General features: G+C 41.4%; 2 protein-coding genes and 1 long non-coding RNA gene across 8 annotated transcripts; 2 read left to right on the top strand and 1 right to left on the bottom strand.

Moving 5' to 3' along the window:
• The first annotated feature begins 14,617 nt into the window (after positions 1-14,617).
• On the top strand, positions 14,618-85,053 carry LOC138737731 (uncharacterized). 3 transcript variants are annotated; one of them, XM_069888332.1, is made up of 15 exons: positions 14,618-14,689; positions 14,989-15,275; positions 25,745-25,864; positions 26,594-26,713; positions 47,655-47,774; positions 53,235-53,357; positions 55,994-56,076; positions 60,291-60,416; positions 62,216-62,261; positions 69,231-69,364; positions 69,856-69,984; positions 79,016-79,130; positions 80,253-80,387; positions 81,125-81,250; positions 84,574-85,053. In XM_069888332.1, the coding sequence occupies exons 2-15, from the start codon at positions 15,050-15,052 to the stop codon at positions 84,705-84,707; spliced, it is 1,737 nt and encodes a 578-aa protein (XP_069744433.1). In that variant the 5' UTR covers positions 14,618-14,689; positions 14,989-15,049; the 3' UTR covers positions 84,708-85,053. The 3 variants fall into 3 exon arrangements, with proteins under 3 accessions (XP_069744433.1, XP_069744431.1, XP_069744432.1); XM_069888331.1 differs by lacking the exon at positions 14,618-14,689 and adding an exon at positions 14,737-14,828; XM_069888330.1 differs by lacking the exon at positions 14,618-14,689 and having other exon boundaries at positions 14,736-15,275.
• A 4,784-nt stretch (positions 85,054-89,837) lies between these two features.
• Positions 89,838-228,794, bottom strand: map7b (microtubule-associated protein 7b). Of its 4 annotated transcripts, none has more exons than XM_069887229.1 (18): positions 228,581-228,794; positions 178,439-178,522; positions 176,706-176,780; positions 167,584-167,747; positions 166,747-166,864; positions 157,305-157,415; positions 152,439-152,561; positions 146,608-146,756; positions 127,609-127,745; positions 127,212-127,390; positions 125,838-125,997; positions 109,784-109,967; positions 107,502-107,603; positions 99,182-99,232; positions 99,033-99,102; positions 96,927-97,068; positions 91,724-91,953; positions 89,838-90,013 (listed from the first exon to the last, which is right to left on the bottom strand). In XM_069887229.1, exons 1-18 carry the CDS (start codon positions 228,621-228,623, stop codon positions 90,003-90,005), a joined length of 2,133 nt encoding a protein of 710 aa, XP_069743330.1. In that variant the 5' UTR covers positions 228,624-228,794; the 3' UTR covers positions 89,838-90,002. The 4 variants fall into 4 exon arrangements, with proteins under 4 accessions (XP_069743330.1, XP_069743327.1, XP_069743328.1 ...); XM_069887226.1 differs by lacking the exon at positions 228,581-228,794 and adding an exon at positions 228,165-228,381; XM_069887227.1 differs by lacking the exon at positions 228,581-228,794 and adding an exon at positions 228,165-228,381 and having other exon boundaries at positions 146,608-146,732.
• Positions 228,201-236,120, top strand: LOC138736960 (uncharacterized). Its single transcript, XR_011340681.1, has 2 exons — positions 228,201-229,964; positions 234,328-236,120. It is a non-coding gene; the product is annotated as an uncharacterized lncRNA (long non-coding RNA).
• Positions 236,121-237,061: the final 941 nt, after the last annotated feature.

Raw genomic sequence — 237,061 nt, 5'->3', positions numbered from 1 at the left:
TCTGAGACTATCTAGCCCAGTGGTTCTCAACCATTTTTTTCCTCTCATAGAGCCATGTGCTCTTTGATTAATAGTGCATGATTTAAGGTGGTATGTGAGTGGAAAATAAAGTTGAGAACTACTTTAGCCTCTCCTTACAAAGACTGCCAAATCCTGATATCCTTGTGAATCTTTTCTGTGCACTTTTCAGCTTAATGACCTCATTCTTAAAAATGTCTGATCAGAACTCCATGCAATTCTTACTTTTCTTTATTTCTTTTTCTCATGCTTATTTTTTTCTTTCTTTTATTGGGCTTTTGTTAAGGGGTGACAGGGTTGGGGTTTTAAACCATCATGTATAATGGACTTGATATTAATATTTGATCATTGTATTTTATATTTAGCTATGATTACAAGTATGGAAAAAATTTTAAATAAAATTTTCAAAAGAAAGGACTGCATGCAATATCCAAGTTTGATTTCACCAACAAGTTGCAAAGTTATAAAATAGCTTCCCAACTCTCGTACTCATTGTCACGACCAATAAAGCCATGCATACCAAATGCCTTCTTCACCAACCTGTCTACCTGTGTTGCCTCTTCTTGTGAACTATAACTTGTATCTTTCGGTGTGGATGCACAAGTGAAAAAAAGCCCAACGGCTTGGTGGCCAGGAAAGGCAATCATTTCAGCTATACTCTATGACTGTGCTTCCATGGGAATGCGCAATCTCTACCACAAATATTTGGTTGGAGTCTGTGACATGGGAAATTTGACCAATCAATAAATAATAAGGGCAGGCATGTACCAAGTTACATTAGAGTTGCATTCCTAGGAACTGTTCCATAAGCCAATTTCACTAAAAGACAAAAAATTTTACATTTCTTTGGCCATCCATATTGCATTACTCTGTATATACTCCCTATAATTCTTTGGGAAAAAAAATCACCCTGACACTACCCACAATTAAATTAATGAAATATTGAATCCAGTGATCATGTTAGCTTGAAAAGAGTGTTTCAAAAATGTATGAGAGAATTGGTCAAATTTTTGTAGGTCAGGTCATTTGTAACCCTGGGATCCACTATACTCCACAGGGTCAGGCCCTGCGGCCCACCATGTCTGCTCTGATCACAATGCTAATCGAAATAAACTCACGATCTGCACACAGACTGGCTCCTCTCCTTGACATGGAAGAAAACAATCCAAGTCTGTCTATCCTCTCCCTAGCTAGTTCTCTCTAAGCCAGGCAATGGAGTGGTAAATTCAGATTTCAGATTTATTGTCAGAGTACAGACATTCTTCTGAACCCTTTCAAAAGTCTCCACATAGATTTTATAGAGTGGCGCCCAGAACTACATAAAATAGTACAAATATGACCGAACAAAAATTTTACATGGTTACAACATAACTTCTGAACTTTTTATATTCACCTGATCAATAGAGATAAGCTGCCACATGCCTTTGTTATTACCTTATCTGCTTGTGTTACCACTTTCAGGAAACTAGGACTTGCTCACTATGATCCTGCCATTTACTGTATACTTTTGTCTTGCATTTGACTTCCCAAAATGCATCAAACACCATCCGTCATTTCTCCAAACCACTTTTCAACTGATGTAACCTGTTTATCCTTTGACAACCTCCCGCATCAACAACTCTTCCAATTTTTCTGTCATTCACAAACTTCCTTATCAGACCACCTTTGTTCTCGTCCAAATCATTAATATGTATTAGAAAAGAACAGAAGTTCCAGCACTGATTCCGGTGGTGCAAGTCTTTCCTGATGGTAGCAGTGAAAACAGAGTGTGCGCTGGGTGTTGTGGAACCTTGATAATTGGTGCTGCTATCCAATGGGAGCGTTCCCTGTAGGTGGTCTCGATGGTGGGTAGGGTCTTCCATAGGATATCCTGGGCTGTGTCTACTACCTTATGCAATGCTTTATGCACAGGGGTATTGATGTCCCCATACCAAACCATGATGCAGCTGGTCAGCACACTTTCCACCACATATTTGTAGAGGTTTGCCAGAGTTTCTGAAGTCATACCAAACCTATGCAAACTCCTGAGGAAGTAGAGGTGCTGATGTGCTTTCTTAATGATGCCTTTAGTGTGTTGGGTGGGGAAAGATCCTTCAAGATCCATGTGGACAGCATCCACTTGCCATACAAAATATACAAATGTGCTGGAAGAGTTCACAGATCTCACAGCATCCATAGGAAGCTGTAGGGACTAACATTTCGGGCTTGGGCCACTCGTCAGGTATAAGAAAAAAACGGCTACTTTTCTCAGGACCCTATAGCCTTTTTCTCATCTGTCTCTCAACCTCTCTCACCTTCATTTATCACCATTTTTACCCCTCCCAGTATGGACCACAACCCCTCACTGCTCACCCTCCCATATAACCATTTACGGAGCGGAAACAGGCCATGTTGGCCTTTCGAGTCCGCACCGGTTCACTGATTTTGTGCGCCCTCTTCAGGCATTGGTGATTTCCCTTACAGAATATCCTGTACCCTCTCAGGGACATCCTTCAACCCGGTTCCAAAAAATTAATATAGTCCTGGAGTCTCATTCATTGCCACAGAAATGCCAATCTCTGCCCCTAACTACTGAGTTTCCTCTTACAATTACACTAAATGTAGTTTAATTCCCATTTAAGTCTTCCGGGAATATTTGTTTGGCTGTATGGATTCAAGATTGACATGGTTATATGCTTATTGATCAAGTGACTGTGTTGCTCAAGACTGAAACTGTTGAGGTGAGATATACAATCATCTGAGTGTGGAATCACAAAGAGCAGAAATTATTATCCTTAGCCCATAATGAAAGAAAATGGCCCACATTCTCCACTTCATAGATATCCTTGGTTCGAATCATCCTTTTATCATTACTATTGTGCTTTCCTGGCACTCATCCCCACCAACCTTTGCTATTGTCTTCCTTTCATTTCTGATTTTCTTAAAAACAATTCTTGGTGAGCACCTTTATTTTTTTTGAAGTGCATGACTCTGAGTCTTCATACAAAATCCAATGGACCTGCTCTTTTTTCACATGCCCCTACATCTCTATGTCTCACTTTATTTAATTATCACTGACCCTCCTCCACAGAACGACAATGCACAGGCTAGAGAAAGTGAGTGACTGATTTGTCTTACTTAAGACACATCCAGAGATGAAATAAAAATGCTCAAAGGACCCCAAAGCCAAGCAGCAATAGATATTCAACATGACAAATAGTTACTTAAACAAAAGTTGTTTTTAATTATCTTTAAACATGAAAACAGAATCAAGCTTTATTACTATTAACTTAGCTAACCCAACTTAACCCCCTTCTAATTCTAAGCGCACGTATATGTAATGTGTGTGTAAATTTTAAAAAACATTCTTTGGTTCACAGTTCAATCTCACTTCTCATTCTTCCAAGTTCACTGGTTGCAGATAATTCTTAAACTCTGCACAGAATTTAACATGTATAAAGTTCACCAGGCTTTGGTGCTCGAAAGGTAAATGTTTAGGTTCTTGTAGGTTTACAGAGAGAGATGTGTTGTTCCAGGATTTCCACAACTGAGGTCCCACCATTAGTCACCTCAATGTCTTGCTAATAAAACCTGCACCATCAGGGTTCTCCAGTTGATAACCTCTTTCTTTCAGGCTAGCACAGAGTTCCTTTCTGTTCCACTTATTCCAAGAGAAACATCAGAAAGATTGCACTTCCAGCCACCCGCCACTCTGGAGCATCTGTTTCAGTTCCAACAAGCTTCTCCTGGCCTGTTACAGCCTTCTGTCTGTCTGTCTGTGTCTCTCTCTCTATCTGAGATTCAAACTGCCAGCAGCATGTCCTTCTCTCTCTCACTTGCAAAAACTCCCTCCTTCTCCAGCAAACAATAGGAGTTAGTCTTCTGCTCCCATCAGTTGTTTTAGTTAAACAAGAACCTCTCAATGAGCTGTGAGTGAGCACTTTACAGAGAGGTCAAAAGCCTTGCAAAAAGGTCCAAAACAGACAACATGGCTCCGGTTGTTCTTCCAAGACAATAGTCCATTCCTTCCATGACATCATTTCAATTAGCACCTACTTGTGAAATGTGCATAGCATTCTCCATAGTTTCTGTAAAGTCACTGAATATGAATTCTTTAGTATTTCAAATAAGATCTGTTTTAAAGTGTGTGTATATAACCTACTCTAATTTTACCAATTTTTCTCCCAAAAACATTCCCAAATATTCCATCACAATGCAGATAATTTGCTAAAAAATGTGTCCTTGTGATTCTTTTGGAAAAAGTGGTCAGAGAATTTTCTGAGATGGGGGTCTATTCGTAATTTCTGTTAAATGCTTTGTGTAGCCCCATTGTATATGAACAAAAAAAATCTGCAGATGCTGGGGTTAAGTGCAATACACAAGAGTGCTGGAGAAACATAGCAGGTCATGCAGCATCCAGACGAAGTTAACAGCAATCAATGTTTCAGATTTATTGTCAGAGTTTATACATGACATCACATACAACCCTGAGATTCTTTTTCCTCCAGGTGAGGAAGAATTACTTATTGGTCATGCAAAAAAAAAATCTGTACTCAATGTACACATGCAAACAACTAAAGAAATGTAAACAAACTGACTGTGCAATACGAAGAGAAAAATAATCAATAAAGTACAATGGTAAGAGTTTTTAAATGAGTTCCAGATTGAGTTTCTTGTCGAGGAATCTGATTGTGAGAGGTAACAGCAGTTCCTGAACCTAGTGGTGCGAGACTTGTGGCATCTTTTCCTCTTTCCTGATGATAGCAGTGAGAATAGAGCATTTGCTGGGTGGCGTGGATCATTGATGAATGCTACTGCTGTCTGACCACAGTGTTCCCAATGGTGGGGAGGGTTTTGCTTGTGATATTCTGGTCTGTGTCCACTACCTTTTGCAGGGATTTACACTTAGTGGTGTTGGTGTTCTCATACTAGATTGTGATGCAGCCAGTCAGCACACTTTACACCTCTCATCTGTAAAAATTTGGCAGGTTTCTGATGTCATACCACACCTCCTTAAACTCCTGAGGAAGTAGAAGCGTGAGTACATTAATAGAAATCTGGAAAAACAGTTGGATGCCTGAATAAAATGATGGGGAGAGAGGGGAGGAATAGAGAAGAAGAGGGATGAAGGGAAGGGACCACAGGCTAATAGATAATAGATAATAGATGGATATGGGAAGGAGGGTAGAAGAGAAAGAAGCAGAGATGTAATAGAGGGAGAGGGCAAAGGGCAAAAAAGGATAGGTCTCTGATAAAAGTTCAAAGGATCTTTTTATTGTCACATAATAATACATTAAAATGTAATATACATAATGATATGTTTCAACTTTTGTTTGCCTTTCGGCAAACAAAGAGCCACTAGAAGCAAAGCCTGGTGCCCTTAACAATAGGAGAAAGAGAAGCAAAAGAGTCTCTTCAGATTCTGTGGATTTTTCCTGATCACTCCGCATAGACTCCAGTTCAAACTGTCAACAATCTAACCTCTAGGTTCGAACCTCCAATATAATCAGAAAGCCTTCAACGTCATTCTGAGGCCCCTTCAGGTTCCGATACCTAGTTCCCATGAGCCAGTTTCCAGCATTCCACAACCTGAGTGACTCCTTCGACTCTGTCGCTAACAGCCTGCAGCCTGTGTGAGTCCTTCACTCGTTGAGCCCCTTGTTGGTTGGCTGCCATGGCTATTGTTTTGTAAGGTTGTCTTCTTTGCTTTTTCTCAATAGGAGGAAGTCAGGAGAACAAAATCTGGTCTTCATCGAGGACTCAGTAACGGAGAGGGTCAAGAACTTCAAATTTCTGGGTGTCAATATCTCCGAGCATTTGTACTGGAGCCTCTATGTTGATGCAATCATGAAGAAGACTGACCAGTGGCTATACTTTGTGAGGTGTCACCTCAATATGTCACCGAAGACTCTCGAAAACTTCTACAGGTGTACCATGGAAAGAATTCTGGCTGCTTGTATCACTGTCTGGTACGATAGTGCCAATGCTCAGGACAAGAATAAACTCCAGAGGGTTGTTAAATTGGCCTGCGACATCAGGGGCACCAGACTTCACTCCATCAATGGCATCTACAAGAGGTGCTGTCTTAAGAATGCAGCCTCTATCCTCAAGGACCCCCACCACCCAGGCCATGCCCTCTTCACTCTGCTATCATCGGGAAAAAAGGTACAGAAGACTAAAGACGAGCACTCAGCAGCACAAGGACAGCTTCTCTGCTGCCATCAGATTCCTGAATGATCAATGAACCAAAGACTCTACCTTACATTGACTTTTCGTGCACTATTTTTATTTATTTTTTGCAAAGTTCCATAGTGCATAGGAAGGAAGGGAAACAAACAGAAGGCCCATGGAACACATGGAGATTAAGGAGGAAGAGGTGTTTGCTGCATTACAGCGAATAAAGGTAGATAAATCACCCAGGCTGGATATGATATTCCCTAAGGCCTTGAGGGAGACTAGTTTAGAAATTTCAGGGCCCCTGGCTGATGTATTCAAAATGTCCTTAGCCACGGGTGAGGTGCCAGAGGATTGGCACCTCATGTTGTCCCATTGTTTAAAAAAGGTTCCAAAAATAAACCAGGTAATTATAGGCCGGTAAGCCTGATGTCAGTAATAGGTAAATTATTAGGAGTCTGAGAGACAGAATATAAAGGTATTTGGACAGTTGTGGGAAAGTCAACATAGCTTTGTGCATGGTAGGTCATGTTTAATGAATCTTGTAGAATTTTTTGAGTTTACCAAGCAGATAGACAAAGGAAAGGCTGTGGATGTTGTCTATATAGACTTTAGTAAAGCCTTTGACTAGATCCCACATGGGACGTTAACTCAGAATGTTATGACACTAGGTATCCATGGAGAGTTGTAAACTGGATTCGTAATTGGCTGTGTGGAAGAAAGCAGAGTGTGATAGTGGATGGTTACTTCTCAGACTGTGACTAGGGGTGTGCTTCAGGGATCAGTGTTGGGATCATTGTTGTTTGTTGTCTATATCAATGATCTGGATGATAATATGGTAAATTGGATCAGCAAGTTTGCTGATCACACAAAGTTAGAAGGCGTTGTGGACAGCGAGGAATATTTTCAAAGCTTGCAGCAGAATTTGGACCAACTTGGAGAATGGGCCAAAAAATGGGAGATGCGGACAAGTGTGAGGTGATGCATGTTGGAGGGAAAACTAAGGTAGGGCATACACAGTAAATGGTAAGGCACTTGTAGAGCTCGTCGAAAGAATCAAAGACTTGTTGATCCAAACCAAGGCTTTTATTAGCAAAAGACAGGAGCTCTTCACAGGTGGCTGACCAGTCCAGAATGATCTGACCTGGCTAGGGACACAACCCTTTAAGGCCCAGACAGTAGGCGTGGCTTAGCTCTCAGCCAATCGCTGTAAGCACACTCTAGATACTGTAACTATATACACTATATACATTGGTGATAGATCTGTACTATCACGTTCACCCCTTCTTAGAGAACTGACCCTGGAAAAAAAAACGAGTGAGAGAATGAAAGGAAGGGGTAGGTTAAGGATTGTAGTGGTCAGGGGGTCTGACCATCCAGCGTGACCACCATGGTGCCGGGATTGGGGTCGCTGGAGTGTTGTCGCCAGCGGGCTCGTCGGGTGCGACCGCTCCTTCGCTCAATTCCCCAGTCTTGTTATCGGCAGGGTGGCCCGGGTCATTGGGGTGCTGTTGGTCCTTCCGTTGCGGCACGGGGCCTGGGGAATAAAGAGTTGGGGAAGGTTGGTGTCTTGGGTAAACTTATACCTCTCATTTTGTTCATTTTAGATTGGTCACAGTGTTTGAGCTACCGAAAGAAAATAGACACACACACCGAGAGCAGCTCTGGTTATACAAATGTTTATTACAAATTCAAAAGCTGATTTCACACTACAATATGCAAGCCCTTCTCAACTATACTTATCAATGCTTGGACTGGTCCCAACTGCCGAAGCGAGGCAACAACTGCACACTTGTAGTAGGTTGTCAGGGCGCTGGTAGCAGCTTCGCCACCTCCCCCGACCGGGACGTTGCTCGGACTCTGGCTGTTCTTCCTTTTTAACAAGGGGTGTTCCCACCCCTCGGAGAGTCTAAACTTCAGCAGCAGGACCACAGGCTTATATACCCCAAAAACAATTAATCATGCACCTACTCCTTCTAACATTTGTCAGTCAAAATCAAAACTGAACATTATATTCTACAATTTAGAAGATTAATTATTATGGAACCAGGATGTTATGATTTCCTGGTTTATCTCGTAGATACAAAGACTTATTAAAACTTCTCGAGCAAGACAGGTTGTGACCAATTCATCAATTTCAGAGTGTTGCATTTGATAACTGCTTTCCCTGGGCCTCACAGTGGAATTCCATTTCAAAGTGTATCTTCAGATAAATCCCCATGGCTGAGTTTAATTACATCTGCTAGTTCTGAAAGTAAGGTGACCTGCGTGTGGACCCAGTGTCGTCAGTTCCACATAAGCAAAAAGCATCTGGGTACATGGTTTTATTCCTCCATTACAGTTGGGTTGGGGGGTTTGCTGGGTCTACCGTGTCCTGAGCTAGGTCCCGCAGCAAAACAGTGTTCTCCTGCCCGTCTGGGAACTCAATGTAGGCGTAATGCGGGTTTGCGTGGAGTAGAGTCACTCGGTCGACCAAGGGGTCATTCTTTGAGTGCTGGACGTGGCGTCGCAAAAGGACGGGGCCAAGGATGGTGAGCCATGCCGGTACAGTGGTTCCTGATTCGGATTTCCTCGGGAAAAGGAACATCCTTTCGTGGGGGGTGGCATTTGTTGCGGTACATAGGAGGGAGCGGATGGAGTGTAAGAGACTAGTGAGAACCTCCTGCCAGTGAGAAGTGGGGAAACCTTTAGACCGGAGAGCCAGTGTAAGTGTAACCGCTCTCCATATGGTGGCATTCTCCCTCTCGACCTGGCCGTTACCACATGGGTTATAGCTGGTGGTCCTGCTTGAAGCGATACCACACTCCAGAAGGTACAGTTGCAGCTCTGCGCTCATGAATGAGGACCCCCTAATCACTGTGGATGGAATTGGGGTTCCTGAAAATGGCAAAAATACTGTGAAGGGTCTGTATCACTGAGGTGGCAGTGGTGTCTGGGCAGAGCACAGCGAACGGGAAGCAGGAGTACTCGTCGATGGCCGTAAGGATGTAGTTATTACAGTTGGTCGACGGTAGGGGCTCTTTAAAGTCTACGCTAAGATGCTCGAAGGGGCAGGTGGCTTTGATAACGTGGGAGTTATCTGGACGGAAGAAGTGGGGCTTGCATTCAGCGCACACTGAACAGGCTCGGGTCATGGAGCGGATCTCGTTGACTGTGTAGGGTAGGTTGCGCGCCTTCACAAAGTGGGCAAACCTAGTGACCCCCGGATGGCAGAGCGCCTCATGGAGTTTCTGTAGTCTGTCCATCTATATGCTGGCGCACGTCCCCCAGGAGAGCGCGTCAGGCGGGTCATTGAGCTTACCAGGCCGGTACAGGATGTCATAGTTAAAGGTGGAGCGTTCGATTCTCCATCTGGCAATTTTGTCGTTTTTTATCTTACCATGCTGGGTGTTGCTGAACATGAAGGAGACCGTGCGTTGATCAGTCAACAGTGTAAAGCGCCTCCCAGTGAGGTAATGTCTCCAACGATGCAGTGCTTCAACTATGGCCTGGGCCTCCTTCTCGATTGAGGAGTGTCTACTCTCTGGACCTTGGAGGGTTCTGGAGAAGAAGGCTACAGGCCGACCGGGCTGGTTCAAGGTGGCTGCCAGGGTGAAGTCGGATGCATCGCTCTCGACTTGAAATCGGACAGACTCATCGATCGCGTGCAGCGTTGCAGCGGCGATGTCGGATTTGATTCGATCGAAAGCCGCTCTGGCTTCGGTCGAGAGGGGAAAGGAAGTGGTCTTGATAAGAGGACGCGCCTTGTCGGCGTAGTGTGGAACCCATTGGGCGTAATATGAGAAAAGGCCCAGGCAGCGTTTGAGCGCTTTCTGGGTATGGGTGGGGGGGTAAGTCCATTAGGGGATGCATGCGGTCAGGATCTGGCATGACTATCCCATTCTCCACCACACAACCTAGAATCGCGAGTCGTGTGGTCCGGAAGACACACTTGTCCAAATTGTAAGTCAGGTTCAGCCGACGGGCAGTTTGAAGAAATTTGTCTAGGTTTGCGTCGTGGTCCTGCGTGTCGTGGCCGCAGATGGTGATATTGTCCAGATACGGGAAGGTAGCAGCATGGGGCCTGGGGAATAAAGAGTTGAGGAAGGTTGGGTTGGGGGGTTTGCTGAGTCTACCATGTCCTCTGGGTAGCGGGGATAATGTCAAGTCCCCAACGGAGGGCCAGATCTGGCCAGATAAAACTGTCAGTTGACCCAGAGTCAAATAAGCAATTGGTGTAGTGTCCATGCACTTTAATCAGTTCCATTGCTTTAGTGAGGGGATGAGAGCATTGCTGGTTTAGTGTTATAGAAGCAGCCACTGATCCAGTTGACAGGGGAGTTCCGCGTGATGATGTCACGCAACGGGATGACATCACGCAACGGGATGACGTCATAGACATAGTCAGCGCTGGAGGAGCAGGTTGGAGGACCTCCCGGAAGTGCTGTTGTGGCGGCGTCGGCAGATGAAAGGTAAGTAGTGGGGTTTGGAGTTGCTCGCAGTTGGTGGTGGGTAGGTCGTCGGTCGCGGCGGTCAGGCCCCAGCGGTCGTCAGCCACGGACGCTAGGGTGAGTACCTGGTTGGGCGCGGCGGGTCCCCAGTCGGTCGTGGTGGCTGCATCGGCGGCGGCGTAGGCAGTGGCAGACGGGGAGCGGGCAGCAGCAGCAGTAGTAGCGTCGGCCCCGGGGGTGGCTGTGGCGGCGGCAGCAGCAGCGGTTGCCACAGTCGGGACCGAGGCGGGTCGAGTGTTCCACACGGGGGCGAGAGGCGGGCCAACACCATGGTTGCGAGGGATATTACATTGCCACGCTGGAAGTACAGGGCGTAACGGTCACCCACTTCAAATTATTCGTCCTTCCCCAATTGTGTGCCCCAGTGTTGCTGGGATTAGACTTTCAATGTCAGTTCCGAACGGTGTCCCTACACTTTGGGGGACCCCACGCCCCCCTCTCAGTCTGCCATCGCCCCACCCCCGAAGCACCCGAGCAACCCGCCCCCGTGCCCCAGGACCAATACTGCAGCCTTTCCACACTCCAGATTGCCCCTTCAGCACTCTTCGCAAACCTCACCCCTGGCTGGAAGCCTGTGGCCACCAAAAGTCGTCAATTCATTAGGAGTGAGGTGCGTAGATTGCTGGATGAGGGCATCATCGAACCCAGTTCATGTCCCTGGTGAGCCCAGGTGGTGGTTGTCAAGAACGGGGAAAAGCTACAGATGGTGGTCGATTATAGCCAGACCATTAACCGCTCCATGCTCCTGGATGCGTACTCCCTGCCACGCATCACGGATGTGGTGAACCAGATCGCCCAATACCGCATATTCTCCACCATTGACCTACGTTCGGCCTACAACCAGCTCCCGATCCGCTGTGAGGACCGACCATTCACAGCCTTCGAAGTGAATGGGCGGCTGTATCAATTTCTCAGGGTACCATTCAGGGTCACGAATGGTGTCGCGGTCTTCCAACGGGAAATGGACTGGATGGTGGACCAGAATGGGCTAACCTCTACCTTCCCGCTGGCACCACGGTTGCGAGGGTGGGCTGCCCCTTCCGGGTTCGGCGTCTCCGTGACGTCAGGCGTTGCTGTGCAGGGGAGCCCTTGCTCTCATTGGACGAGAGCTCTGGGGAAGAAGAGTTTGAATAGGATAGTGGCGGTTGGGTTTCACACGAGGCACTGTCTTTGCTGGTGGGCATTTTAGACCTACAGACTGCAGCAAAGTGGCCGTTTTTAAGGCACTTCTGGCATCTGGTTTTTCTTGCTGGGCACTGGGACCTGCTGTGCTTGTCCCTCCCGCAGAAATAACATCTTGGGTTCGCAGGGGGCAGTGTAGCAGCAGCCGACAGGCCGTCAGTATCTCGGGGAGTGGTAGGGTAGAAGGGCACTCTACTCACATCAGAACGAGGGGTCCAGTCCCTAGAAAACTCATTTGACTTTAAGGCTGCATCCTCCATTGTGATTGCAATCCGGGCCACGTCCTCTAGTTTTTCTACCCCTTGCTCGAGCAAGCGCAGCCTCACTTCGTTCGATCGGAGCCCGGCCACATAGGCATCCTGGACGAGATCATTTGTGATCTCGGCAGCAGTTTTGTCCACACAGTTACAGTCCTTGCCCAACGCCTTTAATACTTGTAAATATGCCCTGCTGGACTCGTCGGGTTGTTGCTTCCTCGACGCAAGCACGAGCCGGGCATGAATTCTGTTCACCAGTTGATCATACAGTTCTTTCAGTACCTTTATGGCTGCGGTGTAAGTGGTCTCATCCTGGATGTTCCCATAGACTCTCAAGGACACCATAGACAGCAATGCTGTTAGACGCTGGTTATCCTCCTCTACCTGAATTAATCTCAGGAAGTTTTCAAAGTTCAGCAGCCAGAACCTAAAGGCTTTGAAGGCTGTAGCTGACTGTGGGTCAGTGTCAAGTTTTTCTGGCCGAGTCAGACGCTCCATTCCTTTCAAAAAAAATTCTTTTTTCTTTTTGGTAATAAAATTGTAGAGCTTGTCAAAAGAATCAAAGACTTGATCCAAACCAAGGCTTTTATTAGCAAAAGACAGGAGTTCTTCACAGGTGGCCGACCAGTCCAGAATGATCCAACCTGGCTAGGGACACAACCCTTTAAGGCCCAGACAGTAGGCGTGGCTTAGCTCTCAGCCAATCGCTGTAAGCACACTCTAGATACTGTAACTATATACACTATATATATTGGTGATAGATCTGTACTATCACAGCACTGAAGAGTGCAGAGGAGCAAAGAGATCTGGGTATACAGATACAGTGTTCCCTGAAGGTGGTGTCGCATGTGGAAAGAGTTGTAAAGAGAGTTTTTGGCATCTTAGCCTTTATAAATCAAAGTATTGACTATAGGAGTTGGGATATTATATTGAAGTTATTTAAGACATTGGTGAGGCCAAATATGGAATATTGTCTGCAGTTCTGGGCATCTAACTACAGGAAGGATATTAATAAGATTGTAATAGTGAAGAGAAGATTTACTAGGATGTTGCTTGGTCTTCAGGAGTTGAGTTACAGAGAAAGATTAAAAAGGTTAGGACTTTATTCCTTGGAGCGAAGAAAAATGAGGGGAGATTTGAGAGAGGTTTACAAGATTATGAGAGGTATAGACAGAGTGAATGTGAGTAGGCTTTTTCCACTTAGATTTGGAGAGATAAATACGAGAGGTTTTTAGTTTTAAGCTGAAAGGGGAAAGGTTTAGGGAAACATTAGGGGGAAGTTCTTCACTCAGAGAGTGGTGGGAGTGTGGAATGAGCTGCCATCTCATGTAGTGAATGTGGGCTCGATCTTGTGTTTTAAGAATAAATTGGATAGATACATGGATGGGAGAGATGGAATGGGAGCAAGTCAGTGGGACTAGTGAGATAGTTGGAACAGACTAGAGGGACCAAATAGCCTGTTTTCTGTGCTGTAGCATTCTATGGTTCTATATGATGCTGCCACAAAACAACAAATTTTATAACTTATTAATAACAATAAATTCTGATTCTGACAAGCAAAAGAAGGGAAGGGGTTGGGAGTTGGAGGAATAGAAACAGGGATAGGGAAAAGATCAGGCAAGGGGGAGTGGGAGTGCCACTGGGAGTGTCCTTGCTATTGCAGTGGAGAAAGTGAAGGTCCTCAACAAAGCTATCTTCCAGTCTGCGTCCAATCCCCCCGATGTAAAGGATGCCGCATTGGGAACACTGGATGGAGTAGATAATCACTACAGATTCATGTGTTGTTTAACTTAGAAAGACTGTTTGGTGGCTGCCTAATAGAATGGGAAGAGATTTAAGTGCAAGTGTAGCACTTACTGTCACAGGAATAAGAATCAAGGGGGAATTTGGTGGGAAGAGGTGTGTGAAAGAGGGGATCGGGGAGGGAACTAACCCTCCAGAAAGTAGAGAGGGGTGGGAAAGTGGGTCTGTGTGGTCCTGTTTTATTGTGGAAAATAATATGTAGACTAGTAGGGTGAATCCCTTTGTCTGGCATACACCATTCCTGCCTCTGTGCATCATATTTTATCAGGTTCACCCCTCTCATCCTGTGCTATTTACTACTTTTAAGCAGTCTCGATAAAGGGTTTTGGCTCAAAATGTGGACCATTCTTTTTTTTTCCCACCGAATATTGCTTGACCTGCTGAGTTTGTCCAGTAGATGTATTTAGCTTCAGATTCCAACATATGCAATCTCCTTCCTGTGTGTCTCCATCTTCAACAAATGTTGGTGGAAGAAATTGTATCAATGAAATAATATCCTAATGGGGCTTATTTTTATTGGAACAATTTTGAACCTACTGTTGATCAACAAACAAACTGACATAAATTATGAGCTCTTAGTAGAAAATGTACCAATAGAACTCATGATGTTGTATAGTATTCTTTTTTAACTTTAGTCTGGGGTCCAAAAGAGGAATTAAAAAGAGGAACAAGATTTATTTAAGCAGTTGTAGACTTTCAGCCTCTCAGCTGAATATCAGTCACATTTTTTCCTTCTGATGTGTGGGCTGGATTTGCTTGGTAGTTTGTACCTCCCTGAGACATAAGGTGAGTTTTGTTCCCGCCCATATTATTAACAGAGTAGCTCAGTTTGGCGTTTGTTATGTTTGCAGTTCAGATGTACACTCTGTTATGGAAACATAGTGAGTGTGTGGCAGGGAAACAAAGGAAGCGAACCAAACTCAAAGTATTAAAATTTGTATTTTGCCAGCAGGGCAGACTTTGAGTGTTGTGAACTTTTGCAATTCTTTGCTTTTGTGATTACATATTAATGTAAGTGTTTTAAGTTTGAAAACTGAAAACTTGTTGAAGCAAACCTGGTGTAGCATATACTCTTTTGTCTGCAGTTAGTGTGATATTTGAAGATTAAGGTCAGAGCCTCCTGTGGGACAAAGACAAGGCTACGCCATGGCAACAATCTGTGACTTGTGTAAGCAGCACCTGAAGAATTTTAAGGAAATGTTAGAGAGGGCTGCAGAAAATCTCCTGGAGATAATAAAAGAATTCTTCAAGAAAATACAATGCTGTTCCTGCCTGAAGCGGAAAAGACCTGAGCCAAACCACCTTTACAAGCCTGTTCTGCAGCAACATGAAAAAGAGGCTGCTCAGGAGTTTTTACAACTCATTGAGGAAGGTAAACATGAAACCAATTATCAAACAACCAGTCTGGATTAATTACATTTACTTTATTATAGGTTTAATTTTCTTGCCTTAAATTTGAACTAGCTTGGAATTGTGACCTGATTCCCAACAGGGATTGTTTTATTTAATCATATTGTTGTGCATTGCAGAAACATTGTAAAGTTCTCCATATTTAAAAAATTATTTTCAGCCTTTGTTTTTATAGTGTAATAATTGTGCATAATTATGAGAGGGTTGAAATATTAATTTTGCCAAACAATATATTTTAATTATCAAAGTAGTTTCAACATGATATGCATTCATATTGTGGTTAGAAATTATCTTGAAGATTTTAAATGAAAGAAAAGTCTTGATGTGAAACAATGGAAAACTGCCTTTTAATGTGGCTTCAGATGTAAATAATTTCTAAGATCGCAATTATTAACTTAGTCATACACTGGTTGGTTGTCTTTGGCCAAGTTTAGGGTATTCAAGTAAGAGTAGGATTCTTGTATGTTTACGAGTTAAGAGATCACGCATCCAAGTGCTGAACCTTAACCATATATACCTGGCAATGATGGGTTTCAAGATAAATTTTGTTAATTGGATTTTTATTTTGAAAAGCAACATCCATCTCCATGTGCCCCTCAAATTTCTGCAACATTTATCTATCTTTCTTTTTTTAATATTTTATTGAGTTTTACAAAAACCGTTTACACAAGGTATACTAACGATAACATAAATCAAATCATATCATATACATATCACATATCAATTGTCAATATGAACCATAACCATAATTATTATATAACTTACTTTGTTCAGGAAATACATTCTATCATTATAATAATGAAACAATTAAATCATAGCTCATACTATTTCCAAAAATAATATTGAATACAAAAATTATTCAAATAATACATGTAAAATTCCCTTATATAAGATATTTTATACTTCTCTGGTGTGATTATATCATATCATCATATCATATCACCATATACAGCACAGAACAGGCCAGTTTGGCCCTACTAGTCTATGCCGGAACCAATCCCCACCCTTCTAGTCCCACTGATGATTGAGCAGCAAAGCATTATGAAATATTGATAGAATAAACAGTGTGTGAACAAAAACTATTGATAATTTAGGAAAGAATTGTGATCATTTTCAGACATGATTAGGTTTGGTTTTAATTTATACAGCGTGGTAACAGGCCCTTTCAGCCCACGACCTCATGTTGTCCAATTACATCCAAATTGAATTTTAAAAATGTCTACTAATCTACCCCCTCCCTCTAAACAAGATTTTCTGTAAATATTGTAAATATGAATCAATCAATGGCCCCCAGACACCAGACAGGAAATCCCCGAAGCACCCACACCACTTAAATCCACATCTTATCAAATTCAGACTTTGCATGTTTAATATTATATCTCATTTTTTCCAAACTGAAATAATACATGTGAGTGAATGTGAGTGGGTGAAACATTATCTTTCCACTTCATCAAAATAAAAGCTAGGATTCTCTTCTGGGTTGAAGACAGAGAAATATCCTCTTCAAGAGAAAAATCAAATAAAGCAATCAAAGGGCATGGTTCTAATTTTGTCTTAAGAATCATTGATAAAATTTGGAAAAGATCTTTCCAAAAATGTCTAAGTTCCGACATTCCCAAAACATATGAATCAATGAAGCTTCAAAAATTTCACACTTATCACATCATGGATCTATATCAGGATAAAAATGAGATAATTTAACTTTAGACACATGTATTCTGTGCATCACCTTAAATTACAACAAACAATGTCCTGCACAAAATAAAGATTCATTGATCAAATTAAGAGTTGTATCCCAATCCTTGTTTGAGAATGCTCTATTCAAATCATGCTCCCAATTGTTCTTAATCTTGGCCATTGAGGCTATTCTTAAATCAATTAATAATAATATTTATAATTTGATAGTAATCCACCATGGGGAAAATTGAAAATCAAAAAATACATCAAGAATATTCACTTCAGAAATTCGAGGTAAGTTTAGACTGAACAAATGGCTAATTTGTAAATATCTAAAAAAGCATCTATTAGAAAGATTAAATTTTGCTGTTAGTTGTTCAAAAGAAGCAAAATGATCTTAAATAAAAAGATTTTTAAAACTTTTAATGCTAATGTATACCATTCCTTAAAACTTGAATCTAACAAAGAGGTTGGAAAAGATGATTAGTTACAATAGGAATGGCAAGAGAAATACTGTTTTCCAAAAAATTTCCTAAATTGTGTCCATATTCTCAATCTATTATTGGGTTCTTAGTCAATTTAGAGAATCAAAAAAGTTAAAAATGAACCTAAAAAATCCAAGGAGAAAATGATCAGACGTAGTCGAGTCGAAGTTCAGTAAAAATCGTTTTTCTCAAACAGTCACACGCAGCTTTTTAAAACCCTGTGTGTTCCAAATGACATCATCACATTGTGACATCATGATGCCATTCTTAACCTCCCAAGCCTGTTAAATTAAACCTCTGGTGAGACATTACGTGGCACCCCCACCCCCAGAACTGGCGATAGGAGGCTAAACCTCTGGTGCCATTACTGTCCACCGCTCTTGGACAGTGGTCCACACCTTCGCATCGGGGGGTCGTGGCAAGTGCCGATCAAGGTTTAGTTGAGCAGGCTAAAGCCTGGTCAATCTCTGAGGATGCCCCTCAATATCCAGTACACAAGTTGTACGATTGTTTTGTAGCACTCTGAAGGGGTCCTCTTATGGCATCTGTAAAGGTGGCCTGTGTGCACCTCTATGCACAAACACAAACTCACCGTCCTGGAGTTCCTTTGGGATGGTTGCCTTGACGTAGGAACTCGGCCAATTTTCCAGGCCGCTCCCGCAGTCTGCCGAAGACTTCAGTCGGTGGTTCCTCTGTCCGCGTGCTGCAGGCACGAACTTCCCAGGTACAATGAGCAGAGCTCCATAAACCAACTTGGCTGATGAGGAGTTGAGATCATCACTGGGTGCCATTCTTAATGCCTAATCTATACCATTCCTTAAAACTTGAATCTAACAAAGAGGTTGGAAAAGATGATTAGGTGACCAGAGGAGTCAGGGTAGCTCGTCTTCCCAATCAGGTCCCTAGAGTTGGGGCCATCAGTGCAGCCTTCCTGTGCTTATGGAACCACTCCACCAGGCCATTTGACTGCAGGTGGTAGGCTGTCATGTGGTGGAGCTGTATTCCCAACAGTTGCGACAAAACATCCCAGAATGTGGAAGTAAACTGTGGGCCTCTGTCGGAGGTAATGTATATGGGTAGGCCGAACCGAGATACTCAGGCAGAAACAAAAGCTCTGGCGCATGAATAGGTTGACAAGTCCATCATAGGAACTGCATCTGGCCACCTAGTGAATCTGTCAATGACCGTTAACAAGTACTTAGACCCTCGTGACACCGGAAGCGGGCCGATAATATTGACATGCACGTGGTTGAATCTGCGCTGCGGTGGCTGGAAAGGCTGAAGCAGCACCTTCACGTGCCTTTGGACTTTTGGAGATCAGCAGTCCATGCGCGTCTTTCCCCAGTACGTGACCTGCTTTTAAGTCCAAGCCATACAAACCTGTCAACTATCAGGTGGACTATCACTCGAATTGAGGGGTTGGACAGTCCATGAATAGCACCGAAAATGTAACATCTTCACACAGCAGGGACGATAGGGTGAGGCTGACTTGTGGAAAAGTCACACAGGAAAGTAGTGCCTCGTGGCCCAAAGCTACATCCTCGAGTTGCAGGTTCATGACAGCAGTTCTTATAAGCCGGGAATCCAACGTCCTGTCGCTGAGCTTTGGCAAGTGCCATGTAGTCTAACCCCAGAGAGAGGCACATATTCCTTGAATGAAGGAGCTGGACAGGGTATCAGCTACCATATTATTCTTAATGGAGATATGTTTAATCCTGGTTGTAAACTAGAATACATAAGATAGGTGGCATTGCTCACAGGCTGACTAGGGATCTGATGCCTTTGTGAATTTGAACGATAGCAGTTTGCGATCAGTAAAAACTATGAATTCCCTGCCTTCCAAAGAATGTGTCTGACTGCTAGGAACAGCGCTAGCAGTTCCCTATCGAATGTGTTGTATTTAGTTTCTGGAAGGTGGAGGTTCCTACTAAAAAATGCTAGAGGCTTCCATTGTCCATTGGTGTATTGTTCCAAGACCCCCTCCCCCAATCGCCGCGTCAGACGCGCCTATCATCAAGGCAGTTTGTGCATCCATTTGTGAATGAACCAGCAATGTTGACTTTGCTGGGTGTCTTTGGTCTGTTGGAATGCTACCATTGTCTCCTTTGTCCACTCGAGTTCTGTGGTATCACTGGACCTGAGGTAGAAGAGGGGTTTCATAATATGAACTGCGGAGGGTAGAAAGCGACGATAGAAATTGACCATCCCCACAAATTCCTTTTGATTGTATCGAGCCTTAGGAATTTGAGGATGGCTTCCACCTTGTTAGGCAATAGAACGACACCCCGGCTGCTGATCTGATGTCCCAAGAACTCGATAGAGTATTGCCTGAATTTTCACTTGGGAGGGTTCTCAGTTAGCCTGAACTCTTGTAGGCGGCAGAGTAAATGCAGATGCTGCAGGTGCACTTTGCGGGGCTGGCTGGGGATGAGTATATCACTTAAGTTTATGAAAAGGAAGTCCGTGGCACACCCCACTGGTGGAATGTTTGGCAGCATTTTTGAGACCAAAGGGCATTCTCAAAAATTCGAAGAGGCTGAACGGTGTTATGATGGCAGTTTTGGGCACATCCTCCGGGTTTACAGGTATCCGTACACCAAACGAATTTTAGAAAATATCCTGGCCCCATGAAGATTAGCTGTAATATCCTGTATATGGGGCACAGGTTAGCAGTCTGCATTGGTAGCGACATTGAGACATCTGTAATCCTCGCAAGATCTCCAGCCTCTCTTGCCTTTGGGCACCATATGTAGTGGGGAAGCCCACAGTATATCAGACCTGTGCATGATTCCAATTTCCTTCATTTTGTGGAACTCTTGTTTTGCAAGCTGCAACTTGTCGGGCAGCTGGTGTCGTGCTCGGGCATGTAGAGGAGGACCTTGGATGAGGATGTGGTGTGCAGTGCCACGTTTGGGTGTGGCAGTGGAGATCTTGGGAGTGACAATATCTGGAAACGGTGAATTTGTTATTCGAGTACTCCATGGTGTCAAGGTGCGAGGCAGGTAGTTTGGCTTTTTCAAGGCAGAAAGTCTGGAACTTTATGGTGTTCACCAGCTGGTACCCTTTTAAGTCCACCATCAGAGAGTAGGTTCTGAGGAAGTTGGTACCCAGCAACGGCCAGGACACAGCAGCAAGAATGAACTTCCATGAGAAGTTATTGTCACCGAATTTCAGGGATATAGTCCATGTGCCATACTTACGAATCAAATTGTTATTCACTGCAGTGAACACCGGACCCACACTCCTAGTACAGGTGTCAAACCCCGAAGGAGGAAGGACACTAACTTCCACATCCATATGGACGAGAAATTTGTGCTCAGAGAGTTCATCCCAGATGTAGAATAGGCTGTTACGGTGGCCAGACACTGTAGCCATTAGCAAAAACTGGCCATGGCATTTACCAGAAAATTGCAAGGGGGCCAGCAGCGGTGATCTCCAGATCCCCAGTATTGATGGTATAAAACACCAGGTGGTTGTCACGGAATCATGCTTGTCTGGGGGAATGTGCACCCTCGTCGCTGGTACATGTGGAACCTGGGCCTTTAGGTGTGACACAGAAATAATTTCTGTAGGCCTTGCACCTTGCTGTTTCACATTGCCATAGAATGTCTGCATGGGTGATCACTGTTTGAGGGTTATCAAAGTCCCTGTCAGCCAACATGAGGCCGATGTTTTCTGGCATATACTCTAAAAACAACTCCTGTAAGAGCAAGCAAGGCCTGTGGCCGTCTGCCAGTGCCAACATGTCATTCATTAACTCCGAAGGTGCATGGTCTCCCAGGCCATCGATATGAGGGAGTCGTGTAGCTCACTCGCACTGTGACAAACTGCAAATCTGGAGAAGGAGGACTTTTAGGGCTTCGTACTTGCCAAGAACTGGTGGGTCTCAAAGGAAATTCACTACTTGACTAGCCATGTCCTGATCGAGGGCGCCTTCCTCATGATTGTACTTAATGGCGTCCACTTCTATCTTGCAAATGTGGAATTGTGCCTCAGCCTGTCTGAACCAATTTTCAGCTCAAGTGGTCCAAAAGACAGGCAGTTTGAGCGAAACTGGTGCATTGTCTATGTTGAGTCCAAAATCCATTTGGGCCCATTGGGGTCACCAATGTAGCAACTGTGTTGCAGTGCAAAATGAAAACGAGAAAATGATCAGATGTAATCAAGTCAAAGTTCAGTAAAAGTAATTTACGGGGGGGGGCCTGGCAAGATGGCGTAGAATCTAGATGTGTAATCTTGACCTCTCTGGCCGGACTTTTAAGTACCCGTTTTTTAACTCTTTGTTTTCAAGTTTAAACTCTTTAAGTTTTAGCTTAAAGTATTGAGGAACTATTATGGCCATTAATGGTAAAAAGATAAATCCTCAAGTGCAGAAGAAGTTACATTTTCGAAGTGCTGAAGATTTGGGGCCTAAACGACTTGTTACAGCTTCAGGTTTAATTTCTTCAGTGTCTAGACCACAAAGACTGCCTGTGGGAGCTGAAAAAAAATGTCTACTACTCACCAAGTGAAGGATGGCGCTGGAATTACCCATTCGCCGGAAGAAGGTGCGTGTTCCCAAGAAGTGGATCCCGATTCTGGAAGCCTTTCGATTTTAACGGAGGGAGCACGCAGGAAGACAACTCCATTGTTTGAAATGCATCAGGAAGCATTTCAACCTGAAGATATCGCTTTCCTCCGTGATTTTGCGCAAAAACAACGAGCTGCGGGGGGAGATCAGTGACGACCCCCTGAGGAAGTCGGGGTGCCATTGCTGGGAGTCCAGACCCGCAGTAAAACCTCTAAAATGTCTTTTGTTGAGTTGCAGCAGGAGCTGCAGTTACCTGGTTCTGCCACTACATCAGAGAAAGCAGGGCTGAGCTTTTCTGAGTTCCAATGTATGCAGTTAAATGCTGTCATTCAACCTTTAATGAATGAGATGGCTGAAATGAATGCTAGTATAAGTTCAGAATTGAATACAGTTAAAGCACGTGTGGAAGCATCTTATGAAGAATTTTTTAAAATTTCAGACTGCTTTTTTGGACTGTAAACAGCAAGTGGTTTCTAACACAGAAAAAGTGTTGAAGGTTGAAAAATCAGTTACAGAATTGGGAGAACGCAAGAAGGAGTTAGAGAGGAAAATAGACTACTTGGAGAATCAAAGCAGAAGGAATAATGTGAAAATCGTTGGTTTGCCAGAAGGTATGGAAGGACAAGATCCTCTTCGTTTTTTTAAAGATTGGATCCCACAAGTACTAGGGCAAGAAATTTTTTCTGGAAGCTTGGTACTGGAAAGAGCACATAGAGCTTCAAGAAGAACACCTTTACCTGGTCAATCAGCGAGACCTGTAATAATTCGATGTTTGAATTATTTGGACAGAGAAGCAATACTTCGACTAGCAGTGCAAATTGCGAGACAACAACAAACTCCATTATTGATTCAGAACAGCAGAGTTTTTTTTAAATCCTGATTTGAGTCAAGAGGTTATTCAGCAACGATGTCAATTTAATCCAGTTAAAGAAGTTTTGTGGCGTAAAGGTTATAAGTCTACTTTTCGCTACCCGGCAGTGTTGAAGGTGTTTTATGGAGACTATCAATTTCTGATTTTTGAGAATGATTGTGAAGCAATGATTTTTGCTGATTCATTGCCAGATATAAGAGGACAAAGACGTAGTCCACCATTGTCTCCTAAAGAAAAATCTGGTTGTTCTGGAAACGGAAGAAATGGCGGAAATGGGAGAAATGGGAATGGAAAGAGTCCAACTTCTTCTGAAATGGGATCTCCGAGATTGGAATCTCTTGGATGAATGGAAGAATATTCTTATTCTTATTTTACTTTTTATGTTATTATGATATTTTGATGTTATTCATTGTTTGGCTGGGGAGGGAGAGATTTGCTCTAAGTTCTTTATTAGTCATCAGCCACTGGTGGGTGACCCACACCCAATTTTTGTTTAGGGATTACTACCTTTTGGTAGTTTTTTTTTGGGGGGGATTTTTTTTTAATTTTTAAAAATTTTCATTCTAGTTAGCTTTTAATTTGTGATTTTTTTTCTCCTATTGGAGGGCCTATATACATTGATTTGAGTTTTCATATAAAGATATTATTGGTATTTAGTCTTTATATAAATTAAATTATGTTCTGTTAATAAAACAAATTAAAACTAGTTTGATTAAATGGAAAGATTTACCTATTAATTTATTGGGTAGGATAAATACAATTAAGATGAATATTTTTCCGCGTATGCAATATTTGTTTCAATCTATTCCGCATTTACTTGATAATATTTTTTTTCGAGATTTGAATAAAATGATTAGGGAGTTTTTATGGAGAGGTAAATTTTTGAGAGTAGCTTTGAATAAATTAACTTGGAAATGTGAGTTAGGGGGATTACGTTTACCACATTTTCAAAATTATTATGAAGCAGCCCAACTTAAATTTATTAGTTCATTGATGGATTTGGAATGACCTCCTAGTTGGGCCAAAATTGAGATGGCAAATATTTCTGAATTTGAAATACATCAATTTTTGTTTAGATGGAATATAAATTTGTTACAGCAACATAATGTGCCTATTCTAAAACATTTAATGAAGTTATGGATAAAGTAAAATAAAATGATAGGTTCTATGGGTAAATTATTGGCTTTGACTCCGTTGTATAATAATCAACTTACTTCTTTTTCAAAACACAATCAAAGTTTATTGCATTGGAGATTTAAAGGTGTGGAAAACTTGGGAGATTGTTTTAAAGAGGGTAAATTTTTATCTTTTAATCAGATGAGGGACAGTTTTGGTATTGATAAGAACTCTTTGTTTCTTTATTATCAAATTCGATCTTTGGTAAAACATATATTTGGTAGAGATGTGATTTTACCTGAAATGACTAAATTTGAGACTTTTCTTATGAAGGTACCACAGAAGGGTTATATTTCATCTATGTATCAAATATTACAGGATGGTATGGATAAAAAAGGTTGGGATAGATCTAAAAGTAAATGGGAAGCAGATATTGGTTTTATTTTTTCCAAGAATGATTGGTTAGATATCTGTTGTGATAGTGTAACTAGATTGATAAAGGCACGTTATGCAATGATTAACTATAATTTTCTACATCAATTATACTTAACACCTGAAAATTTTAAAAAGTATGGTTTTCATGAATCAGATTTGTGTTTTAGATGTGATAATTCTGTTGGAACTTTTTTTCATGCTGTTTGGTCATGTATACATATACAATCTTTTTGGAAGAAAATTCAATTGTTTTTAGAATACCTGTATAAGATTAAAATACCTTTAGATCTGACAGTATTTTTATTGGGTAGTTTGCAACCTCTGAAAGGTTTGGGATTAGATAAAGCTAAATATACAAAAGCAAGTTGAAACTTATCTGTAGCGAAAAAATGTATTGCTAGTACGTGGAAAGATACAAATATGATTGATATTAAAAGATGGCATAATGAGATGAAATATTGTTTAATAATGGAAAAATTATTTATGTTTTGCGTGATAATTATAGTTTTTTTTATTAATAAGTGGTTGTTATACTCAGAATATTTACATTTCAATTTATGTTGATTAGATCTTAATATGTATGTTTAATTTTTCTTTAATATTTTTTCTTTTTTCTTTCTTTATGGCTCTCCTTAGGAGAGTTGGCTGAAGGGGGGGGTTCTTTTCTTTTTTTTCTATATATAAAAATAATGTTCATGTTTATGGTTAATTGTTGTATATGTTATATACTATTTGTTTTTTGAACGAATAAATAAAGTTTAAAAAAAAAAGTAATTTACTCAAACAGTCATGCGCAGCTTTTTAAACCCCATAAGTTCCAAATAAAGTCATCGCATTGTGACATCATGACTTCACTCGGAATCTCCAGAGACGGTTCGATTCAGCCTCTGGTGAACCGCTACAATATCTCTTTGATAAATCACTAGACGCTGTGTGAGCCTGACAAGCTTCTTTATCAGTTAATTATACTGGGAATAAAATAAAATGAATGCCCATTCCTATTACATTTATATTGTATGTTAAATTTAGAAATGCTCTTTTTATTTAATATTAATTGTAAAATGTTTGGAGAGTTTAGAAACTAGGGAATTTTTTTTGATAAAATCTGTTAAGTCATGATCATAAAATCCATGCTCACAAACAGTGCTTTCATTAAACAGTGATTATAAGGTTTTCACACAAACATTAATCATTTTGACACTTGTAACTCAATTTACCATTTCAGCTTCTCACTCACTTATAAAATAATTATTCTGGTTATCGGTTTGTTTCTGCAGCTTCAGAAAATAAAGTGATTGACGTGGAAAACTTGAAGGTCTTGCAAACCCTAGCTGCTTCTGAAAATCCAAGCCTGCAGCAATCAGCTGCTCTCTACTATTTACATATCAGCGAGCAATGTGAGTATGATATTCAGAAAAAAATATTAGAGGTACTCAATAAGGGATTAATTTAATTGCTCCAATAATTGTATTTTAGGCCTTCAGTCTCTTAGTGTCAATGATGACTTGCCTCTGCTCCATTTCTATGGATTCTCAGATGGCTGAAGATCAATGTGTGATCCATGGAATCTGCCAAACATGGAGTAGTAAATATAGAGCAGGGGGTGTAATTGGGTGGTTTGGGAGATGGGGTCCTCATTCTACCAGGCTGTTGATTCTAATGAAAAAACTGAAGGTCCTCAGTGCTGTCCAAGATCATTTTCATTTTGAGTGGTGATGGTCCAGGGACTCTTTCAAGTTGGTAAAGATGCTACATATTTTCAGGGAAACAATGTATATATCACCAGCCCATTGCACTTTGCTACTGAAATTTGTTTCTATTACATTGAAGGGAATGAAATGTTTGAAATAGTCATAACAACCAGAGAATAAAGGTTGTAAAAACTAATTCTTTGCCATGCTTACCTGATCTGGCCTATATGTGATTCCACATCCACTAATGCAGTTGAATTGCAGATGGCCCACCAAGGGCAATAATGATCGGCAATAAATGCTCACCTTACCAGTAATCTCCATATCCCAAATAATAAATTATCTTCAAAAAATTGGGTGGAAGATAGATTTTAAGTGTTAAGTTACAAATACAAATTATTTCATTTTTATCAATTAATCTTTTATTTTTACTAGTGAAAAGTGAGTTACCGGAAGAATACCTGGAGCCATATTATAATTTGTTACAGTCCAGCGATTTGGAAGTACAAAGGAAGGCATCTCTTTCACTGACCAATCTCTTAATGGAGGGTAATGGTGAGTAGGCCAGCAGAGGGAAAACATATTTGGCCTGTTTCAACATAGAGCAGTAAACCCGGGGACAGGCCTTTCAGTCCACTGTATTTTGTACTGACCTTGATACCAATTTTACCTAATCTAATCTGACTGCTCTTGGTCTTTATCCTTCCATTCCTGCCTAAATGTCTATTAAAAGTCAATTAAAAGTATTTGCTTCCACCACTTCCCTAGCAACGTGTTTTGCACACTTACTCTATGTAAAACACTTGCTTTGCATGTCGCATTTAAACTTTAACCCCTCTCACCTTAAATCTGTGCCCTTGTGGTGGGGTCGCTACTGCTACAGCCAGGTTATAGCTCACAGTTAGAGCTCCTGGACCATAGCTCAAGACTCGTGGAAGAAAGAAGACACGCACACTGGTAGAATGTATTCAACACTGAGTTTATTCAGGGGCAGCTCTGCCTTTTATAGTGAGCTCGGCTGTGTCACCACCGATGCATGGCTTGAGCGGGCCCCCTGGCCCCGATTGGGCCCCCTGGGATCTGCCAGCGGTGACTGGCCAGTTTTACTGTTCCACCGGCAGCCTATGGAAACGGGGGGTTCTCAGCCCATGCGAGGTCTTGCCGGTCCCCGTGTTTGATAGCCATTTTCAGTGTTGGTGCAGGCCATGGGCCACTACACGCTCATCTATTTGACATTTCCACCCTGGGAGAGAGACTCTGACTTTCTATCCTATCTATGTTTCTCATAATTTTATATACTTTGAGCAAGTCGCCTCTCAGTCGGAGAAGATGATCCAAATTTGTTCATCCTCAAGAACCTCATGTTACATTTACCAAAGATGCAGCGGAATAGGTTCTATTGCTTATACAAATCAGCCTAGACTTTAGTATACAAAAGAAAGCCAGAAGAGAATATTATCACAAAAATCTGCTGTAAAGGGAAAATTGTGCAGGGATAGTGGAGCATTTGATTCAAGGAAGGCAGCAAAACGATTGAAGAGTTGGAGGAAAATACAAGGAATATAGGTCAACATCATTATGATAGAAGAGGTTATTAATGCTAACCTAGTTCAGTATTGAAAATCTTTGATCTCCTCCTTTTCCTTTTACCTCTCATTTTGTGGTGGGAGGGTGCTGCAAAAGCATTCAACATTGAGCAAACACAGTGGGCAAAATTGATTTAGTACATTTCTTATTAATTTTGGAACCACAGAATGAGATAATTTACAACTGATTAAGCTATTCAGCTCATCACAACCCTGCAAGCCTAAAAAGCGTAATGGATTTATCGTACCTCCAGCATTAGCTGTTCGCCCACATCAAAAAATTTCATGTTTGATGAGGATTTTTGTCTTTACCGCTCTTTCAGATGATGAGATGCAGATTACTCCCCGTCCTGCCACATTCTAGGATAGATAAATTGTTTTCATCATCCCTTCAATCCCTTCCATACTGATGAAATTTATGTCCTAAGATTTTGACACCACTGATAAGGGAAATAGATCCTTCCGAGCTATTCTATCTAACCCTATTCAAATTTATTTTATCTCAATCTGATCTTCACTCAGTTTTCTCTCTTCAAAAGAAAACAACCTATCCTATCCAATCTTCTCCACATCCTATCCTCTATAATCACATCTTTCCTGTAATGTGTGACTAGCACTAGATTCAGTACTCAAATTGTGATGTCCTTGCTAATAAGAAAAGTTGTGAACCACTCTACCAACATGATCTTCTGTATTTAAAGCTATCTTTTTTCCTTCTCAGAATCAGAATTTATTGTCATGAACATGTCACGAAATTTGTGGATTTACGGCAGCATTACAGTGCAAATATTGGTATAAATTGCATTTTAAAATATAAATGAATAGTACAAGAAACAGGATAAAGTGAGGTAGTGTCTGTGATTCATTGTCCACTTGGAAATCTGGTGGACGAGGGGAAGAAATTGAGTGCTCATCTTCAGGCTACTGCACCATTTTCTTGATGGTGAAGCCTGTGTGGTGGGGTCCTTGAGGATAAAAGCTGCTTTTTTAAGACTTCACTCATCCAGATGTCCTCAGTGTAATGAAGACTGGTGTCTGTGATGTCACTGGCTGAATTAACAACTCTCTGGAGTTTTTTTCTGTCCTGTACATTGGCACCTCCATACCAGAAAATGATGCAACCAAACCGAATGCTTTCCACGGTACACGTGGAGAAATTTGCAAGAGTCTATGCTGAAATGCCAAATCTCCTCAAACTCCTCATGAGGTATAGCCTCAGGACAGATCCTCAGGGATGTTGACATCCAGGAATTTGAAGTTCTATACCATCTCCATCATTGGTCACTCGTTGGTTCGTGTTCTCCTGATTTCCTTCTGGTCCACAATCAGTTCCTGGGTTTTGCTAACACTGAGTGCAAAGTTGTTGTTGTGACACCACTCAACTACCTGATCTATCTTCCTCCTCTACGCTTCCTCATTGCCGTCTGTGATTTTGCCAATGACTGTGATGTCAAGTTGGTAGGTGGCATTTGAATTGTGCCAAGCCACACAGTCCTGGGTGTAGAGTGAGTGGGCAGTGGGCTAAACATGTATCTTTTTGGTGTGCCTGTGTTGATCATCTGTGAGGAGGTGATGTGGTTTTCAACTCGTATTGAATATGGTCTTTGGATGAGGAAGTCAAGGATTCAGTTCCAGGGGAGTGCAGAGGCCCAGCTTTGGAGCTTGTTGACCAGCACTGAGGGAATGATGGTGTTGACGGCTGAGCTGGCGTCGATGAAGCCAGATATATGTATATATGTATATGTATTGATCTAGAGCTGAGTGGAGAGCCAGGGATATTGCATCTGCTGTGGAGCAATTATAACAGTAGGCAAATTGTAATGGGTCCAGATCTTTACTTAGGTACCTGTTAATTCTAGCCATGACCAACCCTCTCAGAGCATTTCATTCCAGTAGATGTGCTTGATACTGGGTGATAGTCATTGAGGCAGCTCCCTCTGCTCTTCTCGGGCACCAGGATGATTAATGCCCTTTTGAAGCAGGTGAGAACCTCCAAATGCAGCAATGAGAAAATGAAAATTCTTATCTCTCAGTATCCTCATATACATTTCCTTGCCTTGAATAAGACCTTATTCTTTGCCACATTAAGTCCTATTTTTCTTTTCCTTTTTTTTGAATGTGTAGCGGCAGCTACACTGCACTTGAAAGAGCACACACAACCAGACGGGTTGAGCTCAGTGAGCAGACTGGTTTATTGCAGGCTGCTGGGCTGCACTTATACTCCCAGTCCAGACCTGGCTGAGAACCACGCTGGAGGGCACTGATATCACCTGGGTGTCACATGGTCCCCCAGTGTGTGCTTCTGAGCCCTGTGCTGGGACAAAGGGAAAAGCCCCGATGGCGCCATTTTGGCTGGCTGCCCCGCCGCGTGGCTTACAAGCAGGGCCAGTTCGCCTGCCTCATGGTGAACCGCCACACAGGCCCCCCCAGAAACGGCACCAATGTCCTTTTTCGCCGGGCGGCCTCGCATCTTGGGCTGGGCTACGACCACGGGCTCAGTGGGATCAAGGTGCGCTGGCTTCAACCTGTTCACGGTAAACACCTCCCACCTGCCGCCAATGTTCAGCGTGAACGTAGAGCTGAAACGCTGTACAACCCCGTACGGCCCCTCATACGGTCGCTGCAGAGGTGCCACAGTTGGGTGCCGCCAAACGAAAACATACTCAGCGGAAAGCAGTTCGCCGGGAATGTGAGATGGGTGAATGCCATGCCTGGGTGGCGGTAAAGGTTCAAACGAGTCCAAGCGTGCCCTGAGGTGAGGAAGTAGTTCGTGCAGCGACCGCTGGGGATTGTGAGGTGTGTTGACGAACTTACCAGGTAGTGCGGCGCACTGTAAACCAGCTCAGCTGATGATGCCTGCAGGTCTTCCTTGGGAGTGGAGCAGATGCCCAGGAGCACCCAAGGCAGTTCATCTGCCCAGTCGGGACCGGTGAGGCAGTCCATGAGTGCCGACTTAAGGTGGCGGTGCAGATGTTTGACCAGTCCATTGGCCTGCGGGTGGTAGGCCATGGTGCGGTGTAGCTGGATCCCCAATCTGTTGGCGAGCTGTGCCCAGAGCACAGATGTGAACTGGATGCCTCGATCGCTGGTGAGGTGACCCGGGACACCGAACCAGGCAATCCAACCATGCAACAGTGCTTGGGAGCAGGAGTCAGTGGAGGCATCTGGCATCGGGATCATCTCAGGCCAGTGAGTGGTGCGATCCACCATCGTAAACAGGTAGCAGTTGCCCTGGGAAATGCGTAAGGGCCTGACGATGTCCACGTGAATGTGGCTGAACCATTCCCGGATGTGCTCGAACTCCTGTACGGGTGCCCTGGTGTGCCTGTGCACCTTGGACATCTTGTGCATGTTCTGGCCTAGCCTGCGATCTGCTTCTGCAGCCCATGCCATACGAAACATTCTGCCACCATCTGGACCGTGGACCTGATGGACGGATGTGAAAGGTCATGGATGTGATGGAAGACCTGCCTGCGCCACTGCTGGGGAACCACTGGTCGCGGGGTGCCCATGGAGATATCGCACAGGATGGTGCCTTCGCCGCTCGGAGTCGGGAGGTCTCGGAACCGGAGGCCTGTGATGGCGGTCTTGAAGGCCCTCGTCTCCGCATCAGACTTCTGGTCCTGAGCGAGCTGGTCGAAGTCGAGGCCGGGCGTCAGCGCGCAGATGGCCAGTCGTGAGAGTGCATCGGCAACTACATTGTCCTTCCCCGTCTTGTGCCGAATGTCGGTGGTAAATTCCAACACAAAGGAGAGGTGACGCTGCTGGCAGGCCGACCAGGGATCCTTTGCCATCATGAGTGCCTAGGTGAGGGGTTTGTGGTCGGTGAAGATGGTAAAAGTCCTCCCCTCCAAAAAATAGCAGAAATGAGGCACTGCCAGGTACATGCCCAGTAACCTGTGGTCGAAGGCACTATACTTGCATTCTGGCAGGCAGAGCAGGCAGCTGAAGAATGCCAGAGGCTTCCAATGTCCATTCACCTGCTGCACCAGGATGGCACTGACAGCTTTGGCAGAGGCATCAACAGAGAGTGCCATATGCAGGTTGGTGTGCGGGTGATGAGCATGGCAGCCTTTGCGAGGGAATCCTTGGTGTTCTCGAATGCAATGCAGGCTTCTGGATTCCAAGCGAGCGTTTTGTGCTTGGCTGCGAATAGCGGCTGCATGATGTGCGCAGTTCCCAGGATGAAGCAGTTGTAAAAGTTGACCATACCCGCAAACTCCTGCAGCCCTTTGAGGCTGTCCGGGCGTGGGAACTCCCTGATAGCGGTGACCTTCGCAGCGGCGGGCATGGCTCCTTCGGCCATAATGGTTTTGCCCAGGAACTGCATAGACTTTTTCCCGAACTGGCGCTTGGCCGGGTTGATGGTAAAGCCAAAGTCGGCCAGCCGGGAGAAAAGGGCGCGTAGGTGGACCTTCTGTTGCGCCCGGTCCTTGCTGGCAAAGACCCAGCTGAGAACCGTGCTGGAGGGCGCTGACGTCACCTGGGCATCACGTGGTTCCCCAGCGCGGGCTTCTGAGCCCCGTGCTGGGAGGAAGGGAAAACCCCCGATTGTGCCATTTTGCTTGGCTGCCCCGCCACGTGGCTTACAAATTGGGCCGGTTTGCCTGCCTAGTGGTGAGCCGCCACAAATGCTTTATTTTCATTTTGTGGACAACATGTATCAAGAAATAACCATTACTTAAATATATAAATAGAAATGAAAAAAAACAAATCAGTGGTACAAGTTGTCCATATCTCCAAACAATCCCACTGCCTCTCCCCCCAAACAAAGTCCCAAAGTAAAGAAAAGAATGAAAGAGAAGATAGATAAGAAAAATAGAACAGAAAAGCAAGAAGAATAAAGGAACTTTTGGGGTTCGGTATCCAGTTCATAGGATCTGATTCCTTTTCATACCTAGATCTCTAGTTGGGAAAAGAACCAGGACGTAGAACACAGGAACAGAATAAGTGTCCCTAAATATTCAACCCTGCATTCTGCAAGTATGGCTGCCATACCCGCAAAAACATGCTATACTCTTCCTTAAATTGTAAGTAATTTTCTCCAGGAGAACATGACTGTGCATCTCATCAGGATATATCCAGAGGGAATCAGACTCCGAGTTACCGCAATACATTTCCTGGTCACCACTAATAAAATTAAGAAATTCTAATTGATATTTGGAGAGTTTCATTTTGGATTTTATGTCAACGGTATTTTCTAGGAGAAACAAATTTGGAATTTTTTTGTAATTGTTTCACAATATTTTGATATAATAAAATTCTTAAAATTTTCTCAAAAGGGTTTCACTTTTGAGCATGGCCAGGTGGAATGTTAAAAAAAAGGTTCCCATTTCTTCACCGCATCTAAAACATATATCTAATATATTGGAATTTAATTTCTGCAATTTCTGCGGGGAAAGATAAAGCTGATACAAAAAATTATTTTTCCCCAATCTATATCTTACATTAATCGTTTTGGTCATGCAGTCCTGACATAAATCGGACCAATTCTTATCACTAATACTAATATTCAAGTCTGATTCCCATCTTTGTTTTGATTTATATAACTCCCACTTAGGAGTTACCCGACTGAAGTAAGGAATACATTGCAGATGTAAACTTTCTTGTGTTCCCCTTTTGAATGGCTGACTTTTCTGTCCAGCTAACTGAAGCTAGTCTCTGTGAACCAACCAGGTCATTGTTCTATTATCTGCAAACTTCTTTATCATGTTCTTTACATTTGGATCTACATCATTAATAAATATTACGAACAATAAGCATCTGACTATTAAACTTCATGGAAACCCACTAGAGGCAGCCCTCATCAAATAATATACCCTTTGCTAACAGGCCAATTACAGAATAAATTTGAGAAACACTAGAATGCAGATACTGGAATCTGGAGGAAACAAAGGAAAGTTGGAGGGACTCAGCAGGTCATCCATGGAAAGAAATGAATAGTTAACGTTTTAGGTTGGCACCGCTTTTTGAAACTTGAGTGATTAAATTTGTTTCCCTACGTTGGATCCAATAAACCTTAATTTTTTCAATGAGCCTGCCATCATGATTTTTGTCAAAAAGTCTGATCAAATTCATGTAAAGGTTCCATTATTGTCACGTAATACTACAGTTAGAATGTAACATACATGAAATTCTTTAACTTTGTCTACCTTAAAGAAGACAGAGATTCGCCATTTTGTCCACGCCCCTTTCAGAAATAAGGCCCCAGCAAGGAACAAACTCACTACCCTTGGTTTATAAGACCAGGGCTCTAACCATTGAACTATCGGAGCATGTAGACTATACCCACTTCTTTATCATCCAACTTAGTTCCTCAAAAAGCTCGATTAAATTAGCCAGACCTGATTTTTATCTTGACAAATCCCTGCTCTGTTTAATCTATTTTACACAGCCTCTAAATCCAATAGCTTATCCACTACCAAATGTAAATAACTTGGTTTATCCTTTATTCCTTTTTTAAAACAACAATGCAATATTATGAATCCTCCAATCCCCTGGGAGAATGGGAAAATGATAGTCAGAAGCTCTTCACTATCCTTCCTTGTTTCTTTAACAAAATTCAATGCCTTATCCACTTTCAATGCCTTATCCAAATTCAATGCCTTATCCACTTTCAAGGATGCTGTACTCCTTAAAAACATCCTTTCTTACTGTGCCTATTCCACAAAAAACTTTACACGTCCTCAGCAAACATCAACATTATCCCCCTTTTTTGTTGCCAGCTGCAAAGTATTAATTAAGAAACTTGCCCACATCCTCTGCTTCCATGAATAGGTTACCTTTGTATGTGTCAGGTCACTCATCTGAGTGCTACTGGTACCATGTAACCTAGTACTACCTGTCATATGGTCAGCTGGTTGGTGACTAAAACGTCTCCCCCATCAGGCTTGCTTGGTGTGGAGGGTGGCTAGACATCCTGCAGGATGAAAAACAAGACCTGTCAAAGGGCAGATGAACCCTATCATAGGGTCATCGGCCATCTAGCAAACACTTGCCATGAAACGAGGAAAAGGGCATCCCTTGCACCGAAGCTTGGTCTAGCAACAGAACTTCCCCCAGCTATCTTGGGCCTCACTATGCTGCTGGATCTGGGAGGGGATGTCGAGAGGGTGGGTCTGGACATGCGCAACCCCTACTCACCTAAATCCATTCATGCATACGCTTTTTCTTTCTGAGGAGTGGGGTATCATATCAAACCCCACAAACTGACTGAAAGGAACCATATCATCATCCTATGGGATGGATAGCCAGAAGAAGAAGACCTTTTTAGTCCTGAATAGCTCACTTATTTCCTCTATTAGGCTCTTGCTCTTTTTGTACTTATAAAACTATGTTTCATTTTCTTTGATTTTACTTGCATATTTTTTTCAGATTTTTCTTTATCTTCTTAATTTCCTTTTTGATTTCAGCTCTACATTTTTTATGCACCATGTATTATTGAACTTTTGAAGTCTGAGTGCCACCAGGGAATTCTTGACAGAATTTTTTGTGTGAAAACCAGTATCTTCTTCTTGAGTGTTGCAAGCTGCTGTGATAATGACTTGCCTTTGGGTGTCTGTGTTCCAGGCTGCTTTCACTAAGTTATAGTTCAATTGACCTTTCTCTATGTGGTAAACCCCTGTTGAACATATTTGTCTGGTCGGACACACCCATTGGCCGGCTGTACCTGTGGCCCCTCCCACAGTTTCCTGATTAAAGGTGACTGTTCCGCAGCCCCCTCCTCAGTGAGCACAGTCGAGCCGTATGGATGTGCCTTTGTACTTTAGTTAATAAAAGCCTATTGGTTTCTCAACCTCAGTTTTTGAGTAATTGATGATGCATCAATTTTATTCACTAAAAGTTTTTAAAATGGAGCAGATCCTGAAGCCAGAAAAGCTGGAAATTGACCCTCAATCACTAACCTTTGAACTCTGGCTACACTCTTTTGAAGGATTCCTGCAGGTATCTTCAGTCATCATGTGGTCAGAGACCGATAAATTGCACGTAGTGCATCCCAAGTCGATACCCTGGTGTACTCCATGATCAGGAATGCCACATCGTACCAGAATGCCATGAACATTCTTAAAGGCCAGAACCTGCGGAAGATCAACATTGTCTATGCCATGCACCTTCTAGTGACCCACAATCAGCGACCTGTGAGTCAAACGGCAAGTACCTTTGGGCTCTGCAAGGCCACGTCTGCTGCTGAGTACACTGAGGTCCTTATAAGGGACACCTACGTAACCAGGATCAGGTCAAACTACATCCGTTAAAGATTTTTTGAACAAGGGGAGCTCAGTCTGTGGTGAGCAGTTGAGTTGGCAGGAGGTGGCTCTCCAGAATATGTAGGCCTACTAAACAGATAACGCGGCTGCCTCATGGTTACCTCGGGTGCTGCCATCTTGGGACATGCCGCCACCCCTTTGCTCCACTAATGAGTTGCCACAGTAGCATTGCTTTGTGAACACCTCCCACCATTTTCGTCTGGTTCCGTCGGTGACCTGTCCACAGCCATGGTACTCCAGGAGCACCCAAAATGCTAATTCTGCAGCCTTGGAAAGCACCAGAGGAAATGCTGCCAGCAAAGGATTCAACCTGCTCCAGCTGCAGGAAGAATGGACACTACACCAAAGTGTGTAAGTCTAAACCCCTTCTTAGCAGCGCCACATATGGATTGCGGGGGTCACCATCTTGGGTACCATCTTGGGGATTTAGCAGCACCGCTTGTGGGCCCTAGGGACCACCATCTTGGATGCCGCCATCCTCCATAACAGTGACAAGCAGCGACCCAGCACTGGCTTCCATCACACTCGACCAGGACAGCCCGCATCAGATTGCCAGGTCAATGATGGACATTAAGGTAAATGGCCACATGATGAGTTGCCTATTCAACAGAGTGCCACCATGGTGTGGCACTTCTCCCTCGTAGTAATGCTGGTGAATCAAAAGATCTCCTTGGCTTCCAGATCACATACAGTGAACGTCCGTGGCTGCTGTGTAGTGACTCTAACTATATGTGGTACAGACTATAAAGACTTTAAACTTTTGGTAATGCTGCAGCTCTGTGCTGCCGTGCTATTTGAACTTGATTTTCAATGTCTCCTTAAAAGCGTGATGATGGAGTTCATCAGGTCCCATCCAACCCTCACTGTCTCTAACTGGCGATTTTCAAATCAACAGCTGCATTCCACCCACTCCCCACACCCATCGAACATGGCCAACAATCCTGTCACCCATCATAAACAACCTGCGGGCTCTTCACACTTAAAATCACCCCTCCATCATTGTTCGCCAACCTCATCCCTGACTGTAAACTTGTTGCCACTAAAAGTAGATGGTACAGTGCTGGGGACAGGGACTTCATTTGGGCAGAGGTACAGCTTTTACTTAAGGAAGGGATCGTCAAAGCCAACGCCAGCCCTTGGAGAGCACAGATAGTGGTAGTGAGGAATGGGGAAAAGAACAGGATTGACTACAGTCAGACCATCAGCAGATGCATACCCTCTCCCTCGTATAGCCAACATGGTGAACCAAATTGCACATTATCGGGTCTTTCCTACCATCGACCTAAAGACGGCATATCACCAGATCCCTATCTGCCCGAAGGACCGCCAATACACTGGGTTCAAGGCGGATGGCCACCTCTACCATTTCCTGCGGGTCCCCTTTGGTGTTACGAACGACATCTCAATCTTCCAATGGGAGATGGAGCGCATGATGGACCAGTATGAGCTGCAGGCCACTTTCCTGTACCTTGACAACATCACCATCTGCAACCACGACCTGCAGGACCATGAGACCAACCTCCAGAAATTCCTCCAAACTGCCAAGCTCCTCAACCTCACATATAATGAGGCCAAGTGCATTGAGAATGGAGTCATTGACTGCATGCGGCCACTACTGGAACTCCCACTGCCCCACAGCCTTAAGTCTTGGGTTCTTCTCTTATTATGCCCAATGGGTCCCTAATTATGCAGACAAGGCCCACCCCTCGTCAAATCCACATCCTTCAACCGCATCAAGGCAGGCTTCGTCAAGGCCACAATGAACACTTTGGATGAATCCATTCCATTCTGGGTGGAAAGTGATGCATCAGACTTTGCCCTGGCTGCCAGTCTTAACCAGGCAGGTAAAACCAGTTGTTTTTTTTTTTCCCATACCCCGCAGGACCCCGAAATTTGACACTCCTTCGTCAAGAAAGAGGCCCAAGCCATTGTCGAGGTAGTGCGGCACTGGTGCCATTACCTGGCTGGCAAACTATTTAACCTACTAACTGACCAACGTGCAGTTGCATTCATGTTTAACAACCAGAAGCAGGGAAAAATTAAAAATGACAAGATACTGAAGTGGATAATTGAACAATCCACCTACAATTATGACATCTTGTACTGGCCGGGGAAACTTAAGGAGCCACCAGATGCCCTGTCCCATGGGACCTATGCCAGTGTGCATATTGACCACTTACAAACCCTCCATAATGATCTCTGCCATCCCGGAGTTATCAGGTTCTTCCACTTCATCAAAGCCTGCAATCTGCTGTAATCCATCGAAGAGATCAGATCCATGACCAAGAACTGCCAGGTCTGTGCTGAGTGCAAACCACACCTCTACCAGCCAGACAGGGCCCAGTTGATAAAAGCCACCCACCCCTTTGAGCACCTCAGTGTTGACTTTAAAGGGCCCCCACAGACCACAATGTGTATTTCCTCAGTGTCATGGATGAATACTCCCATTTCCCATCTTCTGCCCTAACATGACAGCTGCCATAGTCATCAGTTTCTTCACTCTATTCATCTTCCCCAGCTATATCCAATGCGACCAGGGCTCCTCTTTTATGAGTGACGAGCTGCGCCAGTACCTGTTAGCTAGGGGCATTGCCATGAGGACGACCACTGGCTATAACCCCTGGGGGAAAGGGCAAGCAGAAAAGAGAATGCCACAGTCTGGAAGGCCATCCTCCTGGCCTTGATATCTACCAACCTTCCAGTTTCTCGCTGGCAAGAGGTCCTCCCGAAGGCGCTCCACTCCATCAGGTCCCCTCTATGTACTGCCACGAACGCCACACCCCATGAATGTTTTTTCCTTTCCCAGGAAATCTTTGTCAGGAACCACACTGCTGGCATGGCTGACATTCCCAGGGCCGGTCCTACTCTGGAAGCATGAGAGGAACCTTAAGTCCTACCCCCTGGTCAAAAAGGTCCATTGCGTTCATGCCAACCTGACGGACATGAGGACAGGGATAGGGATCCGATAAGGATCTGGCACCTATAGGGGCCTTGGAGACATCCACTGATCACTCCACACCCCCTCACCCCTGACCACACACGATGTCCCTGAACCATGGTACCCTGTCTCTTCCCCAACAGGGGATACACCAGACTCATCGTTGCTTATCCAGCAGCACAACATCGACCAGCATATACAGGTGCCCAAGACTGTCCAGGACCTTGTGACTGCACCGCAGTCACAACTGATACTACGATGGTCCCAACAAACAACCAGACCATCTGAGAGACTAAATTTGTGATTTTGTAAGCACCATTTTACCTCTCTGGACTATTTTTAAAAGCAAGGGGTGAATGTTGCATGTATTTGTCTGATCGGGTGCACCCAATGGGTGGCTGTACCTGTGGACTCTCCCACATACTCCTGTATAAAGGTAACCATTCCACAGCCTCCTCCTCAGTGCAGAACAGTCGAGCAGTACGGATGTTTCTCAACCTCAGTCTTTGAGTAATTGATGGTGCATCACTCCCTTTCCAAATATTTACTACTATTTTCAAATCATCATGGATTCACACCACCCAGCACACACTCTGTTCTCACTGCTACTATCAGGAAAGGAGTATAGGTGCCACAGACTCCTCAACAACAAACTCAATCAGGGATTCTTTAGAAAAACGCTTACTTTTGCACTTCATTGATTGCATTCTTTCTGTATTGCACAGCTTGCTTACCTTTCTTTATTTGTTTACATGTATACATTGAATACAGTTGTTTTGCACTTTGAATAATTGGTAATTCTGCCTTGCCCGCAGGAGAAAGAATCTTAGGGTTATATGTAATGTCATGTATGTGACAATAAATCTGAAACCTGAAATTTGGTTTTCTCTCCCTTGCAAATTCTTTGTTACTTCTCTTCTGAATCAAAACTCCTTTTTTTTTCCTTACAACTGATTTAAAACTTTTCAAAAAGCTTCAGAAAGCTCCAGTGCAACCCACCCACCTTCCCCTAGACATGAGGAAATAAGTCCCAGCCTAGTAAAGGGACAACTCGTGCTATGCATACTGATCCTACCTTTTCCAGAACTTGTCCTAATACCTCAATATTGTAAACCAGTGGTTCACAACATTTTTTAAAAAAATGCCATAGGTGCTTTGAGGTTAGTAAGGGATTACTTAAGGTGGTATGTGAGTTTGAGACATGCTGATCTAAACTTTTCTCCCAATCATATTTTCTACAACACATCAGTCTTCACCCCCCCCCCCCTTCCCCCCACTTCAGTAAACTCTGGGGAAATAGCACAAGGTATAATCCAGAGATTATTACCTTTGAAGAATGCTTCTCAATATATTTCCTAATTCTTTAAATTCTGCCCACAAGACCTCATCCCTTTTTGCTGCCGATATCATTCATACTGATTAGACCACAATCTCTGGCCATCATTTACCCTCCTGTTCAAGCTGGTAGGGTGACACAACTAGTGGAACTCATGATTCACAGTTCCAACAAATCAGATTCAATTCTGACCTCCATCATTTGTGGAGTTTGCTGCAGATACCTGCAGGTACTCCAGTTTCTTGCCAGAGCCCAAGATGTGTCGGTTGGAAGTTTAGTTGGCCAATATCCTTATGCATAGCTGAGTGCAGAATCTGAGGGGAGCTGGAAATGTGTAGACTATAGTTGGATTAGTTCAAGTGGGAAGTATAGACTCAATGAGCTAAAAGGGATGTTGCTGTGCTGTCCAACTCTAATATTTTACGGCTTTGATTATATCCTTGAATTGATCCTGGTCCCTCAGAGGAAACATACTATCCCAGAATCATTTTTGCAGTTGCACCAGTCTGCTTCCCTAACTATAGAATTATTTATCACTGTTGCTTTTTTGATCTTTCTCCTCCCTCCCTGTTCAAAATGAGCTCTAATGGTATTGTTTTGGCTATGACCAAACTTCCCCAGTGGAACCCTCTTCCCCATGGTTACTCTTTAGAGAGCGAGATGCCTTCAGTAATCTCCTAAATTACCTGCCAGTTCTTTCTTGTCCTCTGCCAATCAATCTGTCTGTAACTCTCTTACTTTTTGCCATATGTCTAAACTTGCCAATGTTTTCAAACTGAGCATCAAGTTTGAGTAGTTTGAATTATATGATGCTGTTGTTACATGTCCTATCCAATCTCTCTTTAATTTCTTGTGTTCCACTTCAGTTAGATGTGTTTCTTGCACGAATGCTATATCAATTTTTTCTTTCTTCAGTAAATTTAACAGCTTCTTCCTTTTGATTTGGTTATGTATTCTATTAATATTTAAAGTCATATAGTTCAACATGGCCATTTCATACTTTGTTTATCTTTCCTTTCCGTTTCCTCATCACCACCTTCCCTTCTTATCCATTTCTGTTTTCTTTTTTTGAACACATTGTAAGACAACATTTCTAAAACATAAAATATTTCCACTATTCCCATATCTAAAATTCCTTTAACCCCAATAGTCCGTCCCTTCTCTGATTTGCCCTTTGTCCCTTGTCGGGCAACCACATCTCCCCTCTCTATTTGGATTTGCGAATCCGCTCGCAAGCGTCAACTGATTTCGCAGTAACTGTTATTCTTCCCCACCCAGCCCCCCAGAAAAGATTTTAATCTTCATATATAACAAAGCTACTCTCTTAATTCCCTCCTTATTTCCTTTCTTTCCCTTCTTAGTTCTTACTTATACTTTATTCTTCTTTTTTATATATAGTTTGTTGTCATTTTTGTTCTTTTTACATCTCTTTATCTCTCTCTCTGTTTTGTAGGTGTTCTGCAAATTTTCGTGCTTTTTACGAATCCAAGAAAAGCACCGCTGGATATTTTAACATAAATTTATAACCTTTTTTCCATAGGGTCGATTTTGCTGCGTTAAACTCCTTCCTCTTCTTCAGGAGTTCAAAATTTATGTCTGGTTAGAAAAAAAAAATTTTGACCTTTGTATTCCAGTGGTTTTTTTTGTCTTCTCTTATTTTTTTCATTGCCTTCTCCAATATATTTTCTCTTATCGTATATCTTAAGAATTTTACAAGAATGGATCTTGGTTTTTGTTGTGGTTGTGATTTAGGGGCTAATGTTCTGTGTGCCCTTTCTATTTCCATTCCTTCCTGCAATTCTGGCATTCCTAAGACCCTGGGGATCCATTCTTTTATAAATTCTTTCATATTTTTGCCTTCTTCATCTTCCTTAAGGCCCACCATCTTTATATTGTTTCTCCTATTATAATTTTCCATTATATCTATCTTCTGAGCTAACAGCTCCTGTGTTTCTTTAACTTTTTTTTATCAGATTCTTCTAATTTCTTTTTTAAGTCATCTACCTCCATTTCTATGGCTATTTCTCGTTCTTCCACCTTGTCTACTCTTTTTCCTATTTCTGTCATGACCATTTCTAATCTATTCACTTTTTTTTCTGTACCTTTTATTCTTCTTTTTATTTCACTGAATTCTTGTGTCAGCCATTCTTTTAATGTTTCCATATATTCTTTAAAAAAAAAATTATCCATGTACTGTCCCTTCCCTTCATCTTCCATTTCTCTGTATAGAGTTTGATGTTCTCCCTCCTCTTCTTCTGAGTCCACTCCAGGATCTGTGTCCTTTACCTCTGTCTTTTCTGATCTTCTTGTTGGGTTGTTTATTTTATTTTGTTGGGTATTTTTGTTTTTATTATTTTTATTAAAGGTGTCTTGGTGTTGGTCGTCTTCCTCTGGGTTGGTCATCTGTTGTTTCTCTGATTTCCTTTTTTTATTCTCTTCCTTCTTGTTCCCGTTATTTTCTATGTTTTCCTGTTGGGAGTCTTGCTGTCGTGTTATACTTGTGTGTTTCAGCTGTGGAGATTTACTCCTCAGCTGGTCCCCCCTCCCGTCAGTGTTGTTTTTGTCTTGTGCATCGCGCATGCACGAATCCTCACGCATGTGCGGTTGCACACTTTTATTTGGCTCCATGAGCCATCTTTGTAGTCCTGAGTTTGGGGTTTCCACTGACCTCAGGGAGTGGGTTTCTCTCTCCACGGCGGGCCTCCTCGTACAGGTAAGGCCTTCACCTTTCTCTTCCGACATCTTTCCTTCTTCTTTTCTTCCCGTTGTTTTTGGTTTTTCTTTCTTTGCTGCCATTTTCTCCACACTTTTATTTTTAATTTGTTACGGTTTCTGTGTTTGTAGCTTTGCTTTTTCTTTACTTTGTTTTAACTTTTCTGGAGAGGGCTGGTATTTTCTTACCAGTCACTACTCCATCACGCTATATTAATCAATAAAAATGTACCAATCAAAATAGAAGAGGAAATAATAGATCTAGCAGGGAGGTATGTAACAATAAAATGTCAGATATATTCAGAATTTTCGAATTTACTCAATGTATACGCACCTAATGAAGAAGATCAAAAATTTATGCAAGATATCTTTTTGAAGATCGCAGATACACAAGGGAATATATTAATAGGAGGGGATTTTAACCTTAATTTGGATTCAAACATGGATAAAACTGAAAAAAAAGACTAAGAGAAAGAACAAAGTAACCAAATTTATAATTAAATTGATGCAGGAAATGCAACTTTTGGATATATGGAGGAAACAACACCCAAAGGAAAAGGAATATTCATATTATTCGGGTAGACATAAAACATACTCAAGGATAGACCTATTCCTGTTATCAGCCCACATTCAAGGAAGAGTTAAGAAGACAGAATATAAAGCTAGATTGTTATTGGATCACTCACCCCTGTTATTAGCAATAGAGGTAGAGGACATCCCACCAAGAATGTATAGATGGAGATTAAACTCCATGCTACTTAAAAGACAGGATTTTAGAGAATTAATTGAGCGACAAATTAAAATGTACTTTGAAATAAATACTGAATCAGTGAAAAATAAATTTATACTATGGGACGCAATGAAAGCACTCATCAGAGGACAGATGATAAGTTATGTAACTAAGATGAAGAAGGACTACAATCGAGAAATAGAACAGTTGGAAAGGGAAATAACAAATACAGAAAAATAATTAGCAATAAAGGAAGATACAACTAAAAGAAGAGAATTGACAGACAAGAAAATAAAATATGAAACACTATAAACATATAAGGTGGAGAAGAACATAATGAAGACAAAACAGAAATATTATGAGCTAGGAGAAAAAACGCACAAAATACTAGTGTGGCAGCTTAAGACAGAACAAACTAAAAGAACGGTATTGGCATCAAGGAAAAAGGACAAACAAATTACATATAACCGAACGGAGATCAACAAAAACTTCAGGGAATTCTACAAACAACTATATCAAACTGAAAACGAAGGGAAAGAAGACAAAATAGATGAAATGAACTAAATTGAACTACCGAAATTACAAACAGAGGAGCAAAATAAATTAATTAAACCATTTGAAATAGAAGAAATACAGGAGATATAAAAAAAACTACTGAACAATAAAACACCGGTAGAGGATGGACTCCCAATAGAATTCTATAAAACATTTAAATACTTATTAATTCCTCCTCTCCTGGAAGTAATGAACCAGATTGAAAAAACACAAAACATACCAGATTCATGCAAAACAGCAATAATTACAGTAACACCAAAGACGGGGAAAGATCCACTAACACCAGCATCATATAGACCAATATCTCTACTTAACACAAATTATAAGATAATAGCTAAACTATTAGCAAACAGATTGGCCGACTGTGTACCAAAAATAGTAAAACTAGACCAAACTGGATTTATTAAAAAAAGACGAACAACGGACAATATCTGTAAATTCTTTAACTTAATCCATGCAGTACAAGGAAACAAAACTCCAACAGTAGCGGGTGCTTTAGACACAGAGAAAGCCTTTGACAGAGTAGAATGGAATTATTTATTCAAAGTACTACAGAAATTCAACCTACCAGAGAAATATATTAATTGGATTAAAGCATTATATAAGGGACCATTGGCGAAAGTGACAGTAAATGGATATATATCAAAACAATTTAACTTAAACAGATCAACAAGGCAGGGATGTCCACTATCTCCCTCACTATTCGCGTTAGCTATAGAACCACTAGCAGAACTGATAAGAACAGAAAATAAAATGAGGGATAAAAATAAAAAAGGAATATAAAATCAGTCTATTTGCAGATGACATTATAATATACTTAACAGAAGCAGAAATATCAATAAAAGAATTACATAAGAAATTGAAGGAATATGGAGAAGTATCGGGGTACAAGCTCAACGCAAATAAAAGTGAAGCAATGCCAATGAATAATGCGGATTTCACAAAGTTTAAGAAAGAATCGCCATTTAGATGGCAAACACAAGCAATTCAATACTCCATGCAATTCAATACCTAGGTATACAACTAAATAATAATCTTGGCCATCTATATAAACTAAATTATTAGCCATTAATGAAAAAAGACGACTAAGAGCACTGGAAAGACTTACCACTAACACTGATAGGAAGGATAAACTGTATTAAAATAAACATCTTCCCAAGGATAAAATACCTATTTCAATCATTACCAATTCACCTAACAGAGAAATTCTTCAAGGAGCTAAAGAAAATAATAAGGAAATTCTTATAGAAAGGTGGGAAACCGAGGATAGCACTAGATAAATTAACAGAATGGTACAAACAAGGAGGCTTACAACTACCAAACTTTAAGAATTATTATAGAGCAGCACTATCAGATTGTTATCAAACAAGGGAAAAACCAGATTGGACCAGATTAGAACTAGATAAAATAGGGTAGAAGATACCTGAACATATACTATACAAGTGGGATGATAAATTGGTGCAATGTAGGAATTCACCAGTATTGCACCATCTGCTCAACATTTGGAAGAAGATTCACATAGAAAGGAATAAAATAAATTATCAACTACCAAAATTAATATTGACACAAAATCAACTAGTCCCTTTCACAATAAATAACCTTTCCTTCAGAGAATGGGAGAGAAAAGGGATCAAAAGAATAGAAAATTGTTTTTCGGGAAATAAATTATCTTTTGAACAAATGAAGGACAAATATAATATGTCACGATACAATGTTTGCATACCACCAACTGAAAACCTACTTGAAGGACAAATTGGGAAACAGTCTGAGGTTACCAGAAGGAAGCAATTTTCAAAATGTGATTACAGACACAATGATAATTTAAAAATTTATAACAAACATGTACATCAAACTGCAAGAAAAGGAGAATGAGGAAACTAACTGTAAACCTAAACAAAAATGGGAACAAAATATAAACATAAAGATAAAGAATGAAACATGGGAAAAGCTATGCTCCGGAACTATGAGCAATACAATAAACACGAGGTTATGCATGATACAATATAATTGGTTACACAGGCTATACACCACAGCCAAAAAGTTAAATAAATGGGACCCAACAGTATCAGACAGATGTTTTCGCTGTAAAAAGGAAACAGGAACAACAATGCATGCAATTTGGACATGTGAGAAAGTGAAAACATTTTGGGAAGATCTAAACATATATAAAATAAAATCACAAAAAGCAATATACCAAAAAAACCCAGAGATCTTCCTTCTAAGTAATATAAGAAATAAAGAATTTGGACTCGATTTGGATGGAGCACAAAAAAGATTTATTGTGATAGCCTTAGCTGTAGCAAAAAAATGTATTATGTCAACCTGGAAATTAGAAGACAACTTGAGAGTACAACAATGGCACATAGAAATAAATAAATGTATTCCATTAGAAAAAATAACATATAATTTAAGAAATAACATCACAATATTCGAACAAATATGGGAACCATACATGAAATACAATAGAGAAATCCTACCGTGGACCTCCACCACCTAAAATGACAGAAGGAGAAGATAACGAAATGAACTGACTCAGTATATAAAAGTAAAAGACAAACATTTCTGTTTATTTTTATTAAGTGACGACATTGTTTAACGGGTTTAATGTATCTTATAGATTGAACTTTAAATAAATGGAAAGGGGGGTGAGGGAGGAAAAGGGGAGAAAATGACACTGAAAAATAAAAAATATTAAAAAAGTTTGAGTAGTTTGCACCAGGCTTGGGACCAACTAAAATAGAGGAAATCCTGATCATTAGGCACAAGTGATATCATCTGAACCTTATTTTAAATTGAATTTAAATATTTCTGTTTACATTGCAACAGGACATTTCTGATTTGAAACCAACATGGGCTATTTCCTGCTTCCCATCTCTCTTTTTATCCTACACCTGCCAGAAATGAAGCATTTGGCAGCTACTTGAAGAAAAGTGGTACATTAGTCCCCAGTGGGACTAGGAGGGTGAGGATTTGTAACGGCATGGACTAGTAGGGCCGAACTGGCCTGTTCTGTGCTGTAAGTGGTTATATGGTTATATTTGCACTCAGTGACTTTTCCTTTATTAGAGCTCAGGTGACAGGTGCCCAGCTGTTTGCCCTTCTAATATTACTTGCTTTTATGCATGTATAAAGAATTGGGCAAAGCACTGTTTTCATTTAGTTTCCCATTTCCATGTTGAAGCAAGTCACTTAGCAGTTTTGCTAACTACAATTTATAACTAAATGCTTGCAAATTTTCTTTTTCTACTTAATGCAATGATTTATCGTAATAATGGTAAATGCTTTACAGCACACGCACCAAATCTGTTTGTGTTGTGAACTCTGTTACCTTTCTCCACATGATTTTTTTATTTCTCTAATATTTCTCTCAAGTGAACAAAGAGACGGTGGTGCAGATTGGGCTGCTAGAACCTATACTGGAACTGCTTGGCTCTGGAGATGTCACTGTACAGTGCAACTCATGTGCAATCATAGCAACTTTAGCTATGTCAGGTATGTCTATAAAAGCATTCAAGCAAAAATAAGGCACTTATGCACATGCCTAAATAATAATCATGCCAGAATTGCTAAATGGAACAAGATAGCATATGCCCAAATTCCTGACATGTACTATATCAGTGCAAACCCTTTTATTAAGACTACTGAAGAAAAAGATGTACCTCTGCAGGCACAGTATGTAACTAAGAAAGCTAAAGTATCATTGTTTGTTGCTAAGAGAATTGAATACAAAAGTGGGGGAGGGGTGTATACTTCAGTTATATGGGGCATTAGTGTAAGCACATCCTTATTTAAATAAAGTGTTAATAAATTGGAAAGAATTTAGAGGAGGTTCACTTGACTGATATCTGGGATAAGTGGATTAGAACAGAGAAAAGCACAGAACAGGCTCTTTGGCCTACAATGTCGGTACTGAACTTGGTGCCAAATTAAACAAAATCTCTGCTGCTTCCACAAAATACATATCCTTCTATTTTCTGGAAATTAATGTGTCCAAATGTCTCTTAAACGCTGCTAATGTATCTGCTTCCAACACCACCATTTGCTGCACATTCCAGGCACCCACTTGGGTAAAAACAACCACATATTTCCTTCTCTGCCCCCACCACCTTAAAAGCTTTTGCTTGACATTCATATGAAGGGTAAAGATTCTGCCCGTCACTTGTCCATTTTCCTGTTAACCTTCGCACTCCAGAGAAAACAACCAAGTTTGTCCAATCTCTCCTCATTGCTCATACCAGGCAGCATCCTGGTAAATCTCTTCTGTACCCTTTCCAGCCCCCACATTCTTCCTGGAATAGGGCAACCAGAAATGCCTCACCAAATTATACACAACTCCAAAATGACATCCTTGAGTTCTTTGCTAGCCCTCTACGCTGTCCATAAGTCCACCAAATCTGTGTCATCTTACAAACCTACTCACCTATTTTTTCATCCAAATCACTTATATATGAAGTTAGGATATTTATAAAATGAGGAAAGGTTGGGCCGTATAGTCTCCATTGCAGTTTAGTGTTGCATGAAACTTGAGGAACTGAGGAGACCGGACAGTCTGGATGCAGAGTGGTTGTAATCTCTTTATGGAGTAGCATATTCGTGCAGCAAGTAAAGTTGCTGCACACCCAGTTCCAGTGACCTGGGTTTAATCCTGACCTCCGGTGTGAAGTTTATGTATTCTGTGAGGCTACATGGGTTCTCTCTCCATGCTCTGGTTTGGTAGGTTCATAGGTTACCAGAGTTTGCCTCGAGTGTGTCGTGAATGTAGAATGTGGGTGGGGTGGGGGGAGAGGTGATGGTAATGCGGTGAGAACATAATGGCATCAGAATAGGATTAGTGTAAATGTGTGCTTGATGGCTGGCAGAACCCATTGGGGTCAAGGGACTGTTTCTGTGTAATACAACTCTGTAATTCTCTGACAAGAGAGGGATAGTGAGAGAGAGAATATAGAACTAGGAAGTGCTATTGAAAAGATCAGGAAAATATTTTCTCACAAGAGGGTTTTAAGTCAATTAATCTGCCAGCATTTAATTGGGGTATGAGAGGACTGAAGAACCCAGTGGAAATCCATGCAATTACAGGACACATAAACTTAATTCAGACCACACCAAAGGTCAGAATTGAACCTGGGTTACTGGAGTTATGAAGCAGCTGCAATAACCACTGATCCACCATGCTACCCTTTGGAACACTCTTTATTAAAGGGCAATGAAACACAAGAACATAAGAAATAGGAGCAAGAATAGGCCTTCTGGCCCATTGAGGCTACTGTCCCATTTAATAAGATCATGGCTGATCTGGCCACGGGCTCAGGTTCACTTACCTGCCTCTTCATTATGACCATTATATACAGAAATCCATCTAACTGTGTCTTAAATATGTTTAAAGAGGTAGCTTCTACTTCTTTCTTCATCAGAGAGTTCCACAAATTCACTACTCTCTTAGAAAAGTAATTCCTCATCATCTCCATCCTAAATCTACTTTCCCAAATCGTGAGATTATGTGCCCTAGATCTAGCCTTACCTGTTTGTGGAAATAACTTTCCTGCCTTTATCTATCCCTTTCATAATTTTATATGCTCCATAGCAAGTGTGGCCAAACTATGGCTCCTGGGACAACTGCAGCTCATTGCTCATTTTTAAGTAGCTGGAGTTGCTATAACAGCAGTGCTGTCACTGGTGTGAACCCATGGAGAGTAGGGAGCAATGTCTCAGCACTCCCCATGGGATCTGACTGCTCAGTCTGACCATTGTTGGTTCTGTACAGGCTTTAAATGACCTGTTAAAGGAACTGAAAGTAGTTGAAGGCTGCCAGGCTGAATATTGTTTGACCCGTGACTCCTTATTTATTTTTCTGTATCTGGCCCAGAACCAAGAAGGTTTGACTACTATTGCAACTATTTCCCTTTATAATCTCCTGAGTAACATGCAGATTGTGTCATTGTATTGACTTGTTAATGATAGGCCCATTCCAAAGTAGCTGTGATAGTACAGACCTATCACCAATGTATATAGTTACAGTATCTAGAGTGTTATGACTGTGCTTACAGTGATTGGCTGAGAGCTTAGCCACGCCTACTGTCTGGGCCTTAAAGGGCTGTGTCCCTAGCCAGGTCGGATCATTCCGGACTGGTCGGCCCCCTGTGAAGAGCTCCTGTCTTTTGCTAATAAAAGCCGTGGTTTGGATCAACAAGCCTTTGGTTCTTTCGACGAGCTCTACAATTTTATTAGCAAAAGACAGGAGCTCTTCACAGGGGGCCGACCAGTCCAGAATGATCTGACCTGGCTAGGGACACAACCCTTTAAGGCCCAGACAGTAGGCGTGGCTTAGCTCTCAGCCAATCGCTGTAAGCACAGTCATAACACTCGAGATATTGTAACTATATACATTGGTGATAGGTCTGGACTATCACAGTAGCATTGAGTTTTTCACTGTTTATTTGAAACATCAAACTATATTTAAAACAATTAATAAATGGACAATAAACTATTAATATGATAATACTTTAAAAATTACACGGTCAAAAAAATTATTTGGACCAGCTTCCATGTTCTTGGTTCTAACAGCACAAAAGCAAATTCAAAATTAAATTGTTGCTTTAAGATGGTTGAAAAAGCAGCTTTTCATCTTGACTGAAGCACTCAAAAGAAAGCCAACAATCTTCTGCAGATGCTAGAAACTGGCAAAATATGTTTGCAAGTCATTTTAATCCTTACAGCCACCCCTCCTCTATAGGATTCCCACTCTTTCTTCTGAATTCTCATGAGTACAGTCCCAGGTGACTCAATCTCTCAGGCTAACCCCTCATCTCTGGAATCAATCTGGTGAACATCCTCTGCACCACCTCCAAAGACAGTATCTTTTCTCAAGTAAGAAGACCAGAACCACACACATTTCTCCAGTTAGAGCCTTACCAGTACCCTGGGTTCCATTACCATAGAAGCAGCTTTTTAAATAATTTTAAGACAGAGGTAGATAGATTCTCAATAATTAAGGGGATGAAAAGTTATTCAGGGTAAAGAGGAATGTGAAGTCAAAGATGCAATTATATCAACAAGGAACATAAAATTGTGGAGCAAAATCCAGGGCGAATGGGTGTTTTCTTAGTCATCATTTGAATATTTATTTGTTATTGTGTATGTTTGTATGTATCTGTTTCTTTACAGATGTAGGCATGTGCAGCTTGCTTGAATGTGTAGAGATTTTATATCTCTGTTACATTTTAACCAGTAGAGCTCAATGACACCATAACTTTCAATCATGTGATATTTTCTTCACTGTTTGGACATCCTAACTATAATAAATGTCATTGTTATCCTTCATTAGTTCACGATCTTTAGAATAAGAAAATTAACTTCAGAAGCAGCACACTTATGTATGAATTAAGACCTTTAATTAGCATCTTTAGCAGCATCAGGATAAAATATGACCATAATAACATCTGTTACTCTAGATGCTCTGGAGTAATCTGAATTGTAGATAGTGTATTGTAGTTTTGGATTTGAATTATCATTTTCATTTGTATGAAAAATTAGCAAGTTGTTGCAAGGGCTAAGATGTTGTATCAGTGCAGAATGTTGATAGTTGGTTTGAATATCCTATATTGACACTGTAACATTCCCATTAGCAGACCAATTCCTATATATCAAGTTCAAGTTTATTTATCATCTGATTGTACAAGTCTTTCTTCTTTGGTTTGGCTTCGCGGACGAAGATTTATGGAGGGGTAAAGTCCACGTCAGCTGCAGGTTCGTTTGTGGCTGACAAGTCTGATGCAGGATAGGCAGACACGGTTGCAGCGGTTGCAAGGGAAAATTGGTGGGTTGGGGTTGGGTGTTGGGTTTTTCCTCCTTTGTCTTTTGACGGTGAGGTGGGCTCTGCGGTCTTCTACAACCCGACTAAACAGCATTCTCTGGTCCTCGGTGCATCATACTGCAAACACACATACAGACACAACACTCATTCAGACAAATAATACATATGCACAATACTTATATACAATTATTAAAATAAGTAAATAAATATTATTAAATAAATAGTAGGGTCACGAAAAATTTGTATGAATAGTTCATCAGTCATTCAGTAGTCTCACTGCCTGTCGGAAGAAATTGTTTCTCAGTCTGGTGGTTCTGTCTGATACTCCTGTATCCCTTTCTTGATGGGAGTAACTAGAAGTTGGTGTGTGGCAGGTGGTAAGGGTCCTCACATATTTTGCTTTCTTTAATCAACAATCCTGGTTAATCCCATCAATGGGGGGGGAGGGATGTGGAGGGAGACCCTAGTGATCCTCTCTGCCGCTCTTAGGTCCTGTAGATTGATCTCAGATCTGATGGTCTACTGCCACCATATGACATTTTGATGTAGTCAGCCAGGATCCTCATAATAGCGTTCCTGTAGAACTTTGACAGGATGGTGGTCGGTAGCCTTGCCCACCTCAATCTTCTTAGTAAATGCAGTCATTGTTGCACCTTTCTGACAAGTGAGCTGATGTTTTATGTCCAGGATAGGTCAATTCTTAAGCAGATGCCAAGGAACTTGATTCTGTTGACAGAATTCTGTTGACACCGTGGTTAAGCAAAAAAACACACAAATGCTGGAGAAACTCAGCAGGTCAAACAGTGCCTTTATGTAGCAAAGGTAAAGATACATCACCAATGTTTTGGGTTCGAGCCCTTGATGAAGGGCTTTGCTACTTAAAGGCACAGTTTGAGCCAAGGAACTTGGCGCTCTCTACTCTCTCCACTACCGAGTTATTAATGTGTGGTGGAGGGTGGTCGACCCTGGTCCTCCTGAAAGCCACAATCAGTCATTTGATTTGTAAATTTATTTGAGACCCCACTTAGAAATTGTATGCAAGGCTTCTTGATGTTAAAATACCAATATTTTGTGTTCTTTTGATTTGTTTTTTTTTTAAATAGTTTACTGACCAACATTTCTCTTTGCTGTCTACCCACCAGCTTTAAACAGAGAAACTATTGCCTCTGAAGGGGTAATTAATCCTTTTCTGGTTCTTGCAAAATCATACGAGCCAAGAGTGCAACAGAATGCAGTGGGTGCCATCCTCAACCTTTCAAAATCAGGTAAACAGAATGGCAAAACTTGCATTACCATAGAAAGATATTGCATTCATTCATTTGGGTTAAAAATGTAGATTTTATGGAAATGTTTAAGCAGTGTTCTGAACCTCATAAAAAGAAAACATGTCCTGGTAAGCCCACATTGATATATTGGTCATAAAATACACCAGTGGCTCTACGTCCTTAGAAACCTGAGGAAATTTGATACGCGCCTTTGAAAGCACCCCATGCGGGTTTATCAACGTGTGGTATGGGAACTGCTACACCCAACACCATAAGAAAATGCAAAATATTGGAAATGTGTCTCATGATACCACACAAACCCCTTCCCTCCACAACTCCCACTGTCAACATATTAAAGGACTCATACCACCTTGTCCACACAATCTTCAGCCCTCAGGAAGAAAATTCACAACTATGAGATTACACTTGACCAAATTCAAGGGCAATTGCTCTTGCGCTGTAATCAAACTCTTGAATGAACTCCTGGATAGTAAAATTATGTTGCCTCTGCACCATACCAACTGATCTCTTTCTCTAACTGCATCTTTGTAATGTGTCTTACTTTTTGCACTATGTATGAGATGTCTGCTCATCCGCTTGCAAAACAACCTTTATTACTTTATACATGTGACATTGAAATTGAAATCATCAGCTTTGCAAGTCAGCAATGACTACTTTCCTGCTTCTGCCTTCTGTAATTTCTTTGTCAACAATAAAACTCATTTCATATATTAAAATCTCTAATCAAATGAAAATTGACACTGAGTAAAAATTGAAGCTTATATGAAACTTAGAAGGATTTTAAACAAGGAACTCCAGAGTTCGAGAATGTGCCTTCAAGGGAACAGGCAATCATTATCCCTGACACGGAAGTCCTGGAACGAGCTGGGCTCTGCAGCGTCTACTCCTTCCTGCTGAAAGCCCAAGCCAGGTGGGCTGGACATGTGGTCAGAATGCCAGGCAGCCAATTGCCCAAGCAGCTGCTGTACGGAGAACTGTGTCAGGGCAAGCCCTCACTCTCAGGACAGAAGAAATGTTACAAAGACTGCCTCAAAGTCCTGGGTGTTGACATCAACACGTGGGAGACCCTTGACCTCGACCATCCAGCTTTGCACAGCAAGATCACTCCAGGCACCCGTGCAGCTGAAGTCAGGCACATCATCGAGGTGCAACGAAAGTGTGCTGTGTGCAAGGTCCGAGCATCATCCACTGCCATGACAGCACCCACCCACTTGTGTCCCATATGTGGGCAAGCCTTCAGGGCCTCACCAATCACTTCTGGACCCACAGCCACCAATCTCCATTTTGACTTTGAAGCCATGGTCATCTTCAACTATGAAGGACGAACAACATCAACAACAACAAAGGAAGCATACATATGATTTGATATGTCAAAAATGTTTGCATTACTGTGATTTCCAAACGTTGATGAGTTTAGAATCCTCCACTTGCCTCTATCAAACATGTGCCCCAGATGACTAAAAGTGACAGTGTTAACTCAGAGCCAATGAGGGTCAGGGTGCCATTTTAGAAGTGATGGGTAAATGACTACTGACCGGTATCTCTGACATTGACCTCACAAACTGTTTTGTGAGGCTGGTCATGGCTCATATCAACTGTAGCCTCCGAGTCGGTCTTGACACACTTCAAATATGTCCACAGCAGATGCCATCTCACTCGACCTGGACACCAATGTGACCCATATCTGACTCTAGATTTCCCCAGTAAACACTCATCTCCAAACTTGACTCCATCTGTAACCAAACATCCCGTTCAACAGATCGCAATGAATGAAAATAGGTAGCAATATCATACATAATAGTACAATGTACATATACAGCAAGCTCCTTATTTGCTACAACCAAACAGGCATTTTTGTGTAAAAAAAAAATACCAATTTGTATGCATCAAATCATCCCAGTACAGAAAGTGATAATAAATATAAAAGACTGATAATAAATATTCACAGTTACAGATAATAAAGAAAATTGTGCAGACAGGTCATTTTGTGGTCTTGGAGTAGTTTATGGTTAGGGTAGCTCCAAGAGAACCATTGGATAAAAACTGTTCTTAAAGTTAGAGTTGCTGGACTTCAGCTTCTGTACTTCTAGAATCTAGATGAAGGTAGCAGCAATAAGAGGTTGTGATGAAAGTGAAAGGGATCTTTTATAATGTTGGTTCCCTTCTTGAGGCAGTTCCTCACATATATATCCTCAGTGGATTGCAGGTCAGAGCCCATGATGGACTAGGCAATTTCGCTACTTTTTGTAGCTTTCTGCATTTCTAGGCACTCGAACTCCTGAACTAACTATGTTATCAATCAGTATACTTTCCACAATACACCTGTAGAAGTTTGGTCGATTATGTGACAACATGCCAAGTCTCCTCAGACTTCTTGGGAAGTAGAGATGTTGGTGTGCCCCCTTCATAGTAGACTTGATGTGCTGGCTCCAGGAGAGGTCCTCTGATGTGTGGCGTCCCAAGAACTTGAAGGTGCTACGATTTGTAATGGGGAAGAAGGTGATGGCTTTAATCTTTTTACTCAGAGAAAATAAATTAATCATGACCAAAATTCAGATAAGTTTTCAAGTATTTATTCCTGATAGTTTCAAATAAATTAAACTATTGTTTTATAGAAAAGATTCAACTTTTGCTTTGCAAAGAGGGAGCACTGCCTGTCTTGATCCTTCACTTACAATCTCCTGATTCAGAAGTTCAGGTAAGTAATTATTGATGATCCCATTCAGTATCTACGTATATAAAAAGATTTAAGGTTGGATTGTGGATCTAAAATAATGGATTTTTAAAAAAATTTGCACTTGTTATAGAGCAGCCATTCTCAACAGGGGCCTATGGCACCACTTAGACCTCAATACATTTAAGTTAAAGCCTTGCTTTCTTTTCACTTCACATAACTTAATTTTAATTTAGACATACAGCATGGTAACAAGCCCTTTTGGCCCATGAGCTCATGCTGCCCAATCACACTGGTTACAAACCCAGCAGCAATAGATATTCACCAAGACAAATGGTTACTTAAACAAAAGTTGTTTTTAATTATCCTTAAACATGAAAACAGGATCAAACTTTAACTTATCACTATTGGACTATCACAGGTGACTTAACTAACCTAACTTAACCCCTTTCTAATTCTAAGCACACGTGTATGTAATGCATGTGTGTAAGTTCAGAAAAGTTATTTGATTCACAGTCCAATCTCACTTCTCATTCCTCCAAGTTCACTGGTTACAGGCAATTCTTACACTGTCCACAGAATTTAACATTTATGAAGTTCACCTGGCTTGGGTGCTTGAAAGGTGAATGGTTACCACTCAGGAAGGTTCTTGTCGGTTTTCAGAGAGAGATTTATTGTTCGCTGGACACAAACTGATTTCTTCTAATCAGCCACGTCAGTATCTTGCCAAAGAAACTTTCCCCATCAGGGTTTCCAGATGATAACCTCTTTCTTTCAGGTCACCACAGAGTTCTTTTTTGTTTCTCTTATTTCAAGTGAAACATTAGGCAGCCAGTCCTCTCCTCTTGAATGGACCACAAGGGCTTTGACCAGGCTGAACTAAGAATTCACAACCCATCTTCAAAATGGGGTTTTTCTACAAGCTTCCCAGCTTCTCCTATTTCTCTCTCTCTCTCTCTCTCTCTCTCTCTCTCTCTCTCTCTCTCTCTCTCTCTCTCTCTCTCTCTCTCTCTCTCTCTGAGAAAAACCTGTTTGACTCCCTCTGCTTGCAAAAACCACATGACCCTCTCAGAACAGCAAACTGCACTCAGACAGCCTGTGGCTCTGAACCTAATCCTCTGAGTTCTTTCATCTGTTGTTTTTCAAAACCACAATACACTAGTGAAGTCTCTTGGGCACTCCCCAAAGCTTTTGCAAAGGCACTCAGAGCCAGCATGTCTGGCTTGAGCATAGCTCCAGTATTTTAATTTAGATCTGTTTTGAAGTGTTTGTATGTGACCTATACTATAAAACCTGCCACAATTTCTCTCCCAAAAACTTATCTATATACAATATAATCTGTCGCACACTCAATGAACCTCTACGTTTTGGAGGGTGGGAGGAAACCAGAGTCCCCAGGGAAAAACCCATGTAGACACAGGGAGAATTTACAAATTCCTTACCGACAGTACAGGATTTGAACCCTGGTCCCATCGCTGGTGCTGTAACAGCATTGCGCTAACTGCTATGCTAACCTTTGTGCCCATGTGCTGTGAAACAAGAAACTCTGCAGACACTGTGATTATAGTAGCCAGTAGAAGTACGGAAGAAACCAAAACTTGACTGCTTCACAGGGAAGGGAGCCCATACACTTTGAACAGAGTCCTGGGTGGCTATAGCTGAAAAAAGGTTGAGAATGGCTGTTACAGAGATTATTGAAGTAATTTTCAAAAGTATGCTATTGCTAATAGCATCTAATATGGAAATGTGCTGGAGAAACTCAGCAGGTCACACAGGATCCATAGGAAGTAAATTTTTAATTTAGACATACAACATAGTAACAGGCCATTTCAGCCCACAAGTCCATGCTGCCCAAGTTGCATCCAATTAACCTATACCCCAGTATGTTTCAAAAGGTGGGAGGAAACTGGACTCCCTGGGGAAATCCCACGCAGACATGAGGAGAACATACAAACTCCTTACAGACTTCGCGGGATTTGAACCTTGGTCTCGATTGCTGGCACTGTAAAGGTATGCCAACCGTGCCACCCAGTAACCAATGTTTCAGGCTTGGTGAGTTTTTAACTCTATTGCTGATATCAGAACAGACCATGAATAGCTAAACAAGGTTCACCCATTTACATTGGTGCTGGATGATCTTAAGCAGACAAGCATTGCCAAAACTGTGATGTTTCTTTTTATTGTAATAAATAAACATGAGTTCTTTTAAAACAACTATACTTTATTTGCTAAAATACACAAGAACATGTGGAGGCATCCATCTTGAATGCAACCCAAGATGCAACAAATTCATCTCTGACTCCCTCTAGTGGTCAGGACGATCAATAGCACTCTACTATTGTTGGCCAGAATAAAATAGGATAAATCTTAAAGAATTTTGCATTTTTTGTTCCTGGATTGAGTTAGAAACTGATATCAATTCTACTGGAGGCAAATAGAAGATTTACTGGTGATTTTGGAGTCTCACAGATATATGCCCAAGCATTTTTACATTGAGACTTAAGGTGGAACTGACTGAGTCTCAGCAATCATAAGTATGGTAGGGTAGTTGAAATGCTGTTGCACTGATAATCCAGTGACAACAATTTCATACTTCAGCTAATGAAATAAATCTGGTACAAAAATCTGGTGATCAGAAGTGTTGAACATAAATCTATATGAGAGTCATTTAAAGTCCACTATTATTAGATCACAAAGAAAAGGGAATTTTGCTCCCTTACCTAGTGTGGCCCTTATTTAATTCTGGGCTCAGAGCAGTTTGGTCAATACTCAATTTTCTGAAATAACCAAACAAGTAATCTGGAAAAAAAAATCTGGAACAATCTAAATAGGCTTCCACTTACCTTCCCCAATGTCCTCCGACAGATGGTGAGCTTGTTCGTTTACATTTCTAAGGTTCAGGATTCAGAACTCAATGACTGGCTGTATAACATAAACATGTTATTGGGTGGCCCGGTTGGCGTAGTGGTTAGCGCAACACCTTTACAGCACCAGCAATCGGAACCGGACCAGGGTTTCAATCCTGCACCGCCTGTAGGGAGTCTGTACATTCTCCCTGTGTCTGCATGGGTTTTCTCCCGGAGCTTCAGTTTCCCCCCACCATTCAAAACATACCAGCGGTGTAGGTTAATGGAATGTAAATTTGGTGGCACAGACACATGGGCTGAATTGGACTGTAACTTCTGTATGTCTAAATTTAAAAAAATTAAATCCACAATGTGAAATCTGAGTTAATTGTTGAGGTTTGTTGTTAAAGTCATGATGGTTCTACCATTAAACTGTAATCTATCGAAGTCATTAATACAAGGAACAGGAAAATGAATCGAATTTTGAAATTTAAAAGAAAAAAAATATAGGAGAAAATCAGCAGTGTTTCCAGGTTTGATTTAGTTCCGAGTCTCTTTTGTCAACTTCAAAATCAGCTACTTAATATGTCAATAGCCTAAGAAGCCAAAATGCTGAGCATTCCTTGTCATTACGCTAATGTGAAAATGAGACAACTTTACTTTAAGAAAGCTTTAGTGTGATTTTCATGCATTATGAGATGTGAAAACTGTTGCTTTTACACAGACCATTGTTTGTTTGATAAGCCAATGGCAATGTGATCAATGTGCTGACCCATAAGAAATAGGTTACTACTGTGATATGCCATGACTGAGTAGCCTAAATCTGCTCTTATAACTTATGGTCTTATGGAATGAAGTTTTAATCCGGAGATGGGATGTGGAACAGTATATGTAGATTTAAACATCACCCTCAGCAGGAATTATAAATGCAGTATGTGGAACTGACAGCTTGTTTGAGTAAAAATGTTCACCCTGCTCCTTCTTCTGTCCTTTTCACTCCCCAAACTTTTTCATTCAGGCACCTGCCTGTTTTTGCTTACACCTGACAAAGGCCCCAGTCCCAAAACCTTTTTCTCCCAATCAATGCTGTGTTTCTCCAGAACCCTTGTTTTCAGTATTTTCTACAAGAATAGTATGAACAGGAATTACAACTGTTAGGGCACCCATATGTATGTAATAGACATGGTCATCCCATTAAATTGGGCATTAGTTTTCTCTTCAGATCATTTCCCAGTGTATAATAATCATCCGAAAGGGATAATAAACTCTGGATTAACGTTTCATTTCAAACCCTTGGCAAGCAGCTAACTGGAACATTAGATAGCATGTACAATAACTCACGCTGTGAAATTACATAGCTCTATCTTTATCATATGTTCTTTTCACTCAAAGTACTACAGTTGCGCTGCATTGTGCAACATAGCATCCAACCCACGGCATCATCAGTCCATGATTCAAATAGGTGACGGCATTCTTCTCAAGATGCTACTCTCTCTCATGTCTTCGCCTGTGGAAAAGGTAGGAGCTTTGTATAATCTATTATTGTCCTGGTTGCTAAGTACAAATTAATAGTTTAAGTCAAAGCAATATTAAAATTTAGAGAGGGGTGATTTATTTGATGTTCCAATATGTTTTCCCAAATGATAAGAACATAAAATGTTTATTGAACTATATTCATGCAAAGGAATGAACATGATGCAATGCTAATTTTTTTTTTCCCTTCTTAACTTTTCTACCTGACTGCCTTCTTGCAAAAGGTTTATCTCCACATTAAAGGCATCCTCTGGTATCAGTCATGTGTAAACCCTATGAATAAATTCTTGTTTACGACCAAATAGCAAATCCTAATGTTATCACCCAATATTAACCCTTCTTTATTTTAATCTGTCTTATCCCATGGGATCTTTGCTATGAAAGCATGGTTAATGCTGTGAACTTTTTTTAGATTGTTTATGACTTATCCTTGATGTATTTTGTATTATTTTGAACAGTTGCAGCAAATCTCCAAAAATCTTCACTGAACCCCTCATATTTCAATCCAGTCAGACTTCACTGAATATCACCATCAATAGAACATTTTCTTTAGTCTATTTCAAGTTGTCAAGTCAACTTTATTTATTGTTCATACCATGCTTCACGCAGTAGGGTGAGATAGCGTTTCTCCAGGATCATGGAGCATATTTACATGAATACAAGTTAGGAAAGCAGTTAACATATTAAAATATTAAGATATTTATATTAAAAGTTCATGGCACACTATCCACATCTTTACTGGGAGTTCAGGAACATGATGGCTTGGGGGGGGAAATCTGTTTCCCACTCTAGACGTAAGGGCCCCGAGTGTTATGGTACCTCCTGCCAGATGGCAGAAAGGAGAACAGTTTACATGCAGAATGTGTAAAGACTTTCACAATGTTTATTGTTTTCTGCCTGCATCATGCTAGGAAGAGGTTCCCCAGTGATCTTTTCCTCTGACTTTACTGTCCTCTTCAGGGTCTTGCAGTCCAAGGAGCTACAGCTTCCAAACCAGACAGTGATACAGATGCACAGGATGCTCCCAATGCATCCTCTGTAGAATGTAGTGAGGATGGAGGGTGGGAGATGGACTTTCCTGAGCCTTTGCAGGAAGTAGAGACACTGGTGGGCTTTCTTAGCTATGGAGCTGGTGTTAAAGGACCAGTTGCATTAAATAGGGGATTTAATGCCCTATTTACCTCTTTGTCACCCCTAAAAAAACTCAGGCCTAGAATACTTTAATTTCAGTCTTTTGCTGAGACTGTCAATGGAAAAACCAAGGCATTGTAGATTAGTGTTGAAATGCATAACTAACTTCCTTTTCTGCTGTACTATTCTACAATTCTATATCCCTCAAGACCATCCAGTTCCCATTGCTATGCACATTGGTATATTCATAGTCTCTGTCTATCTATTTTTACAGAGAGTCTGTTTATTTCTAGCTATCCAAAACTAAAATGCTTTCTTGGGCTCTTTCTGAATATATTTTCAGAATACATATTTGTATTTAAATCATCTATTTATCTAGTTTTCTTCTTGTAAGGACCTGAATCCCAATCTATTGCACATCTTTTAGCATAGATCTTTAGAAAACATTCTCTTCCCTCCCACCCCCCCAAAAAAAACTCACCTCCAAACCAATTTAAGTAGTGTTCATGAAGAAGGCCTTAACCCTGGTTAGAGTAAATTTTAAATACAGAATTCCTTAAAAAATGAAATTGCTCTCATTTTACACAACTGCTGATGAGCCAACAATTAATTAACCTGAGTATTTGTAATGAGACTTTGTAAATTTTCAACAGGTTTGCTGTCAAGCATGTGACTGCCTCAGAAACTTGTCTCTTAATGGTAAGAATTCAATTTAACATTGAAAATAAATGATTAGGATTTAATGTTTTTAAATCTTGATGTAGGAACTTTTTTTAATATTTAATTTCTTCTGAGCAGGACTTGATTTTATCTATCTGTCCCAATTATATATAGAGGGATGATTATGTAAATATTAAACTGATACCAAATCAATTAATTTCTGATAATTTATGCAAAATATCTTCTTCTAAGTGTTTCTTGTATAAAGTGATCTAGCTGTTATCATATTGGTGATTTATAATTATCAGTGGTGGATTAACTACCACCTGGGACCCTAGAATGAGCTTTAATAAGGCTCCCTTGACCTAGCCCCCCAGGTGTGCCCTCCCCTCACATATTCTAAGTTTATCCACTGGCTATGTACTTGGGGTGTGCGTGTGTTCACTGTGCTCATCAATGGCAGGATAGAATTGATAGGCCTGGTGGCAATAGCCAGTGAAGAGGGCAGCATTAGGAGGGCAGGGATGGAGCCAGTATTGGGTGCCTTGGTGCTGGCCGCTGGCAGAAACCTCATCATCAGGCTCTGACAACTGCCCATTTAACCAATTTGGCTGTGTTGCCATTTTATCCTGTGAGCCTTTCAGCTCAGGTTTAGTGTGTTACAAGCCCAGAGGACCCCAAAACCCAGCAGCAACAGAAATTCACTAAGGCAAATAGTTACTTAAACAAAAGTTGCTTTTAATTTTCTTTAAACATAAAAACAGAATCAAACTTTAACTTAATACCCCCTTCTAATTCTAAGTACATGTGCATGTAATTTGTATATGTTCAGGAAAGTTCTTTGCTTCAATAGTCCAATCATTCACTTCTCCCTTCTCCAAGTTTAGGCAATTATTATACTGGGCACAGAATTTAACATTTATGAATTTTTACCAGGCTTTGGTGCTTAAAGGTAAATGGTTACCACTCAGGAAGGTTCTCGTTGGTTTCAGAAAGATATTTGTTGCTTGTTGGACACACAAACTGATTTCCTCTGATTAGCCACTTCAGTGTCTCGCAGAAGAAACTTGCCCCATCATGGGTTTTCCAAATAATAGCCTCCTCTTCCAGGTCACCACAGAGTTCCTCTTGTTTTCTTTATTTCAGGAGAAACACTCTAGCCAACCATTTCCTCTTGCAAGGACTACAAGGGTTTTCAACAGGCCAAACTCAGAACTCACAACTAGTCTTCAAAATGGGGTTTTCAACAAGCCTGCCAGCTTTCCATGTTGCAGCCTCAAACTCAGTTCTCTCTCTCTTTAAAAGATATCCTGTTTGTTGTTTCTCCTCTCTCTCTCTCTCTCTCTCTCTCCCTCTCTCCCTCTCTCTCTTTGTAAAAACCAGAACTTCTTGCAGGGTTAACCCAATCCTTGAAAGATATTTATCAGCACTTGAGCCTAGACTCTCTATTTGCACCCGCTTTTGAAATTCCTTCGAAAGCAGTTCTATTATCTTTTGCAAAACCACTGGTGCCTGAATGTCTGGCTTCAGCAAAGCTCTTGCATTTTAAATGAGATGTGAAGTGTTACTTTTATTTGTGGTGACCTACACTAAACCCCCCACAATCTATCTCTTTAAAAGACATATTTATATATAATATAAAATATAATATAACCCATAAAAAGTGAAATAACTGGAGATGAAAAACAGCTGGGTAAAATCAGGCATCGGCGTAAGATGCAATCTACTTTCATATAATATTATTAAATGTATATTTTTATTTCCGCGTGGTTCCCCAGTCTTGCCTTTCCTCTAATTACATCGATTAAAAGAGAACATTGTGTCCACGTTATGCTTTTGCTCGTGCCTTGACAACACAATTGAAAGCTTCTCAGTTGATCAATTCAGATTTATTAAATCATAAATACCACACTGAAAATTCACAAATGTATTTCTGTTCATTTGGGAGAGTTGCAAGAACAAGATTATGTTTATGAAACAGTTAAGAAGGTCGATGGTATGCTGGGCTTCATCAGTCAGGGGATTGAGTTCAGGAGTCGTGAGGTAATGTTGCAGGTCTATAAATTTATGGTGAGACCAGACAGAATATTGTGTTCAGTTCTGGTTGCCTCATAACAGAAAAGATGTAGAAGCTATGGAGAGAATGCAGAGGAGATTTACCAGGATGTTGCCTGGATTTGAGAATGTGTATTATGAGACAAGGTTAGCAGTGTCAGGGCTCTTCTCTTTGGTGTAAAGAAGGATAAGAGGTGACTTAATAGAGGTCTACAAGGTAGACAGTCAGCACCTATTTCCCAGGGCAGGAGTTGCAAACACCAGAGGACATTTGTACAATGTGAAGAGAGGAAAGTTTTTTATGCAGAGAATTGTGAGAACCTGGAATGCATTGTCAGGAATGATGGTAGAGCTGGAAAAATAGGAGATGAGTTATAGGGAAAAGTTGAAAAGGTTAGGACTTTATTCTCAGTAATGTCAAAGAATGAGAGGAGATTTGATAGTAGTGTACAAAATTAGATGCAAACAGGTTTTATTTGCCACTGAAATGAGAACTAGAGGACACATGTTAAGAGTGAAATGTGTAAGGGGAACTTTGAAGGGAACCTCCACTCAAAGGATGGTGAGAGTGTACAATAAGCTGGCAGGAGGATGTGCGTTTGATTAGGTATGTGGATGAGAAGTCTATGGCCCAGGTGCAGGTTGATGGGCCAAGGCAAATTTAATAGTTCATCATGAACTAGATGGACTGAAGAGCCTGTTACTGTGCTGTAGTGCTCAATAATTATCTAATGGGATAAAAACATTACCAAAGTTATTCCAAGAGATAAAAGATCCAGCATTTTCTGTGCTATCTGGTCAACATCCCAATTGGAATCACCACATTTTATATTTTAGTAATAATTAGGTCTAGAGCAATGGTCTAACCTTCACTTCCTTTGCACTTTTGAGGAAGTGCTCCAAAGACTTTATCAACACAATGTCATTTAAAGTAAACTCTGTGCAGAAGTGAGTGATTTTTTTTGCGAATTAATGAAAAGGTGCTGCTTAGAACAAAATTGGGGTGTCCAGCACCAGGGATCACAGTCTCAAAAATAAGGGTTGACCATTATGGACAGAAAGGAGAAGAAATCTCCTCCCCCAGAGAATATCTGGAATTTTCTGTGGACGGCACAGTTGGCGTAGCAGTTAGCGCAACACTGTTAAAGTGCCAGCAATCGGGACTGGGGTTTGAATCCCATGCTGTCTGTAAGGAGTTGGTACATTCTCCCCATGTCTGTGTGGATTTTCCCTGGGGACTCCAGTTTCCTCCCACCATTCAAAATGTATTGGGAATTGTAGATTAATTGGCTATAATTGAGCAGCATGTCCTTATGGGCTGAAATGGCCTGTTATCATGCTTAAATTTAATTTAAGAGCTGTAGAGCCTCAGACACTAACTGCTGGGTAGGCTAAGGGGCCACATGGCCTCATCCTTCTATTTCTTATGAGGGTATCATCAGAGGTGTAAAACACCCCCCACCCCCACCCCAAAAAATAATTTCCAGGTAAAATTCATGATTTTAGTATATTCTAGCCATTCCTCTTGCAGTGTTGACACCAATTCATCGGCTATTAAAGTAAGACAAACTTTGTGGTGAAGATCAGCAAAAGGTGGATGGGGACTCAAGGAACTGCAGATGCTGCAATCTGGAGCAAAAATCAATCTGCTGGGGGAACTCAGTGAGTTGAACAGCATCAGTGGGAGAAAAAGATGACCAATGTTTCCAGCTGGAACCCTACAGCAAAACACATCAAGACTTGATGAAGGGTTCTGGCTGGAAACTTTGACCATTATTTTTCTCCCATTGATGCTGTTTGACCTGCAATTGGAGCATGATTTTTCAAGAGTATTGAGCAGCATTTTAGGAAAAGCCTTGATTTCTTTTTAACTCACAAAGTACTGTAAATATATATTTTTTAATGTAGTTGGTAAGAGAGAAATATGGAAGAAACCAAAGCTTGATTTCTTCACAAGGAAGGGGGAACCATAAACTTTGAGCGAGTCCTAATGGGCCATAGCAGTAAAAAGATTGAAAATGACACAGTGATTTTTCAAACTGCTCTCCTAAACTCCCATTCCACCTTAAGTAATCCCTCTACCATAGGTGTTCTGTGATTAGTAAGGGATTGCTTAAGGTGGTATGTGAGTGGGAAGGGAAGGTTAGACCACTGCTCTAGACCCCATTATTACTAAAATATTTGTATGAGAAAAATTGTCATTGGTCCATTTCCTTTGGAGTTATGATACCATGAACATAACGAGTCAATTAGATACGATTAAAAAAGTGGTTTTCAAACCTTTCATTCCACTCACATGCCAATTTAAGTAATCCTATGTGAGTTTAGAGGGGCAGTTTGAATACCACTGATATAGTGCATTCAAACAGAGACCTTTGGTATACCCCTTGACAGGTTAACCTTACAAAAATATCCTCAATAAACACATCAAAGGTAAAGGATTGTAGCTGTGAAAATAAATTATGCTAATAAAGAATTTTGAGCCAAATGAGTCAGACAAATGAAAACATAAAGTAATTTTATTGCAGCCCTTGTAGATAATGCACTAATCAAGGTTGCATAAAATAGTGACTCAGGGTTATTACACCAAAGGATTTGCTAAACAAGATTATGGAAGAACTACTTCCAAAAGGCAGTGGCTTCTGGATATTAGATAATGGTTCACAGTTTATATCATTTCAGTTTGAACAAAGTTCAAATGAGGAATCTTTGAATGGGAAAAATAAATGGGAATATTGTCTCAATAGAGAGAAATTACAGACCTCTGAGATATAGCTTGAACTGGGTGTTTCATTGCATGATTTGCCAAAGTCTAGCATGCAGGTATTTCAAATAATTAGGAAAGCTATCAGAATGTGATTGTTTATGGAGGTTATACTTCATTTACATATATATAGCATTTGGTGAAGCGGCATCTGGAGTATTGTGACCATATTCGGTCTCCTCATTTAAAGAAGGATGAAAAATGTTGGAAGCAGTTCAGAAGAGATTTAGTTGACTGGGCAAGCTGTCTTGTGAAGTGAAGTTCAACAAGCTAAGATGCTCCATTGGAAGTGTGAGAGATGACTTAATTTTGAAACCACATGATGCTGAAGGGTAATGACAGGTTATGTGTGGGCAAGATGTTTGTCTTTCAAGGGAGAATCTAGAACTGGGAATCATTGTTTAAAGATCAGAGATCATTGTAATATACATGTGTTCACTGAGTTTTTAATATTTAACAAAGTCCATAGTACTCAGATTACTGCCTCTTGAACTTTCTACACTTGGTTGAAATGCAGAGATAAGTAGTCACATGACACAGATGAGGCATTTTTTTACCCCCTCTTTCAGAGCATCTTTATTCCATAGAACTCTTCCTCAAAGCATGGCGAAATCTCTTTGACTATTTTTAAAAGCTCTCAAGGAGCTGAAATGGTGCCGTGTGTAGTGGGAATGTGGAGTTGATGTTAAAAAAAATCAAAGCGACCACAATCTTAATGAATGGCAGAGCGGACTGAAAGAATCCTTTGTTCCTAATTTGAATGTTTATTCACATCAGTTTGCACAGAAAAGGAGGCATTCAAGAAACGGATCTTGGAAGAGAATAGGTAAAGACTATGTCCCAATATTATTCATGAAGAATTAAATTTAAAATTCTGATAAGAGACACAGTGAGATAGCACCACCAAGTCCAGATGTGGATGATATCCAATATTCTCTGCTGAATCTGTTGTTCACAAAAGAACAGCAATACCATGACAGGAATATTAAAAATAGACGTCATGTTAAATTTGTAAAAATTGTAAAATATGAAATTTGTTGCTATTTTTTAAAATGGGAAATAGTATAACTTAAATAATATTGATTAAAAACAATGATCATTAGTTGCCAAGTCTATGAGGATTATTTTCTTTATTTCATCAAGAATACAAAGTTCAAGAGGCTATTATACTTTGAGTTCCTCATGGCTCACATGTCCAACTCTGCTCATTAACATATATGCTTTACAATGAGATATCATGGTTGAAATAGTAAAATAGCTTTGCGAATCAAAGGCATATGGATTCTGTAATGTCCATTTTCAGTGTAATTTTGATATTTATGAGATTACTTATAATATTTGCTTTAATTGTATTCAAAATGCATCGTGATCACAGGAAAATAACCTCACATTTCCGAGAAAGGTCAATTAAAAATTCTGAATAGTAATCCCAAACTTTCTGCAGCTCATGAAGAACTATTAAATGGAACAACCTGCCTTCAAGTCAAACAGGATACAGGAATTGAGTGATAGTTTCTGGGAAATGTATCAGCTGTCTTTCCTAATTAGTAATATGTCTTTCCATATTGTTTTAAAAAAAGCTGTGTATTTATATGTTATATTGGTGAATAATATAAACCTATGGATCTTATCAAAAAAGTACAACATGGTTATTGTAGTGGTTAGTACCACACTATTACAGCACCAGCGACCCAGGTTCAAATCCGGCGCTGGCTGTAAGGAGTTTGTACATTCTCCCCGTGTCTACGCGTGTTTCCTCTGGGTGTCCCGGTTTCCTCCCACCTTTCAAAAATGTACAGGAGTTGTAGATTGATTGGGATATTTGGGTGGCATGGGCTCATGGGCTGTGTGTATGCCTAAATTTAAAAAAGTTATAGTACTTTATTGATGCATATAACTTCATACTTTAAAACAACATCTACATGGAAATGTAGGCCATGATACTGACCTGCAATGTGATATGCTCTCCACATTACATGTTGATTTAGTTCCAACTTTTGAAAATAAGCATAAATTTTTAGTGAGATTATCTTTGCATTGTTGCAGTTCTCCCACTGCCAACTGGTAGAAATTGGCTAACCTGGTCCATGATAGGCATCAAGCCTAGTATTTTCATGTGATCCCATCCAACATTTGGAGGAAAAATATAAAATATGAGAATGAACAGATAATCTTTTTCCTTACCACAGAAGACATCCAAACAGACATTGTGGCAAGGAACTGTTTGGCTCAACTGCGTGAATTACTGAAGTTCTCCAATGAAAATGGAAATGAAGCAGCACTGGGTTTACTCAAAACCTTATCGGAGAATCAATCCAACATGGTAAGAGATGCTTTATTTTGAAGATTTTCAGGATTCAAAGTTAAAAAAAATTATATAATTTTAGAGAAACAAAAAAAATTGCTCACCTATGTACATTTTGGAAGTGTTTAATTTGGACTGATAATTTGAAAATTATTGGAGGCAATAAAAATAATTTTACAAAATAATTGGTACAATTGTTGATCATATTTTTTATTCAAGATAAAGTTTAATTTCACATTATTCCTGCAAGTCCATAAAAAAATTCAGTTGCTTCAAGTTGTGAGTTGGCAAGATAAATGGGAAGTTACATTTTATCTTGGATAAAGAATGTGTAACAAGTCAGCTCTAAAATTAATTTTATTTCACATTTACCTGATACATGCTGATAAATTGTCAAAAACATTTGGGAGATTGACTAAAACTTTAAAACAAGGATATTGTTAAGTGTGGATAATGCAATTTTGTTTCTGTCATTGTTTCACTGATTAAAAGTTTTATTTTGTTCACAGGATGCCATTGTGTCAGAAAATATCTTGCATACCTTAGGAAAGTTACTATTAGTTCACAGAGCAAGTCCTGGAATTAGTTATCTTGCTGCAACTATTATCCATAAATTAGCAACAAGTGAGACTCAACAGGTGAGTTCCAGTCATTGAATTTTTCCATGGAGGAAATTGCAAATTCAATCAGGAAATAATCTATATATTCTATTTTAATATTAAATTCACCAATTTTAGGTTTTGGCCATCTCTAAATTGTTGGCTAGAAAAGCCATCTTATTCAAATGGAAAAACTAGACTTCCAACAGTGTTTCTCTCATATTATGTCCTGTTTAAGTTCAGCAAAAAATAGATATTATGTGTTCATTTCATCAGTGAGATTTGAAGATACATGGCAACCTTTTATGTCTTATTTTCTTTTGATATAAACGTTTTTAATGTGATTAAATGTACTCACTCTTCCAGATGAGATATATGTCAAGTTGATATATACACTGGGAAGTCAATGTACATGATGTGTAGTCTAGTGCAAGACTGGCACCTCCTGGCTCGCATACATTACTGCTTCTGCCACATGGACAGGAAGTGATGTCATCAGTGACATCATCAGCTCAGATAAAAACCTGTGCTGGATGCAGGTCAATCTCTGATGTTTTCCACGCACTGCCAACATTTTGAGAACCGGTTCGCTTGCTGGTAAATAGGTCGCCACATGACCCACTCCCCACCCCCCTCCATGGAACTGGCAATCCTACTGCAGATCCTCAAAATCTGTACTTTTTTTTTGTTTGGGCAGCCTTCCTCTCTTCCAACTGGTCCATCCAGATCCAAATAGGCAGGTTTGAGGTAGTCAATTGGAAAAGCTTCCTCTTTGCCCCCAATGTCGAAAATGTACATCAAACCATTGCATCTTAGTACCTTGAAGGGACCCTCATACAGATGCTGGAACGATGCTTGGTGTACTCCTTTCAGTCCTGCAAGTTCTGTCGTATATAGGACCTGGCCTGGCCATGTTGAGATGATGGTATGGGTGCTAAAGAACTGAGCTTCTTGCAGAGCTTGCTTAGGACTACTGCGGGCATCTCCTCCTGTCCTCGTTAGTCTGATACAAATTCTCCTGGGACCATCAGGAGCGCACCGAAGATCAGCTCTGCTGATGAGGCACCTATATCGTTCTTGGGTGCGGTTTGTATGCCCAAGAGTACCCACAGCAATTCGTGGACCCAGTTAGGTCCCAGCAGATGCGCCATAAGGGCCAATTTCAAATGCCTGTGGAACCTTTCTAGTCCATTGGATTGTGGGTGGTACAGAGTTGTGGGGTGCAACTTGGTTCCATGCAGAGTGGTCATTGCTGCCAAAGGCTTTACGTGAATTGGGCACCCTTGTCAGACGTGTTGGGTGTTGGCAGATCAAAATGTGCTATCCAGACAGAAATGATGGCCCTGTTGCAGGTGTCGATAGTCATGTCTGCAAGTGGAACCACCTCTGACCACCACATGGCCCGATCCACTATGGTGAGAAGAAAACGGAAACCACGTGACACCGGTAGGGGTCCTACAATGTCCATGTGTTGTCAAACCTCCGATACATCAGCTCAAAAGATTGTAGTAGGGTTTTCGTGTGTTGCTGGATTTTGGACGTCTGGCAATGAGTACATGTCTTCATCCAATTGTTGACCTACTTTTGAAGGCCATGCCACACAAATCTGTTGGCTATCATTCCAGACAGTCATTCTGTTCGATGCATGTGCCAACCCGTGTATTACGCCAAATACCTGCCGCCTCCAGAACGATTGGGTAAGGACGACCTGCAGATACGTCACACAGGAGTTTGAGCTCTCCCGGGCTACCGGGATTTCTTCCAGCTGCAGGTTTGAGTCTGTTGTTCCATAACATGGAATTTCTTCATCTGCCTGTTGCACTTTTGCGAGTGCACCATAGTCCACCCTTTGGGCTAAGGTCTGCACAGATTGTATGGCCTGGTGAGACAGTGCATCTGGCACTATGTTGGCCTTTACTGAGATGTGTTCGATTGCCATTGTGAACTCAGAAATATATGATAAATGTCTCTGTTGATGAGCCAACCATGGATCTGATACCTTAGTGAAGGCAAGTTTAAGTGGCTTGTGGTCCGTAAAAGCTGTGAAATGCCTCCCTTCTAGAAAGCACTTGAAATGTCTGATAGCTAGGTACAGTGTCAACAATTCTCAATCAAAAACATTGTACTTGAGTTCTGATGGCCTTAGGTGCTTGCTAAAGAAAGCCAATGGTTTCCATTGCCCATCAATGTACTGTTCAAGCACCCCCTCCTACTGTAGTACTGGACTCATCCTCTGTCAGGACATCTGTTCTTGGGTAGATCAGCAATGGAACATTAGCCAGTGCTTTCTTGGCATTCTTAAATCCTGCCGATGATTCTTCATCCCAAGTGACATCTCTTGCTTTGCCTGACACCTGGGCAAAGAGGGAGCGCATGATGTGAGCTGCTGATGGTAGAAACCGGCAATAAAAGTTCACCATTCCAACGTACTCCTGGAGGCCTTTAACTGTGCTGGGCTTAGCGAAGGCCCAGATCACCTCGACCTTTACTGGTAGTGGCTTTGCTCCATGTTTGTCGATTCTATGGCCCAGAAAGTCGATGGTCGCTAACCCAAATTGACACTTGGCTGGGTTGATGGTCACCCCAAACTCATTCAAATGAGTGAAAAGATTGCGCAGGTGGGACAGATGTTCCTGATGAATCTGGCTAGCAATAGGTATGTCGTCTAGGTATATGAAGGTAAAGTTGAGATCGCTCCCACTCTGTCCATTAAATGTTGGAAAGTCTGCGCAGAATTCTTGAGCCCAAAAGGCATCGTTCTGAATTCAAAAAGGCCAAAGGGTGTAATAATAGCCGTTCTTGGAATATCATCTGGGTGGACCGGGATCTGATGATACCCTAGACAAGGTCCATCTTGAAAAAGATGTGGGCTTCCTAAAGGTTGGATATGAAGTCCTGTAAATGCTGTACCAGGTAGCAATCCAGTACGGTAACCTTGTTCAACCTGTGGAAATCACTACAGGGTTTCCATCTGCCTGTGGCCTTAGGTACCACGTGGAGTGGGGAGGCCCAAGAGCTACCATTGTACAATACCCATGTCCTCCACCCTTTCAAACTCCTCTTTGGCCAGACAGTTTATCTGGAGGGAGCCTGTAAGCTCCAGCATTGTGGCATAATTATTGTGGGGAAAGAGTAATGGAGTCTAAATTCGGGGCTGGCAGCTTGGCCTCACCTAGGGTGAAGGTCTGGAAAGTGTTGGTATGAACAAGCCTTCGTCCCTCTAGATCACACATGTCAAACTCTGGCCCGCAGGCCAAATTTGGCCCACGATATAATTATATTTGGCCTGCAAGATCATTTCAAAAATGTATTAGAGGTGGCCCGCCCTGCAGCGAGAGCCGATGCTGTTTTTTGGTAATGTCACCCCCACCATCCTCCCCCTTCATTGCACATCCTTCCCCATTGTAATACGAGAAATTGTAACACGAGAAGTCTGTCGATGTCATCAGCCGGCAAGCCAGTTGGAAGGCTCCCCGCACAACCAGTCACTTCTCCCACCTGTCGAGCGGTGCGGCGGATGGGCGAGCGCCTGTGATTTCCTGTCGGCGCGACGGGCATGGCAGGCTGCGCACGGCCCTCGGGCAGCGCGAGCCCCGCGCGACTGGCACCGGACGGCCCTTCCACAGCGCGAGCGCACTTCTCCCGGTCGCCACGTCCTTCAGCGCTTGCACCCGCGCTGACCCCAGGGACGGCTGGTTCGGCCCTGCACATGAAGAGAGAGATGGTGGCTGTCCGCAAAGGCTGATCGGCAACGCGCTGGGCCTGAGTGGGTGGGTAAGCAGGGGTGGGCAGAGGGTGTAGGTGAGGAGTAATGGGCAGGGGAAGTTATGGTGGTGCGAGGGGCAGTTAGAGGGAGGGATGAGTAGAAGGAGGGGTGGATAGGGAAGAGGTAAAAGGGGAGGGGCAGGGTGAGTAGGGGAGGGGTGATTAGAGGGTGAGAGACGGGTATAGGGAGGAACAGGTTGAGGGAAGAGGCAGTAGAGGGGCGTGTATAGGATGGGGTGGGTAGAGGCAGAGCGAGTGGATTGAGGGGTGAGTAGAGGTTGGGTAAAGGACTGGTCAGGTAGAGGGATGATGGGTTGAGGGTGAATAGAGGCCTAGAGCCTGAGGAGTGAGCAGGAAATGCTGAGTCCTGATGCAGGCTAAATTGGACACAGCCTGTGAATGCTGACTACATCTCGACAAGGACTAAATACGTTTCCCTCAGGTCAAGCAAAGGGTGAACTTGAGCTACCTACTCCTGACCTGTAACATTATCCTCCTAAAGTTATATTCTAAAGTTTAACATTACATATGTTGAAAGAAGAGAAAACATGCAGATGTTGTTGAACATTTTCAATAAATATTTAGTTCGGCCCTCGACTTAGTCCAAGTTTTTAATTTTGGCCCTCCGTGAATTTGAGTTTGACACCCCTGCTCTAGATCAACCAGCAGGCCATGTGCTCTGAGAAAATCAGCTCCCAGTTGTAGTTGTGCGACCATAGCCAATGTGAATGTCCACGTGAACTTAGTATCACCGAACTGATGCAGAATGCAACACGTGTCAAATGTCTAGATAGTATAGGTACTACAGTTTGCAGCTTTCAGTGATGGCCTGGGTTTCTGTTACGTGTGGTATGCCCCAAAGGGAGAAGCACGCTGATCTCAGCCCCTGTATCCACCTAGAAACTCTGGCCGGAATGTCTATCCCAGACATATAAAAGGTTGTCTCAATGGCCAGCCGCTGCAGCCATTAACAATGGTTGACCCTGGTGTTTCCCTGAAATGCGCAGGGAGGTGTTCTTCTGTGCCCCATCATTGACGGTAGAAACACCAATGGGTGCTATCTTCGTCCCGTTGTCTACTGGCCGATTGGCGATCTGATAATAGATTTGATTGACCCTGCTGCCAGTCTAATGTTGGAGTTACATAGTCCTGCTGCTGTGAGTGGGATCTGGTGACCTGTAGAATGTCGTAGAATGTCAGCACTGACGATGACTCTCTGTGAGTCACTGAAATCCTCATTGGTCAGCAGCATGTGGATATTTTCTGGCAACTGCTTCAAGAAAAGCTCCTCAAACATGAGGCAGGGCTATGCCCTTCTGCTCGTGCCATTCATGAACGCAGAAGGAGTCCTGTCCCCCAAGTGAAGTAAACTGAAGTAAACTGGCCGCTTGCTCACATCGTGAGAGGTCAAAGGTATGGATGAGCAGACTCTTGAGCACCATACACTTACTCTCCTCTGGAAGCTGCTGCCGAAAATCAGAAACTCGGCATGCTGTCTCTTGATCCAAAGCCCATAGTAGTACCACGTGGAATCAGATGTTGTCAGCCTCAACTGGAACCATACACATGGTTGTGAAGTCCAAAACATTGGCAGTTTCAGAGCCACTGCATGCATCGAAGAAACATTTTTTTATGTTGGGGTCACCAATGTAGCAAAGTATTCTATACTGAGCTACTATAGATATCTGTGTACACGATGTCAAGTTGAAGTATACTCTGGGAAGCCGGGGTACATGCTGTGGAGTCTCGTGCAAGACTAACACCTCCAGGCTTGCATGCTGGGGTTATATACATCACTGCTTCTGCCACATGGACAAAAGTGACATCATCAGTGACGTCATCAGTTCAGATGAACCTGTGTTGGATGCAGGTCAATTTCCCATGTTTTCCACAGCATATCTACCATTTTAGGAGCTGGATCTCTTGCTGATAACTTTGTTTTTTTGATTTACAGTATGAATCAAAACCCTGAAATTATATGTAACCCTCAGGATAAGATGCTCAGATGTTTGGTTTTGGTTAGTGTTTTTTAATATATATAAATATATATAAAATATATATACACGAACACACATACTTACACAATATTTTTGACGTTTTTTCTGTCTTCACCCAGTGTAGTGGAGGGGAGACTGAGTTTTAACTTGATATATATACATACGTGATATTGTATTTTCAGTTTCGTTCACTGTACTGTTTTTTATTATAAAAACCAATAAAAAGGATTGAGAAAGAAAGAAATTCATCAATTTATACAGCACCTGGAAGGAGGACTCAAATATTGAGCAGGCCAGAGAAAATAGTGTGATATAAATAAATAAGATCCCTTAAATAAATTAAGGCTTGGTTAGAGTCTGTTAGAGTATCAGTGAAAGTTATCAGAGGGCAATAACAAGTAACACAATGTATTAATGAAGGCACTGGGGTTGATGTAATCTGCATGTCTTTACAAAGACCTTTGACAAAAGTCCCACATGGGTAACTGGTTGTATAAGTTGGATGAAGCCCATGGGATCCAAAGCAAATGAGCAGATTAGATCCAAAATTAGCTTGGTAATAGGAGGTACAGAGTGATGGTAGAGGAATGCTTTTGTGATTGGAAGTCAGTGTTATGCCACAGGGAATGACGCTGGGACCCTTGCTGTTTACTGAATGCATGAACTATTTAGATGGTAGGAAATATAATTTGTAAGTTTGCAGGTGGCACATAAAATAAATGGTGGTGTATATTGTGAGGATTATCATAAGGCTGCAGAATGATATTGATCAGTTGGTAAAATGAGTAGAATAATGAAGTTAGAGATTAATAAGAGTGGAAAATATGGTGAATAAGGCCCCTGTAAAATATTAAGGAACGTTGGTGTATAATTCCAAGGATTCCTTAAGGTGGAAGTCCATTGTTTTGTCGGAGTTGAGAATATAAGAGCGGGAGTGGGGGGTTGGGGGTGGCATGATGCAACTTTATAAAGATTTGGTTAGTCTCAGATGGAGTGTTGTGTACATTTCTGATGGCACACTAAAGGAAGGATGTGAGGACACTGGAGACAATGCAGAGGAAATTCACAAATATGTTGCCTGGGATGGAGCAGTTCAGTTCCAAGAGTCTAGAATTGTGGCGGAATACTAAATAATGGGAGGTGTAGAAAAGGTAGATAGGAAACAATTCCCTCTTGCAGATATATCTGAAACTAGAGGCATAGCTTTAGGGTGAAGGGTATAAAAGGGTAGAGGGGATCTGAGGAAGTAATTTCTCACCAGAGGGAAGTTGGAATACAAAATGCACTGTCTGAGTGTGGTGCAGGGAGGTACGTTCACAGCATTTATGTATTTAGATTAGCATTAGCATCACCAAAAGATAAATGGGCAGATTATAGATTTATTGTCAGAGTAAATACATGACATCACATACATCCCTGAGATTCCTTTTTCCTGCAGGCACAGCAGAATTACCCCAATTGGTAGTGCAAAAAAATAAACGGAACACAGGTAAAACATAATCAAAGAACTATAAACAGATATAATGGATGTAGAAAAACTGACTGCAATACCGAGAGAACAAAAAGAAAATCAATAAAGTGCACACATAAGACTCATTAGATGAGTATCTGAATGAGTTTGTTGTTGAGGAGTCTGATGGTGGAGGGGTAACAGCTGTTCCTGAACCTGGAGGTGCAGCAGTGAGAACAGAGCGTGTGCTATGTGGTGAAGGTCTTTGATTATTGCTGTTGGTCTCTGATGGCAGCGTTCTCAATAGTGGAGAGGGTTTTGCCTTTGATGTCCTGGGTTGTGTCCACTACCTTTTGGAGGGCTTTACTCTCAGGGGCATTGATGTTTCCATACCAGACCATGATACAGCTGGTCAGCACACTTTCCACCACACGTCTTAGAAAATTCTCAGGGTTTCTGATGTCATACCAAACCTCCGAAAACTCCTGAGGAAGTAGAGGTGCTGATGTGCTTTCTTCATGTTTGGTGTGTTGGGTCCAGGAAAGATTCTTTGAGATAATGTCTCCCAAGAACATAAATTTGCTCACCCTCTGCACCTCTGGTCCCCCAATGATCAGAGGTTGTACACCTCTGGCTTTCCTTTCCTGAGGTCAACAATCAGCTCCTTGGTTTTTGAGACATTGAGTGCAAGGTTGTTGCTGGCACACCATTTGGCTAAGTTTTCAATCTCCCTTCATTTAGACAACTCACTACCGTGGTATTGTTGGCCAAGTGTTGTAAATAAGATTAGTATAAACAGGTACTTTGATAATCACCAGAGATGTAGAGGGGCTGAATGATCTGTCTATGATGTACAACTAACTATGACTTTAGGAGCTGTCCATCACTCTGGAAACTTTCTTTGCTTCTTCTGCATGAGAAGTGTTGCCTGGGGATTGTGGAACATGGGATGAAGTGGGGGTATTGGTACAGCAGTGGGGAAAATAAGGAAAAATTGTGAATCTCTTTTATGGCTAATATTAGGAGGAATCAGAAACAAGTACAGTCACTCAATTATAAGTAACATGTGATGCAGGAAGGAGAAAACAAGAAATTCTGATTTCATACTCGACATGACAATTTGAACATTGGTTTTGAGACAAGCTGCTGATAAGTATCGTCGAGTAAAAGTGAACTCCCCTCACTGATAGACTCTAAACTTCCTGCACATTTAGATATCATCGAGGTACAGTTTCAGTAGCAATCTAAGAGTGAGTTGACAGGTCCTAGCTGAGGTGTTTGCTGAAATTTAAAGATACTTAATTGCAGAGGAGCACGTTAACTAATGCATCCTACTCATGTTTACATGCTTAATGTTGCTAAATAGTTATTTGAGAGAGCATCCGCTGGCCATACAGGTGGTTTCAGATTTGGAGCATTCCTGTTAGGTCCCTCCTAAACTTGTAAAATAACTTTGCAACAGATGGTTTGTTTTATTGACGACTTAATGACTACCTCAGATATTCCTTCAAAATCCCAAACTCCACAAACAACTCACTGTTCTCCACCTTGGATAGGCTGTTTCTGATCTCGCAAGTTTGTGAGGTAGAACCATGAATGTACTTTCAGCACCCCACTTCAATGGTAACATCATTAAACCCCAGCCTGACTACATCAAGAGCTTCTTTTCTTTCTAATCATAACCAAAAAATTATTTTATATTAGTCAAAACACACTAAGAACATCCTCAGCCTCTTTTTACTGGCACCTGGTTCCTTCAGTTCAAGCATTAAATGTTAGCAACTCATTGAAAATTATGCGGTGGAACCCAATGCCCAAGGTTTTGATTCATGAAAGTCTTCATTTTTGTATTTTTCAGGCTATCGTTGACAGTCAATGTGCTGTTGCACTGCTTCAGGTCCTGAATTACTTCAGCATTGATTCGGAATCCTTGCTTCATGTTGCAGCTTGCATTGCTGAGCTTTCAAAGCATGGTGAGAATATTATTTAATCCATTGATTTTTGTGCAGCTGTTTAATCATCAGGAAGTTGTAATGTCTCCTTCTTGAACTTTCAGCATTTAATGTTGTCAAAAAGATCTTCAAAACTGCCATTATTTACAACATTAAGTTTAGATTAAAGTGAACATTAACAAGTAAAGCCATTAGAATTGTTTTTAATTATAATTAGGAAAGAAAACAGTCATGATGTAATCTATGTTACAGCCAATAGCAGAAATTGAATAGATTGCTGAAATGATCTGTGGAATGTGTAACTTAATTGTATTAAACGGTACAAATAAATTAAAGCATAAAATGTTGGAAAACATTGGCAACAAACTGTACATGGTTTGTCTCTGTGCTGCATAGTATGATTCTATACTGAAGACTGATCTAATTTAGTGGTTCCCAAACTCTTTTGGGCTGCCAGGCCACATCCCAAGTGCTGAGTGGGGGTAGGGGAGGGTGACGGTGGTGCTGAGATGGGATGACCATGGCACCGAGAAAGTGGGGGGGGGTGGTGTTGGTGGCACTAAGCGGGTGGGGTGGTGGCAGCACTGAGTTTGGGGGGGGTAGTGACGCCAGTGCATCATGGCAGCCTTCGCGACCAGCTCTTGCGAGAACACCTTGTCGCCGTTTATTTTGCTCACTAATGCCACCCCGAGTCTGGTCATGGCAACTGACAGCCCTTCCAGAGACTGCGACCCCAGAAAATTATTGCACTGGCTTCTTCATTAAACTTGGCGGCAGAGTGAATAATAAGACTGAAGGTTCGAAACACCCTTTTCCTCACAGCTTCCTCACAGCCCCCTTGGATCTTTCCACTGCCCAAAGGGAATCACTTTGGGTATCACTGATCTAATTGAATGCCTATTTATATTCCTATATATTGAAAAAGTATCAATGAAATTTAATCTTATCCCTAAAGTGAGGGTGTTTAGAACAAAGATAAAACTATTTAAAATTCTATCCTTTTTTCTTATTTGCATTTGCAATAAAGCACAAAGTGAACATTAGCAGATTTCAGAATGAGATATGATTGTAAATAATTTGGATAGACATTGAATTAAGCAACTGACAATAGTTTATTGAATAGATTGTTCCTTTTTTTTCCAGAAACAATAAGAACACAAATAATACAAGAATTAGATGTGAACAAAATAGTTCATCTTCTAATGCTCACAAACCAGGCTGAAAACAATGATCTCTCATTCCAAGCTGGTTGTATAATATGCAACCTTGGGGTAGATGGTAAGGTGTAAAATAATCAAGACATTTTAATGGTTAAATACAAATTTTAATTTAGACCAGCGGTTTTGAAATTTTTTCTTTCCACTCACATACCACCTATGCCATAGGTGCTCCATGATTAGAAAGGGATTACTGAAGGTGGTATGTGAGTGGAAATAAAAAGTTTTAAAACCACTGATTTCGACCATCACTGAAGTCTATTCTATGAAATGCTTGATAAAAACATTTTTGCTCAAAAACCATAATGATTTGTTCCGAATGGAGATCTTGAGACCAAATTCACTGCCAAAAATTGAAGGCAAATGGAATGCAGAACAAGTTCAAGGAAATCCTGATCAGATCATACCTTGAATTGCAATTCAAATACTTCTATCAACAGAAAATTCCAGGGCTTTTGTCAAATTTGTAAATCAACAACTAACTTTCCTCCTCAAGCCTTTGGAATTGAAAACATCTTTTATTAGTTTTCCATTGAGATATGTGCCTCAAATATCTAGCATCAAATTTACTCAAGGAAAAACTAAACAAGTCTTTCAAGAATACTGTTTTCAAAATTCATATCTTTCATTTGGAAAGGGCATTTCAAGAATACATCTGTTACATTATTGATTAATAGCCTCTATTTAGTGTCATTTTTTCAGTGCTAGTAATATACATCATTAAAATGTCATGAATGCCTTTTAAAAGAGAACTCATTAACTGTAGATAATAATCCATAAAATTTGTCTCCAATACAGAAATGTTCACCTTCTTGTTGAGACCACATACCAAGGAGATTGTTGCTTACATCCTGCATTTCCTCAGGCATCAGGAAATTAGATTTCAACACCTGGGCCTTTTAACATTACGGAATCTAAATAAAGGTGAAAAACAGCAAACCTTCATCTTCCTAATGTTGATTTCTAAGTTTTTACTTGATTTATCAGCTTCAGATTGCATTCTTCCAGAATATTGAACAATTACATAATTTCTTATTCATTCCACAGTATCTTTTTCACTCATTGGAAAGTAAGATTGTATTGATTCATGGAATTCTTCAACTCAGTCAACTTGTAGTCAGTCTCTTTGAAATTTAGTTTTAAAAAAAAATTAAATTTAGACATACAGCATGTTTACAGGTCATTTCAGCCCACGAGACCGTGCCGCCCAATTTACACCCAATTAACCTACACCCTGGTACACTTCAAATGGTGGGAGGAAACTGAAGCACCTGGGAAACCCACGCAGACATGGGGAGAAGGTACAAACTCCTTACTGACAGTGCGTGATTCGAACCCCGGTTCCAATCGGTGGCACTGTAAATGCATTGTGCTAACCATGGCCAACCATGCCACCCATTGAGAAGAAGTCATACTTAAGCTTCACACTTTTGGGCCATTATGCCCAATTGAGAAACTTACCTTGTTTTTAAAGTTATTTATCAAATCAATTTTAACTATCTTTTCAGGTAGATAGCACAGATAAATTGAAAAGTCAAAAATCTTCTCATGTCTTCACAAATCTTTGATAAAGATTCTAAATTGAGCCTCATTTGCAAAAACTAATTTTGAAAACCATATTAGATCAGTTTTAACCTTAGTTCAAATGAATCTGGAATAAGTAGCTCGTAGCAGTGCTGGGGACCATGACAAACCTGAGTTGTTGTAAAAACCCATCATATTCCTGCAAGGAAGATATTAAATTTTTCAAATTTTTAATAAAAACCATACATACTACAAAATAACAGGCCCTTTTGGCCCATGAGCCCATGCCATCCAATTAACCTACAGCCCGTTTCTTTTACCATTTGAAGGATATGGAACTCAGCCCACCAAGTAATCAATTCTTATGAGATTGGAGATGGACATTAAATCTCTCCATCGTATGAACAAATAAAGCCTCCTTCAAATGTCTCCATCCTGTGAACAAGTAAAACCTTCTTGCTTTTTTGATATGTTTCTTCAGAAAAGTCTTACATCTTTAGATCTTAGGAAATCCCAAAGCATTTTATGGGCAATAAAATATATGAATACAAGAAACTGGGCAGCCAATGTTCCTATAATCTCTACCCATCTAGTTTTGATCTGAAAATAAACTGGACAGTTTAAAAGCTCCAAATGATAAACACAAGAATGTTCTAGACAGCATTTTGGTCATTATGGTTTATAGAAAATTACAGCACAAAAAACAGGCCCTTTGGCCCTTCTAGTCTGTGCTGAACTATTATTTTGCCTAGTCCCACTGACCTGCCCTCCATACCCCAACCATCCAAATTTTTCTTATATGTTTAAATTTAGCCCACATTCATCACGATGTAACTGGAAAATTCAGAACCAAATATTTCATTGGGGTGAAAAAGAATACAAGGTTCCCCTCCCCCAGTAGAGATAGTTTTAAGAAACTGGCTGAACAGAAGAGGCAACAATCTTTGGAGAAGGTATACCAGAGTTTAAAGTCAAGGCATAGAAGATGCAGCCATCAATAGAACAGCAATTTAAATTACAGGTATGCAGGAAGCAGATACAATTTTTATGGAGAGATTAATGAAAAGGCAGGGAGGAGAGAATTGAATATGTTGAATGCCAAGCAAAAAAAATTCAAAACTCGTGTTAAGTTTTACATTTAAAACAATATATTCAGATGGTACATGGAGCACATAAATAAAGGTTTTCATAGGTCAGTACACCATCATGGGCTGAAGGGCAAGTTATGTGTGGTTATGTTCCAAGGAGCAGCAGCTGGCCCTTGAGATGCCTCAATCATTCATCAAAATCATAGCTAATCTTCCAAGCTGCTTTCCTGTACAGCAAGTCCAAATAGCTTTATTTCTTCATTAAGTAGTCCAAAAAAAAAACCACTCTTCATCCAGGATTATAGGTTAGATCATCTGGATCATAGCATGAGTAATGTGGAGCTGTCAACAGTCTACATATGGTAATCATGTCTGACTGATCATGACCACAGCAGTGTGTAATTGAGACAGGAGGGTAGGATGACTTGGAAATAGGAGATAGGTCTTATTACAGAGGGTGCAGGAGATTTGAGTCTGAAAACTAAAGTAGCTGGTGAACATAGATTGGGGGGTATACCAGAGGTAAGAGGTTTGACTTAATGGAGAAAAGTTATGTTGTAGATGCCAACTAGATAATCTCAATTTTAATTACATTTGTCATTGAGACATCTGATTAAAAGGACCAGCTTTCGCCCTTCCTGTTTTTTGTCCAAAATAGTACACCACTGCTTGTTGGAAATTTTTTTTCTTTGGCACCTTCAAGTAATAATAGAATCAGTAGGTTTAATTTGCTGTACATTCCAGTGATATCTGATTCTCGATCTATGGCATAAAGCTTTATAGTCATGTGATATGGAACAGTCCCTTCAGCCTAGTTCATCTCTGCCAACTTGTCAAGTTCAATTCTATTTGCCAATCTTGGCCCATCTTCCCCACTGATCAATATTCTGTTGTAAACTTCAATATCCTCCCTGTCAACACCACCACCAATTATGGTGTCAGAATTTATTTCTGTCTCATGTCACAGGTGGATAGATTGTAAACAAATCCTCAATGGTTTCTTTTTTGCAGGTTAATGTAAAATGGAAATCTAAAATTAACATTTTCATATTTTATTTCAATTTGAAAATTTCAGTGAGAATGGTATCACTATAATCTGTAGATTGCTACATTATCAGAGTATATCAGATCAATCTTGGGACTTTGATGGTGTCGGATTTGCAATTTTCCTGAAGTTATTTTGATTTGTTCACTTCTTTAATAAAAGCATGTTGCAAAGTTTGATGATACATTTTCCAATGAATTAGGCAAGTGTAAATGGTGCATAGGAACTGGGTTGCCAACAAATAAAAAGGATGCATGGGAAAATTAGCACTGGTTGACGAAGAGAGTGCTGTAAATATTATCTGTGCCAGATGCTGAACCATCAGGAGGTCAGGGAGCAAATTATGGAAGTTTAATTGCATGTTGTCTCCTTGGCCAGCAAGGTTGATTCTTAACTGTGCTCTGAAGTTGCTTATAAATTAAATCAAACCTATTTCTAGAGTTCAAGGTAATCACGACCCACTTGGAACATAGACTGAGCTTAAATTTGCTCACAGATTCAGCAGTTTTGAGTAATTCAAATGGGTAGTAAATATTTAAAACACTTTTTCTTGAAAGGCCTTCAGCTAATTACATTTTCTTTTTTCTCAGATTCTCATTTTGTAGCCATGTTTGATGAAAGTGAATTTACGGTGCAACTCAGAAGGGTTTGTCAGCAAACATCTGAAACACAGGAACTGCTCCAAGCTGTTTTCTTCCACAAAGAACACCAAAAAGACAAATAATAATTTAAGAGTTTACCCAATCTCAAGGTCAGCTAGAATCTTAAACATTATGTTAATTAAAATGGTGCTATTAAGCAATTTAAGTAAAATTTATGGGATGACTAACATTTTTTTCTGACTTTAATATTTAATATTAGGAAACAAGATAATTTATTACCTGCAGATGGACTAAGTTAAAACAAATGTTTGGATCATGAAATAATTATTGTTTTACAACAAGAATGTAACTCAGGACTTTTCAAGTTAATATTGACAATATGATAGCTGAAATTATGGTTTAATTTTACTGTTAACCAAGTTTATTAAAATTTGCACCAACTTGATTTACTGCAATAAAGAATTAGTATACAATAAAACGAATCTATAAACATAGCCTTTTATTCAAGAATATTTCCTGAAAATTGAAGCATTTCATTTGTTTTGTTTTAAACTGTCATGTTCAAAAAATATACATTTTTAGGCTTCAGCCATTTTACTTGCACATTTTGCAATTCATTAAGGCAAAACAGATTATTTTTGCCTTTCAGAAAATAACAATACTCATTGTATAGTTTCTCAAAATAGATTGCAAAAATTTAATTTTCCTTTTATTTATCAATTGTGTTGGTAAAAAATTTAAGCTTAAAGCCAAATCCAGTTTCTCGTTCTCCTGTTTGCACTTCTGAGAACACTGGTTTATTTTACTATTTATTGGCCAAAGAAGAGGGGTAAGACCAAGCAAATAATTGAATCAACAGAATCTCATAGATTTCAGCATATTGGAATAACTTGGCATCAATACTGAAGATACCACAACTTCACTAGTAAGTTACTTGATGGGAATTACACTTAACCAAATTTGCTTTATTGAGAACTTATCAAGAGGTCAACAGGATCAACTACTGACTGTATTTAGTTGAATGCTGGAAACACAAGACTCCCACATTAGGTTTAACCCTTTGGACTCCATGACCCTGTTTTCAGGGACTATCAACAAAAACAAAGTCTGTGTCCTCTTTTCCCAGGACTGGTTTTATACCCATCCACGAGATGGGTCATACTAGTGTCTATACTGTAGTTTAGGCCAGAGTCCAAAGGCTGAATCTGTGACAGAAATACAACTCCATTGGTATTTTCACGTTGTCCACCAATATACTTGACTGGAGACACAAGAGACTGGAGATGCTGGAATGTGGAGCAAAAAAACCTGTTTGAGGAACTCTGGATTAAACAGCATCAGTGGAAGCAAATGAATGGTCAATGTTTTGGGTCAGAATCCTCAAAGTATGAACATGCAGAGGAGAGATGGCCATGGTGTGGACAGGGTGGAAGGGGTTATACAGTGACAGTAGCTAGGGAGGATGAAGGATGGTAGATAGCAGGTACCAAGCAGGGAGGCAGGAAGTAAAAAGGATGGTTCAGGTGAAGTTGGAGGAGTTGAGGCTGAAGGAAGTGATAAGTGAAGACAAAGGCTGGAATCTGATGAGTAGAAAATATGACAATGGAAGCTACTGGGGAAGAGGTGAAGGAAGAGAGGATGAGATGGAACTGAAGGGGAGAGGGAATGAAATAATACTGGTGAAATATGGGAGAAGAGGATGGAACGGCAGGGGAAGATCTGGATTGGATAGCAGTCAAAATGGTGGTGGGGATAAAAACAAAAGTAGTTTATAAGAGAGGGGACTTGTTACACAGTCAGAAAATTCAATGCTGATACCATTGGTCTGTAATCTGCCATGCCAGAATCTGAGGTGTTATTCCACTATTTTACATTAACTCTGGCAGTAGAGAAGCCCAAAGATGGGCAGGTCAGTGTGTGAATGGGAAGGATGAGTTGAAATGGCATGCAACTGGGAGTGCAGAGAGAACAGATGATCTACAAAACAGTTCCCCTATGTGTGCTAATTTAGAGGAGGCCACATCAAGAGCACTATATTGAGTAAGTCAGTTTGGAAGAGCTGCATGTAAATCTTTGCCTTATTTGGAAAGACTGTTTAGGTCCCTGGATGCTGCTGAGGGTGACAGTGTAAGAGCAAGTGTTGCATCTCCAGCAGTTGGATGAGAAATACCAGTGGTCATGGAGGGATGAGCAAACAAGGGAATCACAGAGGGAATTGTGGAAGGCAAAGAAAAAGGGTGGCTGCAGAGGAGTCTAGTTGCAACTGGGGAAAATATTGAAGGCAGGCTAGTGGGGTGAAAGAGGGCAATAGGAACCCATTTTCTATTTGGATGAAGGGAGATGAGAGCAGAATTCTGAGAAACACAGAACTAGTGGATGCCCAAGGGAGAAAGGTTTAAATTAACATTTTAGCCCATGGATCCATTCATAATATACTACCCTTTTTGTGCGTTGTAGGTAGCAGGGCTTGATTCTGTGATGTTATTTAATTCTGCACTAAATCAAGTTAGCAAAGCTAAGCTCTTGGTTTTTTTTCCAAAGTGAGAGGGAAGCAGATGCAGCCTCTGCCCTGATAGTTCTGAATGTGCAATATTCTAGTTCCTGCTATCAGTGGTTCTTAACCGTTTTTCCCCACTCACATATCTCTCATCATAGAACACTTATGGATGCCAATAGGTGCTCTGTGATTACTTAAGGGTTACTTAAGGTGACATGTGAGTGGAAAAAAGTTGAGAACCACTGTGCTAGATTAATTAAAATTTGAATATGTTAATTTCATCAAAATAATCTGGGGGAAAAAAACTTTCCAATATTAGTGAATCTTCTGCATTGTTCACGAAAAAATCAAATTAAACTGAAAGCATTAAATTTTAATTTTGAATTGAGCATACTTTTACTCTATCAGATTTGCTAATGGTACAAAAATAATTCATTTCAAATCGTAAAGCCAGAATGTGTTATGCTCTCAACTGTCCCCATGAAAAACAAAACACCATGTGTTTTTTTCCCATTTTCATCCAGAAATTCCCATATTTCATTAGTCAATTTACAACATTTGGTATGTACATTTTCAACAAATACAAACACTTGATTGGTAATGATTTGAGGGGATGGTGCTGGGGAAGAACATTGTAGAGGAAAATATCCAGAACACAAATAACATCCAATGGGTCAAAAAAAAAAATTTTTCATGTTTTAAAACATTAATTCAAATTTAATTCTTTTCTACAATCTGCCCAATGACCACTGCTTTGTAAAAATGGTTTTATTTAGTGGCTCTTATTGCCTTGCCTCATAAAGCCAAACAGTGTACACTGTTCATAGATTTCACTGTTCAAAGTATGTTTATTTTCAAACTGCAAAGAAGCCAAGTCCAAACTCCTGACTGACAGGGCCAAATTTGTAATAGTGTTGTGCTAATGAGGGAATATTAGAGCAGTAGCAGGAAAGTAAAATGAAGACAAATGATGGTAAATGTGAACAGACATTTGTTGCACCTTTCAGCATATTTGCAATAGAAAAACTGAAAATGAATATACAAGGAACTTTTTTTTATTCTCAAGTTTTTTTTGTAAGTGAAATCTGCAATCTAACTGCATTTAAAACAGTGCAAAATGAAGTTAAGACATTTTTAATCCAGTACACTTGTAACAGATATTGCAATACAGGGTTCTGCAGAAACAATTTTATTAAATTATCAAACTAGTCTCCTCCAAATCCCAATCTTTTGAAGTTACAAAAAACAGGTGGGATGCAGAAATATAGAACAGAACAGTAGAAAATGAAAAGTAATTTCTCTTCAAACTTGTGCAGATTTTTCCAAGCTTTCATTCTAGGTTCTCTTAGGGTAAACTTGTCATGTTACAGATGTTGGCCATCGTCAAATTAATATTCAAACTTGCATACATCTCATTTAGTCACAATATTTAAACTAGATGAGGTACAAAATATTTGGAAGTCAAATTTTCAGCATTCTTTGGATTAGAAAAATTAAATTCAGAACATTCCCCTTGTAAAAATAATAAATCAAATCTGATTGGTTTAGCGAGTCAATTAATCCTTCTGCAATTGCAAACCAATTTAGCATTTAAAAATATCAACTCAAAAGCATGTTTTGTACATTATCACACAGATTAAAGCAAATTCAAATCTAAGAAAGTCACTCTTAAATAATTTCTATATACATAGATATGAGTGAACAATACAGAAAAATAGAACAAAATATTCACCTATACACAATGATTATTGAACAACCCACTAAATGGCTTTTCTTTCAATTCTGAATGGATGATGGTTTTCAAAGCTTAGACTAACCTTTTGCTGCATAATATACTCTAACTGGCCTGAAGTGAATGAACTGACCAATCTCTTGACCAATGCAAAACAAATCCTTCTGTGAAGGTTTTAACTATTAAGTGTACATCAGGAAATCAAGTTGATGTCAAGTTATAATCAGTCTGCAATTTCAGTAGTACTTAAAAAGGGGGAAAAGTGCAAGGTTTATTGTCATACTCTCTAGCAGCAGTATCTAAATGCAATTGGTGCAGTGTCATGTAAATTAGTTAAATTTAAAGACAAATCCAGCAAGTGACAGTCACAGAAGGAATGCTATCTTACAAAAATCAGATTTCTTGCTCTGAAACAAGCAAAAGCAAATTCTAAATCATTTTAATTTGTCTCGTGATCTGATAAGACAACTGAAAGCATACAAGTACTGTATATAAATTCCCAGCGTCTTTTCCATCCGATAACAAGGCCTTGTACCCTCTTGTCATTCACAGGTTGAATCAGTACCAATATATTGGAGATATATCATTAATTGATTAGCCTCATACTTGCTTTTATTATTACTAACTTAAGTAAAATAGTTTTATCAATTTGCTATTAAAATTCAACATAATACACACCATTTTCCACATTTTCTTTCATAGCTGGTGCTAAAGTTCTGAAAAGGAGGCAACAGTGATGCTTCTAAAAAGGATGTTAAATGGCCAATTGATTCCTAACTCTACGATGCCTATCATCACTTCTCTGCAGCACAACAAGGCTTATTCAAGTCTAGGGTTCCAAAGCAAATATAAATGGTTCTGCTAATTTTGAAGTAATCCCCTACACCATCATAAATTCACTATTGTCATTCTTGCCTTGTCATAAAGAATGCCAATTCCCTGAAGCAGAGCATTGGAAAAGCAGTTTATATACAATGCATACTAAGCTTGATTAATTAATCAGAATTATTTAGCAGTAATGAATTCTCTCTACCCGCAATTTGCATATTTAATATTCCCGTTCTCACTGTAATGGTTAATTTCCAGTTCTAGATCTTAAAATGACTGCATTTGACATGATACATAAAGAAGTCCAATCATTGCGAATGTGTTCACTGAACTCCACACTGTCGCTCCTGATCAACATCGTCAAATCACTTCTGGAAGACAGATAATAAGAGATTGCAAAATTAATGCCACGTGAAATAGAAATATGGCTTCTATTCAAAAATAAGGAAATAACAGATACATCTGAATTCAGAGATTAATCTAATTCAATGTTCACACAGAATTTTTAAAAAAACAAAGAATATATTCATTATTCTTAAACCACAAAGTTTTGTTTCGCAACATCCAAAAGATTAGAATCCCACACACGCACAGAGAATTCGTTGTTCTTCAAGTCAGTTTTCTCCCGGCAGATCATTTCTACCACTCATTTTCTAGAAAGTGGAGCATTATTTTGATTATTGCTTTATGAACAAGTTGCGAGAATAACTCAAAGTGATTCACCGTGACTGAGCAGAGGTGTGTATTTGGAAGACTGCCAATTTATTGTTGGAATGATGTTGGAATAATTAGCATCTGTTTGCTCCACAACAATGAAAAAAACGACCTAAGAATATATAAGCAATGTAAATATGGTCAACTGACTTTCCCATTGCCCACTATACCCAACACATTATAAATACAGTCAAATCCCTCGCCTCAAGCCACCGAATAAAACAAACTGCCGAGCAGGCAGTTCACCCAACCCATGCCACGTGCAATATCAAACAACTGGCAAATTCACTTATCCGGCATCTACCAAAGGTGCTGGAGTCCAGGGATTTAACTGTAAACGTAGATTTTTTTAAACTACTCAGCGACGAGTTTTCTCTTGAATGAAACATACCAGAATTGATGATTTCAGTAAAACTGCATTCACACAAATCCCCTTCTACAAAACAATTGATAAACAACCACTCCTCCTTGATTCAAGATAATCCACACATTTTCATGCCCGAAAATTGACATTTCCCATTGGAACAGCCCAAACCTGCTGCTGTTACTTAGCTTTTAAATAATAGGATGTGTTACCACTAAACACAACAAAAATGTGTCAATAGATCATTTTAATATTATTGATGAATTTCGTAATTAAATAGAATTACAGGAATCATGCAATGAGAACACAGGACATACAGCTTAGAAACAGGCTACTCAGCCAAACCATTCCAAGACCGCCACGAATCAAATGTCCTGACCTCAAGCCTGTTTCTGCCCCCCCCCCCCTCATTTGCAATACAAAAGATGCCTCCCCACAACCATTCCAGGTGTCCCAATGATGGAAGATGCTCATTTCACTCATTTGTACCTTCACATGCTCATCTTTGTTTCTCCAAAACTTACACAACTCCTTATCAAAGGACATTTTTGTTGGGTGTAAAAAATCAATTTTCCCTCTCATGATAATCCAACATTTCTGCCCATTGTGCCAAAAGCTTCCTAATCAATAACTTTATACTTTTCACACCTTTTTGATGGAAAATCAAAGTATGCCAATGCATTATTTACTGAAATGCAAGTTAGATGGAAGACTATCTACATGTTCTTCTTTTCATTGCTTGTATCCTAACTAGAACTAAGTTCCTCTCACTGCTCCGAGCTTGGTGAACTAAAAGGTTTTCTAATCCAGCAAAGTTATAATTTTAATATTTCATTCTCACTCTTAAGTTCTTCCAAGTCCTAATTTAACTCTCAAGAATTCCACAAATTTGATTCTTCTAGCTCAGGTCTCAATTTCGAACGCTCCACCACACTGTTGGCACAACATTACACTTTGACCATATTAACCTTTTCAATATTGGCATGTTTAAATTACTTCATACCTGCTGTTTGTTGAGTTTGAATGCCATCGACTTTGGTTAATAATTCCATGGATCTATTTTCCTCAAATGCAATAACTGGATTCACTGGAATTCTGTCTTCATCCTGACAATCAGTGGTTTCTGTGGCTACTCTGGTAGATTTTATTCCAAATGAGATATCAATGTAATCCTCGAAGCTTTCATCCTGCAGGGAAACTCCATTTTCTCTAATGGTTGTTTGAGCAGAAGGACTAGAGAATGGAGTTTAAAATCACAATGTCAAGTACTATCTGTGTGCAAATATCAAAATGCCAGACAATTTATAAGGATTAGTATGATTAAAAGCTTAATCTGTCGCAACATTAAAATTCTTAAGGGTGCATTATTCTGAAAAGTAGAACAATGTATATTTTTGTTTGTGCAACTTTTATTTGCAAGGTCAAAGTATAAGAATAAGAAACTAAAAATGATGAAAACTTGAAATATAAACAAAAATTACTGGAAAAACTCAGCAGGGCAGGGAACTTCTGCATCGACGTTTCAGGCCACAGTCCTCTATCACTTTTAGGGTAGGTGTCAGAGGCAAGTATTTTTTATTATCTACGCAGATTGTGGTGGGTGCTTGGAATGCATTGCCAGGGTCGTGGATGAGATTGGTACAATGGGGATGTGCAAAGCACTCTCAGAAAAAAAGAGGGTTATGAATGGGAGATAGGGAAGGATTAGATGTGGAGTATGTTTACATAGGTTGACACATCTTGGGCTGAAGAGCCTGTACAATTCTTTGTTCTACACAAAGAAAAAGAAAGCGAGTTCAATTGGTGGAAGGGAAAGGGAAGAACAAAGGGTGAACTGACAGAACCATTAATGGTTCATTAATGTGAGTGGAATTTTATAAATTAACAGAATTTGTAATTGAGTTGATGGTATAGTTATAGTTGGGCCTTAATACATAATTAATTAGATGTAAAGGATATTGTGTTGGAGGAATTTATTCTCTTCAAACTATTGGGCGGTGAGATTTTCCCTGAATTTCCTGGAAGTTCTCCCATTATTTTTTTTAAAATGCAGCTTGAACAAAAGGCATCCAGAAGTCTTAGAAAAGCAAAACCACCTTCTTAACCAGCTGCACAATTTCAATGGAATTTAATCTCCTAAAAATCAAACTGAAAACAAATGGATATGTAGTTAACAAGCAAAGCAAAATATCACACCTGTGTTGCTGTTTTCAGAATCAAAATATATCCTGATACAGTAATTATAAAGTCAAAAAAATAACAATTTTCTCAGCTAAATGTAACATATCCTGCACAACAAGATTAAGCTCTTTATTGTGCCAGGAATGCACTAATTACTTTGGGATTCCTCAAAAAGAATCCATTAAATGCAATTTAAAAAGTCAGCCAAAGACAACAGTATTTTGAAGTTCATGTCAAATAAATAGGTCCGGAATAAAGTACATGAAATTTACATGTTGGAGACTTTCATTCCAAATCATGTGATTTGCATGCCATGCAAAAAATTTTCAGGATTACAAATAGCTATCATTTAACCATTTTGTAAATTAACCACATAGCCAAACCCAACAGAATTAACCACATCTCAGAAATAAAATTGATAGCACAAAAAACATTGGTCCATCATGTCCATGGTGGGCAAAATGGGGGAAGAGAATATTTTGATTATTCCCACCACCTCATTCTTTGTCTATGCTCTTTTACTGTACGTCTTCAAGTCTCTTGAGTCTGTAGCACAGAAAAAATGACAACGCCAGGTGTACTTCAATTCTAGAATTGGAATAGTGATAAATGAGGAGTGTTATACTCAGTATGCAGAAGATTTAGGAGTAAATGTTAGTGTTCAGAGATAATAACAGCTATGTTCTTGGCAACAGTGTACATCTGGCTAGATACTTGAAGTGGTCCCTATGTAGTAGAACTCTGATTATCCAAAATCGGATACTCCAAAATTCTAATTTTTTTAAAAAACATTTCAGATAAATGAGGATATCTGAAACAATCAGATATCCTAATTTATCCAAATTTTTTTCAGAGCCGAACTGGCCTCACAGCTTGAAAAAAAAAAAAAATTCACTCGACATAAAATTAGAACGATGATTGTCCTCATTTCAGGTAACTCTCTCCTCTCTCTCTTTCCATTTCTTCTTTACCTTCCCCTATTGACCTTTCTCTCCAACTGTCCCTCTCAAACTGTGTGCTGCTGTCTCCCAGCCACAAGTGGTCAGAAGAATCCCTTGTAATCAAGGAGAGCAGCCTCCCGGACAGGAGCAGGGTCATCAGGCTCTCAGGCAGGAGTGGGGACCTCGAGCACAGTGGCATTCCCTTCCCTCCTATCCACTTCCATCCTTCCTTGGCACAGCGGAGCTCCCGACTCCGAACTCTACCCTCGGCCTAATATCGCACACTGGTCTCCCCAGTGTACTTGTGCGGTAGGCTTAGGGAAGAATTCAGAGTTGGGACTTGGGCGTCAGAAGCTCCAGTGATCAGGTAGACAGGAGCCCATCAACTTGCCAGTGAGTGTTCCACTGCCCTGGGAAGCCTCCCCAGGGATCAATGGGAGCAGTGGGTTTGAGTCAGGTATTGGTGGCAGCATTGTGGCCAGCATTTTTTTTGGCAAGTTTAAACATTATTTTAATGCTTAAAAAGCCTTCCCTTGTTTTTTGTTATTGTTTAAACACTGGTACAAGTGATTTGCTGTTGCTACTGGGATGTTTTTAAAAAAAGATGACCAGTTCTCCTTAAAAAAACATTTATCTGACATAGTTCCAGTCTCGACCATTTCAGATAATCATTGTACTGTAGTTTGAAGTTTCAACAACACTTATTCGTATTGTGTCCTTAACATAATAGTCATCAAACAAGCCATCACTGAGGCAAAATAGCAGAAATGATTAATTAAAAAAAAAGCTTTGTTGGGCATTGTTTTAAATGAAGATATGGAGTTAAAAGTTGACGAGATTCTTAGGAAAAGAATTCTAGAAATTATTGCCTTGGGAACAGAAGAAGCACGTTATAGGCCCTTCGGCCCTCAATGTTGTGCCAACCCATAAATAAAAGTACTAAACCCTACCTATCGTGAAATCCTCCATTTTTTCTCCATCCATGTGCCTGTCTAAAAGTCTCTTAAATCCCTCTAATGTTTCAGCTTCCATCACCATCCCTGACAAAGCATTCCAGGCATCCACAACTCTGCGTTTAAAAAAAAAACCAACCCTATTGTGCCCCGTAAACTTCCCTCTCTTTGCTTTGTACATGTCCTCTGGTGTGTGCTATTCCTACCCTGGGAAACAGGTGTTGGCTGTCCACCCTATCTATGCCTCTCAATCTTGTAGACCTCTATCAAGTCACCTCTCATCCTTCTACACTCCAAACAGAGAAGTCCCTGCTCTCCTAACCTTGCCTCCTAAGACTTGTTTTCCAATCCAGGTAACTGGTGAATCTCCTCTGTGCCCTCTCCATTGCTTCCACATCCTTCCTATAATGAAGTGACCAGAAGTGAACACAATACCCAAGCCCAGCATCCCATCGGCCTTCTTTAACTATCCCATCAACCCATGCAGCGACTTTGAGGGATGTATTTGAACATCCTGTGGTCCCTCTGTTCATCCACACTCTTAAGTAACTGTCCATAAATGATGGATCAGTTAAATTCCAGTATCCTCAGGAGTTTAGAATTGGATTGAAAACCATGAGAATTAAAAAAGGTCATTGCTTAACCAGAAGTCAATACAGGACAGCAAGCAATAGTTAATGGGTGAAAGGCAAAAGGGAAGAATGTTTTGAAAAACGTCTAATTTATGCATATAACTAAATCTGCCCACGAGTTGCCTGGAATAATCACATTTAGAAATTACAATTTTTGGATGAGAGTTTTAGGAGGAAATTAACTGAGGCAGGCAAAGTTGGTGGTGTCAAAGAATTGTAAGTCAGTGGATTTAGAGAAAGCATAGATATAATATCTAAAACTGTGCCCATGGTGAAATATGACTCTAATATCTGCTTTCAAACCACAGAACCATTGTATTGAGTATAAAAGTTGGGATGTTATGGTAAAGTTGTACTAGACATTTGGTGAGGCCAAATTTGGAGTCTTGTATGCACTTTTGGGTCACCACAGGGAAAATATCAATAAGATTGAAAGAGTGCAGAGAAAATTTATTCTTATTTTACTGGGACTTAAGGGACAGAGTTAAAGGGAATAGTTAAAAATAGGTTGACTTTATTTTGTGAAATGTAGAAAAACTAGGGGAAATTTAATAAATTCTAAGAGGTATAGATAGATCAAATGCAAGTAGGCTTTTTCCCACTGAGATTGGGTGAGATTTAAACCAGGGGAAAATTAAGGGAGAAATTTTTTCCACACAGGAGTGTATAATGAGCTTCCAATGGTGAAAGCAGACTGAATTTTAACATTTAAGAAAAATATGGACAGGTACATGGATGGGAGGGCTATGGATGAATATGGTCCAGGAACAGATTAGTGGGACTACACAGAATAATAGTTCAGCACAGAGTAGAAGGGCAGAATGGCCCATTTCTGTACTGTAAGTTCAATGTTAAAAGCCATGATATTTTATAGCAATAAGTTGATTCAGAAACAGTTTCAGTCGCGAAAATTGCATCGATACAAATACACATTAAGGCTACACAGTATCAAAATGAAGAACACGATATCTGATGAGTGAAATAATCTGACTGTAAAGGAAAAAAATGCCAAATCGCTCATATAAACATTATAAATTTAGGCCACTAACAAGAATTTCTAATGTTGGGAGGTAACAAGAAGTTACCTCCTAGCATTAGAAAGAAATAACTCTTTTTCGTAAATGATAGTGAGTTTCGCACCTATATAATCATCTGCTAACTTAAAACTCGGAGACACAATAGCCTAGTTCATGATGCGCACTTAAAATTTTAAACTGCTGATCTAGAAACCATCCTCTCTTGCAAATACAAAGAATTAAATAAATTTAGAATTAAAACTCATCTCAGCAGCAGTAAACATGAAACCATTCGATTGCCCCCCCCCACCCCCACCAAAAAAAAAACGTTTCATTGATCTTCAGGGAAGCAAATTCACTTTCCTTACCCAGCATTCCTGACATTATACATCCTGTATCGTTTATGCTTCCTTTTAGTGTATTTTAGAAAAAAAATTAGCAGTTTGAATATCAGAAATCAATTCTTGCCAAATGAATTCTTACCACTCTTTATCTATTAGAGAATGATTGGCCAATCCTCCATCATTGTCCATGTCTGGAATTACTGACTGTTTGTTGGTTACTTCCTCAGGAATCACAGCGACCGCCTTTGTTTCAGTTATGTGTTCAAAATTCTGGCCGGTTGCTGGAATTTAGAGTAAAAGTATTTTTAATCAATCATTAGAAAAAATAACATTTATAATTCAGTTTAAAAAAAAACCCTGGTAGCTAGGATTCAAGCAACCAGCAGGCTTGAGCAAAAGACAAAAAAAATAGGAAAATAAGTTTAAAAAGTTAAAATAATTAATAAAATAATATGTAAAAATTAGGTTTAAAACCGTTCTCTGAAGTAACACATAAACCTTTGGTGAAGTTGGGAGCAAATATTCAGTCAGCCGAGTGCCTTAGTTGTGCTTTGCTCAAAGTAGATGCTTAAGTTGTGTGAAAAAGCAATGGCGTCACCCAGGTTGAAGAACTGGTTGATGTCGCTCACCATTGGGTTGACTCTCTTAAAGTGTCTCTTTATCCCTGCTTCGTAAGAGTCAGCCCAGTCAGAGGCTTTATCTGCAAATTTGGCGGGGTGGGGGGGGGGGGGTGTTAATTCTCTATATTATTATTCTTCGTCTTTCAGCAGCTCTATGGAGGGGGGGGGAATCTCAGATGCAGCGACAGTTAAATGTTTTCAAAGAATGGGACTGAAAATAAAGTCAAATACTTTAAGGATTATATAGACATTAAACAAACTTCACCTGCATGAATACAAGTACAGAATAGTATTTTTGTCTTTTGCTTTTTTTAAACTGTTTATTCTCAATGCAGATGTATTAGTTAGTACATGTTTCAAGTAACTGGAAAAAACACTTATCTGTCATCTACCAATCCTTACAGGTGCCGTATATCAAGGCTTTTACTGTAGATCATTTGTATACTGCAGCATCTTGGAGATAGCTCAAGCTTTATGTATAATTAATATTTATACCATCAAGATAAGTTTTTAGCCAAATAGACCACACTGGGAATTACGATGCATACCAGGCTCCTCCTATTCCAACCATCAACACAAGATTCAATTCCTCTCATCTTCAATGATTTGTCTCCTGAGGTAGGTCTCAAAATACAAAAAGGTTATTTACCTCAATTACCTTGTGGCAGAAAATTCCATATCCAATTCATTCTTTTTAAAGAATTGATCTTATTGTGATCCCTAGATTTTTCTCCCTCAAGTGGATACATTTTCTTTTATTTACAACTCATAAAATCACCTTGTCAGGTGGCACCACAGGAACCAATGCACTCAATCTCATCTGATAAAAAAATCTAAGGCACAAATGGATAAAGTAATGACACCAGGTAATCACGCAGCTTCACCAACTAATTTGCCAGACTCGTTTTTCCCAAATGAATTAGATTCATATAAAATAGGTGAACCTCATTCAGCCCTTCATGGTTGCACCACCATTCAATATATTAACAACTTATTAAGCCACTTCAGCATCTTGTTCCTCTTTTCACTCCATACCCTTGATCTCTTTACCCACAAAGGCCACATCCAACTCCTTTTTGAATATACCTGAAAAGTTTTCTGTGATAGGGGCTCCACAAGTTCACAACTCGAAATGATGTTTCTTCTCATTTCGGACCTGAATGGCTTAGCCGTCATCTTTAGATAGTGACCTCTTTTTCTGGAGTTTTCCAACATTGAGAATTTTCTGACATCTGTAAATTGCAGTGTCCTATCACAATTTTGTATGTTCTTTGGAAATCTCTCTCATTCACTGAATTACATGGAGTCTAACCCTAGTCTAGCCATCCTTTCTTCTTGCATCAATCCTGCCATCCCAAGAGAACCCTCCCTGCACCCTCAACAGCAAGAATGTCCTTACTCAAATTAGAAGACCAAAATTGCACATAGTACCCAAAGTGTGACCTCACCAAGCATCCAGAAAACCACATCTGCAGTCCAGTATCTCTTATGGAACTTCCTTCATCAGTAATATCTACTACCAAACTTGTAGAAAATTGCATTATTTATTTCAACAAGGACATGTTGATGGAAAAATAACCTGAATTGTGTTTATTTAATTGCATCATTTAGTATTTATACATTACCTTCATCAGGCGATGCTAGGTCATGAACTTGCGCATTTCTCTCTTCCATGGAACTTAGCTGATTATTCTTCTGTGAAAAGAAAACAAGTGAGACATGAATAAATACTGTAAATGAAACAGCACAAACATTGTTGGTAAGTAGAGGATACCTTTTCAGGAGTGTTGGATTTTCTCGTTCTTGTCATAATTTGCTCAAGTCTCTGCAAAATACAAATTCAATTAATACAGTCAATTCCTTTTATAATGCTTATTCCAATGCATTCATTTAAAATTAGCATCTAAAGTAGAGAAAATTACATATAATAGTAAGTTTAAAAATGATAAAGAAAGTCACAATTTCAGCCAATTTAATACAAACATTTCAAGCATTTCCTTTTTTTTCCCCAATTAAAGATTATTCAAAACTTGATTTGTGTGATTAGATTATTATCCACTCAAGATAAACTGTAAATACTTGAATAAACACAAAAACATTTATAAATTTTCCATGTTTCATTGATCTTCAATATATAATTATTAACTTTGCTTGTGAATTTATGCTCAACTACTCTAAATATTTCAGAATTTGACACCTGCATCACTGAAGAGTTTCTATTTCAACAAAGTTGACCAAACACCACCACTACTTCCCAAGTCAGCCCCTGCCCAACTGCCCAACTCTGCTTTCAGCCTTTTTTCACTATTGCATCTCATTTCCAGTATAATTGTGTTGAATTCTATTGCTATTTATTCTATGACCACTCTTCAGAACAGTTCTCAATATTCAAACTATTAAACAGTCGATGTTTATAGAAATTCAATGAACTTGATAGAAAACCTGAAATGACATTTTCTTTTACAGCCTCTTGTAGTTACTTAATTTCAATGAGCATGATCATTGCCAAGGGACATGTGGAAACTTGACCAAACTTTACATATCAAAATGCTGTAGGCTGTTTATTTAAAATGCCTCAAACAAACTGTTCAAATGGGGACCAATGAAACAAGTCCTCAGTTTCCATTCACATGCCAACTTCATCGTTGATTTTGGAGAGGTTTGGTCATTGCTTACTATTATAGACTATTTAAAAAAACTTCAATAGTTAGGTTTTTCCCTGGGATCATGGAATAAATAAGCATTTAAGGTGAGACTAAATGCTTGTTTATTCCAAGATCCCAGGAAAATTTAAATTTTAAAATAAAGGCTGAGGGAAAAATGGCTCCTGGATCATCAAAAGGGTGATGAAGATGCGTCAGGACATGGCACAAAAATTCTCTCAGGAAAGGTTAGTTCATAGACAATTTTGGGGAAAGCTGTATCCTTGCCTATAATATTTGTGTATTAACAGAGCTGCATTTGATGACCTTAAAACATCCAGCATATGATGATCTCAAACATTTTAACTAAAATTTGTCATAAATTTGTTCAAGAATAAAGGAATATGACAGTCATTGGCACCGATAGTTTGATGAAATACGAAAAGTTTCCAGTCTCTGTCATTAAAAACACAATGGAAAACTGGAGGAACTCGGTCGGTCTTTCAGCATCCATAGGAAACAAAGATAAATTGTGGACATTTCGGGCCCGAGCACTTCTTCCAAGGAATAAACAGAATGAGCTAAAAACAGGAAATCTCAGAATACAGACAGTGATGGCTGAGGGAAGGAATCCAGACCAACAAAAGGTATTAATTGGATATGATAAGGAGAGAGTGAGAATTGATTTTGTCTATGAGAATGGAGACAGGGAAAAGGGAGAGAGACAGAGCTAGGGGAAAGTCAGGTGGGTGGGGGGGGGGGGGGGGGGGGTTTAAACAAAAGCCAGAGTAAATTCACTTGGTCCATCTCTAGCAACATTCTCCCTTTCCTCGATCTTTCTGACTCCATCTCTGAAGACAAACTCTTGACAGACATCTTCAATAAACCCACCAATTCCCACATACCTCAACTCCATCTTCACACTCTGGCCACCTATAAGGATTCTATTCTTTTCCCTCAATTCCTCCGTCTCATCTGCACCCAGGAAGAGGACTTCCAGGCCAGATTATCCGAGACGTCTTTCTTCAAACAATGTGGCTTTCTCTCTACCACCATCAATTTGGTCCTCACCCACATATCCTCCATTACTCTTACATCTGCCCTGGCCCCCTCCACCCCAACACACAAGGATTCCTCTTGTTCTCATCTGCCATCCTGTAACAGCCTTCAAACAAATAAAGAATACACTCACTTGTTTCGTTCAGCACACCATGAAGTCAACTTTCTTTATTACTCCCTAGACAAAAACATTGCATTCTTCAACTCCCCAAACACCACCCAGCCAAAGCCCTCTGACCTGCCCAATGGCTCACTGACACACGGGTGATTCCGATGCTCTCACTCTCCTCCTCCTGCATCTGAGATCCATCATTTGCGTACTTACACTTAACACATCTGTGCATGCCCGCTATTGTTCCCATGCGTCACTTCGCTTTTACGTCATCAGCGGCAACCGCCACCACTCATGATGGCCGGAAAATAGGTCGACCTCCCTTTTTTAGCCTCATTTTAATTGTTTTATGTTATATCTAGTGTACAAGTTGACCCCCAATTTTTGAGCTGTCCAGGCCTCCGAGCAACAACCCCAAATTTTTTTTAGAACACCCCAATCTCAAATAACAAAGCTGTAAATTAAGTAAAAAAAAATTGGCCTTCTGGGCAGGAGTTGCAATGGCCCATGGAGCTGGAGTAATGATATGGGGCTCTCGGCAGGAACAGGAACCTCGGTCTACTAAGCATGAGCGGGGACTGTGACCTCAGGGTCCCAGGTAGGAGCGGTTATGGCAGGTAGGTAGGTGTCAGGAAGCGGCAGTGGGGAAGTCCTCCCTGCGTGGACTTGTATGCTGAATTGATGTCAATCTAGTTTTTAAAATCGGTGAATTTAAGACCTCAAAAGTATATCTAGCGTACAAGTCGACCCCTCCCCCCCAACTCTTGAGGTTTTTTTTAAGGGTTTAACCAGTTGACACAAGCCAAAATATACAGTAGTTTTCATGGCTCTCATGTCTTACTGAATGACCCTACCAACATGGAACCTTGTCAAGTGCCTTACGGAAATCCACATCCACTGCTCTATCTTCATCCATTTCTTTTGTCAACTCCTCAAAAATTTAATTAAAACCACAAGGCCCTACCTGTTCTTCAAATACTTGAAGTCCTTTTCCGAAGAATCCTCTCCAACAGTTTATTCAAGCACCAGCACAGGAACAGGCCCTTCTGCTCATTCTCATACGTGTTAAATTATTATTTTGCCTCATTCCATTGACCAGGACCCTGCATACCCCTTCCCTGCATATACCTATCCAACGCTTTCTTAAACGTCAAAATTAATCAGCATTTACCACTTCAGCTGGCAGCTCATTCCACTCACCACTCTGCATGATCCCACCTTAAACGTTGCAACTTTCACCCTTATCCCATCTCCTCCAATTCTTGATTAGTCTATCCTCAGTGGAAAAAGCCTACCTGCATTTACTCTTATCTACACACCTCATAATTTTGGATACCTCTGTTAAATTTCCCTTCATTTTTCTACACTCCAAGGTACAAAGTCCCAACCTGTTTAATCTTTTCCTGTAACTCAGTGGTCTAAGATTCTCCCTATTACCTTCCTCAAACAAGGCCATTCCAAAATCCTCCTCTACTACTCATGTGGCCTATCAAGGAAGAAAATTCTAAGATATACAACTAGAGAACACTGCAGGACAGGAACAGGCCCTTCTGTCCATCAGGTATGCAGTGGCCGTAATGCCAATCTAACAAATCTCATCTGCTCACATTATGGATGTTGTTAGGACAATGCATCAGCAACCCAGGTTCGAATCCTCTGCCATTCATCATCAATTAGTACGTTCTCCCCGTGACTGTGTGGGTTTGCGCCAGGTACTTCAGTTTCCTCCCATGTTCGTCTAAATGCCTCTTAAATACTGCTATTGTATACACTTCAACCATTTCCTTTGGTAGCATTTCAGGTACCGATCACTCTGCCTCACGCACCCTTTTAAACTCTAACCATAAAGCTATGCCTTTTGGAATTTGACATTTCCACTTGAAAATAATCTACCTCATTCTAAGTTTTATAAACTATTACATTGTTCTCAGCCTTCAACATTCCAGAGCAAACAACCCAAGTTTGTCCAACCTCTTCTTCAGTCTAATATACTCCAATTTGGACAATGTGCTAGTGAATCTCTTGTGCACTCTCTCAAAGCTGGCACATCCTTCCTGTAATGTGGTAACGAGAACTGCACACAGCACTCCAGATCTAGCCTAAACAGGGTTTTATATAGATGAAACCCCCTTCCCAACTTTTAAAATGAAGGCAAAGATACCAGATGCCTTCTTTACCACCATCAATTTGTGCTGCCACTTCCAGGGACCTGCAGACTTGTTTCCAAAGGTCCTGCCATTTACTCTATACTTGCAAGAATTTCAACTTGTCCAATGCATCACCTCACATTTGTACAAATTAAACTCAATCTTCCATTTCTCTGCCCAAATTTTAAATTGATTTTTAATCCTGCTGTACCCAGTGATATAATTCCACTAATGTTCATGCAATTTTAAAATCCACTAATCAGACCACGAGATTACTTATATATACATTAGTAATAAGAGATCCTTGCATAACTCCATCACAGGCTTCCAGTTAGAGAAATCCTCTACCACTGTCCTCAATGACCAAGCCGATATTTACATTTAAATTACCAACTCATCATGGATCAACTCACTCACCAAGACTGCATCCATAATCTAAAATGGGCAACACATTTTATGTAGTGATCCCTGCTTTAGATTTTTCCATTTGACATTTCCAAACTGTCACCAGCCTTTAAGATGCTGTGCATTTAAATAGAGTTCCCTTTCCCTCTTTTCAACTCCAGTTGAGACAAGCCTAGCTTTCCCAACCTTTCTGCAAATGTCACTCCACCCTTTGCAATTATCAAAGCTCCAGATTCTTTCTTGTCATCAGACTTAATTGGATTTCTCACTGGGAAAAGAATGTGCCCTTGCATGGTCTTACATAGTACTTGCCTCCATACCCAGCGCTTCCTTTTTGTAACACCATACCGAGTACCTTCATTTATAAATTATTGCTCTACCTACTGCAAGAGTTGACTTAAAAAAACCTAACTCAGTAGACATGACAATGAACAAATTCTCAATAAACAGTAATATTTTGTTGACTTTCTTAATATGTCTCTAGTCATTTTTTTCTCTCCTCTACTCAATCTCCTAATTGTATATATCTCAGGCAGATCAGCTCAGATTGGCAAGCCTTCCTCACCCTCAATGCCAGTGCAATGTCTTTTTCTATAATTCAATGCCTGTTTCCACTTCTCGTTTCTCTGCAACTTCAAACAACTTGGATTTTAACTTTTTCTAGAAAATGCAAAACATTAACTTTTACTCTCATCCATTGTTACTCTGACCTTTTGAGTATTCCCGTCATTTCTTGTTTTAATATCAAGTCCTCTGGTTGAACTTCAGACAGAGAGAGCTGCAGTACTGTGGTGCAATGTTGGACTGCTACCAAATGGAATACAGGTAGACCCCGACTTATGATGGGGTTCCATTCCTGGACTTGGAGCCGCTCCCTAGGCTGCAGCACATTTGGACACTGATGAGGGTCACACACTCAAACAGTTACAGAGATTTGCCTTCACATTTACATGAGGCAATCTCCCCAGGACATGGGGTCTGGGTGAGGAGGGAACAACAGAGTGCAGCAGAGACCAACAGTGTGGGTGAACGAGCTTTGTGGCAAACCTCAGGTGTTGGGCAATTGTTGGGGGTGCGCTGAGAGAGCAAGGGACAGGCACAAATAAGCCCATGCAGCTGCTGACTCAGCCCGCTCCCATCAACTCCCAGTCGATCCACACTGCCCCCTCCTCAATGGCTTTGCAGCTGCTTCCCCACTGCTCGCACCCCCATAAAAACCGTACTGGGAGCCAGCACCAGACAGACAAGCACTGAATGGCCGAGGGATTGAAGCTGAGGCAGAAGATGCCAAGTGTCCCGAGTCAAAGCCGTATGTGTACCTGGATGGTGAGTGCCGACAGGGTGGCTGCCACAACCCAGGGAGTGGCTGTGTGCTGGGGAGCTGCGCTGGAGAACCGGTGCATAGGGGCTGATTACTGCAGTGAATGCCGATCAGCGGGGCCCCAAGAGCCAGGGTTTTCCCACCAGGATAGCAGCATCATGCTTGTGTGAAAGGTCTTGCATGTGTTGCAACAGCCATTGACCCGCCACAGAAGATGGGCGCTGCCGGAAAGGTGAAGAAAGCTTTCCTTCATCCCGAGCTGGGCAAGTCCAGCAATGGGAGTCTTTAACAAGGCTGAGCCGACCCTTTGGCTCATTACAGTCCCAGTAGAGAATGCACACCTGGTGCTGGGGTGATCGGGAATGAAGGAGGAGTGGTGCAGAGGGAGAAAGGTTGCACGTACGACCAGACAAAGTTAAAGTTCAACATAGACACAGCCGGGAGGGGGGAGTTAGAACTGTATGCGTGGGTGGATTCTGATCATCGTAACTTTAAATATTGTAAGTTGAGACATCATAAGTCAGGGTCTATCTGTACAGGTGGATATTACTGCAGCTATTGGAAAGAGGATTGCCTGGGAAATCAACTGACCACTTACTGTTGATTCTCTTGATCCTGCAGTTCAAAGAAAGGTTCTGATTCAGTTAGGTAGACCCAAAATGACAAAAAAACTAGGATAGGTTAGCCAAGTTATTTTAGCTGCCAAGTAAATTTCCTTTAGGAAATTTGAAAAAGGGCTTGCCCAAAGCTGTTCAACAACTAAATGGAAAATTTAGCTTGTAGAGCGCGTCGAAAGGATCAAAGGCTTGTTGATCGAAACTAAGGCTTTTATTAACTAGAAGACTGGAGCGTATCCAATGTCGGTCGACCAGTCCAGAATGACCTGGTCTGGCTAAGAGCAACCCTTTAAGACCTGCCAGTAGGCATGGCTATCCTCTCAGCCAATCACAGTCATCCAACACTACAATCTGTACATATACACATTGGTGATAGAATCTGTACTATCACATAGCTACATACGAATATTGCACATGTATAAATTACATCTTATTGATCAAATTGTGCTATTACTCACTGTTAACTAATGGAAAATGACTTGGAAATCAAAGGAGGATGGCAAACAACTGTATGAAAGTCAAAGTGATTCCATTCCCTCACCAGAACCCTTGGGTTCTGTATCTTTATCTTTTTAAAACAGGACGTCAAGCGCTGAAGAGCTGGCTCTGAATGGGCAACTAAAGTGGCATCGCCTGCAAAAAGTACTTGCAGACGATGCCGCTTTAGTTGCCCATTCAGAGCCAGCTCTTCAGCGCTTGACGTCCTGTTTTGCGGAAACTGCCAAAATGTTTGGCCTGGAAGTCAGCCTGAAGAAAACTGAGGTCCTCCATCAGCCAGCTCCCCACCATGACTACCAGCCCCCCCACATCTCCATCGGGCACACAAAACTCAAAACGGTCAACCAGTTTACTTATCTCGGCTGCACCATTTCATCTGATGCAAGGATCGACAACGAGATAGACAACAGACTCGCCAAGGCAAATAGCGCCTTTGGAAGACTACACAAGAGTCTGGAAAAACAACCAACTGAAAAATCTCACAAAGATAAGCATATACAGAGCCGTTGTCATAGCCACACTCCTGTTCGGCTCCGAATCATGGGTCCTCTACCGGCATCACCTACGGCTCCTAGAACGCTTCCACCAGCGTTGTCTCCGCTCCATCCTCAACATTCATTGGAGCGACTTCATCCCTAACATCGAAGTACTCGAGATGGCAGAGGCCGACAGCATCGAGTCCACGCTGCTGAAGATCCAGCTGTGCTGGGTGGGTCACGTCTCCAGAATGGAGGACCATCGCCTTCCCAAGATCGTGTTATATGGCGAGCTCTCCACTGGCCACCTTGACAGAGGTGCACCAAAGAAGAGGTACAAGGACTGCCTAAAGAAATCTCTTGGTGCCTGCCACATTGACCACCGCCAGTGGGCTGATATTGCCTCAAACCGTGCATCTTGGCGCCTCACAGTTCGGCGGGCAGCAACCTCCTTTGAAGAAGACCGCAGAGCCCACCTCACTGACAAAAGACAAAGGAGGAAAAACCCAACACCAAATCCCAACCAACCAATTTTCCCCTGCAACCGCTGCAACCGTGTCTGCCTGTCCCGCATCGGACTTGTCAGCCACAAATTGCCTGCAGCTGATGTGGACATTTACCCCCTCCATAAATCTTCGTCCGCGAAGCCAAGCCAAAGTAAAAAAAAAAGAAGAAAGTACACTGTTTGATCTGCTGAGTCTCTCCAGCTTTGCGTTTTGACCTCAATCACAATGTCTGCAGACTTTCAGGTTTCACTTCCATCCCTCCCTCACCACACCAGGGTTGAAAGCTATGATATTAACAAGTCAATATTTACCTTTTTCCTTTCCATACGTTCTTGTTCCTGCTTTTGAAAATGCTCTTCACGTTCTTTTCTAAGCTTTTCAGCTTCCTCTCGAGCACGAGCATCTTCCTCTTTCTACAAACACAAATACACAAAACTGACCCTGGAAATGCCATATTCACTTGAGTAGGTTTTAAAATAAAACCTAATAGGGAACAAATTCATACTGCCAATCACAATTAATTAGGGTGACTTTCTGCTACTGATATGAGAGATTGATACAACAAGCATTTTTTCAGTTCCAAATGCATTTTTTTAAAAATTACTGCACCCTATTTAATCTATTCCTGGTGTTTTATTGTTTTTTTCACATTCTTTAACAATTTTAAAATTAAAAAAGTTTTGATCAAAATATACTCTGGCCCCATTTTAACTCTCAACACTAGCTATCAGAGCATTCAAGAGAAGGGGCTCAGCAATAAACCATCAGGGGCCTATTTACACCCAGCCTTACCAGACACCTCTGGTAAATGTGGATAGTCGGTGGCTGCAGATAATGAGAAGACTAACTTTATTTATCTCGTTGTGTCCAAGGAAGGTTCAAGAAATAATCATTTGTTGACTATTCCAGGAAGTACACCAAGATTAGCTTAAAAGCTCTGCAGCTCCAAGTCAAAGTCTCTTATCTGGGCAATGAATCAAATGGAGTAATTATGCATAAGATGCCACTTTACAGAAATAGCCAACACTGCTATCAATAAACTCTTAGCATGCACAGTGATGAAGGGTTCCTGCCCTATAAGAACATATGACTGTTATACATAGTTATACAATGCTTGTACTTCTTTTTGACACAAACAAAAGCAATACTTGGAATAATACTAGATTTTGTAAAAGAAATATTTAAGCCTTTGACAGATAATGGCAGAGAAAAAACCAGAATGGTGGAAACAGTCAGCAAATTTTGTACAAGAAACCTGGGACCTTTGAGCAGAATTAGGAAAGAGAGAAATATAGAGCAAGAATTATACAGCATGGGAAGAGATGGTTCTGTCCATCTCTTCTCTGCCAACCTAGGTGCCTTCCTGAGGTTGTCCCATTTTCCTGCATTTGACTCTTTTCCTTCTAAACCTTCCTTTGTATCTACATAATGTCTTTTAAATGTTGTGTTTGTACCTACTTCTATTGTTTCTCCTGGCATCTCATTCCAAATACCTACAACCCTGTGCGAAAAACATGCCCTTCGTGTGCCCTTGAAATCTTTTGTATCCCACTGAAACATGCCATCTAGTTTTAGATTCCCCTATCAAGGTAAAAGATTGTGACAGTCAACCTTGTTTTTGCCTCATATGAATGCAAGGTTACCCCTCAGCTTCAGGGAAAATAGTCACAGCCTACCCAGTCTCTACTTATAACTCAAACCTGAGTTCCGGCAGCATCCTTCTGATTAGATTCTGTACCCTCTCTGGATTTATTACATTCTTCCTATTGTTGACCAAAACTGCACAGTACATTCAAGGTGTGGCCTCACCAATGTCCAAAACAACTGTAAACAAGATTTCTCAGTTCTTGTACTCAGTGCCTCATGAAATGAAAGCCAGAATTCCATACTCCTCCATGACCAGTCTACCTGGGATTCCCCATCCAAGGTTCCATTATTCAAAATGCATCACTTCTCATTTACCCAAGTTAAATTCCATCTGCTACTCCTTTGCTTATTTCCCCCAGATGACAGAGATAGTGCTATAACCCATCTTTTCTCTGTCCATGCACAGCAACTGTGTGTAGGATCAAAATAAAGTGATGGGCAAGAATTTTGCAAAAGCTATTGCAATCATTCATAATATTGCATGACAACAGTGAACCAAGCAGAAAAATGGCTGCTTGTAGCCATCAAGGTGATTGCAGTCAGTAATAACTTTTAATTGCTGGGTTGCAGCAGACAACTTGTAGTTAACAATACAAAGCACAACAGCAAAATTTGACATGAGTAACAACTTGAGATAGAGGAAATCATATACATCTGTTAAAGGAATAAACTCCAAAAGGACAGCTTAATTCATAACTATTCTTTATTTCATCTGGTCTTTGGAAATTTTGTTCAGAGGACTAATTGAATTATGGCCTTAAATACGAAAGCAATTTTTACATGTTTTATTTAAATAATTTCCCTCAGCCCACATGGATCATTAACATTTAAGTGATTAGAACTTGTAATGAAAGTTCATCTTTGCTGATTGCAAAAATAATGACAGCAATAACTGCAGTGGTGTACATAGTATACAAATCTTGCATACGGAATAAAATGCACTCACTTGCTTTTGTAAGCGTTCCTGTTCATCTTTGTCTTTTTGAGCCTTTTCCTCCAAAAGTCGACGCTCCTCTTCAAGTTTTTGCTGTTGTTCTTGAAGCATCTTTTCTTCTTCAAATCTCCTAGCTTCCTCTTCACGGCGAGCTTTCTCTTCGGATTTTCGCCGCATCATTTCTTCCTTAATTTGCCTGTTTTGAACACCAATCCATTAATATTAGTTGAGAAATGCGCAACGCAAGAAAGCACCTCAATGATTTTAAAAAAACCATGCAAATATCCTATAGATTATTTTCTTACAAAATGCTTGCAGTGATTATTTAAAAGGTTATGAATACTCAAAATCAAAGCCAAATGAGGGAGATTAATACAGTGTATACAAAAATAAGGCATTCTACAAATTCTGCAGCCTATCCAATGAAGACAAACAAATGGGTTGTTCGAGAATTCCAAGAAAGTGATCCAACAATGATAAAAGAAAGAAAATGCATTTTCAATAGCAAAAAAAAAACTATCTGCTAAAAGAACTCAATGGGTAGAGCAGCAGCTGTGCAAGAAAAATAATGGTCCATATTTCTGTTCAGAATTTTTCAATACATTTCCAAGTTAGGATAGCCTTTGGCTTGGAGGGAAACCAAGAGACTCTTTACATACACCTATCACCATTTTCCTTCTTCGTGGAAGAGGTTTTGTTTTTTGGGAAATGCATTTTGATAAGCCTGGGTAACCACAGTGCATTATGTAGATGCCAAGCATTATCATTGAGTATTGTGCAAATTTCATCCATCTTTCTTATTTCTGACTTTATGATGACTGGGTCTCAGAGGCAGTTCTGAGGAACAAATGCAACAACAAAGTCCTCGGGATGGGATGCAGCTTTCAAGGACCCCAACTCTTGCGCGAGGTAAATTTCAACCACAGAAGTTCTCTCCTTCATGCCCATTTACATCAATACTAGAACACTGATCAAATTATGCCTCAATGTTGAGGGCACTCATTCTCATCTCCCTTGTGGAATGCAGCTGTGAGGGCCATATTTGAAGCAAGGTTCTGATAACCAGGTGTTAATGGTAGAATCCAAATGAGACATCTGAGATGAGGATATTATTTACTACTGTTTAACAAAAACCTCTATTGTCTCCTTACTGATGGTGGAAAAAACTGATGAAATATTAATTAGTCTGATTAAATTTGTCTGGGTTTCATTTATCAACGTGTTCAGACAATCTTCCAAATGGTCAAGTTTATTGTCATCTGATTTTAAAAGTACAACCCGTCCAAAAAATGTTCTCCTATTCTCAGTGCAAAACATGGACATACCAGACAAACACATATACAGACAAACAATACATATGCAAACAAGTATTTCATCCATATAAATAAATCTCGTTTCTACATATGAGAGTCTCGGATGGTTAGAGCGAGCAGTTCCTTTGGTCGTTCAATGTTCTCACTGCCCATGGAAAGAAGCAGTTCTTCAGCCTGATTGTGCTGGCTCTGATCCTCCTGTATCTCTTCCCAGATGAGAGCTGCTAAAAATTGCCGTGTGCAGGGTGGAAGGGATCCTCAATGATTTTGTGGACCCAATTCATTCAATGATCTCGATAGATCATGTCAATTGGGGTGGGGAGGGAGACTCCAGTGATCTTCTCTGCCACAGTTATGGTCCTGTGGATTGACCTCCGATCCATTTCCCTGCAGCCGGCCATGATGCTCTCGATAGAGCTCCTACAGAAAGTTGACATAAATGGTGGTTGGTAACCTTGCCAGCTTCAGTCTTCTCAGGAAATGCAGTTACTGTTGTGTATTCTTGATAAGTGAGGAGATGTAGAATGTCCATGGTAGGTCACTAGTTAAGTGAACTCGAAGGAACTTGGTGTTCTGCACTCTCTCAACTACAGAGTTGTTGATGTGTAGAAGAGGGTGGTTGTTCCTGGCCCTCCTGAAGTTCATGATCATCTTGTTCATATTGACTCAGGTTGTTATTCTCACACCATTGCATGAGATTTTCAATCTCTTCTTTGCAGTGTGACTCAAAGTTGTTGCTGAGGCCAACTACTGTTGTGTCATCAGCAAACGTGGAAAAAAAACTGGCAGTGCTTCTGTAACAACTGCACTGCCACTGGTGCAGACCACAGAGTGGAGCCACAGCGCTCCCACACGGAACTGCCTAGTCCAACTGCCATCAGCTCCATACAGGCTTTGAATGGTCTGTTAAAGTAGATGACATTAGTTTTATTTAAAACCCTGCAACCGGAGGAATCTGCACCCAAGATGGCAGCACCCATGATCGGCAGCAGCCGTGAGGAGTTTCAGACTCCAGGGAAGTGGAGGACTGGCGCAGGAGACCAACCCCTGATCAGAGAAGGAGAAGCAGAGGAGATGACCCATAGGACCGTGGCAGACTGAACGAACCACATAGGCGGCAGGCTGTTGTCGATTCAATGTGAGAAATCCACGGAGCCTGAGGCTGCTGGAGACTGGCTCAAAATTGGCTGAACGGATCTATGGACACTTGGTGACTCTTTTTTGCTTTTCTTTCTCTGACTGTAAGAGGTACTTCAGGCAATTTCTGCCAATGGGGAATCTGTCTGCCTTACAGCAATCAAAAGCAATTTCATGTAATATGATAGTTTTTATGACATGGCAATAAATTACAGTTGGAGCTGGATCTGGCAATGCAGATGTGGTCAGTAATGTGAACAGGAGCATTGTGCCAATGCTCAGCTTGACAGAGCTCGATGTTCTGCTACTAACCTGGACAGACTATGGTCTTTCAGGTAGGAAGTCCAGGATCCAGTTACAGAGTGGGGTTGAATCCCAGCGAGGACAACTTCTCCACCAGCCTCTGGGGAATGATCATATTAAACACTGAGCTGAAGTCTATAAACAGCAGTCTGGCGAATGAGGTCTCATTCTCCAGGTGGGCCAACATGGAGTAAAGTGACATGGTTACAGAATCATCTGTGGAATGGTTTCTTCTATGCACAAATTGAAATGGATCCAGCTACTCTGGGAGATGTGCTTTGATGCATTCCATCACCAGATGCTCAAATTATTTCATAATGGTGGAGGTCAGTGCCACAAGGCTGTAGTCATCGAGGCCTGTTATTGTCACCCTCTTGGGTACCGGGATGATGGTGGCTGTCTTGAACCCTGCAGGAACGATGGACTTCTACAGCGAGGAGTTGTCCTTCAGGACTTGACCAGTTATGTTGGGTGGGTTCACCTTGGATAGGGTTCTCCTCACCTTGGCTAAGCAGGGAGCTCATTCATCAGGGAGCACTGAGTTATCTTTGGTGTTATCCTGTTCTTCTCATCAAACTATGCATAGAAGGTGTTCAATCTGTCCAGAAGGGAGGCATCACTGTCCTTAATGCACAAGGTTAACTTGTGATCCGTTATAGTCTTGATCCCTTGCCACATGCACCTCATGTTACTGGTGTCATACAGCTGTCTGTGGATCTTTTTTGCGTACCCTTGCTTTGCCTTCCGGATTGCATGGGAGAGTTCAGCCCTGGCTAATCTTAGCGCCATCCTGAAGGCAGCATCATGAGCTCTGAGAAGGACTTGGACCTTAGCATCCAACCATGTTTTCTGGTTAGCTCTGGTTGTGAAGCATTTGATCTCAGTGTTATCCTCAAGGAGCTGATACAGCCAGTCATTGAGCTTGTATACTCTTCTATGTTTACGAGACCATTGAAGGTGGCTGCCTCTCTGAAACAGCTCCAGTCTGTGGTCTCAAACCAGTCTTCCAGTGCTGCTGTGCCCCACTGCCCTCCCCATCTCCTTCCAGCCACGTCCTAATCTCCTTGTGAATTGACCTAGTTTGCTTTGCAAGTGATCTATACATCGGGGTGAGCAGCACAGATGCATGATCCGAGTAACCAAGGCGGGGCGAGATGCAGCCTTTTAGGCACCAGACACATTGGTGTACACGGTCTTTCCATGGTGTACTCTCCTCTGGTTCACATGCTGGTGTTTTTAAATTAATTGTTTTATTCATTTTTTCCTATAATGATGCAATCAATCAGATACCCATATCCAATGATACAGAAAAAAGTTTTCTCCCCATCCCCCCTCCCACCCAAACGAAAAGGAAAAACACCTACCACTTAATATACAATAATATTAGCATACACAATCATTAATTGTTATTAAAAATTACTAATTAAGAGGAGTGGATAAGATAGAAGAGGTGGATATAAAATTATCCATAAAATCCATATATGGTTTCCAAATAAATACTATAAAAATTTTCAACTCGATTCCTTAAACTATACGTAATTTTTTCCAAAGGTATACAATTTTGCGTCTCATTATACCATCTACTTAATAACACTTCTCCATCATCCTTCCATGATATCGCTAGACATTTCTTTGCAGTTGCTATTGCAATTCTTAAATTTTTTTTGCTATTTGTCCAATTTCAATTTTATATCCTTTTCATAGATATCCCCAAGTAAAAATATTCTTGGATCCTTTGGCATCTTTATCTTCATAATTTGTCCTAATAATAAACTCAATTCATTCCAAAATCTTTCCACTTTTCCCCTATTTATTTCACACATCAAAAACACTTATTTGAATAATTAGGATTAAATCCATTTAACTTGTCTGGAGTATAATACAATTGATGAAGAAAATTATATTGAACCATTTGATAGCTAACATTTACTGTCATAACATAACACTTTCATAAATAATTTTGACCAAACCTCCTCCTGAATTTGATATTTAAATCTTTCTCCCATTGCATTTTTGATTTATATAAATCTTTTGTATTTGTAATCTCTTGTAATTTTATATACATATTAGTAATAACTTTCTTAACAACAAATGTATCTGTTATTATATCTTCGAATTGACTTTGTTTAGGGAGTCTCAAATCTGCTCCCAGTCTCTTTCTCAAATACATTTTTAATTGATAATATGCAAAAATTGTATTATTATGTCTATTATATATTATCTTTTAATCGATCTTTTAAAAGTTACGAAAAAATACTAAAAAAATCTTTTATTCTCTGTATACCTTTACTATACCAATTGTCAAATAAAGAATTATTCAAAGTAAAATGAAGAAGTTGATTTTGTTTTAACATATGAATTCTATTCCATATGTTTAAAATATGTTTCAATATGGAAAAAGTGACTCACTATTCCATTTATACAAAATTAACTCCTTTCACCAATTTTATTTATTTCTATGTGAACCCAAGCTGGTTTTTCATTCCATTGATAACAGGAGGACAAAAACCTCAATTGAGCTACTTTAAAATAATTCTTAAAATTTGGTAGTCTTAGTCCACCCTGATCAAATTTCCACATTATTTTTTCTCAACCAATTCTTGACATCTTACCTTCCCAAAAAAATTAATGTATCATTTTATTCAGGTTTCAAAAAAAAAAAAAAATTCTGGTACTTGAATGGGCAATGATATTGGAAACAAATCTTGCATTCTTGGAAAAATATTCATTTGACCTAAAAAATAATTATCTAGTAAAATTTTTATCTGTTGCCTCAAAACAAAAATCACAAAATTCCCTTTCTTTCAACAAAATAGTATTTAACCTCCATCCTTTATTCTTCTTCCAATAAAATAGACAAATTAAAGGTGGATCTGATAAAACCCATGCTTGATATTTCACTCTTTGAACTCTATGTTGAAGTTGTGCAGAAAATAAAAACATATCTATCTGCGAATGTTTTAAATCAAAAAGAATAAAAAGAATTATCTCTTTCATTTGGGTGGATTTTTCGTCATATATCCACTAAATCCATATCTTTCATCAAATGGTTATCATTTTTTCTACCTTATTTTTCATCATTCTATCTCCCGATCTATCCAATTTAGGGTCTAAAGCAAAATTAAAATCCCCTCCCAATATAACTTTTCCCTTGGCACTTGATAAATTCATAAACACATCTTGCATAAATTTGCCATCATCTACATGTGGTGCACATACATTCATTAAGGTCCATTGTTCAGAATAAATCTGACAATTCACCATAACATATCTCCCCGTTATATCTATATTAATATCCAGTATTTTAACTGGTAAACTTTTATTAATTAATATTACTGTACCTCTAGCCTTAGAATTAAAAGATGATGCTATTACTGTTCCTACCCAATTTCTTAATATTCTTTTTCTGTCTAATGTGTTTCCTGTAAAAAAGCTGTGTCCGTTTTAATTTTTTCCACATAACCTAATAATTTTTCCTGCTTTATTTGATTCTGAATCCCATTAATATTAATACTAATAAAATTCAATTTATGAACCATCTAAACCAGGGGTGTCAAACTCAAATTCACGGAGGGCCAAAATTAAAAACTTGCACTAAGTCGAGGGCCGAACTAAATATTTATTGAAAATTTTCAACAACATCTGCATGTTTTCTCTTCTTTCAACATATGTAATGTTAAACTTTTTCTTTTTAAAATAAATGTTTAATAATAGTTTTGGATAAACTCTTTCCAGAAGCATTAACAAATGAGAAATAAATTATTCAATAAATAATATTTCTCTATAGAGGATTTGTCAAATGTTGCTAGTGTGCTGTCGAATAGAAAAATCTGAGGGCTATTGAGAATGTGGGAGAATAACATGATTCCTGAAACAATCAAATGGGTGACTGATTGTGGGCATGAACTCTAGCAGGGTTATTTGCCATGCCCTTTTTCCATTGGTACAGATATCCTTTGATTTACACACTTTTCAAGTTTTATGCCTAATGAGCTTGTATCCAGGTGCAGGTCCATTTTTAACCAGGAATATATTTATCACTGTGACATGAAACTATTGGAAGATCGTTTTATCCTTAGATTAAAGTTCATAATACTTACTCAGACCTGTGTGCGGGAGGGCGGGGTTTGCGGGCGATCGGGTTGGACAACGACAGAGCGGAGGCATCGGCTCTTGCTGCAGGGCGACATCTCGGCGGATCAGCGGCCCTGTCACCGTAAGTTGCGGGTCGGCCTGCGGCAGGGAGGGGGAGTGGGCAATGGTCCTGGCGAGGTCAGGCCCCCCCTGAGTTTCTGCCGGACCCCCCTTGACCTGCTGAGTTTCTGCCAGACCCCCCTTGACCTTCTGAGTTTCTCCTGGACCGCTCCCCCTTGACCTGCTGAGTTTCTCTTGGACCCCCCTTTGACCTGCTGAGTTTCTCCCGGATCCCCTTTTGACCTGCTGAGTTTCTCCCGGATCCCCCTTTGACTTGCTGAGTTTCTCCCGGATCCCCCTTTGACCTGCTGAGTTTCTCCCGGACCTCCCTTGACCTGCTGAGTTTCTCCCGGACCTCCCTTGACCTGCTGAGTTTCTCCCGGACCTCCCTTGACCTGCTGAGTTTCTCCCGGACCTCCCTTGACATGCTGAGTTTCTCCCGGACCCCCCTTGACCTGCTGAGTTTCTCCCGAACCCCCCTTGACCTGCTGAGTTTCTCCCGGACCCCCTTTTCTTTCCGTGCCGGTGTCCCAGGACCTTTCCAGGGCAGTCTCCGCGCTCAGGACTGCGCTGGGATCCCGGTCAGCGGTGGAGGAGCAGATGAGCGCGGCTAATCCTGATCCAGCCCACGCCACTCCCGAGATTGGCGGGGGGTTCCACCCTACCTGCCTGACCAGCCTCACTCTCCACGTGTACTCCGGGCACCCACCGCTGCTCCGGTGGGAAAGCGCAGGGCGGCCGGCGCCCCCATCGCCCGGCGGGGAGCCCCAATCTTCCCTCCGGCGTCCCGACTCCATCTGCAGCTCCAAGAAACGCTGTGCCACTGGGGTTCCGGGCGCTGGGAAGCAGCCTTGGCTTCCCCTGACACCGGCCAGGCCGCGCTGCGGTGTGGGGTTGGGCGGGGGGACACGACAGCGTGTTTATAAAACCACCCACCACTACTTTTCAAGGACCAGGATTTTTCTCTCTCTCTCTCTCTCTCACCCTGGGACACAGCGGTTACTGTGCATGCGCTATACTGGCGCGACGGCCAGCGGGCCACCTCTAATACATTTTTGATATGATCTTGAGGGCCAAATATAATTATATCGTGGGCCAAATTTGGCCCGCGGGCCAGAGTTTGACATGTGTGATCTAAGCTCTCAAAATCCAATAACCATCCAACTTTTCATCTCCACTCCTCCTACATCCAAAATACTAATTAAAAATTTCATAATACAATTATTAAATTTAGGTGTTTTGAGAAAAAATGAAACGAAGAACAGAAATCCAACCTCACCCCTTCCCGGCGCATGTTATTAACAGTGCGTCTTTATACCCCTGATCTATAGGAGTTGTGATCGAAAACTACACCTGCCCATGAGATTCCGCGGTGGCCAGGTTTATACTCTCACCTAACTCCCCCGAAAATATACTATCTCTTTTGCCTCAAATCTTCTCAAACTTACAAAGATCAATTTATTTTTCTTTTAAACACAGATCTATCAGGTACAAACCATCATCTCTTAAATTCTCTCTCCTCCTCAAACTTGTATCATTTCATTATACATCCCCAACTGCAATCTTTCCACTTCCTCTCCCTCTTCAAATTTCTCCCAGTTCTTGTCTCATTTTCTCAGGCAACGAAACTGCAAATACTTTCACTTCATTGGGTTCCGTAAAAAATCTATTTTTACCCTCAGGAACAAAAACTTTCAACACTGCTGGGTTCCTTAAAACAAAAGTGTAACTCTTTATCATAGCACATTTTTAAACAGCATTAAATTCTTTTTTTTCCAACAAAAAAAACTTATATCAGGGTAAATCAAAGGCAATTGTCTCTCCTTCGCTTGCTTCGCAGCCAGCGCCAAGATCTTCAAACATGGTTTCTGATCTGGCTGCGATTAAGTCATAATGCTCAATGAGTTCTTTCAATCTCAATATCTCCTTGAAATTCAGTTACCCCCAAAGTTTGCAGAATCCAACGCTGTAAAAAATCTCTTCCTAGCTTGCCCTTCGTCACCTTCCTCAAGTCCAACAATTTTTATATTATTTCTTCTACAAAAAATTTCTAATGTATCCTTTTTTTAGTTAATTATTCTTTAGTTTCAGCCACCTCAGCCTGAACTTACTTTATTTTTTCTTTAACATGCTGAATTTCAAATTCATTACCTTTAATTTTCAAATTTTTGTTCCATTTGAGATATCATTCTCCACCTTCTTCTTAGAACCCTTATTTTCAATTATATCCTCATTACATTTTAACAATGGAAGCATTGTTAACTGAAACAAAGTTTGCTGGAAAGAATCCATAAACTTCTTCATTTCAATTGTCTTTTGGCCAAAACTCTGTTCAACACACATTTCTTCTTCTTCCTGCTCCTCCTCTTATTGATCATTGGAGCTGGAGGCTTCTTGAGCTTTTTTAAAAAATTGCCTCCTTTTTTTGTGCTCTGTGCATGCACGAGTAGTCACGAATGTGCAGTGTCACTTCATCCGTGGCAGTCGGGCATTGTCGGGGGAGACCTTGTACAGTGATGTCCAAGGTCTCCCCACCTCCAGGTCTGTCCATGGGCACTTGCCTTCTGGAGGGCACCAGGATCCTTTTTCGAGGTCGGCCTCTCCTTTATCAGCTACTTTTTCTTGTTCAAGTTCTTGAAAAGTAACAGTCAGTTTATCTTTGTTAGGAGGCATTGTTTATTGTGCTAAAGGCCTTCTGATAGCTTTCTCTTTTTTTTTTTGCAGACAGTTCAGGCTTCTTAGCTCTTTTATAAAACTTTTCAGAGAGAGTAGAAAATTCAAGTCTAGCCCAACGTCATCAAATGGCAGCCCCCCCCCCCCCCCCCCGCCGCCTGCCCTTCACATGCTGTTGAAACTGTAGTAAGGCCATTTTCAGGTTGGGTTGATTGAAATCACCAACAACAATCATGACACCGTCAGGGTGTGAAGAATGAGGCTTCGCAGATGACACTGTGAAGCTCCTTCAGAGTTTCACCCTCATTAGCCGAATGTGGAATGAAGACTATGGCAATCAGTGCGGCCAAACTTCCCTGGGCAGGTAGAAGGGTCTGCATATCACCAGCAGAATGTCTTCACAAAAGAGATATTGGTGCACAAATTCTTGTTGATGTAAATGCAGTCCCCCTCGCCAAGTCTTGTCAGAAGCAGCAGCATCTCCGTCTGCCCTTAAGGAAATAAGGCCATCCAGCTGGATCACCGCATCTGGAATGGAGTCGTGGAGCCACATTTCTGTAATCGCCACAGTACAGCAGTCTTGCAGTTCTCTCTAGTTCAGATGCAGCCTCAGGTAATCCTTTCTTCTCAAGTGTCCTTAAATTTGAGAGTAAGACTGTCAGGAGCGCAGGTCTGAAAGGTTAACTCTCAGTCTAACCTTGATGCAGGCCCATTTTTCATGCTTCTACCTTCTCCAGCAGTGCTTCTGATGGCCTCCCAGCATATCCCATAATCTGCTCCGCGGTTTGTAGCAATCTGTGTTCTCTGCTTTAGTAGGTTTAAAAAACGCACAGAATCTTACCAATCTGATCCGGCTCATGTTTTGTATTTTGATGAGTGTTTCCTGATCATGGGAACAATATTGAGGGTTGGAGATTTCACCATTGTGAGGTGAAGTGGCCGCTGCAACATCATACACCATCATCATGTAGATATTAGTGTTATAACTGTTCTGGAAATAGCTTGGTTAGAGGCAATATTAGCTTTGATATGCATCTTTGGTCAAACAACCAGGACATTGTTTGGTTCCAAAACTTTTCTGCATCAAGGGATCTCGCCATAAATTATTAACACAGGTGCAACGAGCCCAGAAGACCCATAAATTCAGCAGCAATAGATATTCACCAAGACAAATGGTTACTTATCAAAAGTTGTTTTTAATTAACTTTAAATGTGAAAACAGGATCACACTTTAACTTATTGCTATTTGCTTAACTAACCTAACTTAACCCCCATCTAATTCTAAGCGCACATGTAATGTGTGTCTATATATATTATATTTCTTCTTTGACTTGGCTTCGCGGACGAAGATTTATGGAGGGGTAAATGTTCACGTCAGCTGCAGGCTCGTTTGTGGCTGACAAGTCCGATGCGGGACAGGCAGACACGGTTGCAGCAGTTGCAAGGGAAAATTTGTTGGTTGGGGTTGGGTGTTGGGTTTTTCCTCCTTTGTCTTTTGTCAGTGAGGTGGGCTCTGCGGTCTTCTTCAAAGGAGGTTGCTGTATCAGAAAAATTCTTTTGTTCAGTCCAATCTCATTTCTCATTCCTCCAAGTTCACTGGTTGTGGGCAATTCTTATACTGTGCACAGAATTTAACATTGATAAAGTTCACCAGGCTTTGGTGCTTGAAAGGTAAATGGGTACTGCTCAGGAAAGTTCTTGTCTGTTTTGAGAGAGAGATTTATTGTTCCAGGACCTCCACAACTGATTCCTTTTTAATCATCCAGTGTCTTGCTGACGAAACTTGCCCCATCAAGGTTTTCAAGATGATAACCTCCTTCTTTCAGGCCACCACAGAGTTCCTTTTTGTTTCTCTTATTCCAAATGAAACATTAGACAACCAGTCCTCTCTTCTTGCATGAACCACAAGGGCTTTGACTAGGCCGAACCAAAAATTCACAACCCATCTTCCAAATGGGGTTTTCCACAAGCTTGCCAGCTTGTCCTGTTCCAGTCCCAGCTGCTGTTGCTGACTGTAACACTGTAGAAATGATATGTGCGTGTGTCTCTCTTTCACACACAGAGACTCTCTCTGCTTGCAAAACCACATGACCCTCTTAGAACAGCTTCAGACAATCTGCAGCTCCGACAAGCTCTTCCATCCCTTTCCTTTTTGTGAACAACAATCCATTAGTGAAGTCTCTTAGGCACTCTCCAAAGCTCTTGCAAAGGCTGTGAGGCCCTGACATGTCTAGCATTAGCAGAACTCCAGTATTTCAAATAAGATCTGTTTTAAAGTGTTTGTATGTGGAAGGCTGGCGGCAAAATTCTGCATGCCAAACTGCATGAGTTTTTCAAGCTCTGCTGGGACCAAGGAAAACTGCCTCAGGACCTTCGTGATGCCATCATCATCACCCTGTACAAAAACAAAGGCGAGAAATCAGACTGCTCAAACTACAGGGGAATCACGCTGCTCTCTATTGCAGGCAAAATCTTCGCTAGGATTCTCCTAAATAGAATAATACCTAGTGTCGCCGAGAATGTTCTCCCAGAATCACAGTGCGGCATTCGCGCAAACAGAGGAACTACTGACATGGTCTTTACCCTCAGACAGCTCCAAGAAAAGTGCAGAGAACAAAACAAAGGACTCTACATCACCTTTGTTGACCTCACCAAAGCCTTCGACACCGTGAGCAGGAAAGATCTTTGGCAAATACTAGAACGCCTCTGATGCCCCCCAAAGTTCCTCAACATGGTTATCCAACTGCACAAAAACCAATAAGGTCGGGTCAGATACAGCAATGAGCTCTCTGAACCCTTCTCCATTAACAATGGCGAGAAGCAAGGCTGCGTTCTCGCACCAACCCTCTTTTCAATCTTCTTCAGCATGATGCTGAACCAAGCCACGAAAGACCTCAACAATGAAGACGCTGTTTACATCCGGAACCGCACGGATGGCAGTCTCTTCAATCTGAGGCGCCTGCAAGCTCACACCAAGACACAAGAGCAACTTGTCCGTGAACTACTCTTTGCAGATGATGCCACTTTAGTTGCCCATTCAGAGCCAGCTCTTCAGCGCTTGACGTCCTGTTTTGCGGAAACTGCCAAAATGTTTGGCCTGGAAGTCAGCCTGAAGAAAACTGAGGTCCTCCATCAGCCAGCTCCCCACCATGACTACCAGCCCCCCCACATCTCCATCGGGCACACAAAACTCAAAACGGTCAACCAGTTTACCTATCTCGGCTGCACCATTTCATCGGATGCAAGGATTAACAAAGAGATAGACAACAGACTCGCCAAGGCAAGTAGCGCCTTTGGAAGACTACACAAGAGAGTCTGGAAAAACAACCAACTGAAAAACCTCACAAAGATTAGCGTATACAGAGCCGTTGTCATACCCACACTCCTGTTCGGCTCCGAATCATGGGTCCTCTACTGGCATCACCTACGGCTCCTAGAATGCTTCCACCAGCGTTGTCTCCGCTCCATCCTCAACTTTCATTGGAGCGACTTCATCCCCAACATCGAAGTACTCGAGATGGCAGAGGCCGACAGCATCGAATCCACGCTGCTGAAGATCCAACTGCGCTGGGTAGGTCACGTCTCCAGAATGGAGGACCATCGCCTTCCCAAGATCGTGTTATATGGCGAGCTCTCCACTGGCCACCGTGACAGAGGTGCACCAAAGAAGAGGTACAAGGACTGCCTAAAGAAATCTCTTGGTGCCTGCCACATTGACCACCGCCAGTGGGCTGATATCGCCTCAAACCATGCATCTTGGAGTTCGGCAGGCAGCAACCTCCTTTGAAGAAGACCGCAGAGCCCACCTCACTGACAAAAGACAAAGGAGGAAAAACCCAACACCCAACCCACCAATTTTCCCCTGCAACCGTGTCGGCCTGACCCACATCGGACTTGTCAGCCACAAACGAGCCTGCAGCTGACGTGGACAGTTACCCCTCCATAAATCTTCGTCCGCGAAGCCAAGCCAAAGACTAAGTAACTTTTCCCAATTTATCTCCCAAAAATATATCAATATACTCTGTCACACGAGGAATTTAATTTCCTGTAGACTGATTTTAATGCCAAGATCAACTAACCACTCAGCACTTCTGCCAAAATATGGTCACAAGTGCTTTAGTCTTGTCTTTGTCATTAATACTTTGTCACTAAGGAGAGAAAGCTTCTCGAGGCTGCTTCTTTCTAGTGCTGTCTTATTGTCCACCATTGTGAATAACTAGATATGGCAGGACTACAGAGCTGGTAGAAGGAGAATTTAGCTGTTTATTGCTTACAATTATTGTTTTCAGCACAGCAATTCTATGTTGCAATATCGCCAAAAAAAAATGACATACCAACTTGGCAAAGCCCCGATGCTGGTCATACTTGGTATTTAACCAAGCTTAATTGTTTGCTTTGATAGAAATAGTAAAGCAAGGTTTGTGCCAGGCTATACTACTGATTGTGGTGGGACACCTTTTTCCTGCTGCTTAGGATCCACAGCTCTTTATGGATGTCCAGTGGACATCAAAGATCTGTTCCATGTACAATTTGAGTATGAAAGAACATGATATTTGGGTGGATTTGGGATAGGGAATGTCCTCAGAATTTAAAAAATGTTCATGGCGGAGAAAAATTGAATCATGAACTCAGGACTATTTTATCCTAAGCCATCATATTTCTCCAGTTAATACTGACAACTTCCACAGCTATACCCTCTTCCCTGGAAGATACTGCCATATTTGCCTTTGGTAGGACTGCTCTGCAAGTGGGATTGTATTGGAATCTGGCCTACTGTTGTAAGGTATTAGTCCATGAATACAATTAGATCAGACTGCTGTTTAACTCACCTGCAGGATAACTTTCCCAATTCATCTTCTGTCCACGCTAATACAAAGAGATATTGCCAACACTATCACAGCTTTGCTACATCCAGTTCAGTACACAAATCAATAATAGGCAATGCATCTGGTGTTATCCTTTTCCTGTGTTAATGTAATAATTAAGACCATTTCACAAGATAGTTAACCACATAACCAGTCAAGCCAAAGCAGAGTAAAGGACACAATTCTAGATTCTTAAATTCACAGATATCCCATTCTCCTTATTACTGCACGCCTGCGTATTACCAGTCAGACAATTTAACTACTGCAACACCATTTGTACCTTTCAATGAAAATTAATCACAGGCGGGGGTGGGGGGCAACTCTTTAAAAAAAAAATGATGCGGTTAGGACATGTAAAAAATTTGAACATAGAAACTCAATTTTAATTTTCCATTTCAAGTTAATCTTGAAGGCTTCCATCCAGTAGCTATTCTTATAACTCAATGATACAAATACTTGGGTGATATATATATACCATACTTTAGTTTATAAGTTTAGGATTCAGTTGCTATATTTTTATGTTTACTCATCTTTCATTAAAATACTTAATCTTTATGCTGTTGTATTCCTGATGTAATTTTTTTTTCCAGTATGTTTATATTGGGCAACCTCACCAGGCTTTGAGGAGAAACAAATCACTGAGTTTCGAAGACTTGTTGGCATCCTTGTGAATTCTTTTCATTGGCAAATTCCAAGAAAACTAGTTTAAAAAATTAAGTTTTCTCAAGTTTTGCATTAGTTATAATTTATGCAGTATGGTAACAGGCCTTTTCTGAGCCATGAACCCTCGCCACCCAAATAGACCCATGTGACCAATTAAGCCACGATCCCCGTACATCATTGGTACATGGGAGGAAACTGGAGCACCTGGAAGAAATTCATGTGGACAAGGAGAGAACATACAAACTCCTTACAGAAGATTTGAACTCAGGTTGCTGGTGCTGTAATAACATTGCACTAACTGCTACACTAACCGTGCCACCCTTAAGTGCTTCATAGCAGTTTAGAAATTAACAATGGTTCAGGAAAACAGTGCAACTACAGACTAGGTCTATCAAACCCAACTAGTTAATAAAAGGTAGTTTTGATGATGCAATTTAAAATAATAATACTTAAACATTGATACAGATAATGAAATGTTTAAGCCAGAAACTTGGGACAATGGTAAGTCTTAAGGATTGGCTCAAAGGAGGAGGATATAGAGATTAAGAGCTTGAAGAGAGAAAATATCAGAAATGAAGCATCTTAAAAATGATGTATAAAAATCATTGCAAGAATGCCAAAATGGAGAAGCTTTGCACTGATGGGGATGTCTGCATTAATAGGGAAATTTGATAACAGCCAGGGATCTGAAAACAACAAGAAGAATTCTGCTAGATTGAAAAGCAATTCAGGTCAAGTACAAATATGACAAATGAGGTAAAGCAAGCATCAAACTTCCAATTATAATTGTAGCCTGGATTTCTGAAAAATGCCAATTCACTCACTTATTTGCTAAAATTTGGATGCATTTTTCTTGTTGTAAATTACTGAAATTTGAATAAAACAATCCAACGAACCTACATCAAAATAATAGCACACCTTTCTCTCTCCTCTTGTTCTCTTTTCTCCTCTTCCTCTCGATCTCTCTGTTCCCGTGCTATTCGCCGTTTCTCAGTCAGTAGCCTTGTGGCCTCTGCTGCATCGGTGGTACCTGCCGTGACCTTGCCAGGAGTAGCAGAGAGCATGATTGGAACACTTTCTATACAAATGGGGGAAAAAAAGAATTTTGATGCAAATTTTAAAATGCAAGTAGTGAAAAAATAGATTTTAAAAACATTCATTTCCAAATGGAACATGATTTTCCAATGATCAAAAACATCAGAACTGGGGTTAGGTCATACCTGCTCAAGAACACTTTCTCACTTCACACCCCTTGAAAATATTCAGATATCTGGTATTCAAGACACAGATTCATAACATTTCAATGTTATGATTCTGCCTTTGTACCTCTGGGATGTAGAAGTCCAGAGTCTTGGCCCTTGAAGGAAAGATTCCTCATCGCCTCAAATGTGTGTACCTTGTTCAGAAAGTGTGCCTCCTTGTTCTGGATATCCCTCAGGATGGAAACACCCACTCACCATCCACCCAACCAATCCCCCCCCCACCAAGAATCCTGTCTCAATAAGATCTCTTCTTATTCATCTAACCTCAATATAGGCTCAACCAACTCAACCTTTCTTCATACCTCAATCCCATTATCCAAGTAAATAATTTTCTCAGTACTCCCAGCAATGCAAGTTTGTCATCTTTTAAATATGGAAAATTACACAGTATAGTGTAAATGCAGTGGGGCCAAGCAGCAACCAGTAAAACTGTACGAAACTGCCATACTTTTATTCTTCATAGCCCCTACAACAAAGGTCAAAATTATCCACGTGTTGTAATTACACCTTTAATTGGACACAAACAATCTTGCTGAGCCTGTACACTCATGTCAAGAAGCAAAACATCGATACCTCAACCCAATGGCATGAACATAGAAACCAGATCCCTTGTGTTTTCCTCCCATATATACTCATTTGTCTGCTTAGTTTTGTTCTCCATTTGTTCACCTTCCCCATTCACATCCTCACTGGTTTATATCTGCCCATTATTCCCTCCCATATCTGATTCCACCAATCACCTATGAACCTCCATTCACACTGTTCAACGTATTGCTATCTTTCCTGTTCCATCTCAATCCTGATGCAGGGTCTTGACCCAAAATGTCAACTTGTACTGTTTGCATCCAGATGCTGCTTGACACAAAGTTTTTCTGCATTGTTTCAATTCATCTTGAGACATTATAATATAATTATTGAGAGATTGAGGATAAGTTTCTTGGTAAATTGCATCATTAAACTCTGGTTTTACATTAGCATTTTGAAAAGACATCAGCTGTTTACCATCAAATGCAAGATATTGCATATTTACCTGCATCCTCTTGAGGTTTTGGACTCACCACTTCTTGGTCTTGTATTTCACACTTGAATCCCATCATTGGATGAACATTTCCAGGTGAAGGTGGTCCCTGAATTGATGAATTCTTTACTGAGCCAGATGGTGAAATAATCAATTTTGGATTCACCACAGAAGTGTTTTTTGGTGATAATCTATGATAAGCAAAAGTAAAAACTGTTCAGATGAAACAAGGTGAAGTCACTCATTTCAAAACCCAAAATGCCAACCACAATTTTACCAACCTCCAAAATATTCCCACATTTTGTTCTCAAGTTTAATAATTTTGCAGTGTCATGCAAATTTTGATATTTTGCAACTGTATAATAACAAAGCTGTTGCAGTTAAAATAATAAAGGTGCACTTTCCTTACCGAATAATGGATGGCACTGGCAACTTATATTTTGCATTCAAAGGGGAATATGACCTCTTTGCTGTGGCATTTGTAGCATGAGTTACAACTGCATTCTTTTCCCTTTCATTTTCTCTCTCTTTTTCTCTTTTATCCATCTAAGATAAATAAAAATTATTTCAAGACAAAAATATTACCATTAATTATCCCCATTGAAAGGTATTTCAATATTAAAACAGACAAAATAAAAATTTGCATACATTCACTACTAATGTAACATGTTAGCAAAATAATGCCTACATCAGTAACATTGCTCTAATGGCACCACAGGGAAAACACCTCCCATTTGAGAAAGAGAAGCAGAAGAGACGATCCACAAGACAGTGTCCATGGTGCTGGACGTGTTAGATGCTCTGAAGCTGAAGATCACACAGGTGACAAGCTGTTGGTGACTTGAGGCAAGAAATCCACACAGGGTGTGGGCGACTGTGGTTAGGAAATTCGCACCAGGCTGCAGACTGCTGGAGACTGGTTTGAGACTGGCTGAAGGGGTATCAAGTATCAGATGTGAGTGTGTGCTGAGGCCTTCCTGATCGTGTCGGAGATTTGGATCTGGAGCTCAGGTTGCTGATGGTTTGGATTAAGGCTGTGTGGATGCGGAGGCTACAAGAGCGCTGTACACAAATCCATAGACACTCAGTTACTGGGGGACTCTCTTTTGCTTCTCTTTCTCTGACTGTAAGGGGTGCCAGGCAATTTCTGCTGATGGCAAATCCATTGTCTGACTCACTAAAGGAAATTTCGTGTAATATGACATTCTCTGCATGACAATAAAAGAACCTTGAAAAACCGCTCCAAGTACTATTTATTTTTATTGCACTATTTGATGTATGGGCTTGCATGCTGGGCTAGCACACAAAACTTTTAACTGCATCTTTATAAGTGTGACAATAAAAAAAAATTCATTATTAGAGTTCCACAGCATTGAAACAGACCCACTGACCCAACTTGTTCATGTTGAAACAAGTTTGTTCCATTTGCCTGCATTCAGCCCATATCCCTCTAAATCTTTCCTATCCATGTACCTGTTTAAGCATCTTCTGTACATCACAATTGACCTCTCTTCTATCACTTCCTCTAGCAGCTTATTCCATATACCACCCCATCTATATGAATGTGTCCCTCTCGTCCCTTTCAACTCTTTCCCCTCTTTCCTATGCCTGTTTGTTTTAGATTCTGTTATCTTGGGAAAAATCTATCCAAGGTCCTTTTCTCAACCTTTTAAATCCCAAGGGGAAAAAAATCCCAGAATATCCAACCTCTTCTTATAATTCAAGCCTACCAGTCCTGCTAACATTCTTGAGTCTTTTCAACACCCTTTCCATCTTAATATCTTTCCTATAACTAATTGACCAAAACTGTGCACAATACTCCAAGTGCAATCTCACCAACATCTTGTGCAGTTGAATGCGCTGGCATTCAGTGCCACGACTGATGAACTCAAGTGCACCTAGTCTACCCATTTCCACTTTCATGGATTTATGTATCTGTATTCCAAGTATTTTTGTTCTGTAACACTTCCCAGAGCCATGCCATTTACTATGCAAGTCCTCCCATAGTTTAACCTGCCAAACTGTAACACCTCACATTTGTTTGAGTTAAATTCCATCTGCCATTCCTTGACCATTTTCTGAGTTCCTCTAGATTCTCATGTAATCTTAGATAATCATCAATCCACTATACTGTTAATTTTGGTGACATCCACAAGTTTGTTAAAACCATGCGAATTACATTATCATCTATGTTAATGATTAAGTAACAAATAGCAGTGGATCCAGCACTGATCTCTGCAGCACACCACAGGCCTCCAATTTGAGCAAGAACCTTTCACTACCACTTGGTCTTCTACCATCAAGTCAATTCGATATCTTATTGGCCACCTCATGCAATGAATCCCATGCAATCTGACCTTTTCAACCGGTTTACAATGAGGGACGTTGTTGAAGGCCTTGCGAAACCTGGCTTAAAAATTTTTTGGTTCAAAAAAATTCAACCCACACAAAAGCTATAGGGATTATTCCTAATCAGTCCTTGTCTTTCCATTTAGATCCTGTCTCTCAGATTCCCTTCCTCTAATTTACCCATGACTGAAGCTCAACAGCCTGGCTTATCCTTACAGCCTTTCAATAAAAACACAACATTAGCCACTTGTGCTTCGTGGGGATTTAAATCTCTCTGCCAGGGCAACCATAATTTTTCTACAGCTTCACATAACTTCTTGGGATATTTGTTCAAACAACAAGGATTTATCTATCTTTATTCATTTTAAAACCTCCAGCACCTCCTCTTCTGTAATGCAAATTCCCTTCAAAACAATGGTTTACTTCCTAAAGTTCCCTCATCTCCAAGGCGAATACAGGAGAAAATTACTAATTTGAGGCCTCTCTGATTTTCTGAGGCCCTGAACATAGATGAAGTTGTTAATCTTCTGCAGACTGTATTCTTTCGCTAGTTACTCTTACGCTTTTAAAATACTTTTAGAATATCTTTGCATTCTTCTTAGCCTCAACTGCCAGACCTATTCCATCTTCCTCAAGTGAACTCCTACAGCCTGCATGCAGCTCATGGCGCCCTGAAACCTTGTTAGAACGCGATTTGTTAATCTGCGACTTGCTTGTAGCGTGGGTGTCTGTGGACCCCTAAACTTTGCAAATTTTGAAAGATAGATGGATGAAAAAAAGGATGGGTTTGACAGATTATTGATATGCATTTTATAAATTAAATACTTAACTTATTTTTTAATAGATGTGTTTGACTGACATTTTGTATATTTACAGCTTGAATTTAGTTTCTTTGAAGGTGTTAATCTGCATAAATTACCTCCATTATCACGAATCGATTTACTTCTCACCTATATAACACCGTGCTTGATCAAACCGCATTAATTATGTTCTTTTGTTTGGCTCATCTTGTGAAAATTTAACTGCAAGTATGATTAAGAATCAATATATAAAGCCCTGGTGTTGGAAGTCACATCATCAATTGCTCAGAATCTCATCAGCGCTACAGCACTTCAAAAGACGACGTAAAATAAGTTGATTAAAATTCAGAATACCAATATTAAAAGAATGCGCTTGCTTTCTTTCATTGAAATTGTTAGTAGCGGATCCTTCGAAAACTGGTAATATTTGGGTTTGATTATCCGCAGGCACTCTGACATATATGCATCTGTTCCGTGACTCGGCTGTCACGCGGTATGAAACCTTAGACCCCAACTGTCGTGTTCTAATGAGGTTATACTGTCTTTGCTGGACTTCTGTCTTTCACAAACACATCCCTCATTTCTCTTGAGCAAATTCTCTGGCCAGCCAGGGTTGAGAGAGTGCAAGAGAGAATGAGAGACAACCTAGAGAGAAACAAGTTAGGCACATGGAGAAGCTTGAACTGTTAAAAAAAAAGACCATCTGTATGGTTTTGCAAAAGCAGATCACATTTTGCAAAGTTGATTGAATTTTTTTTGATGGTGTGATAGAGATAGTTGAAGGAATTACAGCAGATGTTGCAGATGACCGAAAAATCAATTATAAAATTATACATTACAACTCAAATTATCCAAAATGGTCAGGACCGGGCCTATTTTGGATAAACTTTTTTTTTTCCCCAGAGAACTGGTGTTTTTTAAAAAACAGCCCAGTAGCAACAGCAAATCAATTGTAAGTGTTTTTTTCTTTGGCTTGGCTTCGCGGACGAAGATTTATGGAGGGGTAATGTCCACATCAGCTGCAGGCTCGTTTGTGGCTGACAAGTCCGATGCGGGACAGGCAAACACGGTTGCAGTGGTTGCAAGTGAAAATTGGTTGGTTGGGTTGGGTGTTGGGTTTTTCCTCCTTTGTCTTTTGTCAGTGAGGTGGGCTCTGCGGTCTTCTTCCAAGGAGGTTGCTGCCCGCCGAACTGTGAGGTGCCAAGATGCACGGTTTGAGGTGATATCAGCCCACTGGCGGTGGTCAATGTGGCAGGCACCAAAAGATTTCTTTAGGCAGTCCTTGTACCTCTTCTTTGGTGCACCTCTGTCACGGTGGCCAGTGGAGAGCTCGCCATATAACACGATCTTGGGAAGGCGATGGTCCTCCATTCTGGAGACGTGACCTACCCAGCGCAGTTTGATCTTCAGCAGCATGGATTTGATGCTCTCGGCCTCTGCCATCTCAAGTACTTCGAGGTTGGAGATGAAGTTGCTCCAATGAATGTTGAGGATGGAGCAGAGACAATGCTGGTGGAAGCGTTCTAGGAGCCGTAGGTGATGCCGGTAGAGGACCCATGATTCGGAGCCGAACAGGAGTGTGGGTATGACAACGGCTCTGTATACGCTAATCTTTGTGAGGTTTTTCAGTTGGTTGTTTTTCCAGACTCTTTTGTGTAGTCTTCCAAAGGCACTATTTGCCTTGGCGAGTCTGTTGTCTATCTCGTTGTCGATCCTTGCATCCGATGAAATGGTGCAGCCGAGATAGATAAACTGGTTGACCGTTTTGAGTTTTGTGTGCCCGATGGAGATGTGGGGGGGCTGGTAGTCATGGTGGGGAGTTGGCTGATGGAGGACCTCAGTTTTCTTCAGGCTGACTTGTAAGTGTTTAAACAACAACAAACAACAAGGTAAGCATTTTTAAGCATTAAAATAATGTTTAATTCTCACCAAAAAAAAAGCTGGCCATTGCCAATCACAGATACCTCCCCACAGAGGCCCTGCTCATGCTGGGAGCCCAAGGTCCACTGCTGCGTCCACTGCTGCCTCCACTGGGAGGCTGGCATCCTCGGTCAATTCCAAAAATATTTTGGATAAATGAGTATTTCTTATTTGTTTTGAATATCCTTATTTTGGAGAATCCAATTTCAGATAATCGGAGTTCTACTGTAGGATTCCATTTAATGACTGAATCTGCAAAATCTGAGCCTCACTCAACAACCCACTAGGGAATTGGATCCTTGATTTCCTCACTTCCATGCCACAATCAGTGAGGATTGGCAAGAACATCTCCTCCACAACCTCCATCAGTACCGGAGCATTACAAGTTTGCTGACTTAGCCTGCTGCTCTACTCACTTAACACCCATGACTGTGCGGCTTGGTACAACATTTACACCATCTATAAATTTACTGACAATACCACAGTAGTGGGCTGTAAAAAAAAGTGGCAATGAGTCAACATACACCAGGGAGATTGACTGAATGGCGTACTAATATCAACCTCGCATTGAATGTCACCAAAACCAAGGAGTTTAGGTGGACTTCAGCAGGAGAAAACCAGAGATGTATGATACAGTGATCATTGGGGGAAAATCAGAGGTGGAGATGAGCAAATTTCAATTCCAGTGAGTCACAATTTCTGAGGATCCTTCCTGGACCCAACACACGAATGGCATCATGAAGAAAGAATATCAGCACCTCAACTTCCTCAGGAATGGAGGAGTCACGTGATGGAGTAGTGGCCGGTAGGGGAATACCAGCCCTCTCCAGAAAAGAAAAAATAAAGTGAAGAAAATGCAAAGTTCAAGAAATACAAAACATAACAAATAAAAAATAAAGTTGAAGAGAAAAGAAAGAAAATGGCACCCAAGAAGGAAAAAGTAAAAACAACGAGACAAAAAGAAGAAGAAAAGACGCCGTAAGAGAAAGAAGGAAGGCCTTACCTGCATGAAGAAACAGGGAGCCGTCGTGGAGAAGAGCCCGTTCTCAGAGGTTGGTGACAACCCCACAGAGTTGCGACCCCCCAACTGCTGGACTGCAAAAATGGCTCTCTAATCCAAACAAAAGTGCGCTTACTAAGGAAAAGGAGAACACCGACAGGAGAGGGGCTCAGCCGAGGAGTGGGCAAACACAATGCGACCAGCTAAGGGATGCCCGACACCAGCACTCTCAGCTGGAACAGGAAAGGGAGTGAAAGGAAAGAAGAGCAGCAGCAGGAGGCCCAACAGTGGAATACCCCTGTAGAAGAGGACCAACATCAAGAAGCAGCCCTGCAAAGTGAGACAAGCAACTCATCAGGAAAGCCAGAAGAGACACAGATACAATGAAGAGAAGAAGACGACACAAACAGGCACAGACACAGAAGAAGAGAAAGAAGACCAAGATCTGCACAGAGAAATAGAAAGTAAAACAGATGGACAGAATATAGATAAAGTTTTTTTTCCCCCAAGAACAAATGAGAGCATTAAAAGAATAGTTGACAATAAAATTTAGTGAAATTAAAAGAAAAATGAAAAGTACAGAAGAAAAAGTGAATAGATTAAAGCTGGTCATGACGATATAGGGAAAAGATTAGAAAATGTGGAAGAACGAGAAATGGCTGTAGAAATGGAAGTGAATGACTTAAGAAGAAAATGATAAAAAAGTTAGAGTCACAAGAGTTGTTAGCTCAGGAAATTGACATGTTGGAAAATTATAGTAGGCGAAACAACAAAAATAGTCGGCCTAAAGGAAGGTGAAGAAGGCACTGATATGAAGGAATTTAAAAAAGAATGGATCCCAAAGGTCTTGAGAATGACAGAAATACAGGAAGGAATGGAAATAGAAAGGGCTCACAGAGCACTAGCTCTGAAACAACAGACATATCAAAAACCAAGATCCATTTTAGTAAAATTTTTGAGATATACAACAAGAGAAAATATACTGGAGCGGGCAAGGAATAAAATTAGAGAAGACAATAAACCATTGGAATACAAGCATCAAAAAATATTTTTTTACCCAGACACAAGTTTTGAACTCTTAAAGAGGAAGGAGTTTAATACAGCAAAATCGATCCTATGGAAAAAAGGTTATAAATTTATGTTAAGACATCCAGCTGTGCTTAAAATGTTTATACCTGGGGAGCAAAGCAGACTGTTCTCGGATCCGGAGGAAGCACGAGAATTTACAAAACACCTGCAGGACAGAAGGAGAGATGAAGAGTTGTAACAAGAATGAAGATTGGTGATAAAATATATATAAAGATGTAAAAATAATGTTTATGTAAGAACTAAAGAAGGGAAAGAGAAGGAAAGAAAAGATGTAAGGGAAAAATGAGGGTGAACTTTGTTATGTGTAAAAAAAAGTCTTTTCTGGGGGGGGTGGGTGGGAGAGAATAACCGTCACTGCGAAATCAGTTGACGCTTGCGAGCGGGTTTGCAATCCAAATAAGGGATAAGGGGCAACTCAGGATGGGGTGGGGGGAACATTTGGGGCTAAGAAAATATTGGATGTGGGAGTTGCTGAAGTTTAAAAAGGGAAAACTGAGAAATGAAAATGGGGAAAAGAGGGATGGTGGTGGTGAGGAAGTGGAAATGTGGTGTAACAGGATATGAGATGGCCATGTTGAATTATATGACTATAAATATTTAATGGAATACATAACCAAATTAAACGGAAGAGGCTATTAAATTTACTAAGAAAAAATAGACATAGCATTTGTGCAGGAAATGCATCTAACTGAAATGGAACATAACAAATTAAGGAGAGACTGGGTAGGGCACGTAGCGGCAGCATCATATAATTCAAAAGCTACAGGTGTAGCTTTATTAATTAATAAAAATGTACCAATCAAAATAGAAGAGGAAATAATAGATCTAGCAGGAAGGTATGTAATGATAAAGTGTCAGATATACCCAGAATTTTGGAATTTGCTCAAAATATATGCACCTAATGAAGAGGATCAAAAGTTTATGTAAGATATTTTTTTGAAGATTGTAGATACGCACTGATGAGGGTGATGCGACGCTTGTTTTGAAGGGGGAGTCGCATGGACATGATTCGGTCCGAGAGGCCTGTCGGAAGGTTTTCGAGTTTGGAGGCAATGAAGCTCTTGACCATGAAGCCTACACCAGATAGGCGTCGTTCATCCGAAGGCTTGTCAGACCAGTAGAGTGTGTAGCCCGCGCCGCGTTCTTGGAGGCTGCCTACATCTGCCAGGCAGACTTCACTGAGAGCGGCTATGTCGATGTCAAGTCTGAGGAGTTCTTGTGCAATGAGGGCAGACCGACGTTCAGGTCGGTGGCTGTCAGCCTTGTCTAGCATGGTTCTGATGTTCCAGCATGCTAGCTTGAGTTTGTGAGCATCTTTTGAGGGGGAGGACGTGGAGGGGGAGGACGTGGACCTGTCCTCGGGCCTGCGCAAAGGAGCTTTTAGGTGGAGTGCAGTGCGCGCAGTACTGGCCCCACCCTTTACACCCATAGTTCGTGTGCCGTGGCCAAGCAAGCTGGGACGTGGCAGCGAGGTCCTTGGGTTGTAGGTTTTATATCGGAGTGGCCTTCTCCTATGCAGGTTTCTTACCTGGGCTGGAGGGCTCTGCCTCCCCTCCTAGGTCGGACCATACTGCCCGGACCGGGGCCGAGGCCGCCGCAGCTCTCCCTGTGCCCTGACTGGGGCCGCCGTCTCCAAGGTTGTCATCCTGGGCGACTTCAACGCTCGTGTCGGCAAAGACTCAGAAACCTGGCCAGGAATCCTGGGCAAGCATGGCGTCGGCAAGTGCAACGACAATGGGCGCCTCCTGTTGGAGCTCTGCGCAGAACAGCAGCTTGTCATTACAAACACCCTTTTTCAGCAGAGGGACAGCCTTAAGACCACCTGGATGCATCCCCGATCCAAACACTGGCACCTCCTGGACTACATCCTGGTGCGAGAAAGTGACAAACGAGATGTGCTCCACACCAGGGTCATGCCTAGCGCGGAATGCCACACTGACCACCGGCTGGTTCGCTGCAAGCTCAACCTTCACTTCAAGCCAAAGCCCAGGAACAGTAAAGCCCCCAGAAAGAGGTTCAATGTTGGAAACCTGCAGTCAGACGAAGCGAGAGGAAACTTCCAGGCAAACCTCAAAGCAAAGCTCGATGATGCAACCCGCCTCACGGACCCGTCCCCTGAAACCCTCTGGGATCAGTTGAAGACTACCATACTGCAATCCACTGAAGAGGTACTGGGCTTCTCCTCCAGGAAAAACAAGGACTGGTTTGACGAAAACAGCCAGGAAACCCAGGAGCTGCTGGCAAAGAAGCGAGCTGCCCACCAGGCTCACCTTACAAAGCCGTCCTGTCCAGAGAAGAAACAAGCCTTCCGTCGCGCATGCAGCCATCTTCAGCGCAAACTCCGGGAGATCCAAAATGAGTGGTGGACTAGCCTCGCCAAACGAACCCAGCTCAGCGCGGACATTGGCGACTTCAGAGGTTTCTACGAGGCTCTAAAGGCTGTGTACGGCCCCTCACCCCAAGTCCAAAGTCCGCTGCGCAGCTCAGACGGCAAAGTCCTCCTCAGCGACAAGATCTCCATCCTCAACCGATGGTCAGAACACTTCCAATCTCTTTTCAGTGCCAACCGCTCAGTCCAAGATTCCGCCCTGCTCCAGCTCCCTCAACAGCCCCTAAGGCTAGAGCTGGATGAGGTCCTCACCCTGGATGAGACATATAAGGCAATCGAACAACTGAAAAGTGGCAAAGCAGCAGGTATGGATGGAATCCCCCCAGAGGTCTGGAAGGCTGGCGGCAAAACTCTGCATGTCAAACTGCATGAGTTTTTCAAGCTTTGTTGGGACCAAGGAAAACTGCCTCAGGATCTTCGTGATGCCACCATCATCACCCTGTACAAAAACAAAGGCGAGAAATCAGACTGCTCAAACTACAGGGGAATCACGTTGCTCTCCATTGCAGGCAAAATCTTCGCTAGGATTCTACTAAATAGAATAATACCTAGTGTCGCCGAGAATATTCTCCCAGAATCACAGTGCGGCTTTCGCGCAAACAGAGGAACTACTGACATGGTCTTTGCCCTCAGACAGCTCCAAGAAAAGTGCAGAGAACAAAACAAAGGACTCTACATCACCTTTGTTGACCTCACCAAAGCCTTCGACACCGTGAGCAGGAAAGGGCTTGGCAAATACTAGAGCGCATCGGATGTCCCCCAAAGTTCCTCAACATGATTATCCAACTGCACGAAAACCAACAAGGTCGGGTCAGATACAGCAATGAGCTCTCTGAACCCTTCTCCATTAACAATGGCGTGAAGCAAGGCTGCGTTCTCGCACCAACCCTCTTTTCAATCTTCTTCAGCATGATTCTGAACCAAGCCATGAAAGACCCCAACAATGAAGACGCTGTTTACATCCGGTACCGCACGGATGGCAGTCTCTTCAATCTGAGGCGCCTGCAAGCTCACACCAAGACACAAGAGCAACTTGTCCGTGAACTACTCTTTGCAGATGATGCCACTTTAGTTGCCCATTCAGAGCCAGCTCTTCAGCGCTTGACGTCCTGTTTTGCGGAAACTGCCAAAATGTTTGGCCTGGAAGTCAGCCTGAAGAAAACTGAGGTCCTCCATCAGCCAGCTCCCCACCATGACTACCAGCCCCCCCACATCTCCATCGGGCACACAAAACTCAAAACGGTCAACCAGTTTACCTATCTCGGCTGCACCATTTCATCAGATGCAAGGATCGACAATGAGATAGACAACAGACTCGCCAAGGCAAATAGCGCCTTTGGAAGACTACACAAAAGAGTCTGGAAAAACAACCAACTGAAAAACCTCACAAAGCGTATACAGAGCCGTTGTCATACCCACACTCCTGTTTGGCTCCGAATCATGGGTCCTCTACCGGCATCACCTACGGCTCCTAGAACGCTTCCACCAACGTTGTCTCCGCTCCATCCTCAACATCCATTGGAGCGCTTTCATCCCTAACGTCGAAGTACTCGAGATGGCAGAGGTCGACAGCATCGAGTCCACACTGCTGAAGATCCAGCTGCGCTGGGTGGGTCACGTCTCCAGAATGGAGGACCATCGCCTTCCCAAGATCGTGTTATATGGCGAGCTCTCCACTGGCCACCGTGACAGAGGTGCACCAAAGAAAAGGTACAAGGACTGCCTAAAGAAATCTCTTGGTGCCTGCCACATTGACCACCGCCAGTGGGCTGATATCGCCTCAAACCGTGCATCTTGGCGCCTCACAGTTTGGCGGGCAGCAACCTCCTTTGAAGAAGACCGCAGAGCCCACCTCACTGACAAAAGGCAAAGGAAGAAAAACCCAACACCCAACCCCAACCAACCAATTTTCCCCTGCAGTCGCTGCAACCGTGTCTGCCTGTCCCGCATCGGACTTGTCAGCCACAAACGAGCCTGCAGCTGACGTGGACTTTTACCCCCTCCATAATTCTTCGTCCGCGAAGCCAAGCCAAAGAAAGATACGCAAGGGAATATTGATAGGAGGGGATTTTAACCTTAATTTGGATCGAATGTTGGATAAAACTGGACAAAAGACGAGCAAAAAGAATAAAGTGGCCAAATTTATGGTTAAATCAATCCAGGAAATGAAACTTATGGATATATGGAGGAGGAAGCACCCAAGAAGAAGGAATACTCATATTATTCGAGTAGGCATAAAACATACTCAAGGATAGATAGGTTTTTGTTGTCGGCCCATATTCAAGGGAGAGTTAGGAAAACTGAATATAGAGCTAGATTACTATCTGATCATTCACCCCTGTTATTAGCAATAGAACTGGAGGATATTCCACCAAGAACATATAGATGGAGGTTAAATTCCATGCTACTTAAAAGGCAGGAATTTAGAGAGTACTTTTAAATTAAAACGTACTTTGAAATAAATACGGAATCAGTGAAAGACAAATTTATATTATGGGATGCTATGAAAGCCTTCATTAGAGGGCAGATAATAAGTTATGTAACTAAGATGATAAAGGACTACAATCGGGAAATAGAACAGTTGGAAAGGGAGATAGTAAGTACAGAAAAGGAACTAGCAACAAGGGATGATATAACAAAAAGAGAATTGGAGGACAAAAAAATAAAATATGAAACATTACAAATGTATATGGTGGAGAAGAACATAATGAAAATAAAGCAAAAGTATTATGAACTAGGAAAAACACACAAAGTATTAGTCTGGCAACTTAAAACAGAACAAGCTAACTGTATTGGCATCAAGGAAAAAGGACTAACAAATTACAATGGAGATTAATGAGAACTTTAAGGAATTTTTATGAACAATTATACCAAACTGAGAACGAGGGGAAAGATAATAAAATAGAAGAGTTTTTAGCTAAAATTGAACTGCCGAAATTGCAAGAAGAGGAACAAACTGATAAAACCATTTGAAATAGAGGAAGCACAGGATATATTAAAAAAGCTTCCGAACAATAAAACGCCTGGAGAGGATGGATTCCCAATAGAATTCTATAAAACACTTAAAGAGTTATTATAATTCCTCCTCTCCTGGAAGTAATGAACCATATAGAAGAAATACAAAACTTGCCAGATTCATGTAAGACATCAATAATTACAGTAATACCAAAGACAGGGAAGGATCCAATAACACCAGCATCATTTAGACTAATATCTCTACTTAATTCAGATTAAAAGATAATAGCAAAATTATTAGCAAACAGATTGGCTGACTGTTTTCCAAAAATAGTAAAACAAGATCAAACTGGATATATTAAAAAAAGACGAACAGCGGATAATGTATGTAAATTTATTAATTTAATTCATGCAGTTCAAGGAAATAAGATGGCAACAGTGGCTGTTGTTTTAGACACAGAAAAAGCCTTTGACAGGGTAGAATGGAATTATTTATTCAAAGTATTACAGAGGCTCAATCTACCAGAAAAATATATTAATTGGATTAAAGCATTAAAGCAATGGTTTCAACCATTGTCAAAGGTAACAGTAAATGGGCATGTATCGAACCAATTTAAATTAAGTAGGTCAACTAGGCAGGGATGTCCATTATCTCCCTCACTGTTCACTTTAGCAATAGAACCATTGGCAGAACTGATAAGAACAGAAAATAAAAGGGATAAAAAATAAAGGAGAAGGAGTATAAAATCAGTTTATTTGCAGATGACAGCATAGAATACTTAACAGAACCAGAAATATCAATAAAAGAACTACATAAGAAATTGAAGGAATATGAAGAAATATCGGAGTACAAGATCAACACAAATAAAAGTGAAGTGGCCAATGCGGATTATACAGAATTTAAAATAGAATCACCATTTAAATGGCAAAACAAGCAATCCGATATGAGGTATTAGGTTAGATAATAATTTAAGCCACTTGTACAATTTAAATTATCAGCCACTAATAAAGAAATTGCAGGAAGATTTAGAACATTGGAAAGAATTACCGCTAATGTTGATAGGGAGGTTAAATTGAGTTAAAATGAATGTCTTCCCAAGGATACAATACTTCTTTCAATCGTTACCAATTCCCTTAACAGAGAAATTCTTTAATGAACTAAAGAGAATTATAAGGAAAATTTTATGGAAAGGGGGGTAAACCAGAGGATAGCATTAGATAAATTAACAGAGAGGTACAACCAAAGTGGTTTGCAGTTACCAAACTTTAAAATTTATTGTAGAGCAGCACAATTAAGGTATTTATCAGATTTTTTAATCAGACTAGGGAAAAACCAGATTGGAGTAAGAGAGAGCTAGATAAAATAGGGGAGAAGTACTGGAACATATACTTTACAAGTGGGATGAAAAACTGGTGCAATATAAAAGCTCACCAGTACTGCATCATTTACTCGATATATGGAAGAAGATTCACTTAAAGGAAAAAAAAACAAATTACCAAATACCAAAATCATTATTGATGCAAAATCAGCTAATCCCTTTTACAATAGATAACCTTTCCTTTAGAGAATGGGAGAGAAAAGGAATTAAAAGAATAGAAAATTGTTTTTTGGGAAATAATTTATTAACATTTGAACAATTGAAGCACAAATATGGAATAACTCATGGTATAATGTTTGCATACCATCAATTGAAAGCCAACTTAAAGGATAAATTGGGAAACAGACTGAGATTACCAGAAGGAAGCAACTTTGATTATGTGATTACAGACACAATGATAATTAAAAGATTTATGATGAATATGTACATCAAGTTGCAAGAGAAGGAAAATGATGAAATAAGCTATAAACCCAAACAAAAGTGGGAAAAGGATTTAAACATAAAGATAAAAAATGAAACATGGGAAAAGTTATGTTCTGGAACTATGAAGAATATAATAAAAACAAGGTTACACATGATAAAGTATAATTGGTTACACAGTTTATATATCACACCCCCAAAAGTTAAAAAAAATGGGATCCAACATTATCAGATAGATGTTTTCACTGTTAGAAGGAAATGGGAACAACAGTACATGTAATTTGGGCATGTGAGAAAGTGAAAAAGTTTTGGGAAGATCCAAATCAGATATTAAATAAAATCACAAAAAACATCATACCAAAAAATCCAGAAATCTTTCTTCTAAGTAATATAAGTAGTAAGGAATTAGGCCTCAAACTGGATGAAGCGCAAAAAAGATTTGTTATGATAGCCTTAGCTGTAGCAAAAAAATGAATAATGTCAACTTGGAAATCGGAAGAGAGCCTGAGAGTACAGCAATGGTACATGGAAATGAATAAATGTATTCCATTGGAAAAAATAACATAATTTAAAAAATAAAGTCACATTATTTGAACAAATTTGGGAACCGTATATGGAACATAACAGAGAGGGCTTGCCTCAGACCTCCACCCCTTAAAATGATAAAATGATAAGACAAAATGACTTGATCCAGTGTGTAAAAGTAGATGACACATTTTTCTTGTCTATTTTCATTGTGTGATGACATTGTTTAATGGTTTTTATTGTATTGTATATGTTGAATGTTTATTGGTTTTGGAGGGGGTGGGAAGGGGGGAGGGAAGGTAGGGGGAAAAAAACGGGAGAAAATGCCATTGTGTATATTTAAAAGGGAAATGTTTATATATATTTTGGTTGATATGGTTCACAGTGTGAAAAATAAAAAATTATTTAAAAAAAACTTCCTCAGGAGTTTGCAGAATTTTGGTACAATATTGAAAACCTTGGCAAACTTCTACACATGTGTAGTGGGAAGTGTGTGGACTAGTGCAAGACAGCCTGGTATGGGGGGTGCCAACTCTCACGTCAAAAATAAACTACAGAGTGTTGTTAAGTTGACCTGTGATATCACAGGCTCCAGACTTTACTCCACCAAGGAGTGTCTTAAAAAAAAGTCTATCTTCAAAGACCCTCACTACAGTGACTTTAAAGAGTGCCTTTGAAGACGTCATGTCAGTGGTTAATTGGACTGATGTTGTGGAATCGAAATGGTCTATAGTCTTTAAAGGAACAAATGCCCAGGCTCAGAAAATGATTAATCTTTTGCCGGTGCCAGTGATCCAAGTCTGGTGAAGTTTGCGGTTCAAAGAGGGGTCATGTGGTTTTTGCAAAAAGAGAGAAAAAAACATGCTATTTTCTTGAGAGAGAGAGAGAGAGAGAGAGAGAGAGAGAGAGAGAGAGAGACGCACACACATACACACACACAGTTTACAGCAGGAATTGATGTTGGAAACTGTAAAACTGTAAATTTGGCAAACTTGCTGTAAGATTCCATATGAAGATGAATTTTGAATTCTGAGATCAACCTATTCTAAATAGTTGAAGTCAATTACAAGAGGATGTGGCCCGTTAATGTGTTTCTCTTGAAATGGGGAAAAAGAAGAACACTCTGTGTTAACCTGCAAGAAGACGTTATCTTTTGGAAAACCCATGAGGGGGCAAGTTCCTTTGTCAAGACACTGAAGTGGCTGATTGAAGGAGATCAGTTTATGTGTGTCCAACAAGCACCTCTCTGAAACCAACAAAAACCTTCCTTTGCAGTAACAAGTTAAAGCACCAGAGCCTGATGAGGACCATAAATGTTAAATTTTGTGCAGAGTATGGAAAATTGCCTGATATCAGTGAACTTAGAGACGTGAAAAGTGATTGACTGGACAGTGGGAAAAAAAACTTTCCTGAACATATACACATTACATCAACAAATGCTTGGAATTAGAAGGAGGTTAAGACTAATAAGCTAAATATTGACCTTATTATTATGTTTGAAGAAAATTAAGGATGTTTTTGGTCTTGATGAATTGGATGGCGCTGGAATAAAAATCTTGCTCTCAACACCAGTAAGACCAAAGAGCTTATTTTGTTCTTTAGGTAGAAAAGGCTAAATCAACACATACATTTTCATTGATGGGATGGTGGTAAAGAAGCATTGCTCCTTCAAGTTCATGGACCTTGACCTCTAGATGTCTGAACATCAATGCAAACATGAAGGTGGAACACCAATGCCTCTATTTCAGAACAAGTCTAAGGAGATTTAGTGTGTTTCTCGAATATGCTGCTAAACTTCTACAGGTGTACTATGCAAAATATACTGGCCGGTTGCATCATAAATTTAAGTGCCCAGGAATGCAGAAGGCTGCAGAAAGTGGCAAGCCTAGCGAAGATCATCATGGACACTGAACTCCTGACCACTGAAAGCATCCACACGAGACAATGACTCAAAAAGGCAGCCAACATTATAAAGGAATCCCATTACCCTTGAAACACTCTCCTTTTGTTGCTACTTTCAGAGATAAGGTACAAAAGCCTAAAATCCAACACCTCTCATTTGAAGAACATTGTTTTTCACCCTCCCCTCCCCCCCCCCAACAAAGAGGGATCATGCTCTTGAACCTCCCAATACTACCCAAACCATGAACTACCCTGGGACCACCAAAAGAATGTCTGCATTACTGAAATTTCACATTTTTCTTTTACAACAACTGCAATAGTGAATAATAATATATATTTTCTGTTTTAGCATATTGCGGTAATTTATATTATTTAATTAATGTAAGTTATGAGCCAGTTTGGCTTCAGAGAGTAAGAATTCTGATGAATTTTGTACATTAGACTTGTGTATATGACAATAAACTATGCGCTCAACTCCCAAGAAAAGATCACTTTAATTCTCCATCTCATTCCAAGTCTGACTGCTTTTTCCTATACTGTTCCACACCAGACATACCTCTCATTGTTCCCTTATTGCACCTTTTCATCCTGCTCTATCACAAGTTTTGCCACCGTCTCCTGCATCAGCCCTCCCTTTTTTGTTCTTGGTCTCTTCCTTTTCACTCCACAATTCAAGAATTGTTGTATCCCCATCACTGTCTGTAGAGCTCGTCGAAAGAACCAAAGACTTGTTGATCCAAACAAAGGCTTTTATTAGCAAAAGACAGGAGCTCTTCACAGGTGGCCGACCAGTCCGGAATGATCCGACCTGGCTAGGGACACAACCCTTTAAGGCCCAGACAATAGGCGTGGCTTAGCTCTCAGCCAATCGCTGTAAGCTCAGTCTAGATACAGTAACTATATACACTATGCACATTGGTGATAGATCTGTACTATCACACTGTCCTAATAATTTATCTTCCCAAAATGCTGCCTGATCCAACTTCTTACAGTATTTAGTGAATACTGACAAATTTGTTGCAAATTTCCAGAAACTATTTTGTTAGAAGTCAAGCATATGAAATGTGAGAAGGACTATTGACCTTGAAATGCTATCTCTGACCCTCTGCCCACATACACCAAATTTTAAGAACATAAGAATTAGGAGCAGGAGTAAGGTCACCTGGCTTTTCCCCATATCCTTTAATTCTCCTATGATGTAAAAATCTATCCAACCTCATCTTAAATAAATTTACTGAGGTAGTCTCTGCTGCTTCAATGGGCAGTGAATTCCACAGATTCAGCACCCTCAGGCAAAAGCAGCTCCTCCTCATCTCAGTCCTAAATCTACTATTGGTTGAATACCCCTTTATATCTAAATACCTGAAATCTGAAATGATCCAAAATCCAAAACTTTTTTGTCCGTGGTTCCTTAAGGCAATACATAATAGAGTTCAGAAATCCCAATTGGAGAACAGGATGTAGTGGACATAAGTAGTGCATTATAGAATGTAGATGCATATGTAAATATTGGTATTGTTATGCTAATGCATGCTTCTTTAAATCTTAGTGAATTAGTGCATTTTTTAAAATGGTGTTCAAAAATCCAAAATATTTCTGGTCCCAAGCATTTTGGATGAGGGTATTCAACCTGAATCCTGAGGCTATGTCCCTAGTTCTAGTCTCCCCTAACAATGGAAACAACTCTCCTACCTTGCTCTTATCCATACCTTTCATAATTTTATACGTTACGACAAGATCCCCTCTCCTAAATTCCAGCAAGTATAGTCCAAGATGACTTGATCCCTCCTCATAGGCTAACCCCCTCAAGCTCGGAAATAAATCTGATGAACCTCTTCTGCAACACCTCTAAACCCAATGCATCATTCCTCAAGTAAGGAGACCAAACTGCATGCAGTACTGTAGATGCAGGTTTACTAGTATTTTGTACAGTTGTAGCATAACCTCCCTGGCCCTAAATTCAATCCCTCTAGAAACAAAGGCTAACATTCCATTTGACTTTTGATAGCCTGCTGCATCTGCAAACCAACCTTTTGTGATTCTTACACAAACACTCCCAAGTCCTTTTGCATGACAACATGCTGCAATAAAAGTATTTTTATGCAGGACCTTATCAAATGTTTTTAACATTCTTTGTTCACTCTGTTGGAAGTTATGCTTCATGTAATAAACTAAAGAATTTTACATGCTACACCATTGAAATTAAATATATTTATGTGGCGGCCCGCAATTGTGGAGATCGGCCTCCACACTGCACGGCAGCAAATGCAGAGATCGCTAAAGCAACTCCCAGGACAACGAACCGGCAGGGGTAGAAGCTGGGGCAGCATCAGACCATCAGCCCTAAAATGACATTGGTCAAGCTTCCCAGCTAACTCAGCAGAAACAGGCTGGGGAAGAAGGGCATTCATGTACATGGTTGTTCCCGCCCGCTATTGTTATTCATATGGCTGACTCAGTCAATCAGCAAAAAACGGCGGGAACTTGAACAGTATAAAAGCAGCCTTTCTAGCCCTAATAAAGTGAGTGAGCTTAACCTGCGTGTGTGTGTGTGTGTGTATCTTTGTCGCAGTTGGCTACATTTAAATTGAAGACTTTAAAATGATAGTCATTCAGGACAACAATATTATCAATAACTACTACTCTTTTGCATTATATTCATTACGAAACAGCTGCTTACCCGAGTAGGATGAGCTGATCTGCTCCGCCTACGAACATCATGCGTGGTCACAATTGTTCTTGGCCAGTCAGACATACTGTTGTGAAGATTCTTGCAAATAGGTGGAGTAATAGAGCTGGCAGATACTGAACGAGGACAAATTGGGATAACTGCAGTATTATGTGAAGTGAAGAATGGATTTGAACAGCAAGAGGAGAAAAGACAGCAAGCATTAGCTTGAAAGGAATACAAAAAGGAACCAAAACCATTTCTGATATTTCAGAAATCCACTTTGCCAAGATTGAAAGATGGTTTCAGTTTCCAACTGAAATACTTTCACAAAGCAAACAGAAAAGTAATTTAAACATTTCCCTTAAAGTAGCTTGACAGATTTATTTAGTTGCTACATTTTTGCATTTTTACACAGATTATTTTATCAGATTTCACGATTTCAACGCTTTAGATTTTAAAGGGGACAAAACGAAGTCAGCACTTTGCCATCTGTAATGGGATTTGATAGGGTGTGAACAGGTAAGCAATGTACATGAGATGAAATGTAAAGCAAATCTATATTGAGAGGTGAGGAATAGGGAGAGAATTAATTCTATCCTTGCCAAAGGCAACCAAATGGCATCAAAATAAGTTTAAAGTAAAACAAAAGCTTTTAATTTAAGTTTCCAATAAAGACAAGCCAAATTTTAAGGGCTATTAAGTGATTATTAAGAGACTATGCATTTTAAAAGTTATCTTAATTTGAGGAGTTCCAAAATCACTTGGTGTCTTGAGTTAGCATCTACAAGTGTGCAAGAACTTCACACCATCAGAGGTATTTGAATGCCAAATAGAGAGAAGCTCTGGTCAGCAATTTACTCATTTTTACAAAGTTCAAGCAGATGTAAAAAATAGCTGACCAATTACTTGATGAAGAATGATGCAATTGGCATTGTGGAACAAAAATGATGTGCAATTATTAGGTGCTGAAATTTGCATTAAACTTATTGGCAGTAATAGCAACTTTTACAGAAGCTGTTCAGGCAAAAAAGGCTTTAAGAAATCAACTCTTCCAATCTACCCAAACAGAAATGGTTTTGGTTTTACAGTGAAAAGTCAGGAAACAGACACACAAATAACAAAACAGTATTACAAGCAACTGATAGAATTGAAAAATACAGTGCCTTTTTTGTATATATTCTTATCTTTTCAGCTGTCAGAACACAGGAGGCACAAAGAAAGCAGGATGTTGGTAACTAGCAGTACAATGCTTTGGAAGAAAGAACAGATTTTCCTAAAAAGATCTGCAGCATAGGTATTACTTAATATAAAGAACAATGATAGACAACAGCACTGAAAGTAATTCAAAACTTCAAACTAGAACACCTTCAAGATTAAAAAAAATTAATTGAAGTCACACTTACTTATAATGTAACTTGCAAAATACACAGCTAAAGCCATCAATACGTATCATTCAAACACTTGAAAATTAACAAGTCCTAAGTCCCCAATTTTAATAAAGGAAAACACCTAATCAGGTAGAGTTGAGACGAAAAAGTTTAATAACGGGATGAAGGGCAAAATATACAGCAAAACCCCTGCTATTATCTGGCATCAATGGGGATTGGTAAATGCCAGAGAAGTGTATTTTCTGGTTGCTCGAGACTTACTCTTATAATGCCTGACTAATATACCTGCATTGAGAATAAACAGTTTAAAAATAAAGGTACACAATCCTTTATCCTGACATCTAAAATCCGAAAAGCTCCAAAAACCAACATTTTTTTTTCCTGGTGCTGGTACAGCAGAGGGAAGGAGATAGCAGTGCGACTCGGGGGGGGCAAGGGGGAAAAAGAGACGGCAGCGCGACTCGGAGGGAGACGGCAGCGCGACTCGGAGGGAGACGGCAGCGCGACTCGGAGGGAGACGGCAGCGCGACTCGGAGGGAGACGGCAGCGCGACTCGGAGGGAGACGGCAGCGCGACTCGGAGGGAGACGGCAGCGCGACTCGGAGGGAGACGGCAGCGCGACTCGGAGGGAGACGGCAGCGCGACTCGGAGGGAGACGGCAGCGCGACTCGGAGGGAGACGGCAGCGCGACTCGGAGGGAGACGGCAGCGCGACTCGGAGGGAGACGGCAGCGCGACTCGGAGGGAGACGGCAGCGCGACTCGGAGGGAGACGGCAGCGCGACTCGGAGGGAGACGGCAGCGCGACTCGGAGGGAGACGGCAGCGCGACTCGGAGGGAGACGGCAGCGCGACTCGGAGGGAGACGGCAGCGCGACTCGGAGGGAGACGGCAGCGCGACTCGGAGGGAGACGGCAGCGCGACTCGGAGGGAGACGGCAGCGCGACTCGGAGGGAGACGGCAGCGCGACTCGGAGGGAGACGGCAGGGCGACTCGGAGGGAGACGGCAGGGCGACTCGGAGGGAGACGGCAGGGCGACTCGGAGGGAGACGGCAGGGCGACTCGGAGGGAGACGGCAGGGCGACTCGGAGGGAGACGGCAGGGCGACTCGGAGGGAGACGGCAGGGCGACTCGGAGGGAGACGGCTGGGCGACTCGGAGGGAGACGGCAGGGCGACTCGGAGGGAGACGGCAGGGCGACTCGGAGGGAGACGGCAGGGCGACTCGGAGGGAGACGGCAGCGCGACTCGGAGGGAGACGGCAGCGCGACTCGGAGGGAGACGGCAGCGCGACTCGGAGGGAGACGGCAGCGCGACTCGGAGGGAGACGGCAGCGCGACTCGGAGGGAGACGGCAGCGCGACTCGGAGGGAGACGGCAGCGCGACTCGGAGGGAGACGGCAGCGCGACTCGGAGGGAGACGGCAGCGCGACTCGGAGGGAGACGGCAGCGCGACTCGGAGGGAGACGGCAGCGCGACTCGGGCGGGTGGGGGAGAGAGACGGCAGCGCGACTCGGGCGGGTGGGGGAGAGAGACGGCAGCGCGACTCGGGCGGGTGGGGGAGAGAGACGGCAGCGCGACTCGGGCGGGTGGGGGAGAGAGACGGCAGCGCGACTCGGAGGGAGACGGCAGCGCGACTCGGAGGGAGACGGCAGCGCGACTCGGAGGGAGACGGCAGCGCGACTCGGAGGGAGACGGCAGCGCGACTCGGAGGGAGACGGCAGCGCGACTCGGAGGGAGACGGCAGCGCGACTCGGAGGGAGACGGCAGCGCGACTCGGAGGGAGACGGCAGCGCGACTCGGAGGGAGACGGCAGCGCGACTCGGAGGGAGACGGCAGCGCGACTCGGAGGGAGACGGCAGCGCGACTCGGAGGGAGACGGCAGCGCGACTCGGAGGGAGACGGCAGCGCGACTCGGAGGGAGACGGCAGCGCGACTCGGAGGGAGACGGCAGCGCGACTCGGAGGGAGACGGCAGCGCGACTCGGAGGGAGACGGCAGCGCGACTCGGAGGGAGACGGCAGCGCGACTCGGAGGGAGACGGCAGCGCGACTCAGAGGGAGACGGCAGCGCGACTCGGAGGGAGACGGCAGCGCGACTCGGAGGGAGACGGCAGCGCGACTCGGAGGGAGACGGCAGCGCGACTCGGAGGGAGACGGCAGCGCGACTCGGAGGGAGACGGCAGCGCGACTCGGAGGGAGACGGCAGCGCGACTCGGAGGGAGACGGCAGCGCGACTCGGAGGGAGACGGCAGCGCGACTCGGAGGGAGACGGCAGCGCGACTCGGAGGGAGACGGCAGGGCGACTCGGAGGGAGACGGCAGCGCGACTCGGAGGGAGACGGCAGGGCGACTCGGAGGGAGACGGCAGGGCGACTCGGAGGGAGACGGCAGGGCGACTCGGAGGGAGACGGCAGGGCGACTCGGAGGGAGACGGCAGGGCGACTCGGAGGGAGACGGCAGGGCGACTCGGAGGGAGACGGCAGGGCGACTCGGAGGGAGACGGCAGGGCGACTCGGAGGGAGACGGCAGGGCGACTCGGAGGGAGACGGCAGCGCGACTCGGAGGGAGACGGCAGCGCGACTCGGAGGGAGACGGCAGCGCGACTCGGAGGGAGACGGCAGCGCGACTCGGAGGGAGACGGCAGCGCGACTCGGAGGGAGACGGCAGCGCGACTCGGAGAGAGACGGCAGCGCGACTCGGAGAGAGACGGCAGCGCGACTCGGGCGGGTGGGGGAGAGAGACGGCAGCGCGACTCGGGCGGGTGGGGGAGAGAGACGGCAGCGCGACTCGGGCGGGTGGGGGAGAGAGACGGCAGCGCGACTCGGGCGGGTGGGGGAGAGAGACGGCAGCGCGACTCGGGCGGGTGGGGGAGAGAGACGGCAGCGCGACTCGGGCGGGTGGGGGAGAGAGACGGCAGCGCGACTCGGGCGGGTGGGGGAGAGAGACGGCAGCGCGACTCGGGCGGGTGGGGGAGAGAGACGGCAGCGCGACTCGGGCGGGTGGGGGAGAGAGACGGCAGCGCGACTCGGGCGGGTGGGGGAGAGAGACGGCAGCGCGACTCGGGCGGGTGGGGGAGAGAGACGGCAGCGCGACTCGGGCGGGTGGGGGAGGGAGACATGGCAGCGCGACTGGAAGGGGGTGGATTCGGCAGCACAATTCTGTTAGGCTTAAATCTGGGGCAGCTGGCTTTTGTTCTGAAATCCGGAAAAATCCGAAATTTGGAACACACTGTCCCCCAAAGGTTCCGCATAAAGATTGTGTACCTGTACAAAAATACTATACTGTATTTACTCTGAACAAACTTCACTTGCATTAATGTATTAGACTGTAAAACATTCTACTTTATTTTCAGTCACATTATTTGAAAACATTTAACCATCGCTGCATATGCAGGTTCCTCCCCTTCTATGGAGTTGGCCGAAAGACAAACAACAATATCATAGATAATTTGCTCCCTCCCCCAAGTTTGCATATAAAGCCTCTGACAAGGGTGATTCTTACTAAGGAGTGCTAAAGGACACGAAGAGAATCACCCCAACAGCAAGCAGCATCAACCAGCACTTCACCCTGAATGATGCCATTGCTGTTTCACAGAACTTTATTCAAACAGCTACTACGAGCAAACCCCACCACAGCACTCCGCTGGCTGAATATTTGTTCCCTTATCTTCAAGCAAGGTTTATGTGTTACTTCAAAGAACATATACTTTTACAATTTTAAACTTATATATTTTATTCTTATTTTAATTTTTTTAAATGATTTTCCTTGATTTCTTTGGTCAGTTGATTGAATTCCACATAAAGGATTTTACTGTACATGGCTTTAGGGCATTTTTTTTTAAAACAAACGTAATTATCAATTGAAAGCTAGTTTATGTGGCTGACTGAAAATTTTAGAATTTTTCCAAATATAGGTTGCGTTATAGCTTCAGACAATTATTGCACCGCTGAACATCGCAGACAAGATCCCATCTGTATAAAACATTAACTATTTCTCTATTCACAGATGTCTATTATTTAATTCATCATTCTTTCCAACCAATGATCTCACCCACCCAAAGTGGAAACATCCCATTTGAACTGCTAATGTTATATCCAAGTGACACTGCCAAATTTTCAATTCAAATGATCATCAGATTTAGTTTCCTTATACACTCTATATAAAGGTTCTTCAGAGTTCAAATTGGAAATTCCAAACAAATGTATTCCTAAATAATTTTGGAAATGTCTTTGATCTTTAAAAAGAGATTAAAAATTAACCATGCAAATTGCATTGATGCAACCTGATCACATCTATCCCATGCATTGCGACTTTCTAGCAGGATCCCAGTTACAGCAATTATTTCTTTAAAGCAAAACACCCAAATACATTCTCTGATTTGATAGGCCTGTCAATATACAAATTGCTATTATAGATCTGCATAATTTGGTGTTAAAGTTTTGAGAATAGTTGAATTACCTGCATCCAGACCACTGCCATTCAAAGCAGCAATGCTTCTGCTTCTTGCTAGGAATGAGTGTGTAGGAGTTAGAAGGCGAGTGACCATGTTGCTTTCCCAGGGACTCAGCTGCAATCGTCGGGCTACACAAATAGATTGACAATTATACATCAACTATTTCAATCCATTTTAAGTATAAAAAGACTGACTAAAAAAATTGGAGCAGTTTTAATGAAGCCCAAACACAGTAGGTTGTGTGTCAAGTTAAACACCATGCATTAATGATCAAATGGATTATTGAAGCATTGTTTTAAATGTGTTAGAAAAATGCTTTGAAAAATAAATATGAAGTGGAATTCATAGTCAATGGGTTTTGTTGTGCAGTGAAAAAATTCTCCAGGCATGCTGCCGAAATGCACCATAATTTGCTGACAAGTCAAGCATAACATGTGACATCGTAGATGCTTCAGATATATAGAGATCAGCAGTCCTTTTCAGCAAACCCAAAAGGCTATTTCAAAACAATAAAGTAACCAAATTGCCAAAAAATTGAACTATTTTTGTAAAGTTTTATACAAATTTTATAGACAAACAAATAACACTTGCTTCATGCAGAGCAAGGTATAGGAATTATCACATAAATGCATCATCTTTAGTAGCCACACAGAAGCCTTCCAAAATTGCACTGTGTGTTTTACTATTATGATGTGAAACTAATCTGGAAATCAAATCCTTTTGCTACTGAGATCAATAGATTTCTTTTGAAAATTTTCCAATGATTCTCAATTACTTTATCATTGATAAATCTCAGAACCAACTAATGATGTTATTGGTTCTCTAATACATTAATGACAACCCCAAATTAATACATAATATTAATTTAACAATCCAAATGCATATAATTTGATAAATACTGCTCACAACACTTACATGCAAGGCATCTTTAATTAAACTTGTGCATTACACCAAACTTCTATAATCCCTGATCTCCTATTTACCAATAGAATTATTTGCATTACCTTTTGCAACTTGGAATTCCAGATATGGAAATTTTAAAAGAATGACTAAGTAAAGTTCCTGAATTATATTCAGGCTCCAATTTTTAAACAGTAATGTTCATCTCCAACCAAATGCACAGAAAAATTAACAAAAAAAGTTGCAGGCAGAGTTTGCAATTTAAAGTCCAGTAAATTTAACAGTAGGAGAAGGTATTTAATTGGAAGCACAGATGTTCAAATTGTTTTAGTACTTTGGGGTTCAGGTGCACAAAATATTCAGAATACGTAACAGCTTCGAGGTTTCAAAACTGACAAGTTTCATCTTTCACTTGAATACTGTCAAAAAATTATTTAAATCTTCATTTATCACATTTGCCATTTGAAATCTTGAGCAAGCTAACACATTTACTGGTGGAAGTAGGGACCGAATATCCAGAAGACTGGATAGAGAATATAAAACATAAGCTTGTTGTTTTAAGTGTCCCCCCCACCAACCCCCCCAACCACCCCACCTGATGGAATCTAGATTTTGAGTAACAATTTTGCAAAGTAGGAAGAAAAAAAATTAAATTTCAAATCTGCTCCTGATATCACATCAATCTAAACATTCTCCTAAATTACCTCCATAATGATGAAGAAACAAAAACTGGAGATCTTAGAATCTTGAGCAGAAAAAACGCTGATAGAGGAACTCAGCGAGTCAGGCAACACCCAGGTAGAAATGGTCTATAATGATGTAATGAAGCCTTAGGGAATGATATTTGAAACTAGGCTGCAATTACACAATAATGAAAAGCTTACCCTCAAACTACGGATTACCATTCTGAGTTTTGTTGAACTATCTTTGAGTTTGATGAGGTTAGGGATAAGGTGGGGAAGAGGACTATCAACGAATTACCATTCTGAGTTTTGTTGAACTATCTTTGAGTTTGATGAGGTTAGGGATAAGGTGGGGAAGAGGACTATCAGCGGATTACCATTCTGAGTTTTGTTGAACTATCTTTGAGTTTGATGAGGTTAGAGATAAGGTGGGGAAGAGGACTATCAGCATTTTAAATATCAGGATAAGAATTTCAAAACTGAAGCATTATCATACTGGAAGACAATGCTGTTTAAATTACAGGGGTTATCAGCCAATTGGATATTGAGCCAAATTAAAACCAAAACAGCAGGAAAAAGCTCGAGGACAATGGAAGAGTTGAAGAATGGAATTAAAGAGTTGAAGCAAGGAGAAAAACATCTTGCCTATGATGGACTGCGGCAAGGGAGGGAATGCAGTTGTTGGAAATGACTAATGATTTCCAAATCTTGCATTATCTGAAGTCAAGGACATCAAGACTGCCATCCTTACATTCAGACAGTCAATGGTTATGGATGGGGTGACAGAAGAGAGTGGATGCTAAAGTGGTAGTAAATGATCAAACTGAATGGTTTTGGTCCTCCATAAACATCATACCTTAGGTTCCACTATCAAAACAATCTCAATATAGTTTGTTTCAAACTGTGCAGCTGATTGGTGCAGAAAAAAAATACCAGAAATGAAAATTTTAAAAAATCTGATTGAACTTTCATAAATCCTAACGTGCACAAATGTAATACCAGTTAAAATTAGAGTTATAGAAGTATGGCATAATAACAAAAATAGTAAAGAATAAATATTAATTTTTCCTTTCCACATTAAGTGTTCTTAAAGCAATTTCCATTCATGAATCTCAGAGGTGAATGGTAACCAGTACCCATTTTAGGAAAGTTGATTGGTTTGCTATACAAGTGTAAAAGGAAGTGCTTCCCAGATAATTTCACAACTGAAAGTCAGTTGCAGCTAATGAGTAATTCAATAACAAATGCAAAATCCATTCATGTCTCAGAAACACCTTGTTTAGTTTCAGAGCAGAACCTTTCTGATGTAGATGAATGCGGCTCACAGCGCTGTTTAATAAAGGATGAAATCCTTTGCTTGAGAGCTGGACAAAAATTAAATACGCTGTTAAATGGTCTCACCTATGCCCTCAAATGCCTTCCCCACTTCATCAATGTCTCATCTCCAGGCAACAACCAAGATAATCATAAAATACACATTTTTAAAGATTGCAAAGAATATAAGGTGCACTTGTTTAGTCGTTTGTTATTTTAGAAAACATTTTGAAACATTTGAGAATTTTTGATCAAAGCAACAAATATTAAGAAATTTGCAAAGATGACGTATTTAATGGTTACCATAAGCACAAAGCTATAAAAACCACAGCATCTAAAAAGACTAGGTGATGGACGTCCACTGAGCCGAGGTGCAGAGAGAAAGAAGGGGAGAAATGAAAGCAATTAATAAATTTTCTAAAAATATACAAATATAAGTTGTGGATATAGGCACATAAATGTAAACTTGAGATGGCAGGCTTCACACACATACAAAATAATATTTTGTAACTCTAAAGCAATACTTCATTTTATACTTAAGACACAAAAGTGTTGAAAAACTCAGCAGGTCCCACAGAGTCCATAGGAAGCAAAGATATACAAAACTAATATTTCAGGCCAGAGTCCTTCATTAAGGTATGAGCAAAAAATAAACATAGGCAGGCATATTAATAAAAAAGTAGGGGGAACAGGGAAGAAGGGACATAGGGAAGGAACACAGGCCAACAGTCAAGAGGCCATAGGTGGGTGGACATGGATAGGAGGGCAGGGGAGAAAAGCATAATTGGAAGAGGGTAGGAGAAAGAGACAGGATAGGGGGGAGAGAGAGAGAGGGAGAGGGAGAGGGAGAGGGAGAGGGAGAGGGAGAGGGAGAGGGAGAGGGAGAGGGAGAGGGAGAGGGAGAGAGTAGATTAGGGGGTGGGTCGGATGGGGGCTGACCTACGTCTCTCCAATGTAGACAAGGCCACAGTGGAAGCATTGGATGCAAGAGATGACCCCTGCAGATTTACAAGCATTGCTTCACTTGGAAGGGCTGTTTGGGGCTGAATGGTGGCAAAGGCAGAGGTGTGGGTGTGTCTCTCCTCCTGTTTTTTCTCTCTCTCCCTCTCTCTTTCCCTATCCCCATGTCCATTCCATCAGTTCTACATTCAGACCTACCCCCTCCCCCAATGAATTCTCAGCATTCTCCTTCGCCCTCTATTCAAATCCACCTATGGCCTCTTGGCTGTTCGACTACCCTTCTCATCCTGCTTCTTCTTCCCTCTTCTGTCCCCCCCCCCACCCATCTTTTTATTCAAGTACCTGCCTGCTTTTTGCTCACACCTTGAAGAAAGGCTCAGGCATGAAACATTGGTTATATATCTTTGCTACTCATGGACGCTGCAGGACCTGCTGAAGGCACTTTCATTTGGCCAAAATACTCCAATGTGGCTGTCGGGTGGCCACCTGAAAGTGGAGAATCTGGCCAGGAGGAGCACTTACCTCACCCTCCTCCTATAGGTATAATCTCCGGCTCTGAGAATCCCCCGTGGCACCTGAAAGCAGCAGTGGGACTACGGCCACAGGGGCCGGCGTTCGCTCGGATGTGGCTCTCCTTCAGCTGGCACGTTCAGGTGACAGAAAGGTGTCTTCTCTGTGGCCACCTGAGCATCCCAGCTGCACTCCCCCAGCTGCGCTTGAGCACCTGAAAGCGGCTTGAGTTTCTCCACACCATTGCGTATCAACTACAAACACAATGCCTGCATTTGTACTTGTTTCACTTCATTTTATACAACAATTTTGCAGTCAGAAAGCATTAAAATGAAATGTCTGAAACCATTCTAGAGATTAAAAAACAAAATTACCATGATTAATTCAACAATCCACAAAAACCTGGAGGAACTCAGTGGGTTGCACCAAATTTAAAAAGACTTAGCCAAAGATCGTTTCTTCATTTAAAGTTTAAAATTGAAAAAAGTTAGGCTGAAATGGCACCTTTGTCTGGAGAATTCAATAATGTCACGGAGGATGATGAAAGCCGCTTGCTAATGACCGGATCAACGTGCTTCGCAAGGTTCATTGTGGATACCGATCGTCTATCTACATCTAGAACACATGGAAATATTTGCTGTTACTGACATTGCTAAGAATGTAAAAGACCAACTGCAATTTTTATGGTCAACTGCTCAGAATTATGAAGATTATTGAGGATGTTTCTGAAGGTAAGATTTCAAGACTTAAGTGGAGTTGAGACCATAAGACCTGGAAGCAGAAATAGGCTATTCAACCCATTGAATCTGCCCTGCCATTTAATCATCAGATAATCTACTTTCCCCACTCAGCCCACTGCCCAGTCTTCTCCTCATGACCTTTGATGCTCTGGGAAATCAAGAAATATCCATCTCTGCCTTCAATACACCCAATGACCTGGCCCCATGACTGCATATGGCAGCAAATTCCACTTTCTGCCTAATGAAATTCCTCCACATCTCTTTTCTAAGCAGATGCCTTTCAATCCTGAAATTATGCTCTCTTATTCTAGATTCTCCATTAAGGGAAACAAATTGGAGAACAAATGGTTCAGTTGAACTTTCCTCTTCACAATGACTAGGAATTTTGAAGGAAAGATATCAATCATGTTAATGTTATTGATAGAAAATCTGTTGCCTTTTTCAAATTGAGGGAGAACGGGTGTAATACACGTGTATATGCGTGTAATAGTTGAGCTTTGGAAACCAGGGTAAAATTTAGGAGGTAGATTATCACATGCAAGATACTTTGACCTTGATAAATACGTGAATTATTTGAGGTGTCGAGAGCTCGGATGGCAAGTCCGCATTCAGGGCGTCGGGAGCTCGGATGGGCAGGTGGCTGAGGTGAGGATCCGCCATCAAGGAAAATCAGGAGCTCGGTAGGCAGGTGGCCAAGACCTAAGCAAGAGGTGGTGATTGGGGTGTCATGAGGGGGAGAAAGGGAAGGTCGACTTTAAGATGCATACAGTATATGGGAAATACCAGATTCTTGAGGCAAAAATAGAGTAGACTTTTATACAGTATCGGTTATTACACAAGTATATACAGTAGATCCAACATCAAGATGATCAGGATTCAGGAAGGACCACAAGACCACATCTTGTATGCTCCTTTCAGTTCACATAAGAAAGAATACATTGGCCTGAGATGCAGAGCAGTACATATTCATCAGACTGATTAATGGTCTAGAAAGGTTAAATTATAACAGTTACATTGAATAGATTTAAATTAGAAGATTGAGGGACATTATCGAGATATGAAGTATGATTAACAGATTTGTTCAAGCTGATAGGGACAAAAGATATCATTTGGAGGTTCAATCCAGAACCAGGGACAGAATCTCAAAATTAGAGGGAGAGAATATAATATTTATTCAGTAATAAATTTATTTAACAAAAATTCACAAAATTTATTAAGGGTAGAACTGAAAATTTCAAAACTATATTCATCATACCAATCTTGCCAAATGTACCACAAATCTGGAACCAAGACACATTAAATTAAGGTTCTGATGGTAGATGTTATTTTTTTCACATATTGACTGGGACTCCCATACTGTAAAAGGGCTGGGTGGCTTGGAGTTTGTCAAATATGTTCAGTAAAGTTTTCTACATCAATATATAGAAGGACCAACTAGAAAAAATGCAATACTGGATCTCCTATTAGGGAATGAGGTGACAGAAGAGTGTGTAAGGGAAGATTTGGGTCCAGTGTTCATAATGCCATTAGTTTCAAGTTAATTATGGAGAAGAATAGGACTGGGCCTCATGTTTAGGTTCTAAATTGGAGAAAGGCCAATTTTGAGGAAAAAGGATCTAGAATGCATGGACTGCGTTAAGTTGTTTTTTGGGAAGGATGTGCGAGGTAAGTGGAGGACCTTCAAAGTTGAAATTTTGAGAGTACAGAGTTTGTATGTTCCTGTCAGGATTAAAGGCAAGGTTAGCAAGCAAAGGGAACCTTGGTTTTCGAGAGATATTCAGAAACCGGTTCAGAAGAATGAGGTGGATACCAGGTATAGGCATCATGGAGCAAATTAGGTTCTTGAGGTGTATAAAAATGCAAAACATCAAGAAATCAGGAAGACTCCAAGACATGAGGTTACTTTAACAGACAATGTATATTAAGAACAAAATGATAGCAAGGGACAAAATTGGTCCCCTTGAAGAACAGAGTGGTCGGCTTTGCATAGACCCAAGAGAGGTGGGGGAAATCTTCAAAGTTTTTTTAAAACCAATATTCACTCAAGAAAAGGACAGAAGAGTCTTGGGAAGTAAGGGGAAACAAGCAGTGAGATTATGGAATCTATACAGATTAAAGAGGAGGAAGTGCTTGCTGCCTTCAAGCAAATAAGCATGCATAAATCCCCAAGGCCTGACAAGATATTCCCTTGGACCTTACGGTTGAAATTGCAGGGGCTCTGGCAGAAATATTTAAAATGACCTTAGTCATGGGTGTCATGCCAGAGGATTGGAATGTAGCTCTTATTATGCTGTTATTTTCCCTGGAAATTATTGGTCGATAAACCTGATGTCAGTAATAGGTAAATTTTTCGAAGGTGTTCCAAGAGATCTGATATACAATTATTTGGATAGCCAGAAACAGTTTAGGGATAGTCAATGTGGCTATGTGTCTGGTAGGTTGTGTTTAATTAATCTTACAGAATTTTTTGAGGAAGTTACCAGGAAAGTTGACGAAGGCTGTGGATGTTGTCAACGAGGACTTTGGTGAGACCCTAGATAAGGTCCCATATGGAAAGTTAGTCAGGAAGGTTCAGATGTTCGCTATTCATGGTGAAATTATGAACTAGATTTGACAATGGCTGGACAGGCAAAACCAGAGAGTAGTGGTGGATGATTGCTTCTCAGACTGGAGGTCTGTGACTAGTGGTGTGCCTCAGGGATAGGAGCTGGGACCATTGTTTTGTCCTTTCTATCAACGATCTGGATAATAATGTGGTAAAATGAATCAATGTTTGCAGATAACACTAAAATTTGAGGCGTTGTGGACAGCAAAGGTGGTTTTTCAAAGATTGCAGGGGGATCTGGACCTTCTGGAAAAACGACAGATGGAATTTAATACAAACAAGTGTGAGGTATTGCATTTTGAAAGGACAAACCAATCAAGTACGTACATGGTAAAACAGAGGGATCTGGGAATACAGATACATAATCCCCTGAAAATGGCATCACAGGTGAATAGGGTTCAAAAGAGTGTTTTTGGTATATTAGCCTTCATAAATCAAACTATTGAGTATCGGAGTTGGAAAGTTATACAAGACATTGGGGAGGCCAAATGTGGAGTATTGTGTGCAGTTGTGGTCACCCAACTATAGGTAAGGGTTCCATTATTGTCATGTAAAACTACATTTAGAATGTAACATACTTGAAATTCTTTATCTACCAAAAGGAAGATGGAGTTGCCACTTTGTCCAGCACCCTGCACAGAAATTAAGCCCCTGGTTTTCAAGACCAGCATTCTAACCACTGAGCTATTGGAGCCTTGGGGAAAGATATCAATGAGGGGAGATTTTAATCCGTATTTAAAATGATAGACAGCGTAAATGTGGAAAAGCTTTTTCCACTGAGGATAGGTTTGGTTAGAAACCAAAGCACATTGTTTAGGGGGAACTTTCCACACACAGAGTTGGGAGTGTGGAATGAGCTGCCAGCTGAAGTGCTGAATGCAGTCTTAATTTTAACATTTAGAAGAATTTGGACAGGTACATAGAGGGGAGAGTTATGGAGGCCTATGGACTTGGTGCAGGTCAGTGGGATAGGCAAAAAAAAAATGGTTCAGCACAGACTAGAAGGGGCGAAGGGGGCCTGTTTCTGTGCTGTAATGTTCTAAGCAAACTAACAATCTATGCTGAAGGTTTCCTCCTAATCTTGTATTGCTTTGAAATCACCAACAGGATACATTTTAGTTCTTTAAAATAGAATAACATTGAATATGGGATATATCATTTGAATATGGGATATATCATTTGATTAAAAGATAATGACTGAACATTTCTCACAAGACATGATATTCTTGATCAGATCTTCTGACTTCCATTTTACTAAATTGCAATATAATTTGCAAAAAGCAGGATTAAACTCAAGATTCAAGGTTTTTTTGACATGACATAAAACACACATTATACAAAATTGCATTTAGTTTGCCGTAAGGAAGTCAAAGATTCACCATCAACAGATATTGCCGAACAGTCAGAGAAAGAGAAGCAAAGGAGATCCCCTTCAGAGTCACTGAGTATCTGTGGATTTGCCTCCATCTCTCCTGTAGCCTTTGCAGCCACACAGTCTTTAATCTAAACTATCAGCAACTCCAGCTCCAGATCCAAATCTCTGACATGATCAGGAAGCTTTCAGTGCCCAGAGCCCCTTGACACCCTCTCGCATCACAGTTCCAATACCTAATACCCCTTGGCCAGTCTTGAGACAGTATCCAGCAGTCAGCAGCCTGGTATGAGTCCTTTACCTGCAAGTTGCTGGCAACCTGCATATTCTTCAGCTCCAGAGCCCTTACTTGTCCTCCACCATGGTCACCATCCGATTGGGTCATTTCCTCTGTTTCTTCTCAAATGGGGGGTTTTCTGGAGCCCTGTGCCAGTCCTCTGCTTCCCTAGAGCCTGTAACCCCTTGGGGCTACTGCTAAACACAGGGTCCTCCATCTTGGGGTATCCTACCATATTATTTACACACATTGTTTTTGCATTTGTTGTTTTTGCAATGTTGTTTAAACCTTATAAAGAATTTTCTGGAACATAATGCGTGTGTGTTATATATACAATAACCTATGACCATGTCCTCATTTAGGAATGGCCACCCTATTTTGGGCCCACACTCCACAGTCACATAATTTTAAAATACCATTGGCTCCCTTAACAGGCCACTTAAAGCCTATACTGAGCCATAGGTAGTTGGATCAGGCAGAAGAAATCAGCAGAGGAGCGCGGCATCTCTGATCCTCAGTCTTCATGAGTCTTTGGGTACCAGCACTGCTGTGGCAGTAGCTCCTGCCACCATTTTTTTTTTGACATTTTCAGATTCTGCCTACTTGTAAATACTGCCCAACCCTATAAATTAATATAAATAAGGTGAAACTGTGGGAAGTAATTACAACACATAAAACATTCAAGACCAGATGGTGGGTTGATTATTTGGAAGATACAAGTAGGAACCTAGCCCAAAAGGAAAAAAATCTCAGAGCTGTATGTGATGAACCCAGGGACCTCCATCTTGGGGTAGGGTGGCTTGGTCAGAGGATACCATATTATTTACACGCATTGTTTTTGCATTTGTTGTTTTTGCAATGCCGTAAGGAAGTCAAATCTGAAATTTCAACTTTTGATAGCCCTATCCAAAAAACATACATCAAAAGAAATATCATTGCTGTGATTCACTTTTAAGAGCACCACCCTGATTTTTACTATATGAAGATAGGAGAACAAAAATCACCCAGTAAAGGGAATAGATGCAAAACAATATAAATTTCTGTGGTTGAAATTTTTAAATGATTAAATCAAACGAAAGGAGAATTTCAAAGAATAATCAAAAAGAAAAGAGTAAATATATTAAAATGAGGTATGGTACAATATATCCCAATTTACACAATTGAAATTACACTTGTAAAATCTGAAGATATTGATGACCACAGAACAGAAATTTTATCCAAGAAAGAAATATTTACAGCAGCATTGATCAATTTTCCTTGATTCTATAAGGCAATTTTCCCCACTGACATCAGGATTCATGGCAAACAGGTGTAAATCTACGTCAGAGAAATTTTAAAAATCACTTTTCAGAATATTTCCAGGAAAAATCTGGCAGGAAATTATTAATCACTTAATCAAATAATGACTTTTGAAACATTTTCCTGAATTAAATAATCTTCAATTCGTATCAAGAAATTTTCACATGTATGTTTCATGATGAATAAATCACCCAAAGAACCTCTTTTCACATTATCATAATCATTTCCGCTTCGTCTGACTGCAGGTTTCCAACATTGAACCTCTTTCTGGGGGCTTTACTGTTCCTGGGCTTTGGCTTGAAGTGAAGGTTGAGCTTGCAGCGAACCAGCCGGTGGTCAGTGTGGCATTCCGCGCTGGGCATGACCCTGGTGTGGAGCATATCTCGTTTGTCACTTTCTCGCACCAGGATGTAGTCCAGGAGGTGCCAGTGTTTGGATCGGGGATGCATCCAGGTAGTCTTAAGGCTGTCCCTCTGCTGAAAAAGGGTGTTTGTAATGACAAGCCGCTGTTCTGAGCAGAGCTCCAACAGGAGGCGCCCATTGTCGTTGCACTTGCCGACGCCATGGCAAACCTCAAAGCAAAGCTCGATGATGCAATCCGCCTCACGGACCCGTCCCCTGAAACCCTCTGGGATCAGTTGAAGATTACCATACTGCAATCCACTGAAGAGGTACTGGGCTTCTCCTCCAGGAAAAACAAGGACTGGTTCGACGAAAACAGCCAGGAAACCCAGGAGCTGCTGGCAAAGAAGCAAGCTGCCCACCAGGCTCACCTTACAAAGCCGTCCTGTCCAGAGAAGAAACAAGCCTTCCGTCGCGCATGCAGCCATCTTCAGCGCAAACTCCGGGAGATCCAAAATGAGTGGTGGACTAGCCTCGCCAAGCGAACCCAGCTCAGCGCAGACATTGGCGACTTCAGGGGTTTCTACGAGGCTCTAAAGGCTGTGTATGGCTCCTCACCCCAAGTCCAAAGACCGCTGCGCAGCTCAGACGGCAAAGTCCTCCTCAGCGACAAGATCTCCATCTTCAACCGATGGTCAGAACACTTCCAATCTCTTTTCAGTGCCAACCACTCAGTCCAAGATTCCGCCCTGCTCCAGCTCCCTCAACAGCCCCTAAGGCTAGAGCTGGATGAGGTCCTCACCCAGGATGAGACATATAAGGCAATCGAACAACTGAAAAGTGGCAAAGCAGCAGGTATGGATGGAATCCCCCCAGAGATCTGGAAGGCTGGCGGCAAAACTCTGCATGCCAAACTGCATGAGTTTTTCAAGCTTTGTTGGGACCAAGGAAAACTGCCTCAGGACCTTCGTGATGCCACCATCATCACCCTGTACAAAAACAAAGGCGAGAAATCAGACTGCTCAAACTACAGGGGAATCACGCTGCTCTCCATTGCAGGCAAAATCTTCGCTAGGATGCTCCTAAATAGAATAATACCTAGTGTCACCGAGAATATTCTCCCAGAATCACAGTGCGGCTTTCGCGCAAACAGAGGAACTACTGACATGGTCTTTGCCCTCAGACAGCTCCAAGAAAAGTGCAGAGAACAAAACAAAGGACTCTACATCCCCTTTGTTGACCTCACCAAAGCCTTCGACACCGTGAGCAGGAAAGGGCTTTGGCAAATACTAGAGCACATCGGATGCCCCCCAAAGTTCCTCAACATGATTATCCAACTGCACGAAAACCAACAAGGTCGGGTCAGATACAGCAATGAGCTCTCTGAACCCTTCTCCATTAACAATGGCGTGAAGCAAGTCTGTGTTCTCGCACCAACCCTCTTTTCAATCTTCTTCAGCATGATGCTGAACCAAGCCAAAAAAGACCTCAACAATGAAGATGCTGTTTACATCCGGTACCGCATGGATGGCAGTCTCTTCATTCTGAGGCGCCTGCAAGCTCACATCAAGACACAAGAGAAACTTGTCCGTGAACTACTCTTTGCAGACGATGCCGCTTTAGTTGCCCATTCAGAGCCAGCTCTTCAGCGCTTGACGTCCTGTTTTGCGGAAACTGCCAAAATGTTTGGCCTGGAAGTCAGCCTGAAGAAAACTGAGGTCCTCCATCAGCCAGCTCCCCACCATGACTACCAGCCCCCCCCACATCTCCATCGGGCACACAAAACTCAAAACGGTCAACCAGTTTACCTATCTCGGCTGCACCATTTCATCAGATGCAAGGATCGACAACGAGATAGACAACAGACTCGCCAAGGCAAATAGCGCCTTTGGAAGACTACACAAGAGTCTGGAAAAACAACCAACTGAAAAACCTCACAAAGATAAGCGTATACAGAGCCGTTGTCATACCCACACTCCTGTTCGGCTCCGAATCATGGGTCCTCTACCGGCATCACCTACGGCTCCTAGAACGCTTCCACCAGCATTGTTTCCGCTCCATCCTCAACATTCATTGGAGCGCTTTCATCCCTAACGTCGAAGTACTTGAGATTCCAGAGGTCGACAGCATCGAGTCCACGCTGCTGAAGATCCAGCTGCGCTGGGTGGGTCACGTCTCCAGAATGGAGGACCATCGCCTTCCCAAGATCGTGTTACATGGCGAGCTCTCCACTGGCCACCGTGACAGAGGTGCACCAAAGAAAAGGTACAAGGACTGCCTAAAGAAATCTCTTGGTGCCTGCCACATTGACCACCGCCAGTGGGCTGATATCGCCTCAAACCGTGCATCTTGGCGCCTCACAGTTTGGCGAGCAGCAACCTCCTTTGAAGAAGACCGCAGAGCCCACCTCACTGACAAAAGGCAAAGGAGGAAAAACCCAACACCCAACCCCAACCAACCAATTTTCCCCTGCAACCGCTGCAACCGTGTCTGCCTGTCCCGCATCGGACTTGTCAGCCTCAAACGAGCCTGCAGCTGACGTGGACATTTACCCCCTCCATAAATCTTCGTCCGCGAAGCCAAGCCAAAGAAGAAGAATCATTTCCATATAGCCAAATAACCATTTATGGTGCGGAAACAGGCCATGTCGGCCCTTCAAGTCCACGCAGGTTCACTAGAACAACTCCACTAGCTCAACCCTCCCGCTCTCCCCCCATAACCCTCCAACCCTCTCACCTCCATGTACTCATCCAACCTTCTCTTAAATGACAGAAGGGACCCTTCCGCAACTATACCTTCTGGAAGATCATTCCATTCTGCCACCACTTGTTGAGTGAAAAAGCATCCTCTAATATTTCTCTTAAAGTTTTACCCCCTTACCCTTAACTCATGCCCTCTTGTTCTAACCTCCCCTGCCCTCAGGGGAAAGAGTCTGTTTATGTCTAGTCTAACTATTCCTTTCATAATATTAAATATCTCTATCAAGTCCCCTCTCAGTAGTCTACGTTCCAATGAATAAAGTCCCAGTCTCCTTAATCTCTCCCTGTAATCAAGATGCTGTAAGCCAGGCAACATCCTTGTAAACCTTCTCTGCACCCACTCCAAATGGCAAGAATAAATTGAGAAATATATTGAGAGTCAATATAACCTCAAAATTATTAATTGTGCAATATAAACTCATTTTGCCAAATTTCAGACTCAATCTGAATTTGCAGTCATTGGTTATTATATTCTGTTCATTCTTTACACTGATCTAGTTACTGTGCAATTATGGTAGTTTTTAAATATGAAGCACACATCTTATAATGTACCATCTCTGTTGATATTTGCATTGTTTTGTAGAGCTCCACCCCAGGACCATCTAGTCGACTTGTGCTTTATCCTTTGACTTCTTTCAATAGTACGACGTACAACTGCTTCATGGCGTTCCTTCAAGGAAAAGGGTTTAATTTAACGAAAATTAGTTCATTGTTATAAACATTGTACAATGCATATATGCACCAAAACTCTTATTTGTTGCAGGCTTACAGGTAGTTCTAAAGAAAGATTGTAATTAAATAATTGCATTAAAATAAGAGACAATAAATAGATAAAATAGATAATAAATCTCAGGGAAGCAGGTTAGTGTCATGCTTAGCATAACATTAATACAGGGCCAGTGATCCTGGTTCGAATCCAACACTAAGAAGTTTGTATGTTCTCGCTCTGTCTGTGTAGGGTGTTCCAGCTTCTTCCCACATTCCAAAGACGTAGGAGTTTGGTAGGTTAATTTGGTCACACTGGTGTATTCAGGCAGTTGGGGCTTGAGGCCAGAAGGGCCTTTAACATCTCCAAATTTTAAAACAATAAAATATTTACAGTAATCCTAGTGCAAAAAAAGTACACTGTTGGAGCAGTATATGATTATCATATAAAGAGGAGGATCAAGAGCCTGATAGCTATTGGAATGAAACTGTTCTTGAATTTGATATGTTTATTCAGATCATTCCTTCATTGTTCATTAAGATCAAAAAGCAGCATAGCTGTTTCAACAAGTGAAGATTTGGCAAAATTAAAGTCAGTAATAAATAACATGTAATCATTTTTTTTAAATCATAGATGCAAGGAAAGCCCAGGAACGCTTATTCAAATGTTCACAAAAAACATACTCTTTCTTCTTGAAGTCTTTGTTTTCGTTTTTCTTCAACAGCAGTACGTCGTCTTTCTTCTTTTAGTCTCTGTTCTTCAATTTTCTTCTTGCGTTCTTCAAGTTGCTTTTCATAATGCTGTCTTGCTTTTTCTTCTTTTTCAAATAATAGCTGTTCTCTTGCAGCTAAATAATAAAATGATGCGTTGGTCATTGCAACTGTTCTACAATAAGCACTCAAAAATGTAAGAATACAATTTGTAATTTTGCATGGATGTTGCAAGATTTATTTATCCATACAAATTAGCAACAGAATAGACAAAGTATTAAAACTTCAAACAACAGATGATCAACCAGAGTTTTCAGTCATCAAATATACTTACTTAAAAACATGGTTCACTGCTGTATTGCATTGTCTCTCATACATCAAAAAGTTCTCAATAACAAACTTACACACACTCATTGATCTTTCCTGTATAAACTGTGATGTACACTGGAAAGATCAATGATCACCTTTTCCCAAGGAGCTAAATATCTGGGAATTACACTCGACAGCACAAACTTTAGGTAGCTTCAACATTTCCGGTCACCTCCTTCCCATCGCCTCTAACCTCCAATTCCAAACCCCACACAATGATACCCACATTGTCTCCCCAATCCAATCACGCCATACCAACATCCACAATATCTCACTTCAACGACTTTCAGTTCCCTGAACTCAACAGACTAATTCTCACCATGGATGGATACATCGATGACGACATTGGTGCTGCCTCCTGCACCCATGATAAACTCATCAACTTTATGGACTTTGCTGCGAACTTTCACCCCAACCTCAAATTCACTTCGTCCATCTCTTGCAACTCTCTCCCCTTAATTGATCTGTTTCCATCTCAGGAGACAAACTCTCTACAGATATTTTCTCACTCCTACAACTACTAGTTACCTCAACTACATCTCTTTACACCCAGTCTCCTGTAAGCATTTGATTTATTTTTTCTTAATTTCTCTGCTTCCATCGCATCTGCTCCCAGGACATTGTCTTCCATTCCAGAACATCTAAGATGTCCTCAAAAAAAAGAGCTTCCCCTCCACTGCCCACTGCCATCAACTTAGCCCTTACCAGCATCTCCTCTATTTCCTACACATCTACCTTGGCCCCCACCATCCCCAGACACAAAAAGGACAGGAGTCCTCTCTTCATCATCTACCACCCCACCAGCTTCCACATCCAACACTTCACAATTTCTCCCACTACTAGGCACATTTTGCACTTCCCTCCCTGCTTTCTGCAGGGACCAGTCCCCTCCAGGACTCCTTTATCCATTCATCCCTTTCTTACATTTTCCCCCTTGAGACCTATCCCTGAGACATCAAGAAATGCTGCACTGACTTCCCACCTCCTCCCTCACCACCATTTGGGCCCCAAACATGAATCTGCAGTGATGATCTACTGCACCTGATTCTCCCATTGTGGACGCTTCCACATCAGAGAGAATGGACGGAGATTGGGAGATCGTTTCATTGAGCACCTTTGCTCTGTCCACTGCAATAACAGGGACCTGCATTTGTAATTGCCAACCAATTTAAATCCACATATCATTCCCACTCTCGTATCTGTTTGTGGCATCAGGTACTGCCAAACCAAAGGAACCCACAAATAGGAGGAACCACACTGTTTATTTCGTCTGAGCAATCTCCACCAGACGGCATTAACAGATTTCTCCAGTGTCTGTTAAACCCCTCCTCTGAGTCTCTCTCTTTCCCTATCCTATCTCTTTTCCTCCAGCTCCCCATTCCCTTCCCTCTCCACAAAGAGCTACCTCCCTTTCCCAATCACCTCAGCTTTTTTATCTTCTATCCTCCCACCTATATCCACTTCTTACCTGTGGCTTCTCCTGCTCCTCCTGTCCCTTCCTCCCTCTTCCAACCTTCTTGTTCAGGTGCCTACCTTTTTTTTGCACCTTGGCAAAGAGATCAGGCCCAAAATGTTGGTCATCTTTTATTTCCTGTAGATGCTGCGTGACCTGCTGAGTTTCTCCAGCACTTGTGTCTTGCACTGCAATCATAAAGTCTGCAGACTTTCCCGTTTAACTTTGGATTGCTGTAGTCTCTCATATTGCAAAAGGTCCAATAATTCCACTGCAATTTTTTTTTAAATTCCAATAGCAACTCATTGTACCTCAGTTTCAAATTAATGTTCCCTTTTAGCCTTACTTCAAAGTGAGCTGCGATATCTTGAAATATTCTTAGCAAACAGTCTTTTATAGTCTTCATTACTATCTGGCATTGGAAAGTAATTTGGCTCACCTATGATCTTATTCTTTCAGCTCCTACCTCTCGAATTCTTTTTACCCCAATCCTCTCTCAAACCAAATCCTTCCTTTCTTCTCTGTACTGTACTGGATTTAACACAAATTCCTTATGCTAATTTATGCTTCTCAAATTTCAATCCAATTTAATTAATAAATACAAGTACTTTCCCTAATTACACAGGACATAGATGTCTGTCGAAGACATATCACAGGTCCAATAACTTACTGCATAATAAACCTCATGGAAATCAACTAGCCATGGTCAGGATTTTTTTTTAAATGGTAGATTCTGCTTGTTTGTCTCAGTATTGTTAACCAAGTAAGCATTTGTACTTATTTACATATTTACATATCAATAATCCTCTTCTGGGGAAAAGTGTTCTTTCAAACAAAATGTGAGAGATGGGAAAATTGATCTAAAATTATGAACATGGAAGAAACTAAAATTCATCAGTTAATGGCTGTAACCAGTACAAACAGGATAAGCTTGGGGGTTACGATGCAGGAAAGCAGAGTCAGCACGATTAACATAAGAATCTTCTAGTCTTTGTGACAAGACCATAAGACTAAGAAAAGGAATGGTAAGGTACAATAGAATGTAGGAAGTTGAGGTAGTCTGGATCAGATAAAGGTCTCCTAGCCCTGGACAGAAGTACCAAGTCCTACATATCTAATTAGCTAACCATACACAGATTTATACATATGAAATTAGCCAACCCTAGATAGAATGAGTCAACTCTGCATATCAAGAGACTGTAGCCCCGAGAATCAGGAAGGTGTGAATAAGGACAATGACATGATGGGACACCCACAGGATACCCCCTGATCCTCCAAGTGTACTGAAACTGCACGTAGGCAGGAAGGATTACCTATGCCAAACCCATCCAGGGGGCAGAAGAATGTAAGGGGGAGGGCACTCTGATACTGAAATTGACTGTATAAAAGTTGGGTGAGCCCCAGTATGTGTGTGTATTCCCAGGGTAAGGGGAAGCACCCAACTTTGCATTGTTGTTGTAATAAATGTTCTTTGTTCTCAATTTTTGTCTCGAGCAATTTCTTTAAAGGTACTTTAATTTCTAACAAATGGGGGCTCGTCCGGGATCACACTCCCTCCACTGACAGAGTACCCCGACGACGAGAGTAGGTGCACCCCGGCTGATTCAGCTGGACTCACGGGCGACGGGTGGCTGGTCAGTGGAAGAAGCGAGTGATATCCGAGAAGAGGCATTGAGAACAAACGACGGAAGGAAGCGCGCTAGAGCATTGCTACTGGAACTCGGTAAGAGTAATTTTACTTGTTTATAAGTATGGGAATAATGAGTAGCAAGGAAGAGAGTCCTCGTTCAGGATGTGAACACCAGATAGCTACGTACAGCCCGCTTGGGTTGATGTTATCTGAGTGGGGCACGGGAAAGACTCGTGGGAAAGACAAACTGACAATGGTCAGGTATTGTTGTATTGAATGGGTTAAATACCCGGTTAAAGGGAGCTCCGTGTACTGGCCAAAGTTCGGATCCGAGGATGAATGGATGTGTCAAGCTTTGAACCTATGGCTCTATCAAAACCAGAAAGACAATGTTGAGAGCAGGGAATATGCAGCCTGCTGGCTCAAGGGACCCATTGAACAACTGGTTTTGAATGAGAAAGAATTCAGGGATAAGAGAGAGGAGGAACCTTTTGTCCCTGAATCACAGGGTTGGGATGTGTTACATTCCCTCCCTCCACCTTATGTTCCTCCTATGCCGGTTCCTATCTTTCCTTCCTCTCCTATGACCTACCCTTCTGCACCTTCCCCACCTCCCCCACCACTAGAGAAGAGAGAAGAGAGCAGGAGTGGTATGATAACTTGCTCACAAAGCACTCGATTACCACCTCTGTTGACAGGAGAGAGAGGTAACTTTAATTCAGAACAGCGTGAGACTCTTCAGGAAGAAAGGGCAGAACCCTTTGATTCATTTCCCAGGGAGCAGGAACCCAGACCTAATAAGCCAGAAACCAATTGGATGAGACCACTGCGGGAAGTTCCCATGGGAGAGGGTCTCGGTTTCGTAAATGTGCCCCTGACCAGTACTGAAGTGCGTAACTTTAAGAAAGAACTGACCTCCCTGATAGAAGATCCCCAGGGATGTGCCGAACAGTTAGACCAATTTTTGGGACCAAATATATATACAATATGGGGGTCTCGACATAGAATCCCCAGCAGGGGAACAATTGGTACTAACAGGTTTTGTTACCAACTCAGCCCCAGACATTAGGAGAAAATTACAAAAGACAGAAAATTGGCATGAGCAGGGAATAACCCAGCTTCTACAGATCACACAAAAAGCATTTGTCCAGACATCTGAGGATAAGCAGAAAGCAAAGGCTAACATTTTGATGCAAGCAGTTAAAGTAATAGTAGATGAGTAACATGGAAAAGGCAGGGACTGTGTGCCAGCTCCTGAATGTTGGGAGAAGCGTCGGGAGTGGGAGAGTCGAGACCAGAGATAATTTCATAAATCACGACTTCCCACTTCAGTCACTGACCAATATTGATTAAAATTCATGCTAAAAATTAAATGTCATAAATGATCGTTTTTCAATACTGTAGAATTAGCGAATTTAACTACCAGTTAATTCCAATTTATGAAATAAATTGTATTCAAATGTGATTTTGCACAGGGAGTACCTGAGAATAGTGATGTTATAACATTTGCAGGGAGAAATGTTTGCGCAAATAGGGTGAGTTCTATACATCTTAACTTTAAGTGTATGTGAGATAAAGAAAGGATCTGATGTGTAAAGTGGCTGGATCAGCCAGTTGAAGGGGGAGTGTGCATGTCCCTTTAAGTGCACTGTGGCACTTGAAATTGAGGCTTCAGGCTCTTGTCTTGCAGTTAGAGGTATTTCTTCTACACATTCAGCAGTCAAGGTCCGTGAGTTTAAAGATCACCCACCTCTGGAGAATAAAGATACCTCTGGGGATTCCTATGGGGATTCCTATAAGTTTAATCATTCATTTCTCTGGTGCATTTTCCTCCGGAGTGAAATTAATGCCTCAGCACAATTTCTCTGTATTGCCGCTGTTATTTAATTCATGATAACTTTCCCCATTCATCAGGTTTATATTTAAATCCGGTAGTGCGGAAGTTACATTGTAAATAATCACGGAGGTAAACCCTGCGCGACTGGATTCAGCTTAATGGAGAAATAAACCTGCGAACTGGTCTATGGTGGTGTGTGAGTACTGCAATAGGTGGAATATGATTTAAATTGGTGGCATCGTTCAGAACAATTGGGCGCATAGGAATAATAGCATTAATTACTCACAGATCTTGTACCTGATACTATTCACTACGTCCCGGCTTCAGGACTGGGAAATTGGCATGGTACAGAGAAATTGGCATGGCACCAATATTTCTTGATTCACTAATGACTCCACAAGCTCCAGGATTCATGCAGCTAAACTTTAAGTGCAATATTATAGAAACTAGCCGGTACTTAAATGATTGTGTGTGCAATCAACATTGGAAAAATATGAAAGGTAATACAGGTGCTCCCCTACTTATGATTTTACGATGACACAATAGCATGACTGTCATTTACTTTCATATAATGTGTTAAAGGTCATCACAAGCATCATTGATTTCCTCGTTGGTTAATCACATTTTCGGAAAGCTTACAGGGACTGTTGGGAGAGAGCAAGGTAGTGAGATCAGTATGAGGACTGATACAGTGCTGTTAATGTTAGACAAGGTACGTCTCCAATTAAGATTTTTTTTCAACTTACGCTGGGTCTGCTGGAACGCAACCCTATTGTAAATTGAGGAGCACCTGTGATGTTCTTCTATCTAAAGCCAGCTTTAGATAAACTCTTATCATTCTGACAAATCCAGGTCTAAGTCTAATTTTCCTCCACCCTTTGAGCAAGCGCTTCCACTGCTGCACCTTACTGATCACCTCCTCACCAATGAATCAGAAGACCATGGTGTATGGCACTCACTGCACAAGCAGTCTGAAAATGTATACAAGCCTGTTCAACTTTGTTTTACAAAATCAACAATCGGTTCCAGGCTCCCCAATGCTCTCTGTGGAGAGAAAATTGCCAGATTTTTACCCTTTTAATGCCCTTGGTTATGTTTGCCTCTTCTCAAAGATTACATGGCTGCACAGAGGAACAAGGCTGAAAGTGCCTTGAAGTAATCTGTTGGCTGCACTTGTGACCTTTAGTCAGAAAATGTATGGGCTCTTGTCTCACTTTGGGTAGTGTAGCGGTTAGTTCAACTGTATTACAGTGGCAGTGATGAGTAGATGGATGTGAGGTGGTTGGAGGGTTATGGGCAGGGAGTAGGTAGGTGGAACTAGTTGGAGTTTCATGTAAATCGGTGCGGACTAGAAGGGCCAATATGGCCTGTTTCCGTACTGTTATTGCTATATGGTTATTATATGGAATATGGTTGTGAGCTGTGGCACAAGGCATTTTACTTAAGGCAGAACTAAAGGTTGAATATGTTTCAAGTTCTCTTGCAGAGGCTCTTGTGCTACAATGTCTGTTATGTACTCTAACAAATTGGAGGGTTGTGCCCCATACAGACAAGCAGCTCCAACTGCATTTTAATAAGGTCTAACATATTCAAAACCCATGCAAATATGGTTTGTGTTTCATTTTACAATTTTTACACTAACACAAAGGAAAGTCAGATTGTTATTCATTTTATTAAAATCTAGTGATTGGTTATATGTAAAAGCATGGCAAGAGGATCAACTAAAACCTGCCTGGGATGGTCCCTTCTGTGTACTTTTAATTACAGACACCGCAGTAAGAACAAGAGAGAAAGGCTGGACCCACATTCAAAGAATTAAACCAGCTTCTGAACCACAACATCACGACACACAGATTCAACCCTCAACCTGGCGTGCAGTTCCTCATCCTTCAGACCTGAAACTTACACTGCGCCGTGACAAAGTGCCGTAATGTTACATTTATTGTTGTATTTTTTTAACTGTTTATACATTTATTGTTGTATTTTTAACTGTTTATTTTTTTAACTGTTTATTCATTTATTGGGGTATTGTTTGTTAACTGTTTATGTCACTTCATTACTCGCTATGTTTTAAGTCCTCCTGGAATAGAGGCAGCAGAGGTTACAATTGTGCTCCTTTAGAATGTAGACAGGGCATAGATTTAATGTATAGTCATAGTGGGATATGGGTTAACAAGGGATTCCAATACGGACCAGGGGAACTGAACAGCTTTAGTGGAGTACATCTAATTTGTATCTTAGCCTACACAGGTATTAAAGACAGGAGTTTTAAATCGATAGCACAAAGGACATGGTGGGACAAAGACAGACAGAATGGTAGTCAGGATTGTACATGTCGCAGAGAGAGAGAGTTAATACATATGCTAATGTACACAGACAGGCTGCAACTCACAAGTTCAATGATACCCATGCTAATGTTAGCAGACAAGCTGCAACACACAGTTAAATCACAAGAAACAATCCCCCCCCAGCTGGGTCTCTTTTCATCACCCCGTGAAGGGGAGCACCAGTTACCAACAACGTGAGCTGCTTGACACTTTAATATCAGGCTCCAGACAGCCTTCGGAGATCGGTGGCCCTAGGGTTCGGGGCTGAAGAGGACATCAGATACTAGCCACAATTCAATGGAACCGCCTGACTACTGCTACTCGTTCGCTGCTGAAGGCAGCGTTTCTCACAGACTTCGTCAGGACAATGCTTACAAAAGTCGGGTGGTTAAAAGACACTGCTTCAATGTTTCAACGTGAATCTGCCCATGCCCATGTTCAGACGTGGCAACTTCGGACTGATGTGGGATGGACTAGACTCTTTACTGAGAACTGGAGCCTGATACTCGCAACCCTAATAAGCAGCTGGACTCGCTACTCTGACCTTCATGGTGCTCCCCTACCTAAAGACTTTACACAGAGATTACAATTCGGTTATTGACCAGCTGGGTAAAACTACACCTTACACTTGAAAGATCAGTATTACTGATCTAAAAGAAAAGTGAGGAGGGGGGGGGATCAGTCACACTGACACTAGTAACCAAAGATCAGTAACACTGATCATGGTGAAAGATCAGTATTACTGATCTAAAAGAAAAGTGAGGATTGTGAGAGATGGGAAAATTGATCTAAAATTATGAACATGGAAGAAACTAAAATTCATCAGTTAATGGCTGTAACCAGTACAAACAGGATAAGCTTGGGGGTTACGATGCAGGAAAGCAGAGTCAGCACGATTAACATAAGAATCTTCTAGTCTTTGTGACAAGACCATAAGACTAAGAAAAGGAATGGTATGGTACAATAGAATGTAGGAAGTTGAGGTAGTCTGGATCAGATAAAAGGTCTCCTAGCCCTGGACAGAAGTACCAAGTCCTACATATCTAATTAGCTAACCATACACAGATTTATACATATGAAATTAGCCAACCCTAGATAGAATGAGTCAACTCTGCATATCAAGAGACTGTAGCCCCGAGAATCAGGAAGGTGTGAATAAGGACAATTACATGATGGGACACCCACAGGATACCCCCTGGTCCTCCAAGTGTACTGAAACTGCACGTAGGCAGGAAGGATTACCTATGCCAAACCCATCCAGGGGGCAGAAGAATGTAAGGGGGAGGGCACTCTGATACTGAAATTGACTGCATAAAAGTTGGGTGAGCCCCAGTATGTGTGTGTATTCCCAGGGTAAGGGGAAGCACCCAACTTTGCATTGTTGTTGTAATAAATGTTCTTTGTTCTCAATTTTTGTCTCGAGCAATTTCTTTAAAGGTACTTTAATTTCTAACAAAAACGACCAAGTTAATTTCTTACCTAGCTGCTTTTGTCGTTCCTCCCTGCGTTCCTTGGCAAGCCTTTGCTTGTCATCAACACGAAGAACAGGAAGATCTGTAAAACAAGCAACTTTCTAAAAATTCCTGGAATGAGTACTATTTATTTAAGTTTATTCTCTTCCCTCAAACAGTTTAAGTAATTTGCATTACAGTAAGCTGATCAAAATGGCTCAGATCTTCATAAGTTTTGCCAGGGGTTTTTAATCTGGTTTTGCACCTCAGAATCTAATGCCAGAGAGGCCAAGATTTAAATACTTGTATTGGATTATTTGGTCTAGGTTCCTGTGCCAAAATCTGCAATCTGATTGTAGAAAAATTGTTCTGTGCATTTTAGCTTTTTTAAAAAAAATTTTTTTAATCGTTTGGTTAAATGAGGCATTGAGAAATACTGCAAGAGTGACCATGGGTAACAAAACTGGGAGTAGAACTTTGTGGATAGTCAAAAGCTTCAACTGAGTTTCTTGTTCCATCTATACAATCACCTCAATTTGTTTAAGGCTCTAGCATTGCTCAGCCTTAAGAACATCAGCAAGATTGAATTTCCCAATCCAGAGAAGGCAGCTTAGTGACAATGAAATAAAATTCAGGTCAACAATCACTGATCTCATGAGAATATTTTTACATATTTACAATTTGAGATGAAAAATTATATTCAGCCTATCAAAACCACATTCTCATCTGGTCTTCGCCATTCAGGTGTTGTTCTTTTCCACACAGACTTTTTTTTTAATTCACAGATTCAGTTCAATCTCACTCAATTGTTTTCCAAGTTCAGTAGCTTCCATTACCCATCTGGTTGACCAATACCTTTCACAGCAGAAAGTCTGCTGGTATTATCCAATCTGATCCATGTACAGTTTCGCGCCTATAGCAAAATGATTTGCCCCTTGAATGCATTAGCAAGCAATGATCAGTTGGGTACAAAAAATATGCACCAACTTAGCCAGCAAACTCCACATCTCCCAAAAAGGAACACATTTACAAAGCAATTTACTATAGGTACACAATCCTTTATCCGGAAACCTTGGGGGACAGTGTGTTCCGAATTTCGGATTTTTCCAAATTTCAGAAAGCCAGATTTAAGCCCACCCGAATTGTGCTGCATTATCCACCCCCACCTCCTTCCAGTTGCCCTGCCGTCTCCCCCCCATACCCCTTGCCCTCCCCCCTTGCCCACCGGTCTCCCCCCTCGGGCTGCCCGCCCCGCGCCGCCGCCTCTCTCCTGGCCGGCTGCCTGCCTCTCTCCCGGCCAGCTGCCTCTCTCCCCACTTGCTGGATTTTGGAGCTTTCCAAATTTTAAATGTCCAGATAAAGAATTAACAAACATAATGAATCAGGTCAGACAGCATCTGTGCAAAGAGTAATAGAATTAACATTTCGAGTCACAGCCTCTTCATCAGAACTGGGTAAGAGATAAAATGAGTTTTAAGAAGCATAGTTGGCAGGAGTGATGGCAACACAAAGAAAATACCAGAATCAGAATTTATTGTCATGAAATTCAGTGTTAAATAGGCAAGGCCAGATCAAAGCAAGTTAATTGGATTATATTGTATTATTTTATTATTATTTATATTGACTGGAAGAGAAATTAAATATTTTAACTACATGATAATCTTTGATAGAAGACAGCTTATGAAATTTAAAAAGCTCAAAATAAAATTTACATTTGAAGATTTAAAATCACAATTCAAATTTAGAACAAAAATCACAAACCTTGTTTAGGTCCAGAGTTCACATTTAGCCCAGAAGTCAGAGAACTGCTTTTTTTGTCCTCCAGTTTCACTTTTGCTTCAGAAGCTGGACAGTAAAACAAAAAGACAAAATTAGACAAGTCAATAACATTGTTGGGTGAGAGAACCAAGAGGTCCGCCAACAAAATCAAGAGATCGAGAGGTCCGCCCACGAAATCAAGAGATCGAGAGGTCCGCCCACGAAATCAAGAGATCGAGAGGTCCGCCCACGAAATCAAGAGATCGAGAGGTCTGCCCACGAAATCAAGAGATCGAGAGGTCCGCCCACGAAATCAAGAGATCGAGAGGTCCGCCCACAAAATCAAGAGATCGAGAGGTCCGCCCATGAAATCAAGAGATCGAGAGGTCCGCCAACGAAATCAGCATTAGTCTCTAACTTTTTCAAGTTGATTTATCACAGAGACACCAACAGGAAGTATAGGTGTCACAAGGCTTGCACCACCAGGTTCAAAAACAAACTCAATCATAGACTCATTTAAGGACTCTTACTTGTGCATTTTATTTTCTTTTTGTTCTATCTGCATTGCACAATTTGTTTGTTTACATTTGTTATCTGTTTACACTCCTTTGTTTACAAGTTCACGCTGTGTACACTTTTTGCACTACTAATTAATGGTAATTCTGACGCGCCCATCGTAAAAATGAATATCAGGGTTGTATGTGATGTCACATATGTACAGGTACACACACGATCCTTTATCTGGACATCTAAAATCCGGAAAGCTCCAAAATTCAGCATGTGGGGAGAGAGGCGGCAGCACAAGTCGGGCTGGTGGGGGGGTTGGGGGGGGGGGGAGAGGGCAGCACTACTGGAAGGGGGTGGGGGTGGATACGGCAGCACAATTCGGGTGGGCTTAAATCTGGTTTTCCGAAATCCGGAAAAGTCCAAAATTCAGAACACCCTGTCCCCCAAGGATTCCAGATAAAGGATCGTGTACCTGTATTCTGACAATAAATCTGAAATCGGTTCTGGATTTGTAATTAATAATGTGCAGCTTTGTTACAACAGGAAGGTAAACAACTTCTGGCAAAGCTTTGCAAACATACTATTTGAGTAATCTTTGCTATTTCATTCTGTGGTGCCTGTTTTCCTTTGGATAGCTGTATCATTGGGGTTCTTTTGCAGGCAGAATGACAGACTGTACAAACTCCACAATTACAGAACAAAAATTGTAATAAGATCAATTAGCACCAAGGGCAGCAAGATAGCACTGTTTTGAGTTTTAAATCCATTGATGCATGCTTTCTTGGTTGGAGGTGGGAGAGGAGAGTACACCAGGATGTGATGGCTCCTTCAGTACATTAGCTGCCTTTCCTTTGAAGGTCAGTGGGCACCACTGGCTTTTTTTCAGCTGTCACCTGCGTGCCCCCCCCCCCCCACCCCGAGCTCAAATACAGTGCATTTGACAGGGAGCTCCTGGCACTCTACCTGGCGATCAGGTACTTCCGGTATTTCCTAGAAGGCAGGCCATTCACAGTGTTCATGGACCACAAACCCCTAACCCACAGCCTCACCATGGTCAAGGACCCCTGGTTGGTGTGTCAATAATGCAGCCTATCCTGTATATCTGAGTTCACCACTGCCATCCGGCACCTCTCTGGCAAGGACAATGCCATGGCCGACAAACTTTCCTGGCCTGCCATCCGGATCTTATCCCCCAGGCTGGACTACTATAGTGGTAGCTACAAAGGGGAAATGAGAGACAAGGAGACGCAGGCTTTCTGCACAGCCATCACTGGCCTCCACTTCAAAGACCTCAGCCTGCCGGACAGCCCCGACACACTCCTAGGGAATATCTCCACTGGCACACTGAGTCTGGTAGTCCCTCAGCAATGGAGGCACCAAGTTTTCAAGGCCGATCACAACCTCTCACACCTGTCCATAAAAACCACAACCCGTATGGTAGCAAAGAGGTTCATGTGGCACAGCCTGAGAAAACAAGTCAAGCAGATGCAATTGCATCCAAAGTCCATTCTCATGTCAAGACCCCAGTTCACCAGTTCGACACTCCGAAGAGATGGTTCAAACATATACACGTTGACATCATGGGCCCATTGCCTGTCTCCTGAGATGCTCAGTGCCTCTTCACAGTAATAGACCGCTCCACAAGATGGCTGGAGACCATTCCTTTAAATGACACCTCAACAGATTCCTGCGCCAGGGCACTCTCATGCATTGGATCGCGAGGTTTGGGGTACCAGCCCACATAACCACCAAGAGGGGTGTAGTTTACGTCAGCACTGTGGACAGTTCGCAATGCTTCTGGGCATCAAGCTGCACCACACCAACGTTTATCACCCCCCAGGCCAATGGATTCATAGAATGTTCCCATCGCCACATGAAGTTGGCCCTCATGGCTCATTTAAATAGCCCCAATTGGGTGGACGAGCTCCCCTGGGTCCTACTGGGCATCAGGATGGCACCTAGAGAGGATTTACAGGCATTCTCAGCTGAATTGGTTTATGGCGCCCTGCTAATCCTGCCAGGTGAATTCTTCCCACCGTCTTGAGATTCAAGCATTGTTATAGGACCTACAGGACAGGTTAGCCTTATTTGCACCCCCCCACCCCCACCGCCCTCACACCATGGATGCCGGCCAGCATCCATCTCCAAAGACATCAACCACAGACTTTGTATTCGTCCGCCGTGGCCCGCATTCCACCCCCCCCCCCCCCACCTCCAACGACCTTATGAAGGCCTGTAAAAGGTCCTGTACAACTCTGGTAAAACTTTCACACTGGACATTGGGGGTAGGGAGGAACTGTTCACATCAGACAGGCTGAAACCAGCACATCTGGACCTCAGCCAGCAGGTCTTACCAGCACAGCCCAAGCACCTGGGGAGACAGCCTAAGGGCACGACCCCACAGAGCCCAAGGAGAGTCTGGGGGGGGGGGGGTGTGGATGGTGTGTGGCGGCGCACATCGCAATGCAGGCAAACTGGCTCTGTGTTTGTCATAGCTGTGGTAGCAGAGCAACCACGTCAAGGTGGCAGTACCGGGTTTTGCTTCCCTAGTGGGCAGAGGGGCCACTCACGCGCACCCGACTGTGTCGTTGCTTCACTGCCAACACAGAGGCAGGACTTGATGGCCGCCTTATAAGGTGCAGCACAGGCTTTTTCGAATAAACCGCTAGAAATGAAACTGACTCCAACGTGTAGTTCTGTTCTCATTTACCCCTCATAGTTACCACTACAGTAGCACTAGAGTGCTCAATTTAAATAGTGTGGGAAAGTATGTAGCACTATATTACACAATTTATATAATGTGAGAACATTGGTAGCAATATAACGTACAATTTATAAATACCATGGGAAAAAGCAATGGCGGACTTCCCTCCCAGAATGCCATGCAGCAGAGAAAGGGCTGCATGCCCGGCTGCCTGCACGGAGCATTCACATGGAGGGCTTTCTTTGCCGCATGGCATTCTGGGAAGTTACAGGTCTGTCATTGGGTTTTCCTGTGGTCTTTTTAAACTATGCACTATAGCGCTACCAATTTTCACACAGTTTAACAATTGTCTGCTATTACTCTTTATTTCCCCTCTCTTCCACCCCCCCCACCCCATTGCAACTTTCCCACAGCAAAGTTTATACCTTCATTTTAATCTTTTCTTCCTTCACTTTCCTGAACTCACGCAAAAACTTGGGTCATTTCAATCCCACAATGCAATGACCCCGTTCACGCTTCCCTGATTGCAATGCTGACGTATGTAGATGCTGGGAAATGTACTAGGGATTGAGGATGTCAATCCTCTGCATGAGATGACGTCATCTGATGCCAGCGTTGAGCTGATTTTGCTTTCACGCTAGATACTTTAAAGGCAGATTGGTGGTCAATTCCTGGGATCACTTGCAAGCGTGAAAAGGGCTATTGAATGATGGGCTATAATCTTAGCACCATGACACGAGCCTTTTAATCTCTTTCATGTATTCCATCTCCTCATTATTTGACACCAAACAAATTTGAAGAGAGTTATGAAGATATTTAGCCATACAGTCATGGGTGTAAAGGGAATATAGTAGGGGAATGAACATACATGCTTGATGAAAGCCAGTGTTGGGTAGGATCACAGAGGAAATAGTGTTACTCACCTTCACTGACAGGAAGGTCAAGGATTCAATTGGACAAGGGAGCACTGTGGTCTAGATCCTGAAGTTTGGGAATGAGTTTGCTGGGGACTATGGTACTGAAGGCAGAGCTGAAGTCAATGAAAATCTGTTGCATCCAAGGCCAAGTGGACAACAAGTGTTGTGGATATACACAGGCGTTTGACATCATAACAGCATTGTATTGGGCTGCAGGGGACCATTTTAGTTTTGCAATAAAGAATGAACAAAGCACTCATGTCTCCTTGTGCGAGTATTTTTTTAGGTCTAAATACACATCAAATTGGTGACGAGGATAAAAATAAACACTTTTCCACACTCTGAACGTTGGAAGGAAGATTGGAAGGTGGAAAGGCAAAACTGAAGCCAGGTTGAGCCACATGGGCTTAGAACAAAGAAAAAGAGAATGAATAGGAGTTAAAATGGCAGAAGGACATTTTGGAGAATACAAAGAATCTGAAAACTCGTCTATGTGGAAAGATTGGATACATTCTGTCTTGCCTATAACATAAGAGATACTGATGTCCACAGAAGGAAATACCCACTGTTTCTAAGCGAGGTGGGGAGCAAGATGTACAGTTTGATGAAATCTCTCTTGGTACAGATAATACCAGGTAACATGTCTTATGAAGAATTGTGTGCTGTGGTCAGAGAACACCTATCTCCAAGACCAGTAGTAATTGCAGAAAGATACAAATTTTGATATCAGAAAGCAAAAACCAGGCAAGACTATGAGCGAATATTTGGCTGCATTGCATCCACTGTCTGAAAAATGTAATTTTGGAGATTTCTTGGATGAGGCATAGGTTTGGCTGACTGCAATCCCCTAAAACGATTGCTGAACAAGAACATTTTAAACATTAAAGTCTAAGTATGATACAGCATTGAGTTTCAAAATGACCAACCAAAATATGGATATTATACAAGGGGAGTCACACATAATGGACAAGTAAACCGCCAAAGATGTTTTTGCTGCAGAGAGTAACCACAGCCCTGATTACTATTATTTCAAAAGAACCAGATCTCACCTGTATGACAAGAAGGGACACATCAAATCCACAAAAGAGGATTACCAAAGGAAGAAAAATCAGAAAAAGAGACAAAAAAAGTCGTCCAAAGTGAAAAACATTGTGGAGAATGACGAAAACTCTAGCTGTGATTTTAAGGACTCTGGGGAAGACCAGGCAATGGAAGTAATGCATATTCATAATGTAATGGATAAGAAATTGGAAATTTTTGTCCATGTTAAAATGAACAACGAATCTATTCGGATGGAATTGGACATGAGGGCAGCTGTGTCCTTAATGTCCAAAACTCTAAAAACAAGATGACTACCCAATCTTAAAATGAAACAGTCCGCCATAGTGTTGAAGACTGTCACAGGAGAGAGGCAAAGTGCTAGGGAAAGGATTATCCCTAGTACTTTGTGCTAGTCCCTTTACACAAAAGAACAACGTTGTTTGGAAGAGTGTGGTTGTCGCACATCAGACTGGATTAGAAGGATATTGGGACAGTGATGAAAGTACATACTGAGGGTGAGCCAAAATCAAAGCTGGAGCAAGTACTTCAAAAGTATTAAACAGTTTTTGAAAACAGCCTGGGAAAAATCCTCGGTGTTCAGGCCAGGTTACAATTGAAAACTGAGATCACACTGTAACAGATTTATGTTAATCCTTAGTATAATGTTAAACTCTATTCCTCAAAATTGTCTTGGTAAAATAAAATTATTGAGTTAAAATCTTGTATCTATTCTTAGTTACCTACAGGGTCACACACAGGTCAGAGAACATTTATAGAGAATCATTGTTTTCAGAGAAGAGTTCATTCTCTGAGTCGCAGGGTCTTTGAGAGGCAGAGCTAATGGATTTCAAGTGGGTCTTAATTATTCAAGAACTCCTGAAGGAAGCTATCTGTTTTTAATCAAAGCAACTTGGGCCTCTTGAATAGAAATGAGGTCAGAGGTTGTTGTGAATATAGAATGGTTTTGAAAAAGGAACAATTTTGGTAGAAATAAAACTGATGGTCATGTGGTTTCCAAGAATTGGGACTCACCTCAGTGATGTAAGTCATGTGATTTGGAGAAATATTACCAATACCTCCTGCGTTCAGTTTGTAGAGTACAGAAATCAAAATCCCTGTGACATAGGGGTTGAAATCTCGCAAAAGACAGGGTGCTGTTGTGTTTTACTCCAGGGTAAAGTGGAACAAAGAAACAGTGGCCTTTGAAATATGGAAGACCATCTTGCTATCTCTTTGAAAAAGAGGACATTTTTAATCGGGTCTATTTTTATATAGCCTCTTAATTTACCCCTTGTCTTGTTTGTGACTTCTTTATGAAAGAAGATAACTACACTTGTTTAACCCTCGTCTGGGTTTATGAATTCATCACGGAAGAAAATACCCATATTGTGAGTTAAAAGGCCTGAAGATATCATGTTTAAAAACACAATTATTTCTGAACTGAGAATTTACGACCTTCAAGCAAGACTAAAAGGATGCTAAACTTTTAAAGATGGACTTTTCAGAGTGGGACATTAATTATACACACACACATTTACATTTGCACGTAGTGGAGTTAAGTTTAAAGTTAAGTAAGTTTAGAGCTAAAAAATGTTGTTAATAGCTTAATTTAAAAAAAAAACTTATTCTGAATTTACCATTGTCTGGTGAATTTTCCATTGCTGTTCCTGTGTTAATGCTAACAAAGTCCCTTTAGTCCCAAATAAAATTTAAAAGGGTTTTTAGTTTGTAACAGCACCCAAATTATACAAGCAAAAGACAAAAGATGGAGTCAGAACTTAACAGATTGTAAAACAAAGGAATCACTGAAAAACTTCAGTACGGCAATTGGGCAGCTCCGATCGTGCCAATCAGAAAACACAACAGTGAAATTCAAATTTGTGTTGATTATAAAGTGACCATTAACCAAACTCGGCAAATACCAGAGCACCATGAAAGCACTTCATGTTGGTGGATGTCAAAGCCTGCAGTCCAAGGTCATTTAGCCCCATTATTATGCTTTTCTTAAGAAAGGACAGCCTCTAGAATGTCATAAATTTTAGCCCCATTATTATGCTTTTCTTAAGAAAGGACAGCCTCTAGAATGTCATAAATTAAGGAATGAAAGATAGAGGAAGGAAGTGATTATTAGGCTGACATTTGCTTTCAAGCAACCAGCCTCAAGAGAGTTTTCTTCACTTAGAGGTTCATGTTATCATAATTTTTTTTTTAATATATAGAGTAAAAGGACCATAAATAATTTCACACCCAAATGCCTCAAAGCAAGAAGTGAGAACATTCACACAGGCCAACATCCATTTCTTTGGCCCTAAAGATTACTGGTTTCAACTTGTTCAGTTATTGAGAAGATGAAACAGGCGCATGCCCAAACTAACTAGGTCAGACAGAAGGACTGGAATCAAGACACCATTTTCTTACCTATGTTCATTTTGCATTAACAAAAGCAAACTATTACATTCCAGGAATTGAAACTGTTACCATCTCCACTCTAACTGTTGTAGCAGAATTTTATCATGGACATAGCCAATTCTGTTTGTCTAAGTCTAACTGGCTTTATTTGACCATTCTTGTATCTGTTGCTATGAAGTTTACAACATTTGAAACAAATTAAAATATGCAGCTAACAAAACAAAAAAGATTTTTGCTTTAGAATCAGAATAGATCTTGAAGTACCATTAACTAATCTAAATCAGCATGACATCAACATTTTTAAAGCAAACATGCCAACATTGCGTACAGCTTACCTCTTACATCCAACCCATGCTATGCATAGGTTCTATAAAGCAAGAATGAAATGTTGGTCACACTTGCATTCCAGTAACATGAAGTCCATGTACAAGTGCACAAGACTTTACTTCCATATTCACAGATCTATAGCAAAAGCTAGCATTGAACCTTAGCGAGTGGTGTTGGGAGTTGTGCATTGTTTCAGGAGTGAAACAGAGCATGGTCCTCTGCGACTAGTTGGTATCTGTAATACACATAGAGCCAGCAGCAAATAAAAATAAGCTCAAGGGGAACAGAGTAAAAGTGGAGAGTTAGAGGCTTCGGCTCAAGAGGCTTCAGTGAGCAGAGGCCGAGGATGTGCTTGGCGTGTGTGGAGGAAGCTGGCTTCTCTGCCTATCTGGAATGTGTGTATTGTGGGTGGTCATGCATCTTCCTCTTCTGAAACTTATTACATCACCTGTCAATCAAGGTGGGACTACAGCCATCCATTGGTGTACACCTTGTCTGAGCTAATTTAAAATCATCTAGGGTCATTATAGGGGAAAAGGTTCAAAAGGGAAGGTCGAAGGAGAAGTTATAGTAATGGGGGGATTCTATCTTGGAACAGATAGGAGACAGGGAATAAATGGTAGGATAAGGGAACCATGGTTTACAAAAACATTGAGACAATTAATTAAGAGGAAGGAGGAACCAAAAGACAGGAAGGGCTCGTGAGAATTATATAGTGACCAGGAAGGAACTTAAAGAACAGACTCAGGGGAATGACAAGGGACAAGAGAATGCCTTGGCAAGTAGGATTTTTAAAACCTAAATTGTTCCAGATTGGGAGAGTCCTAAATGAATACTTTGCTTCAGTGTTCATCACAGAGGGACCTTGGTCAATGCAAGGTCAGAAAAGAACAAGCTTATGTAATTGGACCATGTTGAGATTAAGAAAGAGGAAGTGCTGGACCTTATTAAAAACATTAGGATTGATAAATCACCGAGACCAGACAAGATTTACCCCAGATTACTCTTGCAAGTGAGAGAAGAGATTGCTGGGGCTTAGGCAATGATCTTTGCATTCTCACTGGCCACAAGGGAAGTAGCAAAGGATTGGAAAATGGAAAATGTGGGCCACTTGTTTAAAAAACGTAAGAGGGAGAATCCTGGGAATTATAGATCAGGGAGTCTTGTGTTAATGGTGGGAAAATTATTGTAATTTATTCTTAGGGACAGGATTTATGAGCATTTAGAGAAGTATGATCTTCTTAGGGATAGTCTGTGTGGCGTTGTGAGAGGCAGTTAGTGTGTCATGATTCTGAGTTTTTTGAGGAAGTAAAGCAAGGAATTGATGAAGATAGGGCAGTAAGTGTTCTGCATGTGGATTTTAGTGAAGCATTTGACAAAGACCGCATACAAGACTCGTTCAGAAAGTCAGGAAGCTTGGCTGTGTGGATTCAGATTTGGGTTGCCTACAGAAAGCAGTAGCAGATGGAACTTATTCTGCCTGTAGGTCAGTTACTAATCAAGTTCTGGAGAGATCTGTTTGGAGACCCCTGCTCTTTGTGATTTTTTTAAATGAACTGGACAAAGTAGAGAAATGGGTCAGTAAGTTTGCAGATGAGATAAATGATGGTGTATAGTGTAGAAGATTACAGTAGGCTCCAACAGGATATAGACAGAATGCAGAATTGGGCGCAAAAGTGGCAGATGGAGTTTAATCTACTCAAGTATGAAATGATACAATTTGGAAGGTCAAACCTGAAGGCAGAATGCAAGCATAATGGCACTTTTCTTAAGAGTGGAAGAACAGAGGGACATTGGGGTCCAAATCCATAACTCTCAAGGTTGCCACCCAGGTTGATAGGGAAATTAAGAAGGCATATGTTTGCTGGCCTTCATTAGCCAGGAGATTCAGTGCAAGAGCTGTGAGGTCTCGTTGCAGCTTTATAAATCGCTGGTGAGACCACACTTGGAATATTGTGTTTAGTTCTGGTTACCTCATTATTGGAACGATGTGGAAACTATTAGAGAGGGTGCAGAGGAGATTTACCAGAATGTTGCCTGAATTAGAGAATGTGCCTTATGAGGCAAGATTAACAGAGCTGGGGCTTTTCTCTTTGGAGTGAAGAATAATGGGAGATGACTTAATAGAGGTCATACAAGATTATGAGAGGCATAGATAGGGTGCATCTTTTTCCTGAGCCAAGAGTAGCAAACATCAAAGGACATCTGTACAAGGTGAGGGGAAGAACATTCAGGGGAAAAGTCAGGGGCATTTATTTTTAAAAAAAAACAAAGTATTGGGTGCCTTGTGAGCATTGCCATGGTACAGCTCCCTCTGCAATTGGATTCTCAACTTCCTGACGGGGAGACCTCAGGCAGTCCAGATTCGAAACAGAACTTCCAAGACCATTACACTAAGCTCAGGGGTCCCACAAGCGCGGTGTGCTTCGTCCATTGCTGTTCACTCTGCTGATTCATGACTGTAAAGCAAAACAGAGATCGAACCACATCATCATTTGCTGACAAAGTGACCATGGTGGGCCTTATCAGCAAGAACAATCAGTCAGCATACAGAGATGAGGTGCAGTCACTAATGGACTGGTGAAGAGCCAACAACCTATATCTGAATGTTAATAAAATAAAAGAGGTGGTTGACAACTTCAGGAAGGCCCAGGGGACCACTATCCACTGATCACTGATTGCTCGACTGTTGAGGTTGTCAAGAGTACCAGGTTTCTTGGTGTGTACTGGGCAAATAATCTCACCTGGTCTCGAAACACCAGCTTCCTGCGAAGGCTAAGGAAAGTTCATCTTCCACTCTCATCCTTACTACATTCTACATAGGATGTATTGAGAGCATTCTGAACAATTGCATCACCGCATTGTTTGGAAGCTGTACCACCTCAGACTTCAACACCTGGTAGAGGATAGTGGTCAGCGGAAAAGATCACTGGAGTTTTTCTTCCTACCATGATGGACATTTACAAGACACAATGCATCAGGAAGGCAAATAACATTGTGAAGAACTTCACATACCTCTCTTGTAAACTTTTGTCCCTTTTGCCATCTAGAAGGAGGCACCACATGTCCAGATTGTGCAACAGTATTTTTTTTAATCCCCAAGCCAACAGGCTCCTCAATTCCTAGAACATGTGTGCCAGTATATCATGTTTTTTTTCATTGCCAGATAATTCATATTTGTGTCAATCTCTCCATGGTCCTGGAGAAACACCATCTCATCTTACTGAGTTTTTAGTAGTTATGGTATGACTTATAAATAAAGGTGACTTGACTTGGTGGAGGTTTGTAAAATAGGGACATTTAAAAGACTCATTCAGATAGATAAAAGAAAATTAAAGGGTTATGGGTGAGGTAGGGAAGGTTTAGCTTGTGGAGTAAGTTTTTAAAGGTCGGAACAACATCATAGGCCAAAGAGCCTTTACTGTGCTGGAATGTTCTCTCTTCTACTTGCTAATTAACATACTCACTAATGCCCAGATTAGGTTTCACGAGGATCATCCTTCTGCCAAACAGCCAAATTCCAGATGCAAGGCCAGAGTGACAATGCTCCTGACAATGCAGTTGTCCAAATACAGCATCAAAACAACCTGGTGAAAGTGAAGTCAGTGGGCAAAACAGGAACTACTCAAGAGTGAGCCTCACGAGAAGGTAATTGCGGATGGAGAAGTCAATCATCCCAGCGATAGGAATTAACTGTAGGAGTTTCTCAGTGCAATGTCCTTGGTCTAAACTTGTTCAGCTGCTTCATCAATTAACCGCTTTCCATCACAGTCAGTTGGGAGAGAGACTGTGCAATTACTTAGGATTGCCCAAAGAAAGTCTTTATATTCTGACCCCAGAGTTTGATGAACTTGCATCTAAGAAGAGATGCCAAGTATCTGGTTTAGACCCAGGTGCATCTGAGTAAATCACAGTGTAGCAAGCTAAGCTTGGATTCATATTTTCTTTGGTTAACTTTGTTCATAGTTGAAAGATTGGATTTTCATTGAAGCAAGTTGTTATTTTTTTGACTTGTTGGCTTGTGAAAAAAAAACATTTAAAAGGAACTTAAAGGCTATAGAGAAATATTATTTATTGAATATTTTATTTCTCATTTGTTAATGCTTCTTCTGGAAAGAGTTTAACTAAAACTATTATTAAACATTTATTTTAATAAGAAAAAGTTTAACATTACATATGTTGAAAGAAGAGAAAACATGCAGATGTTGTTGAAAATTTTCAATAAATATTTAGTTTGGCCCACGACTTAGTCCAAGTTTTTAATTTTGGCCCTCTGTGAATTTGAGTTTGACATCCCTGCCTTAGCAGAAAGAAACACTGAACACCATAAGATATATCCCAAATTATGGGAGGCAAGTGAAGATATTACTAGAGTGTCACAGGTGAGGTCCCCAAGATGGCTGGGAGGGAGGCGAATATGGTCCTGTTATTTAACAAGGCCAACGGGGACAAGCCATTTACAGGCCAGTTAACTGATTGCCAGTGGTTACATAAATGGAAAATATTGAGACACTTGGAAAATCAGGGACTTTTCAGAGATGTAGAGCATGGGTTTATTGATGGGTGATCTGTGTTGTTTGAAGACAGCTCAACATTGAAGATGTAAGTATTTTTTGATGTGGTTTACATTGACTTTAAGGCATTTGACAAGATCCCATGTGGAAGGCTGGTTAAAGAAGCTGGTACCCACGGGATCCAAAGCCACTTGTGGACTTTGGAACCTGTTCCTGTGCTGTATTGTTCCACGTTCAATGTACACAGGGCAATCTCAGTAAAGTTAACCATGAAGCAGGTAGATAGTTGTGAAAAACTATTTGGATTATTCTGTCAGCATTAAAGGAGGAAATCTGTCATCCTTAACCAGTCTACATTCTGCGAGAATCCAAACCCACCAATATGATTGATTTTTAACCCTCATCAATTCAGGAGTGACTAAAGATGGATAATAAACATTTTCCCTGCCACGGTTACCACTTCCTGCATCCACAGAAAACCACAGCCTCCTCTCAGATACAAAAATCCTAAACAATCAGACAGAATTGTTTAAACAAAATATTTACATGATCAGACTTATTCCTTATTTGAGCATTTATCCTGCCTTTTCTCATGCAAGGAACAATAGTATTTTTGAAAAATTACATTCTGAATTACGCTGTAATGGCAGCCTTGCCTTTTGTGCAGAGCTACAAAGAGCAGGGAGCAAAGTCTCAGCACTCCCTCATAGGGTCTAATCGCCCAGTCTGACTGCTATCTTTTTCATACAGGCTTTAAACAGCCTGTTAAAGGACCCGACAGTGATTTATTTTAAAATACTGTGAGCACAGGGTCTGGTCGAAGATTGTGGCGCATAAGATTGGCATCAGCCACGAAAGGTTACAGAACCCAGGTAAATCAAACCAACCACTGTTTGAGAAGGAGCAGAAGAGACAACCAATAGGACGATGACCAAGGCAGAGGCCAGTGAGGGGCTCTGCAGCTGAAGAACACACAGGAGGTGGACTGTCGGTGACTCGAGGCAAGGTACCCATGTAGGATGTGGGCTACTGCTGACTGTGGTCAAAGGACTCACCAGACTGTGGACTGTTGGAGACTGGCTCAAGTCTGACTGAAGGGGTACCAGGTATTGGAACCGGGATGCAAGAGAGTCCTGAAGGCTTCCTAATTGCATTAGAGGTGTGCACCTGGAGCTTGGGTTGCTGATGGTTTGGATCGAAGGTTGTGTGGCTGTGAAGACTGTAGGAGCACTGGAGGCAAAGCCGTGAACATTCAATGACTCTGGGGAGACTCTTTTGCTTTTCTTTCTCTGACTGTAAGGGGTTGTGGGCAAATATCTGCTGATAGTGAATCATTGTGTCTTTAGGAGACTAAAGGAAACTTCATGTAATATATTTTGTTTTAATACAAAAAAAAATTAAAAACACCTTGAAATTCATTTTGTCAAAAATTACCCTTGCCAGTTTCTTACATTTATGAAAATAATTTGTTGCACAGACATCTGCTGACGTGTCACAATGTTTACTAAAGTCCAGTATTTTCTGTTCTGCACAATGCTGTCAGGTGATGAACTGTTGCATATTTTATCACCATGCAAATCGATTTCTGGTTTATCTAGAATTGTAGTTCACATGACTGTGTACTTACAAAGACAACAATCAGGTATAGGCTGGATATTTGAAACGTTTTTCCTGCATTTTCACATTGCTCAATTGACTATTTTAAAATCATAAAGAGAAAGTACAGAACCAAGAATAAAATTCCTTAAAAATATTAGGTTTTTCCAAAGATTCATGATGTAGTTATGTTACACACATTTCTGCAGTAGTAAGGATGTATCTGTGACACAATCAAGTTACATTTTGCAACATGGCATTTACCGTACATTTTGACATATGTCGACCGGCATACGTCGATCCCCATCTTTCAGCCTAATTTTAAGGGTTTAATGATATATTTGGCGTACAAGTTGACTCCCATTTTTCGGGCTGTCCAGGTCTCCTAGGAATAACCCAATTTTTTTTTCAAACACCCCAATCACAAGTAACAAAGCTGTAAATTCACTAAAGGCCATCTCAGATGGTAAAGGCAGAGAAACTCCGCCAAAACATATAATCACCTACCTTATAATTACCTATCTTTCTGAATGTGCGGAGGTGGTTTCTGAGCCACATATTCCAAACCCTCTCTGATAGGGATAATGTCCAGAGCGCAGCCCTCTGCCAATTAATCTGAATGTCCAGCCACGATAAGCAGCTGTTTAGGGGCGGGCTGACGATGCCGTCAGCCCGCAACCCATCTCCCCACTCACCCCTCTCCCTCCAAGTTAGGGGCGGTGGGGTTGGCCTGTGCAGGCTGGGACAGCCACATTGGGCTGCTCTCTGTGGCTCAAAACATGGCAGGGAAATGGCCGTCTTCCCTACCCATAATCCCCCAAGCAGCTGGAAATGTTCTGGGAACCATAGAGCAGTTTCAGCTGTGTGGGGGATTATGAGTAGGGAAGACGGCCATTACTCTGTTGCGTATTTATGATGGATGGCGCTACGGCACCAGTCACCCCACCTCCGTTGGATGCGGAGGGTACTATGAGGCACCTCTGGATATGAATGGGATGCTGGAGCAGCCTTTTAGGGCTGCTGTCTGAAAGTTCCCATTTTCCCATCCACTCTGTAGCCGGTCTCAAGGCGGAGGCCCGAGATGAAATGGCCTCAAGTAAAAAAACCCTTGGCCTACTGGGCAAGAGCAGTGACGGCCCACTGAGCTGGAGCTCCAATATTGTGCTCATGGTGCAAGCAGGAACCTCAGCCTACCAGGTAGGAGCAGCGACAATGATGTCAGAGTCCCAGGTTCGAGTGGTTATGGCAATGGTGGGGAGGTGTCAGGGAGCACCGACTTGTACACTGAATTACGTCATCTGGTTTTTTCGGTGAATTTAAGGTCTCAAAACATATCCGGTGTATAGGTTGACCCCCACTTTTGAGGAATTTTTTAGGGTCTCAAGTCTCGACTTATAAATCTAAATATATGGTAGTCTTTTGTATACCTATCAACTGTATACGAGCAATCCAATCCACTAACACAATGCTTCCCACCACCCCCCCCCCCCCGTCCCCGAAACCTTACAAGATTTTCCTGAAGTACTCATTTAGCTGTTCCTTTCCTGCATTTATAATAAAGGCTTGGTTTTGTGTGATATCTAGCAAAAATAATAAGTACCAGGTAGTACAATAATAACAAATAAAGTTTTCTTCTGCATATAACAATTTCATCTGCATATATTTTAGTCATTTTTAGATGATTCTTGTTAATTTTGCATTGTTAATTTTCAATTTACCACTGATGCTTTTGCATCCCAAATGTCCCACAATTCTTGAGATTGTCAATGACAATGTTCTTCAATCCATTGTTCAAAATAAGGTACAATTGAATAAAGCAGTTAATTTATAGAATGGAATAAATATGCACACACAAGTTGACTAGAATGCAGAAGGCACACGAGAGTAACAAACATAGCCAGGTCCATCAGAAGCTCTGGCTTCCTACCCACTGAATGGATCTATGTGGCACTCTGTATTAAGAAGGCAAGCAACATCATAAAAGAACCCCCATCACCCTGGTCACAACCTTGTATCACTGCTACCTTTGTGCAGAAAGTACAGAAGTCTGAATGCCAGCACCTCTTGGTTCAAAAGCACTCTCCAACAGCTATCAAACACTTGAACCACCCCCCTCGAACAGAGGGACTGTTCCAATACCACAACAGATTGTCTGCACTATTGCAAAGTTGTACTTTTGTAGAGTAAATTGTTATTTACATTTGTTAAAATTTGTTATCTGTACATTTTTTTTGTATTTATTGTCTCTATTTAATTGCATCCAGTAATCTATTGTAATAGTCCTATTTGTCAAAGTATCTGATCAGCTACAGTAAGAATGAATATCAGCTAACTCATTTTACTATTAACTATATCTTTAGTTTGTTAAAGCAAAGTCAAAATTCCCTTCCTAAAAGCCCTTTTTTAAAAAAAAAATCCTACTTTTAAGAAAACCTTTATTAAAAACCAATTTGACCAAGCTTTGGCCATGTATCCTAATATTTTCTTCTATAGTTAAGTGCCAAGTTTTGTTTCATAGTGTTCCTGTACAGTGGAAGTGTAACTTTTGGTTAAAATATTTTCAATTATTAAATACTGCACAAATTTTAAATATGTTAGGTCATATGCTCATAATACACATCTATTACCATCTTTCGTAGTCTTGTTCATAGTTTTTAAAAAAAAATCCAATTACATGTCCAGCACAGTAACCAGCCCTTCCGGCCCACAAGTCCATGCCACTCAAATACACCAATCAACCCAAAACCTCCGTAGATTTTGAACGGTAAGAGGAAACTGGCGCACACAGGGAAACCCCACGCCGACACAGGAAGAATGTATAAACCTTTATAAAAAGTGCCAGATTCAGACCCGGGTTGCTGGCGCTGCATTGGTCAATAGTTTACTAATTTCTTCAACGCAAATTCTACAGTTTTTAAACAACATATTCCCCTTAAATTTGATGAGAAATACAACTTTGAACAAAGAAATGCAATTTTTCTATTATTACTCAAGGCAGCAATCACTTTTAAGAATAATTCCTGCGAAGTATGAGAATATGGATAGTCACTTGGATGAAGAGATTTAAAAATCAATCCACTGACACTCATTTCTATTTGACCAACTGGATTGATTTTTTTTAATTATTGAGGACTTGCATACATGAAAATGATACAAAATAAATCTTTATAAATCTGAAGGCTGGATACAAGCTGTGCAGATACAGGATTGGATGCAGATAAGAAAAAAGCATCTTTATCAAACATTTTTAGGGTCAAATTAGAATCATGCCCCTTAATCTGTGTTTTGGTTTTTCTCAAGAATAGAAAATATTTGCTAATAAATTAGCCACTATCTTATAGTCAACATTCAGTAATGATATTGGTCTATTTTCTTTTTTTTCTTTGGCTTGGTTTCGTGGACGAAGATTTATGGAGGGGTCATGTCCACGTCAGCTGCAGGCTCGTTTGTAGCTGACAAGTCCGATGCGGACAGACAGACACAGTTGCAGCGGTTGCAAGGGAAAATTGGTTGGTTGGGGTTGGGTTTTTCCTCCTTTGTCTTTCGTCAGTGAGGTGGGCTCTGCGGTCTTCTTCAAAGGAGGTTGCTGCCCACCGAACTGTGAGACGCCAAGATGCACTGTTTGAGCCGATATCAGCCCACTGGCAGTGGTCAATGTGGTAGGCACCAAGAGATTTCTTTAGGCAGTCCTTGTACTTCTTCTTTGGTGCAGCTCTGTCATGGTGGCCAGTGGAGAGCTCGCCATATAACACGATCTTGGGAAGGCGATGGTCCTCCATTCTGGAGACGTGACCTACCCAGCGCAGTTGGATCTTCACCAGCGTGGATTCAATGCTGTCGGCCTCTGTCATCTCGAGTACTTCAATGTTAGGGATGAAGTCGCTCCAATGAATGTTGAGGATGGAGCGGAGACAACGCTGGTGGAAGCGTTCTAGGAGCCGTAGGTGATGTCGGTAGAGGACCCATGATTTGGAGCCGAACAGGAGTGTGGTCCTGTATATTGGTCTATATGATGAAGGCATTAACAAGTCTTTACCTTATAACTTTGATTGCTGTTTTAAAAGAATCAGGTAAATTTCCAGTTTCCTCCAATTAAGTTATAACTTTCATAAATACAGGAATCAGCACATCCTGAACAGTGCTGTCTGGTTTCTGAATGTTGTCTTTTGTTTCCTATTGTGATAGCTATATACAATATAAAATATAACATAATCTATGTTTTAAAGGAGATAAATTGAGGCAGGTTTTTTTAGTTAGGTCACAGAAAGATACAAACACTTCAAAGCAGATCTCATTTAAAATGCTATAGCGTGGCTCAAGCCAGAAGTTCAGGCTCCGGGTGCCTTTGTAAAAACTTTGAAGAATGCCTACAAGGACTTTACAAGTACAGTGAAACCTCGTTAGAACGCAATTTGTTAATCCGCGGAATCACTTATAGCGCAGGTGTCTGTGGACCCGAAACAAGCCAACAGTCACAAACTCAAAAATGGACTCTTATGACAGGCAATTGGAGGGGAAAGAGACCGGCAGCACGAGTCAGGCGGGTGGGGTGTGGTGGAAGACCAGCAGCACAACTGGAAGTGGGTGGGGGTGGATACAGCAGCACAATTCAGGTAGGGTTAAATCTGGATTTCCAAAATCTGGAAAAATCCAAAATTCGGAACACCCTGTCCCTCAAGGGTTCCGGATAAAGGATTGTTTACTTGTATGTGGAGTTTAAAGGTCTTATTATAGGGTTTGAATCACAGTATTCTGTTTTCGTGCTTCCTGAATCATGTCATACATGCATCTGTTCCGCAACTTGGTTGTAACACGCTATGAAATCTTGGACCCCAACTAGCGTGTTCTAACAAGGTTTTACTGTGAGTGTTAATTGGATATGCTATGGAGTAAAGGATTATTGGGGGGGGGGGAAGAGAGAGAGAGAGAGAGAGAGAGAGAGAGAGAGAGAAATAGGAGAAGCTGGGAAGCTTGTAGAAAAACCCCATTTTGAAGACAGGTTATGAGTTCTTAGTTCAGCCTTGTCAAAGTCCTTGTTGTCCATACAAGAGGAGAGGACTGGCTGTCTAATGTTTCACTTGAAATAAGAAAAACAAAAAGGAACTCTAGTGACCTGAAAGAAAGATTATCATTTGGAAAATCCTGATGGGGCAAGTTTCTTCAGCAAGACACTGAAGTGGCGGATCAAAAAGGATCAGTTGTGCGTATCCAACGAGCAACAAATCTCTCTCTAAAAACCAACAAGAACCTTCCTGAGCAGTAACCATTTACCTTTCAAGCACCAAAGCCTGGTGAAGATTTATAAATGTTAAATTCTGTGCACAGTATAAGAATTGTCTGATATCAGTGAACTTGGAGGAGTGAGAAGTGAGATTGGACTGTGAATCAAAGAACTTTTCTGAACTTCCACACACATTACATACATGTGCGCTTAGAATTAGAAAGGGGTTAAGTTAATAGTAAAAAGTTAAAGTTTGATCCTGTTTTCATGTTTAAAGATAATTAAAAGAAACTTTTGTTTAATTAACCATTTGTCTTGGTGAATTTCTATTGCTGCCGGGTTTTGGGGTCCTCTGGGCTCATAACACTATGTATGTTAATTATGTAAGTTAACTTTGTTTAGAACACACATGTCAAACTCTGGCCCGCGGGCCAAATTTGGCCCGCAAGATCATTTCGAAAATATATTAGAGGTGGCCCGCCCTGCAGCGAGAGCCAATGCTGTTTTTTGGTAATGTCACCCCCACCATCCTCCCCCTTCATTGCACATCCTTCCCCATTGTAACACGAGAAATTGTAACACGAGAAGTCTGTCGATGTCATCAGCCGGCAAGCCAGTTGGAAGGCTCCCCGCACAACCAGTCACTTCTCCCACCTGTCGAGCGGTGCGGTGGATGGACGAGCGCCTGTGATTTCCTGGCAGCGCAACGGGCATGGCAGGCTGCGCACGGCCCCCGGGCAGCGCGAGCCCCGCGCGACTGGCACCGGACGGCCCTTCCACAGCGCGAGCCCACTTCTCCCGGTCGCCACGGCCTTCAGCGCTTGCACCCGCGCGGACCCCAGGGACGGCTGGTTCGGCCCTGCACGTCAAGAGAGAGATGGTGGTTGTCCACAAAGGCTGATCGGCAGCGCGCTGGGCCTGAGTGGGTGGGTAAGCAGGGGTCGGTCAACATCGATCGAGAGGTAGACCCTACGTGCAACATACAGTGATGACATCAATGCGGTGTCATTGTATGTCGTATTCATTAGCCCATTGTCGTGGACAGCCTGCAGTTTGTCCTCAAAAATGTCTAGGGCTGCCACAGGAAAAATTCTGAAATAGGAATGAGTCGCTCATTTCCACTCCAAACTTTTTACACACAAATTTGAGAAAATTTCCCATGACCGCAGGAGCTGTGTAAAAACCATAATAATTTAGCTAAAAAGTCATGGTATGAGTTTCATCTTACATGGCTAATATCATGGTGGCAGAAATGTTCATTCCCGCAGATTTTAACAAAGAACACTTTTGCCTTTAAAGTTTTTAAGGACCTAAAGCATTGTTACATCATGCACTAGAAATTTTCTTTCCTAACCAAAGATACAAATGTGAAGAATGCACCTCATGTTATAGATCCCAGTCTTTTCAAACGTTGCCCTGCAGGAAACACCTGCTCAATATGATCCTGTTTTGCAAGTCAAACAATGAAAAAAATGAAATGTGTCGTAAACAACAACATGGTCAGAAATCAATGTGAATTTAAAAAGAAACTCTCCCATCTTCAAAGTCAAACTATCAAGCATTATTGCTCACTTCCCCATAACATATAGTTATGGAGATCAGGTAAGTAGGGTTGTAAAGAGAGCTTTTGGCACATTAGTTTTCATAATTCAAATCATTGAGAATAGGAGTTGTAATGTTGTGGTGCTATGCGCAGCCACCACATTGAGGGTCGTTTAACGACTGTTTATTTGAATTTAGCATGGGCCCCTTTAAGGGCGGTGCTGGCTCAGTCACCACATGCGTGGTGACATCATCATCGCAGCTCAAGGCGCGCGCTGAACGGGAGGTTTGAGTCAGGAAGAACCCCTGACGGCGCCATCTTCCCATGGCTGCCCTGCCACATGGCGTTACACGCAGGGCCAGTTCGCCATGAGAGAGTGCGCCACCACACAAACCCCTCACCCCACCCCAGAACCAGCTACGCGTCCCATCGCTTGGGCGCTTAGGCACGGCCGTCTGTACCGGCTGCGATAAGTCCAAATGGGCTGCCTTCAGGCGGTCCACTGTAAAAAGTTCCTCTTCCTCCCACCCACCCCCAGGTCTAAAGTGAAAGTTCCACCGGATCGCCGGAGGACTTTATACAGACCTTCGTACGGGCGCTGTAACGCTGGCGTCTGTGGTCTTCTCCAGACGAATACAAACTGTGCCGAGTCTAGTTCCTTGGGGTGTTGGGACGGCCAGGTGCCGTGGCGTGATGGGGGTGAAGGGGCCAGGGCGGCAAGTTTTCTGCGGAGATCCGCCAGCAGGTTCATGTCCTCTGGTGCAGTGTCGGGTTCTGGGCCAAAGAACTCACCAGGCAGGGAGAGTGGTGCGCTGTATACCAGTTCTGCCGACAAGGCTTGCAGGTCCTCCTTGGGTGCAGTCCTGATCCCAAGGAGGACCCAGGGCAGTTCGTCTGCACAGTCCGAGCCGATAAGTCAGGCCATGAGCGCGGACTTTAGGTGCCGATGAAACCATTGGATTGCGGGTGATAGGCCGTAGTGTGATGGTGTTTAACCCCCAAGAGTCTTGCTGGCTGGGCCCAAAGTCCGGAGGTAAATTGGGCACCCCTGTCGCTGATGACATGCGCCGGAACCCCGAATCGGGCGATCCACTCTCTGAGCAGGGTCCTAGCACACGTCTCTGCAGAAGCTTCTCTGATCAGGATGGCCTCGGATCATCTCATAGCTCAGTCCACCACCGTAAGGAGGTAGCGCTCCTCTCTGGCATCAACATGGATGTGCTGGAACCTCTGTGCCGACGAGTTGAAGTGTCGGATTGGGGCCTGTGTTTGCCAGTGGACCTTGGAGGCCTGGCACCTGGTGCAATTCCTAGCCAACTCCACCACCTCCTTCTTGAACCCGTGCCACATGAACTGCTCCGCAACTATCTGCACGGTCATCTTCACCAAGGGGTGAGCAAGGTCATGGACTAGGCTAAAGTCTTTCGCCCTCCACCATGGTGGGACTACCGGATGTGGTGGACCGGTGGAGATGTCGCAGAGCAGCGTGTCCGAGTTGTTGGGCAACTGGATGCCTTGAGGTCAAGGCTCGAGTTGGCAGTCCAGAGGGCTTGTGTCTCTGCGTTGTGCTGCTGGGCCTGGGCTAGCTACGTATAATCAAGGCCGGGTGAGAGAGTGTTGATGGACGGGCGCGAGAGTGCATCGGCTACGACATTGTCCTTGCCTGCCCTGTGCCGGATGTCGGTGGTGAACTGACACGCAAGAGAGGTGGTGCTGTTGCCTGGCTGACCACATGTCCTTGGCAATTGCAAGTGACTGGGTGAGGGGCTTGTGGTCTTTGAAGACCGTGAAGGGTCTGGCCTCCAGGAAATAACGGAAATGGCAGATGGCCAAGTACAGCGCCAGGAGCTCCCGATCGAACTCTGTCGGGCACAGCTGCTTACTGAAAAAGGCCAGCAGGTGCCATTATCCATTAAGCCATTGCTTCAGAACTCCCCCGACCGCCGTGTGTGCCTCCAGGCATGGGTGCACCAGCAGCGTCGTACTGGTGAGGGCTTCCTTCATTGCCATAAAACCCTTGTCCGCCTCTTCCAACTAGGATAAAGTCTTTTCCTTCATGGCAATCAGTGCGAACAGTGGACGCATGGTACGGGCGGCGCCGGGGATGAACCGATGGTAAAAGTTCACCATCCCCATGAACTCCTGCAAGCCTTTCAGGGTGGAAGGTTTGGGGAAATGTTGGACGGCCGCCACCTTCTCCGGTGCTGGAGCAGCCCCAGCCGCCAAGATTGTGAGCCCCATGAACTGCAGCGACTGCTTGCCGAACTGGCATTTGGCCGCGTTGTCCGTGAGGCCGAAGTCTGCCAGCCAGGAAAATAGGGTGCAGAGATAGGCCTTGTGTTCTTCGCGGTTGTGACTGGTGATGAGGATACCATCTAGGTAGATGAACACAAAGTCCAAATCCCTACCCACTGCGTCCATGAGGCGCTGGAACGTCTGGGCTGCATTCTTTAACCCGAAGGGCATCCGGAGGAATTCGAAAAGGCTGAACGGGGTGATAATCGCAGTCTTTCCCATGTCATCGGGGTGCACTGGGATCTGGTGATATCCCAGCACTAGGTTGACTTTGAAAAAGACGCGTGCTGTGGAGATTGGCCAACAAGTCTTATATGTGAGGGACTGGGTCCCTGTCGGGGGTTGTTGCATCATTCAGCAGTCAGTAGTCTCCGCAGGGTCTCCAGCTCCTAGACAATTTGGGGACCATGTGGAGCGGTGATGCCTAGGCACTGTCCGAATGCTGGACAATCCCTAATTCTTGCAGCCTTGAAAATTCCTCCTTCGCCTGTGGTCGCTTTGAGTGGCAGCCTTCTGGGTTTGATGTGCATTGGGGGGCCTTGCATGGCTATATGGTGGAACACTCCATGCTGGGACAAGGCAGCGTTGAAGCATGGCTCCAAGATGGCGGGGAACTCGTGGAGTATATTGAGTGCTCATCCCTGGCAGCACCGATCTTGAATTTGTAGGCATCCGTGGTGTCCTTAGTGTACGGAGTGGAATGTGCAGACTTTGACCAGCCTCTTGCCCTTCATATCGACCAGCAAGCCGTGAGCCCTCAGGAAGTCGGCCCCCAACAGCGCGCCCACTGAGGCCAACATGAACCTCCAGTGGAATTTTTCTTTGCCGATCTGGATGTGCGCCCTGCGGGTGCCGTAGGTCTTGATGGTGGAATCATTGGCTGCCCGCAGGGTTGGATAGGGAGATCGTATGCGAGTCTCTAGCGCTGTGGGGGTGTATGACACTCAGGTCATGTCCACCAGGAAATGCCACCGGTGGATTTATCGGTAACATGAAGAAGGCTTTCACGTGGCCAGCCATTGCAGCCGTCAACAGCGGCTGGCCTGGTCGTTTCTCTGGAAGCTTCAGGGCTGGCGGCACTTATGGGCTTGCGCTCCCCAGCGCTGGTGATAAAAGGACCAGGTGGAATGGCTCTCCTCTGGCTTATGCTTGGGGGCGGATGGTTCCTGGTCGCAAAAGGATGATGGATGAGGTTGTCCACCCTGGCTGTTCATGACGTGGTAGAACATCGTGACGTCTGTTGAGATGCTTCTGAGGTGGAATTGCGCTTCTGCCTGCCCAGACCATATCCACGGGCAATAGGTCCAGAAGGTGGGGGGGGGGGGGGGGAAGCTTGATTGCCACAGCATTAACCTCAGCCGAATCCATGTCGCGGACACCAGAAATACGTCTGGGCTCGTCGGGGTCACCAATGTGGCGCTATGTGCAGCTGAAGAAAGCACAGCCATCACTTAGAGGGTCATTAACAACTGTTTTATTTGAATTTAGCATACGTCTCTTTAAAGGGCAGCGCTGGCTCAGTCACCATGTGTGTGGTGATGTCATAATTGCTACCCAAGGCGCACGCTGAGCAGGAGGTTTGAGTCAGGAAGAACCCCTGACGGCGTCATTTTCCCAAGGACGGTTTGCCATGAGAGAGTGTGCCGCCACATGGTAAGTTGTACAAAACATTGATGAGGCCACATTTGGAGTACTGTGTGCAATTTTGGTCACCTAACTAAAGGAAAGGTAGTTAAGATAGAAAGAGTGCAGAGGAGATTTATAGGGAAAGATTAAACAGATTAGGATTTTATTCCCTGCACAAAGAATGAGAGGAGATTTGATAGAGGTATACAAAATTATGATGGGTATAGAGTAAATGGAAACAGGATATTCCACTGAGGTTAGATGACATAAAAAAAACGAGGGCATGGGTTAAGGATGAAAAGGTTAAAGAGCACATTCAGGGCAACATCTTCACACTGAGTGTGTTGGGAGTGTGGAACAAGTTGCCAGGTGTCTTGGTAAATGCAAGCTCAATGTTGACATTTAAGAAAAATCTGACCAGGTACATGGATTGTAGGGGAAAGGAGGGTTATAGTCAAGATGTAGGTCAGTGGGACAAGGCAGGAAAATAGTTTGGTAAAGACTAGAAGGGCCAGTTTCTGTGCTGTCATGTTCAATGTTTCTATACAACTAAAATGTCTGCAAATGAATAAATCTACTGCCCATTCTTGTTTAAAGTTCTTCAGGTCTGTTAAGTCTTTCCAAGATGTTCTTCAAAGTTGCCAAGTTTCACAACATCAATTTGATTCAATAAATCATAACCCTTTCACACACTGGTCCAACAACAACTGCATCACAAAATCAAATAAAAGCCATTACATAAGCCCTTTTTACACAGAGATTCCGCAATACACCATACAGACGACCCATCGTTAAGATGGCCTTGCTTGTATACACTGAACCAAACAATGCCAGCATAATACTGGGCCAGTGTGTAATTTTACACAGCAAGCCAGCATTCCAAGAGCAAAAGAGGCGGAATTTGCAGCATCAAGTGTGATGTATAACATACACATCTTTTCCGTCCTTGTCCTGGCTCGCTCTTTTCACATAGATGTTGATTCAGTGCTGTGACTACCTCCACTGCCATCTTAAAGGTGGGACTGCAATGACCCCCCCACCACTATTCCGTCTTCATACCTTTTACATGGAAGGCATGGCACAATAAAGATGTAATATTCCCACCTTGAAGTGGCTGTATAAAAGGGGCTATAGAAACCACATAATACTTACCATAGCACTTTAAAAACTATAAATACTCAACTTTAAATACCCATACACTGGATTTTTTTTTTAAATCTAGTTTTGCAATTTAATTCAATAGGAAGCAGATATCAAACTTGAGATTATGTAAAATTCTTTAGGACAGCATTCTGAAGAAACCTCAATTTTTAATATTGAGCAAATGATAAAGCTTCTAATGTAACACCTGAATTTGAAAAATTTAAGTTGTGATATGTCAGACATTTTGAATCTGAACTATAGTCATGACGTTTACAAAGTCAACTGATTAATTGCTATTATAATTTGAATGAATAGATTAACAAATCAAACCAATGACTACACTGAGGGTCCAAAACCTCTAATCTGGAGTAGAAAATATTTCAAATTAAGTGGCATGCTTAATCCATGGCAAATATGCCTGAATGATACAGCTGGAATTATTTGGTTAAGCAATTTGTTTATTATTTTGCAGTTAAAAAATACTTCATTAAGTTTTCTCTCCAACAAAATATTTCTATGTCGAGCAGTGGTTTTCAAACTTTTTTCTTTCCACTCACATACCATTTTAAGTAATTCCTCGGCCATAGGTGCTCTGTGTTTAGTAGAGGATTGCTTAAAGTGGTATGTGAGTGGAAAGAAAAAGTTTGAACACCACTGATGCAGAGAATTGAAAGCTTTGATAAATGAAGGTAAGTGACCCAGTAAAATAATACAGCACATTTCATCACTGGAAGTGAATGAAGGTCAAATAAATATGAAGTATTCCCAGGCACTATTCAAATGCAGTTTCAAGTCTCAGCAAAAACAATAGTATGTTGTAATTTGTAGCTCTGCGATGACCAAAGCATCAATTATATTGTGCAAATCTATCACACTGTCAGAGCTATCACTGAAGGGCACTGGTGCAGAGGATAAACAATCGTTCAAGGCTAATCATCAGATTCTGAATGGGAGGATCTTACTGGAGTGAATGGTCTTTTAAAATATACTTTCATAATTACTCAGCATATTACAACCATTATCTAAAAAAAACATACAAAATTACAGTATAGAAAATATATGGGGATCATTACATCTTAGGCTGTGCAATACCTTCTCACTAGGATTAAAAATAATATTTGCATATTAAAATAATCCTCAGTTCAGGAGAGAACCATTACAATGTAAACTATAGCTACCATTATTTGCAACGGTAATATATCAAACAGAGATTACATCAGCCCTCAAATCATAGTTTGCAGAAGTCTAATTTGGTACATACCTTCTGTTCTGGAATTTTTAGTTCTGTAGAGTTCATCTTCTTCATCAATCGTGAATAAACTATGCAGCTTTGACTTTGCTTTAGCCTTTTTCAACCTCTGTTTGCCGACAGTGGTTCTGCCTGGCATGTTGTTATGACTGTCTTTGCCACTGAACCACTACAGCCACTGACCCAGCAGCCTAGCAAATTAGACTTAAAAGAGAACCCGCTCCATTCATCTGTACACAGAATAGATTTCTTCTGCATGAATGATGATAGCTGAAAATACCAATTAGTGTAGCTTTTGGGTCCCACAGCTTCCCATCTTCTATGTCCAATTAAATACTGCTTTAGCAGGTTACCCTTCCAGACTTTGACCCGCAGCAAATGCTCACAATTGGATCCTGGTGCATGCCTTTCTCCTTCCTGTAAAGCACTTAAGCTGCCAGAGGAAAAAATGATGCAGAAGAAAATAAAGAACACACCTATTAAAACAGTTGCCACAACAACAGTGACATAAACAAAATGCAGAGAGACTATATATGTCTCATCAGCTGGTTATCACAGTATGCCAGAATGCTGCTGCATCATTTTAAGTGTTCAGTTGATTCACAAATAACCACTATTGAATTAACACCATTGCCCTTCCTCTCAGCCATGCTGTCATAGGATGGATAATGCCTGCATAAACAGCTGACTGCTAGACAGAGGCAGAATTCTAAAAGGTTCAAGACATCACAGTCAAACAAGCTGCTCAGCATGTGAAATTTGCAACCTACACAAGACCACAACTACTTTAAAAAAAACAAGTCATCAACAACACTGTTCATTTCAACTAAGACCAAAGTAAATGAAATACCCTTGCAATTAACTTTTGGATATTCTGAAGACTATGGAATTCAAATTTCTTTTTTCCAATTTTTCCTTAAGAAAATGCTTAAATATATGATGTACAAGGCTTATATGACAACTAGGTTTGGTTAAAGCCTTTGCTCTGTGACAAATTATATTGCTTGCCCAAAATTGTTGTACAGGTTATCCACAGATCCAAAAATTGATTTTTTTTTTAAAGCACAAACATGACATCACAAGTGTGGAAAAATTTCAACACCTGACTTGCCTACGTGGGCTCTGAAGCTCTGTTGGCTCCAGTTTGATTACAAAAACAATTAAAACAAGCCAAGTTCTTTGCTTCTGGCCAGGAAGATGCCAAATGGAGCTGGGTCCAAGTCTTCAGCGTCAGCTGCAGCTGGAGTCAGAGACAGCGACTCCATTCTCAATATCAGGTGAGGTGCCATCCACGTTGAAGAAGTGGCTTCAGGCTCCCGGGCAGGAGCAGGGACCTTGGGCTCCCATAATAGAGAGTGGAGAGCACCAAATTCTTTGGTGTGACCTATCATGGGCACTCAACATCTCCTCACTTGTCAGGAAAAAGAAACAACAATTACACGTCCTGATAAGACTGAAGTGAAGTGGGAAAGGCTACCGGTCACCATTATGTCAATCTTCTGTAGGAGCTCTATCGAGAGCATTCTGGCTGTTTATATCACAGTGTGGTATGGTTGCTGCAGAGAAATGGATCAGAGGTTAAGCCATAGGACCAAAGTAGTGGTAGAAAATCATTGGAGTCTCTCTCCCTCTCCCCACCAACCCTGTTGACGTGATCTTCCAGGATTGTTGACTGAAAAAGGATGCAGAAATATTGAGGACCCCTTCCACTCTGCACACAGCATCTTTCAGCAGCTCCTGTCAGGGTAGAGATATAGGAGTATCAGAACCAGCACCACCAGGATGAGGAACAGTTTCTTCCCGCAGGCAGTGAGAATGATGAACGACCAAAGAAACTGCTGACAGTAACCATCCAAGACTGTACAAAACAATATTTGTTTACTGGTAGTTATTTTTCTAGATAAAATATTTGTCCTTCATATGTATTATTTGTCTGTATGCATGTTATGTCCGGTTGCGTGTCTGAATGTTTTGCACTGAGGACTGGACAACACTGTTGTGTCGTGTTGTAATTGTACAATCAATAAACTTGACTTGAATCCATGCTGTATCTGCCTGATGGAACAATTTCTATCCAGACATCTCCATTTCTTCCTTCATGATAACTTTAAGCATTTCCAAACTATAAATGTGAAGCTAACAGGCCTTTTGCCCACACCCACTTTTTAAAATAAAGGTGGCATGGCATTTGGCATCTTCCAGTCAGGTAGAAGCTGTTCAGAGAATTTAGATACAGGTAGTCCCCAACTTACGACCTATGCGACTTAGGCACATTCGCACATATGACAATTAAAAAATATATAAAATTTATGCAGTTTACATTGCATTTCACAAACTATAACAGGGATACAGGGCATGGAAGAATCAGCATTCTGGAGTCCTGGGGCAGGGCGTAGCCATCTTGATTCCTATGTGAATGTTCAAGTCTTTGGTAGGCATGTGTGCGGTGGGTTCGCGTACTGCAGTGCAGTTGGTGCATGTGCGAGTTAAGGATGCGATTTCACTATTGTCAGTGTGCTTAACTCTCACGCATGTGCCAACCGAACTCCAATACACAAACCCACCAAAAGCTTGCGTATGTGCACAGGAATCATGATGGCTGTGCCCAGCCGCAGAATGCCAACTAACAAGCATGGACCAGAATGTGGAAAGATTTGCCAAGGTTGAATGACAAATTCAGGAAGCTTTAAGTTGTTATTGTCAAATTTCGATGAAAAAAAAATTTAATTAAAAAGTTTGTTTCAAGACTTCTGTACTTTGCGCAGGTCGGGCGGGGGGGGGGGGGAGGGGGCGGTACAATTCTGACGTGTCCAACCTGAGATACAACCGAATCTTCAGTTCCCATTATGGTTGTAGGTCAAGGACTACCTGTAAATTATTACAAACACCTCTAACTTCTGCCATTTTCTTTCAACATCCTATGATGCATTCCATCATGACCAAGGACTTGGCTACCTTTAGATCCACTGGCTTGCACAACACTACCTCATTAGGGATAACAATTCTATTGAGGTCCTCACCTCCCATTGGGCCCATAACATTTTTCTTTGTATGTTAGACTATCCTAAGTGTCCTCCAATGTAAAGATTGACAAAATAGTAATTCAAAATCCCACATTCCAAATAAGAACTGCCTCTTCTCATTGTCCAATTGCCCTATTTTTAGCCACCCTTTTCTGCTTTACACAATTATGAAAACATTGATGTTTTTACCTTTGGTGCTGGTTTACTTTCATAATCTCTTTCTTTATAGCTTGCTTAGTGGTTTTTTGTTGTTTTGTTTTATAGTTTTCCAAATCTTCCACTTACCCATTACCTTTGGCAACTTTTATGCATGATTTTAAGTTTGATGCCTTTCTTTATTTCCAAGGCTGGCTCTCCCCACCCTTGCCGTCCTTACTTTTAACTGGAATAGATTTTTGTGGAGCACTGAAAATCTCTGAAAGTCCTCAAGCGCCTCATCATATAGTTTATATTCCCAGTCTAGCCAACTCATTTCATTGTAGTTTCCCTAGTTTAAACATAATAAACTAGTTTTAGATCAATTTATTGCACCCTCTATTTGTGTGGAAAATTCAATCTATCTGCAATTACTCTTTACAAGAGGATCCCAACTAAGTGATGTTTAATTTTACCTGTCTCAATGCTCTGAACCAGATCTAATGGCATGTTCCTTTGTAGGTTCAGTAACATGGTGCTGAAGAAAATTATCACAGATGCATTCATTGAAGTCCTCGAAAAGATTGCCTTGACCCACCTAATTCGCCCAATGAAAGTTAAATTCACCATAACAACTGTTTTTCTATGCTTACATGCATCAGATATTTCTTAGTTTATTGCTTTGTCACTATAATGCTATTTGGTGGCCTCTAGTTATCTACCACCTGATGTTTCTTTTCCCTTTACTATTCTTAATTTGCATCCAGATGGATTAAACAATCTGATCATCAGATCAGATATCGTTTTTCACTATTAGCCTAATCCCTTCCTTAATTAATTAACCATCTCCCTTAACTTCCTGCTGATCCCTTCTGCATTACGTGATACCCTTGGATAGCAAGTTACCAATCATACTGCAACCATGTTTCTGTAATGGCCACTAATTATATCCCTATCAGCCTATCCTGTCCCTCTGAGTACTCTCCAGGAATTTTTCAACCATTTTCAGAGAATTTACACATTGATTCAAACAATTCCTTTATTTATAAAAATTTTGTGAAGAATTGCTTCATTGTTATCAATTTTGAAAGTTCTGTCAAGGAAGGAAAACCATCCACATTAAGACTTTTATATTAAATGCATTAAAACATGGAATTTGCTAATAAAACAAATAATCCACCATAACAACAAAGTAATCCTTCAAACTTGCTCTACAATTAAGATGATGAGCGATCTTGTACCTCAATGCCATTTTGCTGCCCATATCCCTTGATACCCTTTTGAACAAACGATGACTGTCCTTCACAATTCTACCATGTAAAGATATAAAGATTCACCATTTGCTGCATGAAGAAATTTCCCTTTATCTCAGGTCCATATGACTTATCCCTCATTCTAAACTGCAGTTCCATAACAGAGAAAATATACTTCCTGCATCAAACCTGTTGAGCCTTGGAAGAATTTTACAAGCTTCGAGATCTCCTCTAATTCTTCTAAATTCCAGGTCTTGGCTTCTCAATTTCGCATGAAGTACCCTTGCCATTCCTCCTCATAAATCTACTCAGTTTTGTTTCAACAAACTTCAGAATTTAACACTGACCCAAGCTGCTAATCTAGATGCTCCAAAAGATATCCCACAGATCAAAATCTAACCAGGTCAGTTTATTCCCACTCGGTTTTCTGCCTGATACCCAATGCTCATTCTACGTCAGTGTATTAACTGCAACTGACCTTGTTGAACATTCACATGTAGGACCTTATACACAGTGGAGTTGTGGAGACCTGTAGGTCTGACACAGACCCTTTGGCCATGATGTTCATGGCACCTATCTCCATTAATCCCATTTACCCAAATTAGATCCATACCCTTACAAGTCTTGGCATTTAAGTACAGTAAAACCCTGGGTAATTCAAGCAACTGGCAAAAAAAAGGAAAATAAATTTTAAAAATGGAAATAATTGGTAAAAAATATACGTTTAAAATTGTGAAAGTAAATGTTCTCTGAAGTAACAAATAAACCTTTGGTGAAGATGGGAGCAAATATTCAGCCAGCGGAGTGCCTTGATCATGCTTTGCTCGTAGCAGCTGTTAATGAATAAAGTTGTGTGAAAAAGCATCACCCAGGATGAAGAGCTGTTTGCTGCCACTTGCCACTTGACTCTCTTAAAGTGTCTCCTTATCCCTGCTTACTAAGAGTTGCTCCGGACAGAGGCTATATCTGTAAACCTGGGAGAGCGGGAGGGGGTTAATTATCTATAATGCTATTGTTCTTCTTTCCCTTGGCTCCATGGAGGGAGAGGAACCAGTAAATCCAGCGACAATTAAATGTTTTCAAAGAATGTGACTGAAAATAGTGATTTAAGGTTTACATATTCATGCAAGTGAAGTTTGTTCAGTGTAAGTACAGTTTACTATTTTTGTCTTTTAAACTGTTTATTCTTAATGCAGGTGTATTAGTTAGGTATTATAAGAGCAAGTCTCAAGCAACTAGAGAAAAAAAACCACATAGGTGTATCAGCTGTCACCACCTCATGAGGCAGTGCATTCCAGAATCTAAATCATCCTTTGGAAAGAGTTTCCCTCTGATCACCTCTCAAGCTTCTAAACCTACACCAATGTCTTAAATACACACCCTTTCCTTATGGGAAAGTAATTTTTAATCACCTACTTTATTTATCCCCTTAATTTTATATAGCTCTTTCAGATAGCCTTCAGAATCATCCACTCCAGGGAAAACAAAGCCAGTGGCCAGTCTCTCCTTATAACAAAAATACCAGGGTTCAGGCAAATCTCTTCTGCAAAGTCTCCTGCACAATGACATGGCTCCTGTAATATTGTTGACCAGAAATGCATACAATACTGCAGGTGTGGTCTCATCAATATTTTAATCATTCTATGCCACACCCAATGCAAACAAGCATCCCACAGGCCTCTTCAACCATATAATCCATGTTTCCTGGAATTTGCAGTGATCTATAGACATGATTCTGAAAACCCCATGGCTCTACCATTTACTGAGTTCATCCTACCCTTGTTTGTCCTCCCAAAATGCATGATGACTCATTTGTCAGGATTAAATTCCAATTTCCCATTGCTCCACTCACCTTTATAGCTGATCCTCACTGAGACAACCTTCCTTGTTCTTGACTAAGCCACCAGTTTTTCTGTAACCTGAAAACCTATTGATTGTACCTCTTACATCAAGCAGTTCAGGACAGGAACAAACCTTTCAGTCCTTGTTGGTACTGAACATGATGCCAACCTAAATGAATCTACACACTAATCTACAAACTAATCCCTCTATTCCTGTTCATGTGTCTATGCTTATCTATTTTACATTCTTTCTCTCAGGTCAACCTTCAGCCTCCAATGTCCAAGAAAAAGCAATCCAAATTTGACCACCAAACTTGTGGCGAAGTGAAAAGTTTTATACAGTTTCCACATGCTTCCCCAACTTTTATATTCAATGTCCTAATAGCTTCTTTGACATCTTCATCTACATGTGCTGCCAACTTTTAAGGACTATGGACTAGCACTCCAACACACACACACACACACCCCCACACACACACACACACACACACCCCCACACACCCACCCCCACACACCCACCCCCACACACCCACCCACCCACCCACCCACACACCCACCCACACACACACCCACACACACACCCACACACACACCCACACACACACCCACACACACACACACACATAGTGTGGCAGGTTAAGCTCTCTCTTTATTAGGGCTGGAAAGGCTGCTTTTATACTGTTCAAGTTCCTGTCATTTTTGCTGATTGACTGAGTGAGCCATATGAATAACAATAGCCGGTGGACACATCTATGCCGAATGCCCTTCTTCCCCAGCCTGTTTCTGCTGAGTTAGCTGGGCAGCTTGACCAATGCCATTTTAGGGCTGTTGGTCTGATACTGCCCCAGCTTCTACCCCCGCCAGTTCATTGTCCTGGGAGTCACTTTAGCGATCTCTGTCCACGTCTGCTGCCACGCAATGTGCCGGCATAACCTCTGCAATTGCGGGCTGCCACATTCACTTGAAAAGTACAAGGGTGCCTCTGGTCGAAGAACAAATCTGCCAGGAGGACTCCCAGGCTGGCACCAAAGCAGATAGCAAATTCTATCTACATCTATTATTCTTTCCAAAGTGTTCTATTACTATATTCTTCACTACAGATGGCCGTGCTTTCCCCAATATTGATGTTAGGATAATAGGTCAGTCAACAGATTCTCTCAGCAAATTTAAACAGTGACAATTTGTGTTGAAAGACCAAAAGAAAAGACCACAAGACAGGAACCAGGAACCACCACCTTCCACTACACAACTCAGTAGTGGAGACCAGCAAGCTGCTTGGATTTCAGTTAACCTATCATGGACACACATCTCCTCACGTGACAGGAAGGTGCAATAGTCATGTTTTCCTAAAAAGCAGACAAGGATACCGGCCACCATTATGTCAACCTTCTCCAGGAGTTCCAGCAAGAGTTGCCTGGCCAGCTGCATTAGTGTGGTACAGTTGCTGCAAAGAAATGGATTGGAGGTCAATCCACAGGACCACATAAGTGGCAGAGAGGTTTAGTTGAGTCTGCCTGCCTTCCCTCCCCATTGCCATGACATCCAGGATCATTTTCTGAAGAGGATGCACAAAATCCTTGAGGACCACTTCCACCCCACGCACACCATCTTTTAGCTGCTCCCATCATGAAAGTGATACAGGAGTATCAGAGCCAGCAGCCCCAGCCTAAAGTAGAGTTTCTTCCCACGGGCATTAAGAACAGCCAAAGAAACTGCTCACATTAACCATTTGATACTCGAATATTTGCAAAACTATATTTATATATTTTTTTGTATACATGATTACTGGTCCTGCATGTGCATTGTTTGTCTGCACATGTGTTATGCTTGGTTGTGTGTCTATGTGTTTTTCACGGAGGACCGGGTTGTACTTGCACAAACAGATGACTTGACTTGAAAATACAGACACAGAAGTAAGCCATTCGCCCAATCACATCTGCTCCATCATTTCATCATACTCAGCCCTACTCCACTGTCTTCTCCCCACAACCACCAATTCCCTGACTATCCAGCTACTTATCAATCTCTGCCTTAAATATAACCAACGACCTGACCTCCACAGCCTCCCATGGCAGAGGTTCACCACTCTCTGACCCAAGAAATCCCACAGCACCCCTCCATCCTGATGTTGTACCCTCTTGTCCTAGACTCCACCACCAGGGGAAACAACTTTGCCATATCAACTCTGGCAAGGCCTTTCTATATTTGAAATGTTTCTCCTTATTCTTCTGAACTCCAAGGAGTACAGTCCAAAAGCTGTCAAAACATTCCTCCTATAATAATCCATTCATTCCAGGAGTCATTCTTGAGAATCTTCTCTCAAAACCTCTCCAATGGCAGCACATCCTTCCTTAAAAAAGATCCAAAAAATGTATCCCGTACTCCAAGTGAAGCCTCAACATCACATCCCTGCTCTTTGCATTTGTCTTCTTCACCACCAACTCAACCTGGAGTTTAACCTTTAGCACATCCTTCATGAGGACTCTCGTCCCATTGCACCTCCATATTTTGAATTTTCTTCCTGCCCTTTTATTGTTTTCATCCACCTTCCAACATAGTCTTTCTTCTGTCACTTCTTTACCCATTCTGCTCATCTATCCAAGTCTTTCTGCAGGCTCTCCAGTTCCTCATTACTTACTGCCCCTCCACCAATCTCCACTTGCAAACTTGACCTCAAAGCCATTTATTCAGCAATTCAAATCATTAACATACCATGCAAAAAGTGGCCCCAACACTGACCTCTAGGGACCACCAGTGGTAACCAGTAGCCAACCAGAGTAGGTTTTCTTTATCCTCACTCTCCATTTCCTGCCAATCATCTAATAATCTAACCATGTTCGTATATTTCCTGTAATTCTACGGGCTTTCATCCTGTTCAACAGCCTCATGTGCGGCATCTTATCAAAAGGCTTTTGAAAATCCAAATATACCACATCCACTACGTCTCCTTTGTCTCACCTGCATGTTGTTTCCTGAAAAAAAACTGCAGGAAGTTTGTCAGGCAAGAATTTTCCTCCAAGAAACCAGGCGGACTTTGGCCTATTTTGTCATGTAGCAACCCTGATGAACCCTATCTAGTATTTAATTCCAAGAGTTTTTTTTTTACAAAAGACAAAAATAATCCAATTTTAGGGCCAAAGTCACTGCAAAATTGTCTCTCTTAAAAGCCAAGAGCTCACTTCAAATAAATATTTATTTAGAAATGTCTGAAGCTCCCTCCAAGATATTGTTGCCCATGGAGGAAATCAGCAGACTTTACCAAAGAGTTTTTAAAAAATTGTGACAAATCTTCAAATCAACAAAATTTTGTAGTCTTAAAGAATTTTAAAACTTATTATTCAAAATTACTGCAGTTTTTTTTAAAAAATAGGACAATCCAGTTTATATTGATTTGATCATTTGTTTGGAAATTGAAATTTAAGAGAACTCGATACAAGTTTCCCAAACAGTTTAATGGTTTCTTGGCAAAGGAATTGAAAAATGTGTCGATATTCAAAATGTCAGACAGCATCTATCAGCAAGGATAGAGTTAAGGTTGAAGACAAGCCTGTGACCTAATGCTGGGTTTCTTTGGAATAGTACAAGAGTCCAAAGAAGAGAATTAAAGTGACAGGCAACTCAAAGATGGCATCAAGCACCAAATGGAGCCCACTGAATTGGCTTCACTAGGACGGATGTTTGAATCCTTGGTCAGCGGGAGGAGGTAAAAGCATAGGTGGAAGGACGCGACATAATGAACTTTAAAATAGAATCACTTCTCTTTAATTACAGCACAGAAAGTAATGCTTCAATGACTAGATCTTTATTAGTGCTGCTAGCTGTGGGTTAAATATTAGCCAAAAGAACTGATGAGAAGGCATCTTCGGTTTTAGTGATGAATTTACTTGTCTATTAGCTGGATTGGGCATTGCAGTTGACCATAGCATCTACAGATTTTCTTGCTGGCTAAAACCTATGAAAGTGAAGACCAATGTGGATAGGGAAAAGAATTGGCTGCTGCACAAATGAGAGAAATGAAATAAGCTCTCATCCCCAGTAGCAATATAGTGTTTAATATGTTCATATTATTATTGATGCTTCAAGGAGCAATAAAAAATCCTCTAATCCAGGGGATTCCTAAATACTTGTCAACAGTAAGCCCAAGTGATCTTAAGATAACGTCAAGAAATCATCCACTGCTTCACTGCAGCTATTCGTTGACTTTATGCCACACAGTCAGACTACACACATTCCAAACATCCACTCTTGATCTCTGTTTGGTTGGCCCCTATAAAAAGATCTGGAATGACACTGAATATGTGCTGGAAGGTCTTTTCTTGCCATGTAGTGGCTTTAAGTACTCAGCCAGTTATGTAGTTTGCAAGTTCAATAGTAAACTCAGAAACTTTAGGTACTCAAAGTTCCCTCACTGAAAGAGACAATGGCAAAGAAAACACGTCAGATTTTTCAAAGCCTTCTTCCAAGTAAAAGTAACATTGTGTGAATCGCAGGTGCGCAATGACTCGTAGTGGAGGAGCATCTGGCAAAGCACAAAGAATCTCAAATCTCTGTTGGCAGCACAGTAAAAATTGTAACAGAAGCACACCAATTCCCTTATGATCTACCAATCATGGACATGAATCCTGTAGATCTGACATTGGTCTAAATACCCAAGAACTGGGGTAAAAGCAATACTTAAGCTTAAGGGAGTACTTTGGGAGACTGGGTGGGTCACGTCTCCAGAATGGAGGACCATCGCCTTCCCAAGATAGTGTTATATGGCGAGCTCTCCACTGGCCACCGTGACAGAGGTGCACCAAAGAAGAGGTACAAGGACTGCCTAAAGAAATCTCTTGGTGCCTGCCACATTGACCATCGCCAGTGGGCTGATCTCGCCTCAAACCGTGCATCTTGGCGCCTCACAGTTCGGCGAGCAGCAACCTCCTTTGAAGAAGACCGCAGAGCCCACCTCACTGACAAAAGGCAAAGGAGGAAAAACCCAACACCCAACCCCAACCAACCAATTTTCCCCTGCAACCGCTGCAACCGTGTCTGCCTGTCCCGCATCGGACTTGTCAGCCACAAACGAGCTTGCAGCTGACGTGGACATTTACCCCCTCCATAAATCTTCGTCCGCGAAGCCAAGCCAAAGACATGAACAAGTACAACACAAATTACTATTTTCTAGTAGACATCAAAAACCAGTACAATACCTTACTAAAACAATTACTTCATTATAATAGAGGTGAACACTTTTGGTTATTAATTCAAATACTCTTTATCCTGAAACAACTAGAATACAAGAAAATATTTTCTCATTCAAAACTAGAGTTCAAAATTCTGTATACTTGATTTTCTTCCATAAACTGGACTAGTTTACAAAGTTAATATGCCAACTTTCAAACACCGAAGGCAATATACTAATATGCAAAGTTGTCAAACCAATTTGTACTTGAGGATCAGAAACCTCTGACCTTCGTTCTTTCACCTTTACACAATCAACCATGTAAATAGGATGAGCCATTCAAAATATATTCTAGTGTGGCGATGCACATTCTTGTAGCAGTGAACCAATCACGCTTGTCACGTGCGGTTGGCGGGGCAGCCGCAGCTAGGATGACATCACGGGACTGTCTTTTCCAGTCCAGGCCGAAAGGTTGTGTTCATCATCAGGACGCAAGCGTTGGGTCCCTTGGGGCAGAACGGAATAAGGCTCAAAGGCTGCAGCGCGAGATTCAAATTAAAGCAGTTGTGATACTGGAGCTCACAGCCTGTTGTCTCAGTCTCTGCGCTCTCACTCACAACACACTACATTGGTGATCTCAATGCGTTTCCACGTCCTGAAGACTCAAAACAATGGAACAAGCAGCTGAAGGTGCCATTGCATTGAAGCTGCCAATTCTCTGGATGAACAGGCCCCGCACTTGGTTTGGCCAAGCGGACAGAGGTCCAGTTCCAGATCAAACAGATAACCTCTGATTCCATGAGATACTTCTAAGTCACCAGCTCACTCGACCAGGAAGCCACCTCAAGAGTCATGACCTTATTCAAGCGCCACCAAAGGTAAATACATGGCTCTAAAAAAACCTCTTCATGAGCACATATGGCCTCTCATAGTGCAAGCAAGCAGATAGGCTCCTGCACTTGGATGGCCTGGGCGATAGAACCCCCTCTACCCACATGGACGAGATCCTCACACAGGCAGAAGGTCACAAGCCCTGCCTCATATACAAGCAAGCGTTCCTTGAGGAGATGTCAGAGGACATCAGACTCTCTTGGCTGACGCCGATTTCAGTAACCCATGCAAGGTTGCAGTGTGGGCGGATGTTCTCTACTGCTTGAAGTGCGAAGCCATAGACTCCATCAACTGTGTTTCATGGCCACCACGAAGGATAACGCCAAATTCCGGTCCTCCATGGGAGTGGCCCCACCCTGACAGAGGACAGAGAGGAAATCAATGGAGGAAAAGGCAGAATGTATTCTTAAATTGAATTGTAAGATTTTTAGTGAATTTTGGACTTTACTTAATATTTATGCTCCAAATGCAGATGATGAAGTATTTATTTTGGATGCATTTTTATGTTTGGGTCAAGCTAATGATAATATTTTAGTTGGTGGTGATTTTAATTGTGTTTTGGAACCTTTATTAGATAAATCTCCGAAGAAAGTTAAAAAATCCAAGATGGCAATCCAGGTCCAAGCGTTGATGAAAGATCTTAATTTAGTAGATATTTGGAGACGTCTTAATCCGACAGAGAAAGATTTTTCCTTTTATTCATCTAGACATGAATCATTTTCAAGGATTGACTTCTTTTTAGTATTGGCACATTTACAAGGGAAAATACAACAAGCGGAATATAAAAGTAGGGTGATTTCAGATAATTCTCTGTTATATTTTACATATGAAACTTCTGAGAAAATTCAAATAGCTTATCATTGGAGATTTAATACAATGTTGTTAAAAAATCCTGAGTTTATTGATTTTTTGAAAAAACAAATATTTTTTTTGAAAGAAAATTCTAAATCTGTTCAAAGTTTGTATTATGGGATGCTATGAAAGCCTATTTGAGAGGACAAATAATTAGTTATACTTCTAAAATAAAAAAAATCAATTAAATCAGAGTCTTGAATTAGAGAAACAGATCGATGAGTTAGAAAAGGAATTTCAGAAAGATGCTACAGAAGATCAGAAAATAGAATTATCTAGACTGAAACTGAAATATAATACCTTGCAATCTTATCAATTTGAATGTGTGATTAATAGGACTAAACAACGGTATTATGAATGGGGAGAGAAAGCACACAAGGTATTGGTGTGCCAATTAAAGAAAGAACAGATATCGAGGACTATTAATGCTGTTAGACGGAATTCTCTTATTATAAACTTTGTGAGATTAATGATGAATTTTATTCATTTTATAAAAAGTTATATACATCTGAAGGAAAACAGGAAACTGGATCGATTGATTTTTAAAAAAATCACAGTTGAATTTACCGATATTAGAGGATGGAGATATTCAGGAGTTAGAAGAACCATTTACTGATTCGGAAATTAAAATGGCTATTCTGGAAATGCTGAACGGTAAATTGCCTGGTGATGATGGATTTTCGGTTGAATTTTATAAAATTTTTTATGACGATTTACCTACAGTGTTTGGGGATGTATTACGTTAAGTTGGAGAACATTATGATTTACCTGAGTCTTGTTCTAGTGCTTTAATTACAGTAATTCCTAAAAAAAGATAGATATCCTTTGAAGGTATCTTCATATAGACCAATTTTGTTGTTAAATGTAGATTATAAAATAAAAGCTAAAGTATTAGCGAATAGATTGGCTAAATTTTTACCAAAGTTGATTCATATTGATCAAACAGGTTTTATAAAGAATAGATATGCTTCAGATAATATTTTGCGAGTGATTAGTTTGATTAATAGATTTCGACAATCTTTAGATCATCCGATGGTGATATCCCTAGATGCAGAAAAAGCATTTGATAAAGTTGAATGGAATTTTTTGTTTAAAGTTTTGGAGAAATTTAAGTTTGGTCCTTCTTTTATTGGTTGGATTAGGGCTCTATCTATTAAACCGGTAGCTAGAGTATTGACGAATGGTTTGATTTTGGAATCTTTTAAGTTAGTTCGATCAACTCGTCAAGGTTGTCCTTTATCACCAGCTTTGTTTGCGTTAGTGATTGAACCTTTAGCACAGTTGATAAGACAAAATACACAGATACAAGGTATGAAAATTTTAGATGAGGAGTATAAAATTAATTTATTTGCTGATGACGTATTGGTGTATTTAATCAATCCAGCTCAGTAACTTTTGCATTTGAAGAAATGTTTAATACAATAGGGATGTCTTTCTGGATATAAAATTAATTGGGGAAAAAGTGAAATATTACCAGTAAGTGAAGGAGATTATTCAGTTTATAAGAATATTATTAATTTGAAGTGGACTGATCGAATTAAATATCTGGGTATAATTTTGAATGTTAATTATCAACCTTTATATAAATTAAATTATGCTCCGTTAATGAAAAAAATTAAAACTGATTTGATTAAATGGGAAGATTTACCTATTAATTTAATGGGAAGGATAAATACAATTAAAATGAATATCTTTCTGCATATACAATTTTTGTTTCAATCTATTCCATATTTACTTGATAATTTTTTTTTCAAGATTTGAATAAAATAGTTAGGGAATTTTTATGGAGGGGTAAACTTTCGAGAGTAGCTTTGAATAAATTAACTTCGAAATATGAGTTAGGGGGATTACGTTTACCACATTTTCAAAATTATTATGAGGCATCCCAACTTAAATTTATTAGTTCATTGATGGATTTGGTATGACCTCCTAGTTGGGCTAAAATTGAGATGGCAAGTATTTCTGAATTTGAAATACATAAATTTTTGTTTAGGTGGAATATGAATTTGTTACCACAATATAATATGCCTATACTAAAACATTTAATGAAGTTATGGATAAAGAAAAATAAAATGATAGGTTCTAGGGGTAAATTATTGGCTTTGACTCCATTGTATAATAATCAACTTATTTCTTTTTCAATACATAATCGAAGTTTATTGCTTTGGAGATTTAAAGGTGTGAAAAATTTGGGAGATTGTTTTAAAGAGGGCAAGTTTTTATCTTTTAATCAGATGAGGGAAGATTTTGGTATTGATAAGAAATCTTTATTTCTTTATTATCAAATTCGATCTTTGGTAAAATGTATGTTTAGTCAAGAGATGATTTTACCTGAAATGACTAAATTTGAGACTTTTCTTATGAAGGTACCAGAGAAGGGTTATATTTCATTTATGTATCAAATATTACAGGATGGTATGGATAAAAAGGGTTGGGATAGATCTAAAATTAAATGGGAAGCGGATATTGGTTTTATTTTTGCTGAAGTGGATTGGTTAGATATCTGTTATGATAGTGTAACTAGATTGATAAATGCACGTTATGCAATGATTAATTACAATTTTTTACATCAATTATATTTTATACCTGAAAATTTTTAAAAATATGGTTTTAATGAATCAGATTTGTGTGGAACTTTTTTTCATGCTGTTTGGTCACGTCTCCAGAATGGAGGACCATCGCCTTCCCAAGATCGTGTTATATGGAGAGCTCTCCACTGGCCACCGAGACAGAGGTGCACCAAAGAGGTACAAGGACTGCCTGAAGAAATCTCTTGGTGCCTGCCACATTGACCACCGCCAGTGGGCTGATATCACCTCAAACCGTGCATCTTGGCACCTCACAGTTCGGCGGGCAGCAACCTCCTTTGAAAAAGACTGCAGAGCCCACCTCACTGTCAAAAGACAAAGGAGGAAAAACCCAACACCCAACCCCAACCAACCAATTTTCCCTTGCAACCGCTGCAACCGTGTCTGTCTGTCTCGCATCGGACTTGTCAGCCACAAACGAGCCTGCAGCTGACGTCGACATTACCCCTCCATAAATCTTCGTCACGAAGCCAAGCCAAAGAAGAAAGACATATACAATCTTTTTGGAAGAAAATTCAATCGTTTTTAGAATATCTGTAAAAGATTAAAATAGTTTTAGATCCAACAGTATTTTTATTGGGTAGCTTGCAACCTCTGAAAGGCTTGGGATTAAATAAGTTTCAGCTTTCTTTTGTATATTTAGCTTTATCCGTAGCGAAAAAATGTATTGCTAGTATGTGGAAAGATGCAAATTTGATATTAATAGATGGCATAATGAGATGAAATATAGTTTAATAATGGAAAAAATTACATCTGTTTCACATGATAATTATATTTTTTTATTAATAAGTGGCTGTTATACTCAGAATATTTACATTTCAATTTATATTGATTAGATTTTAATATGTATATTTAACTTTTTTTAAAAATATCCTTTCTTTTTTCTTTTTTTTATGGCTCTCCTTAGGAGAGTTGGCTGAAGGGTAGGATTTTTCTTTTCTTTTTTTATATATATAATGTTCATGTTTAATTGCTGTATATGTCATATATTATGTTTTTTGAATGTATAAATAAAGTTTTTAAAAAAATGAAAGTTCATATCCTATCCTCCATCCTCACTACATTCTACAGAGGATGTTTTGAGAGCATCCTGTGTAACTGCATCACAATCTGGTTTGGAAGCTGACCCACCTCAGACTGCAAGACTCTACAGAGGATAGTGAAGTCAGTGGAAAAGATCATTGGAGGTTCTCTTCCTACCATGAGGACATCTACAACACTCAATGCAGACAAAAGACAATAAACATTGTGAAGTACTCCACACACCCCTCACATCAACTGTTCTCCCTTCTGGTAGGAGGCACCATAGCACTTAGGCCCTAACGTCCAGATTGGGCAACAGATTCCCCCCCCCCCCACCCCCCAAGCCATCATGCTCCTGAATTCCCAGAACATATGTCGACACTGTATTGTGGACTTTTACTGTATACGTCGTAATATTTTATTGTGCTTTACTTGTATTCTAACTTGTATTCTTATATTTATGTAAATATGCTCCATGGTCCCAGAGAAACGCTATCTCAGGTTTTCCGCGCAAGCATGGTATGCACGATAAATAAAGGCAACTTGACTTGTCTTGGGATGTGAAAAAAGCGAGAAGGAAGATTTAATACAATTGCACACAACTGGAGTGAGACTTCATCTGGAATACTGCACAAAGTTTCAGTCTCCTTATCCATGGAGAAGAGCAAAGATTTATTAGTCTGGCTCTCGGAAAGATGGCTTGCAATAAGAGAGATCAAGTCAACTGGGACTATATTCTTTAGAGCTGTGAAAAAAAAACAAGATCTCCTATGCAAAAGTATGTGTCCAGCAGCTTAACAGGCTAGATACAGGACAGAGGTTTCCACTGGCTGAAGAACCCTAGGACAAGTAGATACTGCTTCTGAATAAGTAGCAGAGAAGATGAGAAATACCTTCATCTGCAGAGTATTGAACCTTTGGTATTCACTATACCAGATAACTATGGAGTCTATCATTTTGTTCATTCAAACTGAACAATAAATTTGTGAATGTTAAAATAAATCAAGAGATATGGGAAATAATGCTGAAAAATGGCATGGAAGCAGATCAGTCATGATCTTAGTGAATGATGATACACTCCTGCTACTATTTCCTCTGTTCTCAAGTTCCATCTCACATCGTTCTCACATTGACTCCTTGCTATGGCAGCACCAGGTGAGGTGCTGGGTCTAACACTGGATGAAAAAAAGCTTCTGTTCACTTCTCAGTCCAGGAACTTAGTAGAGGATGACACAGTTATAGAAAAATTGCTAAACAATGCATTTCATCAAACAGGCAACACCTTAGTCAATGATATACCAAAATCTCATATCTCTTTCAACTCGATGCAAAAGATCTCATGACAATTTCAAATTGGTGCCAGTTTGTTACTTGATATCCTGGGGCTAATATTTGGATCTCAAAGAAGTTGGGGTTGGGAGAAAAAGACTTTGATGTTGAACATGTTTCTACTTCTGAGAGCTGTGCATAAATTGGCCGTTTCCCACAATTTATACTTCAGAATAAACATTGCCCCAACTTGATATCTTAAATGACAATACAAATTAAATTACTTTTCAAACCCCATCCCATATATAAAACGTTATTCAAACATTTTCATGATTTCTACTTAAATGTATTTTTCATTGTGAAATAACATTCCAAATGCACAGGTGCAATTCCTCAATAACAATCCACAAGACACAGCCCTTTGCAGCTTCCCACCCACAAGGATAGACATTTTTTTTTAAAGCAAATATACAACTGACAAGAGAAAGACAAAAGCTCCATATGCAGTAATCTTGAGTAATTGAAGAATTACTCGAAGAACTCAGCAAGTCAGACAGCTTCCATGGGCAGTCACAAACATTTATCAATACCAAGACAGGCAAAGTGAAATTTAACATACAAAAGGGGGAAAAAAAAGCTGAGGAAGGGATCCAGAAGTGTTAACAAGTATAGGACAGAATGTGCAAGAGGAGGAGAGTTGTGATGTAGGCCAGAGAAAAAACAAAGCACCATGACTTATCTTGAGAGCAAATGAAATGAGGTTTGAAATAATGTATCCAATTTGAAGTAAGATATTAGAGGAAGGATATATTAAGGCATTGGAGAGGGTACCCAAAGAAAAAAGGCCACAAAAAAGAAAAGATGAACAACATGACTTGGAAACATTGAGGGCAACCTACTGAAAATCTTTAACATAGCAGAAAGGTTTTCCCTCATGGGGATGAGCAAAATTGGAACCCAGTTTAAAAGAGTCTCCTGTCCCCTGATAATTCCCCTACTGTCCATATCCAAAGATGATGTGTGGGCTCCCTTCAGGACAGTGATTGCAAGGAAAGCAACTGATCCAGGAAGAATACTCAGTGATGAAGTGTTTTTAGAGGCTGGTGTTGAAGTACATCAGCTCCTGTCTGAGCAGTGACATGGATCCAATCCAAGTTTCCTCCTGCAACAACAGGTCTATGGCAGATGCAACCTCAGGCTCTACACAAAACCCCAAAACACCTGGGAAACAAGATGCATTCATCAGGATGCTCTTTACTGACTATAATTCGGCATTCAACATCGTCATCCCCTCAAAACTAATCAGCAAACTCCAAGACCTGGGTCGCAATACCCCATTGTTTAATTGGATCCTGGATTTCCTCTCCTCCAGACCCCAAGCAGCGTGGATTGACAAGAACAACTTCTCCACAATCTCCATTAGCACACGAGCACCACAGGGTTGCATACTTAACCTCTTGGTCTACTTTATCTACAACTATGACTGCATGGCTCGGAACAAATTATTTACAAATTTACTGACAATACTACAGTAGTGGGCTGTACAAAATGGGGCAATATGTCAATATACAGGAGGAAGATTGAACACTTGGTTGTTTTCATTGGTGTGTAATACAGCGTTGTCTCCGCTCCATCCTCAACATTCATTGGAGCGCCTTCATCCCTAACATCGAAGTACTCGAGATGGCAGAGGCCGACAGCATCGAGTCCACGCTGCTGAAGATCCAGCTGCGCTGGGTGGGTCATGTCTCCAGAATGGAGGACCATCGCCTTCCCAAGATCGTGTTATATGGCGAGCTCTCCACTGGCCACCGTGACAGAGGTGCACCAAAGAGGTACAAGGACTGCCTAAAGAAATCTCTTGGTGCCTGCCACATTGACCACCGCCAGTGGGCTGATATCGCCTCAAACCGTACATCTTGACGCCTCACAGTTCGGTGGGCAGCAACCTCCTTTGAAGAAGACCGCAGAGCCCATCTCACTGACAAAAGACAAAGGAGGAAAAACCCAACACCAAACCCCAACCAACCAATTTTCCCCTGCAACCGTGTCTGCCTGTCCCGCATCAGACTTGTCAGCCACAAACGAGCCTGCAGCTGACGTGGACATTTACCCCCTCCATAAATCTTCGTCCGCGAAGCCAAGCCAAAGTAAGAATACAAAGTGCTCAGGTCCAAAACATCGGTTAAACATTTTTGCCTCCTAAGGACAGTGTAAGACCTGCCGAGTTCCTCCATTATTTGTTTAATATTTTCAGTGGTTTACTAACAACTGCTCACTCAATGTCTCCAAAATCAAGGAGCTGACTGTATACTTCAGGAAAGGTAAACCAGAGGTGAATGATTCAGTGAACATTAGGGGACCTGAAGTGAAGAGGATGAGCAAATTCAAATTCCTGGGGGTCACTATCTCGGAGAAAAATTCCTGGACCCAACATGCTAACATCATCATGAAGAAGGCCCATCATCACTTCTACTTCCTCAGTTTGTGAAGATTTGATAGGACATCAGAAACCTTGGAAAATTACAGATGTGTAGCGGAATGTGTGCTGAACAGCTGTATCATAGCCTGGTACTAATACCCTTCAGGAGAAAGCCCTGCAAAAGGTAGTGGACACAGTCCAGTACACAACAGGCAAAACTCTCCCAAACATCAAGAAAAATTGACATGGAACACTGCCATTGGAGAGCAGCAGCAATCAAGGATCCACATCACCAGGACATTCTCTGTTCCAACTGCTGTCATCAGGAAATAGGTATGGGTTCCACATGACTTGTACCACCAGGTTCAAAAACAGTCGCAATCCCTCCACCAACAAACTCCGAGATTAATTTACTGACTCTTAATTTGCACATTATTACCGACATTTTTCTTCTGTATTAGTTTGTTTACATTTCTCTCTTTTCTATACACATCTTTTTCCTGAGTACAGATTACAGTTACTAATAAGGAGAAATTCTGTCTTGCTGCAGGAAGAAGAATCTCAGGGCTTGATGTGATATCATGTATGTATTCTGACAATAAATTTGCATTTTGAGTATCAACGCGGTCATGTAACTCATGACTTGTGCAATGTGCAGTTGAAGTACTCAGTGATCTAGCTTCCTTTAAATATATTATATGAGTCAGAAAGATGGGAGGAGACAGACACAAACACAAAAATGAACTCTTCAGCTCCCATTTTCCTTGCTCTTCCACTTTTTTTCTTCCTATTTTTCACCATTCTTGCTCACTTTTCCACTCACGCCAATACCAACTTGCAATCATACAATTTACACACAAGCTTTACCCTGTCATTTCTTCCATTACCTGGAACTGCGGTTTTAAGGCAACAGTGGCGAAAATAGCCCGTGTCACAAGATTAATAAACTTCCAGCAATTTGATAACAACTGTTGTGCAATGACAAAATAGTATTCTCTCTGGCTGCACAATTTCCACAAGTGCAACACATTCACAGATCGAGAGATCTCAATTTTTTTGTAAATTATTTCCGGTAATGATGCAGTAAAATTTGAAATATGCATTCAACAGCTTTTTTTCAAAAAAGCCAAACTTAATAATGGCATTAGAAACTAAAAAAATTAACAAAATAGATGCTTAATATTTAAACTATGAAAAACTGGAACCAGCTGCAGTTGGCAGTATTTATTTCTTAAAACTCCACAAGATAAAACCAAAACACTCAAATAACTAATTGTGCAATACATCTCCTATTGTTAAACAGTTCAAACGGGAAATATATAATGTTACTTTTCCAGAGTTGCATGTTAATTGCTGGCTCCCCTAATTTAAAAGGCAATAATGATCCTATTCTTGAAAGGAACCACTGTTTGCGAAAGCGACTTTTATCGCTTTCGTAAATTACAAGCCCTTCTTATCGAATGGAATTAAATTAGATTTTAAAAGTGAACAAGCAAAATACTGCCGACAGTGAGGAAAAACTACGCCCCGAAGTACCTTCGGCCCACGGATGCGACATGGCATGCTGAGCGTTTCCAGCAGTTTGGAAAATCACGTCGGTCTCGATGGAGGGTCCCGACCTGAAACACCAACTGCTCAATTCGACCCACGCTCACTGCCCAACACGCGGAGTTCCCCCAATCGTCTGAGTGGGTCAAAATCGTTCTTTGATCTCGAAATAAATTTGGTCTGACAAAGTGAAGCCCGAAGTTTCAGGACAACTTTAACCTCGAACCAGCCCGCAATACAAAACACCACGGTTGCAGGTCGGTTTCGTGGCAATACTGGTTTCAAGGTGTTCCACCGCAGCTATTAGAGACATTAGAAAGTTAGGAGCTGGATAGAAAGAGAACACAAAATAATATCCAGCCGCACCCTCCGGTAAAAAAAAACCACGAAAGGGAACTGCACAGATCTCTGGAGGCGAAATAAATCTTTTTTAATGGCATAAAAATCAAACCTCATTGTGGAATAAACGAAGCAACGTTCAAATTTCACTACCAAGCAGCAAGTTGAGTGTGTTTACAACTTTCCCATCCATCCTCGATGGTAGAAATGTATCCAAACATTTAGGGCGATCCCCCCCCCCCCCAAAAAAAAAGCTAAACGATCCCTTGTTATGCTCAAACGAACACACCCAGCTGGAAAAGAGCTGAAGCTACTTCATCGGGTTTCACTTCAAGCCACTTGTTGTTCCCTTCTGTACTTTCCCCTTCAGTAGCAAGTGTGGACGTTTCCTTTTGGTAGCGAGGAGTTGCCACCTTCCAGGTCGCTCCCGTGTCGAGCGCGCGGCGCGGGCCCGCCGGTTCCTGCTTCCAGCCCCTTGTGACGTGGCTCATAGGCCGCTCGAGCACCAACGGCCGGCGCTCCTCTCCCGGGCCCGCCGCACCGGCTTCAGGTGTGCCTCCACGCCCCCCACCCACCCCGTGCGCTCCCCGAGGGCCTCACCACCAAGCTTCTTTCTCCCCTCCCGAGCCACTTTATTCCGTCCTTAAATCTATCGAAGAAACTTCAACCACGGTGAGGGGGGGGGGGGAGAGGAGGACGACTCACCGCTGTCGCCGCCGTCCACTCGGGATGCGACGCCCTCCGCCATTACTCCTGACGTCAACACCGGCGAACCCACCTCGGGGCGGCGGGAAATTCAACCAGTGAGAACGCGGGCCCCGCCTTCGTCGGAGGCAGGTAACAGGTTGATGCATGGAGAGCGACAGGGAAGCGCGGCGGGCTGAGCAGCCCGGCACATCACGAGCGGGTCACACAGCGCCAGGTCACCACGGGGCATCACAAAGTCGTGACCCGGTGCGGGATAACAGCGATCCTCACGGGGCTTGGCGTGAATGCCCGAACACAAAAGGTGCGGCGCGCAAGGAGCGACTGTCAGGCAGAAAAGAAAGCTCCGTGGTTTCCAAAAACCGGCTTTCATGCGCAATAGAGGAAATCGTCGCCAAACCCCTCCGATGCGTTGTTAACACCTCCGTTTGGAATAGTTTCGATTGGAGAGCGGCAAAGTTCTCTTTCAGAACCAGAAACAGCGAACTGTGAGAGGGGGGGAAGCAAACCGTTTGCTCTGAAATAAACGACAAAATGCTGGAAATGCTCAGCTGGCAGCTCCTTTTGTCTCCGTTTGTTCCTCAAGCAAGCACTCGAGCGGCTTCTAAGGTCAGCGCCAAGATTCTGTGTCGACTACTCTCTATTAAAATCATTCTTAGTAAGTCCTTGAGTGCAATCATTAGTATTTCCAAAATACATTAAAGTCTGCATAATGTACCTGTAGAATTCAGACACTCCGCATTTCAACAAATCACTGCCTAAATCTGAGCCTCACTTTTAAGTGAACAGTGTCAACCAAAGAAAAGACTTGCATCGAAGATATGAGAGAGAATACCCATCTGCCTGCTACAACCTCAAGCTGTACAAAAAAAAAACACTTTACAGCCAACTCGCTACATCTTATGGAGCTGTTGAGTTTCTCCAGTCCTTTCATGTGTTAAGTTATATCACTGTTTCGCACCCAGCTTCTCCTACTTGGCGGCGTTCGGATGTAGTTTTACTTTGTTGCCTGGTTTCGGATCTGGTAAGGAGCAGCTGATGTGCATGTCGGTTAGATGGGTTTTTTTTTCAGTTCAGCTGCTTGCGTTACCAACCTTTCGAAGATATGTGAGCGTGTGATTATTTAAATGTGTGTATATTTCGACCGTGCCGAAGGGGGAGGGGTTGGATTCGATTGAGAAACAGAAGTACCTTCACAAATGGGGGCTCCTCCGGGATCCCACTCCCTCCACTGACAGAGTGCCCGACGACGAGGGTAGGTGATTCAGCTGGACTCACTGACGGCGGGTGACTTGTCAGTGGACGAAGCCAGTGATATCCGAGAAGAGGCATTGAGAACGGGAGGATGTTAAGGAAGCGCGCTAGGAATAGCTACTGGATCCCGGTAAGAGGAATTTTACTTACCTGTTAGTATGGGAGGTGTGAGTAGCAAGAAAATAGTCCTAAGGAAGGACGGGACAATCAGATAACTAAGCAAAATCCGTTAGGATTAATGCTATCTGATTGGGGTGCGGGGTTTGGGAAAGACAAACAGACCATGGTCAGGTATTGCTGTCTGGAATGGGTTAAAAAACTCGATAAAAGAGAATTCGGTATATTGGCCAATGTTCGGATCCGATGAGGACTGGATGTGTCAGGCATTGAACATCTGGCTCTATCAAAATCAAAGAGATAATATTGAGAACAGAGAATATGCAGCCTGCTGGCTCAGGGGATCGTTTGATCAACTGGTTTTGAATGAAAAGGAATGCAAGGACAAGAAAGATAAGGAACCTTTTGTCCCTGAAACACAAGGATGGGATGTGTTACATTCCCTTCCTTATGCTCCTCCTATGCCAGCTCCTATCTTCCCCCCCACCCCCCCTATGCTCTACCCTTCTGCACCTTCCCCTCCTCCCCCACAGCTAAAGAAAGGAGAAGAAAGTAGGGGTGGTATGATGACCCTTCACAAAGTACTCGATTACCACCTCTATTGACAAGAGAGAGAGGCGACTTTAATTCAGAGCAGTGTGAGACCCTCCGGGAAGAAAGGGCAGAACCCTTTGATTCATTTCCCAGAGAGCAGGAATCTAGACATTATAAAGGAGAGGATAAGCCAGAAATTAACTGGATGAGACCTTTACAGGAAGTTCCCATGGGAGGGGGTCTCAGTTTCGTAAATGTGCCCCTGATTAGTACGGAGGTGTGTAATTTTAAGAGAGAATGCCCAATAAACAGAAAGGAAAGGCTAAGATTTTGATGCAGCAGTCAAGGAAGTCGTTGAGGGACAGCAAAGAAAGGGTAGGGGCTGTGTGCCAGCTCCTGGACATTGGGAGGAGCTCCGGGAGTGGGAGAGTAGAGACCAGAGCAGGGGCAAGGGAAGAGGGGAATTCCGGGGATGACGACCATTCCCGGGACCTCGTGGTAATCCCGGTAGGAATTGGGAAACAGGAGCATTAATTTGCTACCATTGTAAAAAGGAGGGACATTTTAAGAGAGAATGCCCAATGCAAGCCAGGAAGACGCGACCTTACACACTGATGTGTTGGAATATAGGGGTTAATTAATCATAGAAAATATGTCGAATATATGCTTATGTACTATTCAGTTTGTATACATGAATTCAGTACTATGTAACAATTTAATGTTTACCTCATGGTGAAGGGAAAGAGTAATGTAAGTAAAGGGCAACCACAGTATGTAGCAAAGTTGGCTGATTACAGTAGGTTTAGAATTGCCTGCTCCCCAAATACAAAAGAGAGGATATGTATGAAACAATTTAGTAGGAATGTTAAGGCAAAAGGAGGTGTTGATTAGCATAAACAAAAAGACTGTCAGAAACAAAGAGAATGGAATCAGTAAGAAGCTAAGACAGAAAGAGGTGTTTAGTAGAACAGAAGAATATGGCCAGATGAGAACAAAGAAATAATTAGAAATATCTGGGGTATGAATTGATTTCTGATCAAAACAACAGGATATTCTGACCTTGAGGATTAAAAAAGATGGGAGCTCTACACCCCAGATAACTGCAGAGCAGGAAATTACTTGTGATAAATCTTATACAAGAAATCTAGCAAAGGAAGCCAACTTTTGTTCTGTATGATAAGGTTGAGCTATATAAACTGTAGAGACTGGACAGTAGAGGTCAGTCTTGGGGAATAGCTCACTGTGCAGGTGACCTATGAACTAATGACTGAACCAGAGCTCTGTTAAGCTTTATTCTTATGCTGTGTAATAAACTGATTCTCCTATCACTTCATTTAACGAACACGCTGGACTCAGACGACACATAGACTAAATTAAGGGTAGGGTAAAGCCAGAGTCAGACAGATGGAAGCAGATTATGAATAGGGGGGTCACGGTTCTCAGTCAATACACACCGTGGGGCTGCATGGAGAACCATTGGTAAATTTAAGCATAGGACCCCACAGTGACAAGATGACCTTTTTTTTTAGTAGATTCTGGGGCAGCCCGGTCTAGTATTTTACAACCACCCGAGGGTGTTAAGATAGAGGGGACAGTGATGATTTCGGGAGTAGGAGGAAGAGACTTTACAGACCCTGTATTAAGAGATGTAAGAATACAAATGGGAGAAAAGATAATAACAGAGGATATTTTACTAGTTCCCCAAGCTGGAGTTTGTTTGTTAGGACGAGATTTACAGGACCAATTGGCTATCGGCACCAGACCACAGGAATCAAGTATCAGGGTTCAATTGTATGTATTAAGCGAGGAAGATCGAGAACTAATAAATCCTGGAGTATGGGCAGAAAGAGGCAATAGAGAAGTGTTAGATATTCCTTCCCTGCAAGTTACTTTAAAAGATTCTGAACAAGTAATTAGATGAAAACAGTATCCAATTTCTATGGCTGGCCGAAAGGGGCTGCAGCCAGTAATTGACCAGTTGGTGAAAGATGGTATACTCAAACCTTGTATGTCACCTTTTAATACCCCAATTTTACCTGTCCAAAAACCAGACGGTACCTATCGATTAGTGCAGGGCTTGAGGGAGCTGAACAAAATTATTCTCACCCGTCACCCGGTGGTACCTAATCCCTATACAATAATGGGTAAAATCGATCCACATACTAAATGGTTTAGTGTGATTGACCTCAAAGATGCTTTCTGGACCTGTCCGTTAACAACAGAGAGCAGAGACATGTTTGCCTTTGAATGGGAAAATCCTTTTACTGGACGCAAGAATCAATATCGGTGGACGGTCCTTCCCCAGGGCTTTACAGAATCCCCAAATTTATTCGGTCAGGTCTTAGAACAAATACTAGATGAGGCTCCTCGGAGAGAGAATTGTCAGTTGATACAATATGTTGATGATTTGTTAATTACGGGAAAAACGTATGAATTAGCTAAACAGTATACTGTTGAACTTTTGAATTTTATGGAGAATAAGGGTCTCAGGGTGGGCAAATCCAAATTACAATTTGTTCAATCAGAAGTTAAATAGGTCATCTGGAAAGTCAGGGAACTAGGAAAATAAGTCCAGAGAGGATACGTTGTATTCTACAGATCCCCCCCTCCCAAGAATGCCCAAGAACTTAGGAAATTCCTTGGTTTAGTGGGTTACTGTAGAATCTGGATTGAAAATTATTCTAGCCTGGTCAGATTTCTCTATGATAAACTCACGATTCTAGGGGGCGAAGCGGTTGTCTGGACAGAGGAAGAGATTAAAGATTTTAACTTGGTCAAACAGTGCCTTATTAGTGCCCCAGTGTTGGCTTTACCCAACCTAAATAAACTGTTTGACCTATATACCAATGCGAAAGGAGGAGTAGCCACCGGAGTACTAACACAAGAGAGGGCAGGCTGTCGTGGTTGGCCAGAGTGTGTGCAAGCCATCGCAGCCACTGCTATTTTAGATGAGGAAGGACGAAAGATTATGTTTGGTAGTTCAATGATAGTTCACACCCCTCACACAGTCCGCAATATTCTCTTACAACGTGCTGGAAGGTGACTCACAGACTCTAAAATTTTAAAATATGAAGCGATCCTAATGGATAGGGATGATTTGACCCTGATTACGAATAAAGAACACAATCAAGCAGCTTTCTTGGTTTCTCCAAATTCTGACAATACCATAAATGAGTTAGAGCATGTATGTTTAGAGATAATAGATTTACAGACCAAAATTAGAGAGGATTTAAGTGATGAGCCTTTACAGGAGGGTGAAAGGTGGTTTATTGATGGATCTTCTCGTTGCATTGATGGCACTCACTATAGCGGATATAGTGTAGTGGATGGGAAAGAAGGAGTGGTGATTGAAGCTGGTCACCTTCCCGGTCATTGGTCAGCACAATCTTGTGAATTGTATGCCCTCTGTAGAGCTCTCCAAGGTCTAGAGAACAAGGTGGGCATGATCTACACAGACTCAGAGTATGCTTTTGGTGTAGTGCTCACCTTTGGGGAGATCTGGAAAGAGTGGGGAATGATAACTGGAAAAGGACAAAAGTTGATCCATGAAAACTTAATTGTCCAATCTCTAGATGCTCTTACATTACCTGAGGAAATAGCTGTAGTTCATGTACGGAGCCATCAAAGTGGTGACAGTCCTGAAGCACAGGGGAACAGACAGGCAGATGTAGCTGCCAAACAGGCTGCGCTCACGGAGAAAATAGTCATGTAGCTGTTACTGCCCACCCCTGGAGTATCCTATTCATTCTATTAAACCTGGTGATTGGGTATATGTAAAAGCATGGCAAGATCACCAACTAAAACCTGTCTGGGATGGCCCTATTGTGTACTTTTGATTACAGACACTGCAGTGCGAACGAAAGAAAAGGGGTGGACTCAAATACAACGAATTAAACAAGCTGCTGATCCACAGACTAAAGACATTGATAATCTACCCTCCACCGGGCGTGCTGTCCTTCATCCTTCTGATCTGAAAGTTACACTACGCTGGGAAAAAATGCTGTAATGTTGTTTTTACCATTTACTGTATTGTTTACTTGTTGGTTCCCCGTTTTTGGGACATCCCTAAATTACTCACGATGTATTAAGTCCTCCTGGAATAGGGGCAGCAGAGGTGACAATTATTTACCTTTAGAATGTAGACAGGGCATAGATATAAAGTATAGTCATAGTGGGGTATGGGTTAATATAGGATCCCAACATGGACCAGGGGAACAGAACGGCTCTAGAGGAGTAGATTTGATTTGTATTTTGGCCTCTTACAGGTATTAAAGAGAGTGAGTTTTAAAGGGATAGCACAAAGGAGATGGTGGGACAAAGACAGACAGAATGGTAGTCAGGATTGTACATGTAGCAGAGATAGAGTGAATACTTATGCTAATGTTCACAGACAGGCTGCAACTCACAGGCTCAGTGATACTTATGCTAATGTTTGCAGACAAGCTGCAACTCACAGGTTAAGTGACAAGAAACACCCCTCCCCAACTTGGTCTCCTGTAAAGCATCCTTTGGGTCACACAGACATTCGGAATGTTAAAAAAACACCACCACTGTAAGGGAAATTCCAGCTGTAAACGAAGTAAGCTGCTCCAGAATACTAAAGCTGCTTGGCATTTAAATCGTTGAATCAGACTCCAGGCAGCCTTGGAGATCATCACTGAACAGATAGCAATGGCCCTGAATTTAAGGGCTGAAGAAAAACGACAGATACGAGCCACAGTTCAACAAAACCGCCTGGCTCTCGATTACTCGTTGGCTGCTGAAGGCAGCGTTTGTGAAAGACTGGTGAAGGACAATGCTCACAACGGTCAGGCGGTTAAAGACACTTCTTCAGGAGTTCGAAAATCTTCCCATGCCCAGGTTCTGATGGGGCAACCTTGGCCTGGTGTGGGATGAACTAGACTTTTTATTGGTAACTGGAGTCTGATACCCATAGCCCTTATAGCAGCTGGACTCGCTATTCTGGCCATTATGGTGCTCCCCTGCCTAAAGACTTGTGTGCAGTGTTTAATTCAACGGGCCCTTCGGCAGGTCACTACAACCCAAATGATGTATGCTTCCCAAACTCCGTCTGATGATGCTGAGGCTGCAGTTCATTTACTCACTCGCTTGGAAAGGGACCAAGCTTAACAGAACACTACCGAATGGGGATTTACTAAGCATAGCTAAAGAAAAAGGGTGGATTGTAAGGGATACTGGAATGTGAGGAGTCAAGCAAGTGCTCATTAGAAATGAAGTATTATGGGTTAAATCAGGGTGAAGGGATGCTGGAATGGGAGGAAGGGTTATAAAAGTATAATAAAATAAGGATCTTCAAAACAGGATAGCAAGTAGATAGCTTTAGCAAGTCTTGGGGATTGATTAATGTGTAAAGAACAAAGACATGATATTTCCTGGCTAACAAGTTTGCAGGAAGGCACATAAACTGATAAGAAGTTAGAATCCACGTGGGCAGAATTACCTAATGCTAAACCAATCCAGGAGGCAGAAGAATGTTAGGGGGAAGGTATCTCTGTACTGAAATGAAATGTATAAAAGTTGGGTCAGCCTCAGTATCTGTGTGTATTCCCAGGGTAAGGGGAAGCACCCAACTTTGCATTGTTGTAATAGTATAATAAAAGTTCTTTGTTCTCAATTTTTGTCTCGAGCAAATTCTGTGAAGGTACTTCGGTTTCTCACAGCACCATTCCTGTGGGATTGGGTTGTTAAGTACTTTTTTAACTATAATCATTCTTGCAAAGTAAGAACCCGAACTATCATGTTTCCCGAGGCAAATTTCTCCAAAAGGCAATTAAATTGATGTTTGAGGGATAAATATTTGCCTGGATACTTGGAGAACATACTTCTTTATGAAACATTGTCTCTCTCTGTATGCATGTGTGCATACATGTATGTGTATGCTGTATATATGTATGTGTGTGCTGTATATGTGTGTGTGTATACCTATATGTATACTGTGACAGTATATAGATATGTTTTGGGGAGATAAATTGGGTCAGGTTTGTTAGTGTAGGTCACATGCAAACACTTTAAAACAGATCTTATTTAAAATACTGGAGCTCTGCTCACGCTAGACATGTCGGCCCCAGAGCCTTTGCAAAAGCTTTGGAGAATTCCCAAGAGACTTCACTAATGGATTGTTGGTTACAAAAAGGCAACAGATGAAAGAATTTTTTAGAGCCACAGATTGTCTGGAGTGGTACTTGCTGTTCTAGGAGGGTCATGTGGTTTTGCAGGCAGAGAGAGTCAAACAGGCTTTTTCTCTGAGAGAGAGAGAGAGATCAGTTCTACAGTCAGCAGCAGTAGACTCACACATGTGCACAGGAATCAAGATGATTACGCTCAACCTATGGACTCTGAGATGTCTTCTAACAAAGTAAGTATGCACATTTTGGCTATTACTTGTCCTGTATCCCTCTTATAGTTTCTCAAATACCACAGACACTACATAAATTTTATATTTTTTCTAATATATATATTTTTTTAATTTGGTCATATGTGCGGATGGATGCATAGGTCACAAGTCGGGGAGAATCTTAATATATATATGCCTCACTTTAAAATCCCATCCAGGGA

Source organism: Narcine bancroftii, chromosome 6 (assembly GCF_036971445.1).
Source record: "Narcine bancroftii isolate sNarBan1 chromosome 6, sNarBan1.hap1, whole genome shotgun sequence".
Lineage (NCBI taxonomy): Eukaryota > Metazoa > Chordata > Chondrichthyes > Torpediniformes > Narcinidae > Narcine > Narcine bancroftii.
The sequence above is the reverse complement of the archived record's forward strand: the minus strand, read 5'-3'. Positions and strand labels throughout refer to the sequence as shown.

What these genes read in the sequence shown, in the direction of transcription:
- LOC138737731 (XM_069888332.1), top strand. Translation starts at nt 15,050, where the DNA reads ATGGCAACAATCTGTGACTTGTGTAAGCAGCACCTGAAGAATTTTAAG. An exon ending in CAGAAACTTGTCTCTTAATG is followed by an intron (nt 62,262 to 69,230) that starts GTAAGAATTCAA and finishes TCCTTACCACAG; the next exon opens with AAGACATCCAAACAGACATT. An exon ending in TGCTGAGCTTTCAAAGCATG is followed by an intron (nt 79,131 to 80,252) that starts GTGAGAATATTA and finishes TTTTTTTTCCAG; the next exon opens with AAACAATAAGAACACAAATA.
- map7b (XM_069887226.1), bottom strand. Translation starts at nt 228,366, where the DNA reads ATGAGCCACGTCACAAGGGGCTGGAAGCAGGAACCGGCGGGCCCGCGC. An exon ending in GAACTCTGGACCTAAACAAG is followed by an intron (nt 176,781 to 178,438) that starts GTTTGTGATTTT and finishes CTTGTTTTACAG; the next exon opens with ATCTTCCTGTTCTTCGTGTT. An exon ending in TGGCAGTGGTCTGGATGCAG is followed by an intron (nt 146,757 to 152,438) that starts GTAATTCAACTA and finishes ATAATACTGCAG; the next exon opens with TTATCCCAATTTGTCCTCGT.